General features: G+C 31.0%; 49 protein-coding genes and 2 non-coding genes across 61 annotated transcripts in view; 23 read left to right on the plus strand and 28 right to left on the minus strand.

The window, feature by feature from the left end:
• Nucleotides 1-976: 976 nt before the first annotated feature.
• On the minus strand, nt 977-2078 carry Bm8178 (MSP domain protein with Glu-rich domain; the record flags this gene model as incomplete). Its single annotated transcript, XM_001900833.2, has 5 exons — nt 977-1060; nt 1253-1424; nt 1522-1661; nt 1788-1886; nt 1968-2078. The coding sequence occupies 5 exons, from the start codon at nt 2076-2078 to the stop codon at nt 977-979; spliced, it is 606 nt and encodes a 201-aa protein (XP_001900868.2).
• Nucleotides 2079-4077: 1999 nt separating this feature from the next.
• On the plus strand, nt 4078-5181 carry Bm94 (Uncharacterized protein; the record flags this gene model as incomplete). Its single annotated transcript, XM_043079082.1, has 3 exons — nt 4078-4159; nt 4573-4692; nt 5093-5181. 3 exons carry the CDS (start codon nt 4078-4080, stop codon nt 5179-5181), a joined length of 291 nt encoding a protein of 96 aa, XP_042935016.1.
• A 1150-nt stretch (nt 5182-6331) lies between these two features.
• On the plus strand, nt 6332-7296 carry Bm450 (Uncharacterized protein; the record flags this gene model as incomplete). The annotated part of the gene is made up of 3 exons (XM_043079083.1): nt 6332-6398; nt 6806-6928; nt 7199-7296. The coding sequence occupies 3 exons, from the start codon at nt 6332-6334 to the stop codon at nt 7294-7296; spliced, it is 288 nt and encodes a 95-aa protein (XP_042935017.1).
• Nucleotides 7297-8167: 871 nt separating this feature from the next.
• Nucleotides 8168-14726, minus strand: Bm9818 (Uncharacterized protein; the record flags this gene model as incomplete). Its single annotated transcript, XM_001900832.2, has 21 exons — nt 8168-8317; nt 8589-8746; nt 8857-8941; nt 9349-9456; nt 9664-9748; nt 9890-10157; nt 10374-10533; nt 10703-10765; nt 10877-11047; nt 11250-11381; nt 11542-11639; nt 11955-12072; nt 12182-12361; nt 12508-12639; nt 13039-13121; nt 13241-13360; nt 13481-13536; nt 13658-13694; nt 13986-14044; nt 14375-14481; nt 14694-14726. 21 exons carry the CDS (start codon nt 14724-14726, stop codon nt 8168-8170), a joined length of 2403 nt encoding a protein of 800 aa, XP_001900867.2.
• A 1185-nt stretch (nt 14727-15911) lies between these two features.
• Nucleotides 15912-16969, plus strand: Bma-rpl-26 (60S ribosomal protein L26, putative; the record flags this gene model as incomplete). The annotated part of the gene is made up of 3 exons (XM_001900830.2): nt 15912-16060; nt 16268-16424; nt 16832-16969. The coding sequence occupies 3 exons, from the start codon at nt 15912-15914 to the stop codon at nt 16967-16969; spliced, it is 444 nt and encodes a 147-aa protein (XP_001900865.1).
• Nucleotides 16970-17114: 145 nt separating this feature from the next.
• On the minus strand, nt 17115-28383 carry Bm6024 (Protein C21B10.09 in chromosome II, putative; the record flags this gene model as incomplete). Its single annotated transcript, XM_043079084.1, has 19 exons — nt 17115-17167; nt 17312-17384; nt 17682-17816; nt 18060-18146; nt 18283-18354; nt 18567-18637; nt 19002-19048; nt 20180-20305; nt 20659-20849; nt 21009-21123; nt 21300-21379; nt 21454-21558; nt 21861-21984; nt 22282-22372; nt 26421-26575; nt 26884-26995; nt 27132-27286; nt 27499-27707; nt 28168-28383. The coding sequence occupies 19 exons, from the start codon at nt 28381-28383 to the stop codon at nt 17115-17117; spliced, it is 2217 nt and encodes a 738-aa protein (XP_042935018.1).
• On the plus strand, nt 23784-25339 carry Bm6025 (Uncharacterized protein; the record flags this gene model as incomplete). The annotated part of the gene is made up of 3 exons (XM_043079085.1): nt 23784-23880; nt 24436-24649; nt 25288-25339. 3 exons carry the CDS (start codon nt 23784-23786, stop codon nt 25337-25339), a joined length of 363 nt encoding a protein of 120 aa, XP_042935019.1.
• A 7861-nt stretch (nt 28384-36244) lies between the features above and the next one.
• Bm6023 (PAN domain containing protein) lies at nt 36245-40268 on the minus strand (the record flags this gene model as incomplete). Its single annotated transcript, XM_001900827.2, has 10 exons — nt 36245-36300; nt 36472-36613; nt 36970-37130; nt 37259-37415; nt 37574-37704; nt 37967-38084; nt 38392-39095; nt 39341-39470; nt 39730-39848; nt 40169-40268. 10 exons carry the CDS (start codon nt 40266-40268, stop codon nt 36245-36247), a joined length of 1818 nt encoding a protein of 605 aa, XP_001900862.1.
• Nucleotides 40269-41635: 1367 nt separating this feature from the next.
• Bma-cap-2 (F-actin capping protein beta subunit, putative) lies at nt 41636-43428 on the minus strand (the record flags this gene model as incomplete). The annotated part of the gene is made up of 7 exons (XM_001900826.2): nt 41636-41788; nt 41994-42062; nt 42165-42275; nt 42361-42508; nt 42676-42789; nt 42924-43135; nt 43426-43428. 7 exons carry the CDS (start codon nt 43426-43428, stop codon nt 41636-41638), a joined length of 810 nt encoding a protein of 269 aa, XP_001900861.2.
• A 1847-nt stretch (nt 43429-45275) lies between these two features.
• Bma-age-1 (Phosphatidylinositol 3- and 4-kinase family protein) lies at nt 45276-52396 on the plus strand (the record flags this gene model as incomplete). Its single annotated transcript, XM_043079086.1, has 23 exons — nt 45276-45463; nt 45780-45967; nt 46258-46461; nt 46943-47106; nt 47248-47334; nt 47414-47515; nt 47853-47912; nt 48031-48207; nt 48293-48385; nt 48463-48594; nt 48982-49134; nt 49201-49295; nt 49427-49679; nt 49856-49979; nt 50048-50226; nt 50463-50551; nt 50648-50769; nt 50988-51103; nt 51215-51354; nt 51616-51733; nt 51802-51953; nt 52022-52130; nt 52244-52396. The coding sequence occupies 23 exons, from the start codon at nt 45276-45278 to the stop codon at nt 52394-52396; spliced, it is 3198 nt and encodes a 1065-aa protein (XP_042935020.1).
• Nucleotides 52397-53103: 707 nt separating this feature from the next.
• Nucleotides 53104-54558, minus strand: Bm3890 (uncharacterized protein; the record flags this gene model as incomplete). The annotated part of the gene is made up of 3 exons (XM_001902559.2): nt 53104-53355; nt 53662-53931; nt 54373-54558. The coding sequence occupies 3 exons, from the start codon at nt 54556-54558 to the stop codon at nt 53104-53106; spliced, it is 708 nt and encodes a 235-aa protein (XP_001902594.1).
• Nucleotides 54559-54966: 408 nt separating this feature from the next.
• Nucleotides 54967-55781, plus strand: Bm2304 (NADH-ubiquinone oxidoreductase B12 subunit, putative; the record flags this gene model as incomplete). Its single annotated transcript, XM_001902560.2, has 2 exons — nt 54967-55094; nt 55604-55781. 2 exons carry the CDS (start codon nt 54967-54969, stop codon nt 55779-55781), a joined length of 306 nt encoding a protein of 101 aa, XP_001902595.1.
• An 878-nt stretch (nt 55782-56659) lies between these two features.
• Bm9817 (Uncharacterized protein) lies at nt 56660-58174 on the plus strand (the record flags this gene model as incomplete). 4 transcript variants are annotated; one of them, XM_043079088.1, is made up of 5 exons in its annotated part: nt 56660-56703; nt 56971-57090; nt 57353-57452; nt 57707-57884; nt 58017-58174. In XM_043079088.1, 5 exons carry the CDS (start codon nt 56660-56662, stop codon nt 58172-58174), a joined length of 600 nt encoding a protein of 199 aa, XP_042935022.1. The 4 variants fall into 4 exon arrangements, with proteins under 4 accessions (XP_042935022.1, XP_042935021.1, XP_042935023.1 ...); XM_043079087.1 differs by having other exon boundaries at nt 57773-57884; XM_043079089.1 differs by lacking the exon at nt 56660-56703 and adding an exon at nt 56722-56764 and having other exon boundaries at nt 56976-57090; nt 57773-57884.
• Nucleotides 58175-58681: 507 nt separating this feature from the next.
• Bm9816 (leucyl aminopeptidase, putative) lies at nt 58682-62843 on the minus strand (the record flags this gene model as incomplete). The annotated part of the gene is made up of 10 exons (XM_043079091.1): nt 58682-58885; nt 59270-59347; nt 59463-59643; nt 59924-60086; nt 60355-60513; nt 60739-60913; nt 61087-61187; nt 61697-61812; nt 62094-62224; nt 62763-62843. The coding sequence occupies 10 exons, from the start codon at nt 62841-62843 to the stop codon at nt 58682-58684; spliced, it is 1389 nt and encodes a 462-aa protein (XP_042935025.1).
• Nucleotides 62844-64765: 1922 nt separating this feature from the next.
• Nucleotides 64766-67135, minus strand: Bma-sds-22 (Leucine Rich Repeat family protein; the record flags this gene model as incomplete). Its single annotated transcript, XM_043079092.1, has 8 exons — nt 64766-64945; nt 65304-65390; nt 65543-65647; nt 65829-65945; nt 66016-66213; nt 66394-66489; nt 66706-66771; nt 67001-67135. 8 exons carry the CDS (start codon nt 67133-67135, stop codon nt 64766-64768), a joined length of 984 nt encoding a protein of 327 aa, XP_042935026.1.
• A 1232-nt stretch (nt 67136-68367) lies between these two features.
• On the minus strand, nt 68368-69820 carry Bm14718 (Uncharacterized protein; the record flags this gene model as incomplete). The annotated part of the gene is made up of 5 exons (XM_001900822.2): nt 68368-68451; nt 68667-68740; nt 68879-68985; nt 69297-69352; nt 69791-69820. 5 exons carry the CDS (start codon nt 69818-69820, stop codon nt 68368-68370), a joined length of 351 nt encoding a protein of 116 aa, XP_001900857.2.
• A 562-nt stretch (nt 69821-70382) lies between these two features.
• Nucleotides 70383-75698, plus strand: Bma-srpa-72 (TPR Domain containing protein; the record flags this gene model as incomplete). Of its 4 annotated transcripts, none has more annotated exons than XM_043079093.1 (13): nt 70383-70479; nt 70633-70753; nt 70874-71038; nt 71164-71260; nt 71507-71615; nt 71692-71845; nt 71914-72073; nt 72378-72588; nt 72934-73046; nt 73172-73525; nt 73748-73953; nt 74080-74214; nt 75659-75698. In XM_043079093.1, the coding sequence occupies 13 exons, from the start codon at nt 70383-70385 to the stop codon at nt 75696-75698; spliced, it is 1962 nt and encodes a 653-aa protein (XP_042935027.1). The 4 variants fall into 4 exon arrangements, with proteins under 4 accessions (XP_042935027.1, XP_042935028.1, XP_001900856.1 ...); XM_043079094.1 differs by lacking the exon at nt 75659-75698 and adding an exon at nt 75162-75180; XM_001900821.1 differs by lacking the exon at nt 75659-75698 and having other exon boundaries at nt 74080-74218.
• Bm2187 (Uncharacterized protein) lies at nt 74626-77973 on the minus strand (the record flags this gene model as incomplete). The annotated part of the gene is made up of 9 exons (XM_043079096.1): nt 74626-74843; nt 74923-75034; nt 75195-75353; nt 75604-75919; nt 76179-76362; nt 76712-76889; nt 76977-77107; nt 77227-77521; nt 77632-77973. The coding sequence occupies 9 exons, from the start codon at nt 77971-77973 to the stop codon at nt 74626-74628; spliced, it is 1935 nt and encodes a 644-aa protein (XP_042935030.1).
• On the plus strand, nt 77711-77848 carry Bm1308 (Uncharacterized protein; the record flags this gene model as incomplete). The annotated part of the gene is made up of 1 exon (XM_043079097.1): nt 77711-77848. The coding sequence occupies one exon, from the start codon at nt 77711-77713 to the stop codon at nt 77846-77848; it is 138 nt and encodes a 45-aa protein (XP_042935031.1).
• Nucleotides 77974-79457: 1484 nt separating the features above from the next.
• Nucleotides 79458-82583, minus strand: Bma-tbc-20 (TBC1 domain family protein C20orf140 homolog, putative; the record flags this gene model as incomplete). Its single annotated transcript, XM_043079098.1, has 8 exons — nt 79458-79641; nt 79818-80014; nt 80223-80400; nt 80555-80651; nt 80943-81132; nt 81667-81842; nt 82131-82281; nt 82536-82583. 8 exons carry the CDS (start codon nt 82581-82583, stop codon nt 79458-79460), a joined length of 1221 nt encoding a protein of 406 aa, XP_042935032.1.
• Nucleotides 82584-84167: 1584 nt separating this feature from the next.
• Bma-ethe-1 (putative glyoxalase II, 78941-80643, putative) lies at nt 84168-87291 on the plus strand (the record flags this gene model as incomplete). The annotated part of the gene is made up of 7 exons (XM_001900817.2): nt 84168-84194; nt 84364-84471; nt 84634-84856; nt 85583-85675; nt 86420-86508; nt 86776-86893; nt 87221-87291. 7 exons carry the CDS (start codon nt 84168-84170, stop codon nt 87289-87291), a joined length of 729 nt encoding a protein of 242 aa, XP_001900852.2.
• Nucleotides 87292-88430: 1139 nt separating this feature from the next.
• On the plus strand, nt 88431-94224 carry Bma-xpf-1 (ERCC4 domain containing protein; the record flags this gene model as incomplete). Its single annotated transcript, XM_001900815.1, has 21 exons — nt 88431-88585; nt 88660-88756; nt 88937-89019; nt 89114-89236; nt 89333-89413; nt 89492-89618; nt 89808-89927; nt 90002-90151; nt 90243-90305; nt 90464-90572; nt 90861-90944; nt 91102-91304; nt 91388-91558; nt 91730-91945; nt 92131-92268; nt 92351-92467; nt 92573-92764; nt 92925-93011; nt 93204-93332; nt 93505-93592; nt 93986-94224. The coding sequence occupies 21 exons, from the start codon at nt 88431-88433 to the stop codon at nt 94222-94224; spliced, it is 2772 nt and encodes a 923-aa protein (XP_001900850.1).
• A 2538-nt stretch (nt 94225-96762) lies between these two features.
• Bma-glb-12 (Uncharacterized protein) lies at nt 96763-98815 on the plus strand (the record flags this gene model as incomplete). The annotated part of the gene is made up of 6 exons (XM_001900814.2): nt 96763-96891; nt 97047-97124; nt 97519-97611; nt 98007-98189; nt 98302-98544; nt 98726-98815. The coding sequence occupies 6 exons, from the start codon at nt 96763-96765 to the stop codon at nt 98813-98815; spliced, it is 816 nt and encodes a 271-aa protein (XP_001900849.2).
• Nucleotides 98816-99778: 963 nt separating this feature from the next.
• Bm2571 (FAM18-like protein CG5021, putative) lies at nt 99779-101249 on the minus strand (the record flags this gene model as incomplete). Its single annotated transcript, XM_001900813.2, has 5 exons — nt 99779-99835; nt 100081-100317; nt 100519-100644; nt 100747-100855; nt 101170-101249. The coding sequence occupies 5 exons, from the start codon at nt 101247-101249 to the stop codon at nt 99779-99781; spliced, it is 609 nt and encodes a 202-aa protein (XP_001900848.2).
• A 949-nt stretch (nt 101250-102198) lies between these two features.
• On the minus strand, nt 102199-109715 carry Bm11236 (Uncharacterized protein; the record flags this gene model as incomplete). The annotated part of the gene is made up of 19 exons (XM_001900812.2): nt 102199-102366; nt 102581-102801; nt 103365-103560; nt 103845-104072; nt 104465-104668; nt 104822-104960; nt 105294-105454; nt 105923-106051; nt 106133-106350; nt 106435-106579; nt 106783-106935; nt 107154-107246; nt 107367-107468; nt 107629-107733; nt 107862-108020; nt 108097-108268; nt 108499-108677; nt 109018-109266; nt 109503-109715. The coding sequence occupies 19 exons, from the start codon at nt 109713-109715 to the stop codon at nt 102199-102201; spliced, it is 3234 nt and encodes a 1077-aa protein (XP_001900847.2).
• A 1209-nt stretch (nt 109716-110924) lies between these two features.
• Nucleotides 110925-115386, minus strand: Bm9815 (Uncharacterized protein; the record flags this gene model as incomplete). 2 transcript variants are annotated; one of them, XM_043079100.1, is made up of 11 exons in its annotated part: nt 110925-111080; nt 111295-111408; nt 111566-111677; nt 112008-112069; nt 112202-112244; nt 112329-112461; nt 112585-112681; nt 112799-112908; nt 113039-114055; nt 114337-114743; nt 115280-115386. In XM_043079100.1, the coding sequence occupies 11 exons, from the start codon at nt 115384-115386 to the stop codon at nt 110925-110927; spliced, it is 2358 nt and encodes a 785-aa protein (XP_042935034.1). The 2 variants fall into 2 exon arrangements, with proteins under 2 accessions (XP_042935034.1, XP_042935033.1); XM_043079099.1 differs by having other exon boundaries at nt 112329-112470.
• Nucleotides 115387-117123: 1737 nt separating this feature from the next.
• On the minus strand, nt 117124-119619 carry Bma-arp-1 (Beta-centractin, putative; the record flags this gene model as incomplete). Its single annotated transcript, XM_001900810.1, has 7 exons — nt 117124-117303; nt 117410-117508; nt 117990-118127; nt 118240-118417; nt 118840-119075; nt 119189-119313; nt 119445-119619. The coding sequence occupies 7 exons, from the start codon at nt 119617-119619 to the stop codon at nt 117124-117126; spliced, it is 1131 nt and encodes a 376-aa protein (XP_001900845.1).
• A 498-nt stretch (nt 119620-120117) lies between these two features.
• Nucleotides 120118-121174, minus strand: Bma-rps-18 (40S ribosomal protein S18, putative; the record flags this gene model as incomplete). The annotated part of the gene is made up of 4 exons (XM_001900809.1): nt 120118-120218; nt 120530-120602; nt 120713-120901; nt 121073-121174. 4 exons carry the CDS (start codon nt 121172-121174, stop codon nt 120118-120120), a joined length of 465 nt encoding a protein of 154 aa, XP_001900844.1.
• An 823-nt stretch (nt 121175-121997) lies between these two features.
• Bma-emc-1 (PQQ enzyme repeat family protein) lies at nt 121998-127758 on the plus strand (the record flags this gene model as incomplete). The annotated part of the gene is made up of 16 exons (XM_001900808.2): nt 121998-122077; nt 122222-122352; nt 122636-122695; nt 122800-122899; nt 123081-123203; nt 123432-123587; nt 123829-124054; nt 124162-124522; nt 124906-125157; nt 125316-125479; nt 125641-125799; nt 125921-126116; nt 126216-126385; nt 126677-126908; nt 127023-127239; nt 127551-127758. 16 exons carry the CDS (start codon nt 121998-122000, stop codon nt 127756-127758), a joined length of 2835 nt encoding a protein of 944 aa, XP_001900843.2.
• A 2203-nt stretch (nt 127759-129961) lies between these two features.
• Bm1307 (Uncharacterized protein) lies at nt 129962-131594 on the plus strand (the record flags this gene model as incomplete). The annotated part of the gene is made up of 5 exons (XM_043079101.1): nt 129962-130037; nt 130389-130507; nt 130703-130803; nt 131098-131218; nt 131508-131594. The coding sequence occupies 5 exons, from the start codon at nt 129962-129964 to the stop codon at nt 131592-131594; spliced, it is 504 nt and encodes a 167-aa protein (XP_042935035.1).
• A 13759-nt stretch (nt 131595-145353) lies between these two features.
• Bm1812 (Uncharacterized protein) lies at nt 145354-146381 on the plus strand (the record flags this gene model as incomplete). Its single annotated transcript, XM_001900806.2, has 3 exons — nt 145354-145581; nt 145666-145906; nt 146179-146381. 3 exons carry the CDS (start codon nt 145354-145356, stop codon nt 146379-146381), a joined length of 672 nt encoding a protein of 223 aa, XP_001900841.1.
• A 2516-nt stretch (nt 146382-148897) lies between these two features.
• Nucleotides 148898-151214, plus strand: Bma-atg-3 (Autophagocytosis associated protein, C-terminal domain containing protein; the record flags this gene model as incomplete). Its single annotated transcript, XM_001900805.2, has 8 exons — nt 148898-149082; nt 149343-149445; nt 149729-149875; nt 149945-150042; nt 150187-150286; nt 150532-150612; nt 150752-150928; nt 151164-151214. The coding sequence occupies 8 exons, from the start codon at nt 148898-148900 to the stop codon at nt 151212-151214; spliced, it is 942 nt and encodes a 313-aa protein (XP_001900840.1).
• Nucleotides 151215-153726: 2512 nt separating this feature from the next.
• On the minus strand, nt 153727-154604 carry Bm9814 (Uncharacterized protein; the record flags this gene model as incomplete). Its single annotated transcript, XM_001900804.2, has 4 exons — nt 153727-153806; nt 154004-154087; nt 154177-154337; nt 154567-154604. The coding sequence occupies 4 exons, from the start codon at nt 154602-154604 to the stop codon at nt 153727-153729; spliced, it is 363 nt and encodes a 120-aa protein (XP_001900839.1).
• A 1750-nt stretch (nt 154605-156354) lies between these two features.
• Nucleotides 156355-158815, minus strand: Bma-osta-3 (Uncharacterized protein; the record flags this gene model as incomplete). Its single annotated transcript, XM_001900803.1, has 7 exons — nt 156355-156542; nt 156883-157042; nt 157117-157201; nt 157437-157547; nt 157633-157871; nt 158202-158356; nt 158704-158815. The coding sequence occupies 7 exons, from the start codon at nt 158813-158815 to the stop codon at nt 156355-156357; spliced, it is 1050 nt and encodes a 349-aa protein (XP_001900838.1).
• A 958-nt stretch (nt 158816-159773) lies between these two features.
• Bm9813 (Uncharacterized protein) lies at nt 159774-160358 on the plus strand (the record flags this gene model as incomplete). The annotated part of the gene is made up of 2 exons (XM_043079102.1): nt 159774-159887; nt 160182-160358. 2 exons carry the CDS (start codon nt 159774-159776, stop codon nt 160356-160358), a joined length of 291 nt encoding a protein of 96 aa, XP_042935036.1.
• A 1225-nt stretch (nt 160359-161583) lies between these two features.
• On the minus strand, nt 161584-166143 carry Bm4689 (excitatory GABA receptor EXP-1A, putative; the record flags this gene model as incomplete). Of its 2 annotated transcripts, none has more annotated exons than XM_043079103.1 (13): nt 161584-161712; nt 162221-162389; nt 162511-162711; nt 162851-162932; nt 163061-163160; nt 163359-163498; nt 163666-163803; nt 163990-164108; nt 164255-164451; nt 164627-164691; nt 164946-165022; nt 165737-165858; nt 166072-166143. In XM_043079103.1, the coding sequence occupies 13 exons, from the start codon at nt 166141-166143 to the stop codon at nt 161584-161586; spliced, it is 1611 nt and encodes a 536-aa protein (XP_042935037.1). The 2 variants fall into 2 exon arrangements, with proteins under 2 accessions (XP_042935037.1, XP_042935038.1); XM_043079104.1 differs by having other exon boundaries at nt 164627-164703.
• A 2919-nt stretch (nt 166144-169062) lies between these two features.
• Bma-rps-23.2 (40S ribosomal protein S23, putative) lies at nt 169063-169850 on the minus strand (the record flags this gene model as incomplete). Its single annotated transcript, XM_001900801.2, has 3 exons — nt 169063-169209; nt 169335-169455; nt 169687-169850. The coding sequence occupies 3 exons, from the start codon at nt 169848-169850 to the stop codon at nt 169063-169065; spliced, it is 432 nt and encodes a 143-aa protein (XP_001900836.1).
• Nucleotides 169851-178974: 9124 nt separating this feature from the next.
• On the plus strand, nt 178975-188098 carry Bma-cah-2 (Carbonic anhydrase like protein 2 precursor, putative; the record flags this gene model as incomplete). The annotated part of the gene is made up of 9 exons (XM_001900800.2): nt 178975-179083; nt 185601-185737; nt 186001-186110; nt 186257-186353; nt 186547-186642; nt 186856-186922; nt 187079-187233; nt 187433-187564; nt 187967-188098. 9 exons carry the CDS (start codon nt 178975-178977, stop codon nt 188096-188098), a joined length of 1035 nt encoding a protein of 344 aa, XP_001900835.2.
• A 908-nt stretch (nt 188099-189006) lies between these two features.
• On the minus strand, nt 189007-194246 carry Bma-cat-2 (Biopterin-dependent aromatic amino acid hydroxylase family protein; the record flags this gene model as incomplete). Its single annotated transcript, XM_001900799.1, has 12 exons — nt 189007-189184; nt 189665-189798; nt 190208-190303; nt 190944-191120; nt 191193-191278; nt 191666-191862; nt 192107-192174; nt 192338-192426; nt 192684-192815; nt 193004-193141; nt 193317-193410; nt 194115-194246. 12 exons carry the CDS (start codon nt 194244-194246, stop codon nt 189007-189009), a joined length of 1521 nt encoding a protein of 506 aa, XP_001900834.1.
• Nucleotides 194247-202415: 8169 nt separating this feature from the next.
• Nucleotides 202416-203220, minus strand: Bm17529 (Uncharacterized protein; the record flags this gene model as incomplete). The annotated part of the gene is made up of 2 exons (XM_043079105.1): nt 202416-202635; nt 202952-203220. 2 exons carry the CDS (start codon nt 203218-203220, stop codon nt 202416-202418), a joined length of 489 nt encoding a protein of 162 aa, XP_042935039.1.
• Nucleotides 203221-210189: 6969 nt separating this feature from the next.
• Bm17530 (Uncharacterized protein) lies at nt 210190-210479 on the minus strand (the record flags this gene model as incomplete). Its single annotated transcript, XM_043079106.1, has 2 exons — nt 210190-210207; nt 210351-210479. The coding sequence occupies 2 exons, from the start codon at nt 210477-210479 to the stop codon at nt 210190-210192; spliced, it is 147 nt and encodes a 48-aa protein (XP_042935040.1).
• A 1352-nt stretch (nt 210480-211831) lies between these two features.
• Bm17531 (Uncharacterized protein) lies at nt 211832-213045 on the plus strand (the record flags this gene model as incomplete). The annotated part of the gene is made up of 3 exons (XM_043079107.1): nt 211832-211922; nt 212713-212724; nt 212963-213045. The coding sequence occupies 3 exons, from the start codon at nt 211832-211834 to the stop codon at nt 213043-213045; spliced, it is 186 nt and encodes a 61-aa protein (XP_042935041.1).
• A 1944-nt stretch (nt 213046-214989) lies between these two features.
• Bm3072 lies at nt 214990-237260 on the plus strand (the record flags this gene model as incomplete). Of its 2 annotated transcripts, none has more annotated exons than XM_043079108.1 (20): nt 214990-215185; nt 223385-223462; nt 223666-223821; nt 224064-224169; nt 224262-224404; nt 224569-224664; nt 224814-224933; nt 225392-225552; nt 225848-225992; nt 226061-226244; nt 226552-226748; nt 227549-227627; nt 231977-232133; nt 235039-235122; nt 235214-235400; nt 235604-235809; nt 236046-236151; nt 236228-236333; nt 236669-236834; nt 237099-237260. In XM_043079108.1, 20 exons carry the CDS (start codon nt 214990-214992, stop codon nt 237258-237260), a joined length of 2835 nt encoding a protein of 944 aa, XP_042935042.1. The 2 variants fall into 2 exon arrangements, with proteins under 2 accessions (XP_042935042.1, XP_001900832.2); XM_001900797.2 differs by lacking the exon at nt 214990-215185 and adding an exon at nt 223002-223149.
• Nucleotides 237261-238013: 753 nt separating this feature from the next.
• Bm5456 (Uncharacterized protein) lies at nt 238014-239314 on the minus strand (the record flags this gene model as incomplete). The annotated part of the gene is made up of 4 exons (XM_043079109.1): nt 238014-238218; nt 238369-238414; nt 238536-238634; nt 239233-239314. 4 exons carry the CDS (start codon nt 239312-239314, stop codon nt 238014-238016), a joined length of 432 nt encoding a protein of 143 aa, XP_042935043.1.
• Bm14589 lies at nt 238863-238934 on the minus strand. Its single transcript has one exon. It is a non-coding gene; the product is annotated as a tRNA-Pro (tRNA).
• Nucleotides 239014-239086, minus strand: Bm14588. Its single transcript has one exon. It is a non-coding gene; the product is annotated as a tRNA-Phe (tRNA).
• Nucleotides 239315-244963: 5649 nt separating the features above from the next.
• On the plus strand, nt 244964-255826 carry Bm5019 (putative DNA topoisomerase II, putative; the record flags this gene model as incomplete). 2 transcript variants are annotated; one of them, XM_043079110.1, is made up of 33 exons in its annotated part: nt 244964-244999; nt 245226-245337; nt 245411-245583; nt 245883-246040; nt 246426-246571; nt 246832-246929; nt 247571-247783; nt 247886-248059; nt 248283-248387; nt 248601-248843; nt 248937-249128; nt 249436-249561; nt 249680-249790; nt 250095-250200; nt 250278-250444; nt 250691-250864; nt 251087-251185; nt 251265-251413; nt 251535-251621; nt 251703-251847; nt 252046-252245; nt 252344-252479; nt 252755-252907; nt 253038-253235; nt 253553-253708; nt 253798-253872; nt 253960-254067; nt 254259-254411; nt 254492-254537; nt 254671-254837; nt 254901-255032; nt 255152-255259; nt 255560-255826. In XM_043079110.1, the coding sequence occupies 33 exons, from the start codon at nt 244964-244966 to the stop codon at nt 255824-255826; spliced, it is 4713 nt and encodes a 1570-aa protein (XP_042935044.1). The 2 variants fall into 2 exon arrangements, with proteins under 2 accessions (XP_042935044.1, XP_001900830.2); XM_001900795.2 differs by lacking the exon at nt 244964-244999 and having other exon boundaries at nt 245190-245337.
• Nucleotides 255827-257312: 1486 nt separating this feature from the next.
• Bm17532 (Uncharacterized protein) lies at nt 257313-259306 on the minus strand (the record flags this gene model as incomplete). The annotated part of the gene is made up of 4 exons (XM_043079111.1): nt 257313-257491; nt 258296-258333; nt 258492-258526; nt 259253-259306. The coding sequence occupies 4 exons, from the start codon at nt 259304-259306 to the stop codon at nt 257313-257315; spliced, it is 306 nt and encodes a 101-aa protein (XP_042935045.1).
• A 2301-nt stretch (nt 259307-261607) lies between these two features.
• Bma-cutl-9 (Zona pellucida-like domain containing protein) lies at nt 261608-269940 on the plus strand (the record flags this gene model as incomplete). The annotated part of the gene is made up of 10 exons (XM_043079112.1): nt 261608-261665; nt 264348-264506; nt 264891-265052; nt 265554-265738; nt 266616-266758; nt 266974-267119; nt 267403-267481; nt 267799-267919; nt 269116-269233; nt 269777-269940. The coding sequence occupies 10 exons, from the start codon at nt 261608-261610 to the stop codon at nt 269938-269940; spliced, it is 1335 nt and encodes a 444-aa protein (XP_042935046.1).
• A 2038-nt stretch (nt 269941-271978) lies between these two features.
• Bma-twk-30 (cation channel family protein) lies at nt 271979-285016 on the minus strand (the record flags this gene model as incomplete). The annotated part of the gene is made up of 31 exons (XM_043079113.1): nt 271979-272170; nt 272299-272448; nt 272806-272904; nt 273239-273428; nt 273547-273646; nt 273853-274042; nt 274176-274369; nt 274559-274642; nt 274870-275068; nt 275232-275363; nt 275743-275895; nt 276125-276242; nt 276574-276698; nt 276876-276967; nt 277390-277541; nt 277744-277832; nt 277985-278287; nt 278603-278713; nt 279059-279274; nt 280526-280620; nt 280943-281153; nt 281437-281537; nt 281924-282078; nt 282291-282444; nt 282615-282751; nt 282958-283144; nt 283331-283490; nt 283581-283750; nt 283853-284036; nt 284207-284362; nt 284966-285016. The coding sequence occupies 31 exons, from the start codon at nt 285014-285016 to the stop codon at nt 271979-271981; spliced, it is 4650 nt and encodes a 1549-aa protein (XP_042935047.1).
• Nucleotides 285017-288284: 3268 nt separating this feature from the next.
• Nucleotides 288285-288358, plus strand: part of Bm9810 (CG3579-PA, putative) — a gene marked incomplete at both ends in the record, with an annotated part of 2374 nt that continues 2300 nt past the window's right edge. The window contains one exon of the mRNA XM_001900790.2: nt 288285-288358. This exon is cut by the window's right edge and continues 10 nt beyond it. Coding sequence (XP_001900825.2) covers nt 288285-288358 — 74 coding nt within the window.

The raw sequence follows: 288358 nt of genomic DNA on the forward strand, positions 1-288358 counted from the left end.
ATTTTCAACAAATTACAGTATACGGACAATAAGGGATTGTGTTAAAACTTCATTCATTATTAGAATTGTTTGTCTATCTAGTATTTTCACTCTCTCTCTCCCAACTGTAAATGCATGCAGTGTTTGATAAGTTTCTTGGAAGAGTGTCATGATGTCACCAACCGCGCAGGATGTCTCATTCAGGTCCTTCTTCAAGCTGTTAAAAACATAGCCATCCCGACAAATGACCAACAAGGAAGATGGTTTGACCTCTGTGAAGTAGGCAAACTTCTAAACTCCTTCCATCAATTGTGTCCTCAATTCTGTTTCCGTTCTGTTCTTCCAGAATATCTTCCGCAGTGGCTTCAATTTGCCACTTTTACTGCATTGTATCTACCATTAATACTAGTTTGTCTCTGCGTTTGGGTGTATGTATAGAGCAGTACTGAGATGCATGCTATAGTTGCATGCAGTACGCATGTGTTAGGTGTTGTAAATGCATGCAGCATGCACGTATGTAATCTATATTGGGTGAAATCAGAGTCAGAAGGCAGCAGCATGATGAGATGTGATGAAATGCATAATAATACAGAGAGTGGTTACGTGATGCAATAATGACTAATTTTATTTCAAAATGGTTAGTTGTTGTGCGAGTGAGATTTGATTTGACGGTCCTAGCAGATATCGTTGTACGTCGTTGTTGTTGTTAGTGATCCATGATCCATCCATTAATTAATTCAGGTGTGCGTGAACTGTACATTTTCAATTAAAGAAGGGAAGAGTTTAGATGAGGAAAGAAATGCCTTCCTGAGAGATTAAAAGGACGTTGAAGGAGATTGTGAGGTCAAAGCTTACTTCCCAATTAGAGTTAAACATTTTAGAAATCATGAAATTTCGTAACTAGTTACAATTATTCAGAATCATGAAAGTTCGTCACTAATTGCAATTCCGCTGCTAATTTAATTGCAAAAGCTTCCCTTCTAAATATGATAGCATTTCATTTCTTTTCTTCCTTCTTTTCATCCTCCTTTTTTTCCTCCTTCTTTTCATCTTCTTTCTTTTCTTCTTTCTTGTCCTCTTTCTGTAATACACCAGTCTTCTAGATTTGAAAATTTAAATAATTTAAGATTCTGCTACTCTTCTGCTCAGTTTAATTAGAGAAGTATAGTAATTAATTGAGTGAAAAAGAACTGAATTTCGGAAAGGATGAAAAAAGAAGCTAAGCTTCGATTAAGTTCCCAAATTAAAATCAAGCTTTTGTAACAAAGCTAACCTTCTCCTCTTCTTTCTCATCTCTCTTTTCTTCCTTCTTCTCCTCCTTTCTCTCCTCTTCCTTCTTCTCCTCAGCTTCCTTTTTCTCTTCGCCCTCTTTTTTCTCCTCTTCCTTTTTCTCAGCCTCTTCCTTCTTTTCATCGCCTTCTTCCTTTTTGAAATCAACATAGAGTCTAAAATGTGGTCCCAATCATTTCTTGTCAAACAATTAACATCTTTGCTATCATTGTTATAACTGTCTTATTATCATAAGGCCTAGGCTCACTTTACCTCTTTGTCCCATTTGGATCTCCCTTGTGATCTGACCAGCACGCTCTTGGTGCCTTGTTCTCGTCAGTCGCCTTTATATAGTACACTGCAAAGTAGTGTTTCCCACTGTCGGGTACTGTTTTTCCCGCATTGAAAGTTAACTAGAAAGTTATCTTTGTAATTTTCCCTTTATAAATGTGAACCATCAAGTTTTGCTTAAAGTTCGAAAAAATTTCCAGAAACTTAGCTGGCGAAAGAATTTCACTATCTAAGGTATCTGTGCCAACCTTGACGACAGTCTCTTCACCAGGCTTCAGCGCAAAGACTGGAGGACGGATACGGAACATTTCGTTTGAGGTGCATTTCACTTTGCACGCCTGCCGATCCTGAAAGTCGCTTGGAATGATACTGGAAAGAACTTTAAAAGAGGAAGAAAAATGAAATGAAGGAATGAAGATTGCACGGACCGAAGTAGGATTCGTAATTTTTAGTGTTGTCGGACAGGGTTCTTCTCCAAGCTTCTTCCCAACGTAGGTAATTCGTTCGCTTGGGTCAAGCTTCAGTGCAAAATCGCCCATTTTTTAATCGTTGTCAAGTTCCTGGACCGTTTGTTTCGCCTTATCACCCTACTTAGCAATCAATCGGATCACCCGCTTCGTATGAAAACAAAGCTGAACAATAATAATTTGGGATGCCGCATACTATTTTATTTAAATCAACCATTTGACTTTTCTTCAAATTTTTTACTAATTTTAATTTGCTTAAATGTGTATTCAACTAAGTGAAAGTACATTCCATTCGATTTCGTGGAGACCGTTAGAATTATTATATGTTTGTACTTTTTTTATGTAAAAAAAATTCGTTTCCACTTACAGAGAAAAGTATTTTAAATTGTTTCGGAGCATTGAAAATGTTTCTTTGTTTTTACATTACCAAATGCTGTAGTCATCATGTGTGGGTAGAATTGATCGTGAAATTTATTGCATGGTTTTGTGTTTCAAAGCAGTTTTACAGTAATAGTATCATGTTCTCTTTTTTTCATAAATGGATATTTCAAAACACTTGCATGATCCTATCTGGATTGTCCTACCGAAAAACTTCAGACCAGATGATTCTTGAATGGGAAGTGTTGATGAAATTGTTCGTTACCAACATTGTTAATAAGAAATCAATCCCCATATATTATATTTATGCAAAACGCCGATTTGTAATCCAGCGTCTTGTGACATATTTATAGAGCGAGCACTCACCTCTTTGTTTAACCTTTCCTTTGAACTTTAACATGTACTTTGTTTCTGGTAAAACTAGTGCCCAGTATTTTGCCAGAAAGTTTCCACTATCCATTTGGATTCTAAGGATCGTCGCTATAGCATTATCAAGGATGGGTTTCTATAAAACGTTTCGTTTAATATTTCTGAAGTAAAAATGGATCGGGCGGGAGTTTTCGTCTTCTAACATATCGTTTTCAAGATGCTTGTGTTTGAAAAAATTTTGAAAAGAATTTAAACGCTATTAAATGTTGATGCTGAGTAGCTGAATAATCGTTTCATCAATTGTAACACTGCATCTTGTAGAACTGATTTCAACAAGCTACTAAATTTACCAGGTCAGAATATTGCAATCAATTTTGTCCTTAAATTAATTGTAAAAAGATAATTTCTGCTTTGTCAAAAAAAATTTGGCTGGTATCCTCAATGATTTGCGGAAACATTCGCAAAAGGTATTTTCCTAATTTTAGTAAATGCTCAGCATATGATGCAATTTGATATTAGTCATCAAAACATTCGGTTAAAATGCTGGCTAGTTAACAAGCCGAATATTGACAGATGATAAATTCGTTGATTGAAGAAACAGAATTTGGAAAAATAAAAATATTACTCAAAAATTTTCCTGAAAACACAGTGGCATGAAAAAAAAAAATGCTTTAGATTTAGAGAAAGATTCAGAGATTTAGGGATATGGTTTTTATGATAGTACTTGAAAATTTTGCCAGGAGGATATTTAAATTCTATTTGTAGATATTTGTGCTCTGCGCATGTGTTCACAATGCAAACGGATCTATTCATGTCTGTTACATTTTTTAGAGTGAATTACTTCGATTTCCTCTTCCTTATATTTTTAGATGGAAGATTCTCAGGTGACATTAAATTGATAAAATATTCGATAAGTATTACAGGAAATAGAAATTTCTAACTGCGATTATTGGTTTGAAAATGAAAAGATATTTAGAAGCATTTCAAAATGGTTATCTCATTGTAATATATAGTTGGTACACTTATAACACTGTCTCCTTCAAATTTTGCAGTGACGCAGTGACCTTTTTTTTTACATTGTTGGCAATTCTGATCATCATATTCGTTGACCTTTGAGATGCTCCTTGCATTAAACTACATCATCTTATCCAACTTTCCATTCCTATTCCTTCGACTTCCTTCTCTTGAAATACTTGATCACCATATCTGTTCATAACTGAACCAGAAAGAATAAACAATTTCAGTGAAGTCTCCTTCGATTTCCTCTTCCTCATTCACTTCAATTATCCATCTTCTGCTCAGCAACTCCATTCTTCGTTCAACAATGTTCACTACTTCCATACAAATCATCACTGTGATTACAATTTTAACTTTCCCAGCCATTTCCGGGAATGCACTTTCACGAGGTATTCACTTTACTAATGCACTAGAATTAAATAACTTATACCTATTCAATTTGTATGACATTTTATTGCTATTTGTAAGAGTATCAGCGGAGATAAAGAAGGCTTTGGAAAACACAAAACCTAGAATAGTTCTTGTCATTATACCTCGTTGTCATCTTTGAATTTCATTAGAATAGTGAAAACATTGTCTAATGTGGCTTACATTGACTTTCGGATCGAAAATTTCATAGAAAATTCCAAATTGGAAGATTTCATGTTAAAAATTTATAAATTAAAAAATTTCATGATTTTTTTATTGATGATACTGATCTTTGAACATGAAGTAAACATTTCAAAGTTACTGTTTTTTGTAGACCACTTCGAATATGTTATGAACGGAATATAGTGAAAAATCAGATCAAGAAGAGTTTCAGGATCGAAGGTAAAAGAACCGAAAGAGCCAGGATTTTGTTTAGGTGCATTTAATTTCTGTGCTGAAGGCTACACATGCAAAAAAATAAAGTGTGTTGAAGAAGAAGGCCAAAAAATTAAAGGTTGATTTTTTAACAGATCGCTATTTGTTTTTTAAAATAAGGCGAAAAATTTGTATACATTAATTGTCTCATATTAAATAGATCGCTAACACTGCCGTACAATCCTAAATGTCCAATATATGGTTTTGAAAGAAAGACATCACCGGGTTTTAATGAAATTTTGAATATATTCGATGATAGTATTGCATTGAACTGATTCTTCTCTGTTTTAATTATAAACACATTTTATTTAAATTGATACAAAATCACAGAATCTTATAAGTTCTAACATTAAATTTTTTGCTTTTATCGTCTAGCAAAAGAAATTCAATACTGCACCAATTCGTGAAATAGTTAGATATGAATTCTTCTAAGTAATAAGTTAACCTTTCTCGAGGTTTCTTTATTCTTATTTCTTCAGGTAAAAGCATTGGTCCATGTCTCCGAGGCTTATGTCCAAGCAATTCCATATGTTACCCCAGGAATAATAGATGCTACTTGACAGAATAATCCAACATTTTATAATCTTTGGATGGTAAATGTTATTCTTCAGTTCTTTGTTCGCAACAAAAATCTCAGTCCTCAACACTCCGACTACTTCTTTTTGTTGCATTTTTTCATATTTTATTGAGTTTCATTCAAATTAAGACTGCGAACAGAATTGTTTGTTTACATACTGCAATGTTGTTTCACAATTTTAATGTACATATTTATTCGAATAACAGTCGAAAAAGAGTTTTCATATTGCATCTTTCGTCCAATATTGTTTTTGTATTGGTGGAATTCATTTCTTTCTCGACTATCCTTTGGATCTGACTGATATTTACTTCAAGTTATACATTGCAATAAGTTAAAACTTACTAAATCTAAAACTTAAAATATTGAATGTCGCTTATTTTTTCCTCACCAAGCAATGATTCTAGAGACCATGCATTTTTTTTTCTTGAAATTTAAAAAAAGAAAAATGGTTGATTTCGTAATTTTCTTCTTGTAACTTTTATATGATGTATTTGTATTTCTTCTTGTGAGAAAGAAATAAGCGAAATTCAACTATACGTAGCCATCAAATAAAAACTTCCATATAAATTTCTGTCAGATATATTTCAAAAGAACAAATCCAAAATATATGGTTTATCAGCCATTATGAGAATGAATTAATTGTTATAACCTACTACACCTTCTTGTGGAAGAAAATAGAAACCAGTATATTCTGATTTAAATTTGCATTTGTAAAATTAAGCAGTACTATAAAGAGATTTTGTAGCGATGCTCTTTGATTTGATCGTGTCAACTTTTCTCTGTCTCTTTTGTGCTTCGTGAAGAAAAATTCTTATTTATTTAGCAATTAACGCTTTCCAATTACAAATTAAATCGGTTAGTTAATAAGAGCAGCAATTTGCTCCTCTTTGCATCTTCATTTTGCGAGCATTTCAATTATCAAAGCAAACAAGAAGAAGCATCTTACTCGCCAACACTATATCAAACAAATTGCATCATTATCATCCATACCCTTCAATCCTCTCATTTTGTCTATTCTCTCAATCTTTTTAAATATCAACATTAGCAACAAAAAAACGGTATAAAACCCATTTCTCAGCTCCCTTCATTACACAATTCTATGTTCAGTTCAATTCCAAGAAACTATTTACAACACTCTCTGATGTCAACTACCAGAATAATCTTTATAATAATTTCGATAGTTTTTGTTACTTCAGCACTTCCAACAGGTATTCCATCTTCAAAATTACCATTAAAGCACTGGACTGTATTACTCTTAGAATAAAACAATCATATGCACATTTGATTCTAATAAACTTGTAGGACGTTAATATCACATGACAAATTTTTGAAGTACTTTTCCTCAAGCAGATAATCTATAAGCCCCAATCATTAAAATTACAAGGAATGTTTTTTGAAAAAATAGAAATTCTGAGAATAGTACTACTGATAAACATCGATATGATAAATTATTAAAGTAAAAATTCATACTTGCTATGGCTTCCTATCAAATTTGTTAATCCTTAATTCCCACATTGTTTTCCATTTCTAGCCAAAATTTTGTACTAACCAGAAACATTAGTTTATTTATGAATGGATATACGTTCCAATAACAGAAATTATTGTATTATTACAGATACGAAACGAGAAAAGCTGGAGAAAATAGGGCCGTGTGTGAACAATCTCTGCCCTGTTGAGTATAAATGCATAAGTAACGAGTGCATCAAGAACCAAACTCCCTCTGAGAATCTTACAAAAGGTTGAGAATTTTCCCTTATAATTAATCAACGAGCATAGACAAAAGACTCAACCATTTCGCAGATAAGTTTATCATCTCGCAATAAATAGAATTTCTTCGATTTGTGGGTAAAGACTATTACAAAATATCTTTCAATATGAAAGAAGTCAGAACGAATAAGCCAGTAGAAAGTAATCACAAATCATTGCAGAAAGGGAAGATTCACTGCATGAAGTGTTGGTTTATTTTTTAATCAGCACTAATAGTCGAAATTTCGGTGCAATTTTTTAGGAAGAAATGTCGGCCCGTGCATCAACGGCCTGTGTCCGGAAGAGCACACTTGCTACAATGATCTTTGTTATAATACTAACATGTCAGTTAATGTGTAGTGTTATACGAAGATGCTATGTGTAACGATCACTTAAATCACCTAATAGGTATATTCCAGTCGAGGTAATTTCCCTTTTTCCCTTCTCAATTCTCTCTCTCTCAATTATCCTAAATTATCTCAATTATCCTAAATTATCCGACTTGTTTTCCGGTGGAGATTCGAGGTAATTTCCCTTTTTCCCTTCTCAATTATCCTAAATTATCCGACTTATTTTCCGGTGGAGATTCCACAAATATTTTATGTTAAATTTATCATGCTACAACTATGTATTTTATTCCCATATGGTTTACAGTTTGATAAAAATTTCCAAAGAAAGAAATTTTGTAAGAAAATTAGATCAAAATTTTGATAAAAAAGTAACTGATGCATGGTACACAAAAATGAACTACTTCTCTGCACTTGAAACAATAACTTTCTGGAAATAACTTTGATTCACACAACATTTCATCGGTTATGCTTCAGCGATAATGATGAAATTAATCTAACCACAGGGTTTTTTGATAAGATTGTAAAAGTCGCTTCACTGTCTCTCAAATGCACTGATTTGGCACATTCTACATTTTCCGACAATTCTAAATTCATGATTGCTCCTGAACATACAGTCACATACAACCAAATACAGCCATGTCTGCAAGAATTCCGGAACTAGGTAAACACCTACTACCTATACTATAAAGGAAAATAAGTGACATGCTTCCTCCAGTTCATCTTGCGACAAAAAATAGAGGAAATTTTAAAAAAGTGCTAAGTATAATAATAGAGGTGAATCGATGAGAAAAAAAAATTAAGAGTAAACACAAAAAAGACAAAAAACTGACTGAGATCATGGTGAAATAATTAAATATGAATGAATCTTATAAAATCCAGCTTTATTCCTTTTCAGACAAAAATTCTCGATATTCAGTCACATCTTCGTCATATTTTCGTAAAAATTCCATTCGCTGTGCAGCTTTCTTTGCCATCTGTGCTTCCATTGCAGATTTAGTTTTATCATATTCTTTTAACAAAACTTCTAGTCGCTGAAACAAGAAGTAAGAAAATATTCCAAATTTTTACAAAATATATTTGAATGTCGCATTGAATATATCATTTAAATAGAAAACTGGAAAAAAGCTCTAACGTTAAGGAAAATTGGAAAAAAAAAGAAGAGATAAGCATATAAGTTAGCTACTTTAAAGCACCGAAGATATTTCATGCTTCAATTTTTCACTTTTTCATTCTTCATCGCCTTTTAGAAAAGCAGAAAATTTTGACTTTGATTCACCTACTCTTATAATATCTTAAACTTACCGCACTTTGCTTCTTCGTAAGTTCCAATTTCTTCTGTGCAATTTCTAGATGCCCAACACGCTTTGCATGTTTTAACTCGTCAAATTTCATTTCACTTCGCAACTCACTATCCACAACTTCATCTAATGATTTCAGATGAGTATAACGTCGCATTACTTCTGCAGAAAAATAAACATATTATCAGAACGAAACTCACTTTCAAAATATGACAAAATGTGAACAATTTAGAAAAATACGATGTATCTATTACTATTACGATAATTTATACCGTCACAACTTTGTTCACAATCCCTCACAGACTGTGTCAACTGTTTTTTCTGCTCTGACTCAGCTTTCGTCTCAAGTAGCAATTCCTGTAATGGAAAAAATAATCCTTTCCAAATAAATAAAAAAAAAAGTTTGAGATATATAAAAAAATTATCGCGGTAGGTCATTTGGGTTTCTTACTAATTTCATTCCTGTATAGCTTATGATGGTTTTTGTAAGGGAGCCGGCAAGTTTTAGTGACACCGCGTAGTCTATTGCCTGATCATTAAAAAATGATATATATAAAAACACAAAAACCAAAAGAAGAATCAATAACGCAAATTTGATGCTTAAAGGGAAAAACAATTCAAACAGTTTCAAGAATATGATTCACATGTCTCATCAAAATTAAAAAAAGTGATATGCCACTGTTAGCATTCGTTTACATACAGAGTAATACCCTTGACACTGAAAAGAAATATAATTAGCAATTAGCAATTAACAATAAACTTACATCTAACTTCTCACTCGTCAGCATGGCCAACTTAGCTCTTAACATGAACCACTCACGTTGCGCCATTAGATAACACACATCAAACCAATTAGCTTCTTTTTTTGATAGCTGAATTTTGCCAAGATTTAAAAATAAATTCTAATATGACGCTTGACCGACAGAATGAATAGAGAGGAAATAAAAAAGAAGTCATAAAGAATTAAAAAAGAAATCAAGCAGGTACATCACCTAAAATATTCTTCCATCAAGAAACTTTCAGTAGCAAAAAACTTGCTGTAAGCTGAAAATTAAACAATAATAATGAATGTGACAAACTTTTCTAGGATTTAACGTTCTTATACAATCAGCGATTTTCTTGTTGTTACAATTCGGAAGCTGTACGTTAATTAGACCTTTACATCTGAAATACATTCATTGGTTCAGAAATTGAATAAATTTTAATTCATTTCCCTTTCATTCTTATCTTGCACCTATGTAAAAACAAATCTGAGGAAATGGCACTAAAAGAAATGGAAATTGAAAAGGACAAAAAAAGTTAAACCTATCGACAACTTCAGCAATACGTTTACGTAAATTTGTAGTTATCAGCTGCTTAAGTTCCATAATTTGCGGTTGCTCATTTATCTTAATTCGTAAACACGGTATTGTTCGAAAATTGATATTGAATCCCACAGTATCAACACGATTCGTCAGGAAGCTTGACTCATTCCCCAAAGCTGCTGTGACAATTTCAGAGCGATGCGAAGATAGTGAAGACGATTCAATGTAGGACTGCTCAAGAGCCGTGTGTAGTTCGTTATTGAAGGATTCTGTTGAAAATAAATTTCACTAAGTTGTATTGACATATGCAATGTCGGACTTACTTCGTTATATATCGCTGATTTATCTTAATATATATTACTACTTTGCAAATAGAAATGTCTTTTAAATTTGAAGTTCATTTTGACTTTATTGGTAAAATCCATATTATCTACAACAAATTCGTCGTTCTAAGTGAGAATTCAACTTTTTACGTGAGAAGTCACCTTGGCTTCCGAGTTCATTCGAATGAAATAACGGTCCCGGCATGGGGATATCGTACAACATATCGACATTATTAGTGGCATCAGCAGAAAGTTCAGATAAAGTGAATACTCCAGAGTGATTTAAGCTATTACGTAATCGATGTTTGATTTCAGTTAAAACCTTAAATAAAGAATTAAATAGTAAATCGCACTGTATTTTAGGAACTTTACTACTTTTTAAACTACTTCCTACATTTGCATTACTACTTTTGAATAATAAAATCATACACTTCCAAGAGTGGATTTAAGCCTGGGGACTTAATTATAAATTAATAATCACTTGTAATAACCTTGTCAGTAGACTTATCAATGTTCGTTGTATTTCCAGGAGTATTTGCTGGATCCGCTTTATCCTTAAAATAATTGCAATGACATTTATATAAATGTTTAAAAAATAGTTTTTCAATTTTGTTACAATTTGCAATTGACTTTTGAATCAAAAGAAAAAAAAAATTTAAACAAACGATAAGGATCGAAGCAGCCTTCACAGTAGAAACTCTTGGTGACCCAACTAGTAACGTGTTTGTTTTCGGCGGAAGGATAATTTTTGGACTAAATAAACGAATTTTCTTCCTTGGCAGAGCAACAGGTGAATCAAGTGATGTCTTACGAACCAATGAAAGAAATTCATTGGACTAAAAACATACACGTAAATAATTATTGTTAATACTGAAGTAAACGCAGTTTCGTATACGGAAGGTTCTATAATTCAAATATTCGAAAGTCGTAATCAAACTGATATACACAGCTATATCAAATTTAAACTTTTTACCACTCCTAACTTTCTATAGCCTTTCCTCAAAGACACTATTTTTCAACAAGTTTTTATGAACTAACTATGTGCTGGCGATCAAGTTGTGAAGAAAGTTCAAAAGTAATATCATCTGCAAAATTTGTAATTTTCTCAGTACTATTAATAGACTTCATCGTTAGATCACATGCAACACTGCCTTGATGAGCTACTGATTCCTAAAAAGATCTCTGTTCACGACATATACTGTAAAATTTCCAAATGAGCATATAAAGTACAGTCCCTTTGCCAGTCATAAAAGCATATTTAAAAAGTTAAAGAAAATTTGAAGAAATTAGAAAAATAAAGAAAATTGGAGAAAACATTAATTGAAATTACCATATTTGAAGAAGCATTGTCTGAAATATGAATGTCATCAATTATAGCAATGTTTTTTGAATCCTCTTTATGATTTGATACTTCTGTATCTTTTTCCACTAAAAAAAAAAAAATTTCAGTAGATAAGGAATATGAGTTGCTTCAGAAGAATTTAAACTTTACTGAAGTAATAGGATCATAAGATAGATCAAAGCAAATCAATCAGTCACAACTATTACATAGGATAAAAAAAAACTCTCTTCTACTCGTAGTTTTCAAATTATTTAGTTAATCCAATCCATTCTGGATCGTCGATAGTTAACTATAAAATTATGATTTAACGCATATCAAATTAATGATGTTAATAACATTTGCACAAATTTGAATGCAAGATATACTAATGCCTTTTTCAAACAAAATCCAATATATATCACCATTAGTTCCGAATAAAACATTTGTTGGTTCATCGGCGATGTTAGATGTAACCGATTGTTGTTTGAAAGAAGCATCCATTGGTACCTCGAATATCTGACCATCATCAGAAGAAATATCCTGAAGATTTTAACTTGTATATTTCCAAAAGCAGTGGACCCTAATCTTGTACCTATCGTCCATTTAAATTACTTTAACAAAAAATTTCATTAATAATTAGCTTCCTTACCATGTCAGCAGTGCCTGCATATGGAGAGATCACAGATATTTTTTCAACATCTATTTTCAATTCCTTATTTGTAGCTTCACTTCCAAGTTTACTGTTTCCGTCAGCTTTGAAAATCAATCGTGTTGCATTTGATGCAAAGGTTTCATCGTTCATATCTGATTGTAGATTTGGACTTGTCATCTAAAAACTAACTACTATTTTCTACTAAACTACTAACTACTATTAATCAAAATCAAAGCGTTTTTGACAAATCACTGAAAGGAGTAGCATTCGTAGCATGTCACGAAAATCAAAAAGGTAAACTAAACGAGATAGAAAATTTTTACAAAATGTCCGTGGATGGTTGATGGTCTGAAGAGTTTTCTGGTAGCATCAGACGTTATTGGAGAATTACTTGAATCACTCATATCCATCGATTCTACTTCCAAAACATCCAGTTTCTGATTCTGAATCATTTCCTGAACATTAACACTAAAAATTGGGAAAAACTTCAAAAGATGACGTTTAATTGTCGATAGGGCATATGGCCGAAGAGTAAAAATTACTTTTGTTTTGACCTATTTTTTTTTCTCTTTCTTTATCGTCTTTTTCTGCTTCATTTCTTGCTATATCAGACACGTTACAGAATAGCCTCTTTTGAAACGTTATTTTTTTATTAGCTTAATCCCTGATAGTTGATCAATCGATTACTCGAGACTGTTCTATTTTGGAGACCTTGGTGGGATTAAAGAGCTTACTCCTCACGGCGAATTATATTATGACGTATTGTTCTAAACAGTCACTAACAGTGACTGCTTTTCAATCATATTTTATGTTTATTCGATGTAAACAACTACACAAATAACCAAAAAATATACTTTCGAAATGTGGTTCACTGCAATAGTTGTTTCTTCTTTTCGTGTGCCGTTATGAGACTCTGTTGAGTGACAGTATCCAGCATCTGTAACAAAAAAATAATAAAAATTTAGTGTTTATAAAAATGTACTTTACAACTGTATTGCAGGTAGCTTATTACGAAACTAAGTTAAGCATGCAGGAATGAAATCTTAGAAATCATACCATCGCAAATATCTCCATCTCCACGAGTCGAATTATCGCTTAAATCATCCAGACCTCCTAAGCGAAGAAGTGGTGTAGATGTAGTAATGGGGATGAAATTCTCTACTGTGTGGCTAAGTTCTGCAATTCAAACAACACCCCAAAAATTAAGCAAGAATTAATAAGAATAGCATATTGCTAGGACGTTAAATAAATCAGGAGATCGAGGGTTGATTGCAGAAAATTTAGTCAAAATCTTACTGTTTATATTCATTTCTGCTGTATATCCGTCATTTGATTCAGAAGCAGACATTTGCCTGAAGCGTTTATAAAACATACTGAGCAGCATTTTTATTTTGGAAGGAACAATTTTCAAAAAAGATTGACATTTTAAAAAGTTACTGAAGAGGCAACCCATGAACAAACAGCTTGACTTACTCCGAAGTTAAACCATCCGAACTTGTCGTATCGTACACTGCAATCAGTGGTTAATTCAAGTGTATTTTATGAGACAATGAAGATTATTACATCCATTTAGAAGAAAAGCACAATTAAAGCACTACCAAAGTGAAAGAAACTGGCATCTTAAATGAAAAAAAGCTGACTTCAACTTTCTCAGACTGTAACCGTACGAAATATAGCAAACCACTATGTTAAAACAATGCAGATTGAAGTACCAAAGGATAATTAGTGAAAGATTAGAAGTCAAAGTATATAATATCCACAGAAACTTTTGAAAGTTCCAGAAGGAAAGCTTTAAACTTACACTTCATAGGTTCGTTATGAGGAGAATGTACAATCTGACTGTGTTCCACGTCAAATTCTCTAAAAATTGTTATCACTCATACAAACTAATTATTCACTGAAAGTAAGCTGACTCACTAATATTTTTTTAAATAGCTCCAATCTTATAACGCACCGGCAAAGTGTTAAGAGAAAGTAGATTGTTAAAGTAGATTTGTTTTGGTCTAACATTTCTTCAGTCCAGAATTTTTTTTAGATTGAAACAATGAAGGTGAAAGTAAACTAAGATAATAGAAACACTTCTTTATCTTCTTGCCTATTAAGAAAGCGACAAGATTCATTAATATAAGTGTTATAAAACGGTTGTTTTACAATACTTCAAATTAATAAAATGTCATAAAAATGGCTTACTGAACAGTCCGAACGGTATGAAAGCTGACACGTCTTTTTACCGTGGCCGTTATTGTCGTTGACAACTCACCATTTTCAACGTTCGGGGGATGATGTGGCTTGAGTATCTGGAAATAACATATATTTTTTGCTATGTGAGATTAGTCAATCCTTCCTTCATGTGCTCGGTTTTCGCATTTCAATTATACTTTGACAACAAGCAAAATTTGACTATAATTTGAATGCATACCAAAAAACAAAAGCATAAAATCAATTCCAAAGAAAAAGGAATCAAATTACTACCACTACTTACCAATTAATATTTATGTCAAAAACATACCGATGACCTTCGATCCTTGTCCCCTCTTTCCATTCTTCGAACAGACAACTTCTGCAAAACGAATAACTTCTACTATATCCTTACAGCCCCTTAGTCACTACTAATTTACGTAATTTTAAAAGATGCATGAACACGTTAACCCTCATTTTTATCCGAACTTGATAGTGATGTGTAGTAACAACACTATTCCATGCTAAATTTTACTGTGAATTCAACAGACTAAACACAATCAATAGTACCTGCCAGTCTTGTGGACGAACAACTATTCATTTACTAAAAGGTTTAAGCTATCAAGGGTGAAAAAAAGTTAATGATAATAATACAAAAATTTCATGCAATGCGAATTACCAGAATTCACTCATTATTACGACCATTTATAATGCTTAGTGGGTAATTAATCAATAAGGAAATTTGTTCACCACACAACACAAATTTGCATAGCAAACATTGCGAAAACTTTGCTTTTTATAAATCTAACGTAAACTACGTGTCCACCTCGTAAATCTAACGTGAGCTATTAGAAAGTAACCTTTCCACTCGAACACAAAATTAGCGCCAATATTCAAATTTCTATGCTAAAATGTCAAAATAATAGCGAATGTTGCAACGCAAAAGCCAAATGTTCAAATGGCAATAAAGATGGAGGGGAAAAAGAAAGATGGGATGGTTATTATATCGTTCTAATTAAGTCTGAAAGTAACGAATAAAAAGAAGAAAAGATACTTAACGAAGTCTAAAATTTCTTCATTTTATTTTCGAGTAATGACAGACTGCCCATGGATGCATTCATTCCAGTTCATCGCTTGATTGACTGATCAGTCATTTTTTGTCTCCAGATCAAATATTAGAACTTTTACAATTTACATATTTATCTCTGTATCACTGATTTGTTTCAAATGTTAAGGAACTTCACATAATTCAACTGGTTGAGACGCAGTTTTCATTTCGCTACCGTCATTTTGCATAAGGTGAGTATCACAGAGGTATGATGGAGATTGATTCCTATTGGGCTGTTTGGTAGATCAGGGGTAGGGGTTTGTTGGTGTGCGGGGTTTGGTTATTTGATGTGAGGTACTCAGCTAAAGTGTACTTCATCTTGAAGGTCATTCATTCTCGCATGAATTAGAGTGGTTGAATTTTGCGGAGTTTCTTGCGCTTTACTTCCATTTATACTACCTGTTGTTGTGCATGCGACGCTTTTCAGGTCTTCAAATTAAAATGAAGCAAAATCAGTTCGTGTCGTCTTCAGCTAGGAAAGCTCGTAAGGCACACTTCAATGCTCCTTCACATATTAGGAGGAAATTGATGAGTGCTCCTTTAACCAAAGATTTACGTAACAAGCATGGGATCCGTTCAATACCGATCAGGTAAATTACATGTTTAGTTTGAGTCCAAGTTTGATCAACCAAATCAATAGAATAAAAGGAAAGTAGAGACAAATCATTTATATTGTGTCAGCTGCATTATTAACATCCTGGTAGGAAATATGTAACTTTAAAATTTTTGTGTATTGTTTTTGTATTTCATAACATGCAAAATTTGCGGTGAATTCGATGAAAGAATTTCTGTTATAGAATAGATGACGAAGTCACCGTTACTCGAGGACATTATAAAGGAAACGCTGGGCGTGTAATGCGTGTTTACCGGAAAAAATTCGTTATCCACATTGATAAAATTACTCGTGAAAAAGCAAATGGTTCTACAGTACATATTGGAATCCATCCATCCAAGGTTTTTCCTTTTTCTATCAATTTCACCGTTCACCGTTTTTATAATGCTTTGAACTGCAACATTGTTATTGGTGCTGCATTCCAGTTACATAATTGATAGTGAGGGATTAATTTCATGCACGTCTAAGTAACCTACTGTCATAATTTAATGTTCTTGACTTATCGCTTGCTGCTATGGACTTTGCAATTTTGAAGTGAGCAAAGTCATTTTCATTGTATGGTGTAATTTTAAAATGCGTAGGAATACATCTTGCTGGTTGGTGAAGACCGTATGTTTCAGTTCCATGTAGCATAGTCAGGCAGTGAGTTTAGCATCATGATTGCATCATGTGCATTTTTCAACATTCTAGTGGTTTTTGTTCGGTTTAGTTGATTTAATTGATTAGTTGATTTAGCATAATTTTTAAGGTAGCGCTGACAAAACTAAAGATGGATAAGGATCGACGAGCGATGATTGAAAGAAAAGCTGCCGGGCGAGCACGTATAACAGGCCTGTTGAAGGGTAAACATACCGAAGAAACCATTTCCGAGGAGAAAAATGTTTAAGGAATTGTTGCAAGTGAATCGATCTGTTGTTTATTTTGTTAGCGTTCAGTAAAATTTCTCATGTAGTTTTTTTTAAAACTCTCATCAAAGAAGGTAAGAGTAATTAATTTGGACAAAAAAAGCGAAGGAGATACACCAGAAGTGCTCATGTTTGTTCGTTGATCGGCGTATTACCAAATGGTGATGTTGTAGTGCCTGCTAAAACAATTGAGGAATATTAGATTTCGAAATCTCTGAAAATCTTTTTTTTTTTTTTTTCATTCTTGAGACTGAATGTATCCATTGGACAACGTCTTAAATTAAGGCCAATTGTGTGCGTGCAGGATATAGAGCTCAAAATACCTGTGCTGTGATCGGTATTGGTCATGGGAAGGGGATCTGTCCAAAATTGTTCCATATTTGCAAATGGTGAAAGCTAGAAAAACTTCAGTTAGTACTTCCTTGATAAATAAGTACTCATAAATATTGAAGCAGCATGTTTTCACACAAAAAAGTCAAGATGATTCATAACAACACAGAAGCTCCTCAAGTAGCGAATGGTTTAGCTTTATTTAATAAATTTATAATAATGAGCTGTGGCGATTAGATTTCGGTGGTTTGGTTTTTTTAGCCTTTCAATATGCAACATTCACAAAGAACGTGGATGAAACCCGCTGCTAGCACTGAGAAACCCTTTCAACTTTTAAGAAGGGAAGTTCTTTTTTTAATTTACTAAAGCTTTTAGCTTCATTTGCATTCCTCCAATGTTATGCATGAAATCTTCTAGCAGTCGGCAGAATTCGGCACTCTTATTTGTTAGCGTTACTTTATTAAGCACTTTTTGCGCATAAATCATCCGCATTATGGCCTGGAATTTTCCAAGAATAACTTTTGAGTTCTATTATTTTTTGGAAGATGTTCCTCCGGAATGTCTCATCAAATCGACATGATAGATCTAATATTTGTATTGTTTAAGCATATTTGAGTAGAATATCATTGAAGTAAGAGACATTGTATTTTATGTTATCTTTCTCTATTTCCGTATTATTTATGTGCAATTTCTATGCTGAATTCATGAAATTTTATGACAATCCTAAAAGTGACAACTTACATCTTTTAAACTGCAATCAACTTCAGTTAAACCATAGTATCGGTTCATTTCAAGCTCAACTTCAGAGGATTCTTGAAATTCAGCGTTCTAAACAGCCAGGGTACACTTACTTATCTTTATCGGACAGAAATAGTGGCAATTCCTTTAGAGAAGAATGAAATAGGTCTGGATTTTAAATTTATGTAAGTTTCAACAGTCAGGTTTTTCTCAATTAAAACCAAACTTCGAAGGATTGGGATGCACTGAAACTGCTTTTAGATCCATCAGTCGGCCCAAGACGACAAGACTCTGTTAACTGAAGCATATTTTACAATAAAGTATCATTTATTAGTTGTAATACTGTAGATTGGTGGTGTAATTAGGACAACGGCTCTGTCCCATTCTGCGAACGTTGTACTGAAGTTCTATCATTGCAGAAACTCTTAAGATTTGTAATATAATATTTCATCATCCAAAAATTGAAAGTATCGATTTCCAGGATATTTGATTCTTTCGGAGTTCTTTTACCTGCTCGTAGTCGTTATCAGCCCATCGATCATAGTAGGTTTTATCCATTTCTTTTTTGCTCGATGAGGTCACTATAAATAACTTCTTGCAGCAAAATGCACTATTAATGGAAACCTGTCAGTATTTTAGATGAAGTAGCAGGAGGAACCCTGCTCTTTTCACTTCAATGACACGTAAAGCACATTTCAGTTACGCAGGTTCTCAGAATTTCTGATAGTTCGTTCCTAAAAGATTTGTATATCTAGGTCAATCAATCAACTAACTAATCTATATATATATATGTAAATAGTTTAGATAGAACAGATGTACATAAATGTACCAAACGATTCTCCAGACTATTCAGAACAATCAGAGAAGCATGTGCCCTAAGTACTCTAAGCAGTAATTTTAGATTTCAGAGTCTCTTTCCGATTTTTAATGTAATGGAACAATCACCTTCACACCACCAACCGCACACCAACACTTTTACTAAACGAAGTGCACTACATAATATTCATCAAACGTTTTCTGTTCAGCGTGTGATACACAATTTTACTGCTTTATAAAACGAATGAAATCAGAGTAGGAGTCGAGCATATATATATATATATATATATATATATATACACTTAACCGTATCAGACAGCTTTCGATCAGTCACTTTTGCGATATTTTAATAAGCTGCATGAATATGAGTACCATCAAAAATAAAAATATTAGCAAACGGCCATGCAAGTAGCTCATATATTCAAAAGTGACGGGGCATAAAACGTTTCCTGAACAGACGAGAAAAAACAAATGCAGATCTCGTCTATTCTTCCACAAAAATAAATAATTATTAGGTGACAATAACAAATAATGAAACAAGTTAGACCACTATCACAACCCTGATTACACCAAAAATGTGCCAGACAGACTGGGAATATAGACAATATAATTTAAAAAGAAAACGAACACCTGTTTATCAGAAACCGCAGCATAAATATAAATTTTGGTTTACAACAAAACAGCATGAGCACAGGAATTGACGAGATGAAATCAGATAAGCATTTAGTTACACCTTAAATTGGAATTACACAGTTATACTGCGAGCCACTGCTTTATCAGTTCAAACTGGCAGCTGGTGTCACGCAGTTTTTGTTAAACATAAATTAGTCGATCACACCAGATATCTTAGAAGTTGACCCACTAAAAGCAATGTCAATTACAATAGCAGTTTGAAGACGAAAGAAAAAGCAAGATAAAGGTCTCAAAAGAAAGATATACTGATGATCGGTTATAGTAATTCTCACGAATATCAGTACAAACAGTACAGAAATTAGAAATAGAATGTGGAAATAATGTAAAAATTTAAATCCATAATGCAATAAAAGAGCTAAAATAAGACGAGAAATCTTTTTTCCTGATTTGTTTAAAAGTGATAGCAGAATAAAAAACTGTGGTGTAGCTTGACAAAAGCTTGCAAAACAAATTTATAACCTAAAATACACCTTATTATTTGCAGATTGAAAGTAAATGTAAGATTTTATAAATCCCAAAAATATGCAGATTCCATAGTCTATCGTTTTACGATTCTCCAATCTTTGCGTGGTATTTCTTGAAAATACCTAATTTTCCTAAAAGACAATCTATACCAAATAATTCCAACAACAGAACACAATGCAACAGCGATATAATAGCCATCCACAGCCAGTTCGCAAACATTTCCTTCTGTTGTGCATTGATTCATTGACACTTCAGTATTGCATGAACCAAGAATGCTATAGAAGATTATTAAGCAACTTGAAATTTCGAAGAGAAATGAAACGAAAAAAAAAACTTATACAAAATAAATAAGCTAAAGTGGACGAAAGGCATTTCGTCAGCTGTGCAATTATTTCTCATAGCTCTTAGTTACCGCGTATGATGGATGAAGTATTAAATTATTTTAGGTACTAATAATCGGTCAAATTATACATGGAAATGAAAGGCACATTCAGAGTAGTATTTCCTATTATTTGCAAATCATTCGAAGAATTTTATGAATTCAAAGGATTCTAATATGTTTTAGTAAAATTTAAAGGGACCTACACACATAAAATCTGTAATAAAAAAAAAAAAAACTGAAACTTACGTTTTGGTCCCTTTAACAACACAATTCTTAAAAGTGAAATGGTCTGTAAGCGAAAGAATAAGTGTGACAGGCCAGTTACCGCCTAAATTACTTAATGTGTTGAGCAAAGTCATATATGTACCTCCGATTGCTGGATCTGATACCTGGGCAAAGAATGCCATAAGTGACACAAACATGCTATAGGATGCCACCTGAAAATCGCAAGACATTTTAAAGTAATTCTTGTAAAAGAAAAGAAGTCCTTTCTGTTTCATTTCTACCGGAGCGATTTACTTAAATCATGTTGTAAAATACATAAATTTTCATTATGAATACCGTTAAGTTTTTCAGAAAAGCATGGATAAACAAACTTGATGGAAACAGTATGCTACGATCCAAACAACATAGAGCAACGCTGGGAAGTCTCTAGAAGACAATGGAGGTGTGCACCAAATCATTGTTGCAAATACCCCACTCAAGAATATCCTGAAAGCTTTGGCGGTAAACATTTAGTTGTAAAAAACTTCATGAGATTAAACGACATGTATATATAAAAAATATATAATGGAAGTGAACTATTTAGCCAACACTAGAAGTAATATACAAAAAGAAGAGTTAGTATTACGTCATTCACATTAAATTAAACAAAACTCCCAACAAACCTATAGGGATAAGCAAGGAGGAAAATATTCAGAGGTCGCGGACCGGCTATATATTTGCCAACTACCCACGGTAGCAATACCTGAAACATGGCATAGAAAGAAAACAGTGCAACACATTTTTACAAATACTTAATTATCGAAGCGTGGAACTAACCTGCAAAGGTACCAAAAACAGAGCAATACTGGAGAGCTTATCCTTCGGCATACCCATACTAATTAATTTTAAACCTGTGATCCCATCAGTTGCCGCAAATGCGAACTGCAAAACAAACACCTAATTTAAAATATCTTGAGATTCTTCGCCATAGATTTCATCATAATATCATTGCCCTAGCTAGCACCAAAGTTTAAACTATAGCATTGACTTAAATCAGCTACCACTATTAGCTGTACTCGCTAGAGATAAAGTGATGATATTATCTCTTCATTTTCATAGAAAAAAATATATAATGCATAATCCCTTATATTAAAAAAGATTTAGTCAAGAAATTAAATGCACTATTCAAGTTTTTTATGTAGCTGTATTTACTGTCTTGTTCTGTAATCCACAGTATTTTTTACCTTTCCGGTTAGTAAGATGATGACCATCCACATAACTGGCTTCAACCGCAAGATTTTCCATAAAACGGCATAGGTTTGAAAAATTCCTAACTCTAACACCTCATTCTTGTTATCAGCATCATCTCTAAAATAATAAATCAATCAGCAGTTGCTCTAAACTTTTTCTCAATAAGTAAAAACAGTAGCATTTGCACTTACTTGAACAACAGTTATGTTCCAGCAGTTCTAGAAGTATAAAAATTTGATCAGTGTAACTCTTACTTTACAAATTTATATCTCATCCCGGCATAATTTCATCCCTTTTCGGGCTAGGATTAGCTTTAATTGCTCCCCTTCATAGATATAAACAATGAATTTTATGTATGTTCTGTCTAAAAATGTCTAAAAATCTTACGTATATAAACAAAATAGAAGAACTGACTTATCTATGACGGAATGATCAACTTCTTTTTTGAAAATGAGTACCAGCGTTGTTGTGATCAGAAATACCCATCCCCAGAAAAATATGAAACCTGCAGAACAGTAGAAATGAATTCTGAAATTTCAGTGAAATTTTATGCTAAATAAAATGTTTGTCTAAAGATATTGCAAACAACAGTGTCTGCGAACAAAATGCACAATGCGTCATCAACAATTGCAGAGTGATAAACAGGTAAAACATTAAGAGTAGGAAAAGTATAATGAAGGCAAGATACACTCAGGAGGAGAAAATAGAACAACAGCGAGACAACTACTGAAGCAATTGAAAACTAATTCTAATCCTATACTCCAACTTTGTTTTGGTTTTTCACTGCATTTCGCCCGTCTAGTAGGACTACATAATTTTAAATTTATTTCCTTTCTTCACTGTGCATTTTGAGCTGTAGTATAAAATCTATACCACCAACAATCGAAAGGTTATGCAGCTGTCATTATACCATAATTTCCTTTGAATAAGAATAATGTAGTTTGGAAAGAAAATCAGGTAAATTCATATTGTGCAATACAGTTTACATTATTGTTCATAAACTGCAAAGAAGCCACCACTAAAAAAGTGGAATCCGTGTAAAATACTTATCCATCTAATCAGTAAGAAAAAATCTCAAATTTTTTAAAGCCATAAACGAAACCAAAATAAATCTAATACTACTGATCGCCTACACATTAATTAATGATATGAAAACGTGAACAAGTCAGGAATTTTACAGCTGTTTTCGGAAATATTAAAAATCCTTATGAACATAGCTATCCTAGATAATGCGTTATTTTAGATATGACGGAGAAAACGAGGACGTTACCTTTTATTTCTTTTCAAATTTTTGCACTAGCTGAAATCGAACATTGATATCAATACCACAAGTTCCGTTACACTTTTAGAGCATATATTTTCAGAAGCTTGAACGAATTAAGCTAAGAGTCATTCACGAAATAGACTGGGTGACCAAAATAAAAAGGAGAAAAAAATTCAATTTATTTAGAAGCAGAGATTCATGATAGAACCAAACGGATGCGTAACATAGAACAAAATGCGAACAGTAAAGTAGCAACAGCAGCAGTGGCAAGGAAAAGTGGGTGAGTAATAGGGAAGTGACAAAGACATGAAAGCAGCATTCGAGAATAAGCAACAGGTCCTAAGAATTGAGGAGCAATCTGCTCTAAACGACAAATTGAATTCCATCCTATCATTACTCACAGCCTAAACTCAGATTGAGGAAGTGGATGCGCAAATCTATCTAATTCAGCATAAGGAATTAGAAAAGCAACTTGTAAAGCTTAAGCTTCACCTGTTTGAGCTCTATCAACATAGATTTCCGTTAGGGTCATAATTGTTGTCACCCATCTTCTGAGAACAGTTACGGTGTGCCACCAACAGTAACACAACCCGGGGATCCCAAGAAGTGGTCGGCTCAATTGCTATAAACTTAACGAAGAAAGCGGACAACAATGCACCTTTACAGCGATATACGACACCTCCCTTCTCTACTCGTACTTCTGTTATGTGTTGCTATCACAACTGTTATCATCCAAGGAAACACCGTCGGTCAGTTTGCTTTTTTCTTCAAATATCTACCCCTTCTTCATAATTTAAAATATATCACCCGTCTCACTACTTTATATTAAATGAACAGTCTGATATATTCTTTCTTCCTATCATTGTTGTAGATTAGCAATTATTACTCATCAGTATAACTTCCCAGGAAAATAGAGTCCTATAATGTCCAACTTTTCATCCTAATCCTTCTAAATTTGTAAATTGAACTCAAGTGTACTTCGCTTCCACTTTCACCTTTCCATAAATTTTCCACTCATTATTATTACTAGTGGACTTATTTTAATCCATAATTTTAATCCACCAAAAAGCAAAAACATTAGTCCGAATCATGGCCATCCAAATATCCTTCACTTAGACATGGAAGACATGGAAGCATGGAAGCTTGTATATTCTTCTCCTTTCTACTAATTTTTTAAGACTTATAACACTTTATGCAAAACTGATATCTCTTCACGTTTTTTCTCATTGAGTGTTTACTTTTGACTATAAATATGCTCATCACTTTTTTCCAATGGCATTAAAAAAGGAATAAGAAATTTGAAGGAGCACATATTACAATGGACAACTGCAAATCGGAGAAGCTCCGCGAGCTTGTATTAGAAACAATTGGTCTCTTTCCTCACCAATACAGCTATCAAGCAAGGTATATGAAGGAGCAAGCTGAAATTCGTTTTGGCAACTGGTGGTCAGCTGTTATTATTGGTGATCGAGGCGGCTATGGTATGAGTGCTGTTTACGATCAATATGCTAACACAAGGTATGTACGATGAAACAATATTATAGCATTTTCTGTTTTAATAAATTGTACAATATACATAGGAGTAAAAATGTATAGTTCAAAGTAGTCGTTTTTGCAGCTCTATAATTTAAAAAAAACACTTAAGGATGTCAACTCATACATTTGGAATTACTTAAACTAGTCATCAATGGACAGTAAATCTCCTAAAAAGATGTGGCCAGACGGTTTCAATTTGGATTATGTTATAGAATTCATAATGTAATATTTTTGCCGAAATAAGCGCTATTCAAACGCATGCTCTCGAAATTTTTAAGAATGGCTAAGAAAATTCAGAATAATTAATCCAGGCCTCGTGTTACAAACCCGCGGCATTCAAACAATCTTTCTAAAAATGATATAATAAAAGTTTTGACGCCTTTTCATTCTTCCTCAACTAATCTTTATTAGTTCCAAATTGTTAGGAGTAAAAGAGAAATTTTATTGCTTATTCGAAATCTGACTGAAGTGGCTTACTTTTAAGGGATAAATTCCTGGTGGAACTGAAAAAATCCAATAGTTCAAAACTCCAACATAAATGATTTCCCCGAGGCCTCTATCATTTTGACGCTGGTTAAATTGCTTTTATGCATTATTTATTTATCCCAAATTACTTACAGCTGCGAGTTGAGGATTTTCGACACATTCTATTGGATAGGACGAACGAGCTAGTCGGGGTTTATCTGGTAATAACTGGTATAAAATACATCTTTTCATCAAGATTTCCTATTACAAACTATGATTCCTTATGATTTACGTTATTTGCTGTTTTTATAAATGTTCTCTTCCAGTTCAAATTTTAATATGCCAATATCGATCATCCTCCTCTTTTCATTAATCAAAGACAACATTCTTTTTATCGCCGTCCCTTTATTAAAAAGAACTATTGCAAATTGCTGCATTCTGAAATGGAGTGGAAAATAGCTCTGTTGTCTACTTCTATTTCGCTTCAAGCATTCTTGTACTCTTACTGAAGTAGACAACTTACTGAAGAAAAAATAAACAAGTAGAGTACTGATAGAGATTACTACAAACTATGTCAATAATTCAAAATATTTTATTCTATATAAAAAATCCCTTCGGCTAGTAAATCAATATATTTGGATTCATTAAGTGGAGAAAGTAAACTGCACTAAAACTAAACACATGAAGCCACTGTTTCATGTTCATCCTAATTACATACTGAATGAAAAATTTTAGTTACTAGCTGCACTAAAAATCTATGTTTTGTTGCATTTCAGAAAAATTAAGAATCTTTAAAGGCGGTGCATTATATAAATAACCAATCCAGAATTTCAAAGACTGAGAGTTTGAAAATATTCTCATCGGAATAGTAATATGAGTAACAAAAGTACTGATTAGATTTTCTCTCATACAAAACAGTAAACGATGTTATATTTCCAACTTCTTTTCTTTCTACATATTTTTTGTTCGTAAAAAAATTCTTTACATTCAATTAAATTAACTGCAAGAAAGTGAGTTTTCTAAAAAATTTGTTATGAAGTTTTTCCTGGAATATTAGAAAAAATTGCTACATAGTTAAGTAATTTCAAAATTTATTTGTCGTAATATTCAAAATTGCAGTCTAACTCAAATATCTAATCCTCGTTACTACATACGGAGATAGAGAAAGCAGTGTCCTAACTAAATTTTCATTTCAAAACTGACATACTACGTTTACAACTAAAAACATAGATGAAAAATATATGCAACATACATGAAAACAAGAAAAAAAAAACAGGAAAGAGCTAACCGGATAGGTTTATTAAGCCGAACGGCTCCGGCTTATTACGGAAGAAACGATTGGCAAAATCGGGTGAGTCCAGCGTTAAAAACATGACATTTCCCAAGAAAAAGCCAGCTGTTTGACCTGCTGCATTGCAAGTCGATGCATGCCCAACATTCTCTCTATAACATCAATATTATCTGTTAAATCCAAATAAACTCAGAAAAGATTTGTCCGGTTATTCAATGCATTACAACTAAAATGGTAATGTTAGTGTAAACAAACGAAATCATACATGAAAATATGGTAACAAAGTATTACGTATAATCATAATATTTAAAACTCTTGCATTATGATATAGTAAAGTATAATCTAATTTGTCGAAGATAAAAGGACATACTATCTTGAATAGGATAAAAATATATGTTCCTAACCTTACTATTAGATTAGAACTATAAGACTAGTATACTACAAAACTGCAAGTAATCACTTAGAAAGCATGGTAAGCGCCCAACCATCCACGGCTATATCCTGTGTAGCGGCAAGGAAATTCAATGGCAAAAACAAAAACATTAATAAGAACACATTTGGCGGCTTTGAATCTGAAATAAGAATACTGCAGAATATAACTGTATATGCTTAGTTATAAAGAGCTAAATAAGTAGATCCAAACATATAACTTCTCTAATTGCTCTTCTTGTACAATTTCCACTTTAAAAGTATAACAAAAAAGCTTACCTGCACCATTATCACCCATAATTTCGGAAACTCTGTAGGACAATGAAAGCATAAAAATGCCAATAAGATACTGACATGGAACCATCCACGATTTCCGACGACCTATACGTTTCCAGTAAACCGAATCCACAATTGGTGCCCAAAGCAACTTCACGCTGGAAAAAAATAAACATTCTTAAAAAAATTCAGTCACTGCATATGTTTAACAAGAAAAATGAAAACTCCACAATGATCCTGCTTATAACTTCGAAATTTATTCAGAATGTTAAAATATATTCCATGACGACTATCAGAAAGGTATATTTTTTCTATGTTATATAAACTATCATTTAAACCAAAAAATACGTAGCAAGAGTGTATAATATACCTAAAAGGCCAATGTGCAAATGAGAAGACCGCTTGCTGACCATATGATACATGTTTACTGGACAGTACAAGTGGAATGGCCGCAATCAAACCTAAAGGGATGCCTTGCAGTAAATAGAGAAATGTTAACAAGCATAATGATCCGAAATCTCCTTGAAATGATTTTCTGACACGACCCAACCATGACGACGGTAAATCTTCCGATGGACTCTGAAAATGAAATCATTTCAATTTTTACAATCATTCATTTACTGCAAGGAAAAAACCATTGTATAATAACATTATTTCGATAAATTCATGTTTAGCTCAAAATGTGTTCCTCTTATAAAATAATATGTAAAGACTTGAATGATGAACATATGATTTCCATGTGAGCACTGCATTAGTCCTGCAACATAAACAGAAGTGAGTTCTCACCACCACCAAAAATAAAAGAATATGACAGCGCAAAAATAGCAACTATCCAATGGACTTTAACTTTCATATATTTCATTTAGCCTCTCCAAGTTTAGTAACAAATCACATTTTTGTGAGATACTGCAAAGACTGGAATGAATTTCACGAAATTTTACATTTAGATATGGCTAAGTAGGATGAAAAAAGTAACGGTAACAACACGAATTACTACCACAAATCAGCTCTCTTGGAAAGGGAAAAATATCACTATTACCTCGTCCAATTTCTTCATCTTATCAACTTCTTCATCCCCTGATTTGCTGATACCTTCGGTATTAAGTTTGTAGTTATGTCGTTTCAATCGGTATCGTGTATAAGGAACTCTGGTAGGGGTTATGAAGCCTGATTCCGTGGTTACAGTATCATCCGTCCTTTCGTCCATATACTCAAATGCTTCATTTTGATGTCCAAACAGCATTTCTTCTGCCATACTGATTGAATTGCAGGGAACGTCTCCGGCACAATTACACACTGGTCTAATTTTCCCCTTGTGAAATGTACGTGCCGTATCAAGACGGAAGGTCTAAACGTACCTGCAATGACTAAAGTGCCGGACATAAAATCAAATGGAAACCCTCAAAAACTGCAAATAGTCTACGTAAAATGCACGCCCCTGCCACGACGTACAAACCCGCCCACACCATAATGTAAATTCCGTTGCGGAATACTTGCGGCTGTTGCAACTCGATGGCTGTGCATTAAATCATTTTCATCAGATAGTGCTTGTGAATGAAATGAGACCGGAATGTCGGGTACCGAAGTGCTTCAGATTATTTCAGGCGCTATGCCGATTGATAGAAAGTCTTAATTAATGGAACTTATCGTCTAAGAAAAAAGAAATATCTTGGTATCGAATCAGAATAATTTGACCATTGACATTTTATTCGAAAAGAATGATATTCATATTATTCTGTCAGCTTTAGTTCTTTAGTCTTCAATTTCCGTCTTTAGTTCTAATTTTTTTGCTCCATCAAATTTTCTGTGTCAGTGTTGTGTGTAAAAAAAAAAAAACTATAAGCAAATAAAAAATTTTGAAAAAAAAAAAAAAAAAAACTTAAGCCATTTCTTAGTGTTTTGACTTGAGTTGAAAATCAAAAATAAAAAAAAAAAAAAAAAGCCACAGAAAGACAGCCTCCGATTATGAACAGTCCCCACAAATTTAAAATCCACAATGCTCTAATATTTTTGCTAAATATTGATACATATTAGACAAAAAATTTATTTATTAACCAAGATGGGAACTGAAGCTAACCTCTGGAAGAAGCCGATGATTGAATTTAAAAGTTGAAATCAAAAATCAAATTAAAATGTTTTACAGAAGTTATAGGAAATTAAAAAAGGAAAAATGTTTCGCACTTGTTAGCCAACAAATTTGATATTTTTAATAAAATCATTTGCTTATCTCAAACAGAGGTGAAGTTAAAAGAGCCTCTAATTTAAAAGATTTATTCTGCATTTGTTGTGATCATCCATCAGTTTAGTGAAGTATTAAATTATTGTTCACGTCAGTGTCAACACTACAACTAAATCAATTCTTCTCAAGAGGATGTAACATCAACACTAATCCATGTTCAAATGTTTTTAAAGATGAAACCGCTTGATGTTTAAATAAAACTGGCAGTTTACAGCTCGATTTATTTAATGGTTTAATATGAAGCTGATAAGATTGAAAGTTGAAGGCTTTGCTTGGAGAAAAACAGATAAAAAAGGACTGATAAAGTCAAACAAACAGTAGTATGAATGAAACTTCCCGGGAACGTTTCTCAAAAATGGTTACTTTTTTGCTTTTACTAACATTTTCTATAATCAAATATTTGACCTACTTATACAACGATCGCTCTCTCGGGAGTAACAAACATTCCCAACTATCGGAGTCAGTGAGTCGGGAATGAGGAATGTAATATAATTATATGCAACTACTCCATTAAATTCATTATTTTGTATTTTCTGTGTAAAATTCGTTTTAAAATGGTTCACAGTATCGATTAATTAAAAAGCATGAAGAAGAGACTTACGCTGTGATCGAAATTATGGATGACAAGTGGGTCATTTATAGGTGAATGTTGGAAAGAACTTCGATCGGAGGTCATCGAAAACTCGATAAGGCTTTGTTGTTACTTCTGGTAACTGTTAACGGTATGAAAATGTTTCTAAGCGTTATTTCAGGTTTGAATTTCATCAAATTCCAGTTTTTATCGATAAGCGCTTCTTTTTTTTCGAAGCAGTAGTAAACAACCAATGCCACATTGTTGCTCTACAATCAAGGCTATTTCTAATTTGAAAGAGGAAGTTGTCTTTCTAATTAAATCGGAAGAGAAAATAATAACATCAAAAGTGAAATATAGGTTAGCAATAAAACAAAATGCGATAAGCGGCTGTGAATCTAAAGAATGTTCAAGTTTGTTTCAAGCTTCTCAGAGAGCTGTTCAGCAATGATCTTTAGTAAATAATAGTACTACCAGGAAGACAGTGGAACTTAAATTAAGATGAAATTAGTGAATTCGAAATCAACTTTCAATCTTTAGAATCAAAAGCGGTAGAGAGTGAGAAAGCGGGAAACAGGTGAAAGACTGTCCAGCTAAGCAAACAGCTGTTATCAAAACAAATTCATTATGAACTAATATGACATGATGAGAAGCATAAGAATTTATCGATAAGATCAACTGAAGAAACTGTCATTAGTGGCAGACGAGAAGAACTGTCTAATGCTATAATTGTCACTGTGTAAAAATGGCAGTAATTCATTCACTGCTTTTCAAGACTAACCATTTTGTTCCTTAAACTATCTTTACAATAATTAGTCTCTAACGTTGTTTGTTGGAGATATCCATTAATGTCAACACATCACGTGATATTCTGGTTTTGTATCGCTAAAATAGTGACATCACAAATTATTGGTGATAACACAAATCACTGGTGTACTCATAGAGTTCATTAATGACAGCATATCACGTGACATTCTGGTTTTATATTAAGTAAACAAGGGCACTGATAGTGATATGACATTCATAGTCAATTCTTTGAACTTTCAAGCAACTCATTTTCCAAAAATTTTAGAATGCTGAAACAATTAAGAAGAGAATTCTAATTAACAACTTGGAATACACTAATAATTTTTGACGCAAAAAAAAAGAAACATGAGCATTTTATGAATAAATTGGTAATTGTTCCTGTACTTAGATCCAATAATTCATTAAAATTAACTATTATGTCGAATATTCTCATTTCTTGTTTAAGGGGAAAATAGCCAGATACAGGAGTATTTATGCTTTTTGAAAGGAATGTAAGTATATGTGTTTGTCGTACAAACAGAACTTCCAAAGGGAAACTATTTCTCTTTAATTCACATTAGTTCTAAAATTACATCTGTAAATTACAACATAACTTTTAATTCAGCTGTCACTCTATGTATGATCACATTTCATAGTTTTATAACAAAATATGAACCTTTGAATGGGTGGTATTTCTTTCTTCCATATCGATTAATTTAGTTGATAATATACCGGATCTTTCGATCGATTTGTTCTCAAAGGTAATGTCACTAATAACGATGACATTCATTGGATTCTGTTCTATTGTCGGTGAAATTTTTGTCATTTTTTTTTTGCTGCAAATAAGAATTTTGTACAAAAATTGTATCTGTAAAATATAATGTAAGATAAAATATGCTTATGTTTATATCTTTTACAATGACTTCAAAGAATTGAAGTATGCATGCATACTTTCAGCTCGAGAATACATGGTTTGAAAATTAAGGTGAGATTTACTAATCAAATTTTTAATAAAGTTTTAAATATTCAACACATTTTTATTGTTTTTCTTCTTCACAGCAGTTAATATGGTAAATTTATGATATTAAGTGAAAAATTCTTAATATAATTAAAGAGAGACGACAGATGATTGATATAAAAATTCAGTAACAAAAGATTGTCAAAAGGAAAATAATTGCAGAATCTGATCTGTAATGCAAAGCAGCTTGAATTTGACTTAAAGTATTGCACTAACTGTCATTATCACTAATAAAATAATAATTAATCCTAACATTTTCTTTTGTTTAGAAAACAAATCTTTCGAAATCAGACGATGAAAATTTTGAAATCTTAATTTTTAAACTAACTGTCATGACTTCCAATAAATAGAAATACTTTGATAATTTCTGCAACACCATTTAGGTACTGAATAATTAAAAAGCATTATTAAAGTTCTTATCAGAAGAATGCTGAAATTTGGTAAAAGTCATCTACGTAATAACAAGGAAATATATATTACAGCATTTTAGAATTTATACACACAATAGTCGAGAAACTTTTGGATTAGTTGAAATATCTATTTTTTTGTTATCAGTTCTCTGCCAATAAGTTCCTACTTTTTCTAGATCTTGTAAAAACCATTCAATATTTTCTATTTGGAATTTTACACGTTCAAAAATATCTGTTATAATTTTCAGTAACTGAAAAATTTTAGATTAACTGAAATCTAATTGATTTTATTGGTAAAGGAATTGTAAGAGAAACCAATTTCAAAGTTTAAATTTTATCATGAAAATATATAAACGGTGACATTAAAAGGTGTCCACAAACGGAGAAATGTCATTAGAAAGTGAATGTCATTCCTGATCACTAAGTTCGTAATAACATTATAGTAGCACGCAGTTGCAGTAAGGCAACGCCGGTTTCCCATCATTTTATACTATAATATTTTAAATGACTTACATATTTTAAAAGCGAATATAACTGATCGACTAGTTTTGTGAGCGGAATTGAAACCTGTTACATAATTTTCCATTTATAGTCCATAGAATTCGGAATACTAACAAATTGAAATTAAAAGTGAAGCAAATATTTTCTCTTTCTCTTAAGCTTTTTAATACGATGATAGTCTAATTGGATGGTAAATATGCAGCATTCATCTTTGCTACTGTTTTTCATTCCATGTACCGGTTTTGTCTTTCCTGTTATCGTCTTGCAGGATGAAAACATCGTCAACAGACCGGAATGAAAGCAATATATGATTCATGTTGCATAGAAAATGAAAACATTTCTTTAAATAAGGAAAAATTCACTTCAAATTCCATTTCTTCTTCATTATTTCCTGTTTTCTTAACATTTTCACACTTCAAATTTCTATTAGCATATAATTATGTCGTTCTTATTTATAAAGTCGACACATGCATGACATGCATGCAATCATTGTAATTATCAATCATTTAATTTTAATAGTTTTTTTCCGGTTAGTCGTTCGAATTTGAATTTTCTTTCCTTCAGAAACAATTTTAAAATTATTGCATAAATGCAATGATAGATTTCATCAATGTTTTCCTCATTTACATCAATTGAGAGATTTCATTTTGTTGTGTATTGAGCATAAGATAATCTTGTTGGCTAAGAAAATCCAATTTTAAATATGAACAATTAACGTTGACAATTTACAAAAATGAAGTTTGATTGGAACAGACAGATAGACAGACATACACACGTATATACGGAGAGACGTACAAATTTAAAATTTTAATGTAAATTTAAATATATGCATTTATGTGTTAATTAATATCAAAACTGGCATATAAATGCGCTGAAACGATCGACCGTTTTTCTTACGGATCAATCGAATCTTTCCATTGCACGGCATATACGGATTTAAGTGCACTACCGGATTTAACCTCTATAATCATTACAACAGCATTCAATGAAATAGCACACATTCTGCAATTGAATCACTGACAGTTCTAATAAGTTGAAGCCCTGAAGCCATATTACATTGGCAGATTACCTTATTAGTATTCTAAGTATTGTTAATTTATTCGTTGAAAATACTCAGTAAATAAGTAATAACTGAGTGTGAAAAAGTATAAGGTATTTAATAAATGAAACGAAAAGTTTTTCCATTTTGAATGGCAAAATTTTCGAGAAATTAAAAGTTCATTTTACTAATTGAGAAGGAAATTTAAGCGTTTTTGATTTACAAAACTTTTTAGAAATTTGAATAATTGTAATGCAAAGTTCAATGCCTTTTATGGTGTTCACTCTTTCTCATCATTTCTCTTCTTGTCATTGCTATCCAATTTGGAAATGAATCTATCAAATCTAATGAATTTAATTAGTTTGGTCTTATTCGAAATGAGTGATGACAGATACACTTCAACACTAGTATGACTAAAAATCTTTAAGGAAAATAATTATGAATAAAGGATGAACCAAATTGAAATAATAGTTTCGTTATTCCTCAATAAGAAATTCCATTGTTTCACTAGTTAATTCAAAGCTTATCAACAGATCAATGATTCTCAATGAAACAGTGAAAATTTTTGACTAAGAAAATGAATGGACAGTCATTAAACAAATATTAAATAAACACACACACACACACTCGCGTATACATATAAATGAAAGCAATTGAGTCGCCTTATTTAATGGTATTAGAATTTGTTATTTTTCTTATTATTCGATACAATTAATAATCCTTTCCTTCCGGAAAAAAAAACCATTCGGCAGACTTTCGCTTTTCCTAAAATAGCTCTCTTATTTATAGTAGCAACAAGACACAGACAATGCAGAATTATTCGAATGTTTTCTTAAAGTGTTACTCATTACTTTAGTTATTCATCCCAAGTAAAAAATTTAAAAAATATACATTAACTAATTTAAATGATCAGAAATGCTTTGCCAATATCATTATCATTTGAAGCAGAGCACCTAAACCAAAATCTATATCAGAATTTCGATGAAAGATTTGTTGAACATTGCTGATCTAGTAAAATTTATTCCCCTTTTTGTAATGATTCCTTCTATCTTCTCCTTATTTCTTTAAAGTACACAATGATCCAGATTTTTTGAACTGAAAAATTTTTGTTCAAAAATTAACAAAGAAGAAGAAGTATGAGTTACTACGCCAGAACAAGGTCAGATGATGTTTGTTGTCATTTCAAAATATTGAATGTCTAATCTATCGGTCAATCAATCTATTCGTGTACGCAATACATGAAAGAGCATCACATTCAAGTATTATTAATACAATATCTGAAATAACTATAGACACTTCCTATGCATAAAACAAGTGAAAAAAATGAGGTCACTGGGTAAGCCATATTCTTATCAGGTGATGAAAATAGCAGGTGATGGAAAATGAAATGAATGTAAATTAAAAGAAATGATATTATCACTTAAAAACAGGTAGTGTGATGTTAACAAATGATTAAATGCATAAAGTTAATTGAATTCTGAATTGAAAATTCTAACAAAATCGATTTTTTTTTTTTTTTTTTTAAAGCAATCAAAAATTTTCAATGCTTTTTTGTCAGCAGAATTTCACAAAAAAAGAAACCTTTTGAAATGGTGTGAAAAGGATTCTGAATGACATTAGAATAATCAAAGACGAAGAAAACGATAGAATGAAATAATAGCGCAAATAGTTCACTGCGTTTTCAAGAAAAATAGTTCCTAATGAATCATCAACAAACCTTTTTCTCTTGTTATGAGATGGCGAGTAATAATATCGTGATTTTATTAATTAAATTATTTAATATGTGCTTGTTGTATATATTTAAGTAATCAGGGCTAAAAATCATTGCTACATTCCTGGAAAAAAAAAATTGAGTATTTTCAGCAATTGATATTTCTGATTTTGAGGAGGTTTCTTGTCTTACTGCAAGTAATCTTAATCACATCGTCATTAATAATTTCTGGAATCTTTTATGGCTGCCAGCAAAACATTCTTTGAGCCAGTATAAGAGTAGCACAAAAAGACACGCTACACGCTGAGATTTGACGTGAATACGATAGTATGTTTATATTTATTCACAATATTCAAAATGACTTAACAAAAAAAGTCTGTGAGTTTAATGTTTTAATTGTAGCATAGAAGGTGCGGACTGAAGGCGAAGATATATATGATTGTATAACACTCTACCTTACGTCAACTTATAGGCGGTTCTCACGCCAAACAAGTAAGTATTAGTTTGGTTATTAACCAATGTAGTAATGCTATGATTCATTTGCAACTGATCACACCTATGTGAGATTTCATCAAGTGAGATTCTCTGAAAACACGAAAATAAATAGTAATATAAACACAAATTAATTCATTAGCTATACTGATCCAAAAAGTCTATAAGTAGAACTGATGGTAAATAGTAAGGTATACTAGTGATGCACTCATTTATGCTGCGGATTTCAGCTTATTTCTTAATAAGAATGATTGATTTTCAAGTATTGATTTTCAATGATTGATTTTAATGATTTTCAATAAGAATGATTGATTTTCAAGTAAGCACCGGAAATCTGTTCTCATTGCTTTTATCGAACATTGTTAGGTCGTTTCATTGAGAGATGTTGGAGACGTTCCGTTGGAACTAAAAAACTTGTTTTTTGGAATATTCATTTAGCAGTAGCAGGAAGGAATCGATGTTATATGAACTTTTTGGAATCTGGTAGTTGTTTTAGTTTAGAAACAATTCTCTCATAGCTAAGCATTTATATTTTTCCTTAAAATTTAATAAAATGCTGAGAAAAATTAATCCAACTTTGTGTTTTATCAAACTGCTTGCATCCATTCTCGAAATAAATCAATCCATACTGCTGATGCTCTTGAAAATATTCAGGGCTTGATAATGAATTTTCATCATACAACAAACATTTGCCCAAATTAACAACAAATGCTGCCGACTGCAAGTTCAAAATTAAATGAATTAAAAAGATCAAGCCACTATATTCTAAAAGATTTTAGAAATTATAGTCACGAACTGTTTGGAAAACAAAATAAAAATGTACAACGATAAGAAGATTAAATTTTATAAGAGATATTAGCAGTCCTATTTCCATTTCATGTCAAAACTCAGAACTTTAATGTAAAAAAAAGTATTAGTTGAATGAATCATTAAATTTCTTATGGAAAAATGCTTTGTATTATCACTAGAAGATATAATCTGGTGAATGACAGAACAGATTTTGTGAAAAATTATATAAGTTAAATGATATGCAACTGTCTTGCTTAGGAAGAAGTTGGTACTAACAAAGAATACCTTGCAGTGAAAATGAGGTGCCAAGACACATAGCTCAATGCACGCATGTAATCCTTGATGACCTCTCGGAATACCGTCAAAAATTTCTCGAGGCTTAATATCGATCACATAATCCAGAAACGCAATAAATTCAGAACATTCTTCGAGAAGAATCAAACTTTCTATAATTATAAGGAGTACGAATTAGCACGACTGCTTATAATATTAGTTCTTTAATTTCCAACTTGAATATTCAAATATCTTTTCATTTTTTTTCTAAGACTAATGACTAACAGAACGAGAATTAAACCTGGATAGCAGAATTTCACTGCCGTTCGAATGCTGAAATCGGATTCAGGTGATGGTGAAAAAGCTAAAGATGCTACAACGGCGTTATTATTGGTATGTGTCACACAATGTCGTTTTACTGCATCATAAGTGAAAGAAGTACAGTCTCTCCCAGAAACCTATAACTGAAATTATCAATAAAAGTAAATAATCAATACAATTCACTTATTAGTTTTTAAAGTAAGAGAACTGTTAATTGATATCTTTTTCTGTTCGATTCCTTTATTGATTTATTTATTAGGTAATTAGGTCTCATAAATAATGTGTAAGAACGAACAGTGATAAGGTTACACTTAATTTTGCAAGAGTTGTACGACCCAGCACTTGTCTTCTTTTGCAACCTGTTCTCTTCTAATACAGCATTTACGATAGTGAGCCATACTTCACGCTCATCGCTTCCACATATTGCTGCTATGTACTTATTATAGTACTTACAGGTAAGTATTATTAGTTGATAAATGCAACTTCAATGCAAATTATGATACAGTTATACTAATCTCCTTCAAGACTAATGAGATTTTTTGAGATCAATTCTGTTACGCTATCCGAACTAAAAAGAGTAGCTAATATCATCTACTAGAAATAATTCATGAAATTTCATACGCTCCTCAAATCTTTGGTTGATGAGAAAGATTTGATGATTAACATCAGTTTCATCGAAAAAGAAAACCTGTTGGAAGAAATCTTTCTGCTCTATTATTTTGCTTAGAAAGTGTCATGGAGATCGATTTAACTGTCGAAATTGGTATCAACTTATCCAGAATGAGTGTCATCATTTCATTTGGGTTCTAAATAATTGTTTCATCACAAACTAAATTTGTAGTAAAAATCTGTCACACATAAATTTCAATTTAGAGTCAATTGAGAAAAGCAAGCAACAGTTTAAGAGAATTCACAACTTGTATTTCTCTTTAAAGAAGAGCATGATTTTCAGAATTTTTTTGAATTCGCATATGTGGTTTGAGCTATAAAGAACGGAGCTGAATGTGAAAGATAATTTGGTGTTTAGATTTCTTCCTAAAATTGACTGAAACTCTGGTAACTGCTATTTTTATATTAGTAAACAGAAGTAAAAGGACGAATTGTTAATTCCACCTCATCTAACTTTTCCACATCTATTATGGAAGTTTTAATTGGTGATCGTCGTATGTCTTCCGTAACCATTTTCAACAGTTTATTCAAATCAACACCATTTTCCTGACGATCTTTTTCGAAATTTGCGCTAAGCGTTGTAAGCTTCCTGATGTTTTCGGTGAAAGATAAAGCATCATCAGATGAGTGGGTTTCATGACTTGATTTTTCCAATACTTTAGTTCTTCTGGATGTTAAATTAATTAAATTTTCTTTGTGTGTGGACAACAACGTTGGAAAAGTTGACATAAAAAATTTGGAAGCTGGTATCATTTGAGCAGATTCGTCGTAAATTTGATAACCCTTAGAGAGTACCTTTGATAATGCAGTTGGTGAAGAAGTAAAAGTATTAACAGTAATACCATTAGCAGAAACGATAGTTTTATCAGAAGTAGTTATAATGGAAGTTGCAGTAGTAAGATTCGATTCGTCAAACTTTTCATTCTTCTTAAGTTTTTGTTGACTATCAAAATAATCGAAATAAGGAGTGGGAGTTATAGCTCGACCACCGGGTGGTATATGAATCAACGGGTTTGCATGCGCTACTGCAGGTCGCTGTAATTCAATAAAACCTGTGTTTGTGTCATACTTCGGAGTAGATGGTAATGCCTCTGAGATTGCGAATTCTGAACCCAGAAATGTGAGGTTGAAGCCATTTAAAAATTGGTCTGTAAGAGAAATTAAAGGTAAAAATATGCCAAATTGATAACAGCTAAATAATGTAAATGAAATAATTGTAAGGATCGAGTAAAATGGAATGGAATTTTAGCGAATGAAGTAGTAATTTGTTATTAAATTATTTAAACTGATATTAATTCAATGGTTCATATTAAATGCAGTAATTTTATGATCTCTGAAATAACATTTCATGACACTGCTCTTACTAACATAACGAACGACAGTTCAATCTTACCCAAGCAATTTTTTTCAACTACTCGGAAGTAAATCATGCCACGAGCTATTTGTGAATGTTGCTGACCATCATCCAAGAAATAATGACAAATGTGTTGGAAGGTATCATGAACTGTAGACCGACAGCGAGACTGTAAAGTTACGTTATTGAGAAAGATAAGGAACAATAATTACTTGCAAATGGATGGGAAGAAATAGAAACTATAAACTGAAAGGTACTAATCAAACTTAAAAGTATCCAATCAACATCAATATTAACACCTTCTTCTTTTCACTTGAAAAAGTCAGTGAAGAAATTCCGACATAAATGCCTGCCTATGTATTTATAATCAAGAAATGAAGAAAAATTTAAAACGAAATTCTAAAAAAAACAAACAAAACTCATAATACCGAAGAAAGAGCACAAAACAGTAAACACTCTTCTGGTGTTTTCATTCGCCACTCGCTATGATATGGTGACAAATCCGATAGCTGTTGACCAATGTGTTGTTCGAAACATGGTTTCAAAGCTTTAACGGATATTTTTTAAATTTAAAATAATTTTATGTTGAAACTGAAAATTGCCTATTCGGAGAAAGAAGAAAAGGTGCAGAAATCAACGGTTCCACGTTTACTTCTATTTGCTTTCATTGTTATATAATGCAATCCATAATATCACTAATCATGCCCATTAACTATTATTAATATTCGTTTGAATTAAGTTATAACTTATTTTACTAGACAGAGAATAAGAAGAACTTGTAAGATTCTTATGGAGGAAGAATGAAATTAGCAGCGACTACGAGTGAAAGATCACTAATTAATAAAAATAGTGAAAACTAAAATTTACCATCAATGTTCGATTTGCAGTTACCTATTGCGGATAATAATAAAATAAGGAGCGACGGCAAATTAATGAAAGAATCAGTGAAGGCAACAGTAATAGCCATTTGATAAATGTTGAATGGTCGAAAGGGAGAAGACTGGTAAATTTTAAAAGCTGACAAAAAGATGGGATGTTTTCAGTGAAAGGAACAACACAGGAATCAACTTTATTAATTGTATGTGGGTGTGCATTTGTGTCTGTGTTCGTAGAATAGTCTCTCATTTTCAGCACTTTGCTGTTTCTCTGGAAACTTGAAATCTGTCCTAAATTGCGTAATTGTTTTGAACGGACACGGATGCAAGTGTATTTGGGTGCATGTGTATGAACAGAAATACGTCATAATAGGTAAAGAAGCAAATCAGGTCACCAATCAGCAATAAATCACATAAGTTCATCTTCAAATGCCATACTTTTGGACCTTTTGATCCTCTAAACAAATCCAGCCTCCTAAAACATTAGTTCTAATAAAATCGCTTTCATTCTGATTAATTTTGAACAAACCAAAACAGTAAAATCCCTTGACAAGATCAAGTACGGCAGGCGTGAAAGAGGGAGGAGAGGGGAAAAAACGGGTATAAATTCCGGAGATTCAATTAAGCTTGTCAGAGTTGATAATTGTTGTTAATCATTCCTTTTTTTTGGATGTCTGATATATATTTTCGCAATACTGAATACGCAACACACAGTAAAGTGTATGAATAATGAATTACAACAGCGGATCGCAATAATTTAAATTTACATGAAGAGAGAAACAAACAAATGATGAATGAATAAAGCTGATGTATTCGTTTTTCAAAATTAGACGTTAACAAAATGAAAATCGATTAAAAATTAACAGACAATGAAGTTGCGATAATAGAACTTTTTTAGGTATTTGGCATAACCAGTCAAAATCGAAAATCCAGAAATTTAGGAATGATTTTGGAAAAAAGAAACTTATGCAATGCACATAGAAAAATTATGAAGTACAATCCTATCAGCATATTGACAAGTAAAAGTTACAGAAAATGAGTAAAATTTGCAGTTTTTATGAAATGTAGCAACACAGCAATTCCATGTTCACAGCCCATCTTAAATAAACAAAATTCTTCCATTGCAGCAATAAGTAAGTAACAATTACAAATCAAATAACCGATATAGTTCCCGAGCGGCAAATTGATATTTCTATTAGATGCTTTCCCCAGGAGATCCAGTATAATAATCATGCATTTAAACCATTATGAAGCACTACAGTGAATGAGTGGAAAAATCAGATAATTAAACGTATAATTAGCAGTTATAAGGATATCTTTACAATACTGAAGAAGCATTCTATCTAAATTAACATTTGAAAAACATGGAAAACAAAAAAGCGCACCAAAAAGCCCTTTTAAAGAAAATGGTGAAACAGCTGTGTTGCAGCACATATAAATCTCTTTTGCTTTTTTTTTTTCACTTGCCAATACCTCCTTTTATCTCCGTTGCAATTTTCTTTTGTCGTTTCAGCTCCTCAGCATCAAGTGTGGTCCGTAATTCACCAACAATTTGCTTGGTTTTCCCAAAGTAAACTTCATTTAAAGTTGATCGAATTTTACTCTCCATATCCTGAAAATGAATATTTTACTGATTAGTCAAATTTGCTTCAGTCACCAGCTAATATTGATCAATATCCTTAAATTCAGGAAGTAAAAAGAATATCAGAAAATTAGTGAAATGAAGTGGTTATTTTCAATAGAATAAAAAATGCTGTTATTTGAAACAAACGATTTCAATCCATTCAGAAGAGAAAGATCTGAAGAAAGTTTCTCACCTCTATCATTTTGCCAATATTAATAAGATGGGTATTTGTAGAATCGTTTACCGGGTGGTCAGCTTCAACCTAAAAAAGAATAGTAAACATGAATGAAACAAATTTCGATGTGAAATAAAGAGCAGCAAAATTATTTATTTGTAGTTAGCTAAAATGAAAAATGAAAATCACCTGTCGCGTAACTGATCCTCCTAAATTCATTATACCGCTTGCTTGTTTAGTCATTTGTAGCCAAAGCATCACTGTACTTGTAAGTTTGTAATGAGCATGCCTTCCACCAGCCTGAAAAACAAAAAAGAGCCCTTAAAAATTTCCTTAAAAATTAGTAGAAAACAGAAAAAAATCCACAACAGTGTAGAAAATATACTTTTTCTTGTATCTCGATTACATGGATTGAATCCCAGCAACCCTGTATATTACGCAAACCATCTCCAATTTTTTTGATTAAAACAACGCCTGCAAAACCATAATCCAAATCCCAGAAGTACACTGAGGACACGCCACCCTCAAAATATCTGTAAAAATATTTACAACCTAAATTTTGTCAGCAGTAACAAGTACATGAAAAAAGACATTAACCAACAATTTATATTTAAATAGTAATGTACTTTTGAAATAATAAAGTTGTTTCGATTTCAAAACATTTTCATCTGCTGAAGCGACCAAATTAATATAGACTTACGCATCTCTATAAGCCTCAAATGCAGCATTCATTTCAATTTCCAGCTTACGGAGTTTATCTGATGGGGAAGCACCGTCTTCCAATGGTGGGTCGTAAGTATTGGACCATGGTGAGCTAGAAAAAAGTGAAAACAGTGTAGTGATATACGAATTAATGACAAAAGCGCCAAAACAAGCATTAAAGTGAATCTGAAAACTAATATATGACAAAAATTACATGAAATTAAAAAGTTTCAAACAAAGACTAACCGATAACTATCGCTATCTCTATTATAATCACAAAGGAGGTATTCCTTTCCTGTTTCTTTATCACGAGCAATTTTTAGCGGCTGATCAACCGCACTCAACAAATCATCCACCAAGCGAGGACACAAATCAATTAGATCATTCAAATTTCTTTCTACTTGTTGAGGTGGCAAACGCCTCATCAAATCTAAAGCGCAGTCCAGCTGCTGGTCTCCCTAGAAATATTCAACAAAAATTTTTTTTACACATTTTAACAAGTTTTTTATGACTGCCGAATAATTACCTTTCAGAGACCTCATGAAATGTTCGAGGGCTCACAGTACTGATTCTAACCTTTGTCTAATGAAAAATAATACAACTTAGGGTTCCATGTTTGACTTTATATTTCGGAGTTACAAGTTGGAGGCTATTGAAAATATGTTTCATAGCGGTGGGCAGAGATGAGTATGGGATCCAACAAAAGTAAGATGAAGTGAGATCACTCAGACTGGGTATTGCAACATACCATAATTCTCTGAAAATCAGAGATTTTTGCCCACGCAAGCTTAAAGCAGGTGATGAAGCAACTTCAAGGATCTCCTTCTACTGCACCTGAAAAAGAAAACAGTAATGATCATAAGGTACCTTTGATGACGTAATATAAGCACCTTAGATGTGAAATTAAACAGCAAACAAAAAACACATTCAATCAATTCAAAACTAACAAAATTTCAACGAGCATTTTGATATTAAAGCAAAAACATTTTCAATATTATTCGGCAATTCCGCTTTGGCAAAACTTTCAATAATATAAATTATCTCTTTACAACTAATATCATTACACTCAATTAATTAACTATCATAACTCTCAGACCACATTAATTCACTCAAACAGTTGTAACAGAAGTCTAGGTTGCAAAACGTTAGGGATCAGTTTTTTCGCAACTTTGTGGCATGCAACGAGAGCTTCTATGTGATACTGCAGGTTAGTCTTTCCTTCGGGAGTGCGGGAATGGTAAAGGTGACAGATAGTCGATGTGATATGTTTCTGAAGGTAGTGTGCTGTCTGAGATTCAGAGGATTTTCTATGTTTGAACAAAATGATAGAAACAATGATTGAAAGTAGAAATCATTTTATGATGGAAAATCAAGGTTAACAAGTAGGGTAAATGTTTCACGTGTGAGGAATTCAGTCTTGATAAAATATCTTTTTAAGTAGGGCGTCACGCTTAACCATAACTGAATTTCTTCAATGACACAATACTCCTAAACTTTACAGGAAGTTTTGTCTACATAAAGTTAGATTGTTAAAGTAAAAAAATTCTTTTATCATGTTCTGTATCCTGAAGACTGCTTACTACCACTATTAGATTGGTGAGGTGAAGGGTCTTAATTCGGCTGACCACTTTCAGCATGTCATTATCATGTCTTGTGCCCTAAAGGAATTATGTAGCGGTGTTCTTAAAGAAATTAACCAAGCCTTCTACGATTTTAACATTCATTTATCTTCTGAGATAATTAGGTATTGTTTGTCACTAACTGTGGGGACTGATTATCAGGGTTTTGCTAATGGGAAAAATTAATAGTCGAGTTATATTAATTTCATTATCAATCTGAGTCATAAACTGAATACAAAATTCAAGAGAGTAAAGTGGTCTTCACGAACAAAAAACTGTCAATTGTTATTATGCTCTTATGAATATTAATATATAGATATATAAGAAATTTGAGCATAATAGGAGAGGGATTTAGTCGGAATTAAAATTTCCGATTAATTTGATTCGAATTTATTCGTGCCCTCTGAGAAGAGAACTATCATATAAATCTGTTTTTGTGTCAACAGTAGAACTACGGAACTGCCATGATCTCTCTCTCTCTCTCTCTAACATGTCCTTTCAAAATTCTGACCAGATTAATTATAAACACTTTGAAACCGTCTCTCACTGAACTATCACGTACTGTGACAGTACTACTCTGCTTCAGAATATACTCCGGTTGGTGAGTGAATTAGTTGCTGAGATGTTCGAGGTGTATGCGTATTGGTGGAATAACATGCTGAATTTAAGCTTGAGCAATATTAAATAACGATACCGGTGATGGCACAGAGGCATCAATCTAATGTTAAAAGATGGGGAGGAAAAATAAAAATAATTCAAGGTGATTTTTGCTAGCTGTGAAAATAAATGGAACTGAGTAGAGACAGTTCTGAAATAAAACGGTACTCTTTATTCCTGATTTTACAGATCTATTTCTCAGATAAAGTTATGGATCATCCTGGTGAAAAGCTTGAAGTTATGGCCGTTTCTTCGTGCTTTGTCACATTTAGAGTGAATTGTTTCAGGATGTCATAGTGGAATGAATTACGATTGAAGAGAAATGCAAGAAGTGATTTGTCCGCAGGACTCACCTGATGTGTGGTCAGTTATAGAATGTGGACAATTGGAGGTGGAGGGTAGCACGAGTCTCGATTTACTACTGCCAAATGGTTTCTTCGTCAATGTACGATGCTCTGTGGATTTCACCCTTGCTATGCTTAAACAAGAATTGTTTATACAAGCGAAAAAGTACTTTTTTTCCGTCACTTGACATCCCAACAAACAGTAGGTGTTTGTGAAACCTTTTGCAACTGGTTAATTCTTTTTCTATTTCTCAGCAGTTTTGAAAATCTTAACCAGATTCTAGGTATTACATAGGAGTAATGCTTAAAACTCGAATATTGGAAATGGGGTCAAACACTCATATATTCCGGAAACAGCTTGTGTAAGAAAAAAATTCAGATTTTAAACCAAATGTATTTGATGTAGAAATCTAAATTAAAGGGGTTCCTTTCCCCTATGGCAACTTTTTTAAAAATCGTTCAGGGAATATTCATTTATTCAGATTACCGTTGTTCAGTCTTTTGTTGACACCATCGGATTACATATTTTTTACGATTAGAACAGACGGTGAACGTGAAGAATTATACGATGAATCTCGTTCCATATTCTCGTTACGGCTTTTTGTACCTTTACTTTGTTTGGTTGAGCCTGAAGGTAATCGGGAGGAAAAAGAACTGACACATGATATCGGTAATTTCTTGCTTTTCAACTGGCACTATGTGCTGTAAACTCACTCATGAATAGATTTTAATAAACGTAATTTTAAAATCAGTTGTTACTTCAAGATATATTATTTAGTAATTTTAGCCCTTCCCGGATGCAGACTATGTTGTGAAACCGTAATTCACTGTGTCATGCACAACTTGCTTAATTTAATTATATATATATATATATATATATATATATATATATATAATTATATATATATATATATATATATCAAATATTGAGTTAAAAGTGTTGATTTTTTAAATCTTCAGGTCTCGCTATTGGACGTCCCTTGACAGAAATTGAAGTAAACTTATCCTCTGATGAAATGTCATATCGTATGGATTTGTATAAAGTGTCAGAACAAGCAGTTTCTAGTCGTGGGGTTGTCGGCTATTCTCATTATGCATTCCCTGAAGATGTTTCAAGCGAGTTAGACACTGATATTCCGCCACAAGTCAAATCAAAAATCCAGAGTAATTTTTCTAATATTACTTTCTAAAGTTTTATTACAGTTTCTTTTTTCCTTTTGTTGTATAATGGAGTTGGTATGGATAACTCATTGACAAAAAAAAGAATATAAAAAGAGTTTATATCTGATTAAAGTTTGAGGGAAGAGAAATTTCTTACCAAATTTGCTAATTTATGAAATATTTTTTGTTTGTTAATATTGATCGCTTTTGGGTGGAGGCAAAACTACTAAAAATGGCAGTTTTTTGAACATAATTGATTATGTTATATGCATTGCACCAGAGTGAGTCATATATGATATTCATCAGCAAAATTCGATTCATTGAAAAGTTTATTTTTGTATCAGGGTAGCATTAGAGATAACCAGGTTTTCCACCACTAGGAATCAAATCTTCTTAAGTTAGTCGGTTGCTGTAGCAGTTTTGTGGTTTTTCATGTTTGTGAAGCTCATAATTAAATTTTATTGCTTTAAATAATGAATTTTAGTGGCAGATTTGTACATTGAGTTATGGTATCGCAGTAGAGAGGATGAGCTGGCAAATATCGACACGAACTGTGTTTGTGTCAAAATTCGTAAAGTTATTGGTGTGCATGCTTCAGATGCTATAGCAAATGCAATAAAGGAGCTTATGCAACAACATAAATTATTTGTAATAAATTTATTTGAGATTTTCTTTTTATATCTGTAGCCTTCAGAGCAGGAGATTTTGGAACTAAAAAAATGGCGATAGAGAAAGGAAAAAAAGAAACGGTTTTTGTGTTTCTAGATTTCTGAACAGATTTCATTCTAGATCAAGGAAGCTGCGTCTAGTTTCTTGTTACAAATAGCGGGGCGGCGTTGTTTTTTAACCAAGGACATCAGGTTAACCAGTTTTGAGGTAATTTTATTTCTTTTACTTAATTTATTCGTTTATTTTGTCATTTTATTTGCAGTAAATCATAATCTTTAATTTGTAGTATGTCAGATCATCCTTCGAGAATTATCGCATACCAAAATTCATATTGCGAAGAAAAGATATTGTGATGAAAGACTTTACAGAACCTCCACCGATAACCAAAGTGAGCATTTTATACTTTCTTACGCGTATTAATCAGAATATAGAATTATAATGAGTTAGTGTTATAAGCGATGGAATGTTGAAAACATCTAGTTTGAGTTACGGAGCATAATTTAATGGTTCATATATTTAATTTCAACACATTTAAACATTCATTTAATTCATATTCAATTTAATGATTCTTAAGCACTGGTAAAGTTTCCTATACTTCCCATAACTCACAGTTACTTAAAGAAAAAAGTTATGGTGATTAAAATTTTAAAACTATTAAAATTACTGAACATTTTTTTTTGCTTTTCTTGTTCTATTTTTTTGATTGCATTTCTCTATTATTTTAGCCGGGTTGGGTACGAGCGTATGAGAGTCGACTCGATCGAACTGATGGAGTCGCCGTGAAGGTTTGCATTTTCAACCGTTTGTTCTCGCTCATATGTCTTTTGAAATGTTAATGAAATTTAGAAAATAATTAAAAGTTTTTACTAAAATCTGAGAAAATTTAAATCCAACTTGATTTAGGAATGTTCTTTGTGGAAAGTGGATGATAATTTGAAATTACGAATACACAGCGCATCTCATTTAAGCATATTAGATTTTGACAAGATATATGTAAAAGCATCTTTATATCACGGAATAGATCTTATTGCAAATAGAGAATCAGCCTGTGTTTCTCCTTCAAATCCGCGTTGGAGTGATGTAAGTAGAATACACGTTCTTTTTTTTAAATTACGGTATATATTGTCAGATTTTCGAAGTTGATAATATATTATTTGATTTTTAGGGCTGGATCGATTTCGATGTACATTTAAAAGATTTGGCTCCGTCTGTACAATTGTGCCTTTCTCTAGTTGCCGTAAAACAAAAAAAGAAAGAGGTTAATTTCATTTTCTTCATTTGCTTTTCAAACGTACACAGTCTTTTCCAGATGTGGTTTGCTAATTGTATTTTTAGGAATATAGTGGAATTGGTTGGGTGAATATACGCCTTTTCGATTGTGACGAGAAGCTCATTCAGGGAAAATTTATGCTTTATTTGTGGCCTTTTCCGAAGTATTGCACCGAGCTACTTTATCCATCTGGACAAGTAACACTTTTATGTCTGACCGAAAAATTGCAGCCAAGAATTATAAGGCTTTTGAATTTATTATCAGGTATTGTAAATACTAAAGATATCCGGATATTCACTGTAATTCGTCTATCGATATTGATGCAGCCTTCTGCCGGATTCACAGTATTAGTTATTAAATCGTTATTTCAATTTACACATATTTTTACTTTGGACTGCTGCATATAAACGCTGAATGTAGCAGCATATTTTCTTCATCAAATCTGTGCTTTAGTTTGCTTGCATATTTGTTAGCACCACATAATGATGCAACCACAATAAACTTTGTTTAACATTTTGAATTATTTTCTTAGTTTATAAAGTATAAATGATAATCAAACTGTGTAAAGTATTCAATATGTTTAGGTAGGATCAAATGACAATCATGATACAGTTCGTATAGAAGTAGAATTTGAAGATTATGGATGTGTAGAATTCCCAGATATAGATTCAATGTGCGAATATGTCGAAAAACTGGATGCTTACGGTGGAAAATTGCGTTTACAAGCTTTATCATCAGTAATTATTTCATACTTATGATTCATGAGAATTTATTGTTTCATAAGTATAAGAAAGGTTTTCTAGCCAGCCAATTCAATGAAGGAATTTCTTGACTCCTTACGTTTTGTGGATGCTGAATATTTGACCGATAAGCAAATGGAACATTTATGGGAAGCAAGGTGATTTTTAGAATTAGTGATCAGTTCTTTTTACTTTTATCTTAATGAGTTGATAACTGCTGACATTAAGTCATATCGGAACCTAACTATTCCTTAAGTTAGTTGCTCGGAATGTTAATTGCCTATTTCAGAGAGTTAGTTGCACAGTATAAACCTGATTTATTGCCACTAATTGCGCATTGTCCCTTGATTTGGACGAGAAGAGACGAATTTTCACGACTATACGAATTACTAAAACGGTGGGGTAAAATTCAACCAGAGACAGCTCTGATGCTTTTGGATTGTAAATATCCTGATATCAGAATCCGAGAATTTGCAGTAGATTCGCTTGATAATGTTTTGGATAATGATAGATTACAGCTTTATATCTTGCCTCTCATTCAGGTAAGGTTGTTCTTTATAAAATATTGAGCAATGCATTTGAACTATAAGCAAAAATAAATATATTGGAGCCTACATAATAATGTACTGCGTTACAGTATGATTTTTTACCTCGAACTCTATTATTTTGCACTAAACTATCGATGTTGTAACGAAATTAGATGCTCTTTTGACTACAGGTTTTGAAGTTTGAGCCGTATGGGTCATGTGCTTTAAGCAGGATGCTTCTGAAAAGAGCTCTGTGTAACAATCGCATTGGTCATATACTGTTTTGGTTACTACGAGCTGAACTTGGACAACTAAGTAATTATCTCCTTACAAGAAAATAATATAATTTTACAAGTTAAATTTACCACTGGTCAAACTTTCAGGTGAAGTAGGTCAAGATTTAACAAAGATTTACAAACGTTTCGCTTTAATGATTGAAGCCTATTGTCGAGCTAACTATACTCATCTTAATTCTATGTTACGACAAGTGGATATGGTAGTAAGGTTGACAAATCTTAGTAAAATTATCAAAACCATGAAGGATAATGAATGCGCTACCAAGGTTAACAGTTCCCAAAGCATTTCAGCTTTTTACTGTAAGTTACTGACCATATCACTCGATACTAAGGTATTTCTTCTCTTAGTGCAGCCAATATATTTATTTCACCTGCCTTCCAATTATTGTTTTATTGTTACTTATTATGCTGGGAACTTTTCAGATGTCCATGTCATAGCCTAATTTTTTATGGATGGGGAAATAAATTATCATGCACTTAAATTTAATGCTCGTTTTTTTAGCATTTGCAAAAGGAATTGGCATCATGCGTGGAAATAATGCAGAATATGATCTCACCTTTAGATGTTTCCAATAGTTTAGGCGCATTAAAGTAAGCCTTTTTCAATTATTTTAGTTATGTAAAAACCAATGCTAATATGTTTATTTAGAAAATTTTGCAAAACACGAAAATATGTGGTCTTTTTAGCATTGAACTGTGTAAAGTGATAGGGAGTGCGAAGCAACCACTCCGACTGGCCTGGACTAATCCAGAACCTCTTGCTCGGTTGCACAATGAGACGCATCAGATTATCTTCAAGAACGGTGATGGTAGGCATTATTTTTATAATTTTGGAATTTTACCAATAGTTGTGGTTATTATAATCATGTGATCAGTTTTGTTCAAAAAGCTCAATTGAAAGAGCGTTTGCTTCTGATTAAATTTCAAGTCTACATCCATGATTTTGTTGCTAAGATTGCTTGGGCTGATACTGCTAAGATCGCAGCATTAGTTTATGTGCTTTAAGTTTGCTGATGTTAAATTTTAGATCTGCGACAAGATATGCTAACTCTACAGGTTATGCGTATTATGGATGCACTGTGGAAAAGTCAAGATTATGATCTCTGTTTAAGCATTTATGAAGTACTGCCAATGGGAAGAAATGTAAGTTATGAAGAACGCTTCTGAGCATTTAGTAGAAGAAATTTTTTTTTTTATAAACAATTATTGCGATTGGGTACTTTGTAGTATAAAAGTAAAGAGAATAACTTGCAGGTTGGAATGATTTATGTTGTTCAAAACTGCAGTACACTTTTCGAAATTCAGTGTGCTGCAAAGCAGCTTGGCTCAACGTTCAGTATGGAAAGTGGTCTTATTAACAAATATATACGAAATTATTCGGAAAATTCGAAAGTGTACGTTCACAGCTCCGAGAAAAAAACTGTAACACAAAACTTTCACAAGATATCGAATTTTTTTCTAATCCCAAAAATAAGTTAGGGTTAGGACGAATCCATCAGGTTTGGTCAAAACATTTTAACGCAAAGCTATTTTTTCCATTTTATTCGCAGTCCTCCCAATTCATTCTACAATGAAGCAGTAATAAGGAAATGATCCTTTGATAAGGTACTTTTTAGAAACCGTTTTTGGAAGTTTAATTATGAATTTTCTTGCAGATATCTGGAAGGAGTTGATCGTTTTACTGCTTCGTGTGCTGGATACTGTGTTGCAACATATGTGTTGGGAATCAAGGACAGACATCAAGATAATATCATGCTAGCCAAAGATGGGAGGGTACTTATTGTAACGTTAACTTTGATAATTTTTGTTATTTTCTATAACTTCCGATTTTTATTTTGCAGCTGTTTCATATCGATTTTGGACATTTTTTGGGGCACTATAAAAAGAAATTAGGTATTAATCGTGATCGAGTGCCATTTGTTTTGACCGATCATTTTCTGTGCGTTATAGCCAAGGGCAAAAGCAATTTCCGTGATAGCCACGAATATAAAAAGTGAGTAAACACATATCTCTCCATAGTTTTCTTATTTGTTGAAAAAGAATGAAATTAAAATTTTTAAGGTTCAAGAAGCTATGTACAGATGCATATATTATATTGCATCAACGATCCAAGTTATTTATTTCGCTCTTTTCGATGCTGCTGTGTATGGGGCTTCCTGAGCTGCAAACGGTAGCTTATCATTAGAATTTTTAACTTTTTTTCCTTGAAAAGTCTGCAAAACTATAGTCTTTCTTGAATTTATAAATTGTGCTGTTTGTGTAATGAACGAGACTTTATTTTAGAGAGAAGATATTGATTTCTTGAAAGGAACATTATGCTCTGATATGGATTCCGCCCTTGCAACTACATCGTTTTACAAAATTTTTGAAGAAGCCTTTAGCGGCGCATGGTCAACTAAAACTAATTGGTTCTTCCATTCTGTTAAACATTTATAGTTTTTGGAAAAATTCTGCCTAGTTCTAAACTGTCCCAAACTATAAAAACATCTGGTAGCAAATGGCATGGCTTTAAAGCCTCTCGGATCCTTTTTAAATCTCAATAGGGAAGTTTGCTTTTTATGCTTCTTTTTGATACGGTGACAGGAAGGTAACTGTTTAAGGAATAGCTCTAAAAAAGGAACATGATCGTTAAATTTAAAATTCCGTATTTTATCTAGCTTATTTCTGAATAAACTGTACTTTATATATATATGTTGTTTGGGTGCAAGAAACAGAAGAACTTTGTCAGCAATTTTAATCACTTCATTTATTTTTAAAGTGACCCAAAACAAAATATCAACAACATGAATGAATTGAAAAACTTTGCAATAACAAATATTTTGGCTTTGTGATCAGTGTCTATTTTGCAAAAGAAAGCAACTATGAAGGTTTTGTAAAAACAGTCCGCAAAATAGAATAGGTTTGAAAAAAGGATTCAAAAACAAGACTTGTGAAAAGGCACATTGAAAATTTGACTATCATCGACAATTGCTCAAGTGAAATAAATTAATAAATTTTCTGAGGATTTATTACATCATACAAAACATATTAGAGAGCTAAACGGAATGAATACATGGCCTTTAATTACATTGTCTTGCAAAGCATTTATGTGAGTAAAATATAAAGTTTAAAGTTTTTCTCAGAGTGAATGATGGAACTGAGACTCACCTTCCGATTCGACGATCTCTTGATGAGTATTCATGGAGATATGAAAGGAATTGCTGATACGAAAAATTACTGGGAAGGCTTTTCAACTGCAATATTTCCGTTATCCTTAATACCCATGGAGAATAATCCGCCATTGTTCCCAAATTACCTATTTGGAGTAGGAAGTCCGGTTCCCAAATGTGTTCTCTAGCAAGATATTCTGATATTTTCTCGATTGTTATGTTTTCCGGCGCACATTCCATGCAAAGCTGAAAGTAATTCAATAAAATAAGTCAAAAAAATTTAAGAGACTTGTTATAATATCCTTGTATTCTAGCTAATATGACACAGTTTGGCAATCAAAACACGGGATTATTAAATTTCTGGGTACGGGTATAAACTTACCCAGTTTTGACCACTGTGGAAAGCAGACCCTAAATTACAATATACTTTTTTTAATCTTCAGAGGCATTCCCATCCGCTCCCAACTTATTGTTTCATTTACATAATCCACTGTATTAAAGATGGAATAATGCAAATCCTTAAAAGCGATTTAAACTGTTAACAAAATATACTCTTCGGCAAGCTCGAACTATGGATTGTCTTCCGTCTCGTGCACCAAGTATTTTAACAGTAGTATAGGTGATGTTCGGATTGATCATGAAATGGTCGGAATCGTAAAATTCCACATCAACAAGCTGCTTCGAGCATGCCTTCCGCATAATATCATGCGTTAACCTTCGCAGAAGTTCTCGTTTCGAAAAAATATATGACCATGGGTCGTATAGAGTAAGTCTTGTGATGCCAGCGCTTGCACTATGAACAATCAATTTACTCAGAGCTTCCTAAAAAACATTCTTTAAACTGACGATATGACAGGAATATCATCGCAGCTTAGTACTTCGAAGAGGGACATATAGCTAGTATGGATAATTAAGATTAAAAAATTTAAGTTGATTCGCTCAATAAATGATGCATTTCCAATGAATTCGCAAATTACCTTACTTATCAGAAATTCCACATTTTAGTAGTTAGTTACTTACATTAATTCTTAAAGTTGTTAACATAATAATATTAACAATGGAATAGAGAACGCCACTGATTTACAAGCGTTCATTTAGGAATCTTGAATTTTTAGCAAAAATCTTTTGATACTAAAATATGTAGATACGTAGATCAAATTTTCATGAAAATTTGAAGAATGATGCACTTATCTTTTAGAATTTCAAACTGCAAAAAACTTCGAAACTTCAAAATTTAAAGTGGAACTTAAATAAAAAACCTACAAGAGAAATAGCATATTTATCGGTGTATAGGACAGCGAGATGATTAGGAAGCTGATGAGATTGAGAGTTGCTGTCGGCGCTATAGAAAAGGCTTTTAATGATAAGTGATGGCTTGGAGATATAATTGAGGATTACTTCCAAGAAAGTGTACGCAAACCTTAACCACTCCACCACAACATTCAGCATCTCCAGTTGATCAGCTCACAAAAGCATCGACAACTTCCGTCTGAACGAACATCTCTCGAACACTTCACTTTTTCACAGACCGCAATTATGTCGAGATCGATGAGGGAGTGCATAGTGCGGGGAGTTTTAGGTGCCTCTGAGAGTTGTGAAGTCTTACAATCGTAGAATGGAGAGGTCTGAGGGAATATCTTATTTCTAAGTTGGTGTCCTTGCTGTCTAATGTTTCAGTAAGGAAAGTACTAAAAGTTGTTTCCCGCTTACCAATACTTCTTTCTTTAGATTGCGAATTGAACTTTATTATTACTCTCTGCCAATCTTTTTTATCCTTCAGCAGTACTTCTTTTAGATCTCAAGGAAGAAGGAAGTTGAGCTCTTTTGGGACTTGTTCATTTTCAGGCTGTATTTGTGATGATGGGGCATGACCATGGACCAAAAATACCATCGTATACAGTATATGATAATTATCGTGAGATACCGAAACTACGAGCACATGAGGAAAGGCTAGCACGGATCGGTCTAAAAGATCCTTGGATAAGGTATGTGTTGTTACTATGAAAGATCTAGACTATATGATATCCTTAATTTTTATTTGGAAAAAACTAACTTCTCTATTATAAATTGTTCACATTATATTTGGAGATTCACATTTGTGTATAAAGATAACATCACCAATTTTATTACACATATTATACTTTCCTTCTTTTATTATTACTGTCATCTATTTTGGGAACTGCAGATTTAAGGAAATGATTTATTTCTTTGTTGATAAATGACACATGCAAATGGTATTTGGCTAATTAGTAACCAGATTAAATTATGCGTAGTTATCGAATTTTTCTTCAGTCCTGTATCTTTCGTCGTTCAGTGCTATGTATATCATTTTACTGATTCCATAAAAGTTGGAAACGGGATTTCATACTATTGTACTCACAACTTTTCAAATTTATGGCATATTTTGGTAGCTTATTTCATGTCATAAACTAAATTTCTTTCTTGATATTTTCAGAATTGATTTAAAAATTCTATTAGTGTTTCTCATTTTTAGGAATTATTCATATTTGTTTATGGGACGATTTGCTGGCGACTCCTGGGGTAGTTTTAAATATATGATTCGTGCTGGATGGAAGTTAGGATGTGGTGTTGCAGCTGCAGTAATAGCCGTTGAAGAATCATACATGTACTGGAAATATGGTCATACACATTGGGGAAAAGAACATCATTAGAATCAGAATCAATTCTCTTCCATGTAATCATCTCAATTCTATATGTTGTTTAGACTAACTATAGTGTAATTTTAATATTTTCGCATTTGAAAGAAAAACAATTTAAATAATGCCGAAATTATTACGAAACAAATTTTATGCGTGCTTTGTATGATTATAGTTTGTGAACTCTTCAAGGTCTCTGAATCGTTAGAGGGACTTTTCTGGAAACCTGTAGGCCTTTTAATATGTAAATATCACACTTTATGTTATAAAGCTTATGTCATATTGTACAGGTTTTTGTCCACAAGCGCTCTTATAATAGTGAAAAGCCCTTCCTTTTGATGGAAATAGTGTAAATAACTGACATAAAAATTTATTTTTCTCTTTGAAAGTGTTTTCTCAAAAAAAAAAAGGGGTTTCATACTACGTTGAAGATGCAAATGAGACACGAAACCAGGCTAAATATCGCAAATTCAATATCGCAAGTTATATTTTAGATTGAAGAATAAATTTTGTGAAACTATTTCGTCAGCATTATTTGTCAAATATAACTGTCGATAATTTGGATTTGTTCATCTTATGTTCAGTTTTTAGGGAGGAAAGAGTGAGGGATGGGTAAAAGTTTCTTTTCTGCCATTAACCTTCCTGATTTTTGAAAAACAACAAAAAGTTGAAAATGCATCAGTAGTCTGTCACTATTCTGTTTTTATTCCATCAACCAATTATTAAAATGGGAGTGTTTGGCCTGTAAAATAGGTCAGTAATTGAGACTTCCGATAATATCTCAGTGAATAGAGATCGGACTGATTTAGCTTGAATGTTTCATTTTCAATTCCTTCCTCTCTTCTGTATGCAGTGAGCGATAGTGTGATTCATTGTACTTCTGGGTTTTTGTCATGTTATGCAGTTCCGAAAAACGATTTCGACAAGTACAGTTGGGGTAATCGTCAGTTATTGAATGCAGTCACTAGGAGTTTTTGCTGTTTGCTTTCTTTTTATCGGTAACAGCTTTGAGTATTTGCAAGTTTTGCTTAGATAAAAGGGACTTGGTATTTTGGCTGAATCTATGGAAGTTTGTTATTAAATTTCTAGAATAATTATGCAGCTTATTTCGAATAAAATTTTACAAGGTCACTGTTGTTTGAAAAGTTCAACATAGCCAGCAAAAAATTAATTTCGCTCTTCTTTCATAATAAGTTTATATTAGCCTAGGTGCTACTAATTCATTGGAGAAAACAGTAAAGCAATTCACCGCTAATAGTGATCGATGGGTTGTTCCGAACAATAGTCAAAATGCAGTTGTTTCGCAACGTCAACTTTCTGGCAGGTTCCTTTGATTTTAAAAACATTTTAAAACTTTAAAATCCAAAATTTGTTCTAACTAATGACAGGGTGTCTTATTCATTGTATTCATTTGATATGAGAAATATAAGCAAAGTTTGGAATGCTATGTCTTATATGATATACTTTCTTAGACATGAAAAATTTTTCTATTTCGAATGATGATAAGGCATTGAATAAGCGGATTATTAGTGAAGAAATAAGATTTATTTAAATCAAGTTTTCATGTATTTAATGAATTGTTTGAGATTCAATGCAGCGAGCATAGTTAATTTGCTTACTGTTATCATGCAAATTTTGAACAGAAATCGGTCAAACTTGGTATCACCCAATCGGTATATGCGACAGGTCAGCATATTTTTATCCTAAATATTTTAATTGGTGGAATAACCTTGATTTTTAAGAGTTATCCGTTATCTCCAAATTTGTTCCTGATGTAAAGCTCCTCATCAGGCACGAACTAAATTTAAATTTTGTTATTTCAGTCTTACTTGTTCTCCAAGTATATATTAAAGTTAAATCTTGCTTATGACAGGAATCATTAACTTTTCCTTATGATATTACATTTTAAACTGATAAAACAAAGATCTCTCGTTAAAAAGGATTGGAATCTGAAAGAGTATGTTCAATTTACAAGTACAGAGAATGATTATAATCAAAAGCGCCAGACTTTGGCTCATCTGGACACCGGCGGAAATAATTTTGATCGCTTTATAGTATCGGAAAGGAGAAACGATAACCCATTTTTGGACTGGGTTGTAGGCAGATTTAATAGGCAAGGTCAAATTTTGATTTGTCTCAGATCTCATCAAATAATGAGTCATTTTCTTCCACACTCCATCTTACCTTTTAATCTACTCACTTATATCAGACTCCAGTTCACCATATTTTTTATACAGAATATTAGTTTAGGTTTGGATTGGTCAAATGGAAATCTCAGACTGGTCAATATACAAGGTAACAGTATACTGGGATCCGACCTAATTGTACACGATCGTAGTGTTGAAATACCTCTCAAACAGTGGCTTTATGCTTTGAATTCGATTCTTAAGCCAAGCTCTGATTATTAAAGTCGTAATTATTAAATAAGTATTAGCATATCCATGAACTATAGATACTTTTCCTTACACATATTTGTTGATTAAAATCAATAATTCTTCCAATATTCTAAGGATATGTTATTGAATAAGAGCTCTCCCTTGCATTAATTTCTTAATTTTTTTGATAACCAGAATAATCATTATTTGTTTGATGCCTCCTTGAGTAATGCAACTTCAGGTCAAGCTAGATAACTACTAACCTGTATATATGCTAATATGCTAACTTCTTTTTCTTCGTTTATTTCGTGTTAATTTTGCCCTTAAAGCAACAACAAAGCTTTGCAATGGCTTTTTATTTGCAAAAATACTTGAAATCAACTGATTAGTGCTGAAATCAGTAGTTACTGACAAAAATTATCATTCAATGTTATCCGAATATTTAATTTTCACTTTTAAATACGAAAAATTGGAAATATTTGTGCAGTACATGTCAATAGTATCACATAATAATTTCACTCCGTGTTCAATATGAAAATGTTACGTCGGTCCCCAATTATCCATATTGGCGATTATATGTCCCAAAACAGCAAAAATTGATGCTGTATACTCCAGATCTCCATCCTTGAATATCGTTATATAATCACCACCAGTATGATGAAAATAGAAATAATAATCGATGGCCTTGTCAGGTATGTAATTAACTGACGGTATTCCATCCTTAGCCCAGAACCTAACGTCACCCTGAAATTCACATTGCTAAAATTAAGCTAAAATTATTTTTTATTGGAGTTTCACCTATTACATATAAAATCATTGCTTTACTAGTTTGCCTTGATCTCTGTAAAATAATTTTCATTTCTGACTACTGAATAATCAAAAATTTCTAGTCTTCTGGTGCACAAGCTATTATTATTCGTAGAAACTGTCACATTGTTAATTAAAAGTTGCCGTAAATTATGTTCAGACTTTTCATTTTTTCATCAAATGAGTTAAAGCTGCTTTCTAACCAGTAATTTAAAATGAGAAAGAAAAGGTAATATTAAAATTTTCTTTTATTCCTTTTTTCAAATACATTGACAAGAAGAACAAAAAAGAGTCCACTGAAACTTTCTGAGAACGAGTTACCTGACTTGGGTTATTCATCAGTCCAAGCAGTATACCATTTCTGTTCAACAAGTGTACTATTTCATCCAATCGTTTCATCTTAAGAAAACTCGGTGCAATGAGTTAAAATATTCATTGAAAAATACAAACTGCTTTACGGATTTAAAACTTAGGACAGCAAGACTAATTTCGAAATAACTTTAAATAAGTTTACATGTTGCTGATCACCACTGAAGGATAGATGAGAAAACCAATTGACTGGTCTGAATGCTCCTGTATCGGTTTCAGATACAAAATAAAATGTTTCATTTGTATCATTTTTATGAGTATTATAATAATGTTTTGCACCCAAAAATCCTTGTTCTTCTGAAGTCCAAAATATTCCTCGAATTGTTCTGAATCAAAACAAACTAGTAAAGTTTTATAAAAATCTGACCTGTTATACAGGTTAGACAGGTCAGATTTCTATGAAGTTATTAATTGTAAAAAAGTCAGAATTGAATGGTCTTAGAAGCACAAAAAAGAAGATAAATTAAACGAAAGAAATGCTGAAAAATTGAAAGCAGTTCAAATGGGAAGAAAATATCCTAATTTATCAAGCTAATGAGGTAAATGTCTTAAAATGATCACAATAATTAATGTTTATTAATATTTACGTAATTTTAATAGATAAACCGTTTTGGCTTGAAAGCAGCATTTTTTTTAGCTAATTGTTTCAAAGAATATAAAGCACTCCATACAGCAGCACAACCACCGCCATCATCCATTGCGCCTTGTCCAACATCCCAACTGTCCAAATGTGCTGATAACAGTACTACTTCAGACGGAAATTTCTCACCTGATTATTAGAAGATGGATAGTATATGGAAACACCAATTTCCAACCATAAAAGGATTTCCAATAATAAAAAAGATAGTAGAAGGATTTTTCACTTTCAGTGTCTTTTTACAAACAGAAAAAAAAAAAAAAAAATGAAATTTTTGAATTTTGAAAGTGTTCAAAAATCTACTGGGATTATTGTAATTCTTAACGGTGTCGTAAATGAAGCGGAAAGAAAGCTGAAACTTAAAAACTTCGAAAGAAATCAGTAAACTGTATTATCGGACCGGTAATTTGGAAGATGAGATTTCTAGATGTTGTAGTATGATTCTCGCTATGAGACTTCATATTCATTCGGATTACAATCTTTTCGCCGTTCTGAAACATTCGATCGATCATGTCAGCTTGTTCTATTGTCAAAGAAGCAGCCGGTATTCTTGCACCCTCTGAAATGCTTCATAGCTTTGCAAAAAACGGCTGTCGTCAACTTAATTGTTACTATATTGTACTCGTAATTTGAATAAACAAAAAACTAACTTATTAAGGTGTAATTGAACGAAGGACTAGTCGACCAGTTAACTTTTGCTTAGAGTAACACATCTAAAAGTTAGCGCCAAAAATTCAATCAGTTATAGAGGGGCTTAAACAATATATAATTGAATGCTATGTACCTGCACCACTGCCAGTATGAGGTGAATTAATGGAAAATGATGTTACAGATTTTATTAAAACGCCAATGGCACCCAGTGATTCGAACAGTTTTACTGATTGTCGATATTTAACCGTTTGTGGATATCCTTTAAATTGTTGTGCTGTTACGACAATCTTTCCGCTGACGTTAATGAACTAAAAACGTAGTACACGTAAATAAACATAAAATTTCCTACAATGATTCATCGGACTATTTATGCTGCAACTTTTAGAATTCAAAAATTTTCAAATGCTTCACTTAAAAAAACTTAAATACTCCTAGATTTTCACTCCAACTATTTCTGGTTTATGAAACAACTTCCAAATACCTTGGAATCATCGAGGTCACGAATGACAACAACTTCTCCGGTTATATTAGCTGGTTCGCATCCTCCAAGAGCTAGCACATTAAGCCGCTGATGCCGTGGTTCTAAAAGTTTGCAGCAAAACACATTCACATAGAAAATTGGAAAAAAAAAGCAATTACCATAAAAGAAATAGTTGAAAGTAGACAGGTGATTCAATATTAAACATTAAAAGTATTTCATAAATAGAAACAGAACGTTACAACCACTAAACGATATAGAAAATAAAGAATCAACTTAAAAGTAGTTAATTTTTTCGTCACAAATTTCAAAAATAGATGGACAGCATGGACAGCTTTATTTTCATATGCATCTTTTAAAAATTGTGGATACAGCCGGTCGAGATAATATCAGATCAAATTTGGTTGCCTGTCCCGCATTTTTTTCACTCGACTATTTTATTGCTTTTACAGATTAGACATTATTTTATAAAAACTTTTCCAGTTTAATAAACATTTAAAATTATCCAAAATGATTTGTCACATGGACAGCTTTACTTTCATATGCACTGTTATTCTTAGAGTTTTTCTCAAGTCAGCTCATTTGGTATGCAGAAATTACTTTTTTTTAATACCAATTATTTCAACGTTGTCGTCTTCGCGAACCCAATTTGGCAAATTTGGTACTTCCTCTGTGTGCACATCATCAAAATCGTCTTCTTCCAAACTTTTTGCTAGGAAATCAATCGCTCTACAAAGCTATGAAATTGTTCATTCAGCATTATAGCCGATGATATTTTCCAGTCTGAATTTGATTTGCTATCAGTACCATTCAATTATCTTTTCATTTTTTTTTTTTTTAAATATTTTTAATATTCAAAAGAATTACATTTTCACCTTTCCATCAGTATTATTATGTAAATGACTCATACGATATGTTTGAAAACTAACATTACAAATAAATTCTTAAAGGAACAACAAAGAATTGTTCACTTTACTGTTAAAACTTTATTCATTATATTGAAAACCTACTCTTCCAAACTATCAGAGCCAACCATACGATGTCCAAAACCATCAACCAATGTGCTAAGCCACTGATAAGCTAATCCGGCTCCATCACCCTTAGTAATATAACGGATCAGTTCAGTAGTATCGTTCCCGAACTATAATAAATAATTGTACTGAAGAAGAATAAACTGAACAAATTATATCTGAGTAAATAATAACATTTAAATTTAATTAAAACTGAATCAAAGTATGAACGTCAAATATTAAGAAAAAAAAAAAAAAAATATTAAGAAATAAGAACTATACAACTTTCTCTTGCTACAAATTATTAAAAGATATCATTTTACAGCTTGATGAATTTTAAATCGTCCAAGTCAACTGGATTCATCTCACTAAATAAACTAGTTAAACAAATGCTTCATATTGTTTGTGAAATTTCTTTCATTAAAGATATGCATTTTAATTAATGATAAATACTTCCATATTTTTGTCAATGAGTTATTTGCGCTTCATTTTTTTAAAAATTAAAAATGAACACAATTTTTGGTAAATGGATACTATTTAACAGAATGAAACTCAAACTTTTTTTTAAAAAAAACAGGAAACTTGAAAAATGGAAAGGGAACATTCAAATGTAAATTCATCCAATGATCATCCAAAAATGTATAAATTATATAGATTAGAATAACAAACCTTTTCGAGGACATAATTTTGACTCGCAGCAATAAACGTTGTAATTATAAGGAGGAAAAAGAAAGAGAATATGGATGACATTCCTTGAACAAATATGCAACACAGAAATGTGATGATGATAATAATAATAAAATGAGAAATTAGATCAACTCTTTTGTTTTTGCCGAAGAGGAGGGAAGAGAACAGAGAAAGTGAAATTATTCATTAAATCACACTACTGGAGAGGAAAGTGAAAAATGAAATATTCTTCTTCTGTCCTTTGTTTGACTCACTTAAATTTCGCAATTGAATATTTGTTCAGCAGAAATTTCCTTCCCTTTCAAACATAGAAAGAGAAAAAAAAATTTTTTGACGAAAAAGTCAGCCCGAGTTAAATTTTCAAAATTTTTTTGTGCTTGCTATAAACACAGAAGAGTTCTTCTCAGCAGCAACAGCTTCAGTTTTTCTTTGCAATAAAGTTTATTTGTTTTCATCTCATACTCATATTTGTAATGATAGGTCTCGTGACTACAAATCTCATTTCAAATTTAAACATCTGGCGACACAAATCTCATAACTGTAGAAGGATTACTTTTTTGAATTTATTAAAGATAGATAAAGAGAAGCAGTAAATAAAGCAATAAAAAGAAAACAAAACTATGTATTAAAATATCAGGTACAAAAATTCCTTTATTTCCTTACGATTTATCACTACGGAATTTTAATATTGTAAAAAATTTGACAGAATGGCATTCATGTCCGAACATATTTTATTGCCATTTCAAAATTTCACATATACAGTACAGAAGAACGATACAACTACAAAAAGTATTCCAGAACAGTTTGAATGCGTGCAGTAAACTAGGTCACATATTCTTCTTTTAAAATACTGCAAAAGGAAAGCAGCGAATTCCCATAACAGTTCATCGCAATTCCTCTCGTTGTAAAAGTTTAAACAACTTAACTCTTCTATTTTCCCTACTAACTAATCAGATTTTTCTTTTTTCAGAAATTAATATTGTAAATATAGCTGTATCGATTAGGAATACAAATAGAATAAATAATCGACACATCACAAACCTTACATGTATATGGATTATAAAATGCATATCGAGTGTTTCGTAGAAATAGGAAAGTACGAACCTATTGTCATATGCTTCTATAAAAGGTAGCATGCAACTATGATAAGAAAAATCCACCTATCCGAAAGTTAGAATTCTCAAGAACTGAAGATATATTACATGACCCAAAACATAATCCGGGAGACAAGCAAATTAAACAAGCACAGATGATACCAAACATGAGTCAAGGCTTTTATATTTTACACAGTGACTGAATTAACAAAACAATTGAAAGAGTTGAACACCGTAAGCTCCATATAACTATCTGCAATGTTGTCATAAGCATTATGTTTTTAAATTGATTTTGTTACTTCCATTTGAATGACAAATTACTCTTGCATTTCAAGATTTTTTTCTTGGCAATTAAGCAGAAATAAATAAACATCTGTGATGAAAATGTCAAATAAAAAATGTATTACAAAAATTATGCACAGTGATGCAGCAAACATATGCAGCAAAAAAACAGCTGGTGTGTTTTCCATTAACAACAATGCAAACACAAAACACATGGATCGGGAAATAAATTGGAATTTTACAAAGAACTTTAAGCATCACATATCGCTTTGACATCTGCTGATACACCTACGAAAAAAAATGGTAGTCTAGTCATCACAAGATTATGCGACTGTATTATTTCATTTCCTATTACTCACTTTAGTAATAAACAAAGAACTTTTTCCAACTAATATTTGTATTTTGGAGAAGCTTTAAGTCACAATTAATTACAACAAGAAACAGTAATACCGAGCCGTGCCTTAGAATACCGCACAGGATAGGCAGCTGCTGATTTTATGGTAGTTTGAAAAAAAAAAAAAAGCGTTAACAAGCATAGTATCAATAGCTTGATTAATGCCAATAAACTAATAACAACAACCTAAATTACAATGTTAATGCATATAAATTTCAACGACATAAAGTGGCATCAATTTGAGTCACTTGAGGTAAGCATAACATTACTTTCCTCCGATAACTACCCCGATCTACTTTATAAATAGGGTTTCTTTCCAGGTAGATCGTCTTCAAAGCAGATAACTTGGAAAGCTTTATTAACTCGTTCCAATCTGATATTTCATTGTCGTTTAACTGAAACAAGAAGGAATATGCAAAACTTCATAGATCTGAAAGAGGATATAGAAATGCTAACTGATGAAAATTATTCTTATTCTCAACCTGCATCAGTTATTCCCTCCAGAACGATATATTTTATGTCAGCTATGCCAATTATCAAGAGAAACACTGTTAGAAAGAGAGGGAGGATAATGGTGAGGTTAGTTTTGTTTGCTAAAAGAGATAGTAATGATAACTGTCAATGAAGTAATAATGATAGTCATGATTCTTGTTCCAGTTGCCTCTACTTAGCGACATAAAAAAGCTTTTGATGCCTTTGAACATAAGCTATTTACTGCTTTAACAGTATTAAATGCTTCGATAATTAACATACCCATATATCCTCCAAGTGATCTAAATGAATAAGGCCATCCAATTTAGTAATCTTATTGTTGGCTGCATCAATTATTGCTAGCTTTTTCTGTAAAAACACTATTTTAACAGTTCAAAGAGATAAATAAATCCTTATTCAGAGGATGAATCCTTCAGTACAACATCCAGAATGGTTGGGCTATATATATTTGCTCAAAACAAAAAGTACTTTGGTAGCACTAATAATTAAATAAAATAAACCTGAAACGTCAATTCAGTCAAAGATTCAATTCCTTGGTCACTGATATGAAGCTCGGTGAGTTCACTAAGCATCGAAATACCACTTAATTCAGTTAAACGATTAGCCTATAACAAAAAACATGACACCAGGTTTTTAACATTAACAATATCACATGCCATTTATAAAAATACTGTGCCACAAGTTTCCAGAATCAACTAAAAGCAACTCCGCACTGCAGTTTTTTCTTTAGGAGCAAATGAGAAATCAACTGAATTTAAAAGCAATAAAAAAGATGAAAAATCTCACCGGAGCACTAAGTACAGTAAGTTTGACCAGACTTTCCAAGTTTTCAAACTTCTGAATTTTATTTTTACCAATGTACAGCTCACGAAGACATTGCAAATGTCCAATGTTTTCTAACTTCTAAAGAAAAATAATTGATCAATACCATATAATTATTAAAAGTGTTATTCAGGGACAAACGTAACGTAACCTTGATTCGATTATCACCAAGTTCAAGCACTTCAAGTTTCGCGAGTGATTCTAAACCATCAATTTTTTCAATTTTATTGTGCACCAAATAGATACGTCTCAAATTACACAGTGCAGATAAACCTTCGATTTTTCTGATACGATTATAGCTTAGATCAAGAATTACAAGATTAATCAGTGCATCGAGATTTGAAATAACCTGAAATGAAAACATAAATTCCTTTCTCTACTTTCTTCTTCCCTCTAATTCAGTTTCAAGGTAAACTTGTTATAGATGTATCAGTATAAGGCAATCAGGATAATCATAACATAAGTTAATTAGGTTAATCTAATCAGAATGTTACTAGTGCAGTAGTAGGTAAGAAAACAAATCATACACCTCAATCTGATTGTCGTATAAATCAAGTTGAGTAAGAGTAGTGATTGCAAGATGATCATTGAGTGATACTAATAAATTTTGTCGCATGCAAAGTTCCTTTAAAACAAAAGTGCTTCATTTTAATAACCAAAATGTATAAAATACAATACTGCTTCAAAACCTTCACTTCAAACGTATTTGTAATTAAATTTCATAGTTAAATATTAAAACTGCACCAAATGAACATAGCTAATGAAGAATAACGCTTTACCGATAAGTTGATAAACCATATTGACTATCAATAAAAAATTGCATAAAAAAAGCTAAATATACCTTTAACTGGGAGAATCTTGACAGATCTGGAATAGCATCTACGCGACACTGATTTAGATCTATAATCTGAAATACTCTAAAGAAAACAAAGTTCTTCGAACAAAAAAAGAATGACTTTTAATTTCACTCTCCAGCTAATTTACTTAATTTTATATTCACTTTTCTACTCATGACTTTTCTTACATTTAATGTCCATCTTTTGATGTAAAGAATCAATCAGCTGAAATGCAGATTATGAAAGAATCTGCATGTGATAGAATGCATAATTCATCCCTATTTTTGACGAAATCGTTACTTCTGAGTCTACATCAAATTCATTCAAGTCGAAGAGATTCCGATGTAATCTCTTGTCGTTCTCTCTCAGTGTCATATCTGTCTCATCATCCATCGGTTCATTGTTACAGTTAATATTACCGTCACCCGCTGCCATTTCTAAAATTTTATTCAGCACTACCTATTCGAGTATAACACAAAAACAATTCGTATTTTAAACGAGGATCACAAAGCAAATTATTACATACACGTTCATATTATCTGAGCTTTATATTAATAAAGACTAAATCAATATACATATATAGCAACAGCATAAAATTATGAAATGGTTTATAAATTACACAAATACGCATTTTCAAATAACCATAACTTTTAGCAAGTTGTGCAGTCTCACGAATCGCAAACTTTTGAATGAAACTTTTTATAACCGAACTTATTCCATCTTCTAAATTCAAAACTTTAGTATTACATGCCATCACCAACATTCTTTTTCTGCATACCCTTGAATTGCTCTTTGTGTAACATTGGATAACCACCAACACTATACACAAATAATGGTGTCATTAACAGGAAACCGAAAACAGCAATGGTTCCGGATGTTGGTTTACGGTAAAAGGCCAATCTTGAATATCTGTCCAATATTTTAAACCAAAAGTTCCTACTGGAATTTCGCATCTTGTTTTCTGATTTAGAAATCGACTATTCTTTATTAATGCGTCCACGTCTGCATAGAAATCGGTTCGTTTATCGTAATTATTTCATGAAATGACAAAACCGATGTAATTATGTATGAAGCTGAGGCTTCCTGTGAAGCTCCTGTGTAACAACAACACTTCACATCCAGAATCCTAATGGAACCCGGAATCATTTTACAGAAAACCGTGACAGTCTACACACTAATCTCCCAACATCTAAAGAACACACTTTCTCCCAATTCTCTTCTAATTCGTAACGATACGTCATTTCCACAAGTCTTACCTCTCTATTCCCCTCATAATTGCTGCACTATTTACTACTAAAGACTATTGAAAGGAAGGTGAGATGAACGCAAGAAGCCATAAGGTGATATGCGTGTGACACGTGATATTCATTTGACATTAGAGCTTTATGAAATAGAAACAAATCAGGTAGGAAATCAGACTTCACTTAATAGTGATAATTATAGGATAAGATGCATTTCAGGATTTCATTGCAATATCGCATTCCCATGTTAAACGTATGACTTCTAGAAGGCTAGCAATGCTTTTGCTAGTTGATTCCGAATCTTCCATGTAATCCAATTGTTACTGATGATATCCGGAATGATTCCTCAGAGACTAAAATTTCCTTTGCCCTCCCAAGAAACGAGATACATAGCTAACGGAAGGAAGATGACACAATCCATTGCAACTATAATAGTTCGGCACTGGCAAAAAACTTGTCATTCTTTGTTTTGTCGTGTTGTACGTCAACAATTGGCATTGACTGAGGCACCTGACATTTACATCACAGCGACATTTTATCTCATTTCGTTGAGCTTGCAGAAAGTTGCACTACTTTCCACATTTTCTTACATTTCAATTTCGCAAAAGAATATGGGATTTTAATTCCCACTAGAAATAAGATGCTAACTTTAGAAATTGAAAAAGCATAAATTCCAAATTCAATTTTTGAAAAAAAATCTCTTCTGTAAGAAAGTTGTAACTTACATCTTTCAATGTGTTCAGTTCTGAGACTATGCTTTTAATTCCTTTATTGATTTTTGAACTGCCTCTATTTTCAACTAAAAGCAGAGATTCAATGCATTCTTTACATATTCCTCTTATAGACACTATTGCATGCAGCTGCATCTACATGCAGTTCAGCAAGTACAACCATATTCTTCTTTATTTATACTTAAGCATATTCTTTGAAGACTTACTTTCTACTACTTTTACTCGTGGCAATTCATCGGCATCTTTTTTAGGAAAAGATGTGTGTATAACTGCTACTGGAGACATTTTTACTGGAATTGAAAATTCGTCCACTCTGAATTGACAACTTTACTAATAGATACTAAGTATTAGTTTTAATACGTACTATAAAAAAGCAGCCTACGTAATTTACAGACAATTACAGTTAGCAGGATCAGTTAGAAGGAAAGTTGTATCAAGAATTTTATCCATCATTGCTGATGAAGAGCGCTATGAAAGTTTTACATTAAGATCGTTATTTGAAACTTTTCTTAAAATTCTAGAATTATTTTATTTACTAATCCTTCTTTGAGGAAACATCAAAAACTCGAAATCGTTCTACTTATTCACTTATGAAGATATACAAATATTTCATTCAAAAAGCACTTTAGTTTTTGTGCCTTCGAATTTTCGGGTTGCGCTATGATTTCGACACTTTCACTCTGGAAGACATGAACTTAACAATATTCAAAAATGGACAAATTCATACATCCTTTTATTCATTTGCTATTCTGCTTCTGTTTTCTCCGATTATCACTATTCCACTTACCACTCTATCTTTTTAATATATTGTATTAAAGGAAGTAGAATAAAATGTTAACTGTTGGAAAAAAATATGGGAATGAATTTTAGTTGTTTCAAAGTAATTAATTAGTATTAAGGAGATGAGTTGGATGTTAAAAAAAGAACGCTGGCATTGATAAGTTTATTATCATAATCATTACTTCCTTCTTTTAACTCTATTCAATGCAAATCACTCCTAATCTTTCCATCTTTTGTTGGTATATTTTAGAATTACTCGAAATGCACCAAAAATTATTTTGCAAAGAAGAAGTCAAGCAAGTAAACCTATTTATATTTTTATTCTTTCATATGCATACCTTCTTCCTCCATGTACTCCTCCAACACATCGTTCTAATAACTTAAAGGTAACAATAAAGATTCTATCTCTTCAATTCTTCTTAAAAACATTGTTATAGTCTTGTGGGACATGAGTAAGTCAAGTCAAAAGTTATATGCAAATTCCGGATCACCAGAAAATTAAGCTCCAACTTTACTTCACACACCTTCTTTCACGAGCCTAACGCTGATCTATATTCAACGGCTGGCCGATTATTTCGACGCACTTTTACACGTGTGTTACTTTCGTATATGCGTAAGAAGATTCATGCATTTGAGACATTTGTACCTAGGATGGGTAATATTATTAAAGTTGTTACGTCAAATTTGTCTTTTTGGTCTTAATGAGGTATGAGATTAAACTGGTAAGAGTTTCTCATTCTGTGGTCAGTATGGTATGTGAAGGTTAAATTATTAGATTCAAGTACGTAAATTATTTTTTAAAGCTTTTCAAGCCCAGTCTCTTCCTTTCAAATCGCTAAGGAAATGATCACAGTGAACATTCAGTAGATTAGACGGACACGCCTTTCTTAAAATTTACCTCATTGCAAATTTGCATACAGATAATAAGCAATGGTTGTGGAGAGTGGAGCAAAGCAATGTTTCATTGAGCTTGCTAAAGCAAATACCAGTGCTGATTACGATAAAGCATTGAAAATCGCCAATAAAGGTAAACTGCTGAAACATATTTTGGCAAATATGCTTGTTTAAAAAGCAGTCGATATTCATTTTAGCTCATTCAATTACTGACGATTAATTATCTATTTAATCATCTTTCCATCTTTCATACAAGTGGAATTATTTTCTTCTCTTCTGTTTTCAGTGCTACGCACATATCCAAAGGAAACACTGGCATTTAAATGCAAACTAGTAGCACTCATACAGCTTAGCCGATTAGATGAGGCGCTCATTCTGATCAAGAAGACTCCACCTCACCATATGGGGTAGCTGTTTTCATATTTTATTATAATGTATAATTTTTTTAACTAATTCCATTTAATAAAAATTTGTCGTTTGAGGGCCTAATTTAATCAGCTCATGACATCAAATTTCTTAATTTCTAGAGATAGTTTGTTTGAAAAAGCGTACGTTTTATATCGAAAACAGGAGGATGGCGCCGCACTAGAAACACTCAGTAAAGCTTCAGAATGTGATTACCGTTGCATGGAACTGAAAGCGCAGTTACTTTATCGTGCCGAACGTTTTGATGAAGCTTTGGAAATATTTATGTATGTTTTCATGTTTTCAGTAAGATTTTAAACTTTATGATAAGATTCCAAATTTGTTTTTTTTTTTCAGATTTTCGAATGAAATTAATGTATTAAGGAAATGAAAATCATTAATTTATTTTCAGAACCTTATTAAAAGATTATTCGGATGATTACGATGAAGAACGTTGCGCCAACTTGATTGCAACGATTGCACAGTTGCAAGGAAGTGGTCACCAGCAGGTTTTTTTGTATTTTGGTGATATGGCGATTAGTTAGGAATGAACTAAAATTGTCGCTGTCGGTTATGAAGAATAGTGGATTAAGGCTTTAGGGAAGATACTAAAAAGTTGCGCAATACTAATTTTGACGAGTGGGATGCTCACTACTGTCTCACTCAACACAGAAAAAAGAGCGAAATTCGCACGACTCGGGAAAATTGAAGAAAAAAGATAAAAGGCGAGAGGTAGTTTCTGACAGTTTTTTCAGCAACTACCATCACGTTTGGATACATTTGAGCAACTATATAATGGTGCTTGCCAGTTGATTGAGTCAGGTGGATATTCTCAAGCGCTGAAATTTCTTGAAAAAGCTGAAAGTTTGTTTTTTGTCCATCTCATAACCTACATATTGTAGATGTTGCATACCTTCTATTATTGTAATGTTTTCTTCAGAGTTATGCAATGATACGTTAGTAGAGGAAGGTTTGTCAGAAGAAGAAATCGAGGAGGAATTGTCCGTGATTCGAGTCCAAAAAGCTTTTGTTCTCCAGATGCTGGGCAAAAGAGATGATGCATTAAAAATTTATTTGCGAGTTCAAAATCTTAAGTTAGTAAATTTGAATATCACGGGTTTAAAAAACTGTTCAGCTTTAGAATTGAATTCCTTTATTTTAGTCCATCAGACAAAAGCGTTATCGCAGTGGTTACAAACAATATACCATCGTGTCGTGTGCAACAAAATTTATTAGAGGCACGAAAGAAGTTAAAAATTGCACTGCAGGTGGAGAGTTCTAAGCTAACAGCTCGACAACGACGTATTCTTTTGTTAAATCAGGTCTTCACTCATTAAGCAGCTTTTAAAAATTTTTTAAAAATATCTTTTGCCAATCAATAGTGCAATCGGTGGTGGCACTTATATTGATAAAAATGATTGTAAATAAAGTGTTAAGCTTTATTTCAAAAAAAAAAATCTTTTTAAAGTTTGATGGAAATTTAAAACAATTGAATGGCTGGTAAACTGTTCAGAATAGGTTTTAAAAGTAAAACTCATAGATCAAGTTACTTTTAATACGTATTTCAGTTATTTTCTTCTTTTCATCTTCACTAAAATTGCTATGTCACTTTTTAAAATTGTTTAGGCTTTGGTACATCTTTATTCAAATCAGCGTGAACCATGTCGTCGAACTCTCGAGGAATATATCAAGAAATATGGTTCTTCTACCGAAGTGACGTTAATAGAAGCGGCACTTCATGTTCGTTCGAAAGAGCTCCAAAAAGCACTTGTAATTCTCAAGGGTGATCCCTCAAAAGAAGCAAAATTGACAGCAGTGCAAGTTTTACTTGATGAAGGTTTGCGTTCAGCTTAATGTAATTCAGTTCTGTTTTCCTAGTAATTCGGAAAGTTGGAAATTTTGCTTCTCTTTTTTTGAAATCATTTATTGCCTGTTAAGAAGAATTGAAAATCAGTGAAGTTAACTGCGTTATATTTAAAATTGATATTGCTATTAGTGGTTTAAATTAAACGTTTCGCAGTGGGATTAGAATTTTTTCAAAAAGTCCATGCATAACTTTATCCTATTTTCTTTGTAAAGCAAATAGTATTAGTTGATCAGGCATTTCGTACACTGGCAGTGATTACCATGTAATCATTCATTAATTTCCAGTATTCAGTCTTAACTTTTTTTAAATTTGCAGGAAAATTGGAAGATGCTAGCAGTGCATTGGACGAAGTAGCTCCAGATTTGTTATCTTACCCGGCAATTTTGCAACTCAGGGTCGCTCTTCTTCTGGCTACAGAGCAGCAAAATGTATGTTCCACCATAGTTTATTTATTATGTGTTGTCAATATCATGCACGAAAATAGCTTTTCATCAACATCAAAGATGCTTTTGATTGTGACATATTTTATCTTGTTTTGAAAATTTAATTACAGGTGGCATTGAGTCTTCTAAAGTCTGCCTTGGATTCAGCGAAAAGTGAGAAAGCTCGCATCGCAATGCTAGAGGAAATTGCTTCACTTAATGTTCAGTTAGGAGATTATCCTTCCGCTGCAGATTGTTTCGAAAAACTTTCTGAACTTCGTCCCAATGATATGCAGATAATGTGCTGTTTAATCAAAGCATATTCAGCGTTTAATGTAGCACGAGCTGAGGAGTTATTAGCAAAAGTATTTCCACAAGGGAGCAGTACTGATATTGATGTCGACGTATTGGAAGATTCCGACTTTATTTTATATGGTGAACGTTATCGTCAGAAGAAAGAAACAAAAACAGAGGCTACTGATAGTGTTAGTTCCAATTTTTTGGTTAGATAAGCATAGATGAATACTGAAATCAGTAGTCCGGAATATGTAGCTTAAAATATGCTTTAAAAAAATATATAAAAAAGAAAATAAGAAAAACATTTTTTTTTTTTATTAACATTATCAACATACGTTCGAACTTAACAGTCACTGGCTTGGTTACACAGTCATTATTTTTATTGTACTTTTTATTTTTATTTTTTTCAGGAAATAATTGCTAGTAAGAGGAGAGCACACAAACGTAAGCGAAAGATCATCTTACCGAAAAACTTCGACCCGAAAGTACCTCCTGATCCCGAGCGGTGGTTACCAAAACAGGAACGTACAGCATTTAGGAAAAAACTTAACAAAAAGCATCGTGATCGCGATATCGGTAAAGGCACACAAGGAGCAGTTAGCTCTTCTCCCAAAATGTGCGTGTTTCTAAACCGTTATAAATTCCTATTCATAGCTGTTATTCATAAAATGCATCACAAACTCTTTATACTACAATAATAAATTTTAGATTGTTTAATTAGGATTAAAAGTCGTATTTTTAGAGAACTAACGATAACGACGAAAGCAAATAATTCACCGCATCCGGTAGGTCCAGTGATGGGTGTGGAAGGCCCACGTCAACAAAGACCAGCTGGTCAGCAACAAAAAAAGAAGAAAAAAAAGACGGGTAACAAATGGTAAATAAAAGAGATATGTTTTGTACATATCTGGAAAGACTTCATTGTTTTAATCCTAAATTTAAAAAGCACGTCATTCAAGAGATGCTGAAATCCTGCTGAACCTGAGCCGCAAGCCCCCTATATATCATTTCCTATATCACTGCTTTTTTTAGAAATTAAATTTAATTTTCGAAATTCCCTTGATTACTTTTTTTTTTTTGCCTATTTCACATCTATGGCATGTGTTAGAAGTAAGAATTATAAATAGTTGAATAATGAAAGGAGGAGATATAGGCTTATTTCCACATAATGCTCACATGCTATACAGTCAACCTTACAAATATTTAAAATTACCTAACATATGAGAATTTTTTGTAATAGAGAAAAGGTATTCGTTTGCTAAGATCCCTTATAATAAATAATATCACATCACATATCTTGAAACGAGTAAGTATAGTGTTGAACAGTCATTTCATCTGTACTTAATGGATTCCTGAATTCCACAAAAGGCTGTGGCGTATGAGAAATCCTAGAATTGTTAACTATATCAAGAATCCTAAGACACCATATGATTGTTGCAAAATGAGCACCTAATGCAAACACTTCCGCTGTATTGTGTATTCTCCATGACCAACTGATCGCCTCACCTACAACAAATCACACGTTGTTAGATGTCTTAAAATCATTTTCAGTTTGAATTTTTTGCTAAAAGTTAGAATCTGATACCAATGTTTCGATAGTCCAACTGTGTCAGAATGTCCGCGAAACGAATTGTGTTAATCATCAGTAGGCATGTACAATGCAGCAAGTTCGCATATAAATCTTGACTAACGATAATCTGAAATAAGTCTTTAATTGAAATAACTGAGTTCATAGTGTATAATTGCATTTCAGTGAATGTGAGGTAGCTTCTCCTCGCAACAGTTTTGATAGTATTTCAAATAATTGAATTTATTATAATTTAGTTCGCTCTGGTGTAATTGATTATGTTGACATACCTGATAAAGAGGAAAAATGAGAAGAGTTACGGTAAGGGACATGTGATAAAGTGAGGTAAGCAAAACAATTAACGGATGTCTCGATGAATTCCATATAAATTCATACATAGTAGCGATAAACACCACGACACCGGCAATTAGCAGAGCAAAGCCAATTTTCTGTAATTTTTATTTCAAATGAATTCACTAAGGATTTTAAAAATTGTTTGAGCCAAGTGAAACAATTCTTTAACAAGCGCTACGCAAATGCTAGTTATGGTCATGCCTAGCCGGTAATTACATAATTGTCGGGAGTCACATTTCATACTGGATGAGTTTTTAGATTGCATTAAAAAAACTAACTGTTAGATTCAGTGGTCACCAATATTCATCAAATAGATTATTATAATGTAGGAAATTCTGAGCTAACCTCAATTAATTTCTCCAATTTTATAGCCACCGTACTTTTCCCACCAATGTTGTAGGAGCCACGGCGCGGATTTATTTGTACCACTCGCCAGATAATGAAAGCCAGAGCACAGGATGCAACAAGAACACAAAAATATAAAATTGCTTCCACGAAATGAGATATGGCGCCAGATATAGTCAAATAATTGGTGCACCAGGCGGAACCACGGTAAAATATTTCACACACTTCATCGGCATAATATCCATTCCATGAGAGGTAGAGATATGAGATAAGTAGGAATGTTGTGGACTGGATGCAAAATAGCAATGTCGTTAGTCTAAAACAAATCTTGAAAAATCCATGAAAAAATTCCATTGCAGTAAAATTACTCTTTTTTATTAATCTTTTTCATTAACTGAAAAAATATGATACAGTGTGAAAAAAAAAAAAAAAATGTAAAACGCCTCTAAACAAGTCGAAATAATATCGAATGCAAAGCAATATGATCTTGTTGTTTCAGCAAATTGCACCACTCTTCATGAATTGATAGTTAGAATTACTTTATGAAAGTTTAAATGATACGATGTGGAACATACAATGCAGGGATCACGAAGAAATTGACCTCTCTAGCAGAAGCAAAAAATAGGAATGCGGTGACTAAGGTCGTCAAGAATGGCGCCTTTTGCTCATTGCCATGGAAAATTTTATAAAACGCCTCTAAACGAGTCGATATAATATCGAATGCAAAAAGTGTTATAGAAATTGTACCTGCTATTATACCTGAAAGAATTTATTAACTGAATTTTAAGTCAAAAAAAGACAGGTCCATATTGCCCAACTCGATTTCTTGGATTCTTGGTCAGAAATCTGCTCAAGTTACGATTACTAAGATAAAGTACGAAGTGCTTTTGCTAATTCTATCCACAAAACAAATAAATGTAAATTCAAGAGAGAAGAGTCATGATATTTTTTGACCAACAAGAGGTCCTGCTGTCGAGTCATCAGAATCTGATCATACACTGCTTTATCAGAAGTACTTAGTCTATACAACAGATATTCCTATGACTGTGATCGAACCATTTCGGTAAACATACCCACAGCTTTAATCGATAATGTAATAAAACTGCACCTGATATGAAGAGAAATGTCCTAAATTGGGACGAGAAATTCATGTGAAGTGGTTGCCCACATGAATTAATAAGGATCAAAGTTAGAATAATTAACAACACAACATGTGCAATGCCAGTACTTAAACTGAGCACTGATAACCAGTCTGGTATCCACTTCGCAAATGCTGCCCCAGAAATCTGAAATAATTTCGATGGAGATGAAGTTTTAGTTCAAAATTTTGAAAATTTTAAAAATCTCGGAATGGAAATTCAGCAACAACTTACTACAGCGTTAGAAAACCATCGGTAATCAATCCATAAATAAGTAACTGTTGGATAAATGCTTATTGAAGAGAGGCAGAAGGTTATTATTCGTGTTGGAGAATTTGTTGGAACTCGTAGAATACAAAAAATACCTTAACGAAAATCATCAAAAAAAATCAAAAATAAATTTTAAGTTTGTCAATAAACATTTCAATTTTAACATTTTGGCTATTTATAACTTGATGAATAAACAGATCATTGGAGAAGATACCAAGAGCGACATTAAGCATAATCCAGAGAGGTTCATCAGTAGTATAATGTATGAAAGTATAACGAATAACATTGCCGATAGAGCGTAAAAAGTATAATTCGGCAATCCAGGAGAAAAATTTAAGCATGGAAGTGACGATAAGAGCGCAACCGATGATAGATAATGGTATGGAATGTCTTTCCATCTGCACATCCAGGAAACATCGATGACAGGATGAGAGTATCAGCAGAATTAATGCTACCGATACTGCGCTGAGAACCATATCCACTGTACTATAGCTAAGCAGTCCATACACCTGAAATATATGATGGAAAATAAATGACACCTATACCTTGAAGAGGTGAAATAACTTAATATGCCAACATAATCAGGCCATGGTAATGAAGTAACAGAAAACAATTGTACCTGTATCCTTGTGACGAAAACATTCTTTGTCAGCGAACTGAAATCCTTGCAAATAGCGATCACATTGAAAAAATCAGCAATGACTGCAGCAGAACAAATGGCTAAGGCGAATATGTCCACAATGATAACAAAAATGGATGAAGTGGACAGGACAGTGAAGGATGGACAGAGAGATGACGCGATGCCAGCAAATAGTGATATGATAGTAATCCAGTGAGTATTAGTGAAGTGCTCCGTATGATACGACTTCTCCGCTTGAATACAACCAGCCAAAAAAGCATTCAGAGCACTTACCACACCAACAATAGTAAGTATCCGAGATGTTCGATGTATTTTGTCCATACTTTCTCACATTTGAAAATTTAGCTACTTTTATTAAATTGTAGTTCGTTACTCACAGAGGTAAATGATGAGTAGTGGATGATGTAGAATTCAAATGATTTAACAATTACGCTGAAGGAAATTAATGGATTTTGGAGCTAGTTTGAATCAATCGCAATGAACTTGATTTAATTATATCTGAAATTGAGATGAAATTCGATAGTTAAATTGAACTAAATTTACAACTCGACTTAATCTGATTGAAAAATTTCTTTATTGAATTTAAATTAAAGCATAAGCATCCTATTAATAAACACTAAAAAAATTAGTTAAGTAAACGACAAAAATTTATTACAGCAGACATGAAAGCATGATTTGATATCAGTAAATTACGAGAGATCACCTTCCCTTCACAGCTGCGAATTACCAGTTTGGGTAAATGTGCCCGGCGTGTTATGTCTCTCTACCAACAATTTCTCTTAGATCCTTTCATTCCTCCTTTTATTTACCACAGTTAATATATTGGTTTTATAGGAATATTCACAACAGGTTGTAAAGAATCAGACATTTCAATCTACACTCTTCCTTCTCTGCTCTATCAAACTATTCGCAGTGACTAACAATTAACAACTTTCCGCTTGAACTGGGAAAATTGCAAGCTAAATCTTCCTCTGATCTGAACTGAATGTTTTATACGACAATAGTAAACTTCAAGTAGTTAACTTCTCCGATCCGCATATTTCTTATAAAAGCCATGTTATCTTAAACACCGAAAAATTAATCGAAAACGACTGCTGACCTATAAAATCGGCTATTTACTTATATTTTATTAATTCCGTTGCTTTTATTTCACAATACGTGCGTGCAGTCCGTTAACTTTTCTCATGCATGTCAATTACCTAGATTATGAGTTGCCCAAACTTGACAGTTTTATATTGCTGGAACATACACCCTCAAGATTTAATAAATACGTTTAACATATAAAGGACTGGAAAGCATCAGTCATACTTATATTACTAAATACCTTTGTTATAATGAACTGCGCGAATCCATTCTGAAATTACTTCTTGAAAAAAATATTCGAATATTAATTGTTTGAGTACATCACACAGTTGAGATAAAGATTTCATTTTTGAATCGGCAAGCACAAATATTTGAGAATAAATACAATTTTTCACGCGGCTATGAATATTTAGTAAGAACTTGTCTCACTTGCCTCGTCACGTATTCAGCTATTAGTTATGTTTTCATAAATAGAAGCAAAAAAATCTGCGAATAAAAATCACAGAAATCTAGATGTCACAATATTTCAATATCTTCTATATTGAATATATATTGAATATAAAATAATCTGAAAGACTTCACCAACATCTCAACAAAGCAAGGCAATAAACAAAATAAATAAAACTTGATAAAAGTATGACACAAATTAGATTGCATTTTGATGGAAATATTAAACTCTAACAATGGATCAGACTCAAACTTACAGTGGTCAAACAAAAAGATCAGTAGGAAGAAGTAATAAACATATATCTTGATAGGACGTATATTGCTGCAGTAGCAGTACCAGCAACTAACCACTTTCGAAGGGATGTCTTTGGAAACGACGGTTTTCTTATCCGACTAATATTTATAAGATGTTGATAGTCTTCCATTAGCGGACCACGTAACCGTGATGGAGGAAACATCCTTAAATTGAGAGTAATTTTCAAAAAAAAAAAAATTTTTTTAAATTACAAAGGGAAACAATTTATTACCAAAATGGATACAGACAAGTGAGTAAATAAATAGATGTGCATAAATGAATCGAAGAAAAATAAGTGAATACAATATATAAATAAATATATATGAGACGGAGAAATAACCGAAACAGATCTTGCGCATCGTTGATTAGTGCTTGAACAGGGATATCATTTGGTATTACATTCAGTAGATGATGAATAGAAGCCATGTCCCGAGAACAATTAAGGACTGCATTACTTCGCCACAAAACGACAGCAGAAGTTAAAAAAATGGGAGTAAGCGCATGAGTAGCCAGGAAAAAGTCGAAACAAAGCACTATCTGGAAGGAAAAGGAAACAACCCTTGAAGTAACTGATTGTCGTTTTTTGTTACCTACAGTTCGTTGTTTTAGAGTTTCCTTCAACAAAAATGATCATATTCAGAAAGTAAAAAACAAATGTCTCAAAAAAATGAACCAGAAAAAAAAGCAGATACATGTCAAATATAGTATTGAATTCTTCGAAAACGTTAAACGAAAAATAACAAACTTGGTGGTAGTGATGAAGAGCATGTGAAAACCACGTCAATGGCCAGCTTAAAGCAAATAATGATCCTAATTCTACAGCACGTACTACCTTTTCCAACTCTTCATCAACTTTCCAAAGCAAAACATGCATCAAATCAAGATCTCTGAGTACGGTATCTTCTAGCTTTCTGAGAAGGTAACTGAAAAACATTAATTTTAAAACAAGCATCAATTGAAGCTGACGAAATATTTTCTAAGACATTTCATCCATAAGTACTTAGTGGTGAATTTTTTCTCAGTGACATGAAATAATACTTGGAATAAAGTAGAATATCTATCAAATAGAAAGCAAACCCCTTAAAAATTCCATTGTTTGCCAAAAGTATACCAACATGCTCTGCTTTCTCATTACCGAGCACCAATAATAAGGTCAAACAAACATCATGAAAACCTTAAAACGTAATATATTATACAGCAAACTCTAACACCAGTGTTCAAAACACAAAAATATTTAGGATTAAATATTAAATTAAAACACTAATTTCTATTTTCTGGTAGGTGAAACTTTTGTACTACAGTTTTTCCATACATTTGTTGGATCTGTTGTTGTAGAATTTTCTTTAGTTTAAAAACTTACAAATTTAATAGAAAAATCCTAATATTTATTGAAAATTTTTTTAAAGAAACAACTTTTCGTAAAACGACTTATTAAAGAGAGCATTTTGCAAATGATTTCCATAACCCTGATAATAATGAAATCGAGGACAGCTCCAGAGAATTTTTACAATCAAAGGAGTTAGATCTTCTTGCAAAGTACATCGTTCTTTATCTGATATATCAGGTGGAAATCGCGCCAGTGTGCGCTGAACATCCATTTGCACCTGGTTCCATTCACGATGACTTTGTAAATCTTTCAACGTTGGACTTGACAACTAAAATACTGGAGCGCCGGTGTTAATGTATTGAATAAAACTGCTCTTATCGAAAATATTTATTTCCATTTTTGAACTGAAAACTGTCTATCTTTTAATATCAAGTGTAACTTTAATTTCACTATTAAGAGCACATAAGTGTGTCAAAACAAAAATGTTTCGTGGCCAACACTTTTTTGGTTAACCAAACTTAAAAATCCGAGCTTTTAATGATATCCCAAATAGTACCAAGGAAAGGAAAAGGACGAGAGTCTTGAAATATCGCAGCATACTGAAACGAAATTCATGGTTAGTTCCTCTAAAACTTAATATTTTCATCAAACATTGCCAAAATTTGTTAATAAGTTTTGAAATCAGAAGTAATTTTCAACCAAATGACTGTACAAATAAACATTGAAAATTAACTGACATCGATAATTTTATATCTAAAAACTTGTTCTTAAAAACAAGAATATTTCCTTGATTTTTAAAATTTTTCTCTAGGACACGTCTAAATCAAAGGCAAATAACTATTAGAAATATGTAAGAACTTACAATGGTAGCAGAGTCAATCGTGGAGTCATGTTCTTCATAAGTGAAGTCGGAATGAGCGGATTCAAAATCAGAATCCGAAAATGTTGATGCTGTCTCCTGATCAGTGAACGAATCCTGTACAAGTGAAGATGCCAGAACAGGCCAAACAAGAGCACGAATTTCATCCAGAACTAAGCCTACGACAAAGCATACTGATTCTGATAATAGTAATCTGCTTATATGCTTCCATTAACTAAGTGTTTTATCAGCTTTGTAAATATTAAAGAAGGATAGAAATTAGAAAAAGAAAAAATTGGATGAGTGAAAAAAGTTCGAAGTGAATATGATGAACAGTTCCGGTATAAACTTTTGCTAGCATTGCACTATTTAACATCGTAATACAAAACAAATTTATGAAAAACCAGTGACGAAACAGATTTGCATTTTGACTGTATTAAGACCTTAAAATACCAATTAAAGCATACCACCGGTAGATGCGGCAAACTGTCGCAGCTGGCTAATATGTAAATGCAACGAGTCGTGATTTTCATCGATAAATGTCCGCATGCGATTGCATTTAATTTGTAACGTCCGACTAACAGCATTTCTTAATACATTTTCATTCACTTTACTTCTCTGAAACTTCACTTCCATCGATAAACATGCACATATGAAATAACAACAGGTCATTAAATAAAACTAATAAGTAAAAACATGGCATAACAAGAAGTCATGTTAAAAATATAAATAAATCGGTAATACTACTCTAACTATTCTAATGGATACCTAATTCCTTTTCATTCTGAACACTCACATAAAGCTCAAAGTGATTTATAACTGCAACAAAAATACGTTAAAAATACTTGAAGTATATCAGAAAGCATTCATACTTTCTTTGCAACTACAAAAGATGCAGAATAATCGGGAAGTGAAGGCATATCCTTGAGAATATTGAAGTATTACTGCAGCAAATAATCCCAAATAAGATCCATTTTCGAATCATGCAATAATATATACATATAGTAGTTAATCAGTCATTTGACAAAAAATGGAAAAAACTTAGTTTTGCTGAATTAGTGATGTCGAATTAGCAATAAATGGGACTAAACTGTAACTCTGAAATAAGTATACTGCAAACACTAGCACAAGAGTAAAATACAATAACACGAGCACCACCATCTTATCTCACACCTGTCTGATGCTATGGTCCACTTCAAATAAGACACATTTATCGACATGCTCTTCTGGTAGTCGTTGTTCTGACGATCTCTTGCTTAATTGAGTCATTTGTATGGGATTCAAATTAATGAAACATTTTTTCATTATTTTGCGTGAGTTTATACGTAATTAATTAATACGAATTTAGGACAGCCTTTCGTTTCAACTTTTATATTTATACACTTTTATATTAAGATTAATGAGTATATTTTAGAGAAATTAAAATTTTCTTAAGAAATAATGAAGTGGGACAGAAATGATAATAACAGTCCAAAACTGTCCAAACAAATATTTTATTACATTTCGGCCGGTAAAATTATTAAAATTGATTTTTTTTTTTCATATTAGTGATGGCAATATCCTTCCTGTATTTCTTTTCTGTTTGAAATAAGTTATTAGTATTTAATGTTGTAATAACAGGAGATAATAATTACTTATAGTGGACGAGTTGGACGAGTTTTCTGAGATTGTAAAGTGAGTTCCGATTCTGTTCTTCAGTCAATTGATAGCTGAAATCATAGCGTAGCACTTGATGTATATGATAATTTCCGTGAGTGATGTAAATTACTGTCTTTTGTACATGTATATAAATAAAAACTTTGAAAAAAGCATTCCAGATTAGATACGAAGTTTTGAATGGAAAATGAATAAACAAAATAAATACATTTCTTGACGGAAGCTTCAAAATCTAAGTCAATTATACAATACAAATGTGCTCATGATCTTTTTATTTCCCACTTAATTTAAGACTTCTCCCAAAAGTTTACCAAATAGCAACTTCTTTCATGCTGTGTGCTGATATATATCGATATTGAATGAGATTAGAATCCTATGCTTAGAAACTGTTTGAGTTTGAACAGCACGTTACTGTAATTTACTACCATTTTGTCATGATTTTCTGATATGACCTAACGATAAAATTGTTCGATTTGTAAAAAATTATAAGATTTGAGAGGGATTCAAAATGTTATTAATTCAGAAATAGATTTAAAACGTTAAATGAATTTGGTTTCTAAGTAATGTCATTCCAAGTCCTGTGTGTATGTAAAACTTGGCCTGGAATTGCTGTTTCATTTAATGAATGCACAAAAAATTTCAAACAACGAATTTACATAACACAATATTTCATTTCACCATTTCACGTTAATTGACGGATGTTCATACAGCTCGCGTAACTTTTCATCAGTCTTTAACAGTCACTTTGCTGTTGATTGTTAGTGCAAGATGATAAAATCTCAGAAGATTATTGTTTTATTTGCAGAGTTTTAATACCTTTAAAACTTCCTGATCAAATAATCTATTGAATGGCAACCAAATTGATTTTCCGTCAGGTGAATGATCTTTCGAGCAAATTCGATTTAGTGAAAAACACTTTCTGGAAAAAGTGTTTGACATTCTGAACTGTGTAGATTTCTAACTTGATTTAAACTTTAATATTTTTGGCTAAATTTCATGAGAGTTTATGAACATTTCCCCAGCTTAACTTATTTCCTTTTTTAGCTATTCGAACCCGTTTCATGCACTTATACGTATTTGCTAGGATGCTCTGTGAGTAGAAAATCGATAATAATAGATCCCGTGCTGGAAACTGTCGAACGGGATGCAAAGGTATCGAATATTACTTCAGTTTAGTCTGCAGTCCTGAAATTCTCCAACATCAATGAATCGAGAGATTTTGTTCTTTTTTCAAATTACTTCGCAGTTAAATAACTTTAAACCATACAAAATCGCTCACTATAGAGATATCAAATATAAATGATAGTATTTTAGCTTATCAAAGAGCTCAACTTGGATCCAATATATGGTGTTAACACACATCTTCATGCAGATCACATTACTGGTACTGGCAAATTGAAGCGTATTTTCCCACGTATGCTTTCTGTGTTATCAAAATATGTCGACGGTCATGCAGATGTACTGGTCAGTGATCGAGAGATACTAAAATTTGGCAATCAAAATCTGGAAGTTCGCACGACACCAGGGCATACTGATGGTAAATACTATGTAGCACTTTTGAGTCGTATATTGTTGTAATTTATAAGTTATTATTCTCTTATGGCTCAGGCGAAATTAATGGCGCGGTTTTTTTAATTAAACGATATTAAAGTCTTCAGAAAATGGTATCTTTTAGTAATTTATCTTGTCATTATTCGATAAGGCAAGTTAATAAGGTTCTGCTCACTTAGCTTTTTCATCTTTCTTTCTGTAATAATTAAAATCTGTACCCATTTTTTCGTATGAAATGTTTTCTTTAATAGAATCAAAGGTTGATAGTTTCAGTTCATGAAAAAAATCTACTAACAGAGGAGGTGATATATTAGGCTCATCATTAGCTGAGAAAATAGAAAATTGGAAAATTTTCAAAGTGATGGAAGAGAAAATATATATTGCAGCTTCGAATTTACTGGAAGAAAGGTAGCTGGAGATGGAATCAAGTAAATTTTTTTTTCCCTTACCGTTTGATGACAAGATAAATTGAGTGTATGACTTAAAGGAGATTTTAATATTTTGCTTGAAGTTTTTATTATAATATTTTATACTGTGATATTTTTTAACAGAAAAGCCATCAGTGAGGCTGAATTTTAGTCCATTTAATCATTTCGCAACTTTCTTTGTGAAAAAAATTCTTACAATCAATCCTCCATATGGTTTTTTCTGCTCATACTATTTCTGCATACATAGCAGATACAGATGATAGAAGGTGAGTAGTGCTTTCAAGGATGTGTAACGTATGTTTTATATGATCACCGAATGGCTTTTACGGGCGATGCACTTCTTGTACGTGGATGTGGACGCACAGATTTCCAACAAGGTATACTTGCTTTTTTATATTTTTTGGTTAAATTTGTGCATATGTACACTTCTTGAAGCGTATTGTGTTGAAACTATAAGGTCTAAAAGTTTGAAGTTAAAGAAAACATTTCTTAGACTGTTTAGAAACATCCAATAATGGCAAGGAAATAGTTAATAGCCGATATGATTCAAAACTTTCACTTAAAACGAGATATGTTTCTCTAGAATATTTAAGCTGGCTCTATTGTAATTCATGAGATTTTCTTCTAAATAATAAACAATTTCTCTTAGTATGTTCTAGCTATTTATAATAAACCATTTACTCAAGTAGAATAAAAGATGGAATTTAGTGAAGAGCATCAAAAGTATCTGTTGAAAGACATAATTTATTAAAAGTAGTGGGCAGAAAATATAAATGTTGTGTTTGTTGAATTAAAATTCAGTAAATATAAGTATCAAATAAACTCAATTAGAAAGAGAAAAAAAAAACAGGCTCAAATTTTAAGTTGTATTTGTGGCGTGAAAAAATTGTTGGAAAGAATAAAAAAGATCTAATTCAATATATCCAGTCTGATGATTCATTGTCTCTATATCTGGATCTAACTTATCTGTAGGTTGCTCTTTACAACTACAGGCTTTGAACTGAACTGCTACTGGACAGAACTGTTTACCGCTTTAATCATCCTCGTTAAAATACTTATGTTTCTCTTCCTTTTTTAATGTTACATGATGTGCTATAAATTCCTATTAATGTTATTTATAGGAAATCCAGAAACATTATACAATTCAGTGCATGAGAAAATCTTCACTTTACCTGATGATTTCCTGCTTTATCCTGCTCATGATTACAAGGTATTTTTGGAATGAATCATTGCTTTCAAACAGCCAATTTATGAAATAAAATTTCTGATAACAACAAATTACAATATTTAGTGTCAAAACATTGTAATAATTAAATGTGTGTTTTTTCTTATAAAATTATGCACAAAATTGCAGTAACACTTTTCTTTTAAAAATTTACACAGTCGTTCAAAAACAACAAAAAGAAAATCAAAGAATGAATCTTAAAGGAACATTAAGAGGACGAATTAAATTAAAAGAATTATCGAATGTTTACAGGGCTTTTTATTAACGACTGTTGGTGAGGAGAAGAAATATAATCCAAGATTAACGAAGACTTTGAACGATTTTATAGTTCTGATGAGAAATCTTAAACTTGCATATCCGAAACAGATTGGTCCGTCCTCTTTAAGCCCTTTTTTGTTTTGAAAATCAAAGATTGATTATAAATAGTTCTTTAACTGACAAAAGAAATTTTTTAAATAAAGGGGATTTTCATGTGCAAGAGTTACTACTAGCGGAAAAAGTGAGAACTCTGTTTTGTTGTAAGAAACAGATAAGATTTAATACTGAATCTTGTTCGGCATTAATAATCATGAGTAGGTAGGCTTTTTTCTGGCAAGATAAATAATATTCGAGCAGCAGTGACTCAAAAAATACATCTCATATTTAACTATTTTAACTTTAATTTGTTCAACGAATATTCATTTTGCGGTAATTTTAGATAAAGCCATACCGGCGAATAAAGTGTGTGGCGTATACGAACTGATGGATGAGAAGATAAAAGCAGAATAGAAAAAGCCAATGAAAATGCTAAAAGCTTCCTTGGTCATGTTGTAATTTCAACCGCCATATTATGAATTAATCATGTGAGCTATCAGGCAGAAAGATGCATTTGACCTAATCGAAATCGAAAGAAGTGGGAATCTTAAGAAGGCTCTGTCTTAAAGAAGACTAATAAATTAGTTCCCACTTGCTTTTGAGGAAGTATTCATTTTGAGATGAAGAATGCAGTAAATCTGGAATTCAACTGTTCATCTTTACAAAAGTAACTACTGACGATATGTCATTATACTTTATATCATGCAAAATATAGGTAATTAGGTCTTTTCATACCTATAAAATGGACATATGTTTCGAAATGATTATATATGTTACATATCTAATTGTATTGTCGATATCATTTGAAAAATTCATAAAGGAAGTGATTGAATGTTGACATGTTCATCCGAATAATCACTTCAAAACAAAATTCATTCAAAAAAAGCTGAAGCTGATGAATCATAATTTCGATTAAAAAAGCTGTAAGCAATCTTAACCTCAGCAGTATATCCATATCATTACAAGTGGGTTTGGGGTTCAAACACATAATATGGATGAATCAGTTCCCTACTATTTCTTTTATTGTCATCCAGTTTTATAATCAGTCTATCTGAATTAAGGAATATATTGTTACGTATAAAATGTAGAAACCGAATTGGAAAGATGTGATTTGTGCAAGAAATATGAATAAACACATTTCATTTCCTGCATCAGCACATATCTTATACATTACGCAGTTATGTCAATCTCGATATCTTGATTTTCAGTCTCTATATCCCAATAAATTCCGATATTCCGAATTTTATTCCTCGTTAGCACTCGTTTGGGAATCGGAAAAAGCTGAGCCTTGTGAAAATTACGAAAGAGAAATGAAAGAAGAGGGGAGTCGTGAAGTTGACATGTCATTTACTTCAATATCAAATACTTGGGTAAGAATTCGCTCACGCGGGAGCCTTGGGCTAGATTGAAACTTAGGGTCTTGCTAGTGGACATTTCTGTTGCACATATTTTGAATTTAGTTGTATAAATTTCGTTCTATTTATCGAGTTCATCTGTTTCATGTCTTTGTTTTGTTGGCCAGTCAGGGACGGTATCTGGTATTAATTAAAAAGATGAGCGAAGTGACGTCCTCGGTTGAAAAAGCGGAAGTTATTACCAGGCCCAGGAATAAGTTGGGTGAGGATGAAGACATGATTGAGCTGCTTACATTCGAGAGAAACATTATGCTGGACACTTATGCTGATGATGTTCTTTTTGTCTTTGCCAGGTATGCCACTTTCATTGCTTACTAGGTGATTGTCATTCACTTAGTTCTAATCTTTTTTTTTTTTTATTTTTCAGTGGTTTGGGAATGGAGCGTTTCATCCTTCACCATCTACATTTATATTGTGATCCACAGTTATTGGTATTTATTATCAATACGACTCCACAAGATGATGTTAGTAGCTTTCAGGAATATTTCACGTAGAAGAGCATTGTAAGCTCTTAAGCTATGGAAAACTTTCCCATTTCATTCAAGTTTTGTATCTTAGTCTTTATTTGAGAGTTACATGTGTTTCAGAGCATTCTCTAAATACTATTGTGATACAAATCCATTGAAAAAATTAGGAGATTTCAGACATATTTCCTTTCTCGCTTACGCGATTCCAAAGTTAAATGCCCACCAAAGATCATCACAGCAGATTGCTCCATAAAGGATCGGTAGTCTTTTTCATTTTTTGTATGGAAGAATGATGGTGAGGAGAGGTTATTATCTGTTCATTTTCAAATTCATTTTCTCTTTTACCTTTTTCAGGGAATCACTGTACATGGAAGGAGGGATACAATTCATTACGTCACGGATTCTGATGGTTGACCTCTTGCAAGAACGCGTCCCAGTAAAGAATGTGGCTGGTATCATTGTCCATCGCGCGCATCAGTCTGTTTATTTCTTGATCGGTTTTGCAGTAAAAATTAGTTCATTGCTTTTGTAGTTTCTTAAAATGGGATGTAGTATTTGTTGGAATGTTTTCAGGTTGCTAAGTGGGTTTCAAGAATCATTCATCCTTCGCTTATATCGAGAAAGGAAGGCGGGTGGTTTTGTTAAGGCATTCAGGTTTTTGGTTTCATAGATTTTTTATTTCTTCAAGTTTGCTATTGCTGAACTGATTGGACTGCATAATCTGCTCTTTAGTGACAATCCGGGAGCATTGTCTGGTATGGGTGTTTTGCAACGATTGTTGAATCGATTATATATTCGAAGAGTTAGACTTCTGCCAAGATTTGATGTAGATGTGAAAAGTTCATTAGATCCTTGTTCTGTGAGTATTTACTATATATTAAAATGCATAAAGATAGTTTAGGTTGACATTTGTTTCGTTTTGTGAGAATATGGTAAAACGGAAGCGTTAATTGTTGATTTTGTCTGTAAGCATCAAAAATGTTAGAGCAGTGAGTTATAAATACTTCTTTAATATATAGTGATAAAATGATTTGAAACTGATTTCTAGCCACATATGATAGAAATAACACCTGACTTACCGCATGCGATGCGAAAGATTCAGTCATTATTGGTAGATATAATACGTACTTGTGTTCGAGAACTGAAACAGGCTTCATTATCAGCAGATGTAAGTTTTTAGAAAATGGAACTTGCATTTTCCTCATTCTGCAAAAAACTGATTAATCTTCGCAGTAATTATAGAACATCCCGGATGAAGAAAGTATGCAGCCAGCTTCGGGTCTTTTGCCTTCTTCACTAGAAATACAACTGAAAGGACGACATTTCTCCATTACTGAAAAGCAGCAGCGCCTTTTAGCTGATCTCAAACAACTTCGAAATCTTTTATACAAAGTTAGAAATATGATATTTTCGTAAATGGATGTTCTGAGTAGTTTTAATTAAAAAAACGTAAAGTTTGTAATGTAATTGCTGTCATTTTCAGGCTGAAGAACTGGATCCAATTACTCTTTACTGCTCTTTGGATGAAGTCAGAAATAATAAAGATGTGAGTTTCACTCGAGAAAATTTTCGAGCGAATTAAATTTTACCTCAACTAATCTTTGATGAAGCGTCGTTGGCTTACTTTCGAATAATTTCGAAATTGTTTGTTGTAGTCCAAGATTTTTAAGAGTATGTGTTAAAAATCTGAATAAAATTTTCTAGCTGATTACAACTAATAGTGGTTGGTTGTTCACACAGACAGCCTCAAAGCTATTTGCGGAAGCAGACAGATTGTGCAAAATTAAATCTGATACTAAACAAAGTGTGTTAGGTAAGTAATCATTTTTGTTTGCTCGAGCTATTTAGGAACTGAAGTTGTTGAGATGTTTGGCGTGTCCGACACAACTGTCCTTAATTTCCTTGTGCTGGGCTTTCTTTTTTTACCCATTGCATCATATATGCAAGTCGTTTTTTTGAATCCAGTTGAATGATTTTCTATTTGTAATGTTAGTTCCAAAGTCATCTTTTTTAGTAGTATGAAACTAAAAAAGCATAACAGCGTCAAACTTTAAAAAATGCTAAAAGCATTAAGAGTCAAACTCGAAGCTAGAAATTTCAGAGCCACCAAAATGGAAAGCACTTCTTAAAATTTTAGAGGAGATCAAAATCAATTATAAAATGGAAAGGATGAATTCTGAGAAAGGTATATTACAATTTACAGCATAAATTTGGTGGTTAAGAGAGTATTTATTTAAAAGCGCATTGAGTCATTTCCATTAAAATTTTTTACTGTGAATTACTTTGTTTCAACCAGAAGTATTTTTTAAAATATTTTCTAAAGCTTTACGAATTGTTTCTAGAACCAACGGTGTTATTAATTGGTGCAGAAAATGAGGTGTGTCGACAGTTGAGAGACATCGTCAGTTGGGGTGTGGCAAAATTTTTATGGATAAAAAATGAGCAGCTGGGACAAAAGTTCATTAATGGAAAAGGGGAAATTGAACCAGAAGCACAACCTTCATGGGATCCTTTACAAATTGTTCTTTTCGCTAATAATAGCGAGGTGAATCATTTTATACAAATCCACATTCTTTCTTTTAAGTGTTCGAACAAAGTGTTAAAAATCTTTCCATTTTTTATTTGTAGGGCGAAACAGGTAGTGAAATCATAAATAATCTGAAGGTCTTGCAAAAAGAATTCACCCAACGGAGTCGCAAAAGACGTCGTTTATTTGAAGATATAAAGAAGAAGCATGACTCAGGCAAACAGGCTCGACTCATGCGTTTCGGCATAGTGCAAATTAAAAAGATGACAAAAGTTAGTATTGTTCAAGTGTGTTCTCACTTCACGATTAATTTATTATTTTTGTCAGAATTTAAATGTCTGTCAAAAATACTGTCATCTTTTTGGAAATTTATCAACCTCTATATCGACTAATGCATTTCAGAAATGCAAGACTCGTTTCACTCTAGTTAGTATTTCTTAAAGGAAGAGGAAAGTGCATCTACTTCGAATATAAATGTCGAAGATGATCAGTCTGGAAATCCAAGTGATTCGGAAGAAGTTGGAATTCAGAATCAAGATCCTCTTCTAGTCATTGTCCCTTCTGGTGATCGATATAACCTCATCAAACAACTAGAAACCTTCGAACCACAAATTGTTATTCTTTATCATTCCGATATGGTATCCCTTCGCTTATTGGAGGTAAAGTATTATTTTGAGCTGTTCAGACAAAGTTTTAAATAAAATTTCTTTAAATTAGAATTAACACATGGCATAAGTCGTCAACTTTGAATAAATGAAAGTAGAGAAAGACATTTTTTGGAATCATTGCGAATAATCTTAGTAATCTACACTGCATATATTTAGTTAATTATGTACCGTTGCAGATGTACAAGGCATGCCACTCTCACATACCGTTAATAATCTATATTGTAATGTACGGGAATTCAAATGAAGAAGAGCGTTACCTCTGCTCACTGAGGAAAGAACAAATTGCCTTCGAGGAAATGGTGCGGGAGCAGGGGGTATGTCCGATTGTAATAGTTAACCTTAGGGATTTGACTAAAGTGTATTTTTAAAAGTAATTATGTGATAAACCATTTTCAGACGCTGATGTCCGCTAGGGAATATGAAACAGATCGTGAAGAATCGCACAGATTGATACTTATGAGATCAACGAGAGATGCTGGTGGAAGAGCTAACCAAAACGAAGGAAACCCAAAGGTGAATTTTTTCACTTTGTCGAAGTTCATGAACCATTAAATAAACCACTGAAAAAAACATGAAGCACTTTTAAATATGAAAACACAATGTAATTCAGCATTTTAGGTGATAGTTGATATGAGGGAATTCCAGAGCGAATTACCAACAGTGCTTTACAAGCGAGGTATAGATCTACTGCCAGCTACCATTGAAGTTGGAGATTACATTCTCTCGCCAAATATAGCTGTTGAAAGAAAAGCTCTCGATGATCTTACTCAATCACTTCATAGTGGTCGCATCTTCAAACAAATTGAACAGGTCATTTTTATCAATTTTTGTTTTTAGAATTAACTACTTAAGCTATCCTTTAGTGCTACTGATATTGAAATTAAATCTGTTAAAAACAGTTCTTTGGATTGCTCATTATATTAACATTTAGCTATAACATAACTCTTTTTTAGCATAAATTGTGTTTTAGATGCTTCGTCACTACAAAAATGTAATTCTGCTTATTGAAGCAAATGTCAAAGATGACTACAAAAAAGTTAATGGTGGTCCCTTCCAAGTAAGCTTTTGACCTTAACCTTATGTCTCTTTTTTTTTTTACTTTTTTTTTTTTTATTTTTTATGACATTAAGTTCAGCACAAAATTTTAACTCGTTAGTTCAAATTATTTCTGTTGTTTGTGTCTAGTTGTCCCATTATTGTGGAAAAATGAAGAAAAACGATAACTCATAACCATTTTAAAAAATTAAAGGGAGAATTAAGTCGTCGTTGTCGTGAAACGCGATCGCTTTTCACAGTTTTGGTGAGAGCATATCCAGCTATGAATGTTATTTGGACTTTAGATCCTGCTCATTCATCCGAAATGTTTGAAGAGCTAAAAGTAATTTATGTATTCCAATTATTTCTTTATTTTATAAATTACTGCTGCTGATACGACATTTATATTTGAAGTGCGATCCATTTTTTGCAATTCAGAACGAACTATTAAATGTAATTTATAATCAAATTTAGAAATGATGATATCATTTTAGATGTAGTTTAATGTTTTACAGCTAAATGAGCCGGACCCTGACCTGATTCAAGCATTAGCGGTTAAAAGTGATCTCGAGGAATGCACTGATTTACCTGATTCTGAATCAGGTTTTTTTTTTTTTCGATTCTCTTGTGAATGTAAAATTTGACTGTTAGACATATATGTTATATCAATCAATCCATTTATTACCCCATGTAGTATTTTTTTTTTTTGAAAAATCGCATCGGAGAACCGTTTTTCCTTTCCAAATTCAATTGCCGGATGGACTTGCTTTATTATGAACGAACTCAATTGACCTTTTTGATTAAGCTGACACTGTCAGTTATCCAACTTTTCGATCAATATCTGTTTTAAAAATTTTTCGTTTATAACCAAAGAGCAGTTCAATTCATCGTTCTTTAAAATGTTTCCCATTATAACTTTTTGCATTATTTTTCACGCTCGCTTTCTTTTCCTGATAAATTAAAACTCACTTTTCGTACTACTTTGGTTTTACTTAGGTGATAAGGCAGTATCAAGGCGTTTAAATTCTGTTTTACATCGGCAAATGACACGCCTACCACGTATTTCTAGTGGTGAAGTGACTCGCTTGATGAAATGTGGGAAAATGAAATGTTTATTGGATGTTGTCAACAGTGATGTGGACGAACTTGCAAGTGTTTTAAGTAACAAAGAGCTATCTTCTTCATTACACTGTTTTTTCAATACTGATTTAAAGTTGAAAGCGTTAATGCAATAACATGAATGAATTCATGAATATTCTTGAAATAAATGCATGGAAAAAAAAAAAAAAAACTGGTGAAGAATTTGAACAGTGCAAACAAATCTTTAGGAACTTATTCTTTCCTTTTGCAGTTTTTGTTCCTGTCTTCTTTGTCTTCTTTCGTGATCTCTATTACCTTCATTGTCATCTTTGTTCAATGCCAAATTGATCATTACTAAAATTAGTTCTGAATTGTCGTTTTTACTTAATTTCCATTTTTTATGCAGCTATATATCCATCTTTTTTTGGACAAAAATTGTCCTATTTGACTGATTATTTTTGGTTTCTATTCAATTTGTAGTTTATAATTTTCTTTATCTCTGTGGCTTATACGTTTTAATCAAGCATTAATTCTTATCATTTAGTTCAAAAGGACTCTCTTACATTGAAATGTATGATATAGATTGCCGTTTTGCTCAGCTACGTGTTTTGGAAAATTACTTGACTCTGATGAAGTGGCTTGTTATTATTATTATTAAAGTTCTATCACATTTTTTCATTTAGAGTAACAAGAGTTTCAGAATATGCGATAAATCTAAAAATTTGAAAAATTATGAACATTAGTCTTGTTTTTTCTTTAATATTATAAACTTAACTCATGCAGGCACTATTATCAACAAAGTTTGCTGATCTTCACTGTGACAGATCTATATTGTTTTTCCTCGTAGTGGTTCAATTATTCAATTTATTATTACTTTATCTTTTACCTCTTTTTTTCAGTATTTACTTTGTCTTTTGCCTCTTTTTTCAGCTGATTGACGGAAGGGGTAAAAAGTTCCGTTTTTAATTCATCAGGAAATTGGTTATTTTTATGAATTCAAATTAAATAGCGAACTATTGTTATTAATGGAAAATTCTTTGTTAATAGAGGATTGCTTATAATTGCAGGAGGCGTTAAGTAAAAGCAGGCAGTTAAGGTAATTCAGTTATTGTTAACCAAAAAGGATATCCGGACGTTATCCCTGACAACCTTTCTTACAACTGTTATTTATCAAATTAACCTTGATTCTGAGTCTCTTTTTATATCCACCTTTCCATTAAGTAATATTGCAATATTTCACTTTATCACATGAATGCAGAAAAAAATTTCTATGAAAAACATAAGTGATATTAACAATCGTATTAATAATGCATTATCTCATGGTAATGAATCTTTTTACATTCACAAATCGAATTGTTACTTTCAATTTTCCATTTCAAAATTATTTTTCCTTTTAGTTCCAATTACATTTTTAACTTTTAATTTACATTAATTTCAGTTTTATTCTTTATTTATGTTTAATTTGATGGCAACTTAATGGCGATTACCACCAGTTTCTTTATTTTGGCTATACTTTAAATTTTAATTTCCCGTATTTAAATATTTTAACTAATATCGTTTAAGCTGAATGCATTATGCACGATTCCCGTAAGTAATCACAATGGAATTTATGAATTTGAAACATCTGTTTTACAGAAGCTGTTCTTTCGAGAAATTTTGAATTTTTTTTTTTTAATTTAATAATTTATAATAATTAACTATTAGTAGTATGTCCATTCCCTGCTTTATGTTGTTGACACCTATCATGTGGAGCAATAGGGTTCATTCATTTTTGCGCTGAGTAATATAATGAATATATTTTCAACACTCACTTTTTTTCGAATTAGCCTTGGAATTCTAGAATCTATATTTATTTTCGTTTCCAATGTTCAATCCTTTTTCAAATTGATGTGAATTGGCATGTCTGCAAAATTTTCTATTAACAAGGGAATTGCTTTTGCATTCCTGTTAATCCTGTTAAGAAATTTTTTCTTAGGATTTAAATAATTCTTTCCAGACTATTAAACCAATAAAAAACCAGTTTTTTAAATCATTGTTTGATCCTGTCTCAAAGTTATTTCTGCTCAAATTGTTTTATGCTTTAATCATTTCAATGTTACAGAAATTCCCACAAATTTTGAGAAAGATATAGGATGTAATTAATTGCTTTGATAAATTCGAAGTGATTGTATTATTGGTTGAATCTGGAATGTTACTAATTGCTTGTACTTTTCACTTCATATTTTAACTTTTTTTTTGAAGTTTTTTTTTTAAGTAATATTGAGGAGTAGCTTAAGCATATCAGTTGTTGAGAGAAACAATTTAAGTAAAGTAATTTGATAAATTTAAGTGTATAATTTGTTTGAGAAAATTTGAAATTCTGTTGAAAATCAATTTTCAAACGTGTCACATCAGAGTGCACATGCAATAATTTAAGCTTAATTATTACACATCGGGGGAAATAGTCTTTTGGATTTCAAATTAATCAAAAATTAATAATCAAAAGGTATGACTAATTATATTTCTAAACAACAAATGATAAAAATGTTCGTTATCGACTCAAGTTTGGCTCACTAAAAATGTCTCCATGAAATAAAAATAAACTTGACATGTGTACCGTGCATTTGGATTCATCATCAACGCAAGCTCACTTTTTAGATTTCAAGTTGCACTAAACGTTGTTATGCCTTAATAGAAGTGAAAGTAAATTTATAATGGGGAATGCAGCAGGCTCAATTAAGAGAAGTAAATCAATTGGCACATGGATTAGTTCAGAATGCGAGAATCCATTCGAAATTGCCTTCGTCAAAAAAGAACGGACGTGTTTGCGTGAAAGTTTTCAGGTCATCAGTTGTTTAATTTCATTTTAAATTAAGTTTGTCTTTGGTGAAACTTATTTTTTCTCAAAATAGATAATCTAAATCGGTGAAATTCACGATTTCTTCCAAATATCTTTTTAGTCCTAGAATTTACAATCTTTTTTAAAAAACTCTTTTAGAAATTGGAAGATCCAAAAGAAATTATTGGAATTATATTTGTGAAAATCCTAAACGATATTGCACCTGAACTGAAAAAGGTCATTTTCTTGTTTTTCAACTTCTTAACACAAAATAGGTAATTTTCCGATATTAAAAATGGATAATTTTCTGACATTTAAAGCAATGAAAAAATAATTGTTAAGTCAACACAATACAATAAACTAACAAAATTAAACACCAAATTTCAATATTGAAGCAAAAAGTCTTAAGCTGCACATAATACATGGAAATACTGTTCACAGTGTAATGAGAGGAAGTTTCGAACAATCTTCTAAATTGATGCATACAAGAATTACTAATTAGTAGTAATTGTAAATTCATTCAGCGAGTTTAATTTTAATTAAATTGGCTAAAAAATTGCTAAGAAAAAATACTCTTATGTTAGTGCTTCATTATCTCTTGCTAAATTCGAATTAACCAAAATTTTTACAGCCTTTTGGCGTTGAAAGATCACCTAAAGCAACGATGCCAAAAATGCCAAAACTGGGTGGACACATCGTACGGTTTACCGATTGTCTTGACCAAGTGTGTCTTGTTTCATTCAGAACTTTGTAGTTGCCATAGATTGGTTACATGCCAGAAGTGGATTGAAAATATTAGCTGCCAAATCATACTATTTAATTCAACTTTCCTGATAAGCTATTGATAGTTTCGATTATATGATTTTAACTGATCAAAATAGCAAGTATTTTTATTGCTTACTTCATGATATCGAACTCTTTGTCGGATCATATTTCCATTATAATTATTTAGTTGTGAATAGAGTCATAAGAAAGTATCGATGAATAGATTTGTAACATTTTGTGGATTTTAGTTTAAAAACTTTTGATGGTAGCTAAATAAACTTATTTCGAAATGCGTTTTCATATTTCTATCAGTTTAAAAGATTCAAATGGACTGTTTTATCATAACAATTACAGTTGACAAATATGATTGGTTATACTGAAAATCTAATTGGTGCTTGGCAATTGGCTCGTAAAACTGGTCGAGCGCATTCCAAACAGTCATTTTTGGAAATGAATCAAAATGAAGAGAAGAATTATTTTGCTGTTGTAGGCAATACATTCATCGATGAATTCATTCCCTATCTGAATGGTGAAAAAGTGATCCATTAGTTTCTTATTTTTTCTTCTTTTTTTTTTGGTACTTTTTTGACACTAAGCAAATAACAACAATTTTGACTGCATTTAGTTAAATTAGGTATTTTAATTTTAGGAAGAACCAAGTCAAGATAAGAAAAGAGTGAGGTTTGCGTCCACTTATTCTGTGACAATGATAAGCGATGTGTGGCGAAGATTCTTCACTATTCTTGTAGCACAGATAACGGAAAGTTTTGAACAGGAACGGAAAAAGCATAACAAGATAATTGATAAGAAGACATTAGCACCACATCAACTCAGTGAGCAGAATGCGCAAATGAACAGAAGAAATTGGTTCGATTTTGTCATATACAATATTGTGGCTTACAAACTTTATACCAAGTCTTCAAAGCAAAGATATTTTTCTGCAATCAGTGATATCTCAGGGAACACTTTTATAGTTTTCCGAACTCAACAAACTCGCTAAAATTAAATCCTTCAAACTAATTGTAACCCATTCAACGTAACGCATAATTGTATAATCAATCGTTTTCATCCAGAGAAGTGGACCTGGACTGGCAATGCTTGATGATTACAGTACATTAACACCGTGGTTGTTACAACGAAATTCGGGCATATTTGAAAAATAGTTATCACAACTTCGCACATATGATATCATTTACCAATGATTTATTGTAGATTCGTTTTGGAGCAATATAAATGTGGTAATTAGTTATTAACTTTTGCTTCCCACCTGTAATTTATTCTTGTTGCAATAAAATTTTTGGTTTGTTTCACTAATTTTCCATTCATTAGTAATCAAATGTCATGGTAAACAAAATATTAGAGAATTTTCCTATCAGATGAAAAGAATAAAAAGCGCCATCAAATTCCTACTGCGTGCAATGACATGGAGAAAATTATCCCAAAGATAATAGCTTCGTTTTTCTTACCGGAAATCATCAAACATTTTTTAAAATCACTTATGGATTTATTTAAAATTACAGAGATGAGAAGAAACGTAACGATCATAACGATTAGAGACACCTTTTCCACTTTATCCGCTGTAAAAGCTTACTGAACAAGACTATTTCAGGAGAGACACCAAATAAAAGACAAACCAATATCTACCGAAAATAACAAAGTGAACTCTTCCTGGACTTCTATAAAGCATCCTCTAATGCACACAAACTCTTCATTCGTTATTTTATTTATATTAATGTAGAAAAGGTTTCTTCATAGTATAAAAATCGAAGATGTTCATTTCTTTGCAATAGCACGAAAAATTATTATGGAAGCACTAAAAGATCAACTGGCATCAAGCAATCCAGACAAAATAGCCGTGGATTATTTTAACTCACAAAACAATTTCGACTTTCTGTTATGTTTGTATAATAAAAATGAAATCGTGATTGTACTATATTTTGAAGCGGTGTAGTGAAACATGAGTAATTTTTTATTACACAAGAAAATTAAATTCTTCATTAATATAGAAAGAATAAATAAATAAGGTACACAAATTAGAACTGATTTGCACAATATGATTATCAAAAATAATCAATTTCATGGCAAGAAATTTAGAATTATCTTTATATGGAACAATGTAATCCAACTTAAACAATTTGTGATGACTGACGATTTGATTGGGATTCATTTGATTTTGATAAGACCTAAAATTATAGAATTCGCGGTAAAACAGTACAACAAAATGATTATAAACTCGAGCTGTCCGTTCAAATCTTTGGAAATAGCTGGGTTCACAAAAGGTAAAGAAAAACTAATAATAAAAATATGGGAATTAAACAAGAATTTTTTCTTTTTTATTGCAATTATAAATTTTCAAGTCTACATCAGCAACGAAGTTAATTCTTTAAGAAGAAATAAAAACTAATTTCAAAAAAAATCAGAAACTGACTGAAAGGAATGCCATTTTGGATATATAATTGGTGAATTCATCGGCAGTTCCCCATCTGCACCGCAAATAACCATATAAATTTGCTCCATTCATTAATAGACCCATTATAGCTATCACCATCCATTCCCATTTTAGGGTTACAAAAGCAATGCATACTAATATCGTCCACATAGCTGGTGCTGCGACTAGAGCACCCCAAAAAATTCGTCGTTCCAAAGCATCAAAGCGGGACATATCCTATAACAATTTTTAATGATATTTTTATAATGTAGAGAACTGAATGTGCTTCTTCACCTTTATAGAAGGTGACTTTTTGTATATAGAAGAAACAAAAGTCAGAATTAGTCTAGGAAAAATTCATTTTTCCAATCATCAGCCCAAAAAATCGACCATCAGTATTTGTATACAAAACTTTTCTACTTATCTTGAAAATCATACCTTTGCTGATTCGTATCTCCAATGATTGTTACCTTCAACATCAACGAAATTCCACCAACGAAGACCGACAAGAAGACGTCCAGTTATATTTTTCACGGTCCAAAAATCAATAGATAACAAAGTGAGCTGAAAACAGCAGTAAAAAATAGCCATAGCACTGTAAAAAAATAAGTATTCTATTCATTGGAAAGAATAAACGAAGAAATCAAAAAGGATTTAAGAACTCACAACAACTAAAAAATGTATAATAAAAGAATCTGTGAAGAAATACGCAAAAACATAGAAGAAAATAGCGGCTGAACGGAATATCACATGAGAAAATACAATGGATGGATGGCTGAAACAAAATACAAAGATGAACTTTCCATTAATGTAACTATTTATTTCTATTATTCAGAAATGATGTGGTCTAGAATAAGCTATCAGCATCTTTGCGAATTAATCTGGAATAATAATTCGTTCATTTATACTGCTCTTATCCGAAAGCCCTACTGAAGTAAGGCAATACGAAATCCGTCTCCTCTTCATACCACAATATCTGCTATGAATCGCAACTGACAGACACTCTTCATATATAGCTGATTTTCCACACACACACATACACACACGATGTAAAAAAAAAAAAAAAACAGATTTTGACAACGGTTATACCTAAATGTCCTTTGAACTCCGGATTTTACAAATCCTTGTCCTTGAGAGATATTCAATTTCGAGTCAAAATTCGCAGCCATACTTCTCTCCTGAAAACAAGCTAAGCAAGACTTTACTTTTAAGCACAGCTATTAAAATTTCTCCTTAAAAAAACTTCGCAAGAAATATTCATTCTGTAATGACATGAACAAAGACTGATGGCCATTAGTCAACGGTGGATAATCTTTATCGTTCCACCCAAAAATTACTGACTACAGTAACCAAATACTCTTTACAAAGGAAAAAAGACCAACATAATTTAACACCTCTTGCGTCTCTTCTGATCCCCTCTGAAAGATTAAAATAGTTGAAAGGCAAAAAACAAGAAACAGGGCGAAGCGTTAATTAAATCAAAATCCGAGAAAATTGAAGAACTCAAATTCACATGTCTTTATTTCGTCCTTCGTTAGTTGAAGTGAAAAACTCTATAATAAATGTACAAGTAAAACGGCAGGGTGGAAGAAATTTGTGCAGTGTTTGAAAACAAACTATAGTAACCAAAACTTCATGTGAGAATTTATTATAAGACCAATTACAAAAAACAAAAATTACTTGCTTGCTGAAAAATTACTTGAGAAATGAGTAATGACGTCTCGAAAAAGAACATCAAAACACTAGTACTAATAATCTGATGTGAGATCTGATAAATCCCCCCTGTCCTGGAACAATAACATTGGATAAACTTAAACCAGAATTGAACATAATACATTTTCTGATATTTTCCCAATCTCATTTCGTCAGAAAGTAAATTTCAAATTGTAGGGTTACCAAGTAAAATAAATGAAAAATGATAAAAACTAACAAAGCAAAATCATAAAAACTGATAACGAAATCCTATGTCGTTAAAACAATTTAGCTTCCACAGCATCATATCATAGCTTTAAAAGTGGAATAAAAATGGTATAATGTCATTTTAAAGATACAATTTTTATATTACACCGCATTATTTACAAGTTAATGCAATTAAATCCCATTCATTTGCCGTATTGTTCATTTCATATCCAATAATATAGCAATTTCTTCATGCTCACACCGGAGCCTTAGCTTCTTTTCCACTAGTGCATCCAGTAATTTCTCATGCTCACCAGCACTGACGTCTTTGTAATCCATAATGAGTGATTTAGACCATGGACATTCAGTATATGCTAGGTAGAACACCTTCAAAAAACAATATATATTCAACAATAAAGTTTAATTCAAGAAATTTTTACAATTAAAAAGCATCATTTTAGTACCACCAAAAATAAGTGATAAAGAAGAAACAGAAAATTTGTAACTAAGTTTATGGAGAACTGTAAGACTAACTCATAGATATAGATTAGAATAATTTTACGATAAAAAATATTAATATCAATCTAGAAAGTGGAAGAACCTCGCGTGCACGTGGAATGTCTTTCCGTTCATTCTCGATAAGCAGTAATAATCGCCAAAAAACATCATCACGGTGACCGATACGCTCACTTGACTTTTTCACAGCTGCTCTAAGACGATGCAGCTCAGGCGATTGGAAATCATTTGTCTCTAGCAACATTCTGTGCCGGAATAACTCAAGGTATACAGAACCAAAAGCAAGGCAGTAATTTGTGTGCCAATCTAAAATGAATTAAATTCACTTTAGGCATGTAAGGTAACTACATTTTCAATAATTTCTAAAACTGTAATCAAACAATGCATGTTGCGAACCATTAAAGGTCCACACTAAAAATGTTCACTATACATGTTAACTGACCGACCTACTGAGAGAAAAAACTATATTTCGAAATCAAATTTGGAAATGCATGGGAAAAAGCAACCTTATGATAAAAAAAGAAAACGATGAAATAAAGAAGATAACGTTGATCAAAGGAAGATTTAACGTAGAAATTCCTTTTGTTCCATGTTATGATTAAATATCATAATAAGAAAATCAGAGAAAAATATAAACGTTTAAAGTGAAGGATGAAATTTTCAATTTGTCCAGACTTACGTCAGGATAAAATTCAGAAACTAAACTTGGAGACTGAGAAAGCTAGATTGTTCATTTCTCTATTAAAACATGAACAGATATACTATATGGGTACTGAAAACTGCCGACGCCTAATGTTAAATTATTTCATTTAATCAACTCGATATCTGCTACTTCAAGACAAAAATATCATTCGAAAATAAAATCATACCTTCCACATCATTTTCTAGGAATCTTCTTAAATGTATGACACGTGTTCCTACAGCACAACAGTCTATATAAGTCTTCAAAAAAGATATCTCTGTTGGAAATTTTTGATAAGCCATTATAGATGCTTCTACTAACAAGCGTTGAGGTTCACATGGATTACTGGTGACATGCATTCGCAACAGTTCCAGATATTTTCTCTAGAATTTCAGCATTAATTCCTAAATAGACGAGCTGGTTAAACCGTGCCAGATCAGGTTTTCAATAAAAAAAGTTTACTAATGATAAATATTAAAATATATATATAATAATTAAATCCCTCAGATAATGCTTTATCGATTACTTTATCGAGCTATTTTCCTGCTTTTAAAAACATAGCTTTTATATTTAGTATTTTACAAAAATGCCCCTATTACCAGATCATGCCAACATTCGCCTTGCTTAATAAAAATAAAGGTAATTTTGATCTTAGACAAAAACGAACAGTAAATCTGCGTTGTGAAGTATTCATGATGCCAGATAAAGTTGCGTAGCATTTTTTCAAATTGTGTACTCGTTTGCTATTATCAGCATAATAATATGCAAAAAGAAGAGTCAGTGACGCCACGAGATCAACTACAGAGCCTTCCCATGTTTCGCCCGTGTATTTAGCTGTCAGAAGATTATGGAGACGAATGTTGACTTTTTTTTCAATCTTTTCTGCATCTGTTGTCTGAAATTATACAGTGTTTTAAGAAATTTTAAATGAAGATTATACATCAACTGTACATTATCTGCTTAATTTTACATTCATACATTCATGAAAACATCTCAGTTCTCAGCGCACTATTAAAAGCAGTAACTAATATAACTAATGCATCACTTTTAGTATGCCAAGCACAGTTATTCACCATATTTTGTCAATCTGCATAGACCACGAAACAAGTTTCATTAAGAACGGCTACCAATTAAAGAACAGTGACGAAACAGATTCTAATTTGGCTATAGTAATAACTACAGAACAAATCGAAATCACATTAAAAACAGTTACTGAGTTAGAAAATGCTCTAAACAATAATTCAAAAGCAATTGCAATCTAGTAACACTTTTCAAATTTAAAATTACCACATCAACCATAGGTTTTCCTTCACATATGAAACTCGCAATGAGGCGCCGCTTCTCGGTTTCGTCATCAGTTGCAGATATATATACAATAGCCATACGAAGTAGCGAAATTGCTCGTACCTTTTCACCTTCACCCCACATATTTGTCATGAGGAATTTATTAGCACAAACTTTTGCTACGTTTTTTTCTCCCAACTCATACATCTAAACAACACAGACTATCAAATAAGTCCACTTTCTCACTAAATAAACGCTACTATTATGCTCTTGCCTTTTTTCTAAAATTCTACTCATATGCATTTAATTTCTGAGATAAAGAATTGAAGCCTAACCAAAAATACATCCAAAAAAACATACTTTTTCTGCAAATGTTGCCATCAGCGAGACATTGTTAACATTGTTGTTCATATTGCATATACTTTTCGCTTCGTCTCGAAATTTCTTCAAACGTACTTTTTCATTCAACTCACCATCCATTTTAAGGAAATTAAGATATCTAAATCAATTATCAAAGAATCAAAAGAGCATACAAAAGCAAATAAAACATATCAAAGGTATGTAAGAGCAAATAAAACATTCTTTGATATTATTAGTAAATGAAAGAAAAGATTTCGAACTCCCAGAAATGATTTTAGCGATATTAAAAGCGACAAAATTATTTCCACCAGTAAGCTTTGAATTTGTCACTCATTGTATAACCACTGTTATTTAGAAAAGTGAAGAAAAAGTAGAAAAAATTGAAAACTGAGAATATACAGCAAGATGAACTAGCAACTGGGATGAATTTGAAAATATAACAATTCTGATAATGAATAATTATAAAGCATACGTAATAAGTTGTGATGACAGCAATAAATCACGTTTCTCTTCCATGTAATTGGAAGCCAGCTCGAAAAATCTGCTTACTGATTTTTCAAAATTCCTCAAGAACAGAGAAAGATCAGGAAAAATGGCAAACTCATGCATAATGTTAGCTGGTAAAGTTGAGTCCTGAAATGATAGAAGAAAGTTTCGAAATGAAAGAGAATGTCGTCAAGGGAAATCGGAATTCCAAAGAATAAATTCAATGCTTCCTCTTCTAGAAAAGTTTAAAAGCTACTAAGGTGAGCAACGAATATTTACTGCATATCAAATTCCACATGTGATATGCTTCGCGCATCAAATAACAAAAGAGATCAAAATTCATTCGTGCCTCATTTTAGTGCTACTAAAGTTTTACTGGTATATTGTTTAGATTGTACTGATCAAAATTCAATCTCTCTCTGATTTAGTACACAAAGCATATCACATGTGAAAACTGATATACAATAAATAGTCGATGCTCACCTTAATATGTAAGCTTTTCTTGAATGCCAGCATACTGACATTTAAATAATTTTTGCGAAATGGAATTGAAAAGAAAACCATAAACCATGAGTCATTTAATGTTACTAAAGATCACTGCAGATATTCGCATACCCGACCATATATCAGTGCTCCAAATTCTTCTAAAATGCTGCAGAAAAGATCGAACATAACAGAAGGACTAAGCACATACAATACATCCTCAACATCTTGAAATGTCACAACTCGTTCTCTGTCATCAAACTGTAATTATCATAAAATAAAAAAGCAAAGAAAAAAACCATTAGCTGTTGCAATAACATCAGACATCTATGTGAAGCATACCGTCGCGCCTAAATCTCTGATCGGCCTCCACTGATACTGCGTTCGTAGACGTTCTACTTCTATCCAGACAAGATGACAAGGTAACTTTAAACCATTTGAGCCAACTCTGTTACATAATTCAGTCTCCTTTTTGTCATATTCCAACTGTTCCTCTTCGCACATCGACAGATCTGTTTTTACCATTCCTTTCTTTAAGTGTTCTAATGATTTCGCCCATCCTAAAGTTAAGAGTGGAGGTTAAAAGTCTTAACATCGTCGAATATTAGAAGTTTGAGAATGAAAGCAGAAGTAAAATTGAAAACCTTCTGCGCCTTCATCGCCGATACGAGCGATTCCACTATCCCAGAAAGCTTCGAAAAGTTTTCGTTTATCTTCCAACTTCGCATTTCTAAATGATTCTGGAACACATAAGTTAAATTCGCAAATAGCTTGAGCCGTCCCAATTGCCTGAAATATCGATTTATCAGAAAGAAAACAGTAGTGTAAACTTATACTTTACTTTTCCTCTTCACGACTTTCTTTGTAAACAAGTTGAAAAAAATAATGAAAAACATAAGGAAAACTGATTCACCATAAAAACATAAAAATTAAGAAAATTATTTCTGAGAAGAAATCTGAAAAGTAGAATTGCTCATAAAACACTAAGTTACCTTTTCAATATGTCCACATTTCCACAGAAGACGTATTCTACGAAGGATCACAGATGCCATGAATTGTTCAGTGTTCGGCAGTGCCTTGTGTGACAACAATTTACCGTTCCGTATTTCATCAAGTTTTTCCAAACATACTTTCATCTTTATACACTAAAACATTGGTTAGAAAAGTATGATAATTAAAAAAAATCTCTAAAATTGAGCTGGCTAAATGAAGAAAATAACGACGTGAAAATAAGGGTGATTAACATCAGATAAAAAAAGAAAACAATCGTTACATTTCCCTAATTATATGAAAAAAAAAAATATATATATATACTTTAAGCTCAATTCAATAAAGGTTTTTCCAGAATCATCTGTATGCAAACCTGATTAGCAAGATTGAACCGTCTCGTGTCATTCTCCAAAAGATCAAGTACGCCTTTCCACATTTCTGGATCATTGACATGTCTGAACTCCACCTGACAAGTGTTTGTAAACAGAATATTGAAAGTAATTATTGATAAGCAGCAATATATTAATTACACAGTGCAACAAAAGTTATTTAAAAGTAAGAAATATAATCAAGATAAAAAGCTAACATCTCTAATTTCGCGATTTAAGACATTCTCTTCCCATAAATGCATTCCAATTTTTAGCCGCTCTAGTTTGAGTTTCACGCAGTTGAAATTAAAAGAAACAGCCTGCAAGTAGTTTTAGTGCTTGCAATAACACCGATTTTTAAAGGAATAAATGTAGCATGAGCAAAATATTCATTACAACACACATAAATTCCCATCAATAAAACTAAGATTAAACATTGCTATTCGTAAATAGCAGCAAAGACATAAAACATTCCATTACCTTGTCCAAAATGCTCATTTTTCGTTCAAAGAGCTCACGATTCGTAAGCCGCTCATCCCTCGTCTTTTTATTTTCCAGAGTGTCTTGCGCCAAAAACACTTCATCCTTAAAAAAACTTAATCACATCAGAGCAGTTACTGTGATATTTAGAGAAATGCGAAAATAGCATGTGAAGAGCAACCAACCAATAAATTCATTTAACGAAAAAAGACATATAAAATGATAATCCCCACCTGAACTGCCAAGAATTTCAACCACAATTCAATATTATATCGGTCTTTTCCTAATTCCGCATTATACTTTCGACTTCTTGCTTCTGCAGTGGCCTCAATCAAAGATCTTCCACCTTGAATTGCTTTACACTTTTCCAAGCTCAAATTTCCACTCTCATCCTTAATTTTTGAAATAAAAATAACAAAAACATGAAAAATGCAGAAATTATATCATTATATAACAAAATTGCATTACCTTCAAATCATCTTCTGACAAAGCAAATTTAGAGAGCTCAATGTAATCTGTGAAAGGTTTTAGTTCTTTTGTCCTCCATAACCGTTCTGGTTCTTCTTTCCAGGTCTTCCTAACTTTATCGCTGAAGTATCTTTGGAAGTTATCCTTCTTCTCAGAAGTACCAAAACGAAACCTATAAACAGAAAATGTGACATGTAACTCTTGTAAACAGAATGAATAAGAAATTACCTTTATGAATTTAGATGAAGTAGATAGAAAACGACAATATTAGAAATAACTAGATAATTCAAGATTCTCAAATTTAATTCAACAGCTCTGCGTTCAGTTTCTCTTCCTTGTTAATAAATTGCCTAATGAATAAGCAAAGAATCATAATTTGAAGGTAATTATTCTAATACTTACCTTTCAAGAACTTCGTTACCACCAAGGACTTTCTTCAATAAAAATTCATACTGTGCTACGTCACTTTTGTATAAAGACTCGTAATGCACATTAGAACGATCACCTTTTAAATCCATCACCATGAATGATCTCGCGTTGGACGGATCGAACTTTATCATAAAACTCCACCGATGGTTTGCCTAAACTTTTTTCGGTTTACCAAAAAAAAATTGGATGTGTGACTCATAACAATCTGACACCAACTTTTATTTTTGAAGATTAAGTCAGGTGATTTTGAATTGAATCACTGGAAATCAAAGAAATAAGAGGAAAATTATTTAACAGATACTATTTATTATGTAGATGCTATCTTTGAGTAAATTGTCAAAAACATATATACGTCATGTCTGACATCATCATACCATCTTTCCCAGTATGCATTTTAACAGAGTAAATAAATTCAATAACGATATTGTATTAGTTGAAACGATAACTAAAAGGGATTACATCAAAGTGAAGACAATTAGCTCTAAAACTAACACATAGTATTTGCGGAACTGAAAGTCGCGCATTATATTTATCTTCGCTTAAATTCGAACTGGTACTGTCTCTGGATGAATTTGATGACTTGGAAGATGAAGATGATGAAGTGGACCGTCTGCGTCGTTTCTTCGTCTTCTTTTCTTTTGATGAGCGTTTTAGCTTCCTTTTTTCTTTAATATTTACAACAGACATGAAGTCTAAAGGTACTTCGATATCACTTTCATCATCAGAATTGATGCCGACCATCTGTAAAATAGCAGAAACATATTTGATTTACAATTCACGTAGCATATCTGCATTCCACATGTTGGTAGCTGAAGTAGTCACTGTCTATAAATCATCTGCAGTAAGATGGTGGGTTGGTTATTCGGTTGTAATTAACACCTGATGAATACAGTAAAACCTTAATTTGCCTATTATGAATCGTCCTTTTAATACATTAGCTCTTTCACGAATTTGCAAGAGACCAAAATGACAATTACTTTGATAGAATGCTGCGATAACAACCGTTCTCGTTCAAGCTTTTTTTTTCGTTTTGCTTTTCTTTCCTGACGTTCGCATCTCTGTTGTTCCTTATTTTCACATTTTTTCTTTGATCTAGAAGCAAACGAACCAAAACGACCACTGAAATCGTTTTCTTCATCGAGTGGAGCAATATGACGTGGAGGAGAATCCCGATCATATGCCGGAAACATTGTCCTGTAAATAATTGATAAATGCCGACAACTAGCTTACCGCTTACTGTCGATCATAATTTTCGAAACTTAAAACTTTGTTTGAAGAAATATGATAAATCGAAGGAACATTTCCAACTGTAGCTAATGATACAGCCTTTCCTGTCCCCCTTGTTTCCATTACATCAACAACGTACACAATACAATCAATCACCTATAAAAATATGAGCAATTGAAAAAAAAAAAAAAACTTTCTCTGTCGAAATCCTTATTTTGCAGTAAATATTGCGTCTTAGAAAATCATTTTAGAAACAGATTAACATGAAGTACAACATGAAATACTGAAAACTTCGGCACTTCTAAGATTTGTATCTTCCAACCGTGAGAGTATAAAAAGTCTCACGAATAGTGTGAATCATGATAAAAAGTTATGAAACGATAGCGAAACAGGACAGTCTAAGAACTATGACGTACAGTGAACACATGCTAAGGTGGAAATCGTGTAAGAGCGTTAGGTAAATCAGTGAACTTACCCCATTTAATCGGTTTATAAAAAAGAAAAATAGGTATATGTATAAAAATAAGTGCACCTTCTAAAAATATCTAAAACCTATACCATCGTCTTCTTAGCTCAGAATAGGCTCTTCCCCGTACCCTCCCCATATCCTTCGTGATAACAACCCAAGAGAGAAGTAATCCTTCCACAGTGAACAAATGCACCACCGCCTCGCCTCAACCACCAGGCCTTTTTTGTTATTAGGTGGCCCGAAAGGAAAACCCTTGAATTGCCCATCCTATGCTAACATAATTAGTTTATGGCAAAAAGTTAAATCCTAATGTCAAGAAAAATGCATATCAATTTCATTCAACATTCCTAAATACAATAATTTTGGAATAATACATACAAAAAATACATACACGCACATACGTACATAGAAAAGAAAAACCCGTCATGGTCCACCATTGTTTACCAGTTCCAGTTCATTCGCTGTGTAAATAAATTGGCTAATATATATAAATAAAATTGATGTTATCAAGTCATACTTCTCCTTCTGTTTTTAAAAAGTTACAGTCATAAAAGTATATCATTTCTTTCATCTTTGTGGATTTTGCTTTTTTTTTCCCGATTATTATGTGTTATTGGTTTATAAATTCATCCAAGAAGATGTTAGAATTGTACAGTTTGGTAGTACTGGAATTTTGAAATAAGTTTATGATATGATATCGAAATCAGGAAATTGATTTCTTGAGTTTTTGTCGCTGCAACACTTGCGCAAGTAGTGCAATTGTGACACTTTCATTTACTGCTTGTGGTACCAAATTCTTTTCCAGCATTTCATGTTCTTGCTTCCTAAGCAGGCCACTGAATTGCATTTTCTTGAGTACCTGCACAAAAAGAGTACATTGATTATATCTTGTAATTTATGGCAAATATTCTGCGGCAATTAAGACATCTTTAAAATGATCAGTCTTTGTCTATCAGTTATCTGTCATCTTAATAAATATAAATAAATAAATGGATTTGGCAGATTGTGTGAAAGGCTGCCATCTTAATACGGATAAAGTTTGAAATTTTAGTTCTCAAAAAAAAAAAAAAGACTTTTTCGAGGAGTTCTTTATCCATTGGTAAATCACAAACTGCTTTCCTCAAATTTGCAGCAATTTCTTTTTCTGTCATTGATATATCTTCGTCCAACAACTTATTAAACGCTTCCTAAATTAATAAGCAGACTAGATCAAACATTACAGACTCGAATTCCTTGAATTTTCTTAAAAACCAACATTTACTATATATGATATTAGCATATTTTATTTAAAATATCCGAAACAATATGAATAAATTCTTTCATTCCTAATCAAAAACTGATTACTGTTTTCTGTTCATCTATCCCATAAATCTCGAGAATAGTTCGAATCTGTACAAGTCCATCAACATATGATCGCTCCTGTGACTTATTTGCTTCATTATCTTCTGTTTCAGGGCTAAAATTTAATTTAACTCCCAACGGAGAAGTTTTTGCACATGCATAGTAGGAAAATAAAGTTTCTTCTGTTGCTTTCTTAATGGAAGAAGCTAGCAGTTTAAAATAAAATGCGATGTGCATCTGAGAAATTTAAAAAAAAAATTTATTACTGGCGGTTGAGGTTTCAATAAAACGTATTTTCATGTAGCATCGTAATTGTTATACACTGAATGCATGCGATTTTGTTAAAGTTAAAGCATTGAAAGATAACATGTTTTCAATTCAAAAATATGAAAAATTTCGGGATAATTATTTAAGAGAACTAATTTGTTCAAGAAAAGGAATGTACTTCATATAAACAGGAGATCCGGTCATTGTCGCTTTTCTGCTATCTACCACTTGTTCGGACTCCTGAATACTTAGAAGTAAAATGAATTAGGCTTATATTCTAGAAACAGTTTTCAGCCACAAGCTGTTTTTTCAAATCAAATTGTAGACGCTTAGATTGAAAAAAAAAAAAAAAAAAAACAAAAGTAATCATACTTGTTTAAATTTCATTTTCCTCTCTAACTCTTCATCAGGAGTCCTGAAACGTCCTAGTTAATTCAACAATTATTTTTCGAATAATGAGTAATAATTCTAATGATTTCCTGAATTCGTGGTACCATACCTGGAATTTGCATCTTGATCACTACAACTTATTGAAGCACTTGTTGAGGACAGGACCACATTTGATGGGCTACTCTCACCCATCACTTTTTTCTCCTTGATTTTATTCGACATCACCGTTACTGCTGGTTCCTCTGACGATTCTGATTAGGTTTAAATTGTTACTTTTCAGTCTATTTTGTTGCCTACAACCGTTGTTACTGTTAACTCCTTTACAGCTGTTGTAATTTCTAATTTAGACAATGATATCATCATACCTCGTCTCTGAGCAGCATCATTATTTGACTCTTCGATTTTCTTCATTCCATGTGAAATTCGTTTCGGCGTTGTCATATCATTTACTTTATGCTTTTTCTGAATGAAAACATATGTGATTTCCCTTTTTATATCTATGCATCATTTTCAGGTATCGCTGCTGAGTTTTATTTTAACGTTATGCTTTTTGGACTTAACGTCCATTTTTATTCTAACCATTTTCTGTTGTGATTGTTTCTCGATTGCTGCCATTTGTTCTTTTTCCTCACCAGTGGGACTGTCTTTTTGATCGGTTTGTTGGATATTATCGTCAGATTGTTCTTTTTCTGTAAGTGACACAGCAGTTACAAGGAATTGAAATATTCGATTTCACCGGAGAAGAAACCGTTATATCTGGAGGGGTTGAAATGTCCGTTACTGGTGTTATTGGCGAAGTGAATGAAGTCAAATTGTTACCTGATAATGCTGCAAAGATAGAAATGGATCTCTTTGTAACTTCCGATGATTTGTCCTCTCTTCTCTGATCTTCTTGAGTCTCCCTTTCACGCTTTCTCTTTCCCATCTTTCTCCTGGAGCTTAATTTTTCCTGAGTTTCCATTTCTTTGTTCTCCTTTTCACTTCCTGATTTCAAGATTTCATCCACTCGTTTCATTTTTTTATGAAAATTAAGTTTCTCATTACTTTTAGATTTTCTTATGCCTCTTCCTCTCATTTTTTCCTTCTCTTCCTCCAATTTAATTTTCTTATTATTAATTTCATTTTCATCCTTTCCTTTATGAATATGATGACTTTTCACTTTTTTTGCTTTACGCTTCTTTATTTTACACTGCTCACGCATACTTTTCGAAGTATTTTTGCCTTTTTTGGCTTTCTTCTTATTTCTAATTCTTTCAGATTCATAAAGATCTCCAGAAAGCTTCTTTGTTTTTCTTTCTTTACTTTTAATCTTTTTTCTCTTTTTTTTTTTTGCTGATTCGCTGATACTTTCTGATTGTTTTCCAGATATACTTCTGTCTTTTTCCTTCAGAACCACATCCCTCATTCTGATCTTCTGCGACGACTTTCGACATTTAACAGAAGATTTTAAATCCCTACCTTTTTTCCCACATAATTTTTTCGCCTTCTTTTTCTTTTCCTTCTTTTCTGATCCAGTGATACTTTCCGAATCTGTGCCGGAACCGTTTAAGCTCTTCTCTTTCACAGTCGTTCTTTTTGCTTTATTTGCGCCCGAAGTTTTTTCAGTTTTTGCTAATTCCTTTTCTGACTTTTTCTTCTTTGTTCTATCTTTTCTTAATTTATTGACTCTTTTTGAATCTTTCACTGAACTACTTTTAGAATTCAACTCAACAAGTTTTTTTATGCCTTGCTTAAATGTATTTGCTACTTCCGTTTTCGTTGTCTTATCGATTGCTGGATCTGGTTTTTCATCAATCCCTTCCGCTATTTCTGAATCGATTGATTTCTCCTTAATGCCTAAAAATTAAAAAAAAAAAAGAAATCATAATTGTTGACATCATTATATTTAAGATAGCCTGAAAAAGTTGAGTAATTCACAATGGAAATCCTAGTTTGAGGAGCAGACGGTTTGCAGTTCATATAAATGCTATCTAATTCGCAAAGTTAAATACGATATCAAAGCTCCATAATTGTTTCATATCCTCGGATACAAAACTACTATAAATGCATTGGATACACTAAAGAATACAGTGTTTAATAAGGAGATGAAATTCTACACATTTGTTTCCCTTCACAACCTGTTCCATGATGCCTTTTGTTGTGTTTCTGTTTTGGATCATTTCTTGTTGAACTAGCATCTGTTTTATTTTTTTTCTTCCTGATCAAATTACCACTTATATTTTTCGATTTGCTGTGCTTTGTTTCAGGTTCGTGAGGAGATTCTTCTGAATGATTATTTGTTGTAGGTAACTCTGACTTCCCGTTTGACTCTGACTTCCCGTTTGTTGTCATTTGATCCGGTGGAACCTTGTTCCTGCTTTTGTCTACATCTAGAATTCCTTCTTGTTTCACTTCTGCCTTCTTCACATCTTTAAGTTTTTTCCATGTTTCATATTTTCTGTTCCCGGAGCTTTTATAATTATAGTTCAGATTACGGTGTTTCCTTTTCTGTCTTTTACGCTTCTTATCTGCATCTACAGAGATCCTAGAAACTAAAGAATCTTCATATATGGGTGCAAAATTGCAAAATTGATGTTGAGATCAAATATTATGAGAACAAGATACACATTTAACTGCAACCCTAAGAAAATACGCAATTTTTCAAGCAATAATACCATCCTTTTAATTTTAATTATGCAAGCATGATTCTGAATATGTTGAGCAGAATCATGTGACTGTTTTAGAAGCTACTGTATGGTCCAGTTGACAGTGGATCATATTTCAACGTCACTCAATTCATTACACTTTTTGATTGCACAGTAACATAACCGTTGACAACAGCGGTTGAAAAAAGTCACCTCAAGAGCTTCAATTTCATAGACTATTGGCCATTTCATGATGCACTATGAAGACGCAAAAAACTGTGATTAGAAGTATTGTAATAGAAAGTGCACTGTTATCAGAGAGAGAGAGAGAGAGAGAGAGAGACTGCATGTATTCGTACAGTTTTGTCTAGCTTGCTTGAAATTCGAACTGACTAGTTTGCTATTTTAGATAGCAGTCACTCTTAATATCAAATACCTCTTCGATTCATCACTTTTGTATTTGTTAGTCGGTCTCGTTATTCTTGTTACATTCTTTAGTGACGAAGCGTTTTTTGGTGAGAAATTGATATCTTTTGAATCCATTTACGATATAATCTGTGACTACAAATTCAAATATTCTTGATAGATTGAAATACAAAAAAGCACGGAAAATTTAATGGCATAGAAAACCTAATGTGGGATCTACTTGTTTTTTTTAACCTGAGCAACGAAGCATGTAAACAGATTTAGACTGACATTTCGATCCTCTTTTAATGAAATCTCACTTCACTATGTAAATCCCAAATGTATGTCATAAATCCAGAAATTCACAAACCTGTTTAGTGCTCAAGAACCGTAATTTCATTAATGAATGAGGTAAACGAAATAAGAATGAGCCGTAACACCGGCCGTTCATCAGATTGCTTAATTACAAATTAATGGAGAATCTAATATTTCCTGCCTTTATTGCTGAAAAAATGGCCAACAATTTGCTCTAACACCGGATAAAATATGACTGCATCTCCACGCAAAACAACTAGCAGATGGATTCTCAGCTGCTTCAGTCTTAATGTTGAAGTAATTTGAAAAACTTTTAACATTAGCTAGAACGATTAAACACTTCAATAGACGATGCTGGAATATTAATTTCAAAGTTTGAGAAAGTTTACAATTCTGTCACTGGTTCACAAATATCTTGCAAACTAATTAGATCCATGAATATCACTAACTGTGAGTAATGTCAGATAGAATTTAGTAACTTCAAACAAACTGTTTTATGCTCACATAAGCAACACTGATTCTAGAACATTTTTGCACACAAATTCCTGTCCATTGGGAAAATTGTCCACCAATACAAGTTTTTTTTTCTACGAGATTACAACCTCAAAATTTAAACATTATCTAAAAAGCTTTCGACTAGAAAGTTTTATGCGAAATATAAGCAGTTCATTTGGCAGATATTAAAATAACCACAAGATTTTAAGCAATAAGTTTTGGAGCAAACTACTTCAATTGCAGGAGCACATATAAATGCATTCGAACTGTTAACGAAAGTTTCCAATCAGTCAACGTTCGACCGATCTCCTAGCTTTACCAGACACTTAAAGCAGTGAAATAAACAAAACGCAGGCAAAAATAATACGTAAAGTGAATAAAAAAAAATGAAAGCATCAGTCGGAACATATATACAATGGACGATTACCCAAACCCCACTCATTGGCACACAATTTCACATTTGAATTATACAATTAGTTTTCCAACAGTGCGAGTTTCGAGAAGATTCTACCTGAAAATCCTACCATTTCCCATCACAGTTTGATTAAACTCTGCTGACAGATTACCTTTATATGAAAAGGGGTCATAAATGCTACTTTGTCAAAGATGACGCAGAATAGCAGATCACCATTTGATATAAATACTTTCCAAACAATAGCAATATTCGGAAATTTTTTATATAAAAGAAGCTGTATCTACTGTATTTTCACCGGTATGAAACAAGAGATCTGTATTGTAAAGAATGTGCAGTAAAGGACTTTCTATTAAATAATAACTGGAGTAAGCATAAAGAAACATTTCACAAAATCTTGAGAAGGTTGGAAAAAACAAGAAGTTTTTTAAAGAAAAAAAAGTGCTGTTTCGCAAATCCTATTGTTAACCTTACCTACGACGACTCCTGGTATTTGTGATTTATAATTTATACATTCATCTCAATTGCTTAACAAAATAGGAAACATTACATTTGATAATTTCAAAAACTGAAGAGGAGTGGAATACATGAATACATATCGAAAGATCAACATTGCATTTGATAGATCTTGCACCGTTTTTAAGATAATTCACTCAGAATGTCTTCCTATGTAGCACTTTCTTCCCTTCGTCTTCATATTCCTTTTTGCTAACCCACATCTTCTTGAAAGTATCAAGACTGGCTAGAATTGAACCTCCTATCCATGTACCGTACAACCGCTCCTGCGGTGCAGATATCCGAATCTTCACGTCTTTTGGTGCCAAACGACGCGTCTGTAATCAACGAGATTTTTATTCCAAGAATTTCACTAAAAAGAAAAATTAATCCTGCTGAACAAAATACTGATGAATGAAGTAGTACATGCTTGGCAAAACTTACTTCAGCTAATAATCGATCCCCAAATCCAGCGAACATGGTTGATCCACCACTTAATACAATATTACTATACAGATTTTTCCGCAGATCTATTTCACAACGCTGAAAAAAAAAAAGAAAAAAGGATTTTATATTCAGTAAAATGAAATAAAGATTTCCTTCTAAACACTGCAATATTCAATCTCTTTCATCCTGTTTGTCTAACATTTGGTATAAATCGAGCAGTAAACTTAGAGCTACCCAAGAAATTTTCTGAAGACAAACTACTATTAACTAAAATTTCAAAGTTTAGAAATAAAATATAACCTTGATCTCTTATTACGTTCATTTACGATTACTGCGATGCAACTATACTGCATTCAAAAAAAAAAAAAGAAAATAGTATAAGGCGTGAAATCACTGCTAAGGTATATTCGAAAAAAGCTACCGATTTCTAAATTTCATGAGTTCTTATATTTTCCTTCATTTTCAAGATAGTTATTTCACTTCATTAAAGGCAGTAGCATTACTCAAATTACAAACTTAACACTGTATAACATTGAAGAATTGATACAAAAATTAACGATTATGTTGAAGCGCATACTCTAATGGACAAATCGAGAGCATTTGCAATGCCTGGCCATTCCTCGCCAATAATGTCTGGCCGAAACAGTATCTCAGCAGCACGAAATCTTGCTGGTCCAATTTCAAGTGTCGAACCATCGGGCAGTTTATAAGCGGTCTGAATTAGGAAAACACTGAAGTCGCTAAATGATTAATCCAGTGTTGCAAAAACCATACTTAAAGATAACTATCCTAACAACTACTAGAATAATAGGCAAAATGAAACGTACTTTCTCGCTTTCGCTACTTTCTTCTTTTGCAGCATTTGTAGCAATGTAACACATTTTTTCCTTAATTTCCCGTACAATTTCAAATTCTGATGAACGATGAAAGTTAGCTCCTTCTTTGCGAAGTAAGAGACGAAGATATCTGGTCACGTCTCGTCCTGCGACATCCATTCTCTCAATTCTAGATTTTACATACTTACCCTTAGAACGTTAGAAATAAGACATTACTGAAGATAATAAAAAACGATTACCAATAATATTAAGAATAGTTTAACGAGAAGTCACAGTCATAGATAAGATTAAGTTTATTTTAGGATGTTATTATTAAGATTATTTCAGGATATATCATATTATTAAGCCTTATTTCAGTTCAGGATGTTAGAATACGTTACAGTACACTTCAAAGTTCTTTCTTTAAAAAGGATACTATAAAAACTACAAAAGTACTATGACTTGTGTAAGCGACTTAATCGCATATTCCACTATCTGTTTCTCAACTCATGACACAAATCGCTTTAATATATTTGCTAGTTGATCCGCTGAGAAAAGAGAACTATTGAAGCTCTACAGAATAAATCGAAAACTGATCCAGAAAAAACAAACCCGTGCTGTATAGCAAAACCCTCAAAGATAGGTACAACATGTGTAACACCATCTCCTGAGTCTAAAACGACACCTGTTGTACGACCTGTTGAATAAAGCGAAAGCACAGCTTGCATTTGGATGTGCAGTGCAGGTATATTAAAAGTTTCGAAGAAAATTTCAGCTGATTTTTCTCGGTTTTTAAGTGGATTAAGAGGTGCTTCTGTAAGCAACACTGGATGTTCTTCTGGGAATATCTGAAATTGTAAAAGCACTGTGAACATGACCAACCAGATTCACCAACAAAACAGCGCTTTGTTCAGAACAAAGAAGGACAATGTAAAGATTGAAATATGAAAAATTAACATACCTGCAACTGATCTTTACTATAAATATACTGCCATACGCGTTCCATGTCATTCCAATCCGTTACTATGCCATGCTCCATTGGATATTTCAACGACAGCAGTCCTCGATACTCTTGTGCTTTCGGACCTAAATGAGTTTTACAAAAATTGGAGAAAGCAAGAGCTAACAGCAAAAAGCAAATCTGCAAACCGTTGACAGTAAAACTGACCATAAGCGGCAGCAATTATATTTTATATAAGAAAACGAAAAAAATTTACCTATGAACAAGTCACCCTCCAGAGCACCAGCCATTACTCTTGTATGCTTTGGTCGTCCAACAAAATTAGCAAAACGACACTTTGGCGTCTGGTCACCAGCAAACCCAGCCTTTATTACCCCAGACCCATTATCGATAACAACTGGTTGATTTGCTATTACATCATAGGAATCCATGGCTTAACCTGCCGAAAGACTTTGGAATATTAAATATTAGCAAACAAATTTTCTTTCTCACACGTTTAATTGATAAAACGACCAAATAAGCTAGATTTCATATACCAACGACATTCAGAGTTATCATGACATTTAAGTGAAGTCAAATATATAATATCAATACTGCATTTCAACTCTCTTCTGGCAGAACAGTTTGACTGTGAGAAAACTTTAAATCCAACTAAGTCACTTCTTTAACTGTCTACTTGTTAAAATAATGCACATATGGTTATCGACATTAGTACGGTAAAATACAAAACGATTATTTTCCTCTGTTTTTGAACACTGGATAAAAGGTATATAAACACAAATGGTTGAGAGCTATAGCTCTAATTAGTTGTACAATGTTGTAATCAATGTTAACAAAATTTATTCCGTAGCAAGTGGTAAAAATCAAAACAATTCGATAACAGTCTTTCATTTAGTCAAAACAGGACAAAAGAATATATTGCGGTTTTATTAACCTCCTTTCTTCTTCGACACACCAACAGTGCGACCTTTTCTACCTGTTGTCTTAGTGTGCTGTCCGCGTACACGAAGTCCCCAATAGTGTCGAAGCCCTTAAAATATCATGACAATTAAATCAGATAAAAAAATCTTCAAACCAATGACAATCCCCTTATAAGATTTGTAAAGTCGCCAATTTTCACTGCCATCAATTCATTTCATGAAGAGACATGTTGGTATACTAAATAGACTTAAGCTAAAATCTGTTTAACCAAAGAACTACGCGTCTTATTTCAAAGAATGACTATGTTTTTCTTCAAGGCTAACAAACCTTGACATGATCTCAACCTCCAAAGAAAATCACCTTTCTTTTTCTACATGTAATTGTCTCAACAAACAGATGATCTGATAAATATATCTGTACCTCTGTGCAGACGAATTTTCTTCAGTCTTTCTAAATCTTCACGAAGCTTATTATCAAGCGATGTAGACAACATCTGAAAACAAGCATGAAATTTGTCAGAAAACACACTTAATAAAGAAATAGCCACAGCCTGTAATTTTTTTTTTAAACCCTCAATTTTAAAAATTGAAAAGTAGCGGCAACCTGAGAATACTTCCCATCCTTGATATCCTTCTGCCTGTTCAGAAACCAATTCGGGATTTTATATTGGCTGGGATTTTGCATTACTTGTTGCAATTTCTCCAGATCTTCTTCCGATAGTTCGCCAGCACGTCGATTAATATCAATATCAGCTTTTCGGCAAACAACAAATGCAAAACGTCTGCCGACACCCTAAAGCCACCACATTTTATGCAAGTCACAACACATATCATTTCATGCAAGTTTAAACGAAGATTGTTTACCGAAGTCGTCAACGTATCTGACGGTCTTATACATTGCCCTATGACAGCTATTCGATCAAGCCAGAAACAAACTTGTAAACAAATCCACAATAAAATTTACCTTAATAGCAGTGAGTGCGAATGGTACTTTCCTGTTGCCATCGATATTCGTGTTCATAACACGATGAATATGTTGAAACTTCTCCGGTATTATTAACGACATCCTGCACCTTTCTCTTCCGTTCCTGCAACACAGTAGCAATCATTAGCATCACATCACATCTCGAGAAGAACAAAACCAACTTCCACCATCACCAACTCATCCCACAAATTCCTACGGTTTGTAAACCATTGCTTTACAAAATATCCAGCTACCACCTTAAATCACAACGACGACTCTACGGTGAAAACATTCGTACCACCAATTACTGGGCTGATATGCACAAACGACTGTTGGAGAAAGTCTGTAGTTGAAGGGTGAATTATTGGTTTGTAATTAAATTTACTACACTCTATGGTGCTGAAGTTTCTTTTTTAAATGAGATAACATCTCAATGTCAAAAGACAACAACTCAACAAGTTGCATTACATCAACCAACAAACAAGTAACTTTACCGAAGTCTGAGAAATACTGGATTCATATGTTTGCCAGAACGAGAAAAAAGGTCCTACTCACATGGAGGGAATATCTCGATATTTAGAAAAATAACAAACTTGTCAGAGCACCATCACCACACCTGCAATTACTGCTCATGTTAATGTGTGGACAATACCTGACACTGTTCTTGCTGTGAAATTTGACATCCTCAACCTTCTTACACTTGCGTCATGTCCCTTGAAACTGTGGCCGTTAGATAGTTGCGCGGGTAAGAGAAGTTGTAAAGGATGTGCTCCATGAATTCATGCAAATAAGTGGATTAACACTGAACATAAAAAATGACTATTGTCTGGTGTAAGACGACCGAATCAGATGAACATCACGTAATTTCGCGTATGATCTAGTAACTGAAATTCATTTGAAAATGATGAGAAGTTAATTTCAGGTGATGATCCAGCTTTTGTGGTTTACAGCAATTTTCACAACAGTTTCAGCGATATACGAAGATCAAATTGGCAAATTCGACTGGTTAGATTCGTAAATAATGGGTTGTCTTGAGGGTCCACTTTTTGCCTTCTAGCTTTGACTTATGTGTTGAATAAGTAAGCATTATTTTCTGGCTTGAAGAGTTTTCGAAAACTAAAAAAAAATTCTGAAGTAGCTGTAATTCAGGCATAGTGAATATGTCGGTTGTGCTCGGGAGCTGTATATGGAACAGCTGAAGGGTACGAAATTACCACATATTTTCGTTTCAACGGAAGCCGATATGATCGCATCATTGAAAGCATCGACTGGACAGATAGGTAATGTTTTATACATTATTCATTGACGATGGAAATGCTGGGATGTAGGAATTTAGCTCTGACTTTTTGTAACTTCTTGCAATGAAAGCTTTTTGGAGACAGTGAATGTAGTGCAGTTCTATGATATTGGCAAGTATAATGGATGGTGATGTTGATAAGAGAGAATGCATATACATTTCTTGAAATATATGATAACAGTAGGTAAACGTGTGGGCAGGAAGGGATATCGATAAATACAGAACAGTAAGTGTTTTTTCATCCTCTAATTGTTGAATTGTTACAGCTTGGAGACAACAGCTGGAACATTCATCTACGCTTCAATTGTCATTCTCATCAGCTGCATGTAATTTTTCATATTTACTATGGTATTTCAAACTTTGTTAAGTATTTAATTGCGTTTCGTTTTTAGATATTTTCGACACCTTTTTTACCAAAAGTAATTTTCAGCATTAATAATAGTAACAAAAGATAATGGAGTGGTGCGAGCATGGAATCGAGACAGCGGAGTTTTGGTATGGGAAACTCAAATTCAGCAAATTACACCTAGGTAATAAACGACTGAACAAAATATGAAACGACATAAACGTTCAGAAAATGAGAGTGATTTTCTAAAATGTTGGTATTGAGAATATTTAACATTTTAGCTTCGCTGTAAGGTGTGCCAGGGAAGAAATATTCTAAAAGCTAAAAGGTAGGGAAGAACAGCATATAACAAACATTTTTTATAGCTGGAAGAAGACGGAAACATTAATATCAAATGGAAACGTATTCATCTTGAGAGGTGCTCACATAACTGCACTTTTTCTTGGTAGTGGTCAGCTAAAGTGGGCAACGAGTTCAGGCAACATAAAGTAGGTATTAATGCCTAATTTCAGTTTCAATGTTTTGGCTTGTTTGATTCAAAATGATTCAGAACGCTTTTCGCTATTAGTTTCGAATAAATATACCTAAGTTACAGAGTTTCATTTAAAACCATTTTGAAATTCTTTTCATATCTACATAAGGTTGGTCATTAAATTGCCCCATTACCTTTTGAGTACTTTTCAAATTATAGATAGCATAATAATGGGATATTCTAGGAGCTACATTGGTTCAATACTAGAACCACAGTCACAGACACTTACTGTAGTTGGAGGTGTGGATGGAGCAGAACTAGCAGTTATTCAGATTGATGTAAGGAATGGTGCTATTGTAAAAGTCCGAAATCTCAGTGCAAGCTGGTTCAATCAGGAAAGGTAAACAATGGTTAAAAAATTTTTTTATTATCGAAAACTCATTGAGTTGTTCAAAAGTAGGTTAAAATGGAATACCAGTTTAAAATATCGATAAATGACACCAAATATAATTTAGTGAAAACACACAGATATGTTAAAAATGTACCTTTCTAGTCAGTGAAAAGATCACATTTTTCTCAACTAAGAAATCATTAGGAATGAACTCATAAATCATTCATATCGCAGCAGAAGTTCTTTTCAGATGCGTTTTGTCTAATATGTTGTTACAATGTTTTGATAACAAAGGCTTCTATGTTACCGATTTATCGTTGGATCCCCTTAGCGTGCATCACACTTCGCTTCAATCTGTAGTTCAAATTCCCAATTTAAACATAGGAGGAGTAATGATTGTATACACTCTCACGAATACTTATGTTTATCATATTAATTTGCCAGAACCACCAGTGCTGCTTTTAAAACTGGAGAAGGTAAATATTCCAAATTTATTTTAAGAGGAAAGAACAATTTGATACTAAATATACGAATTATTACCTCAATCATCTTGAACTTTAGTGAAATTCATTGTTATTTTCAGGTTGAAGCAGCTTCTTCACATGTGACTACTAATGGACAAAGCCTTTTCGCTGTTGCAACATCCACAAATAACATTGTCGTTTATGATGCTGCGAATGGGGAGCAGCTATTCACGGGAAGTATTCCAGAAAAAGATCCAGCTCCCATAAAACTCTTTTCTTTTATCGGAACATCAATAGAATTCGAATTTGCCGTTGTTCTTGAAGATTGTAGATTTATTTATCTTGTTGGCTCATCAAACCAACTTACAAAAGAATGGGTCAGACATGAAGCGTTAAGTACCATCACTTCAGTCGAAATGATCGATTTACCTTTGTCCGAAGCACAAGCTGATATCGAGTCGGAATTTGCTTCGGATGGTGGTTTGTTTAATTTGAATTTGTTTAGTGAGGTGTTCAGTTTCCATTCTTTTTTCTTATATTTGTTAAAGTTTCCCAAAAAGCTGGAAATTTTTTCTAAAAATTTTATCGGAAGTTCTTTAGTTTTCAGTCTTAATTTGCTTGACACATTAGTTTTGTAAATTAATTTGCTAGGTTACAAGTTGCTCTTTTTAACAGCTTCTTGTCTTTATCTTTACATAAAATAGGAAACTAAAAAACCAAGTATCTTGCTTCAGTGCCTCATCTTATTAAGACGTGAAATGAAGTTATCCTCATATTGAAGCTTTCTTTATTATATGATAGTCAAGCTGTTCCGATGAAAATTCTGAAAAGTTCAGAACCTAAATTTTACTTGTCTTCTGCAGGTACCATAATGGAGTCATTAATGCGGCGTCTAAGGAGTCAGGTAGACCAGTTTCGTCGTGCTTGTATTGGTGCCATAAATCAGATTTTTTCATCAAATTTTTTATCATTTCGTTCAAAATCATTTGCTGATTGGATAGCTTCTCTTCGATTCTCCACTAAAAGCACGCGTAAAAAGGACCTGCCGTGTGAGCGGGACTATTTTAATTTGCGAAAGATTATTGTGGCTTCAACACTGAAATCTATTGTTTACGGTGAATGTTGTTTAACTGCGATCAATTGCATCACAAGGGAAAAGAAAAAAGAAAAAAGAAAAAAAAAAAAAAAACATAACAAGGCGCATCACTCGTCACTTCCTTATTATCTTTATTCAGTACCTAGTTACTTATCAGTAGAGAAGTCTTTGTTGCAGGTATTGATAGTAGTGACGGAACAATTTTGTGGTATATTTATTTGGGCAGAAATATTAAGCCATTACTTGGCTCATTGGGAAAGGAAAAAATTCCTCTCTTTATACAACGTACCACAGCTCATTATCATTTTTATCCACAAGCTACCGTTGTTGCTAGTGATAAGGTCGGATTTTACCAATGATTTTATAATTTAAATGTTCTTTATTCAGTTAAATGAGTGATAGCGTAGAAACCATCGCGTTTTTTTTTTTTTTTCTTTTTAATTTAATTTTCATATTTCAGTTGGACAAAAATTTGTTTTGCATAAGATTTATTGTGTTTCAGAGATCAGAACACGCAGTTTTGATATCTTTTAATCCCATGACGGGGTCTTTAATTGAACGGAAAAACTTCTTCACTTCCATCAAGCGTATTGAAATTCTTCCATACTCGAATGCTCAGACACACATTTATCACCTCATCATGCTTGACGATAGAAACAAAGTATGTTTTATTTGTGCGTGAATTAAACTGTTCGAATTGTTTTATGTTTTATTATAAAAATCATGACTTTATGGAACTCGAATAAATTTTGGATCCAGTCTTATTTCCCTAGTTATTTCAGGTCATGTTGTATCCGGAAAATATGGATGCACAGGAACAGCAAGTTCCGCTGCATTTCTTCAACTTTAATGTTTCTGGTAATTTAGAAGGTCTTGTCTTGAATGTTTCTCGTAAAAAACTTTCATCAACTTGGAAAGTGAATCTTTCTTTAAGAAATGAACAAAGGATTGTAGCCGTTGTTTCCAAACCATCTTACCGTGAGTTATTTCACTTTTTTGCATCTAAATTAAATCTTATGTATTTAGAAACTAAATCTTATGAATAATCTTTTTTAGTATTGATTGTCACATTTACAGAGAAAGTTCACAGTGCTGGAAGAGTATTGGGTAACCGTTCAGTATTATATAAATATGCAAATCCAAACCTGGTTGCTATTGCAGTACTTGATTCCACTCATTCGGTTTTACAAATTTATCTTATTGATGCGGTCTCAGGTTACATCGTATACAGTGGTAAACAAAATAAAGTAAATATATTTAAATCTTTTAAAATAGATTTCTGCATTTATGTTTACCAAATACAAAGTCAATTACCAAAAAATACAAAGTTTGCAGTATTTGGTACTTCCACTGCAAATGATTTTGTTAAGAAATAAAGAATTTCAGAAGAATAAAAAATTTTAAAGTCTTCATCACATACGCTGTAGTTTGTATTCTAATGAAATGGAAGAATTTTTTAATTTTGCAGCAGTCACTAGGTGTACTGCAATGAAGCCATCATCACATAAACGTAAAGCTGTAAAATAAAAGTTTTACAGATAACTGGTCCAATTCATTTGGTCCATTGTGAAAATTGGCTAGCTTATTCATATTGGAGCGAGAAAGGTCGTCGTGTGGAAGTAGCTGTAGTAGAGTTGTATGAAGGTCTTGAACAGACTGATGCCTTTCATTATAATTCACTTGTGCATACTTTAGCAGCAAAAGTTACAGCTCTTTCTCAAGCTTATATATTTCCTCAGGGGGTGGCAGCATTGGGCGTTACAGAAACTGGTTAGTGGTTTTATGAATTTTGCCAATTTCGTATTTTTTTAATCAAATTTTTAAGAACTAAAGTCAAAATTTTAATGTAACTTTTATATGAATTAATTTGTTCTTATAATTTAGAGCTAGGATTGTCAACAAGATCCTTATTGGTAGCAATGCCATTTGGTGCTATATATGTAATTTCTAAGCGTCTGTTGGATGCTCGTCGTCCATTGGAAATGACGCAAGAACTAGCCGAAGAAATGCTTCTTCCATATCGACCAGAATTACCAATTGCTTCTGAAGATTTCATCAATTATAATCAAAGTATACACGGTATTCGCGGCTTTAAAACCTCGTAAGTTATTTCTCATGCAACATAATCTCCCAACTAGTGATCGAAAGTTATACGTTCGTGACAGGATTTGTCAAACTGTTTTACTGTTTCATTGTTTTACTTGTTTCAGCTCGATTAAATAGTTCTTGGCATTTCGTGTAGAAAAGAAATAAAATGTTTTGAATGTGAAATTTTGAATCATGTATACTCTTTTCCTTATGATATCCTAACTTCTATTAAGTTTCTCTGATATTGGCTTGACCTGACCAACTGCATCATTAAGATGGTATGTATCAAAATTTTCAGTGTAACTCAATCTTCATTAATTTCAGACCTTCTGGTTTGGAATCAACAAGTTTAATGCTGGCTTATGGTACTGATCTCTTTTTTACTCAACTGACTCCATCTGGAACTTTTGACATATTAAAGGATGATTTTGATCACTTGCTTATCAGTATTGTCCTATTAACTTTAGTAATTGGAAGTTTGCTTTGCAAAAGATTAGGCAAAAACAATAGTCTGAAGCAGGCTTGGCAGTGATGGCTGCTTTATTACTTTATGTGGTGCATGAATCAAATTTCAAATTACATTCTTGGAATGAGAAATGAAGATTTTCAAACGCAGAATAAGAAATTTTCTTTCTAAAAAGAGCTGCAAATACTATAATTGGCTCCCCACTTCTCATTTACGTTGCTAGTTATTAATTTTTTATTTTATTTCTTTCACTGAGTCTTTATTTTTTTGTTTAATGATTTTATCAAGACAAGTTTTTTATCAAGATTTTATCCTATTCTCGCTACCACTTCATTCCTTTACAAAGTTGGATTCTTATCAAAGATTAAATCTCTTGAAGTATGGGATTGAATAATTTTGGCATTCTGTAATTCTTTCTAGTTTTTTCAGTAAAAAAGTTAACTGGGAAATATTTGCTGGTCACACAATCTGATAATTATATCTCACTGTAATGCGGGTACACATTGTATAATTATATGTTGTTGTTGATGCAGCAGGCTATGTCATCTTACATTCTTGATATTGTCAACTACCAAGTTTTATTCTGTTCTTTGATGGTATATTCTATGACGATAGAATTTTTTGTATTTATTTCGATGTTCAAAAGTAATAAATTACCTCGAGTAATATAACAACATATAGTAGTTAAGAAGACACCTAGGATTATAATCGGTGAAAGTCAAGCTTTCCCATTTTTACCACATCATGCCTTGGATCAGATAGATAGCATTGTATCACTAGATAATCTAATGATTCTGCTGATCCTTTTGTTTGCATTGCACTATTAGGTTTTCTCAGTTTTGGTTTAGTTACTTTTCTGCAATTTGATATTTGTCAAGTTTTGTGGAATAAGCACATTTCAAGAAAATCATAATTCGTTTCCCCCAAACCCTTTTATTTCGCTTATTAGACTGTTACGTATTCATTTAATTATAAAATGGGAAACTTTTAATTAATATAAAAAGTTCAACAGTTCATTTGGTAGGACTCTGGAATTTCAAGGATTCAAATAAGTTAAATTTCTGCTTCTGCAAGAATGCAATAACTACATTAATGATAACAAGATCATGGGAGTATGAAGTTGTAAGATGGTTTTTAAATCATCTTTAATATCAGTAGTTCATCATCATATACGAACCAAGCAAATTGAAGTTAGACGTAATAGCTCTGGATTTTAGTTTCTACTTTGAAAGAATTTATTATTTTGTTTTAATTTTTGAGCAGAGAAAAGGAAAAACAGCGGTTCTTATCAAAACGATAAATTAAGTGTCGAATAGAATGAGACATAATCTGTTTACAAGCAACGAATGTAAGTAGAAATGAGATGTTCGCTAATTGAATGCAAACTTTCTTCAAAATTGATATTTGTTTACAATTGAAGGAACGAAGAAAATGAAGATTTGTTGATTATAATGCATTGCAGATTAGTTTGATTTTATAGAAAATTGAGAATATTGCAAGTTAAGACGACATTTATTTATCATAGCAATTGATGTTGACTGATTTCGTTCACTATTTTTTATCAGTATTAATTATCATTAGTGAACAGCATTGACTATTAATGATAATAAGAAAATAAACATACATTTTAGACTATTGCTTTCCATAAACCACAAATCTTAGTGTTGGTTATCATTTTATCAGCATTTATAACTTCACTTTTCGCATAATCAGTATTCCTTCGTTACTATTTACGCCTGTTCAGGAGTCATATTGTCGGAGTATTTCGAATGACAATTTCGTGATAAAATTACAAGCGCTAATAAATAATATCAGTGTAAGCATTCTATCAAAAAATGAAAAATGGATGAGATAGATTTTTTTTCTTATCTACTCGATTTCTGTTGCATTTTTAGAACCATGCAAACTTTTAAAAAGTTTATCAATTATTTGAATTTATTCGGTTGTTTCTAAGCTTTTCTCCTATTATTATATAATCAGTAGGCATTTTATGTTTTTTGTTCTTTAATATATGATTTGTAGTTTTTTCAAACTTACTTACTATCATGTGAAATGATGGATCTTTCTTGCACAACAACTATATCACAGATATCGTTTCAATGTCTACGACAGTTAAAAAAATTTGATATGTTATGATTTTGATGTTTATATAATGACTGATCATCTAATTGCTTATTTATATCTCATAATTATATTTTGAATTTCATTTTTAAATAAACGTTATTTAGAAAAGTCAATTATGCTTGTCAGATTAGTGATAATTATTTCAATGGCGCAGCTTGCTGCAGCTACCAAATTCCCGAATGGTACCGACACCAAAATGAATTTTTTCAGCTGTGGCCCTAGTATGTTTAAACATTTAAAGATTTAGTAGTGAAAAATAGAGTTTGAGAGAGCGATCTATCCATCTACTACATTATTCTTCATTCCGGTTTCAAAAAGTTTAAGTCTACCTGTTTATCGTTTGACGGAACCATTCTTCATCCGCGGAATTGTTCATTCTTCATATGTTTTTTTTTTTTTTTTGAAAACAATTAGATCAAATAAAGAAAATAATTCTATAAAAGAACAAAGCGAAAGAGAAGAGAATAAATAGATTATTGCAACTGATGAGAAAAGAAATGTTGTCGATGTTAACAACTTTAATTTTAAAATTTGTTGGAGATTTCAAATAATTTTTGTGTTGACATTTCCAGTGAATACTATTGCCGTCTCATCCATAGAGCTGTTCGATCGAAATGGTTTGGCAATGTACCCGATTAGATTAGAAGATTTGGCAACTGTCAAATTGAAGTCTTACAATAATGGAAACATGGTGAAATTTTTTGTAACGTATTTCAAGAATTACTATTAACAAAACTTTTTATAAACTAAGTACTGCAAGTTATAATTCATTCATTACTATAATAAGCTTTCTTCCATTTAATATTTTTGTGGTCTTTTAAATAATCAAAATTCAGCAAATGCATATCCAAAAGAATTTAATTAATGATAAAAGTTTGAGCTACAGATTGAAAAAGATAAAGTGAATGTAGAAGTTTATGCTTATATGGAGAATGACGGGACATGGACGTGGAGAAATATCATTCCGGAGCCATTCCGATTTTTGTTGTAATTTTAAAATAATTTAGCATTGTTATATTTTTGTTTAGCATTGTTATATTGTTATAATTTAGCATTGTTATATTTTTGTTTAGCATTGTTATATATTTAGCATTGTTATATTGTTATAATTTAGCATTGTTATATTTTTGTTTAGCATTGTTATATTGTTATAATTTAGCATTGTTATATTTTTGTTGCATAATAATGGTCATTTTTTAATTAAAAATGAAATATTTTCTAAATTATTAAGGAAATCATTGCTATATTTCCAATTATTTTCCAATTGTGTACTTTTTGCAGATTTAATATCGATGGCTGTAAAATGGCTCATAACTGTCCACTAACAAAAGGCGATCTCGAATTAACACTGCCACTTAATCTCTACAAATATGCAATACTTTTTAAATTCATCGACAAAACTGTGAGTCTTTTTAGGTCTCAGTGATAAATTTTTATTCAGTAATATTATGTCTTAAATGTTTCAAAAACTGCATCAAAATTTTTTCATTTTTATTCATTAAAATATTTATTCTCTTCTAGATTATGCTATTCATATATCAGTTAAGAGAAATAATTTATTGTTTGGAGTTCAAAAAGCTTCTAATTTATATGTTACTTACCGCCAAAATATTACCTGCAAAAGTTTCGTATCAATTTTAAAAGCTGTAAGAAGTATGAAAAAGTTAGAAATCAAAATTTAAATATTTCAGTTAGCTCATCAATTTATCATCAAATTGTACGACGCTGGAAGTCGTCAAGAAGTTTCCTGTGAAATCATTCAGTTTAATCTTGTTTAAACGATACGAAAAATGAAAGCTCACATCTATAATTGAACAGTATTAAAAAAAAGATGAATTTAAAATTTTGCACAAAATTTAAAATTAGGTTTTACGCTTTCTGAAGTTTTTACACTTGAATATATCAATAAAGGAATACAAACAGATTTAAGCGTCGAAAACATTTAACATAAATTAGTGAATGTACTGTTATGAGAAATAATTTCAAAAATGAAAAGACAATCCATGAATCTAGTTTCAACCACTACAACCAACAAATTATACACGCAACAAGAGATACGTCAAGTCTCATGAAAATTCATTTACAAATTCTGTCAAATTTATAGAAATATTTAAATATTATCTTATAGACAGAGAGAGAAATGCAAATGTTAACAGCATTACATAAAAAAATTAATTGATATTGTTGCAATTATTTTAAACTATTAAGAGTTATTAAAGTTCATTCTTCGTGGCCTTAAATTTCTCAAATAAAAGCAGTCAATAAAAGAACTAGATTAAGCTATTAAGCTAATCGATGGTCATGAATCCAGTTTCAACCATGATATATTGACATGTACGTAATATTAATGAGAGAAGCAAACATAAGCCATTCATCAGGAATGTATATTTTTTATTTCCGGAAGCGATTTCCGGATTAGTCACAAGGCTAGTACTGCATATGTCTGTAGTCAATCATTCCTTTTTATTCACAACACAGAAAAGAAGAAATCTATGAGTTCGGGATCACCCGGGAGACGAGTAAAACTGAAAGCCATGAAACAACGGTCATTACACCATTTACTAAATCAGTAGTTCTTTTTAATCACAACACGACATAAGACAATCTTAAATATTACTCTTTACACATAAGTCCTGCCATTAATTACTTATTAATGCAATAGTTCTGATAACATTTGCACAATTGTTAGAGTGCTATAAAGACAAATTCAAGAAGTAATAACTGATATGATGAGAGTGTGATATTACATTAAGATGAGATATTACATTGCCATCATTAAAATTTTTGCACTAAGCTCTGCTGTCCGATATTCTCACCTATCCTTCATGACGAATTCCTAATGCAAAGTTTCATATGAAGAAGAATAACTGATATGATAAGAGTGTGATAACATGGTTGTTTCACGGCTTTCGATTAAGTCCATGTTCCATGCGATCCTAAAACTGTCCCAAATGATAGATTTCTTCTTGTTAGAGAGTCTTAATTTGATTATACTATTTCCAGTAAATTTCCGTGAATTGAAATCTTAGAGTTTCGTTTTTCTCTCTCAAAGTTGTATTTTATCAGAGAAAAGTTCATGCTAATGATTACATAAATGTAGTTTCCATCGATTTCTCATCAAATCTCGACTACTGAGAATTCCTCTACACAAATTCCACAACCAAAATAATTTATTCAAAACAAACTGGGATAAATTTGATTATGAGCTCAAATATGCAACCTATAATTTATTTGTTTGCTGCCAGAAATGAAATATCTATACGTAACACTTTACATCGTTTAATGCTTTCATAAATTTCATCGAGAAATGACTAATGAGACACTCATTTATTTAAGATTATTGAAATTAGACAAAATTTGACACAAATTAAATATTTGTAAATGAATGTGAAAATGTTATATGTTTGATATCAAATTAGAAATGAATTGAAAGCTTCATTATTCCACAAAACAAGAAGAAATTTTCTTGTTTTTATGGGGTTAAACTGTTGTACTTTTCATTCCAACTGATTCTTACTTATTTCTGCTGCGAGAGGAAAACTATAAATGCATTTCACACCTGTTAGTGAATGCAGGTGAAGAGAAAAGTTACTTACCCCTTTTGTTTGTTGTCTCAACTTTGCTGTTATCAGTTTAAATTATTCTTATTTCCTTCAGATTTTAATATTTCCTACCTGATTTATTTTCTTCACTACATTTTTCGGCAATAAAAAACATTTAAAACTTTATGGACTTTTTTGCATTTTGAACCATTTATAATTTTAATGAAGTTATATATATATAAATAGCTCAACTTACCTAATTACAGCACGAATGCGGCGATATATAGAAGTGAAAACAGGTTAGAAGATTAACAACTAATTAATCAATTAAGAATTAGTGAATGGATTTTTCAAGGTTATGAAATGTCTGTTACTATGTAAACTTTTATTATTGCATCAAGTCATCATCTGGTAAGCACACATTAAGTTATAATCCTTGTATTTGCCTAACCTATTTGCTTTTATGCTAATTAATCAAATTATCAGTATTATCAAAGTTATCCTCATGATTACTTTGATTTCCAATCATTTTTTTTAACACAACAATTCATGATAGTAAGAGTGAAAGCTGCAGTTTACTTTGCCAATTATCTTTGATTCTGTTAATATTGACAAAAGTCATTTCATTTGTTTTTGGATAAGAATCTAATTCTTCCTTTTCCTAAAAATGTTTTATGTTTGCTAAACCACAGTTCATGGTATCATAACATTATCTTTTCGTTAATATCATCTATTGCTAATAACAACTGATTATTTTAATAATTAACAACTAACAAAAAAAAAAAAATTTTTTTTTTTTTTTTGTTAAAAGGAAATGGAATAAATTCTTGTTTATCAAATCGTACAAAACTTTTTTCCAATGTCTCATTATTTTCTATACAAATGATTTCAAATTCTCGAAATCACTGCATATCACTAACAAACGAAATTTTCATTTCGCTTCTTCCGCACTAACAGACGGATATTTCATTGCCATCCGATGGCAGACAGGAATTGGGCGAAGCAAGGACGTAGCAGAACATACTCTCGACATTTTCAAGAAAATGAGCAAAGTATGACCACTTTGAAAACTAATCTTGAATCTAATATCCAATTGGTGAATATATTAAATGAAATAGTTTAGTATGGAAATAAAATTCATAAGAAGTTAATAACGGATTTTCCCATTAATAGTCATTAAATGAAGCCAAGCGACAATGTGGTGACCTCGCTTACCTACTCCCACACAATGCTGATGGCGTAATACATCAAAGATCTAATATAAACTTCGCATTTCTTTGAAATGAAATACAACGAATAAAAATAGAGCATGTTGAAACGACAGGTTAGAGGACGTACAAAGATCATTTGCTTCATTTGTTTACTTCATCTACTGTACACCTGTTTATAAATCATTGTCATATGTCATAAATCCATAACATATTCGTTTTAATTTATAAATTACAATAAGACGATTTTCTGCTCTATTTGGTAAGTTCGTTTAATTAAGTTTGTGATTTGTCAAAGAAGGTGTGACACATATGAAGCTATGTGAAAGCAAAGGATTCTTTAATTTACATAGGTAGTTGATTTCACCTTTCAATTCTTTTTTATCCTCTGTAAACTGCATGTTTCAGCTTAGTTTTTTTTTTCTTTTTTTTTAATGCATCAATTCGTTGACATCTTTTTTTCTGCTGTCACAAAATTCTTCATTTCATTTAACACTCCTATTTCATCTTGTTAAAATGTAAAAGATTTCTAGAATGTACTACGATAACAAGCAAAGAAGAAAATATTGGATTTGTTAATAAATGGCGTTGATTGTTTAGTAAACAGTAAAACTTATTTTTACCAATATACCTGGAAATTTAAACAGTGGCTATTTACGATAAAATCATAGCCCTTTCTAGATCATAATTTAAAAAAAAATCTTTTTTTTTAAAAAAACTTTTTTTCATTTTAAATTGTTCAATAATGTCCACTATTTCATTATCATAAATTTAATTAATATTGACATTAAAAATAAATATAAATAGTCATCGCAATTTAAAGTTTTACAATTTCCATTTATAGCATCTGCATATCTGCTCACAGAAACAATTTGATTGCACCACTTTCGCTGACCATTTTGATATTTGTTGAGAAGATTGGAAGAAACAATTGATTGTTACTCTGAATGATCAAACTTTTAAAATGTCATCCATTACTAACTGCCTTCTTTGCCTTGCTTTTCTGCTGGTATAGTTTCACCTGTCACTACTGGTAATATGTTCAATCCGAGATATATCCTTCCATTTTATCATTTCTGCTCATTTTTTCTTGTCTACTTTCTTATCATCCATTTTCTGATAGCTAGAAATAGATACCAATTATCACAGAGAAATAATCATGTCATGTCATAATTTTGTCATCGCACAATCGTTTTCGTTCTATTTTTAAACTTCAAAATAATTTTTACATTTTCTCAATAATTTTTATGTAGTTTACTTTTTTCTCAATTATAGTAGAACGCTAAATGAAAGCATTCGACATAAAAGCCAAAACTTAGATTTTTTTTGAAAAGAAGTAATTGAGCTATTTGAACCAATCATCTGATGGAATGAAATGGAAGCGAAACATCTGAATAATAAAAACGATTGTCACTCAAAAGCAGAACTCGCAGAATGAGATCCTTTTTTACCGGTTCGATTGAAATAACAACTAAGTTCCTGTTTTAACATCTGCAAAAATTTTGTTCTCCTTTCCATATCATATTTATGATTTATTTTCATTCTTTTTTGTTATTTTAACCTTTTCATTTCATATCAGTTCTTCTTTAATTTCAATTTGCTTCATTTTAAAATTCAATATGAAGTCATACTATTTAAATAAGAATTTCTTCCTTCAATCATTAAACGAAATATAACATAGCTTTTCATGGAAGTTTTTCATGCTGAAACTATAAAAATAAGTTCAGATGGAGACCAGTTCTGTACTTATGTATATACAAAGATGAGTCACTAATAATTACTGATAACAAAAAAATTATAAATTATCGATCTGAAATGTAATATCTTCAACACTTCCATTGCAAATCCATTTCTCTTCCATACCATTATCTCATCTCATTTCATTTCATTTCAGATAAAGGTGAAATTGATCTAATTTGTCACTATAATTCAGTTGGTTAAACAGCTCTAAATCTAATAATCTTTCTTCTTGATATTATGGAGAAGCATATTTGTATTTTATTAGTGGTATCTCTTCAATCGTATCTAAATGTTTCTTAGAGATAATATGCAATAGTATTAACTAATCTAAATTATTCTGTTTAATCTCTCATTTATCTGAGAGATTATCCTCATTTACCAGCACATGGTTTCTTAACTTTTTTTCTCAATTTTTAAAAATTTTTTGAAGATTAAAAGAATTTTTTTTCAAGTTTCTTAAATTTTAATGTTTGCTAGCAATCATATGACTGTATTCAAGTCATTTTCAAACAACTTTATTTTATCATATTCTAAGCAAACAACAATTCTAAACAATTTTTGAACTGTTATAATTGAGTACAAGTGAAATAAAACTAGAAGTGAGTCACTGATATGTGATAGTGGAAAATAGACAGAAACTGGTTGAGTGTTTGTCGTCCCTTCGAAATTTTGCAGCAAATGTTTGCATTATTTAAAATTTACATACAGTCACACAAGAAAATTGTTCAAAATTAAGGATAATAGAAGATTTGAATTCGATTCACCAAGGATTAACTATGACTCTTATCAAAATCGTAGTCTTCAGCATAACCAGACACAATCTGGTATTTAATGGTACTTAAATATCAAACAGTTCTTTGAATGCTTCTTCGAGGGTTTCTTTCCATGACAAAAATTTACCGGATTACTAATTGGTGTTCAGTCATCAATCTGCTTAGCAAACCGGCTGCATTAACTTATTTAAAGTCATAATTGTCATAAGACATTATATTGATTGAACTTTACATTTTCTCTGCACCTAACGACTTTATTCTATACTTTTTGAATGAAATATATAAGAGTTTTTAGCAATAAACTCAGTTGCATTATTGTTCTTTTTCTCTTGTTAAACCACGTTTGATATTCCAGTTCACGTTAACACATTTCAGATTATTTCAGACCTTAAAAGAAGTCTTTTTCCTTGATTTATTCCAAAACATTATAAAAGATAAATTTGAAGTATACATATACTCGTCATTCACCATTATTCTTTCTTAAATCTCATCATTCTCTCTCAAATTTTAATCAATTCAAATTACACTACCTAACAAATTCTTAAATTTGAACCACAAAACCAGACATTGATGATTATACTTTTCAAAAATTTAGCATTAATCTTAAGAAAGATAAGCACTAAATATTAGAAAGGACAAATTCATTTCTTTGCCGGTCGATTTGTTGAGAGAATATTTTTATAATTTTTCCCTCTTTTCTTTACTAATGGATGACAATCGGAAGAAAAGAATTATTGCAATAGTGCAAATTCCTTTCCAACGTATCATCCAACATGTGGTAATCGTTTCGACGACGATTTTGTCAATGTTCAAATATGCTACATTTCCTGCAGCAATGACTCTCTTACTTATTATTACTTGTTATTTCTTAAATTATTAAATTTTAAAATGTTAATTAAATCAAAAGTAGAATTTTGACAAATTCATTCAATTCATTTGCAGATTTGAAAGCAAAGGTAAAATATCTGTTTTTCACTTCGTCCAATTTTCCTGTTTGCATTGAAGATTTAAATTTGACAAGAAGTTTTGCTCTTTTATAAAATAGAATTGTTATCAGTCCTTTGTAAATAATTAGAGAATGTGAGAACGTAAAAGAGAAATCATCTCTTAGAAATGAATCTAATCTTTTCAAATTACTTTTAAATAACACAGTCTTGAGATTCTTCTTATCACCATCCACATAAATTTCCATCCTGATTTTATTAACTTTAAAGATGGTTTTTTGAAAGTTTAATTAAAAGCAGATATTATGAATGATTTAGATTTGAATAGTTGACCAAACCTAAAAGACCAAATCGAATTGATATTTGCACTGGCGATCAATACAAAAAAGACTTTTTAGTTTTTTTTTTTTTAGTTTCTTAACTTGTATTTATCATTTATACCTTTAAACAAACAATCGCTTTTAGACAACTGGACTAATTTCAGTGGACAAATTGCGCACAATTTTGGTAATGATTTGGTAACACAGTGGCTTCCAGTCAATTTGATGATAAAAACTGAGCTTAACTTAATGCATTAGTTCAAATGAGAGACCTGTGAAGTAGTGAAAAAAGATTGCCTGGAAGGTGCTTTGAAAATTTTTTTAACTTTCAAAGTTCATTTATTACTTAGTAGGAGTGAGTAAGAAATGATTCAAAGAGATTTGATCTAACACTTATGTGACATGAACATTTTTCTAACACTTATGTGACCTACCTCATTTTTTCAAACATATTGATAACCTTCAAATTCAGGTCATTACTCAGCGTCAAGTTAAATAATAGCTCAGTTAGTAGTCATTCATCCATTAGGACAATTAAATTCCCTTGCACTTTTAGTTATTTTTTTAAAATGATTGCTTGAAACTCCTCTTATATATCAGATTTTTTTTTCTTATACAAATTTTAAATAATTTTTGAAGATTCAATCCTTCCCTAAAATTCTTGCATATTTAGTAATAATTTACGTGCTGCGATAAATGTCAGTTATGAAATTTACACGAAATTTGCACTAACTAATCAATCAATGATTCGGACAAAATGAAAAATCTTCAATTTTCGGGGAAATGCAAATTTGAAGGCAAAAAAAAATGCTACGAAAACCGCTAAATTTTTGAAAAAGTGCGATTTTTTAAAATTTTTAAGAAGTTTTTGGATGTGCTTTTTTTAAAAAAAGGAGAATGAAATTTTTTGCAGAGTATTTTTTTAGCTCCGTAAGTTAAAATCTTGCATTCGGCGCTTCTCGTAATTTTTGTAAAGTTGAAAATGTAAATTTTGGAATTGCAAATCTCTACCTTGTGTAGTAAACAAAATTTTATGTCAAATACAAATTTTATTCAATTGTTAAAAGTAGGAACGAATGCTATAAGTAAAAGAAGGATTATTTATTCAGATACAATCCTATTTAAATAGCACTGTTTATTCAAATGAAGTAAAAAAGAATTTACAGATTGGTTCAGAAGATAATTTTCCAATACTCTTTTACATATGACGTCATTGTTTCATTTTTGTGAAATATTTTGTTATGTTTGCTTCATGGAAATGTAATGATTAAAGTTGTAATCATTTTACATTTTTCTGATTGAGCAAGCAAACAGTGATTAAATTGCTTTATAGCAGCTATGCTCTCTAATATATATTTTAATAGAACTGAGCAAATCCTTGAAATGTTAATGACACTAATTTGCTCTTTGATTTTGCCATCTTCTGAACATATCTTATGTTTTAAATATGTTATAGTAGTTGGTAGAAATTTATTGTATGTCAAAGCAAACAGTGATTAGGAAATTAAATAAATAATTAGATGAAGTGCTGATATCGATAAGCTGAGTATTTATCATTTAGTGTTTTAACTGTTATCAGGGATGTTACCAATTTAGGGAAAATTTCAACACAGTTATTTGTAGAGTTGAATAATTTGTGATAATAGTTAAAACACTGAATGATAAATAGTAATTTATTTACATACTGATATTATTTATGATTTCAAATACACTATGAACAGCGTGCAATAACAAATAGTTGCGGTTATGTCAGAATAATTCTTCTGATAGACAAATGTTGAAATGAAGCGATTCGTTTTATTAGTTTGTTTAATTCAATCGATCCCATTTCCGTCCTTCCTTCCCTGTCGAAAACACAATTTCATTGGAAACAAGAAAAAAAAAAAAAGAAATAGGCTGTTATTATTGTCGTGCAGAAGTAAAGCATATCTTATCGCTTTATTCGAAATCTTATTTTTGCATTGAATTATTGAACTTTTTTAATTTCATTATTCTCATGTAATTAGTTAGAAAAAATGAATGTGCCGAAATTATTTTTAATTTCAAGGAGACATTGAAATTAATTGTTATGTTAAATTATAAAAGTCCAGGAAAATTATTGCAAATGTTTGTCGTTATATCATTTGAAACTTGTCGTTTGAGATTTTCAGGATTATGGATGATTTTCCGGACAGTCTAAAATTCATCTTATACATATCTCATATTTTTTTCAGATCGTTTTCGTATTTAAGAGGTATATTATTTGCGATTCATAAAGGAAACATGTTCAATTCTAAAATTTTGTTTTATGCGATTTAAATCAGAAAATTTTATTTAATATTATATTTATTAAACACTATTTTACACTGAAGTTTTGCTTGATAAATAATAGCTGTATCAATACGATAGCTTTAAGAATTTAAAATGCTTCAAAATGTGTTGCATATAAAAATTTAAAAGCTTTCAATTTTAAATTAACTCAAGATATGCTTGTCAGATCTCTTTCTCAGATTAAAATCTTAAAAAATCCTTGTGACAATATGCTAATACAAAAAAATAAATATCAATGAGTTAATTTAAAGCTATTCAGTATTTCCATTTCTATAAGCTAACTGGTCACTCAATCAATGTCATTGAATTATGTCTTACATCAATCAGAAATAATCCATATCAGGAAGAATAATCAAAGAGAGGAGAGGAAAAATTGAAAATGTCAGATGACTCATTCATAGAGAAGCTAAGAAGTGAATACATTCCGTTTATTTCTACGCTATTTTCAGATAGAAATTTTCTTTATTAATTTAATTTAACTCTGATTAATTATGGAATCTTTCAAAGTAAAGCCTTAATAATAGGAATATTTCCTTATTATTTACACTTTTTTTCTGAGTGAAATGAAACAGAGAATAACGAAATAAATGCCAGTTATCGATAAGGAATTAAGCGAAGTTATCAGATATGGCTGACTGACTGACTGATTGATTGATTGATTGATTGATTGTTTGATAGGCTCTGCGGTGCTCTCTTCTTTGTGGAACTTTATATTATTTAAAGATGAACTAAGACTTTCTCTCCTTGATTAACTTATTGGGCATATCAGTAAATATAAGTTATTAACCATTATCACTGGTGTATTATCACTAGTCATTAGTTATCAAGCAATGATAGATAGAACTGATTGTTTAATCAGAAATATTATCGTAAGAACTCTCATCACATTATTATATATGCTTAGTACCTTGCAAATTTACTTTTTACGCTGCTACCATAGAAGAGGAAAAATTAGCATCAACTTTTCAATGAACTGATTGACTGACTGCGAATAGAAATTTTCCCATTTAAATTAAACGACACGATAGCTTTTTTCTTCATTTCACTAATTTCTATTAAATTTTACATTAACTTTCCTTTGTTTCCAAACCTGCTCAAAGAACGAACAAATATTTTCATTTATTTTATACTTATCATTGTTCAACAAATGATTGCAGTTTATTCACAAATCTTATATTCAAAAACTATTAGTTTACGACGTTCTGGAAATTGAACTTGTTTACATATACTAATCACATGCCACATTAAAGCTATTAGTTGTCGTAAATTAAATTGAACTTAAATTAAATTAAAGCAAATTACACACCATTCAGGTCAAAAAGGAAAATTATCGATTTTTGTGGTGGTGTTGATGATAGCAAATTTCAAACATTTTTCAATGATAATTCTTATAAATGTTTATTATTTACCTCATCAACAGCAATGTTTTATTTGTATTGTCTAATTCACCTATTGATAAATCTATGCACTGATAAGTTTGATGATAAATCTTTATGCTGAATTCCTTAACTTCTCCGAAATAGAAAAAGAATTTTTTCCTTTGTAAACAAATCATTAAGAAAACAATGTTCCTTCGTAAATTTCTTATCAATGAATTTGTCTTCTATTGTCTTATCACCAACATACAAATTCTTTCCTTTTTCTTCTTTAAAATCAGAGTAAACATTGGTAGCAATCTAATCAGCTAAAGAACTCTCGAATTTATGCAAAAATCAATAATATCAGGGAACAAAACATTCTGAACTTTCACAATATTAATATGTTTATTCCATAACAAATTATGGAATATATTCAATTATTCATTTGTAATCAAAAATAAAGCGCACTTATCCGGAATCCACCACACTTCTGAATACATATTTTAGCGCTTTTTTCAGCTATGAAATTGATTCCTTTGCTTTAATATGAAAACTTGTGGGTATGTCACCATTTTTTATCTTTCTATTCATGCTTATCTTCATTTATCCTCACCAAATATTGGTGCTCATTATCTACTAAATAAAAGTAAAAGTTTCTATTCATGCTTAAGTTTCATCCTAAATTCAAAATACCTTTAGACTTAGATGTGATCTATCATTGATTAGGCACTTTTCGTCTGATGTTGCTAATGTAAAAAATTACAACAAACATAAGCAATAATCGCTTTTGATTTGTCAAATAAAGTAGAAAGTTTATATGAGAGGGCGTTTATTTCGAGGTTTAATCGCCGAAAATATGCAAAAAGTAGTGATTTTCTTTAAAATACTGTTTTAAAGATTTTAAATTTCAGCCTGTTATTTCATTTCGAATTTAAAATTTATAAATGATTCGAGTTTTGTTTGAAAAAAGAAAAATATAAGACAAATGTTATCCAGGAATAGCTCGCATAATGAATTATTCATTAACTTGTTGATACCTAAACAAACAAGCACACACACATAAACACACAAATAAATAATTTCATAAAAATGATAAGTTTGATTTTTTTCTTTTTGCTTTTTTGCTTTGCTCTAAAAATTGAATTCCTCCCGTCGATCTTTAATTATTCATTGTAAATAAAATTATGCTTACAAAATTGCTCTTTTCAAGAGATTTATTTCTTAGAATTAACACCGTTCACATTACGTTGTCTCAATAAGATTAGGGAGAAAACTTTTTAAATTACAAATTGATACAATTTTTTCAATTTCCATTATTTGAAAAATGTTCGAAAAATATTTACAAAACAATAGGGATGAGTTATGGATAATAAAAGGAATTCTCGAAATCTTTGTTGAATTTTGTGCAAATTTTGCATCGCTTTTTATTTTAATTCAAAAAAATTTTTTTTGAAAAGAAAAAGAAAAAAAAAAAAAACTATTCGGCTTTTCTACGAATACTTTGATAAGCAATCAATGAAAAATCTTATGTGTTTTAATGGCGCTCACTTCCTTGGTGGATACATACCGAAAACCAGTTATTTGCGTCCTCTTTCATTCCTTATGTTTTGCTTCAAATTTCGAAAAATCCACCACATTACCACTAATAATTTTTCTTTTAAAAATAATTTTTGCAGTTATAGTTTGATTGTGGTATGTTACATTCAAATTCTTTTTCAAAACAAAAATTTTTTTTCAAGCTTTGAAACACTTTAATACTTCGTATTGAAGTGAAAAGTCTTTATCCAATGTATTTCAACGTGTTTTCACCCAGTTTAAAATCAATTCTTCCCACTACCAAATATCTGAGCGTAAATTTTTACATATTTTGAATGTTTTGTTTTTTGTTTAAACTTTAAATTGTTCACTTTTGAAGCAATGAATTTTCTATGCATAGAAATCAGGACAAACTTTAAATAGCAATTTGAACTGTGATGTAACATTAACAGAAAAGAGGAGAAGAGCAGAGGTTGTCATCTTGGAATAAAAATTTATGGGTAATTAACAGGTAGTATTCATATGCATAATTCACTAACGATAAACTATAACTTAGCTTTGCTAAGGAACTGAATGAAATCGATTTCACTTCTAACTTTTATGTCATCGACTGTAACAGATAATAAATGTCTTCAAATATAATAACATTAAGACATTTCTTCAAAGCAATATTTGTAGCAATATCCATCATAGTTCATTTTGTAAGATTGTAAATTTTAAATTCACAAATTTATCAATGAATTTATAGAAATTTATTCTTAAAAGTAATAATATCAAATTCTTTGTTTTACTTGAAGAGGACTGCTTAAAAATTAAAAATCCTTAATATCTGTTATTTTACATTTGCAAATAATTTATTTTCCATTATGCTATCTTTGAAAACATTTACGGAATCGCTTATTCATTTAAGCTAATTGAATTATACCAGAAGATAGAGAATTCGTTTTATGGTAGTAAATGATAATGTAAAGAATGTATCATATCTGATCATAGATGATGGCAGTTTGTTTGCGACAGTTCATTTTAAATTTGCTATATTTCATTTACGAAACGAAATGATACAGCCATTTGCTAATTATGGTGCAGAATAATCGATTCTTTTTTTTTTCATTAATATGTAAAGAAAAGATTTGATTCCTTCGCTTCTTAAAAAGAGATTTATTTCCATGCGCTATTGACACATAACAATAACAAATAAAATAAAAGTTAACAACCTCATCCACTCCTTCAAATTAATTAATATTTGCGCCAGTTCGTCAATCCATTTCATTGCACAAGCAATGCGTAATAAACATAAGATAGTAAATTCACACTGTAAAAATCATTTTCGTTCAGTGGAGACATTTTCAACTAAAAGTTATTAGCAATTTACACACTACATGCGATATTTCTCTGAATCATATAAGTTCTCAACAAATTTTTATGCGCGTTTTAGAAAATAAATGAAAGAGAAAGGAAAGTATGGAAGTATAAAATGGTTCACGGTTGTTGCTTATTCTTCCCTTTTGTGTTATTTGATGAGCTGTTTCCATAGAAGCGCTAGAAAGTCATTAGCAAATCATTGAGTAATTCCAATAAAAACTGTTCCTTTTATTGCTTAATTTCATATTGTTTATTTGTTCTATAATACTAATTTTGGAATGGTTAATTAGAAAGTGAATTATCTATCAGTAAGTGGCATGTTGCTATAAAATCATATGTAAATTTACAAAACTTACATCGTTTTGCGTAATATGTCACATTTGTCGCGTTAAAAATAAAATAATTCACTGTTGCAGCAGTTTGATATATCAAAGCATTTCCGAAATGACAGCACTGACGGCTCGCCGTACCAGCTTTAAAGAAACAATAGAGCATAATGCTTTACCGGAAAATATCAGTAGACGTGCCGTAACACAACAACAACGGCAACGCATTATTGATGAAATATATCCGGAATTGTCACTGGATCAAGATAAGAAGCATAAAGTAAAGCTACAATACAAAACACCATCACTACCTGCTACAATCGAAGATGCTTGTGAAGATGAGGAGGTCAATAATTTTCGATTTTCTTCAAATCTAAAAAGATGAAATTTAGATGTGAAATTCAAAAAGAAAAATTCATTTTTTTTACAGTCAGTAGCTATAAGCAAGTGCTTCTCTTCCACCAGAAGCCTTGACGGACGTTCACCATATGCTTTACCGCCAGAAGAACTTTTCCAACACAGTCTCCTCACAAATCAGGATTTATTCTCTAATCCTATTATGAGTGCAAAGTTCGAGCATCGCCCTTTAAGATCGCTTCGGACGATAAAAACAACCCCCTGGCTGTCACGAGGATTTAATGATTCTATCATACGGAACAAAAGATCACTCTGTAGGTTCATTATAATACATTCCCTGAAAAGATAATCAACAAGTCAACCTTCATTCTTCCATCTCTTTTCACTTAACTTTTTAATATAATTTAACTCTGTGGATCACGGTGTCTCTAGAAGTACTTATAAGATCAGAACTTATTCAGATTTGCTTGGAGAAAACACTGAGTTGTAATTCCAAATCTTAATTCATTTTCATTTATATTAAAATCTAAAAATCTTGATAAAAAGAACGTCAAATGTAAAAACAAATAACTGATTAAACTTTCAGCATTACTTGGTGAGCGCCCAAGTAGCGCAAATTTTGAGTCACTTTCTGCAGACTTTTTGGATTTACCACCAATTCCCGAAACTGTTCCACTGAGGAAGATAGCAGAAAAGGAGGGATTAAATTCCGACGATGAAGAAAAGGAAGATGAAAATACTTACGAAATACTCGTACCAGAACATTCCAATCCCGACACATTTGCTTAAGTTGCATAATTTTTTTCTATTATATTTATTAAAAAAAATTTTTTCTCAAAATAATGATGAAATTCATGGCACATTTTGCATATTTTATGTTAAGCAAATCAAGATATCAACATGAATTCAGTAACTTGCTCAGTTTTCTTTCTTCTTTTACAAATATTCTAATGTAATTATCTTGTGAAAGTCTGTTCATACCATTTACTAAAACTATGCGTATCAAAATACGGAATAAAACACATTTATCAAAATCTGACTTTAAAGGTGGACTTTTAAAGTAGCAGTGAAAATAATAAGGAAATTCTTAAGAGATTTTTAAAATTTCAAATCTTTTGCGCTTTAATTTCTGATTCAAAAATTTGATAAAAGAAAACATTGGTGTGGTTTTACATAGCATAGAGAAAAAAGATTGATTTTAATGCATAATATACTTTGTTCTGTTATTTCGTTACTACGTGTGATCATTATGTATATAATACAATGTAATTTATTAGATATCAACCTTTCAAAATAGCACCTATGTTTGTAGTCATTTTTCTGAAATTGTTTTAGTATTTATGGATATTTCACTTAAAAATTTTATAAAGAATGAACGTTGATGCATTTTTCAGGTTCCAAGGAGACATGAATTCATTTGGCACTTTAATATCATTTTGTTTTAAATAAAATTCACCTTCAAAATCTGAATAATTTCCAGCTTAAATTGCACAACTAATAAGATCTACCATCAAAAAAGGAGAATAACAAATTTCTTAGTTATGAAATGAAATGAATATCCTAGATAAAAAATAGTACATCCGAAACTGTCCTTCAATCGCATCAATATTTTACTATTTCACAACTGAGGCAAATTCAGAGTTCATTTTTAAAATTAATTCATCTGCTGACCCTTCTGTCACAGCAGAAATTGTTTGGGAATTGAAATTCAAAAATATTGCACTTAAAAAAATATATACTGCATGAAAGTGTAATTATTACAAATATTTTAGTGTGATATACCTGAAAAACAAACAGAGCGAATCAGATTTGGAAACAAACTCCTTAACACCTATTTTGCATAATTTCATTTCATAACTGAATAAGCAGTTTAAATATGAAGAGCAAATGAAAATAACACAGTGGATAAGACACTCAATTATATCGCTATTTCAAATAATTTGGTGCAATCTTTACAAATTCTTATATAACTTCCTTTTCCTTACACTTAATATATTTTCCTAATACGGAAGATATTTTGACTACAAAATCAACTGGAATAGAATCATGAAAATCAGTTTATTAACGATATTAATCGGAAATATCTCGGAAAGATCTATCTTTTGTTTTCTATCTATTCCACCAATATTTTTACCTCTATTGAGAGATATGTACTACTGTATCCATCAAACATCAAACAGTCCCTCTTGCCTACTTCTCCTTTCTGTCTTATCTACGTATCATTGAGGAACCTAATGAAATACAATCCATCGATATCATTTATTATTACATCATGGCAAAACGAAAAAGACACACATTAATAGTATATAAGATAAAACAAAAGAATTTAAATTTAAATCTAAGCTACTCATTCCACTTAAATTATTTTTCGCATTTCATTTCACTGTTCGTATCATTTGATACAAATGCGACGAAAGTTTGTGTAAGGTTAGAGTTCATAATGGATCAAGGTCAGAAATGAGGGTCATCTAGGTGTTTAGGTATTCTCGGAGTGATTTTGAGATATAGATGTGATGGGATAATTTGAGGAGAAATTTTCAGACAATTCCAAACAATAGTATGATCGCATTATATATTAACCGAGGAGGAGAAGTGGTAATACATCTGAAGAGATGCAAAATTTGATCAGAAAACTATGAAAGCTTTATGAAGAATGAAACAGAAGAGGGTAGAAATAAGTGCAGGTTAACTGCGTGCCTCATTTTGCGATTGGAATAAGTTTTTCATTGGAGAAGGGTAATTATTAGAGAAGCACTTATTGTTTCGTTCCGTATTTCTATTTTCTTCAGTTACATAAGATGTGTTTTGTATTTGCACTTCTGTGAGATAATCTATGAGGTTGTTGTCGAACATCCTGTTGATTGACATTCTGGACAACTGATATTCAATTAACTGTCTGCAATGTAAAAAGATAATCAAAGAAGAGGGAGAAAGACTGATTGGATTTTTTGAAAAGCAGAAATTTCATTAGCTAATTAAGGTAGGGAAAAAAAGAAGTTGGCTGCACATTGTAAATAGTCAGCGGTCATGTCTTCGTTAACTTTTGTTTCACTGTAATCAGTTTTTTCATTCTCAGTAATAATAACATAGCGTGATTACAGTTTTATATTATTTGAAGTATTTAAATAAGAAACTCATCTTCTGTTAGACAGATATGCGTAACCTAAGGATGTAATATCATTATCGACGTCTTTTAACTAATTTGCATGTTTTCTTTGAATAATTGTTCGACATTTATAGAGAAAGATTTATCTTAATGTTATTTTTCAGTTTTTTTACTAATTTTTTAATTGTGGAAATTAACGATGGAAAGTATCGTAAATTCGGTAAAAAGTATAGCCCTCGATGTGGGTCAGTATTTAACGCCAGTGCTTCGGGAATCAAAATTCAAAGAAACAGGCGTATTAAATCCTGAAGAATTCGTTATTGCCGGCGACTACCTTATACATCATTGTCCAACTTGGTCATGGGGTCAATTAGATCCTTTAAAGTAAATTTTACTCTTGTTTTTTTTTTTTTTTAAAATGCGCCTCTGAGTCGAAAATCTAGCAATTTCATATAAAAACCAAAATTAATCACTTTTTTACACCTCTTTTTTGTTGTATTACTAAAATGCATGATATTTTCATTGTTTTTCTAGTTGCTGAAAAGGAAGCTTTTAGTTATATGAAAATTTCTGAACAAATGACATGATATATTTCGCCGTACTTTTATCATATAAAGTTTTTTACATATATATTAATATTTCAGAGCCAAACCATATCTACCTATAAACAAGCAATTCTTGATCACACGTAATGTGCCGTGTTTTAGTCGATGTGTGGATATGGAATATGACTCATCACAAGAAAAGGTGTTTTATTTGAATTGAAAGGAAAAACATCTGTTAGTTCTCTTCGTATATTCATTAGCAACTTTAGTGCTAAATAATAGTAAATTTTTTTAAGGTTGATTTTTTTAAGGTTTCCTTTCCTTATATGTAATTGAGTCTTTCTAGTGTGCTGTTAAATTTTAGTCCTAGTCTGCTGTTAAATAGTGTTTTTAATGTTTGCTTTTTGTTCATGGGTTAATTTTATCCCAACAGTTTTCAGGAATATTATAATTATTTAGAGCTTGTTTAAATTTAAATCTTATAGATACTAAAAAGTAAAGAGTGGAATGATGAGGGTGATTTCACCAACGTCGAGGATGATGAAGGATGGGTTGATACGCATCATTATATATTAGATGCTAGTCAGAAACCTGCATCGATGTTCGAAATACCTCAGATGGGATCTTCTGAGGTTCGGATTTTTATGTAATGTATACAGGTACCGTTTTAAATTGTTTAAAAATATTAGTGTTACTTTTAGTCAAAACAATCGGACGAACCAGAGGATGATGGTGGGCCACCAGTAGACATGGATGCGTTTGTTGCTGAGGGTGGTCTCGAGGAAAACGATCCTTATAGGTAGTTTTTCAAAAGATTTTCTGAAATAACACCAAGGTGATATAATCCAAATTTTTTTTCTTCTATTCTAAATTTTTCTAGTAATCAAGGTTTTCAACTTTTCTCTAAATATATTTGTCAGAAAACTTAGGAAAGATATTCAAGATTTGTTGAAGAAGAGAGGAATCAGACCGAAGGTGACACCGACAACGTTTTGCATACACGTACTTATGATCTTCACATAACTTACGACAAATATTATCAGGTAACTTGGATTTTAATGTTGTAGTAGATGGTAAGAAACGAGTTTTCAAGAAAACCTTATTTTGATTATAGGTTATTTCAGTGTATTCCATTTTTTTTTTTTTTTTGCCCATAATAAATTTCTTATTGATCATCATCATGCAATAATTTATATAACTGGATTTAAACATCCGATTTCTGCCATTTTCATTGAGCAATTTCAACATTAGTGACGGTTTACAATTAAGTTCTTTATTAATTGCTCAGGTACCTCGTCTTTGGTTGTGCGGATATGACGAAGACAATAAACCACTTACTGTGGATAAAATGAGCGCAGATTTTTCGCAGGTTTACTTGTTTCTTAGATTTTTAGATGTAAAATAGTAACAGTATATATATATATATCCCTTAGTACGTTTCCCATATATTAACTGTTAGCTACCTTAACAGTTTTCGGCATTTTTCAAATAAATTTCCATGATTTAAGGACCATATTAATAAGACTATTACAATGGAATCTCATCCATATTTTCGCACTGCTATGGCTTCCATCCATCCTTGTAGACACGCAGAAGTAATGAAGCGTCTTATTGAGCAGCTTGCTGACTCGGGAAAAGAATTGAGTGTTGATCAATATCTCCTTATATTCCTCAAATTTGTTCAGGTTATTTTAAAATTGTTCATAGATGAGTTGATCTTTGAATATACATGGGTCTAATTAATCAGTCTTGCTCTAAATAAACTAATCAGAAGCTTGTATCAAATTAATTAATTGAAAAGACTATTTATCAGCAAAAATGAAAAAAAAAAAACGGTCGATATTAAAAAATAGATTTTAACTTTCTCATGGTTTATAATTTTATTTGATGTTACGAAAAAATAAGTAGCATGAATTTTAGGCAGTGATTCCAACAATAGAATATGACTACACAAGAAGTATCCAACTTTAATTCGATTAATTATGAAACGATGGGTAGTTTCAAGTTGGCTGCTATTATGAAAATTTCCAGTTGCTCAGTTCTATCAATTTTGAATTTCTTTTTCCTTTCGTGCTGATTGTCACACTTTAGGAACTTTCATAATTCATAAAGTATTTATTTGTTTGTTTCTCCAGAGGAAAAGAAATTTTAAGGGAAACCTTCAGAACTAAGCTTCTTCGCTTATTGTTTTTACTTGTTGGAGTGAATTTCTATGAACTGTTTTTTCTTCACTATTCACCTCTTTATAGTGCTTACTTGGTTACATTCTTCACCTGTAATATCAAATACAGAGCTTTTCATCACAAAATTTTTGTTGTAAATTTTTATTTTGGGAGGATTCATGTTGGTATAAGACGATATGTAAAATAGCTTTATAAATTTTCAATAAATGTCTGTTTGTTTTGCTTCTAAGAACAAAAAGTGAATTCGAAAAGGAAGGGAAGAGATGCCGCTATTTTCTGTTTTGACTGAATAATTTTTATGATATTTGTGATTAACGACGTAAATCTCAGGGAAATACTTTTCCCATGTGGAAGCTATGAAGCTAGAAACTCTGGAATTATAGAAAAATGGGTAATGAAATAAACATCTCATTGAGTTCTAGTTGTTTTTTAAAGTCATAAATTTTAGCATTAGCGTTTAGAAGCCAACTAAAACAAATTGAATATTTGTGATAAAGAATTATGCGTAAGTTTGATTTTGGCATTCCAGCAAATTTCTATGTTCAGATTTGTTGAGGATTAAATCTGAATTGACTATGCGGATCTACTTGCTTGTTTTGTAGCGTGAGACAAATAAGTATGATTTAATAGAAACCATTATTAACCTGTTATTTAAAATACGGAAGTTTTAAATACTTTGAACACTTGCTGGCTGGTATCAGCTACTTACTTTTTTTTTTTAAAAAAAGTGCTGGCGATGACTTTGTAACTATAAGTAGTGATCATTAAGCTAATGAAATTTACTTGTAATTTAATTGTAGGTTTAATGACTGTATTAAAATTAATTCACTCTTCCATAACTTTTGTATGTGTTAATAAGTTTTCATACGCTCTGTACACTTATAAAAAATTCCAATAATTCATAATTCATTGAATTCAAGTATATGTAAATTTCTTGATCATACTAAAAGGAATTTAAACTTTCGTTGGTAAAAATTGCTAGATTGTTATTTGTTTGCGAGAAATTAGTAAGATATCAATCAGATAGATATAATTAAGACAGAATTAATAAATAGCTCAATTTTATCTTTATACTGTTATCAATTTTCGATAATTTAGTGCAACAGTATGTGCACGAGGACAAGTATGTGCACGGACATGACGATCAGTGTTTAGACAGTAATCATGAAAACGATAAATGTGTTCTGTTCGAGCGATCAGTGATCTGGATTTCATTTTCAATTTCTTGAATAATTGAATGCATTCTGTTTTTATATCTATTACAAATGGCCATACTTTTCTTCTGTTTTTGCTTTGTGTAAAAATGTGAAAATTGCTTACGGAAAGTTTCGGAAGATTTTTCTGGATGCTATACAATCAATAGTAAGGCGTTTGGCTCTCCTTTAGGCTAAAGTAGTTGCCATGTAATTTGGACTATATGAAATTACTGTCAAAATTTAGGCGAGGCTTGAAATATTGGCAAACAACTAAATGAAAAATGAATAGATAAATAATATAAATTAATAAAATAAGTATATAAATTAATGAAATAACATAAATAATCAAATATATGTACATAAATGTTAAACTTCACTGTTTTATAATTTTTCTAATTTTGCTGGAAAGCTTTGCCTCTGATCAGAAATCTCTATCAGTATAAAAAGAACTCATAAAAAGTAGAAAGTGATAGAAAAAGACTAAAAATTTTCTAAAAAAATTTTTTTTGGAAGTCCCGTTTAAATTTTCTGCACATTCTCAAATTTAATAATTTCCAATTTTATTGGAAAGTATACAACTTATCTATATTTTTCTTCCCACGCTAATATTTTATCCATTCTTTCTGTCTAATTTTTAATTTCATTTTTAAGTTGCCATGAAATTCTTAAAACCTGTCAGTACGTATAAAAAGTTGAAAAAAAGGAATTCCAAATCATGATCTACTGACAATAGAAATTTATTCTGTTTGAATGTCAATCAATATCACTCAAAAAAGCAGATATTCAAAAAGCAAAAATGACAATCTCCCGAAAAAGTTAATGACATTTTCACCTCTCTCTCTCTCTCTCTCTCTCTCCCTCTTTCAGTCATATCTGGACAATTTATGTCTTAAAGTTGAATCGAACAACCCTATGCCAACTTGGAAATTCACTCTTCTATATGCATTATATAATGATGTTCGATTTTTTTGTGAAACTGTAGCAGATTTTAATTGCAATAGAGATTTAATTTATATATTTGATAGAAAGAACAAAATTAAACATTCCATTTCATGAGATGAGAGCTAACTGATGACATAACTGCCAAACGTAGGTGTCTCCTGGTTACATGACACGCCAGTAAATTCGAATACCTTTTGCTGAGTGTTCCGATACATCCACCTTTCTGGTGCTACACACTCTATCTGTATCATTTCATTTTATCAAATATTATCACATATGGAATAAGATATTAGTAGCTCTCTCTCTCTCTTTTTTCCGATTAATTTTAATCAATCAAAATATGAAGAAAAGAGACCGAACCTTATTTGGATAAAGTATTTTTAGATTGATAATCCTCTTAAAAAGTGATAAATAGAAGTAATTTATAATAGCTACTAACTGCTAGCATAGCCACCGTTAGCTCCGTACTGCTGCTGACAACAGGAGTCGTTCCACTGATAACCTGAGACTTTATCTAATTGACCTGAAACAGGTGACAGTTACTGGTTAGTAAGATGGCAAAACACTCTGATAGATGATGAAGAATGAAATAATGGGACAAACAAGGAGCACCGTTGTCGCGGGACTCCTGGAACAGACCAGTTGAGCGAATTGTAGACAAACTCTTCTCAAAAAGAGATGTAGTACTGATCACTCGTCTAAGCCAGCTCCGGTTGCTTGTGGAGGCCGCCTGACTTGTGCCGGATTCCCCGTTGTTATCATTGGACAACAAACTGAAATCTTCAGTCTTTCTCTTTTTATTCTCTTCCTTGTACTTTGAGATTTTAATTTCTGTAAATTTATGTTAATCATTTCTTAAGATGGTGGTAGTCTTAACTATTGTATTTGAAATCAGACAAATTTTTACAAGTATAGAAACACTGTTCGTTTCAAAGGTAATTTGTTAGTAAATTTAAACGACTAAATAAAGTGGTAAATAGATTAAGTAAACAAAAAGCCCACGGGGTGCAGTCGTAGTTGTTGGTGGTATTGGAATGCATCCTTCCACGATACTGACTATGTCCTTCGATAGGAACACAATTGTGAGGAGGACTGTTGTTGAGGAGCAGACAACGAATGTACTTCTATTATATTTGAAGTTCAAGGCCGCCTCCTTTAAATTACTTAAATTCTCTTCTTGAATTATCTACTGGAGATTTTTATACCATATTGTCTGTTAAAGGAAAAGCTAACTTTTGATTTTTTTTTTAGCATCATTCATTGATTTTTTGTAATGAAAAATATTTTTGCGTTTTGCAATTGCGAATTGTAAACAAAAGAAAGTAACTTAGGTTAGGTTAGTAGTCACATTGGAATACTTTATAATTACTCAATCATAGAGCTATGATGATAGATAAAAGAGAAATTTCGAAGTTAAAAAAATAGCTAGACGATGAATTTAAAATGCAATTCAAAGTGATATAATACAACTTGATATATCACATGATTGGGTCAATTTCATCAGTTGCATCTTTGACCCAAATATCTAAAAATTACGTCCCACCATTTTAAGGTCACTGCTGATTCATTTTATAGGATGATTTGACAGATTTAGGATTTTATAGACAAAACGAAATGCTTCACCTTCTGTGCTTTCTTTTTCTAATCAAATTTGAGTGAAACATTTTTATTATCATTTTATCATAGTCTAATTTGAAGAAAAAAAAAATATATATATATATTGCGTATATAGAGAGATCTTCATACTGACACTGATCTTTCATTTATTACTATCAATGAAGTACTTCCACTCAATAAAAATTGTCATCTCTTCCGCACTAACACCAGATAATCGAAATCAGACGGAATGTCTGAGCTACGTTTGCTAGTTTCGGGATAGTGACGAATGTTGCACATCAGAGATCCACGTATGTCCTTGTACCAAGATTTTCCGAAAACTTTTGTCACAATTTTCATCAATAGTGTACGATTTAAATTCTGATTATATTTATGCCGTGTTAATTAAATTTCATTCAAAAAAAAAAAAAAAAAAAACAATTTCACGTCTCAAATATTAATTCACCAGATCTACTAAAAATATATCGGAAACTCCAAAATTTGTAAGCTTCCGATCTATTAGCAATAAAGCGATTGGAAATACACCCGATATGTTATGTGTACATACTACAGTTAACATCGAGAAAGCCTTCATCATATGATGCCCACCACTGATAAAATTGCATTACTATTAAGATACTTAACATTGTCATCCACTTTTAATCTTACAATATTTTTGATTCGACACAACTCAACTTCGACACTTCATAGTACGATATAGTCAACTAATATACTTGAATATTTTATAAACAGTACTGTCTTCAATACAGACAGTGTTCCGTTGACTCATTGTTTTTATGTCACGCATATTTAAGATTAGAGCACTTTATTGAGTCGACACTTACAACTCGAAGTTAGCCAATACGATTTGAAAATTTCATATTAGACGTTAAACAAAAGTGACTAATGAAGCTGTAAAAACCATGTCTTTTTCAAAAATTTGAAAAAGCATAAATATATGCTGAATATCTGAACTGTTAGTTAGCAATTAAAACACAGTGATTTCTATCCGGAAACTTCTGTATTGTTCGAAATAAGTTTAACGCCATAATTATTATTGATAAATTCGAGTAGGACGTCAATAAAGTGCAATAATATTCCTAATAAGATTGTCCATTTATCATTATCATTGTTGGTATTCATCAGTTATCATTCGAAAGCCTTTTGCATTTTATAAAATTAATAAGTTAACTATTAAGCTAATACAATCACGTCAGTTTCACGATTACTTAGAAGACTTTCCTGAGTCAATCTGGATTGCATATCATTGCTTTCCTTAGAACCGTACAAATCGAATAGAGCGCTTCGAGAAGGCGCAACCATAAAAGTTATAAACAGTGACAACAATAACATTTCCACGATAATCACAAAGTTACATATAACTGAAATGCAAAGTACTAGCACCAAAATGTTATCTTTCTTTTAATGTGAGTTAAAATTGTGAAAATCCGAAATTGAGTAGTAAACATCTATTTTTGAATTCTATTGATTTAAAGTCCATCAATGAAAAAAAAAATTTGAATTCTTTTTCCTCATGTGTCTCATTATTCCAAACAAGAAATGGACGCTTTTTTTTTTATTGAGGCATATTCATCTTAAATGTTTCAGCTCTGACAATCATCAAAAAGTTTTTCAGTAATTATTATTATTGAATTTTAAATTCTTTGACCATGAAATCAACATAGAGTGACATATGAAATGATTAAAAAAATCCCAACTTACGTCGAGCGTTATCGAGCGTAGATAGCAATGGACCACATTTTAAAACATTAAATCGTATCAAAATATTCTCAAATATTATTGGCTGTTGAGCAGTGAAAAATAAAAGTGCAATGTCAACAACTCGAAATATTGTCATAAATCCATAACGTCGAAGTTTATCCTTAAAATCGCTTTTTCTTTATTGAAAAAAAGACAGAAAGCAACGAGAAATCACATAATATGTTAATTACTTACGGAAGTTAGACGAGCTAATGTATGAACACCAAAAATAGCAAGTAGCAGAGAAGCAACAGAAATTGTTTCACTGAAGTGTATGTATCTAAAAGAATCAATTTTTGAACACAACACAATTGCTGGCATAGACGAAGTAATTATTGTTTCTCTCGACATTTAACGATGAGAAAAGAAGCATATTAAAAATTTATATGAATACATCGTTTCCAGCAAACGACAGTCATCAAAAGACAAGTAATTTGCATGAAAACAATCAATGACAGTCAAGTTTAGAGGTACCAGTCGCCAAACTATTATAAACAACAGAAAAAAATGAGTACTTATTAGCAGCTTCACGCCATTCTGCGATCGCAATCACATTAAACGTAACGATCATCGCGCGAACCACTGGAGCCTGTAAGACTAACCATTCCAGTTGTCGCAAATTTCGCCTGGAGTTGAAAGATTTCTAAAAATTATGTTGAAAACAAATTTGTTTCAAATTTTTAAAAAGAATAAAAAAACTCAATAACTTACACGCTACTTTTTGCTTTTGGTAAAAATGAACAGCAACAACAAAACGGTGGACTTTGAAAATCAATTGGCTTCTTGTCCAATAGAAGTATGGTTGCGAATGCTTCACGACTACCGAACAAATGGTTTATCAGTGAAATAAGTATAAATAGGCATGTCAAGAAATAAAGAACGCCAAGTGAGGACATCATCATTGATGTACGTGGTGATATCATACCGATATAGCAGCACATCGCTGATACCTTTAAATGTTTGCGAATAATTTTCTTACAATGTAAATCACTATCATTAAATGAATTCGTATTCTGTAAAGTAAAAGTGCATAAAATATCAAAAGAGGTAAGTTGTTTCAAATTTTCTTGGATCAAAAGATTTGGAATAAAGAGCACAAGAATACACTTATCATACAAGAGAAAGATTTATGAAAAGATTGAAATTGTTATTGTGATATTATTGTGAAAATAAGAAAATATGGTTCAAATTATGAAGTTAGTATCGCATATCATGGAAAACCTTTAAATTTCTTAAGTAGTATTTGCAGTCAGAACCAAAAATTAAACTGAAGAATTTACCGGAAATAATGATAGCAAGAAATAAAGTTTGTTTTGTCGTTTCTCTTCAGCTACATACATCCACACATAAAACCAATGAATAGCTGCTAAGAACAATACAATAAAGGTAAAAACTGACGCAAATAGTATTAGAATGAATTGAGCACCGTTTACATCTGAAACAAAAAAGAGACAAACTTCGACCTTTTCTTTGCAATAGTAAATTTCACACCTATCTCCCATTCTTCCTAAAAACTTTCCTCAGACACTCTACTGTGTCCTTCTGATTTTCGAGCCAACACTTATTCTCTTATGCTTTTGCTGTTTTATTAGGCCGTAAACATATCCTTGTAATGAATGAAAAAATTGAAACGAAGTTCATTATATCAACTGCTGAGAGTACCATTAAATTATTTCTATTAATTCACTAGCTAGTACGAAAACTAAATAAGCCAGGAATTCCCATAACATTAGAAAATGGATAAAATTTCGTTGTCTAGAAGAAGTAAACAAACTAACTTACTTTTGATAAAGAAATATGCAGATGGCTGATCTGATAATGAAGTACAGTTCCGACCGGAACTAGACCAGTCCGCTAGTTCGAGTATTTTCTTCGTTAGTTCATCAAATTTCATATTCACTGCCGAAAAAAAATTTCATATTCAGTCCCCAAGAAGTGGCAGTGATTATTTTGAATTTTTTTTAAAAGGAATTTGGAGAAACACTAAAAATAAGAATTAAATGTCAAAAATATTGATGGTTAGGAAGAAAAAATGAAATCGCCTGTTGTCTTCAGGAAATCAAAATTGGATGGACAACACTGAAGAAAAAAACACAACACATCAAAATAAATTGAGAAATAGAAGAATTTAGTATTTTAAAATATGCTAAATAACTTAGTCGTATAAAAATTAGAAAAAAAGGATAATAAACACAATAGGAGGAGATACAGTTTCCGGTAGCTGCATCCGAATTATAGATCGGATGCTAAACCGGTAGCAGAAAGATATCAAATATTGTGCAATGAACAGCTGAGATAATCACATGCTATGGCCTGATGGATCGAGCTGAGATCTTCCGGTTGTCAACCATTAACGAACAGCACAAAAGATAAAAGAGTACCAAACTATTTTGTTTATTAAAGAACACTTTCTGAACGAATTGAATGAACGAAGAACACTGAGCATTCTTAAATTTGCAGAATGTGACAATAGCACACTTAGCAGACTACTGATAGAGGAAAGGACGTCAGATGCTGATAATATTGCAATCAAAATGCTAGGATGGCTGATAAGCTACAACCTGAGCAAAAGGTCATGACAGATGAACTGGAGTGATGGTAAGGATGGCTGATAAGCTACAACCTGAGCAAGAGGTCATGACAGATGAACTGGAGTGATGGTAAGGATGGCTGATAAGCTACTACCTGAGCAAGAGGTCATGACAGATGAACTGGAGTGATGGTAAGGATGGCTGATAAGCTACTACCTGAGCAAGAGGTCATGACAGATGAACTGGAGTGATGGTAAGGATGGCTGATAAGCTACAACCTGAGCAAAAGGTCATGACAGATGAACTGGAGTGATGGTAAGGATGGCTGATAAGCTACTACCTGAGCAAGAGGTCAACTGGAGCGATGGTAAGGATACATCACCTCCTGCACTGCCTGCAGCGAAGGATGAAAAATTATCCCGGGGAAAGCAATTGGTATATCACTGCAGTAGAGATTAAAAGTGCAGGAATCAGACAGAAGAGATGGCAGAGAATGGTAAGAGGATGTGAAGAACCAGCGACAAAGAGAGAAATATTTTGAACAACAGTGAGAATAATGAAATGAACGGAATTCATCTGAGTGACATTAGAAATGAATTTCATATCATAAAGTTCACAAATGCATTCCCTATTGACATATATATTCCTTAGGTTTTCACCCGGGACAATAGGTAGAAAATTACCCCCGGGACAATATAGAAGAGAAAGTAAAATCTGTCAAGGTTATAGTTCATCGAGGAAGAAAATATAATTCTAGCTTATAAACAAAGAGACAGTGAAATGGCAAAGGAATATGAACACTTCACCTTCCCAGCTCTCTCGCCTTGTATCGCAACTCTGAAAACTCGAGAAGATGTATCGATTCCATCCCAGTCCACACGTCACCCTTCAGACTTCCCGTCGTAAGCAGCTCATCAGTCATCGATCTGCGATGAAAGCTTGCTGATACATATCTATTATGTGCGTGCAAGCATGCATCTGCATGTTGCATTATGCATGTTCCTCTTCATTTTTCATCAAAAAGATGTATGCTGTGAATGCTTGTGATAAAGTGAAAAAAATTAAAAGTGAATCATTTCATACTTCATTCCACGCTTGTATATTGGGGTGACACATGTCGTAGTCCTCTCTCTTTCTCTCTCTGTCTCTCTCTCCCTCTCTGTCTTACATTCTGTCTATTGACATTTTAAATTTTAATGAAATGTACAGTTAGAGTACTGAATAATTCGGTAAGATGAAAGCGTTAGGTTAGCATATTAAGAAGCAGTTATATGTGTGTTAGAAAGGTTTACTTTCAAATAATAGGAGAGACAATTAATGATTTTAACAAATTAGTTGAAAAAAATAGAATTACTGAAAGTTGATTGTCGCATATCTCAGTAAGTATCGATCTGATTAATATTAATTGTGTGATAGTAATCATTGTTATATTATTTTTGCTCTGATTATTACATTAAATATTTATGTGATCGTTTAATTGCTAAAAATTAAGTTGAAATTTTTGTCAAATTAAACTGAAGGAGTGAAACGAAATCGAATTGATAATTTAGTTGTAATACAGAACGGTTAAATGTTGTTCAGTAGTACTACAATGACAAACACAACACTTCCTGTTTATGTTTATGTTTTATAGCAAAGAAAAAATAAATGTATTACAAGAAAAAATGAGCAAAGAAAAATGAAAAGAAAACTAAAGAAAAAAGAGAGAAAAAGGAAAAATAATAATAAATAGACCTTTCAAATTTGCGACTTTTTTTCTTCATTTAGACAATATTTGCGACAAAAAGAATTTATACAATTGATAGATCAAGTTCCCTTTAATTTTTACAATTGATCTATAGTTAAAATCTGTTAGATAACTTCCGAAATCTCATAATTGCTGATTAGATAAGATTCTCGAACAGTATCTTATAGCATTCAAACTAATTCATAAGTAGTACATCCAAAATTTTTTTGGGGACGGAAAAATGATTGAGAACATTGAACTAATAAACATATATTGTGTGACATTCCTAGCTTAAAATAAGTTTTTAGCTAGAAAAGTTTGTTAAAATTTCATGAAAAAACTTTGCACCAGTAAAGAAAGTGGGAGTAACAACTTATCACATATAATCTAAAGCTGCTAAGATGATTAAGTGATTTCGGCGAACCATTCTGATTTTGTACGATCGCATTCGACATCTTCCATTTTGACATGCATGTTGGGATATAACAGAAAATAGAATAGACAAAATGACATGAATGCTATCAGAAAGATCATCTGAAAATATACCATTATGACATTAGTAAGACATTAATTAATGTTATTGACAGAGTAACTGGTTCATTGGTTTTCAAATGAATGGTTCGCCGTTCGCTATGGTATTAAAATCTCATTAGTAAGACATATGGTCAGTAGCAATGCATTATATCTTATTTTCTAAAAATCAATAATAGTTTCTAAAAAAATTGTCAAAATTTATCAAATTGAAAAATTTATTTCCGATTATATTTGACAGAGAACAAAAAAGAGAAAGGAAAAAAAAGCAAATTAAAAACAGAGCAAAATGCTATCTGTTTCATAATTAATTTTCTAATCGAAGCCTCAATAACTCGAATGCTATAAATTCGAAAAAAAACTTAAAACTCATTAAATTCTTTTTTTGTCCTTGTTTTAGCTGAATATTTCCGTTACTCACTCGAATAAGCTAATAATGAGTCGTAATAAAAAGATAAATCACTCCAAAATTAATAGATTCTCGCAAGAGAAATACGACAATGATTCAAACCTGAGTTATCCAATGGAACATCTGTATTGACTTTTTTGATAATCGACAATTATGCAACAAATATTTTAAAGTGAAACATCGTAACTGTCGTCGTTTTTCCAAATAATGGTCTAATTCGCATGGATCATTCATTGAAATTGATGTATGTGAATTAGACAAACGACAAGATCTACAGTTAAAATGTAAGGTAATTTCTCGGGAATTTCTTTGGAGTGTAGTTTGACAAATTTCACCAAATTGTTCAATAATTTGCATATTTTATTACCATAATTTGTGAATACTATCAGTACCTTTGCTGCAAAGAAGGTAAATCAAAATCGATACAAGTCGTCCGCGATGATGCCACAACAATGCCAGGCTCATTAAATGTATCATTTGTGGCCATATTAACCTTTGCTAGCATCGATGCAACCATGGAGGATCGCTTTCTGCATCGATTTTCAATCAATGTTCCGTTTTTGTTTACTCGACTACTGTATGAGTTAAATCTACTAGAAAAGACATAATTTGCTTTTAATTAAAATTGACGACAAATTTGATAGCATTTTAATACTGTGATTATTCTGTATCATCTAATTACCATGGTGCCAAAGTAACAAAATGAATTTAAGGTTAACTTAATACAATAACCTTTCTTTATTAAGCTTCTGCCGCATAAATTTTACAAGAGCAATCTTGATCAAAGATAAAAACACAGCCATAAAGCATACACCTGAAAATAGATTGCATTATGAAACTTTAAAAATTTGAAATTTATTAGCAAGATCATACGAAAGAATAACATACTACTTTTGATGTTATTAAAATTCAAACGAAAATTAAGAAAAGATAGAAACAAACCAAGATAGATATCCATGGCTTTGATATAGCTTACACGAGGCATCATCTCATTGTATGAGAATATCAAAAATGTTATTGCCAGTATAATTGAAACCATATCCTGAAATTTCTATTTAATTTCAATGCAAACTTTCAAATTTAACATAATGCTCTAACTTCGTTGAATTTACTGAAATGTAACAAATTTAAAATATATATATATATATATATATATATATATATATATATATATATATATATATATAAGCTGTGATTCTAACAAAAATGCTAGAATTTATCAGCCAGAAAAAAATTTTGCCTGAAATTCAGTCTCGCTTTCCATCCATAATGAGACCCATGAGGTGATGACAACTGCCGTAGATGGGACTACCAATTGGATCAGACAAAATCCTGATGAACGATCAAACACAAAACATACATAAAGTCTGCTATAATTGCCTAAAGCAATATAAAATAAATTTGTTCTTTGTGATTAACGGAAACATTTTCATCTCGAAGAAACTTATAATTAAAACCTTGAATATATGGTTCAAAATTCAAAGCTTAAATTTGAAGAATTTTCAGACTTAAACTTGCTACATTTAAAAAGGCAGAGGAAAGCTAGCCTGTAGCATAATTTTCAATAACGCTCGTCACATAAGCTTCTTTGATTTGGAAATCCGGCAACCGGATTTTGTGAAGCAGTAGCGGCGCTTTGACGTCTTTGGACCAGGAATATCTCACACGATCTGCTGTATATCCATCTGCAAATAATTAAATTTCTATTAAAATCCCAATTCAATATAAGTCATATAACTATAATTTATTTAATTTATTTTTTTTAAATAAAATGTAAGATTGAAATGCTTTTTATTAAATATCTCTTATTTTTTCTCTTTGCAAATAAGAATAACAAATAGTAGGGTCAATTGTCATAAGTTTAAACTAACAACTTTCGATTCCAAGTTTACATAATTGTGAGTCGAATGGGAAAAGTGTCAGGTCCATTGGACATTCGGCCACGATGGAAATACGTCTACTGTAGAGGACTGTGCCATCTTCACTCAACCTGAACAGGACATTTGAGAAGAAGGCAATGTTTATCATTCTCCTTATCACATCTAGCCATGTAGACTTTTCTATTCAAGATGACAGCACTTCTTAATTGTCAACTTATTCAATTTGTAAAATTTTAAATAGTAGGAGACTTTTGACCTCAGCAAAGAACGATGTGAAATTGAATGTTTTTGCGGATTCTTGGAAGCGACCGCATTTGGCATGAATGTGTCCGGATGCCATAAGAAGTTGATATAACTTTCATGTAATGATATCTTCCGATCTTTGAAATGATTCTGATAACGCAATCTCTTGTCCAGCCATGATTCACGATAAAACAATTCAAGAGCATAGTCCTTAATTATCTTATAGACAAGTGTAAAATCCATTATGATACTTTTGAAAAGACCGATGAAATGAAACCTTCAAGCATTCGAATACTTGTTCAGAAATGATAATATCTTTAGTTTTAGAAGACAAGAAATATTTAGGAAAAAAATTTAAAACAAATAAGCAACTAAATTCTCGTACCATAGTAACTTCAGAAACAGCTCGAATATTGCTAACAACAATTGATACATTAATTATAACCGCTTCTGCAAACACAACTAAGTTCTCATACCAGTTGATGGAAAAATTATTCAATTTATATTTTTTTAAAAAAAAAACTTGTATTAAGTTTTTTTTTTTTTTTGTATTAAGTTTTTTTTTTAAAAAAAAAAACTTGTCAATTTCATAGAGTTTTAGCTGAAACACCTAAAATATTTATTTTGAAAATGTTATTTGACTAAAATAAAAATGAATTAAACTGAAACAATGTAAATCAACTTAACCAAACGGAATAGCAAACCTCCGTCATCATTTTCCGGTTCTTTCCGATGATCATAATCAGTGCGAACAAGAAAATGAAAAAAATCGCTCGTTTCACTACAATTTTTCAAAAATTTCAATCCCCAAAAAAAAGATGAAAAATTAACTTATTCAAGTTTCTCGTTAGGGATGAAAAGACTTCTTTTATGGCTGAGTTAAAACTTCACAATTTAGCTGTGAATTATTCCGTTTTCAGAACGAACAAACAAAAACATAGTTCCGATTTGGAGAGAAAATTTGAATTTCTTTTATAAAAGCTAAAATATTAGAATTCAAATTTATCATGACCTCCAAGAGCTTTCAATATAATTACTTCATGTAAGTTTCGTTGAACTTGCAAAGGATGAAAAATGCTTAGTAACAAGTAGAAGTTACTTCAGGAGAAAAGCCAATTATTGAAACGATTTCCTTGGAATGTTATTATAAAAGCGATAAATGGATAGTTGATGCATTTTGATGCAAAAGCTTTTTAGTGCAGTTGAATTGCAATTTAGCATACACTACATGCATGTTTAGGGTATAGGATGAATGATGGAAATGGCCAAGTAAAAAAGTTAAAGAGAAAAATAATATTTGCAAATGAGAGAGCATTAAACGAAATAGCAAAATGAAGTGATTAAAAAATTGAAATTCAATAGATCAATCAAATATAAGGCAGTAGAATAGTCTTTGTACTTTAAATTCATCTCATATTAACAGAATCAAACAGTAAACAAAATGAAAAGTAAAATTTGGAAAATAGATTTGCTAAAATCAACTTAAAAGTTATACTTTCCGCTAATGCCGTTCCGGTAGTATGTAGACCATTGCACAGACGAATCATCATCGGCCATAATGTCGTATAACCCATCTGATTTTTTAACATTAGAAGCATGGAAACCTGCTGCTGCAATCTGAAAGAAATGACAAAAAAAAATTTTTCAATCAAAAAATGTTCTTAAAATATTGTTGTTTGAACATTTGATTAAGATTACGCGAAAGATTGATAATTATGCTTTGTTTGATAACCAATCGTTATCACGCATACAATCTTCTTTATTACTTTATAGAAATAATGTAAAGATAAACAAAAGTAGCAAAAGCAATTAATGATAAATTAATTGCACCTGACTTGTTCCATTCACCAACAGTGATATCCAAAAATGAATCACAGCTATCATTACTGCCAACGAATACATCAACTTTTATTTTAGTTACATTACTGCAAATGGTGAATGATGCACTAATTCATTACAGCTTTCGGCTAGAAAATAACAATTTTCAGCAAAGAGAACAATTCAGAAAGTGGAAAATAAGGAATAAGGAAAATGTGAAAATGAAAAAGTTGTATAAATCAGTGATGGATGAAATTATACAGAAATTTTGTTAAAATAAAAGATTTAAATAAAGCAAAGTTTGAAAGATGAGTGTTTATCTGAAATTTAGTACTTGCGTTTTACTTCATTCAATTCAGCACTAAATGTTTTATTAACAAAAATTTGTTGATTTAAATAGAGAGATACCTTTTACAGCAATTAGAGTAATTAGCACTGAATTCATTAGAATCATTCATTTAATTAATCGGAAATTATCTCTTTGGATGACATGATGTAACCTTTATAATCAATCATGATTGTATCTGATTTCAAATATTTCGTCTAATATCCCAATTTGTTAGACTTAGTGTATTTATTGTACTGTACGGTAAAATGATTAACGGAAAAGCATATATTCTAGATTTTAAGGACAAGAAATATAACACAATTAATTATCGGTGCTTATTCAATAGATTAATTTCTACTTTCTAATAATTTGAATAATTAGGAATCAAGAAGCTTCGAATGATTCTATTTGGGATATTAGTCAGTGAATCAAGTAATTATCAAATTCACAATTAACGCATTTTATTCTAACCCAAAGTTAAGCAAATTTGGTAAAAAATTTAATTTATTTTTCTAATTAAGTCTAACAAATTGGGATATTAGACGAAATATTTGCTTAATCCAATTTTTTCGAATGTACTTTTATTTTTCAGCAGTATTTTCCCATCCAGTTGCTTTGAAAATGTTTATTGAATTTTAAGTTTGATACTTCAGCAATTTGGTATGAAATTTAATGCAACAAAACACATCAAATTTAGCGAACGACTGTTGTTTTAGTAAAATGGATGAAATAATAAGGAGTGAAACAAGAATGATTCATCTGCAACATTCGTTCAAACTTCTAATAACTTTTTTGTGGTACTTCCTCTCACTGTGAACAGACTCATTTAAATATTTGACAATAAATGGGACGAAAATGATTCAGATGATAAGATTTATTCTATGATATTTGCAATATCACTAAGCAGCCGATATTTTAATTGGTATAAAGTTACAGGAAAGAATCTGTGGCATACCAATACTGAATCTTTTGATTTGACAAATATCCAATTTCATCTTTTTTTTGCATTCAAATATTTTTTTCTCAATGAAAAAAATGATACCAACTCGAACCCATAAGAAAGCAAATAGAAGTTATTTTATTATTTGTTGCAGATCGTTTGTCGAAATGGAAATGAATCGAAGTTCGTTTTTTACAATTTGCTTATTAAATTCCAAAGTGAAATAAAAATAAAAAGACCGATTTAGTAATTTTAGCAACAGAATGATTGAAACTTGAAGGGAACCATCAAAATTCCTTATATAGCATACGCTCAATAATTTGGCAATGAAAAATCTAAGATTAATAGCATATTTTAAATAAGTAATGATGTGTTGAGCTTCTCTAGAAAGTTTTAGCGAGGGATAATCATTTTGAGAAGCAGCAATAAAGAAATGGAAATAGTATAAATGAGGATTTCTCAATAACAAATGAGATAAGAATTCAAATGTGCAAGAAATGGACTAAAATCTGAAAAGCAACTCTTAGTGCATTTTCATTTTGCATAATAAGTTAAATGTATAGTTCGCCAAAACGATAGAGGTCAGTTGAATAAATTTTGTGGGTTTTTCGAGTTTTTAGTAACAAAAACACGACGGAAGAAGGTACAGGATTCCTGATTGAGACTAGCTGACAGCTCCTTGTTATTTGATTAACTTCTTCAATTGATAAAAGCAATCCGTGATTAGCAACACTCTCCTCCTCAATTCCCTTTTTCATTCCATCAATGGGGATCCAACCCATGAAAGCTTGATATCAGAAATAGCCCTGCAACGATGCAAAATTCCAGAACAAAGCAGTTACAGTTAACATTAAGATATTTAACACACCCACACACACCCACATACACACACACATACACACAAACATATATATACTCCAAGGCCTTCAACTGTTTCACTTTAAATTTAAATCCCAACTCTACTGGTTTCAGAAATACTTCCAAAAAGAAATTGGTTCTGCTTCTCATCCCACAAAGGGTAAAAAGAAAAATGTTCATAAAATCCGACTTTTTACATTTCCCTTTGGGATATGCTAGTAGCTAAGCCATACGATACATTACACCATTTCCTATTCTTGCAGATTCGTGAGAATCAACGGAACAAAGAGCAGGCTCATAAATCCGTCGAATTTTATCGAAGCAAATTAAGCTGAACACAAATTTACCGCAATCCAGCTCCCAATGCACTCCCTAATTCCACCCACTCCATTATCTGTCCTCTTCGTGACTTATAATTTGAGGCTTTCAGACATTAGGAGCCTAATCGGCATAAATAAGCGCACATTTACTTTACGGGACCATCTAAATAATAAAAAGTACGCTTGACTTCTACTTTTCCCTTCATCCAACCCGAAAAAAATGCATCCTTCCTTTCTTGATTGTGACATTAATTAGCTCAACCAGAAATGAAATTTGAAATGAGAGAATCCGTTAATTCATAAGGATACATTGCAACAAAACAGCAATCTCTTGCAAAGTATTGCACATATATTCAGAACCAGAGTGATTAATTCTACAGAAAATCAATTTCTGTCCTATAAAATATCTCATGAATTTTAATTTAAACAAATCCTTTTGTTACATCAGAAAATGTTGTGCAGTTTTCACACTGAAATAAAATGCTCGAATGTAGAAAAATTTTATAATAGCCACCACATAACAATTATCGACAACGAAACAACCAAGAATTTTTTATTTATGAACGTGGCCTTTCTTTTTTTCCTTTAAACAGTGCAATCAATGATGTATTCGCTACTTTGACAATCTTAAAGCGTACACCAGGTATATCACCCACAGCATGTCCTTTCCGACCAAAGCCAGCAACAAGAACTTCGTCATTTTCCTGCAAAATAAACAAGGCCCATTAAAGAATAAATAAGACGTCTTTATAGCGAAAGAAATACCATGCTGAGTACCAAGAAGAATAATAAATGAAAGCTCTGAAAACAGTTTATCCAAAAAGTTTACTTCAATGAAGTTCAAGCAACCATCATTTGGTACGAATGCTGTGATCTTCTTTCCATTCTTAATTAGTTGCACACGAACACATTTGCGAATAGCTGAATTTGGCTGTTTTGCTTCAACACCTCTAAAGCAGAAAGTAATTAAGACACATCTTTAAGATGAATTGGTAAAGATTTCTAAGGAATAAAGAGCTAGTAGGCATCGCCAAAGCACTGGGATGAGATATTTAGAGAAGCAAAGTATTTATATATCAGAATGTCAAATGACAAATCAGGGCCTGTACTACAGAATTACATCAAATAATAAACTAAACAAATCTCTCAAAATCTAAATCTTCAATGAAGATATTACTTACACTTTTTCTAGGACGATGCCTTTAGCATGCGATGCTGCTCCAAATGGATTCGCCTTCCATCGTGTTCCTAAATGTGCCTTCTTATAGCCCTTATCATTCCAACGCTGAGCTTGTCTATGCGTTTTCAGTTTACGCGCTGTGCGTATACCCTTCGGTTTTCCCATGGCTTTATACTGCTAACAATAAATGAATTTAAAATGATATACGTACAAAATGCAAGAAGCAGTGAAACTTCAGAAGCGGAATAAAAACCATTACAATAATTCTAAAAACACTGAAGTTATTAGTGAACCGATGAAACTAAATGCATACAGTGAGTTATTTACTCTTTTAAGCACACCTTCGCTTATTGCGTATCGTACGACTCAACTATTCTACCAATGTGCATACTTCCGGACTGGTAACAAGTAATAAAGTCCAATCAATATTCATCAATTTCTTATTTTAATATATATTCATTTTTATTTTAATATATAGACAGAGGCCGATAAAGTAATAACATGGATATGCAGAATTTGAGGCACGTTAAATGAACAAACTGTTTATCTGATCTACCACGGACTCATCAGAATGAGACAAAATATGGACTACATTTCCCTTCATTCAAAAATGCACGCAGATGAGATAACGTACGTCTATTCCACCATCACAACACGTCACGTATCTAATATAAAATCAAGAGATCAATAACACTCGCAGTTATGGACGAATGGTCAACTTGAGATCTGATTGGAGAAAATAATTTGATTCTAATTATGCAGAAATGAAAAGTGAGAAGTAACAAGCCAGCCAGAAACATAAACCCTCACAATCTCACTTAAAATCCCATAATGAGACACGACTGTTGTAGCACAATCTTTGTCAAACCAAGACCATCCCAAACTAATGTCTCATTATGAAAACAACAACACAAGTTACTATAATTACTATTACACAAGTTACTATAATTCTTTTCTGCGGCAAAAGTAGGAGTCGAATGACGTTTATGAAAGAAAAAACGAACGAACAGTGAAAATAAAATTCCCAACATTATTTTAATTTCAGCTTTTCAAAGGAGTGAAAACAGATCTTTTGTACTAACTGTGATAAAAACAAATAAATATACAAGATAAACCGCTCTGTCTCACGACGAACTAAACTAATATCAGATTCAGTTTTTATGGAAGAAAAATATCTCAAAATCAAAAAGTTCTCTCACTTCTCACAAAAAATATACAATATTAATGTAGCTCAGCATACTAATATAAGCAGCCTTGTTAACTCCGAAACAATTTTGAAAAATAAAAAATATAAAAATTTTATTAAAATCTATCCTCAAGAAAATATGAATAAAAATAAAAAAATTTTAATATTAAGACAAATTTCTGAAGACTTGCTAAAATTAAAAAAAAAAAAAAAGAAAAAAATCACTTACGCTATTTTAATGCCATCACGCGAAGTTGCTATTTAAAAATGGTAGGGTAGAAGATAGCTTTAAAAAAAAAAGCTTTTTTTAATAAACCTTTAATAACGAAAAACAAAATCGTAAAAATATTAATAACTTTGAATAAAAACATCTCTTATTCACTAATACTTTTTAAGAGAATGTCGCAGGTTTCATTTTAAAGTAAAACTCTTTATTTTTGTATTTTCCTGTAATTTAATGTTTGATAAACCAACCACTGCAGTTTATTTATTCATTCATTTCATAGATGTAAAAAAAATTTGTTTCTTTCTGTGATCAATTTTTCATAAAGTTTGGATTGCAAAGATTAAGTCATTTCATATGAAAGTGAATTTTTTTAAATTCACTTTTATTGAGAAAGCTTATTTAAGCACAAGAGGATAGCAGACGATTTAAGAAGAGCACTTGAAGAATATCAGCGGAAATTTCAATATCTGTATTGCTCGTTTACTTAGTATGAAATGAAATGTGAAGGATTGCAATATCTCACAATGATATTGCTGTCAACAAAAAGATTTTAGAAGAGGTTGTACGCTTTGATTAAAATTAAGTCATTTACAACTTTATTTCAAAACTCAAAACTTTATCATTAATGTCTCTTATTTGGTTAGATTCTCTCATCATAACAATGCCATTTGTTTTTTCACAACAAATTTTACCTTATCCTAATCACATCACAATTTCAATAATTCAATGAATATGTGTTTAAGAAAAAATAATGTTGTCATCAATTTTCCAAACATAAAACTACAATTTTTTAACCATTTAAAGTAGTATTTATTATAATGCCATTGCTCTTAACATTTAGAATTATTTTGATAACTTTATTTTCTGTTTCATAACAAAAACTATTCTGATTACAAATGAGAAATGATTTTTCAAAATCAATGAAATGTTTTTCACTTAAATCCTCGGCTATACCAGTGTTAGAGAATCTAGGCGATTTAATTTGTAACTATGCATTTGATGTAAGTTGAATTCCATTAAAATATAAAGTCGTCGTGATGTCAACCTGAGAATTATCACTTTGCTTGCTGCAGAATAACATTGATTTGTCATAATCATATCAACACTTCTTCGATTGGAAAAGTTCAAGTCGAATACTATTTAATAATTTGAAGTTGTCTGAATAGCGTGACAAAAGTAGCGTGTTGAACATAACTTTCTTTTAAATGTAATGTACTTAATTTCATTACATTTTCATTTATCAAATTTCAATTACATATTCTTGTTTAATGATCGATTTGAAGTGATAAAATCGAGGAATGTTTTCCTTCTTTTTCCTTTTTTTGAAATTATTGATTTTAAAAGCGAAAGGGAAAGAAATACTTTCTAACGTGGGAAAGAAAAGAAATAATCAGATCTCGATTAAAGTAATTTAAAATGAATTCTTTGGGCGATTATGATTTAACATTGAAATAAGTATTTACGCAATTTTGATCATTTCTAACATTAGCACTTAACATCTGGCATCGTAACAATTCCAATTGTCAGAAAATAGACCTTTCATTCTTAAATAAGCTAATGAACAATGGAGTCCGGAACTGGACGACTGCGCTAATCGATCGGTTTAACCTATTAGAGGTAAAAGTAGTCAAAAATGTATAGCATACATTTGTTTGGGACAGAATTCTCAAAGTGATTTTGTAGGGCGAACTAATTTCATCTTCTATGCATTCTTTTTTTTTTTTTTTTTCTTGAAGAAAAGTAAAAATAACTTAGTTGCGCGGTCGATTGAGGAATAAAAATTATTGTGTAAAGAATGCTTACAAAAAATTTTAATTTAAAGAAGGCAAATAGTTTGTCATCAGTTGATATTTACTGATATTAATTAGCACTTTGTTATATTTAATAGTAATGAAAGAAAAGAAGAATAACCGAGAAAAAGAAGTACAAAGCAATAATTATGGTTTTAATCTAAATAATTAATATCCATTGATAAAGTTAGCGATAAGATAGCATGAATAATACATTTTCAAACAGATGACTTCCTATAAAAATCCATTTGCTAATAGCTACATTTAGCATGTCTGTTTCAGACTTAATCAACTTTATCTTTCTTATCTATCCTTCAAACCATTTTCAGGTAATTTTCATTAATGAAATAAAGTGGAAAAAAAATTTCCATTAATTATTGCTTTCATTTTAAAACTTCAAAAGGTTTTTTTTTTTTTTGAATTTATATATTTTTTCATAGCCTTCAATGTAATCTTTTTCTAATTATATATGCTTCAATGTTTGTTCACGTGAAATCCATCCTTACGACGTCAAAAAAAAAAAAAAAAAATATGCGAATGGCAGGAGCAGAAAGAAGAAGAGATGCATTTCTAAAAGTTTCAACAAGTTAGACTAAGCAAGTACAACTATTAAAGCCTTATAGATCGTAACTTGTTTTTAGACTCATTTGTCATCTAGTCTGGAATTTAATAATACTAAGAAGGAATATCACGCTACACTGAATAATCTCGTATATTCTTAATAATTCTTCTCATTACAATTTTTACGATTTTCTGTCTTATACGTTCTACTTTACTAATCTGTTGTATGAAATGTCATCTAAGAGCAATAGTGTCATATGATGCATCATTAAAATTTCCATTTTCAAAATAGCTTCATATTTATGCTATGAATTAAGTCTTGTAAAAATCGATATAAAGAAATAGAATTTTATTCAAGTTTTCCATTTCTTCATAGACAAAGAGATGGTTCATTCTTTATTATCTCTTACAAACTTCTAAGGAAATGTTATCAGTATATCAGATGATTAACTTACTGACATTAGTCACAGAGATCCTTTAATTTACTCCTTTTTTTTGTAGTGAAGTAGGAATATATTTCATAGAAATTATTTCATAAGTGCTTAGATAATTATTCTAAAATATGGAATACATTTGTGTTCAAGGAATATATGAATGAATGAATTCGATTATTAGATGTAAATTATTAAGTGTATTAAGTTTATAAATAATTGTTTCGTGCATTTCCATCAGTCTTTTTTTTAAGTGGCAAATAATTCACTTTCTTTCTTCATATAAATGCAAAATAAGAAATAGCAATTAGACATTATATTATGAAAATATGACTCAATTAATACGATGAAATGAAATGATTTAATATCTTTTTGGTATTTGAACAATTTATTCCGAAAGTTTTCTCATTCTTCAGTTACTGTATCATTCAGTGTTGCATTTCAGTAGCATTGTATAACAACCATTTGAAATTAACGCTTCTCCTTCTTCTGACCACTGATTTTAAATTACAATTCCAAATTTTTAAACGATATGCAGCTTATTTCAGAATTTTTTTTTATTTCAGAAACTTAAAGTTTGAATATATATATATACTTTTTGGTTTTGATGTATTTTCATTTCATTTCTTTCATTCCGAAGAACTTCCCATTGTTGAAGCACCATTGTAAGCGAAAAAATTCCATAAGCTTAGATTATCTTATTAGCCTAATCATTGGATGATTGAATCGTGAACTTTTCAATTAGGTAGGTGAGACTGTACCTTAGCTATTTTAAAGCATTAATCATAACTAATATTTAATTTCAATTATTTGGTAACTACTACTTTTGTGCTTATTTATTGTTTTCTTCTTCCAAAGTGAGTTTTTAGGAAATAGGAAGAGACAAGTTAAGAGAGAAAGAGAGAGAGAGAGAGAGGAGAAATTCATATATCTAAAGAAGGGTTTAAATCATAGTATTTATAATTTTTCCTTTAAAAAATACAAGCCACATTCTTTCCACTGCTTTAAAAACATAAGCTCCGAATGGGAAATGTGAGCCAAAGTTATTTGTTCCTTAAATGGAAGATAGTTTTTTTAGGGGAGAGAAAAAGGAAGAAGGAGATGAATATTAATGAAATGAGCTATTTAAATGGAATTTGAAAACTATTTAAATGGACCGATTTCAAATTTGTTATACTAAGGTTTGCAGTAATTGGAAAGATTGACTTATTACAGAGCTAATATTTCTGTTGAGTTATGGTTACATTGGTTCTAGCATCTCCACTGATGAATTTGAATTCCTCAGCAATTATTATACGCTACTAACTTAATTATAGCATCACTTTGAAGTTTATCTATCAAACCAACTTGTCATTTGATCATTTTCTTCTATATATTTTCTAAGGAATTGATGATAAAAAAAAAGCCTTTCTTCTTTTTTCGAATTTTAATTTACTTTTACTACTTCTACTTCAGAAGGTTTATCATTAGCAAAAGATAATACATTTGATTTGATTCGTATCGTTCCTTCATTTTACATTTAAGTCTAAATTTGCAGAACACGATTAATTACATGGGAAATTTGATAAAATGTATGTGGGCGCAAGTTTATTAGCTGAAAGAATTGTAGAAGTTTTCGTGGAATGCTAATTTATTTAGCGCAAAAGTGTAGGCAGTTTTTTCTTTTAGTACAAAATAATTTCTACATTCTGAAATTTTTGGATTTTAGTCTGCATTCTTAAATTAGAATTATTTCTTTAATAGGGAAATCCTATAGTTCAGTAATTTGAACAATCTTACGATATTTATTTATAAGAATTATTTTCCTATGAAAATTTCTGAAGTTCCGTGGACAACAATTTTTATATATTAATTTTTATATACTACGAATTGGTTTCCTTTTATTGACTTAGTTAGACTCCACGAAAATAATAATAATTAGCAATCCTAAATTATTTCGTATGTGTACTAAGGAAAATCTCATTGTATAATAGATTTTGTACAGAGAAGTGTTTTTATGATAAACTTTCTCCAATTGAAATAGTAAAATCAATTCGAAGTATTTGAAAAGTAAAGTTAAGAAATTAATGAGTGCTAATATTAGAATGTGTAATAATGTTATAAATGAAAGAAAAGAGCATTAATAATATATAAAATGAGAAATTTTTCATTTTGTACTAGCCACACTCAGTCAGTTTTCATGTCAAAAATATGTCTCACCTGTATATCATCTCGATGTGACGTATAAAATTTTCATATGTTATAGCTTAGCTACAAGCAAAAACGATAAATTTAAAAGGTTTTTAAGATAAGCTCTCTGCACTTTTAATTTAAACAAAATTTCGATGATATAATAATAGATTAGTACGAATAATCAAAACAAGTTTTCAAAATTTATTCTACCACTACTATTAATCTATATATATAGTCTATAATCATAAATGGTATCATATAATCTAATCAATATAGTTGAGTTTATTTTTTTTATCTGAATCTTTTTTATTTTATTCACTTTTTTGCATAATTTGTAGTAGTTAAAATGATGATTTATAACAAATCAACAACGCTTTCATTGACATTTACAAAATACAGTGAAGACTTATATTTTAAAATTCTAACTTTTAAAATTTTGCTGTATTAGGGAAATTGACAATGTAGGTTTTATAAAAAAATAAGACACAAATGAGAAATAATAAGTTTAGTTTATTTCAATTTATTTTCAGATTTCGAAAGTTTCTTATATGACGGAAAAAGCATTATAAATGTATATGTGATTGCTTCTTTTGCTTCTATTTAATATTTAAAGAAACTAATTTTCAATGTGAAATAAATTATTAGATATTAAATTATCATTGATAGATGCATTATCGAATGCTATTCCAATGCCATTTGTATAGCTATTGTGCATGCAAAAATTTATTTCCCAAGCAGTTATAACGCCAATTTCAATTCATAGTATCCAATAAGTAGAAGAAAAAATGGATACGTTAAGTGAAAGTTAAACGTAAATAAGTAGACGTGAGAGCAATCAGTAATTATTAGCAATGATTACAAGCTTAATTTTTACGCTTAATTTGACGTGACTAGGTCAGATTATGAGATGGTTAAAACTAATCAAAAAGATGAAAATCCCTAATGGGAATATAAATTGGAATGTTACTAAATGATTTCTCTGTTGCACTTCGCAGAATGTAAATGAAACGTGGAAATAAAATGAAAATGGATAGAGCTTACTATGGATTTATAATTGATACCGCTATTATCAACACTATCACTTTGCTTGATTGTTAATTTAATTTAAGTGAAGTAAAGCAGAAATTTTGTTAACTCATTCTATTTATTTTCAAAAAGTAAGTGAAATGAGATAACTGCACGATTGGTAGGATTAATTTCAAACTTCCAGTACTTCTCTACTTTTAGCTCTTTTACTAAACCTAGATTACTTCTTCAAATAATTTTGAGCCAGAAGACTTAACTGTGATATATTGCTTGCTTTGCTACAAAGTGCTTACAAATTTAAGTATTTTTAGCAAAAATATAGTTTTTCCCAGTTTGATTTGATCTTTTTTAAAATAATATCAAGAGCAAATGAAGTGGAAATTTCGAGAAAGTCGATATGCATACATATATCATACATGAAATAGTGATAATTTAAAATATATATATGATTATTAAACTTATGAGCATTTTCCAAAATTGCTACTTTCAGATGATTAATGTAAGACGAATAGTAAATGGATATTTATGAGAATGAAAATTATATGCTGTGAGAAAGAGCAGTGAAAAAGAATGCTTTCAGTTTCTCGAATTTCGTTTTCCTAAAAAATGTTCGAAATATGCTGTGAATCTCAAATCATTTATTATAGTTTGGTCCAATTTAGGTTGACTACAAATGAATATTAGAAACATAAAAATGTAACGTTGCATTCAATACTTTGAATCTTTTGTCTAATATATTTCTAATTTAAATAAATTTGTGAAAAATTAAAGGTAGTACTACTGAACAACTCAGTGTAATTTATCTAATATTGTTTACCTCATTGCTATTAATTTTACTTCTTATTAATCATTTGTTCACCTATGCTTGATCCGTTCTCTTACCTCATAATATATTTATTCCTCCTTATTTAAGTAAGTGATTGATTAGATGATTAACGATGGCCTAGTTTGAATTTGATTTCTTTAACAGCAATAACTTTGCTGGGCACAAATTATGAAGCACTGCTTGTCTAATGAGATCAGAAGTTACGTACATATTGGACCAATCAGTTTATTAGTCATCAAATCTGGTCTTGTTTTATTCATTAGCTACTTTCACGCCTTCTCTGCCTAGAAACTTACTTGAAGGACTTAATCTTAGACTAGTCTAATTGTTTAACTCTTATGCTTGTCTAATTCTTTGACTGCCTTTTATGGTAAACTTTTAGCACAATTTCATTTTTATATTTGCATTAAGCAAATTTTATATATAATATATGTCCAACAATAGCTAAGCCATCGTTATGTTTGTTTACCTTTGTATCCCTCACAATTTGAAATGCATTACTTTCCCACTTCATCGTAGATTCACTTTTTCTACCTTTCCATCCTATATTAGATTAGGTATAATGATTGAATCTGTTATGTATTTAATTAGTATTAGGAATAGAGCAACCATTTATCTTCTTATGGTTGAAAGAAATATGCAAACTATAATGTTTTCAAAGTTAACTAGGCATCAAATCCAAGGCTGTAAAGATTAGGACTGGAATAGATATTAACTTCGCCATCAGTTTCATAAATTCCGTTCAATTCCCTAAAAGAAAAAAATTGCTCAGTCAGACTTCAGGAAATTTCATTTCCTCCCTAATATTTGAAATACTTGCAAATTACTATTTTGTCCCGTAAATGAATTTCGTGCAATTTCCAAAGAGTTAACCGATACAAACTTAATACCTTAGAGAATTTTATGACACCACTAATAGAAAAAAAATTGACCATTAAGTTTAGAATACTCAATAAAATAAAAATTAAAAATTACGAAAAAGATTATGATTATAGAATATGAAACATTTAAAAAGTCTCATCGAGTTAAATCAAAATTATTTCAAACTTTAGCAAACGGCAATTTCAGATAATGGCAATGATTGGAATTTCCCCGTGCTGGATACTTTTCATTTCTTCATTGGTACTACAATCCAAAAGTGTTGAATATCCATGGACTTTCGACAATGACTTATTCGGAGGTATTCATTGTAACCGTTGTTGTGTACAATATTTAATACATCAGCAATGTCACTCTGAATATTAATTTAAAAAAAAAGACCTTTATAACGAATTTAAAGTTGGCGCCTCTAACAAGAAAATTAAAAAAAGAACTCAATCTCGATGATTAATTATTTCAAAAAGTTTGTTGATTGTTAAAACTAAAAAATTTTTTAATGATGAATGAAGTGTATTTCAAGAAATCGGTGAAGTAATGAAAATAACTATAACTTATTTTGTTTCATCTGAAGATTTTGTGAATCATATACAGCAAGTTTTAATAAAAATTTGGTAACAAAAAAAGAAAAAAAAAGGGCGAAAAAAGCAACTAAAACATAAATAATTACTCACATAAATTTTTTCATGCAAATCCAACTTAAGAGATTTATGAAGATTATTTCATTACAAATAACTTTATACTGAGAGTAATACTTTAATATATGCTACCAATAGACTTTGATCATTACAGCAGCATTTGTGGGCATTTTAATATTTTTGATTTTATTTCGTACAAAATATATGTCATTTTTATCAATTGAAAAAATTCTGTCACCTTTATGAGATACATTGCGAAAAGTTATTTTATTATGCATTGAATTTAATCAATTGATTTTACTTCTTGTCTTAGCTAATGCTTGTCCAATAATCTCTTAGTTTCTTAAATTGAAAGCCGAATAGAGCAAAAAAGAAAAGACCGAGTAATGTTTAAATGAATGCAAAACTGGGTGACACATGGACATGGACATAAACATAAATTTGAGGGACTTTTGTCTAATAAGTATGGCTTGATAGCACTTCAGTTTTCTTCATTGTAATCCAAAAGAATTATTATTTGTAGTTTTAGATGCTAATAATAATTAAATAACTTACAATTTTTTCCTTGCAATTTAAGAAACTATGCAGAAAAAATGATCAAAAAAAAGGGAGGACATTACTTTTCATGAGAATTACGGTTATTCAATTACAGTACATTTGTTCATATCCATTTCTTAGTTTCATTTTTTACAAGTCTGTCTAATTTCATATGGAAGTATCGACTGGTACAAATAATAGAATAAGGAGAAATTAATTTCAGGCTCAGTCTTTCAAGCATTTGTGTCTGACTTTCTGGGTGGTATAATTAGTAATGAAATGAAATTTGTGTTGTGCACATTGAGAATATACATTAATTGTGCGCAATTAAGCCTCATTTTCCATTGACATTGTCATTGTAGTATAACAAAAGTTAAGATTCTTAGATAAGACAACAGGTATACTTCTTTTATTCTTTGTGACTCTAAACTTTTTGACTGAATTTGAAATTTACTTTTTAAGTAAAAAGACTTTAAAGGGTATCTGTCATCCCAAAGCTTTTGTGAAATATTGTACTTTGCACTTGACATTTTCTTTTAAATACCAAAAAAGTCCTAAAAATATGCTAACTCAAAGCAAAGTAAAAGGTTGTAAAGAAAGTAGTTGAGAATGGTTTATGAATCATTCATTGTGTCTGTTGCTTTATGAGGGAAAGAGAGAGAGAGAGAGAGAGAGAGAGAGATTATATCGCTAAGAAAGTATCGCAATGACTATTTAAGCAAATTTTCGCTTTCAGACATCGTTTCAACCTTATTTTTTGTACTTTTCGTGCCAGTTGCAATTCGAAAATCTCAAAAATTCCTGTCGTACAATTATATTATTTAAACAATAAACTATTAATGAACTTTCCAACAATTATGCAATAGCATTGTAAGTTTTTCCATGAATTTTCTATTTTTCCATAAATCAAAGTACGAAAAACAATAATGTTCAAATTTGAATCACTTAAGATCAATCATTTATTCAAATAAAATATTTAAACAACAAATTATATTCAAACATTATCTCAAATTTATTCGGTGTGGAACAAATAAACATATAAGATCTACTAAAATTAACCTACTAAAACCTAGACTTAAAAGAGTAGTCTCGCTTTTCGTGATAATTACTTAATACATAATTTATGAGAAAAGGGTATGCCATATATGCTGATGCATTCGATTGAGGATGTATTAAAAATGTGCTCATTTAATTTAACCTAATCATTTCATATATACATATATATATGCATATATTTCTGTGAAAATTTCTTTTATATATAACCAAATTTAATATAAATTTCTATTTTAAAATTCCAAATTTTACAGAAAAAATTATACAGAAACAAACCATATATATAATTTATTTAAAAATCTTTTAAAATTACTTATGAGAAAAATTTAATTAGGAATGACTCGATTTGTTATTTTATCGTGATGTAAATTTTCCTGAAAAGAAATTATACATAATTATTTTGCAAGATTTAATGCTGGTACTTAATTTAAGTAGAAAGTAGCCAAAAAATTTGCTTTGGTTAATTAACAAGTTTAAAGGAATAAATGGAAAATTTGCATGAAGTGAGAAAAGGTTCAAATTGATTGAGTTTCCTCGGTTTCCAGTTCCATCCATTGACACAAATGAACGGTAAATTAAATTTGTCTTCAAAGCGTCGAAGAGCATGTTTTACGATAGTTTCAAACTCATTTAAAGCCTATCTAGTCTCTTACTTGCTCTTTTCCCATTGCTAAAATTGGACTAGTCTTCGATCAGTCCAATTTTGCAGTGTATTAGATTTGCTCCTTAGGTTAGCCTTCTATTAGGTTAAATTAATTTGATAGAATACCCAATCATCTACTTCAATTCTATCCAATTAATCTAACAAGTGCTTGTTAGATTTCTTTTGTTTTTGTTCAGTTGCAAGCCTATTTCCTCCTTTTATAGTGAACTCTAGCAGCAGACACTTAATATTCTCGATAGCTTGTTTATTAATATTCCCTCAAATTGCCACTGCTGTCCAAAATCAATGACAAAGATTGACAAATGTCTTTATTCTATTCTTGTTTTCGGTATTTCGAGAGTGTGAAGATGCTCTGATTAGAAAATTAAGAGCTTTGAGAAAGAATAGTCTATGTTACCGATAGTGAGATGTATATAAAAAATAATGACTTTTGAAATTTTAAAAAGTTTATTTTCTAATTAGAAATTAATTTTTCTTGTAATTAGCATTCACATTAACTCTTCTTAAAATGATCGTTGCATACGGATGTCTATTTGGAAGTAACTTAAAGATATTCAGGTATAAGCATTTCATCAAGCTTATAATGTTACTGCAAAATACGAAAATTCCAGGCGGATATTTTCATATTAATCCAATTAGTGACTTTAATTGACCTTAACCAAATCCAATACAAATACTATCCCAACTTTTACAATTGATTATTGTTCACTCTCCAATTCGAATACTCTCATTGAATATAAGAACCAAAAATTTTCACTTATTGTATTGTAACGAAATTTCTTTCAGTTATTTTACCATTTGATAATAAAAATTTCTGAAATTTCGTCTACTTTCCACCCTTGAAAACCAATTTTGCTATTCTCACCGAAAGAAATTAGTTTTTTTTTTTTTTATTTTCAGCTTCTGCAAACTCTCAAAATGTTACACCTCAGCCACTACCTTTTTGGTTTCGACATACTATAGTTTAGGTCATATATTAGAAGATAGCATATTAAATTAAAATTATTTAGTCGTGAAAATATTTGGCTAAGATGTCCCATTTAGATAAATGAGTAATATTAATAAAGAATTTGTTCAGTCGTAGAATTTATTATTTTAAGCTGCCATATGATAGCGAATTTTTTGATGAATGAAATTCACAAGTTTTTAAATAGAATATTAGTATGAAACGCTTCATTATTTCAAAATGAATAGGGCGTTGAAAAGTGAAAAATTTCTGAGAAAACATTTTGAAATTTTCAACTAAAAAGTAATTATTACATCACATTCGTGTTGAAATGTAAAATGTCATTTGCAATAAAAAGTAAAATGTTTGCTTTAAAAGAAATTTATTATACCTGCATTGTTATGATTCTGCACTTTTGAAATATAAACTCATAGTATTAGCAAGATATTTAACTTCGTGCATTTAACAAATTAATTAAAATTATTTAACAATCTTTCGAGATAAAGGAAGATGAGAAAGCATGTCAAAATGATTTTCGAAACTTTCAATAGGGTTTTAAAATACTTTGATCAATCTTCTAAATTAGACGAACCTAATTAAAAATAATTTTTTGACGAACAATTTTACTTTCAATGCTCGTTTTGACTCGAAATAAGCTCATATATACAAACATATTTAGGAAAAGATTTAAAACAGGAAAATGTTTATTAGTAATAAGTAACAGGAAAAAATGTTCTTCATGCAGCGTTTCGTTTTTGTTAGCTATTTTAATACTGTTAAAATAGAAAATATATTATTACACGAAGAAAATATATTAGCTATAATTCTTTACTTTTGATATATTAAATGCTCGAAATGACTTATCCCATCATTTCGAGCATTTAACGAATCGGCTAAAGCTGACGATCTAATTATTCATATGCAGAAATTGTTAATATGGTAAAAAAAAAATTTTCCTCTACTAATTTATTTAAATGAAATTACGAGGCTTTCGTCTTAATTTTTTTTATTTTCTTTTGCATCATTTTCTATTAAGTTTTGATATTTCTTTCGAAAATTTCTCACTTCCTATAGCCTTATTCGGCTTTTTCTGTTTATCCAATTTCTATTCTACAGTTTTTTTTTTTTTTTTTGGAAATTATTTTATGGAAAAAATTTGAAGTAAAAATTTGATAAGCAAAAAAAGGAAAAAACTCAAAATCTCCGCTAGCAAGTGCATTGAAAGTGGTTGAAAGATTTAATAACTAAAAAACTGGCCGACCGATAATCAATTCTCAATTGTATTGCTCAGAAAATCCCAGAAGAATTCAGTGCAGAATATTAAACCGGTAAATTTTCAGTGAGAAACTAACTGATAAGAAAATGTATTGGAATGGGAATAGAAAGGAAAAGGATACTTCTGAGCTAAAAGAGATGTTAAAAGTACGATAATTAGAATTTCATCTTCTCCTCCATCTAATTTATTTATTTCTAATGTCACATTCTATCTAAATTTGTAGAGAGCAGATATCCCATGATACACTTTCACATACACGACTAATTCTTTGAACTACCGAAAGATACATTTTCCTTCTGTTATCATTATGTTTAATTAATGATTCATATGATAAGTAGTGACGATATAGCAAAGCACCCTATACTTCAGTGCTAATATTCAGTAAATATAAGTTAAAATAGTTACATTTTGCTAACTCGATTAAACTTTGGCCAATAGCTTAGGCAATTCAACTAATAGAATTATTTATTCATTAGCATTATTTACTCACTATTAAAATCTCACCAATATATTAGTAATATCAGTAGGTAAGTGTTAATATTATATATATACATATATAAGTGATAACTTTTATTTGACTTAGGAATAGCTTACTGGACTGAAAAGGATTGGTGTTCACACAGTGATTTAGTTGAAATATGAAAAGGAAGCAATAAGTAAGCAATTGAAGATAATTCCATAACTAGGAAATACTTCTTCAAACTTCTATTATCATTTGTAACCTTACCCTGTCCTTTGCTATCTATCCTTCATATCTTATGTTCATTCTTTAGCGCTTCAATCCATCATCGTCATTAAAGCTTAAGAATAAAAAGAAATTAATGAAATAAATGGAAAGCTTAAAATAGCTTTTTTCACCATAATAGCAATGTTCTACTACTTAATGGTGCCATTTGAGGAAAAATGCTTTTAATGTTGCCTAGAAAAAGGATTGCATGAGAAGAAATAAATAATCAAGGTAATAAGGGATTGTAAGCCTATGTTCCACAAAATGTCTTCCGCTTCTCTTCTGCTCATTCTCCTTACTCTTACTTTACATAATGCTAGGATTAAAGAAAGCATTTGAGGAACAGACACTAATTAGTCATACCATTACCATCACTCTTATCATTAACGTTTCCGAAATACTTTTTTATACTTATCTTTCCTCTTAAGTACACGGAATACTTCAGTCATTGTTTCTTTGCACACAATGAGCTTTTTTAAACAATAATTTTAAATTAAAAAGACCAGCAATTATTTTTATTTGATTTATTGATTCCTATCAACCAGTTTTTCATCGAACAATCCAAATTTCCTTTCTGCAAGGACGGAACACATTAAAGGCAAGAGAATGTTTCTGAAAACACAGATATAAATGATAAAGCATGATTGAGAGGCTTTCTCTTGTTTTCTCTTAAATTCGTTCCTGTTAAGAGCATAAATTGCTTGACTTCTCCAGTATTAAGACTAAATTAATACACCAGTATTAAGACTGGTGTATTAATTTAGCTTTAAAAGACTGAAGTAAGGTTAATTTATTTCTTGTAGATTTTGATAGATATAGAGGAGTTCATTTTCAGTATTTTGTAATAAAGTATCAAAAATTCACAGGTATGGTATATTTTTAAAAGTTTAATTGAATTTGGAAATTCAAATTTCAGCACCGGGGAACGAAAGGTATGATTCCATGGTTGATGACTGCCTGTTTCTACCCTTGCATTATAGGTCCCGATTTCTGGGGCCTTGTTAACAAGCATTGGCGAATGTGTACAACAGGGCAACTACAATCACCGATCAATGTAGATCCGTCGGTGCTGCTATACGATCCTGGTCTCCTACCTCTTCATATTAATAAACACCAGGTACGCTCACATTATTTCAAGTGTCTACACCACTCATATAATCTACTTTATTCAACTCTTGATTGATCTAAAACATAAATAAACTTTAATCATTCTGTAATAAGTATTTGTTTTACATGCTGATATTAAATGATCACTGATCCTATCACTAGGATTATTAGAAGAGTTTTGTTGATAAAATTATTACAGCTATTTTCATAGAATTATTTTAATTACTTCTCGTCATCTTATACAATATACTAAGGAATTTATTTCAATTCAAGGTGCAAGCAACACTGGAAAATATGGGTCAGCTACCATTGATCACTATCAATGATTCATTGATCGAACATGGAAATATCAATATCAGTGGTGGTCCTTCATCACCGTACAGGTATAAAATGACAGAGCTATATTATTAACACAAATACTAGAAATTTTATGTATATCAGATGGACGTTACTGTAGAAGTATAGTATGCTAACATATATGTCATCCACAAGTACTGTAATATGCTACTGTATTTCCTTACAAGGACAGGTATCGACTGCACCATGTTGTGGTACATTTTGGACTAGTAGCCAATGATGAACGAGGCTCGGAGCACACCATCGATCGAGTTCGATTTCCAGCTGAGGTAACTTCTTCTATTCTGTATTACTTCTTCTGTAAAGAGGTAAAGCTCTTTAATTCGTAAAGTTAAAGCTGCGGACATTACCACAAATACTTTCAATATGCAAAATGGAAAGCTATGGGTAAATGGAAAGAAATTTCTATTGTTTTCATTGTTTGCATTTGTAAATAGCCGAAAGAGTTCTGTAGACTTTTAGATACAACTACTAGCGTACAATACTGATTTATATGCCAATTTCACGGAAGCAATGTCACAGTCACGTGGTCTTTTGGCTGTCTCAATAATTGTTGATGTAAGTATTAACTTCTTTTGTAATTTTATATACTGTTTTTTCCTAGCAATATTTATTAACAGCGATAACGTATTTCGGAATCTCATTTTAGTTATCCGGCTAATTAAGAAATTCTAAATAATCGCTTGATAAGTTTATTCAAGAACTCCTGGGATTATTACAATTTATTCAAGAACTCTCGATGTCATTATAAATTAAAAGAAGTTGTTTCAGCTGGGTACTGTATCAAACACTGAGTTACGAAAATTAACTGTTGCTTCGCAGAGTATTACTTACAAAGGTTTCCATTCCGTCATCCTTATAAATACCATTTATTTTTACAATATGGTATACGGTCTTACGTTAAAGTAAAGTAATTGCTGGGATGATCGAATAGATATGATACTAATAAAGTTAATATTACGGTGAAATAAAAATATGATCAAATCTATTTCAGGCACAAAAACAATACTTAAACGATTCAGTGCATATGGACTTCTACCACAAACTCAAGATTATATAACATATGAGGGGTCACTAACATTTCCAGGTTGCTTTGAAACAGTTACCTGGGTTATCATGAATAATCCCATATATATCACCAAAGAAGATGTATGATTTTTTTCTTCTGTTTTTTTAAAACCATATTTGGCTTAATCTTGCCTTTTCTTTTTTAATGAAATATGCAAGACGGAAAAAGACTAGGAAAATTGAAGTAGGAAAGTAAACAAACGAAGCAAATGGAAAGAAACGTAATTACATAAATCATAAAGCTTTGAAATGATTGTCTAATTATTTCAAATATTTTTAGCTTCAAATTTGGAATGATCTTCAGCAAACTGAAACCAAGCAGCTTAGTCCAGTTTTAATGTCACCCAATTATCGTCCATTAAAACCTCTTAACGGACGTCTTTTGCGCACAAATATTAATATCAAATATAAGGTCAACCCATTTATTGTTCACTTCGTCCTTCTTGGGAATATATTTCAAAGCTATTTAAAATTTCAATTAAAATAAGTAGATTGGATTTCAACTTTGATATGAAATTTTTTTACAGAAGACTTCTAAACCTAGAATTTGACCTCTTTTTTAGAAGAAAAGCTGGTAGAATTTTAAATTTTAACCTGATAAATAATTAGCTTCAATTTGATTAATGTACATTTAATTACTGATCTGAGTATGACCGGAAAAGACATTTTCTTGATGTAAAATGCTTTTATTATAATCTGAACTCATATGACTTCATTTGTGCTAACAAATGTGCATTAAGCAATTGATAAGAATTGAGCAGACAGTCACAACAGTAATGTAAAAAAAAAAAAAAAAAAAGAAAAACGCTTTCAGGCCAAATCACCACAGTCATGTCCGAGCAATTTATATATCGATATGGGATACAAAGCAAATCCCAGACGCTCTCTCATGTCCTCAACAGTTCTGAAACGAAGTTTAAATGATAATAGTTCAGAAGCCTTTTAACAACAATCATTATTGCCACTGAACTTTCATAATTTGGAAGTATCAGACTGCAAGTTAGCTAAACAAATTCTCAGTCCAAGATTTCAAAAATGCGACACTTGTACAAAATAATCATTTGCAAACATATGTCTAAAGAGATGTATTATAAGAAATCAAAGATGAACTTGGCCACTGGAATGTACTTTTTTGGTTTTATAATATATCGAAAGGTAATAAGTCAATTTTGTAAACACGATAATTTGAAGAACTGTGAGGAATCTTTGGGAAACTCCGAACCAACTTTGTTTGGTTGTTCTTTTTTGATTTTTTGACTCACTTTGGTTCTTGGGTCACTACCTTATCGTTTTGAAGAGGAAAGAATTAATGTCTTAGATCATCGAACACTCTACGGATTGCCAAACGATACTTGCATTCATGACAGTTAGTGATAATCTTTTATTGGTGATTTAGTTGTGTGCCTTGTTGTGCAGTTTTTTTTATTGAAAACATAGAAGAATGTGTTTATATATGTGATAAATACTGCAATTAGCAAAATGCTTACTATCAGTGATCTGATTACTGAGTTAGATTTAGTCTCGATGTCAGAAATGGGTAAATAAAGTTCGAAATGAAGATTAAAACAATCAAGTGAGGCAAAATTTCTCCTCACTCATAAACTGTTACAGTGATACATATTTTTGACTAATGGCATATATTCTGAATGCCTTCGAGATTTTAAGAAGCTAAAGAAGAAGTATGAATTTGAAGATACAAACTTTAGTTCATCAATAATAGGATTGTCACATCCAGTAATATTGATAGATCCATTAAATAAAGATTAAGATTTATTATAAATTTATGACATCCACTTTTTTTGTGTCCTCCGCAATTGAAACTTACTCCTGACAATTAGTTGATGGAAATATAACTCATTTCTTAGCTATATTTTTGCTCAGTGCTTCGACAGCTTCAGTAAACGATGACAGTTCGCCTTTGAAGCGATTTAATCCATCCTTCAAATCTTGCATTTCTCTCATAACTTCCACTGATTCCGTATATGGATCATAGGTAACCACAAATGGACGTTGAAAATTTTGCGCGAAAACTCTAAAATTTACTCGTTCACGGTTTTATTGTAATTTAACGAAACGTAATTGGAAGCTGAAAGAAGCGCACAGAATTTTTCCGAACTACATCATCTTCTAAACTATTTTGTTTCTTTTTATTTCTCTTTCGACCTACAATTGTAAATATTTAATTATAGCTTTTAAACAGCATCTTTAAATATTACTTAGGAAAATTTTTATGACATGAAATCATGAATGCCTAAACTATGCAGGATAAAATCTAAGCTAATTAGATGTCATCTGCAAACTTGGCAACCGAAAAACAAGGACTTTCGGTCACACAAGAAATGATGGAACTTAATAATGAACATCAAGTCGACTTCACTTGACTTCAACTTGGCTACTTTTATTAAGCAGTAAAAAGACTATACTAAAACCAAGTAGCGATGATAACAAAATAAACATTTGAACAGAACCAAATCGTCCGCAGAATTTTAATTAGAAAATAGTAAGAGAATACCTCAATTTAGTCACTGCGTCGAAGATTGAATCAGCAACAAAGTAAAGTGGTTGATAATCGAAATCTTCATATTTTTGCAGTGCTGTACGTTGCGGATCGAATGCTTCATGTTGTGGTTTATCCGAACAGGCATGCTAAAATTCATTTCCTTACTTACTGAATTATTGTGTCTTTCTCACTGGCACTGTTATTTAGTACCATTGATTATTATTATTATTAATTATTTTTTTATTGTTAATCTACCATACTTAAGTTATAATAATCATAATTGTTATCAATAATTACTATTGTCAAAAGATTTGGTTTTTGTTATTTGAGCAATTAATTCTGCTGTGGAATTTTGTGCCATCCTGGAAAATAATGGATGTCGAGTTTGAACATTACCTATTCCTATTTACTAAAAGAGATTTGTTTATCAATCAATGAATTCAACGTTGTCTTATTTTAAGGGAAAAACGGAAATTTTCAAATTTAACTTCAAATTCAGAAGTTCTAACATAAAATTTTTTAAATTAATTTATTAGTGCACAGCAGGAAACAAACCATAAGTTCACCATATGAGGAAAGCAATCCAGCGCCGATAGCTTTTAACTGACCATTCTGACGACACAAACCGAATTCAATCGTGAACCAGTACATCTGAAAACAACTTCATTATACTTAATATGCTATCGCACTGATAATTACAAATATAACTATTACGAGAAATATTGCAGTAAATATACTGCAAATCAAGCATATATGGAACAGAGACTCAAAATATATACTGTAGCAAGCTGTAAAAAGACTCAAAATATATACTGTAGCAAGCTGTAAAAAGACTCAAGATATATACTGTAGCAAGCTGTAAAAAGACTCAAAATATATACTGTAGCAAGCTGTAAAAAGACTCAAGATATGCACTGTAGCAAGCTGTAAAAAGACTCAAAATATATACTGTAGCAAGCTGTAAAAAGACTCAAAATATATACTGTAGCAAGCTGTAAAAAGACTCAAGATATATACTGTAGCAAGCTGTAAAAAGACTCAAGATATATGCACTGTAGCAAGCTGTAAAAAGACTCAAGATATATACTGTAGCAAGCTGTAAAAAGACTCAAGATATGCACTGTAGCAAGCTGTAAAAAGACTCAAAATATATACTGTAGCAAGCTGTAAAAAGACTCAAGATATATACTGTAGCAAGCTGTAAAAAGACTCAAGATATATACTGTAGCAAGCTGTAAAAAGACTCAAGATATATACTGTAGCAAGCTGTAAATAGACTCAAAATATATACTGTAGCAAGCTGTTCGATCTGCTCATCAGTTGCACCCAGTGATAGAAGTCCAATTTGCTGAGAGAATTGGGCAATGAGCGGATCAGCAAACATTGGACAATGTCCGATGAATTCATGAATTAAGTCCGGTTCTGGGGAATGATGAGGTGAACCATAATGTCGAACGTATATAGTAGTCTGAAAATGAACAACAGCCATTCTAAGGACTTTCAATAGGTTTCAGAAATTAAGCATTGAAAAAAGATTAACTTGGAAGACTCGAAATGCCAAACTAGCCAGGAAATCACGTGCTGAAAGTAATCCAGCACATGGTCGAAGTGTAAATCCGGTTTTACCTGGAAAGCCAACTGTTAATATCTGCGTCACCATTCTTAAATTTTTTCTTTAAATAGAGGTAGGATAGGGTATTATACATTTATATAACTTATAGATTGACCTTAACATTAGACAGAAAGTTAAAGTTCAAACTTCCAAAAAACTTTGTTTTAATAATTCGTCGTGAAGATAATACAATGAACCTTTTTTTTAATTGGTTTGAGATGACTTTGTCCTTAAGATTTTTTAGGAAAATGAAAATTCTTAATGCGATTTAACTATAACATTTTAGTGGTTTAAAAATGATGAGAAAAATTGTTAAAAACGATTCAAAAAAAAAAAAAAAAAAAAATAGCATTAAATAAAACGGTTAAAATTAGGGTTTTTAGTAATTGTTAAAATTTTACGTTGAAGATATTTATTAATAAGCGATAATTTTGGTATTCGAGTAGGCTCTAGAAGTCCTTCCAATTCCATTTGTCTAAAATTTTGTTGATACTCGACACAAGTATAAGAAGAATGCAGTGATTTGAGCTTGTTAAAGACAAGTTCCCAAGTTTTGTGCTCTTCCGAACTATATTCAATCTCCGGCAATTTTTCGCCACTGAAAGCAAATTAAATTGAAGTTTCAGCGAAAATTGTCATTGATGAATAATCCAAAAATACAAGGGCGAATTTTACATTCTCACATGTAATTTTGGAGATAATTTTTACCTTAACAGGAACAAATCAATGCTTAGAAAAAAGTATTTAAGGCTTAAGGAAAAAAAAAAACATTAAATTCTAGTTAAGAAGGGAGAAAATATTTGGAGCTTAAACCTGTCAAAACTGGTCACCAACAAACTTACTGTTTGTACTCTTTGGCAATGTCGTTCAGCTGCTCTCTTCGTTGGATATATGTTTTATCGCCGTAACCCTGAAAGTGACAGCAACCACTCGGATCGCTCAATGTATCTGTCAAATTCATTGACACTGATTGATACATTAATAATATTTACTTTTTGCTTTCTGATTTATTTCCTAAAAAATTTTCCTTAACAAAACTACAGGCTAAAGAGAAAAGTTGACAACTGCGGTACCGGATGTCGCGGATCAGATGTTGGTTCATACTTCACTACACAATGGTAGCATTTGTCCAGATCGGAAATGTGTTTCGGAAACCATGGAACTGAACAGAATCATCATATGCATAAACTTACTTTCCATAATGCCTAGCTTAGATTTTTATTTTCCAAAAAGTTATAATTAATACAAAACAACAAAGTTTTTACTAAAGTTTCTGAACTGTTTTATCAAATATTTGAAATAGAATATACCAACTCTTTATCAAGGATGCTTTTTGATGAAAAAGGCTTAAGAATGAAAAAGCTAATTTTTATATTTTTTTATAAATATTTGGAATTAATCAAACTCCTAGAAAGATACTCTTTTCTATCGATTCATCGGTACTATTGTACACATTCAGTCGTAGGATGTGATATCGATCTGCTAAACATTTCGTTGTATTCAAAAATGCATCTTTCGTGCATTCACAATCAGCAAAAATTTCAAATTTTACTGAAAAAGTAATTATTTATTAGTTCATCATAAAAAAATTGATTTAAATTTTGGACAAATAATAACTACTGTTCCGGAAATTTTCATTTTAAATAAAAAGCAGAATCAAAAGCATATAGCAACGAAAGGTTCTTCTATTCCGATACATCTACAATATATTTTAAAATTGTTTTTAAGTTTTCGACAACCTTCCAAATTTTTTTTTATGCCGGCTACTATGTAAGATCCATTTCTTTCCTGTACCGGACGTATTTCCAGGTGTTTGAGACGTATACCGTTCATTTCATATTCCACCAAAATCGACGATAAAAACTCAGCGCTGTCCTCTGTTGGTGACAATAAATAAACAAATAAAGCTCTTTAATTACTAAGCAATTGTTTTAATTATTTTGGGACATCATAATAAGGTATTCGAAGAATTGAAATTCAATCTGTTGACTATTTTCTATTGTTGATTTGATAGCGACTAATTACAGGAAATATTTTTGATGAAAGTATTACCTTCAGCAGCCAATACAACAGCGATTCTCATTGGTACATTGATGCCAGATGACCAAATCAATTCGATGCCTTCGTCGTTTAATTCTTTCAGAATCTAAACGAATATGATAAATATTCTGTAAATAAACAAGCATAAGTAAGACTAAAAAAAAATAAAAATAAGGAAAAGATTGATATTGTTTCATAGGAGTGACAATAGCGCACAAACAGAGAGTTATATTCATCAAGCTACTTTGTTCCAATCATAGAAGTGGTTGTAAAAATTTTGTAAATTTCTTTGGCTTTTTTGTTCTAAGTAAGTTTGTCTCTTTAACATTTCATAAATGGCAGAGGCTATTCCTTTATACAACTTCTTAACAAGAATCTCTTTCGTTTTTTGTTTCATTTTGCTTTTGGATAGTAAAATTAGACTAACCGACGTCCAAGAGTTAATTGTGGTCAATTTGGTAATTAATAAATGTTTTATCTTCAAAAGATGAGAAATCATAGCAGAAAATAAGTGTTAAAGGCATCGATCACTTTTTTCCAATTTTTTTTTTTTTGTACGTTTATTGCAATGCGACTTGGAAGTGCCATTTGCAGTGTTATACTGCGAGAAATACGTCAAATAAGTGAAAAGGGGAACTGTCTTGTTTCAGTTCTCTCAATAATTGGTAGCAGAACCACCCCGTAGAACGATTCGGTATGATTATTTTGAGATTCTTTGAATGTTGTATCTTTAACATTTTACCGAACATTGGAGATGATCAAGTTATTACATAGTAAAATGAACTTATGTTAACTGATAGCTTGACTTACTCGAGCATATTCTGGTGATTCCGCAATTTCTTTCCGATGTTTTTTAACATTTTCTTGTTTTATTGTAGCATTCTGCAAGCGATCAAAACTAGCCTGATGCACCAAATTGTCTCGTCTACCGAATTTAGACATGTCCTTTAATAATTCCAAGATCAGAATTGCTAATTTGAAAAGAAATAACAATTTTCCCAATTTCAAAAACAAACAAACTCACCAACTGCTTTTTAATATTTGCGTATCCTAAAGGTTGGTTTTACTATAATCAACTATGTTAGGATAAGAGTTTTCGTAAAAAAAGAACTAAAAGTATTAATAAACAGAAAAGAGTTGGATATTAAGGTAACAACAAATTTATGGCTCTTTTAAATTATTCTTTTGGTTGCCAAAGTAATTACAGCACTGAAATATACACTCTTTTGCTTCTAAATTACTTCCGCAAACGACAACGGTATGGCAAATTTGCCTCTACTTTAGTTTGTACTATTTTGCGATTGGTTTTCTTCCTTTAAAAAAAATATGGAAAAAGTAATACCAACGATATCTTCGAAGTGATGAATGACTATTCTAAAAGAAATCGGTATTCGTTGTTATATTTTAGTATTATCTGAGTAGACAGTGATTATCGGATCTAACCAAAGGGAAGTTGGAAAAAGAAAATGTCAATCATTTTAACTTAAAATGTATGGTAAACGCTTCGGATGGAGATATCAAACCTACTGTTTTCGATCATGTGAAATTTTATTTCCTTGTTTTATTGATCAGATTTCAATTTTGGTATATAAGTACGTTTCTCAGTGACTTTGCTCCCAAAAGTAATGATAAAAAAGTTTAATTTCTTTTAGTTTTATTACTGTTTTCATTTTCAAGCCATACCAGAAAATGAATTATTTAATTTCTTCTCTCAAAGAGACGTCTTTTTCATCCCACAAAATTATAAGAAGAGTATTGATGGAATATTTTGCAGAATGATCCGTCATTTAAAAACCTTAAACATTTCAGTATAGGAAATATTATGGAAAGTAAACTCATTAGCAGGTTTTATATTAGGCTAAGGGTACCAGCAAAAAAGAATACTGGTTATCACATAAGTTCTGACAATTTCTGTAGCCCAGATGGAGTGGAAAGAAGTCAGGTCTCCGTTAGCGCTCAGTAGAAGTCAATCGAAGTTAAGCTTTGCGCTGGTGACAGTCGAACATCTCAGAACTGACTCTATGTCAAGCAGCAGTTAGAGAAGAAACCAATAAACAATACGACAAAAAGACCTGCGCCTTTGTATCGATGACCACTTGTCTAATGACTGTCACACTTGTGTCACTCTCAATAATATATGTCATATCAAATAGTGTGCAAACAATGGAACACTGAAGGGAGACTCCAACTCAACAATTACTGTTTGTTGTTGCTGTAACCTCGGCAAGTTTTATTTTTCTTGGATGATTACATAGTAATGGAAAGGAAATGAACAAATCGAATATTAAATTATTCCAACAATTCACTAAATTGGGGTATTTCTGTCGTTCCTCTCTTTCGTTCCACCACTATTATCGTTGCTGTTATATTATCACTCGTTGGAAATGAACTGATGTAGGTGTAGTTCTGAAACGAACCGAATCGAAACTAAAAAAAATAATCAAAAAACTGAATCCTGACAATGGTTTATATAATGGGCATTAGCTTACAACAGAGATTACAGTAAGTAAAGAGCTGTCACCACTCTCGGATGATCATCTTTACTCTTTATAGCATTGCATCAATTGCTCATAAGAGTGACTGTCAGATTAGATAACCCCTACAGTACTCCAAGTAGTTAGTAGCAAAGAAAGCTAATTGAACAAAGAACTCAAAAACCTTTTAACTATTGAAATATAAAGTTGTCCGGAAGCAAATAATCTCAACAAATTTAACATTCTAAGCAATGCATATAAGCTCTAGTATGAGTGTTAGATAAATGATTTCTCTTTAAGGTATAAATTTGGAACAGTTTTATGTTTGTCAAAGGAATATTCAAATAAGATAATCTTTAGCTTATATCTCGTACATTTTATACAAAATTAATTTAATATATTATAAAATTATTTCAGTTTACCAATCATTAAAACGACTTTAATAATCTATAAAGGAATCAATAAAATAACGGAATCTTACTGCTACGTAAAGAAGTGAGATTAATTAATCTAATGCCGAAAATCTAAGCAATTGTAGTGCCTTTTGATACTGGATTACACTAAGCTTCATCTTCAACAAATTAGCAAATCGATTGGAAGAACCATAATAAATCAAAAAAAAGGAGTTGAATTTTCATCTGTTATAAGATTCTAAGTTAGAAATCGGAATAAATTTCATTGAAAATTATAATGATATAGCCAGTATTATAGATTGCTTGCCAGAAGGTATTGCAAGTAATTAAGTGAAACCATTATTATGATTTGCCAGTTATAATAAATCAAAATCAGCTAAGCAGCAAGAAGGGCAAGTAACTCTAAAATCAGCTTTTTCCTTATTTTACACAAAATTGGACCCATAATAACTGAAAGCGGATGCATAAGCCAAATTCAAAGTTTTCGTTTTGTGACAGTCCTAATCAACTAAGGCCGAGATAATAAACTTGAATAATAGAAATCGATTCTGGCAACTAGAATTCATAAATACAAAAACAACTTAATAATGAAAAAGCATTAGAACAGTTTAAATGAACTATTATTATACATGATGAAAAATATCAAGTCTCCTGGCTTTGGAAAGAGTCAAGATTAAACTAATCAACTTTGAATTTGATTCAAATTTCAATTTTGATTGCTTAAAATTGTTAATCAAATGACTTTAAATGAATTTTTATTCAGTAAGTACAGTAAAATGATTAAAGAACAGCGACAGTTCAATAAAATTGGAGAGTCGAGATGAATCAAATTGGCATTATTCATTACTGAGCTCATCATGAAATCATAATTCTAAGTAAGACTACTTAGAATTATGTTTGTGATGCTTCAGTTTGTTTGTGATGAATTGTATAATTGTTTGTGATGCTTCAGCTCATATATAAAAAAAAAAAAAAAAAAACAAAAAGTTTGAATTGTATTTTACACCGTGGACTAATAATGCTATAATGCTACCAGACTAATAAAAGTTTTACTTCTTTTTCAAATAATGATGGAAAATATAATAATAGTTGATAAAGAAAGGCATTATTTTAAATGAAATTAACTTGACGGAAAGAACTGTGCTCACTCAACTCTTTAGCTAAAGGATGTACGAGAATAAATAATGGAAGGGAATATGCAATGTTATCGTTCCTGAAGAGTTCCGTTCAGCTACCTCTAATCATTACCTAGAAATGCGTAGAAGCGAAGAGAAATTACAAGCAATTTTCACACGTTGACAATGCTACTGCCACAGAAATGAAAGAATCTTTCAAAAATAGAAAAAAGCAAAATCCTTTTTTATGTTTTCGCCAATGCTTCCACATGCGTATTCCATTACAATGTGTGTAATTTAAGAAGTAAAATTTAAGGAATTGGTCACTGCCAAATCATAAATCAGAAATCGAATTTATTAAAGCATAATTAATGGATGGTGATATCATTGCTAATATTCATGACATCATTATTGATCTATGAACCAACAAAAATCAAATTGGAATTTAAAAACGAGGATTCATCGTCTATGGAAGAAAAAAAAGTATAAAAAACTATAAAAGACTGATTCTAAAAATACAAAATTCTATTACGTTTTCAATATTTGCAATTGAAAGTAGTCAAAATAGAAATAAACTATTATTTTTTAGTGGTTGTCTATGAGCATCTTAACTAAAGCTGTTAAATTACTATTACAAAAAAATAATATAAACGTAAAAAGAGTCAATGAAAAACTGTTGATTGCTCCGATCAAAAGAATTTGATTCAAAAATTGTTAAATTTAAAAAAAAAAAAAAAAAAAAAAAAAAAAAACAGAAATGGACTGATTATTTCAATACGGAATCAATCAAAAACATGAATGATTATTTCAATATCAAATCAATCAAAAAGATATTAGTTTAGGATGAATGAAATTAACGAGGAAAAGGATTAAAAATAATACAAAACATCTGATCAAAACATTTTAGATTGGTTAAATATTACAATGACAACAATAATTTGTATTGTTTAGAATACTGTAAATACTCGCTAATTTGTTTTCTAATTCTTAGAAAGTTTCCTATTTGATAATAAACTTAATAGCAACTGTAGACAATTGCATAATGTCAAGAAAGAATGACTCGCAATTGTCAACAACAATACAAATTCCCTCTCTTTCTCAACTTGCACATTTGTATGCTTCTACCAAAACTTTCATCTAAACACTTTCAATCGATTCCAATTCAATCTTCTACGGATTGTACAAGGTAACGTGGTAATCAACTCAAATCTCTAATCTTCTCTGATGTTTGTAAAGAATCAATTCATTCGCCTGTTTCCAAACTGTGCAAAAAAAAAAAAAAAAAAAAAAAAAACGTCAAATTATCCGGATAAAATGCTTTCATTACAGCAAAAGCATTTTTCTTGCGTCGATTTCTTCAATTCGATTTGAAGAATTTAATATATGTTAATGAAGCTGTCAATGAACTTAAGAATATCATCCAGGTAAAAGGTTAAAAGTAAGAAAGAATAAGTAATCTGTTCAGGGGATGGTTTTAATGGCCGGTTGAAAGAACGAATGAAAAAATTGTTTGATAATATTTTGAAAATACCTTTATCCTTTAAGTACGTCATTTTTCATCTATTGTAATGTTTCAAATGTAATTGATTTAGTTATTTCAAAAATTTCGAGTTTCGACAGCCATATGATTAGATCGAACACCTGTATAACGCTAATCTTTCAATTTTAAACAATATATAAATATTTAACGATATTTTTTGAAATTTTTTCAGATTCAAAGTCCTTTTACATTAGATCGTTATAAATTTTGCAATCCTTAGACAACGGAGTGAAAAAGAAAACTTAACTTTTTGATTGATTTTCATGTGTTTGATTAATGTAGTGTACTAGGGTAATATGAAAGAAGTGAATTTATAGGGAGATTTGGTATTTTGAAAAAATTTTTTTTTTAAAAAAAATTCATTGCTCTGAAAATGTATAACAAATTTTATTTATGAAAGACATTTTAACTTGTTAGATCTCTTTTAGTTATAAAGAATAAAATATAATATTTTAAATTGTGTATTTTATTTATATTTGATAGTGGTCCACTTGATCAAATAAGCTTACTTTTTGCTGTTCACTTTAGAAAAAATAAAGTAAACGAAGTGAAATTTTTTAGTGTGTGAAATGTTCCAATGGAATCATCGTGGAATTCTCTCTTTACTCATTTCATTTTATTGGAATTTATTCAATTCAATATGTTGTAAAACTATTACTTCTCTAAATTCAATTAGTTTAGTATATTTCACGTCTTAAACGACAGTTTTTGCTACAATTTCCTTTTTTCGAATTGAATGAGCAATTATTTATGCAAGGAGAGTGATGCACATCAATCGTACTTTAAAGTTTAAAGCAAATTAAAAAAGTTTTCTAATATTTTACATCCATAATTTTTCGTCCATTTTTGCTCTATCCAAAAAAATCTTTCACAAACTTCATTGATCCAAATTGCAAGTCTCATATATCTGAATGAGTGTCTTGTGTTTAGAAAAATTATAATCCAAAATAATTAATTTTTATGATTTCCGGGAAGTATTCAAAACATTGATTTATGAAAGTAATTTTACAAGTGTAATAACTGTGAGTTGCTTAAATAAATGCCAGCATTTGAAAGATGAAATTTTGTAGATGATACAACTATCATAAAACCACGAATTTCATTAAAATTACACATGCGATCTGATTACTAGGTGATGATCACAGATAACAATAGCACTTATCCATAAGTAAGTCAAATGAGTGATAACGATAGGTAAATATCAGTCAACTGATAACGATAGGTAAATATCAGTCAACTGATAACGATAGGTAAATATCAGTCAACTGATAACGATAGGTAAATATCAGTCAGCTGATAACGATAGGTAAATATCAGTCAACTGATAACGATAGGTAAATATCAGTCAACTGATAACGATAGGTAAATATCAGTCAACTGATAACGATAGGTAAATATCAGTCAACTGATAACGATAGGTAAATATCAGTCAACTGATAACGATAGGTAAATATCAGTCAACTGATAACGATAGGTAAATATCAGTCAACTGATAACGATAGGTAAATATCAATCAATCAAATTTCAACACAGAGTAATCCATTTTTTATGTACAATGCAGAGTATTCCTTCATTTTTTATCAAAAAATAAATAAAAAGTCGTGTTTTAGTTCCATCTTTTGAGCTTTTCGCGATAAGTTTTATAGAAGAAAGCTTCCGTATCATTAAATATTCAATATTTTTCTATGCACAATTAAGTTTAATGTTCTCAATGCTACCGTTCGTGAAATGGAACGTTAAAGATAGCAATGATGCGAACCAATATATTACCATAATTGATTGAGAGAGAGAGAGAGAGAGGGAGGGAGAGGGAAAGGGAAAGGGGAAAAGCATGTTTCTTTGTCAAAACGTTAAAAATTGATTTTTTTGTCAGGAAATCATTTATTACTTCCTCTCTCTGCGAGATTATTTAGTTTGCAACAGATATAATCACATTATTATCTATTATCACCAGTTATAATAATTAACAACATCTGATAACGAATGATAATCTCTTCATTCATTGATTGATATAAAAAATTGATTGCTGTGATAGTTATATTATGATAGCTATATGTAACTGTGAATGTGACAGTAACAGCAAATGACTTTTAACCCCCAAAAACCTTATTCACTGATGTTAATATTTACTTGGAAATAGTGCAAGGGTAGCTATTACATGAATTGGAAATTTTGGAAATAACAATTTCAGAGTTGTTTTCTATATGAGTTGGCTTAGGCCTACGTTGTTTTGAAAGAAGCGAGAAGTAGAAAGATTGAGAATAATAATTTGAGACGAAGTGCAAATTAACTTATAAAAAATATTCTTAAAGAATAACAACGTCTATCATATAACAAAATAGAAATTAAGTAATGAACTGAACAGTTTGTTATTTGAATATTATTTGAAAGCGCATAAATTCAAACAAACTTCATTTGTTGTTTTCTGCTTTACTCTCTAATTAATCTTAGTATTAGATCATTAATTAATTAGGTAGTTTAATTATGCCATATAAGCATTCATTTTTGTAAAGTTCTTACCATATTTAGCAAACAAGAAGAGTTTTTTGCTGTTTTTCTTCTTTTTTTCCTGAAAAGTTGTCAGTGAAGCCTCAAGGGAATTTTATTATATCTATACAATTGGCTCATAAAAAGTTGATGGACATGAATTTCGTCTTTTATCACATATGATGTTAATCTCCCTTCATTTGAACCGACTATCACTTATTTTCAAAATTTTGTTCTTTCCCTGGAAACTAGCCGCTGCTCAAAAAAACTATATTCCATTTCTTCCAAATACAAAATTCGTATTTTTCATAAGGTAATCGAAATTTTTATTTTTATAGGCACTGTGAAGTTTTGAAGCAAAACTTATTTTTTTTAAAATCTCGACTGAAATATTATTTTTCTTCAATTTCATTTATTCGTCTTTCTTCAAGCAATCCATTATATTTCCTTTTTTGAAAATAATCACCATCTTTTCCCAATTTCTGATTACTGATTATTTCATTTCTGTTTCATCAAACTTTAAACTCATAAGCATAGGATAGTTCCTCCTTGTTTTTCTTTCATCCAATCAAGTCTAAACTTCATTATAATAGCATAAACAATATTAGCATCACTTATTAGCGCAAAAGTTTGGTTTGTGTAAAATGTTTAAAAAATTGTAATCATTAGACAGAAAAGTCACTACATCATTTTAAAGGTTTTTCATTTCTTCTTTTCGATGAATATTTTGACAAACAGTTGTAAAGAAGTGAGAATAAAGATTTCGATATATGATTGAAACTGAACGATAATGAAATGAGCGCTGTTGATAATGTGTTTCCTTTAGAGTTTGACATTTAACATCGCAAGAAGGTGTGATCTAATAAACAAATGAATCAGCCGCTTACATTTATTTACCTTTATAGACTTTCAGATTTAGTAAAATAGCAGTAATTACAATCAGATTAATAAATAATGGAGGTTTATTCTTGTTGGTAAGAAAGAGAGAGAGGGAGAGGGAGAGAGAAAGAGAGTGTGTGTGCATTAAATTCATTGTATAACCTAAAATCTATTTGTGTTTTCCGCGAAAAATAAGCAACACTTTATGCTGAACAGAGTTGAGATGATCTTTTCCCCGAAACTGTTTTTCCCGAGAAAATATCGTCAAGAGCGCCATCTGTATTCAGTAACCGCCAGAAGCGACATCTCTCTTCAGTGATTATTTTTGCATGTTGTTCAGAACGATGCGATTCCAAAAGATTGGATATTTTGATATTCGAGTTATAAAACTGCAATCTTATTCCTTTAGGAATCAAATCTAAACTAAAAAAAAATGCCTCTCATTATGACTGTCTACTCGATCCAAAATTTTTATGCTAATTTTTTTATGTAGATTTTCCTCTTAATTCTGTTATAATTAGTAACTAACAAAGCCATTGATAATTCCCTTCCGTCTTATCATTTCCCATTAAAATTTCAAATATTAATTCCCTTTCCCATTAAAATTTCAAAAATTTCAAATATTCAAATATTTCAAATATCAAACATTCTTCATTTACTGTCTACCATTCAACTGTTTATCTCCTCCCAAATATCTGAAAATCCTAAGAAACATAAGAACTGAACAATCCAAACCTACCAAATCATCGAAATCATTTCATTTACACTGCTCAAGTAGTAAATGAAATATGGCGTACACAAGAGAAGTCTTTTTGCTCTCTGTCGCTTGATTTGAATCTGAATGTCAGTGAAATAAGCCTTTAAAATTGATATCGGAAGCAGTAAACCTCCTTCCTTCCTTCCTTCCTTCCAGCTCAAAAACTTTTTTTGGAAATGAAATAAATAAGTACACATACATGCACAGCGATGTGTAGAACCACATGCATGCCTACATGCATGCATATCCATTTATTTGTATATGTTAAACAAAAGGCATGTCTAGGCCAAACCTTTCGATTGTTTACTTCGGCAGAATTGGCCTAGGAAATAAATATTATGTGTGTTCAAGAAGGCCATTCTATTTCAGAGTAATTCCTTTTTGGAGCCTATAATGCTTTGTACTATTTCGTCTCTCTCATCTCACATAATTGTCAATTCAAAATTTCGCTCCAAAACTCTTAAAAATGCTTAAAATCCGATGCTAGCTGTTATAGACTAAGTTGGTAATAAAGTTCGATCAACTCTTTTACTTATGGCACTCCTCAGTTGCATACTTAAAATTTAATTAATTTTAGTTTTTCATTCCGATGTACTATGATGTGCCATTCAAAATGTTTTAAATTTTATTTCCTTTTAATCTAAATAAAACATTTGACTTAAAAATTATTAGCAAAAATGTACAATTAACTAGAAATTTAGTTTCAAAAAGTTAGCTTAAATTATAAAAGACATTAGTGTTATCGGTATGAAAAAAAGGAAAGAACGCAATCATAAATTTTAAATTCCAAGCAGCCCAATTAAAATTAATACAAAAGTTCTATTCCATACATTTCGAGTGCAGAAAATTTTATGTGGGTGAAAAATTTTTGATAAAATTATTACAACAAGACTGCGCCTTGCAACAAAATGAAAAAATAACAGAAAATTTGATTTGAAAAAATTTTTTTCTCGATGAAAGTTTTTAATTTTTCTTTACAGGAAAATTTCAACTAAAAAAGTATATGTAATTCAAATTGTTAAGTCTTTGTGAATTTTGTCGCTATTATTCAACATATTGAATAATAGCGACAAAAGCTCTAATTGTAACCGGATGTGAATTATGGCCAATTCAGTTAGCAAAAAATGAAGCCTGAAGTTGGATAAGTAAATTGCCGGTTATTTGACTGTTAAGTCAAATATTGTAATCAAATGTTATTGGCGTTTTTTATTCAGCAAATTATCATACAATACTTTCGAATAGCATATCAGACTGAATTTCAAAATTAACTGATTGATTCCATTACAAAGTCATGAAATCTGCAAATATTCTTTGATTGAATCAATGCAATAAAAACGCAAAAAAAAAAGTCAAAAGCAGAAGTAGAAAGAATATATTTAATAATGTCAAAATCGGTTTGCGCTTCTTTTCCGAATTTTATGAATCATATGCGAATAAATGGTTTTATCTGAATATTGTTGCTCCTTTCTTCATAGAAAATTTCATATATTTAAATCTAAAGCTCTCTCGAGAATTTGAAAAGAAATTTTTTTCCATCTTCTTTCAGCTCCCAATAATCGACACTGATAAAAATCTATCCCTTGATCTAAGTCTTTTTATTATCATTTCTTGTGCAATTAATCTTTGAATTAAAGACATCTTTATTTGATATCATTAAAGCATACTTCTTCTTTTCTTCTTTTTCTTAATTTTTTTCTTTCAAATTTTATTTTGATAAAAACAAAACAAAAACATCCTCGTTATAATAAAAATGACATATTTTTGATATATGTTTTTGAATTATTGACACTTTTAGCGTTTATGGTATGACATTCATCGCAGTATCTATCTATCTATCTATCTATCTATCTATCTATCTATCTATCTATCTATCTATCTATCTATCTATCTATCTATCTATATCTATCTATCTATCTATCTATCTATCTATCTATCTATCTATCTATCTATCTATCTATCTATCTATCTATCTATCTATCTATCTATCTATCTATCTATCTATCTATCTATTCTATCTATCTATCTATCTATCTATCTATCTATCTATCTATTTATCTATCTATCTATCTATCTATCTATCTATCTATCTATCTATCTATCTATCTATCTATCTATCTATCTATCTATCTATCTATCTATCTATCTATCTATCTATCTATCTATCTATCTATCTATCTATCTATCTATCTATCTATCTATCTATCTATCTATCTATCTATCTATCTATCTATCTATCTATCTATCTATCTATCTATCTATCTATCTATCTATCTATCTATCTATCTATCTATCTATCTATCTATCTATCTATCTATCTATCTATCTATCTATCTATCTATCTATCTATCTATCTATCTATCTATCTATCTATCTATCTATCTATCTATCTATCTATCTATCTATCTATCTATCTATCTTCTATCTATCTATCTATCTATCTATCTATCTATCTATCTATCTATCTATCTATCTATCTATCTATCTATCTATCTATCTATCTATCTATCTATCTATCTATCTATCTATCTATCTATCTATCTATCTATCTATCTATCTATCTATCTATCTATCTATCTATCTATCTATCTATCTATCTATCTATCTATCTATCTATCTATCTATCTATCTATCTATCTATCTATCTATCTATCTATCTATCTATCTATCTATCTATCTATCTATCTATCTATCTATCTATCTATCTATCTATCTATCTATCTTATCTATCTATCTATCTATCTATCTATCTATCTATCTATCTATCTATCTATCTATCTATCTATCTATCTATCTATCTATCTATCTATCTATCTATCTATCTATCTATCTATCTATCTATCTATCTATCTATCTATCTATCTATCTATCTTATCTAATCTTATCTAATCTTTATCTATCTATCTATCTATCTATCTATCTATCTATCTATCTATCTATCTATCTATCTATCTATCTATCTATCTATCTATCTATCTATCTATCTATCTATCTATCTATCTATCTATCTATCTATCTATCTATCTATCTATCTATCTATCTATCTATCTATCTATCTATCTATCTATCTATCTATCTATCTATCTATCTATCTATCTATCTATCTATCTATCTATCTATCTATCTATCTATCTATCTATCTATCTATCTATCTATCTATCTATCTATCTATCTATCTATCTATCTATCTATCTATCTATCTATCTATCTATCTATCTATCTATCTATCTATCTATCTATCTATCTATCTATCTATCTATCTATCTATCTATCTATCTATCTATCTATCTATCTATCTATCTATCTATCTATCTATCTATCTATCTATCTATCTATCTATCTATCTATCTATCTATCTATCTATCTATCTATCTATCTATCTATCTATCTATATCTATCTATATCTATCTATCTATCTATCTATCTATCTATCTATCTATCTATCTATCTACCTCTTTCTAGTACTTTTTTACTTTTGACCTTGATTCAATCAAGGAATACTTGTAAATTTTCTGACTTTCTAACAGAATCAGTCAGTTAACTTTCAACTTTAGTCTAATATTCAGTTGGGAGAAGGAATTTATAATTATTTGATAATTTACTCAGTAATAACCGACAGTAATATTTGATAACTTTTGGATATTATTTAGTAACAATATCAAAGATAATGTTTGTTGACCAATCGAAAGATCAATGAACCATTTAATGCATAATTTAGGATAGCTTAAAGTTTAGCATTAACGTGAAAATACTTTGGCATCGAAAATATTGGGAAAACAATTTGAGCTAATCATTTTGGCAAATAAAGATAATTAGTGGTGACAAAGAGTAACGTTGAATGATAGACTTTGGATAGATAAGCAATAAAAATTAAAAGATCTTTTAGAGGCCATTAAGAAGTTACATACGATATGCATATTAAGGAAGATAGAATGGTAATTGAGTATATTTGAATGGTAATAAGTTTTTTCAAGAATAATTAGCAATAAACAAAATAGGCTTTTCAAAATAATTACTCAAAAATGTGTTTTTTTTTGTTATGTTTTCCGAGAAGGTCTCTTGACCTTTTATGCATTTCACTTCATCATTTTTCTAAATATTTTGATGACGTAGAAAAGTTTTGAAGAAGACCTGCAATCTAAATTTTCATTCACATAAATTTTAGTCGGGTGAATAATTTACGCAGAACCAATTCTTGAAAATTCTTTAATTTTCTAAATTTCTCTAATCTAAATTTTCCAATTAAAAATTCTTAATTGAAAATACTTGATTCTTGAAATTTTGAAAATTCAATTCCTGAAAAAAAAATTAAACGATATTGGAATAGGAAATATGCAAAATTTTTTAAACTCATTAAATGACCCTGACCTAAAAATACTGATTATTAAGCAATGAATGATGGAACAACAAGAGTAGTGGTCACTGGTCACTCACTAGTTGCTAATTATATAGGCTGTTGTTATGCTGCCACAAACTTGGCCACTTATTACACAATTGTTATTTAATAGTATCTTGCACAACATCATTAAAATAAACTATCTTTCCTCTTTCTTACCAACAACAGAGAAGAAAATTTTTTCGTTTTGCTCCATCATCTCTAAACATTTCTTTTTGGCACTACATCAAATGCTTTTACATCACTCAGATAATTAGCCTCTTCTTAAATGACTCTTAAGTGCTTTCCTAATTTTGTTTGCTTGTTTTTCTTTAAATTTTTTGTATGGCAGTATGGATCAATTTGACTACAAACTATCCATTATATCTTATGTTCAGGTTTAATTTCAATTCGTATTCTGAAAATTGCAAAGTACTTTAAACTGCTTATTTGTCACCTGTTTTGATTTATTTTCTCACATTTTTTGATAATCTATAAACTATTTGCACTATTGTTGTAACACAGCAAGTTAGCTGGCTAATAAAATGATCAATGATTTGTCGTATTGGTCACTTAAACAACACTTCCTATTGATTGTTAATTTTCATATTGCTCTTGGATATGATTTGAATACAACGCTTAGTTAGTTTTATGCCACTAATATTAATATTCCGATTTGCTTCTCAAATAGGAAATTTATTCTTTTTATCATTTTTATATTTAGTAATTTTCTCTTTTCTATTTCATTTTCAATAAAATTACAAATATAGTCGATTAATACAATATATTTAGTGGCCAATATAACATGGTATCATCAGATTTGTTAATGAATTTTTGGCACAATATCTGCACTCACTCATATCACATATTAGGCCAGAGACTGTATACCTCCATTCATATCGCAAAAAATTTATTTTTAACCTTCCATAAATTTGTATCATTAGTTTTTTATTGATTTCAGATCTTGAACGATGACTGTCTCCATAAGTCCTTCAAAATGAATCTGGGTGTAGATTTAATATCATTTTCTTAAAATATTGTAGGTGAGCAGGTTTTCAGTCTTTAATTATCGCAATAATCCTCCATTTCCTTTACTGATATCTCACTCATATGTCTGTAATATATGCTTAAATTGTTCTATTACCCACAAATATGAACTACTTCGGTTGGTCAAATGCTGTAGCTAACCAACTCTTAGTCTTCTTAATCTGTCCCATCTCATAATTAGCATAATTATCCACTTTTTTTCTTCATTATTTCAATCCGCGACAAATCTTTTGACCTTTTTACTGCTTATTTTAATTTTGTTTTAAAAATCTTATTAAATTGTATGTTTATCTGATCTAATCCTATGTATTCACCGTTTTAAAAGTATAGAAATTATACTTGAACCCGTAATGAATTTCGTATTTCTTAGTACATTAATTATCTCTCTGTTTCAATTTAATTACTGCTTTTGATTTTGATGAGAGTTGACACATTTTATTTTAACTTACTTTAGCGCCTCATCTTTTAAATGGACTTTTTCTTCCCGTGTTGATACAAGTAATTCCAGTCATTCTGCTGTCAACATCTTTTAATCCTACCTCTGCGGGTTTCTTACCTGTAAGCATCGTATATTTTGTAAACAAGCTTAGAAACAAATTCTATAACTTTAATAGCGGAATTCAACGCGCAACTGGAAACTATTCTTACATTCATTTTAGCGCTTTTGTCTGGTTTCTCAACCCCAACATAATTTTCCCAAAACTATTTAAATGTGAAAATTTTCCATTGTCCTGTCGAATTTCATTCCCAATACCATGGAATGGTACCACTATTGTAGTTTTATTATCATTATTAACTGATAATTCTGATTAGACTTACTTATAAAAAAGATGTTTATGATACAAGTCCAAGCATACATGACAATTGCGTAAGTAGCAAAAGTAAAAAGAAGTTTTGTTTTGGTTTAAAATTCAAGCTTAATTCTTCTAACTATGATGATCATATGCAAGAAGTGATCTCGACAAGTTAAATCTCGTCGGACTTTTGAAAAATACGGTGATAACAGGAAAGAGAGCGAACAGATAATTAATAATGGCAAGTGGTTAATGAATAATTGAGAGTTGATCGTTTTGAAGGAAGTGCGACTCTTCACTGATTCATTCTATTCTTTCTTTCGTGCGCGTTTGTCTAAGCAACCTACTGCCATTCTCCAAAAGAAGCTTATAGAGCGGACATTGCTGTTACTCTTTGTGGATAGATGCAGAAACACTTTCCCATTTTGCAAAACATATGGCAATTTCAAAGTCACTGTTCCATCAACAGAGAGAGAGAGAGAGAAGAAGAGAGAGAGGGACACTTTCTCTATCATTTTTGCTTATTTTACCTCTCCTTACCTTCTTGATATCATTTTGCTTCTCTCTCTATTGGTCTTAATCAGTTTCGGTTTTGACTTTTAATTCCACTTTTTCCCCAAAATCTCTACTGCTACCGATTTGCTCTTCTTACTGTCACAAGGAGATCTATCAGTACCAGTATGTTTGCAATATTTTCATTCCTTCTCCTACCAACTATTCATCCTTCCTCCGTTCCTCTCTCAAAAACTATCTGCTCATTTCACCATCAAAAGACTAACACATTAATCGGACCTAAACTTACCCAAACTCACAGCTAAAATGTCCGATTTCTTGGCTTTTTGTTGCTCAATCTTGGCTTAACCTACAAGTATGTATTCATTAGTGCAGTATATCTGTTAGCTAACAAATTTAATTCACATATACAACCTTGCGTCATCATTTGTGTTTGTAAACAATTAGCAAAATAACGTAAATATTGGACATAATTCTTAATTCCTGGCATTGACTCATACCCTTATCATAACCTAATTTAATAATTCAGTAACAGTTAAGCGTATATGACCTCTCATTAGGATCAAAGGTATTTCAAGTTGGAGTTATGCTTATCATTATTGCTTGATAAAGTATGTATCACTGATAGCAGGTAACAGGGAAAGAGATGTAGTACCCAAAGAGATTGTCCATTAATCGACTGTCCATTAATTTTGTTTAGGCTAAAATGTAGCCTATTCGACAGCTGCATTGCACCAATTTTTGCCATCGTTTCAATCTGTCTGCTAACTTTGGCAGTAAACATCGTCAATCGTATCTGACCTCAGACTTATCTTTAAACTTCCGGTCCGGTAATCATCGAAATCCTACATTACAACTACTTCCGAAATTCGTTCTTTTGCTTGTTTGCTACACTATTTTAAGATATCATCATATGACGTATTTAATTTAGCATTTTTTGTTACATTCAAATCATGTACTCAGAAGATATTTGCGCCCGTATCCGTCAAAAAGAATAAAAATTTCACTTTCATTTTTTTTTTTACATTCTCATTTTGCTAGTTATTTTTCTTTCTCTTTTCGAATTTTCAGGTGTTTATGGGTAACCTATTAACAATAATCCTTTTTGACAATATCAGATAACCGAATGAGCCATTTTTCCAATCAAAGGAACTCATCAACATCAACATCCTGAATTACACATAATTCTTGATGACAAAATAAGCCACAATTTATTTTGATTTGAAAATTTTGTTTCCTTGATCTCCTTCAGCTATCCTCTACTCTTCTTCTTACCACAACTGTTTCCTTTTTTTTTTTATTTCAGAGTATTTTATGTCTTGTGAGTATTCAATGAGCGAAAAATATGCGCAAACTTCCACATGCATTAATATATCTATTTTTGTTCTAATTCTCTTCTTGAAATTAAAAAAAAAAATCTTTAAAAATTGCTTTAGCTACTTGAAAAATAGTTTCATCAATAAGCTGACCAATTCTACATAAACAAATCAAACTTAGAGTTTTTTTTTCACTTATCTGGGAAGAAGCTTTTGGGGAAGATGATAACTGGAGTTATGTTTCGGTAAACTCTCAGTTCTTATTTATACACTAAGCAAAAGTTTTATATAACAAGAGATTCTCTTCTAGATAACAATAACAACACAACAATTATATTTCAATAAAAGTTTTCCTGTTTAATGTTTTTTTCCCATTTTATCCTTTTTCCTTTCTCTTTCTTTCTCGTTTTATTTTATGAATAACATCGAACTTTCGTTGATTATTCTTTTCATTCCTGTTTATTACTTACCAAATCTAAAAAATAATTAGTATTAATGATGTATTCAAGAAATAGAAATAACGTATTACTGATGAATTATTGTCACAAAAATAAGTATTCATTGACACTCCGAATTTACTAAACAGATTGACTTGCTCTTAATAATTTTTATGAACATTTCAACGATGTAAGTCATTCAGAAATTATTCCTTTCTGATTAATTGACATATTTAAAACTACGAAATTGTGATAAAAGTGTGTTTTCAGAAAAGTTTTAGGTATGTTCGATGGGATCGAAGATATTTTCATCAAAGATTTATTCCGTCTTAAAGTTTACGATTATTCTTAGTGGTAAACAATACTTTAAGGTATCAGATTTCATGAAAGGAGCTATCATTTTTTTTTACAGTAAAATCGAGCAGGTTGAAATTCCGAAGAAATTGGGCTTTCTGCTTCCACTACTTATTTTAGGTAATCGAGTTATAAAATCTGATACGGATGTTCTAGCCACAACTCAGAAGGGAACAGTTTGAATTCGTAGAAATTGGCGTAGTTTCATATTTTGTTTATCTTATATTTTTAACATAAATAGAACACTGTTCACATTAATATTCAATTTATTTGAAAGCTTTCTGCGTATGTTGATTCATTTTAAGTAATTGTAAGTAATAGTAACTTTTATATATTTATACTTAGTTATTTTTTCATTTGAATTTATATGGGAAATTCATATAGTGAAAAATCCCATAAATTTGCATATTAGTAGAGAAAATTAAATGCAATTTGTCATACGCTTTTTTCATTTTCATGAAGAATAGAACTTAAAGTAATAAGTCCTCATTTCACATTCCATTCGCATGAGTTATGCATTAGCTAAAGACTGTCAATTTTATCAGCACTATTATCACCAATGCAGTAGTAGCTATAGCAGCAGCATCATTCCCTCACTAACTAATTCTTTGGCCCAATTCTTCTCTAGAAACTAAGCCAGACAAGTACAGTTTAAGCCAAGTCGAGTTAAAATATCAATAAACAGAAAATATCATTTTTTTCTTTTTCTTTTGCTCAAGTTTTTCGCAGAATTTGTGCGGTATTTTCATGGAACCATTAATTTTGACTTTTTAGACATCAAAAATTGAAAAACACAAAGTTGTTGACTAATGCTTTTAGAGAAATGAAAGTGGATGCACTTTATGCCAAATTACCTTAATTGAATTATTCCACTCCAAGGATCAAAGTTGATTTTGCTCTAACGCTTCAGACAAACAAACAAGTAAGGAAAAGTTTCCATGATATATTATTATCTTGTAAATTTGCTAATTGACAATTTTTTCTTATCTCGACTGGATAACACTAAAATGATAAAAACTTTAAGTGACAGCAAGATCAATGGATGATCAATGTCGAGATTCATCGAAAAATCAAGAATCATAAGAGAAATTAGTAGAAATTATTCGGATATTTTAGATATCAATACTTGAAAAGAAAACTGACTGTGAGTGACATTTTAGGACATCAAATAACATGTGTCATCTGCATCTGCAAAAAATCGTTGTCATATACAGCTAAGCAGCTTTTGCGAGATGGAAAATGATCAGTGGATAAGAATCTAAAAAGACTGATCACAGCAATTGTGGTCTTTATAAGTCAAATTATGATTGAACTTTTTGTTTAAGTTTTGTAAGTGGAAGGGTTGGTCTTCTTTACCATATCTCACAGACCTAATTAATCCAGTTAAAAAGTTTCTTTACATTATTAAATGTTATGACTCACTTATATGCATAAACTAGAGAAAATCTTGATTATTTCTTCGACTAAATGTTTTAATTAATTTATCGCTTGATTAATTCGTTGCTAATTGCACCTTTAATGCTTTGCGATATTTGATTTAAGCCGCCTAATGTGTAATAATATGTTTTGCGTTTTCTGCAAATTTGAAAATATATCCTGCCATATTTTTAATATTCTTTAATCGCTATTATGATTAGATGTCATTTATGCTTGCTTTTCTTAGAAACTTATCAAATTTCTCACCACGTGGGACAATGCTTTCCTTTCAGAAGAAAATATCGACTTTTAATCGATTTTTATTGCTAGTTATTAGCTTATACTTGATAAACTTATAAATGTTGACAGTTTATTGCTATTAGCTACCAATATAATTTTGAAAATGAAAAATGATTGGTATTTTTATTGTTTGTGTAAAGGTGTGACAATGTTTTATATGACTAATGATGGAGTACATTCTGCTGAATTACTGCTAATAGTAATATCGACTTTATTTTCCCTAGAAACCATAATTTAAGTTATTAAATCAAACAACTGAACTATTTCAAATATTTAAACTATTTTCCGATCATTTATTTCTCAAACTTTGAACAAAATTCAAACTTTCTCTTTTTTCTACTTATTTCCAGTTCTATTTCTCCCATTTTAATAGGGGCAATATATATGATCAAATTAGTTTCGTAGTGTTAGAGAATCCCTGTCGCTTGGTTTAATATTTGAGACTTTCCGATGTTGCAAAAAGATTCATTCTGTCAAGAAAAAACATCACCAATTATGATTGTTTTAAATAATACTGCTAATTTGAGCTTTGGTCTAGCATTTTACTTTGTAAATATTTTTCTCTTTAAATTTTACATTTTTAATTTATTTCTAATTTGCTGCAGTTATTTTTACGTCTTTCAAATAAATGTTGTCTATTCTAACCAAACTTTACAAGGCAATAAATCTTATAATTCTTGAACATTTGGCTAGCAATTTTCTTTTTATAAAAATAAAATTGAAATAGAGAATTCAGTCAACAAGTGCTTTCTGTAAAATTACTGTATTTCTCTTCTTGAACAGAAATGTATTCTGCCTTCGGAAACACTTCTATTTCAACCATCCATCCGAACATTTATTCTTTACTCATCTCTTTTTAGTTAAATAATTGCTGCTAAATAGGTTGTATATGTGTATTCGCACAATAGTTTTATTCAAATGCTTCATTCTGATTTGAATTCAATTTCTACTTTAATTTTCTTTTGGAAATTGCACTAAAGCAATTCTGATTCATAAGCATGCATTAAAGTCGTGCAATTTTCTATCTTTCATAAAAATTTCAATAGAAAGCATGAAAAGAGAATATTATTACCTTAACTCTTTTAAAGTATCATATTTTAAGCGCATTTCATTCAAATTTTACTCTTCTATTATTTTTCCTCAATTTTGCGTGCTTCGTTCACTGATTACTATCAATTGTTAAACTTTGACACGTATATATGCTAAATTTCTCTCAAATATTTTAGCTCTTTCTCGCATCAATGCAATAATTTCCAACAAAAAGCTACAAATTACATCAAAATTGAGAAATTAATTCAACGATCAACGAAACTTGGCATCAATACATGTCCCAGACATTACTATTATTGCTATCACTGCTAATCATAGTATTGTCGCTTCTTGGACGACTCAATAAGCAGCAATTGTCAAGCTGGCGTTCTGTTTTGCCGGATTTGCAACATTTGTAGATCCGTTCGTAACAAACAAAACAATGTGGACAAAACGTGATAAACGTCTCGAACCTCTCTTCGTTAAGCCAAGCTCAAGTCATATGGAAATGACCAACTATTTCCATTTCCACAGAACACATCCTAACCAAATGGTACCAACCTCAACGGTGACCAGTTCACTTGGTTCAGCACCTGCTGTATTTTGGAAGACTAATAGCGCACGACGTAGACGCTTCGGTTTGTTTTATTTTGTATTATAGTTGATTTATGTCCGTACAATGGCAAGGAACAAACAATCTTAAAATTTTTCCCTTCGATTCTTGACAACGATCAAAAATTTATTGTGTCAGAAGTCTTCACTTTCACTTTTATTTCATTCATCTAATTCAAATTACTACATAACCCGAATATCACATGTCAAAGCTGTCTTTGAAAGGAATTAATTACTAAGCAAATAAGAGAAGGTTTAGAATACCTTGTATTGTACACTCAAAAGCTTTGCTGACTTTTAAACCAATTGGTTCAGTTGCTGCTTCCTAACCTCATTAATTCGCTAACCTATGGATTACTGTGCTACATGACCTTAGCTGACCTTTTGCAGTTCTACTAGTAACTTTAAATAAATAAGCAAATGAAATTATTACATTTTTCTACAGAACTAATCAAATAAACAACAAAGAAAGAGTTAATTTAGTAATTCGCTTTAAAGAAATTTCGAAAATGGCTCATATTTTCATTAATATGATTTTATCTCTGAAAATTTTAATGAATTTTACCGTCTTTGCTGTGACACTGAGAGAAGTAATTAGGTGTTTAGCTAATTAAGGGCAACTGGATTCTTCAATTTATGAAAGAGGAGCGGGAAATTCTTGCTGCGATATATAATTTTGCATCCTATCAATTTTACTAGTATTTTTTTTTTTTTTTTTGTATGTTTCATGGTAATCTTCATAATCCTACTGCATTCTTATAAGTGGTTAGTCTCATTTCACAATTTTTTAGAAAGAAATCTATAAAAGGAAAATTACAGAAATGTCGTCGTAGTGAATACTTACAAAGTTCAGTGAAATTTCAAAACAAAGTCTTTTGATTGAGAATTATTGTTATCTCTTTGATTACTATCTTGAATTAATCAATTACAGATTCTTCTGTGATTTTACTTTTACGACTGAAAAAATTTAATGTTTATCTTATGTTTCAGCAAGAATACACTAATCCTTCTTTTCTATTTGATGTAATCATATTCTATTAGTATTTAAGAAGATTTTAATTACACTCTGATCTTAAAACAAACTTAGTCAAATTTTACTTTTAATGCTTTTTTGATATTAATTGTTCTTTTTATCCCATATACTTCTAGAAACTTCAAATACTACAATTTTTTTATGTTATGAAAAACGTAAAAAAGAGAATAAAACTGAAACTTAACTTCTTTTTTGAGATATTATCGCAAGCAAACTTATTACAGTGACAAAGCAATGGGACAAACTTCATCTTTCATAACATAAAAATTTAATTCTGTAGTTGGTTTTTGAAACATTCAAGTCAAAATTTAAGCTTCTATTGATGAATCGTTTGCAGAAATTATACTTTTTAAAGTTGTCATCCGACTTAAATAAAAAAGTAATGCTATATCGAGGAACTAAACTGAATCTTTAGCATAGTTAGATATGCAAATTATTTCTTTAAAAAAAGACTCGACATTCTTGTTTAGAGAGAAATTCATTTCATTACAGTAGTAGACAAAGAAGTGAAAGGTTTCGAGGAAGGCAATTAAAATAATTTTTAGATTTTGTCGTCTATTTCAAATAGATTCTTTTCAGTATTATTTTCTTAGGAATTAAATCTGTAATATTCCCAGAACATATGCCTGCAAATATGTTATTCAGTTCTTTTCCTTATTTTAAACTAAGTTAAAAAATGGTTTTAATCTAAATTTGTTTCATCGTTACCTCGAATGAATGTCAAAAACGTTTAATTTCACCGAAATTTGTCAACCTTTTATAAATTGTTTTTATTGCTATTTTGCTAATTGCTTCATCCAAGGTTTTTGAATACAGAAAAGACATGAGTAACAAAAAAAAAAAAAAAAAAAAAAAAACTTCAGTAAAAAAAGCTAGAAGCTAAATTGTCAAAACTAATAAATAATTTATCAAAAAAAAGTTTAATCTTGCTAACGTTATTTATTCATTTACAAATACAGTATACGACATGATTTAAATAATTTCGGAAGTTGTTTGAGGGCATTTTTAAAATTTGGTTTTTCCATATTTTTCCTATGGATGATAATAACTTCTTTAGAATTTTGCATTTACTTGGAAAATTCATTTCCTTATTTTGTACTGAATGGAAATAGCAGAAGGAAATGAATGGAAATGAAGAGATGAATGAAATGGCAAAAAATTTGAGAAGTTCAAATCTCTGAAGCATTCATACATGCACTTTTAATACCTTTCCAAGAATATTTCTTTATTGGGCCAATTTATGGCAAAGAAAGGCGGAAGAGAGCCAAATATCTAATAACAAATGTCGCATCAAACGAGTTGTCCATTAAATTTAGCAGTCTGCTTGAACAATGTGAAAATTGCATTTCATTGTTAAAAGGAAGCAACTACACTGTTACTTTGATATGTGGCCTAAAGTGCAGGCGAGCCTTCAGGCACTTTACTTCGATTATGAGCAACATTTTTGCTTCGTCTTCTCATACACTCATTTTCCTCTCTCATATCTGTCTTCTATCTTTCAAGTTGCAAATACGTAAATTTAAATATTAACAGGAGAAAAACAAATGAACTGATCAAATTCTCATGCAAAATTTGAACTAGCATTTAACATTAATATGGTTGACATTCCTTCCTTTCCCTTTGGATTTTATTTAATTTATCAAATAATCTGCTCTGTATGCAAAAGTCATTCTTTTTTATTCTATCTTTTTGTTGAAAATCTTTGGGAGGAAATTACTTTGACAGATAAAAAACAAAATGTTTCAAATTTAATTTCTTCCTTTCCTATTTCTATAATCCTCTGTTACATTTGAAGAATCTGAAATTTCGGATGATTTAAAATGGGTTTTGAAAAATAGTCTATGTGATAAAAGATGCCATCCTTTAATGTGAAATGATGAATTCAGTAAAATTCGCGGTCACTTTAATCAATGTTATTTGAATTCTAATCTTAGTGATTTTAGTGTTTACCAAAGAGTGATGGAGGAGTTAGTTCATTTATCGCTAACTTTATTACAATCATTTTACTTTTGTTACACTCATTTAGGAGAGAATTAACAAACTGGAAATATCTTTTTGTAATTTGATGCTAACTTGTGAGAGATGTGTGGACAATATAACAAAAATAAATTGAAATGTGACAGTTTCTTTCTTGATAGTTTCTCTCAATTATAATTTATCATTTCATTCAGCAACAAATAGAATAGAAGGAATTGTCTTATTTTATTCAAATAAGCATTCTTTGTCTTTGTTTTTTATTGCGCAACAACAGAAAGTAATGCATCTGATATTCTTGCTGCAGTTTTTCAAATCTCTGAAACAATTCTGATATGCTTATAAAAATTAGATTCTAGCAGGACTATTTAATTAGTAATTGCAAGGTGACCTGTTGTGGCCTATTATTAGCACTGTTTCAAGCAGAACGAAAAAGTTTTTACTATTCTGAAACATAAGAAAGTAATACTGTTCATTGTTAATAGTATAGACAAGGAAAGAAAGCGATATATTGTAACAAATGATTTTCAATGAAAATGAAGGATAAGTGGTATCAGTAAAAGTATAGAAACTAATTCAAACTCATAGAACTATCCTTGATTCTTCCCATCCTTTTCAAATAAAATTTACTAATGAAGGATTGAATTCGTTAATATTTAAATGTTTAAATTTATAATTTAGTATCAGGGATATTATCCCATCCGTATTCAGTAAGACTGTCTATTTGATTACTAATTTGATAAATTCATTTTAATGAAGAAGTTGTTATAGACAGCCTCGTTTATGTGTAATAAAAGGTATTTTAAATTGCTCGCTGTACTTTCTCATCAGTAAATGCTGCAATGACGCCAATATTTAGTTATGTAATATATATGCGTACTTTATAGTCACTTTTATTTTACTTTCAGTAATTTTAATTTCTTCAAAAGATTTTTTATGAAATAACTCATTATTTGCTCTGCCAAAATTATTTTTTCTCTTTTATCAGAAAAAAGAATAACTTTTAATTGGACATTTGTGCTGATCACTTTCAGAATTTTGCAAAATATTTCCTTTTTATTACTTTCATATTTAGTAATTCATTAAAGTAGCAAATAGAGATCGGATAGTTAATTTCGATATGCAATCACAATATCTGCAGCATCAAAGTGAATGTTGGGGCAATTTTAATGGTAATGAGCTTTCCTAGTTTTTGGTATGTCATTGCAAGATTTAATTTCCTGGAAAATATGACTTCAAGAAAAATGTGTTATACATCTAAATATGGAATAATTTGGCTTAACAGAGAGCCAAGTAGTTCTTTAAATCGATGAATTATTGAATGTAATGAGTAGGTGAAAGCTACCATTTTCCTAAAAGTTATATATCCACTTGGAGTATTAATGAGATGAAAGACAAGTATAGAGTGAAAAAAAAAAAAAAGTTTTAAGGAAATTAGATTTCATTTCTTCCATATTAATGAATTTTAACTACTGAGATTTAACATTACCAGATACATAGTTTGTTTTAGTGATGCTTGTCACATGTTCATCCAAGATAGCTCTCCTATTCCTTCTGCACTTTTGGGATTTTCTTCGTTTGTCAGTTAAGAAAGGTAGTAATTAATGAAATTAGTTGAAATATCAATTGCTTCTAAGCTATTCGTAACATTAAAATGTTTTTTAGTATTTGTTGAGGAAAAACAATGAATAAATTTGATCATAAAAGAATAAATTTCCATTTCCATTATTTACTTTTTTTTATTGATCAAAAAAGGAAAACTCAATAACGAAACAAAAAAGTTAATTTGCATGAAAAATTCTTTGTTGAATGAACTGGAATGGCTTTTTTTTATTTGTCAATTATTTAAGCTATTTATCAAGTTTATTTTAAAAATTTGATGGAATAAAGTTAACATTTTGCGACATCTTTTTAATGGCTTACAAAGAAAGATGGTCCAATGCTTTAGCATCTAACTCATATTGTAAAATATTTCAATATGAATTCACTTTGTAATATATATAATATTTTGAGTGTGAGCAATTTTATCGAGAGGAAAGAAGGGAAAAAAGCTTACCAACCTTGTTATTTTCTCAAGAAGAAAAAAAGGAATGCCATTTATTTTTGAATTCTTTGAATTAAAAAATTTTCATGCAAACTGGAAATGGAAGTGAAGTCATTTTAAATTATGTTTGCTTAACAGAAATGAAATTATATTTTTGTTGCACGCATTTAAACAACAAAAAATGAATGTCTTTTGCAAGAAAACACAATGCTGTCTTGTTTAATCAATTCAATTTAGTAACTTTTTGATTATTTGAGTAAGCACATATCGATATTAAATTTCAATTTCAGTGCATCATAGTGTGACTAACCATTTATTTGAGGTTTCTTTTATCGTTCCTCATTTCTGCTCCGTCTAATTGATGCATCACATTTCTCAATTCCAAAAATTTTTTCGCTCTATGAATTATATTCATTTCAAATTTAGCATTCTTATTTCATAGCTAATATACCACTTTCTATTTTCGGTAATATTACGGTATTTCCGTAGGTTCATATAAAGCCTGGCGAATCTATCCTGGAAGTTATTTATGGATCTGCCATTAGCTAATATGAATTACTTTGCCGGACGGAAGAGTAGCGAATTGCTGCAATAATGAAAGCGTTACTCAGTCAGTTTCGGACCCATCATTTTATGCTAAATGGTAATGTAACATTCAAATATTAACTGGTCATAGTAATTCTTGAAATATTTTAGAGCAAATCAATTCTTGTTCTATTCAAAATATTTTCCGGAAATTAGAAACTTTCATAATCACTTGAACATCGGTTATATTTATTCCCTAAAATAGGAATTTATTGTTTACTTCTCTAATCAACGAATTTGTTCTGTTCAAATCCAATTTATTACTTACTTAGATTCAATCATTTCTAATATTACATTGCATGTTATTTCGTTTTGTACAAATTCATCAGTTTACACCACAAGCAAATATAAAGTTAATTTGTTTGTATGTTAGTACAGGAAGACTACTTAGCTGAGATTAATTCCATATTTTCCCGGAAGACTTCATTCCGCATTTCCCTAAAGGTTTCATTCGGTTTTTAACAGGAAGTAAAATATGATTTAAAAAGTTGTACTTTATGCATTTTGGACATTTCTATCTTATATTCGATTATTTAAATTTCCTTCTTTTATATTTTCGTTTATTTTTATTTTAGATTGTCGTAGCTTTTTAGCTAATTTTTTGCCTAAAAGTTGCCTTTTAATTTTGTTCAATTCTTTTTAGATATTATAATGAATTGTTATCTTAATGTGATTCATGCAAATTCAGAAATGTATTAGGAAGGCTACTTTGCTACTTTAAAGCACACTGCAACATATTTCATAGTACAAGTAAATCGTGTCGGAAAATCCTTTGCACATGACCAGAAATTTCTTGATGCTAAGTTTCAACTTTTAAAAATTAGTAATAAATGTTGGAAGTGCTCAAACAAGAAAAGAATTTATTCAGCTTAACTATTTAACTGCCAAATTTTAATTTACATTTGTTATTTATATCAAGTTCTTTGAAAAGCTTTTTTAAATTTTTTACTGTGATTCATTTGTCCAAGCACATTTTAATTGTCTTTTTGTACAGTCACAAAGAAATCATCTTAACAAAACATTTATTGAATGAATACTTTATTAAAGACTGGGTTAACAAAGGAAACCTTTTCAGTATAGAAGACAGTTCATATTTCAGATTCTCTATCATGAATTTTCTCCATTTCTTGATAAACGGAATTCTGAAAAGTGCAATCGTTAAATTTTTATGAATTCAACTTTCAAGAAGAGGAAATATTAATAAACATAAAGGATCGATTTGTCATCTTTACCATTATTTATGTAGTTTTCCATTCTCTAGTGGACATTTCCAGTGTACAGTCGAACTATCTGACTTTAAAATAAATTCCAATCATTCGTTTGATAAAAAAACACAAAGTTTTTTTACAACAGAAATCAATGAATAAAACTTAAAATTAATATAAAACTAATTCAAAAATAAGAAAAGAAATGGGAAAAATTCGCGACCACTTGTGTAGAAGTATCCACGGAGCAAACGGAAGTACATTTGCATTTCAATAAAAAACTTGATGAAATGCTGCATGAGTAAAAACCATCTGCTCGTATGTTTTATTAAATCATCTTGAGATTTGCTTTCCATCCAAAGCATTATTTTACTTCCGTGGGGCATCACTGGATGACAGGTACTTACTTAGTTGAGGCAAAATACATCAGCTGCTTACTTTTTTAAATTAATCTTATCTTTCATTACTTATTTTTTTCTTTCAACTGGAATTTAAAAGCTTCATTTAATATACTATACTTAACCTCAATGGTTACTATTTGGAGAAAATGAAAGTTAATTGTTTTCGGACAGTCCAACAAGACAAGATAAAAAGAAATGATGATAAAAATTGGTTTACAGAAAGAAATTTCGTACTAAATCTTACTCATTATCTTGCTTTTACCTGTTCAGTGGTTATTTCTTCATCCAAAATAAGTGAATTAATTTTCGTTTTTGCTGTTATTTTTTAAATTTCACATAGATTTTTTAAAGTGACAAAACGATCAGTAAATTTGATACATTGTGAATTTGAAGTCAGCATTTTATTTATTAGTTATACTGTACAAAATATCCAAAGAAAGTTTTAAAATTGGTTTATAGCGTAGAATTAAATGAAATAATTTCAATATTATCAATTAATACTTGTACTACTAACGTATCGATTTTTGCTGACATTTAAATTTCGGTATTTTAATAGTTAAAGAATACTGTAGGGTGAATGAAACAATAGGTGGAAAAGTGATGACGAATATAATAAATGGTTATATACTGTATCGACTGATGGTCGATAGAAACAACAAAAGCTCACATCAGCGACGACACAGTTTAATGCCTCTTTCAGAGGGGCAAAAAGCTTATCATTCTCAGTCACCACGCAGATCACTTTTCGGTAAGACTTAGTTTAGGTTAATGGTGACACAAGAATTGAGACTAAATCTGTATGACATTTGTAAAATATTTCATTCTTCGGCCAATTTTATGAGACTAGTTCTGTTCATTTGTTTTTGGATAGTAACTCTAATTTCCAATTCAGTACTTTTCATCCTCAGCAATTAAAACACGAAATTAATTCAAAAATTTGACTTTTTATCGGACTGAAATATTTTTTATATTCTTAATTTCAGAACCATTCTGCTTACCAGTAATTCAGCATGTACCTATCAAACAGAGATTAAGTTCCGTCGGACGAGATAGCTCAAATGGTAACTTTTATGACCTTTTTGTTGTATGAATTTTCTCCATTATTGTATGTCTAGATGAATTAGCAAAGTCGTAAGTAAAAGTAAACAAATAAGTGATTTTTAAACTGGTGATTGAAATAAAAAATTCGTAGTTCGGCCTCAAGAGTCGAAGAATTCGATAAATTTTAATTTGATTTTGAAAGAAGAAAATGCTTCTTTTATAGCTGATATATGCAGTGATCTTGATCCAACGCTGGTTGCTTCTTCTAATCCATACCTGTACCGCCGTCGACGAATGTCGCTGCTGCAAACGTTAAGATACCAAAATAGACTACTGGCAGATAGCGGGGTTGAATGTCACAGTCAACAGTCTGATCGAGGTTTGTTTCATTTCTCTTGCTAATGAGTAGCTTTATTCCTTAAGTCGAATATTAACACTTAGTGTAAATCGATGCATTGTGGTCAAACAATTAATGAGTAATTGATGTGATGTAATGAAGCACTGATAAGGCAGTTAACAGTATCAGTACACCTTTCTTAAACGTTGCCATGCAATTTAAAATCTAAAATTTAAACTATTTGAAAATGCACTGACGTAACATCCTCTTATGAAGAAATTTAGGCAGTGAAGCAGCACGAGGTCATCGGTCAAGTTACTCGTCACCATTTCCATCTTTAGAAGCAAAGGACTCAAGAAGAAGTTCTTCTATCATCAAATTAAAGAATAAGTATAACTTTGTTCATAATTCAATTATAGGAAATTGTTTTTGAGCTTCTTGTTCTACAAAAATTTGCATAATTCCCATTTCTGCTTTTGAAGGACATTTGCATTTTTTGGGAAGCGTTCGTCTAAACGAAGTCAAACTTGTGACGAACAAATTTCCAGTAACGGATGTACAAAGTATTGTCAGAGCAATGAAAATGATCATCCTATTTATTCTTCCATTGATTTAAGTGCAAAAGGTAATACTCTAGAAAGTATCTGATACAATCACATATCAGTCAATGTTTCATTTGAAATTAATTGGTCAGAAATTTCACTCTAATCGTCCATATTTGTTTACTATTTAGTGTGTTTTCGCTAAAACTATCACTTGTATATTTCTTTATTCCTATATTGTTTATAGAAACTCGACATGGCAAGTCACTGTCAACAAATGATAGCGGTCATGAAAGTCAAGGACGAATTGTTACCGATGAGGAATCTCAGGATGATAGGACTGGTTCGTTTTGAATGTAATAAACGAATCACTTTACCTGTTGAAAATATCTCCTTTCACAGTTATGATCTTCTTGTCATATGTCACTTTTATAGTTATTAGCTAATTAAATAATATGCGATATAAATTTGCTTTCCATTTAGCATATTTAGGTGAACGTTGTAGTGAGCGGCAGGAAACTGTGGCTGTAATTGAACAGTCGTCGGGAATTCATTCCGAAGCAAGAATAGGAGTAGGAGATCAACACAAGTGTCCAAATTTAATAAGAAGCTGTAAGTTTTATTAAAAAACCACCTGCAAAAATTTCTGAGATTTCAGAAAAATGACCGCACTTGAAAATGGATCTGCTTTTCTTGAAATTTTCAAGTACGCTCAAGTTTTGCCATTGTTTTTTGATCTGTTTATCGTAATCTGAGATATGTTAATTTGAGGAGTTTAAATTTTCACTTTGCATTTGTTCTGGTACAGCAGTTATCTACGAATGATAGAGTTCAAATTTCAAGGCCGATTTTACTTTTCATTACACTAAATATTATTTAGTAACAGGTAAAACAGTAAATTAATAATTCCAGTCATTTACCTCTAAAATAAATCAAATAATAGATTTATTGAACGTTCTAAGATATTTAATATATTCCAGTAATTCGTTAAAATTTTTCTTTTTTTCTTCAGTTTTCTTCTTCAACCATTTGTTTACACAAAATAACCGTTTAATCTCGGATTATTATAGCATCTTGTCCTCAACTTGGATTACATCTACTAATTTGTCATGAAATTTGTCATCGGGCAGCTTCAAATCGTCAAGAATTTGTACTAGTAGATGACGTGGATAGCGAGGAAGATGAAAATAGTGAAATGCCTGTTTTCGAGAATTCATTTCTTACTGACAAGGTCTATAATTACATTAGTTTGATATCATATCAGCGGCTCACTAATTTATGTAGTGATTCGTTTGTTTATCTGTAATTGATAAGAGATTTTTTATGAGACAGTTCCAGTTGACGACACATATACCAATGTACTCATGTCGAGTCATTTCATATCTTTTTACTTTAAAGAATTATTCAATGCTTCTCGTAAGCTTCGTATTTAAAAATAACTTTTATGTCTATGAGTATTCATTTGCACAATTTGTATTTCATTTTTCAATGTTACAGCATTTGTTATCATAGTGAGAGAATTTCAGAAACGATCCAATGAGAATGTAACTAGCAGCACTCCAACAAAATCGTTGCAAAGTAGTAGTTGTGAAGCAACAGAATGTATCATTGAAAATGATGAATTCAGATATGCGATGAAATTGCATCGAGATTGCAGTTTAATTGAAAATGGTATATATCTTCTTGCTTGAAATTTTATCGAAATCATAAAATGCTGGACAAATATTAGAAAATTTAAGGTGAAAAAAATAATATCAGTGAAGAAAACTCTTTGTCACAACAACAACAACAAAAGCGGAATCTGCAATTCACAAAAAAACTGCAATATTTGAGGTTATCTAACGGTTATGTGACTGAACAATTTGCATATGTTTCACCAAGGTCTGGGAGAAATTCTCCAATGTCTCGTATTTCTGCAGAAATGTAAGTGCTTTGATCAAAGAATTAAAAAGCACAGTCTGTTTCTGTCCATTACACATATATAATGAGCAGATATTATCGAAAGAATGTAATCATAAAATAGTACAAATAATATATTTTTGAATTCATAATGTATGTATGCATTATTTATATGCATGACAGCTACTTTGCACATACAAATAACTTAATTATGAATCTAAGATAAGCTTTAAAAGCAACTTTAAAGACCTCCCAAAGATCATAATTATAATATTTACCTTTTACGATAATTTATTATAGTCAAATTAATTAATAATTAATACTGTTTTAGTAAGAAACAAGAGGATAAAAAAGAGGACAAGAGAAGCCTATCCACGGAAAGTTTTTTTCAAAGTGAAACGGGAAAAGAAATACTGGACTGTTATCCGGAGTTCGATTCACTCCCTTCCTTTTATTCGGATGATGAAGATGACGATGATGATAATTTATCATCATTAATGCTCGATCATTACCTGCCACCAAAATACAGTAAGTGAATAATTAGTGTCTTTCTAGTTAGATTCTAAAAGGAAGGAGTTGTTCACGAAAATTCTCCCAAACTATGAGTAAAAAATAGCCTTTCTAAATACTTCTGCAAACATCAATTCCATTCTGACATCTTTATTTTGATATTTGGGGTTATTTCAAACTTAGGTTTTATTTAAAACATGTGAAAATTTCATTGCTCTATTAATTCCAGTAGAAAATGCATTTCGAAGAAAATTGCTGGTTAGAGTTTTATTTTAGTGCTCAATCAAAAATTCATTCTGCAAAATAGCTCGAAGCAGGTGGCACAGCTGTAATTAGAGTAAAATTTTCTCAAAGGCTGTAATAATTTATGAGTATCATACAACCTTTTTATGAGGAATAAATTGGAGTATCAATACTTTATCGTCTTCCCTAAATTTTAAACTAACATGAGTAACCCAAACATAGCTCATTGATCATAGACCTGTTTCTGTCTCCAATATTTCATATGTCAACTCCCTTCATGAGTTATTCAATGCAGTTCATGACTTCTTAATGCTTGAAACGAATTCAATAACGGTCAACATTAATGCAATAAAAAGTGCATAATTCGAACTGATCACTAAATTTGCTGACCATTTGCACTTGGTCATCAGAAATTGATCGCATGAAAGCATCAAGTATATATGTGTGATAAATTAATAATAAAATTCATTTAATGTATGTTAAATTTATATTATATCTCTGACATTAACAATTATAATTGCTGTAATTGTTGATAACAGGCACAATCATCATCTATCATTATCACTAATTTTTAGGCTTCTCAAGCGATGGAAAGGACGGTAGCCGTCGATCATCTTCTTTATCATCGCTCATTACTTGTTCAGATACCGAACAGTGCGGTTTTATTTCTTAAAATTTTTTTTTGTTTTTTATTTATTGAAAAATAATTAACCATTTTTAATGAAAAAATCAACCAATTTTCTATATTGTTTCATTGCAAAAACAAATTAAATTAAAGGTTTGTAAGAATATTAAAATTTATAACTGATTCTTATCTTTTGACTTTATTTTATCAAAAAAAAAGAAAAAAAAAACTTGTAGAAATTCTCAAGAGAGCTCTTTGTTACGTGGTGAATAATTTTAAAGGAAAGAATAAAAAAAAAAAAATAACACTGTTTTATCATTTTGAACAAATATTTAAATTTCATTTTTGCTTAATTTTTCAGTAGATATTTCACGATAAATATGACAGTAATGTTAAAATTTTAGTATAACTGAAAATGACAATGTGAATAAAGAATTGTTTAGACAGAAAAAACGGCTTTTGACCATTATTTTTCAGCACATTTATATTAAAAATATTGCATCAATGAGCACTTCATCTTTTCATAACTATGCTTACTAAATAAATCTAAATAATGCGAAGTATTTTCTGGTCTTTAATTAGTAACTGCTAAATTAATTCATACTAACTTTCTTACATACTTGTCCTTTTCTGTCATGATGCAGTCGTGCTGTCGTTAGTGTTATTCAGAAACGTCTAAGATATCAGAAAAGCTTATATCCTAATTGAAGATAGAAAAGGGAAATGAAAGTGGAAACGAACATCTAAAAACGGAAATTCGCTTTATCGCATTTTATCCTTACATTAAGTATGTTTTTCAACTTGAATACGAATTTTTTTTTAAAGACTATTTCAGAAAAATTCACTGTAAACATTATTTACTTACCTTGTTCTATTTTAGTCATAAATTTCTGATATTTTCGAGATTTCTTGACTATTATTGATTTAAAGAATTAGTGTTTGAATATTATTGATCCAGAAAGAATTACTGTTTCATTTATTAAAACGATAATTTCATAGTACTTTTGTTGAGTGATTAGTATTCTTTATGCAACCTGGAATAGGTCAAGATAACAAATACATTCTATATATTTGAACTTTTTAACACATCCTATTTCAACAGAATGAGAAGAGTGAGTAATACGTAGCAAATTCAACTAAAATTTAATTATATAGCTTGTAAAGATAAAAAGGAGAAATAGACCAAACGTTAATGAGAATTCCCTCAAATTAAATTACTGTATTTTTTTTTATTCTCTGAGTAATGGATTATTTTGATGGTCGTCTTGAGCAGACCGACAAACTTTCAATGCTATTTCAAGAAATATTCAAATTAATGCTACTCAGAAAATTGAAAGGATTGCTATTTCACTCCATTGTCCTTTGCCTTGTCACATCTCATATAATTACACGAGATATTTATCATATTTTCTTAATCTTCTCTAATTTCATTGTCATTTTTTATTTTTATTTTTTAACAAATCATGCTTTAAATTGTTGGTAGAGAAATTGAAGCAGCAACACAGTTGTGCCACAGGAAAACATTTTAAATAAATTAAATTACATTTTATGTTTTCTTAAAAGATTGAATATGTAATTGTAGACTTCAAAACTATAAAATACTCTACTCTTACTAGCGTTAACACTTCTGCATTCTTTCTAGATTCCGAAATTTACATCTCAATGTTTTTAAATTGTAAAGGGAATGTTTGTTTTACAGCATTACTCAAATTTCAACATTTAATTTCCTATTTTCTAATGATATCAGTTTAGAGAAACAATTCGCTTAATATTAAAACATTGACTTACATAGTGGCACCAAAATACAGCAAAAATTAATTTATTCCCATTGGTATATCCATGTGGCATTCATTCGTTTATTCTCGACAAGATATGACTTTAGTTGCTGAGACCATAGATGGATAAATAGACAAAGTTTAGTCTGTTCCTCTGACGAATAATTGTTTTATTGAATAAATTTTGCTAAGATAAACAAGGATAAGAGTGATCATTTTGATACGAATAACTTTGAAAATTTCTGTATTTATTCAATTATGAAAAAGCTTTGGGAATTATTTCAATACTTATTCTTTCTATTTGGCATTGAAACTTTCATTCTTTCTTTTTCATCTTCACTTTTCTTTCTCCTTTTTAACTCTGTTAGCAGTAGATGCAGTTAAATCATGTGCTGTCAAACTTAATTTATTTTTTCTGCAGTTTATCGTTAGTCTATTTCACTTCGTCAATCCTTCTAACTTTGCTCTCTCCTTCAAACTTAATCACTTCCTATATTATTATTCATCACGTGAAAAGAAAGTTTAGCTCGCTGGTCGCATCCTTTCCGGTCTCTTTCAATGAGACTACTAATCGGTTTATTGAAGACGTAAGGCGGGATTTTCTCCTTCATCACTGTTGTTATTAGTTTTATAAGAGGCATCTCTCAAAGATTCTTAGATAAAAACCACAAACAGCCATTATTTTATCTGCCATTTCCTGAATGACAAGAAATTGCAGGAAAAGCATTTCAGTAATACTCACCAATGCTATAAATAATTAATGTGTGAGAATAATAATAATAAAACTTTTTTTTACTTAAGGTTATTTTTAATATAAAATAAAAAGTTTGCATCAGCACTGTTAGGTAGGAATTTAAACATGAAATTAGCAAGTAATGTCACTTTAATTCAAATTTTTATTCATGAAGCAGTCAGAAACATAAGAAACATCGTTTAGATCCAATTTAAATTGACTGAAAGAAATCCGTCAAAAAGAACTTTTCTCTTTCTGTCTTTTCCGTTTGACATCAGAAGCTTACTACTTGTTACTTCCAACTTATTGATACGAATTTTGTTAAACAACTTTTCCAAATGTCATTTGAAATAAAGAATGAGCTCAAGAAAAGAAAGATAGTTAAGGAAGATAGAAGTTTCAAGCTAACCATATTTTTTAACTATTATTTTTGGCAAAATAATAACTATTATTATAATTTCAAAAATAGAAAAATTGCTAAAACATTAACAAAATGCTATAATAATAGTTTTGTAAACAAATAAAGCTATGAAATATGGCCTTTGGTCATTATAGGTTTTCACGATTCCTTCAATTATTTCCTACATTAAATGCAAGGAGTATTAAATTTTTGAAGATTGCCATGTCTGAAATTAATACGTCACAATACCAACTTGGATAAGTTTCAAAGAGAGATGATATCAGTATCATATATCAATATTTCGAGAAAAGTGAAAGTTTCATTAAGATAAAATTACACTTGGCAAGCAGGTGTGTTCAGATCTTATTATATTCAAATTTTCAATTAAAAAAAAAAAAAATCGAAGTCGACAGGTTTTGATAAATTTAAAAGTTTTTTCTTTGATGAAACAAAATTTCAATATGAATCCATATAACACATAAGAGATCGAAAAACTTTTTTACAGATAGTGAAGTAGCAGTAGTAATTACAGTTTTAACGTCATTAACTGAGTAATTTTAATAGCGATCATAATGAAAGTTATTTAGTTCTTTTGAAATATAACTTTTTGAAATGAATCAGAATTTTATCTATCTGATTATTTTTTAGTGTTTCATGCATTCTTTTTTAATAAATTTTAGAGATATTTTAACAGTATCGATTGTATAAATCGCTACTACGATGTACTTTTTCTAGTCAGACAATGGTTTAGCACAAATAATTAATTATATGACTAAAGTATTTCTGATAAACAAATTTCTTTGTAATTATCTAAAGCTCAAATAACAAATCTTCTAAATATGGGCAAATCCATGGCTAATATTTTGCATCAAATTTGCTCACAAACATGTGAAATATGTTGCATTAATTCGAATTTATAACAATATTTAATTGACATCGGCGAGCTTTTTAAATTCCTTCAATAGATCACGAATGATACTTCTTCGCATTGCTTTGAATCATTAGTGTTATTTTTAATGCAACAGCCGATTCTATTGCTCTTTACACTCTTCCTAATGCAAATTTAGTAATGTTTATCAGTGTGCATGATTTCATTTCATTTTAAAATATAAATATTTGGCTATAAAACAAAAGTTTCATCTAAATCATTTGCGTCAAAAAGACTTTAAAGTTTATACAAGTTTAGAACAATATAATATACTTTTTTGGTCCAAAAGAAAAGTAGAAATTTTGAAAAAAGAAAAAATGAGCATACTAGAAAGAAATTATTTTCTTATTTAAAATTAAAAATTGCAAAAAAGAGAAAAAAAAAAAAAAAAAGAAAAGGGGCTAGATTGACAAATCAATAATCTGATCTAAATTCAAAAAATACAACTAGAAAAAAAAATAATGCTACAACTTTTTAGATAGTGTTTTTAGGGTTAAATTCGAACATTTATCTTCACCATTCATTTTTCAATTATCTTTCAGTGCATCGTCATCTGTGGAACGACAACGAAATAACAAAGTTGGAATTGTAACGCAAACCGATCTGAGTTTAGTTCATATTAGCGATCAGCTTAGCTCTTATCTTAATGGCCTTACACTTGATAGCAGTACTCATGATGCAACTTTTTTCACGTATCAGGTGATCAAGTCTACATTTTATTTTATTTTTTATTAATTTTTTGAACGATTCTTTCTTTAAATTTGCTATTCAGTTCAAGAGCCATATTTGTTATGAAATTATCCAAAAAAGAAGCAAACAATTATGAGAAGTGCCTAATATTTAGAGCATTTCCTTAACTTAATGATATTCATTTTTTTAAACGATCATCACAGACTATTTGAAATAAGTCACACTTTGGAATATTGAAAATTAGAAAATCAAATCTTTTTCAGTCCACATTCAAATTGCTTGTTCCATTTTCATATCTATTTCTTTGTTGGATAAAGTCTAATTATTGCCATTATTGTGAATTTGTCAATGCTTCAATAATTTCAGAAAAGACTTAATTGTAAACAGAAAAAAGAAAAAAATCAAACTAATTTTAAAAAAAAATTTGAAAATAATTCCACTGAAGTCAATATCATTAATATCATTAGGACAAGACATTGCTTGCTGATTAACGAAGAAACAGAAATAGGAAAAAAAAAACTGCAAGGCAAACTACTATGGAAGATATAAGAATATTCAATTCATAATCATTTTTTAGTTAATACACGAAAATAATGAATTGAACGAATAGAATTGTTTAGTTTTCTTATCTAATCTTTAGTAACTTTTTGTTTCATTTCATTTTTGATAAATTTCAGACCGTTAAATAAAATAACAGATTAAATATTTTATTATTTAATAAATTTTTGCAGATTACTTGAATTTAAATAGGTAAAACTCATTAAATTCTTGTATTAGATCGTTACATTCTATGAATTTTACTTGTGAAAATTTAATTTTAATAGTATATAAATTTTGAAATTCCTAATTTTACTTTATGTTGCTCTCTCTTTTAGCACTTTTTGAAAATCTTTTTTAATACTTGTCTGAATATCGGAATTTTGGAAGCCGTTTTCTTTGCTATGAAATAATATTAAATCGGAAAATATTCCTATTCCGTACAATTTAATTATGGAGGCAACTAGAAAGTTGTTTGAATAAGAGCAACGTATTTTTTTTTTTTATTTTCGACCACCATGACAAATTAAGATAAGCAGGATGTATTATCTGGAATCTTTCATGATTAGAGTAAATCAAATTTTATTGAAGTGATTAAATTTTGGATTAGAAATTGAATGTGAAAAATAGGAGTAAACTTTTAAGAAATCATTTGCTGTCCGTCTTTTTTTTTTCTGAAGTATGATAGTGGCAATTTTACTTCACAATTATTACGAACTAAGGTGAGCATATTGTTCCCCAGCATATTATCTCCACTAGAATTTTTGTTTAAAATTATTCAGACATTCTTGTTAGTTCAATTTATACACTTTTAAGGATTAACTTAAGTAAGACGTGGGAACGGTACTACCCGTGAGTGATACTTTCATTTAGAAGTGTCGTTTAATACCTCTTTAAATTAGCTAAAAGTATCACTTAAAGCATGAATATCATGCCAAGCTGAGATTGAAGCTTATTTTTGTTTCTATCTAAAACTGTTTGCATTTGTCCTTCCTTTACAACATTTGGTGGGAATAAATCCTTCATCAGATGGATGTCATCGAGGCATTGCTGGGGTATATGTACATCACTAGGACACTAAACATGACATACATTCATCTTATTGAGTTTGGCTGCAGTGCATCTAATACTTCTAACTCATGAAATATGGGTTTAGAAAATAAGTTCAAATTTAATACTCAAAAAAAGAAAAAAAAAATGACGCTTGCAATGCTGTATTTTCTTTAATGAAAGGTCAGCAAACTCTCAAGCGGGCAAAAATAGTCGAATTAATTAATTAATTACGGATCAGTTAACATCTAACTTTTCTTCGTAATTTAGCTTATCATCCGATAAATGACTTTTATGTTTCTTCATCCGTCTTTCCTCTTCTTTTTCTTTTTTTTGGATTTCCTTTGAATTTAACAAACCTTTACATTTGAGCTATATTATTGATTCTATCGATTTTATGGCACATTGTGGATCGTTATTTTAAGGCACTAATAGCATTTATACCGCAAACTCTGCAAACTGCAAATTACATGAGAGATCTTTTCATAGCTTGATAAGATGGATCGAATAAGCTCATAATAAACGATTATTCGGATGTGTTAATAAATTCGTCGCTACGATAGCATTGGAAATTCGATAGAACAAATTGCTTAACTTTTGATTTAGAATGTAGGATGAATTCTTACTTGCTGAAGCGATTGCTTAAATCTTTAGTAAAAAATTTCCTTCACTACTAATTAAATCATTATTTAAACCCAATCATTTTTCATTACATGAAATCACATTGTATTTTATTCATAAAAAAAATTCGAGCCAAAATACCGAAAAATTAAAATGAGATCTTGATCTGATCATTATTAACTTCTTCGCAGATGCCATTTTTGATGCTGAATGACGGGCTGTTGACCTATGACATCTATTTAGCTTATTTCATGCGCCTTACAGGGTTGTTTCGAAAGTAAACTTGTTGAATATTTATCATATCTTATGCTATCTGCATGATTGAATCATTGTATATTTCCTTTTTAGTTCCGTTTCTGAAGAAAATGGAGCACTTTGCAGTAGTAACCGGAAATATGATATTAGCTCTCTGTAGAAACAGTTGTCCTCTTATGATTAAAATTTAATTTCAATCATTAAAAGATTCCCCTTTGACCAATTTTATCCCAACAGATTTATGCAATGAACATTACAAAGGTAGAAATAATAATAATATTTAATAATAATAATAATAAATAAATAAATAAACAATAATTAAGATTAATAACAGACGATGAGAATAGTAGCAAGTGATACTTTATTGTCACAAAAGTGTTCACAAGTAAAGAAATGTAATGAGGAAAGTGACGAGCCAGTTGAATGACTAACTGCTTTGTCCAATTTTCAGGGAATGAATTTCTTAGCAAAACATTTCTTCGAGTATCAGTCATTGAACAATCGGCCACACTACGCTGTACAATTACACAAATTGGTTCGTTCATCCGTTTTAAGTTATCTTCAGTATTTGAGGTGCAAATGCAAGTAAGTTGTGCTGCAAGTGTTCCACCTGGAATGAATTTCAGCCACCTTCGCAGGCTGGCGCTGACCAGTCAGCATCGTGGGCTCCGAAATCAATGATCAAAGCAGGGAAGAACCAGGCTGCACCTGCAGCTCGTGCTAACCGTGCTAACACTGAACTGAAGCTCGGGACACATCGATATGGACGGGCAGCCAGACATGAATTTCGAGAATGGGGTGATAAGCATGGAGGTTGTGTGTCATCATCTAATTAACTGCAAAATTTTTCTCACTTTTAATGATTTATACATGTTGCTCAATTGAAATATTCTTTTTCATTGATATCAAAGTTGGTTGATGACAATATGCAGGTTGTCATTATAATTCAACGCTGTTACCACAATTTTGCAATTCCAAAAATTCAAGTTTTTCTTTACAATTCTAATGCGTTGCAGAGTTAAAGGGTGAAAAACTGGCGCCACATAAGGATGCTTTAACCAAATTCTTGTCAAATGAAGAAAATACACCACGGAATTTGTTTGATTGCGAATTTGAGGAACGAATTTTTCAAACAGAACCGGAAACTTTACCAGAACTGTTAGCAAGAAGTAATAAAGCGGATGAAATCGATTTGTCGCTCTCTTGTGCTGATACTACCCCTGTATCTTTCCAACCTGTTTATTCTTTAAGTTAATTGAAGTTTTTTTTTTTTTATTTCAAATTTATGAGAAAGAAATTGCAAAAAAGATGGAAAGATTAAATAAAGTTTACTATGTTTCACTCTAACTGACTTCCCTCTTTGTCTCTATTAACCGTTTCTGTTGATTGAACTCTTTAGAAACGCTTCTTCCATTTCCCTAATTACAGATCTGCAAAAAAAAAAAACAATTTTTTTAGGGTACAAAATATGAAACAGAAGTGCTAACCATCCTAACATATGCGCCAAATGTCCAATTCGTGACAGCTACTGTCAAAAAGGCTAAACTATTACCTTTCAATAATAGTAAGTCACATTGATATTTCTTAAATTTCAAATTTAAGATTAGCTTCTTAAATGCTGATAGGTGAATTTGCTTCAGAACCGTTTGCCCGAGTAATGTTGTTCGACAAACGTCGTTTGTTGGAGCAAAAACAAACAACAGTGACACCAACACCTGTTTGTAGTAGATGTCTCACCACTGATTGGTAGGAAACATTGATCATTTCAGTTTTATTAGTGTGTTGCACAAATGCAACTCAGATGTACACATGAACTTTAATTGTTAGAATATCAATTTGAAATAATTGAGAATCTTACATTTTGCAAATTATCTGATCTGACATATACTTACGATAGCTTGATAATTTGACAATTTTTCATGCTAATAGATCAATAATACTTTATGTTATGATTTGCTAATCTATTAGTGATATAATTTTAATAGTTTTTGTTTTCGTGCAAAATTCTAAAGTATAATTTCAACAGTTGCTGACTGATAAAATTATCATTAATTTATGCATTGATCAAATTTCTAATTTAGTGCACGACAAAAACCACCTGCATCGAGTCCCCCGTTGTCATCCTTATCAGCTGATTGTTCTAATGCGACGACGCTCATAATACGACGGACAGATGCCATTTTTTCCGAATCCTTCTTGTTTCACGTCACTCCACAAATGCTTGATAGGTGTCATATCGTCATCGAAGTGCGTTTTTTTTTAAAGAAAAAGGACGAATATACGATTTCAACAATTGCTGACTAAAAAATTATCATTACTTCAACTTTTGACTTCGAAACGAATTAGAAGTCAAAAGTCAATTGTTTACATCTAATTGCTGATAGTCACTGATAGGATATCATTATAGAATCACTGATAGGACAGATTGTATACCATTTGCTTAAAATTCATGTTACAAACCTTCAGATCGTTGAAATTATATTAATTGTATCATGATGCATTCCTTTACAGATGTTTGATACTGATCCGGCTGATTGTAGTCGTGGACCGATTCCAATTGGACATTGTGTGATTGGACCGATGTGCCCAGGAGCCGGATGTGCTCATTGGTTACAAATGATCCGGAAGACTGGCTTGCCAATCTGCATGTGGCATCGCTTGTTTAAGAGTTAATGAGGGTTGTATTAATTATCTGAAATTTCATAAACCATGATTTGTCCACAGGTCGTCTTGCAATCATTTTTTACTCTTCTAATTGTATTACATTACTCATCACAGCATACATTCCATTATTTATTTTTGTTTGTGTACCTGAAATGCTCATAAGTTATCGAATTTTATGCATCACTTTATATGTTATTAGTGTAATAATGTTTCCTTCCTTAGTAATGTTAATAAAAATTAAGAAATGAAGTTTCTATGAGAATAACAGCAATCTAATGATAAGATAAGAACAGTAATTGATCAGTGCATGAATTGATTACTCTTTTGAAATCTCTCATTAATGTAGAATAAACAGCAACACAGTACAGAATTATAGTAATTTTCATTTCAAATAAATTATAATAAATTAACAGTTTGATATCATTCATATCTGTTGCAGACATGTTAACGGTATCTTTCATTTGATAAGTCTCAATTTTGGTGACAACACTTCACAGAAAATTTTGAAAATGAAGTTTCAATAATATTGTTTGTAAATAGGATTTAAATTGGAATATCTTTCAAATGATGGTACAAATATATGTGAGTCTGCAAATTTTGGTAAATTGAATAAAAGTTTATTAAATTTAAAGTGTGCATACTTTCAATTCTAATTCCAGCAGTTGCAGATTTCATTTCTTGAAAAAGAATCCCGAAAATTAAAGAAAAATCTCTTAAATTAGTTGACAATTTCTCTATCCTAGAAAAAAAGAAGGCAACAAGTCAAAAAATAAAGTAAAATATCATCAGAAAGAGAAACAGTGATATCATAATAAGTCTGGCCTCGATTTTTTGGCTCCTATTGCAAAAATCAACATCGTTACAGTAGCAAATAATGTTTTGAATTCCGAACATGTATTCCGTTGTACAGTATGGCTTCTCTATGGATTCCGAATTTTCCTGTGTGTATGACTCACCGTTTACCAATCTGAAATTTCAGAAATAGCTGAACAGCGAATTCAAAAAAATTCAGAAAAAAAGTCTATTCTCACTGAAATTTTAGAACCATGAGCATTTCCGGATATAATGTCAAGACATTAACGCATCGAGTGCGCAAACTGTAAGTGATTAATCTTACCTAAATGTTTTATTTTCGCATCCTTTGCTAACATATTGATCGCTTGCTGAAAAAGATCAATTAATTAATTATAAATAACACAGATCACTAATAAATATTGTGAAACATTTCAAATTCTAAATATTTCCAATAATTTTAAAATAAATTCTGATAAGAAATCATCGTACCAAGTGATTTAATGCAGTAATCACCGTAACATAAGCCCAAATTGCATTCATATGGCATATTGCATTGGAAACATTTTCGCTTTGAGTTGGACGAACTCTCTGGAAGTACTATTGCTTATTGTCATAAAATGATATAAATTGAAGAATGAGACAGATGATTGGTTGGAGAGAGGGAGAGAGAGAGAGACGGGAAGTCAGTGACTATGGAATAAGCCATCCTAAGAATATCTATCATTTCAACAAGGATTACTTCCTAAACAAAATTCATTTAGTTAATAAACAAATAGAAGTTTACATGAGAGAAACCTTAAAGGCTAGCAAAGGGATGGGCTGAGCCGGTGATCGAAACCGGGACCTCTCGCACCCGAAGCGAGAATCATACCACTAGACCACTCAGCCTCCACACACCTAATCCATTGCCTTATTTGCGTCGCGCTGACGACAATACCTATTCCATAAAGGTTGGCAAAATGTGGCCTGCCACGAGCCGGGATCGAACCGGCGACCTTTAGATCTTCAGTCTAACGCTCTCCCGACTGAGCTATCATGGCTGACAGTCCACTGCTTTAAACTTTCAATTTTTTCTAGGCAATTTCGGTAATCATAGAATAGATGTTAGAAATAGAGATGCTTTGTTACATTCCTGGCCATCCTTATGACCCGTAGAATTCTGATTTGATAATTTCAAAGTGACAACCTTTATGTTCTGCTGTTACTTGAAGGAATAAAAGATGAGTGGTCGTTAAAGTGGACAAAGCATAATAAGTAGGTGACACCATTCTCCATACGTCTTCTAAATATTGCTGGAAAAACTTATTGCACTGGAAAATATAAGTTGTTTGTGATAGGGAATAAACTTTACACAAATGCTTCATATAAAAATTTCAATAAAAAAAAAAATATTTTCAAGAAGTAAAATGATTACTTGGAATGAAATGAAACAAATAAACAGATGTGTAAGTGAAAAATATGATAATTAGAGAAAAATATAAGGTTGATTATAAAAAATGATAATTTGTGATAAAGTATTAAGGTTGTTATCAGTTAGCAATGAAACGTTGTCTGATGGCATCTTAGCCGGAGAATTAACATTGTGTATTGTTCTTGATAGAGATGATCTCTTCGTTTTGTCTATTTGCTCTTTTTTTTTCTTCTTGTTTAGATAAAAAGTAACATTAAACAGTGGATAAAGGAACTGAATTAAGAGCAGTAAGGCTTTGTCATTAGCAGAATTATAAATGAGTGCTCTTTGGTAAGCTTGAAACAGGCCTTAACATCCCATTTCAGTCTCATCAGTCATCATAATAATTCTCATTTGTTCATTTGATGCTCATATAAATTTACTTGAAAAGGCAAATTGCCCATTCGTTACCGATATAATGATGCCATGCAAAAGATATGAATGAATATCGATGATGTATGAGAAATGTCAACATATTTTATTGCAAGATTGCAAGTGAATTCATTAACATTGATCGGAAGTGATGCTATAATCTTAACACAATTTATCTCATTTCATTAAATTTCCATAAAGTAGCCTTTTGTTAAATCTATGTTAAATTATCTCTCTCTCCTTTTTCCCACAAGTACAAGCAATTAATTTCAAATTTCAAACCATTCCGCAGGGATTACTGCACACTTCTTTAATTCGAGCAATTTTCTATTTATGTAATTTCTAAACATTTTCTACTATTGACATGAAATAGTTGCAAAAAAATCATCAACTTGATTTGAAATAATTTACATATGGTTTTGGTATTTGTCTAAAATATTATTTTATAGATTTTCACACCCAAAAATTAAAAAAAAATTACATTGTGAATAAATTAACTATAAAATATTTCAAGTTGATTTGATAAGAAACAGATCAATGAAACAAAGGATTCAAAAACTTAAAGAAACACATAAATACAAGTGAGAAGGAATAATGATATTGTAAGTCACTTTTTTTTAAAGTAATTTTTTTTCCAGAGAGCGAAAATCTGTGAATTTTACTTTTACAGTCTATCATTGAACCAACACAGAACTAAAAAACTAATAGGAAAAATAATTATTAAAAACAAAATAAAACCATTAAAAAATAAAAAAATACAAAAAAAAAAAACCCAATGTGATTAGTAAATATTGCACCTCTACGCAACAATATTATTACAAAACAAAACCAAAAAAAAGCTACTAACACCCAAAAAATCAAAACCAAAACAACATTACCACTAAAAACAATCAAACCCCTCCTATCCTTAGAACAAATTAAAAAAAAGTAAAAAAAAAGGACACTATATATATATATATATAAAGATTCGCATTCAAAACCATAAAAAAAATATTAATAAAACAAAAAAAAAAAAAAAAAAAAACAAACAAGTCTCAAAATCATAAGTGAAATTGAAGTTTTCTTTATTTTGTTTTTAATTTTTCTAAGATGGATGTTCGATATTTAATGCAACGCCAACTATGTGACAAGTTATGGAAGTTGAAAGTTGACAAAACCTGTCTTCAGCTGTTTATCTAGAATGGTTCAGTAGAAAAGCTTTCTTTTCTTGTCATTGTGTAAATAACATGCATAGTACATTATCAAAGTTTTCATCAAATGAAACGATACTTTACTTATTCTTAATTTTGTTATACGAAAGATCTCTTATAGAATCTGATTTCATAAAAAATTAATGCTGGGAACTGAAAAACTACCATCAAAAATACATTGGAAATAAGCCGAGCTATTTGGATTCGTTTACTTAAGTGAAAGAGATTAACTTCATTATTTCTCCTCTAAATATATATTTATGGAAAGTATTTCACAAAAGCTAACTGAAATATTTGGAAAGATGTTGTAGAAGGGAGAATACTGACAATGAAGGATAGCACAAAATAAGGAAAGAGGTAGGAAGAGAATGATGTAGAATGATTGGATTTGGAAGTTGAAGTGAAAAGGCTTTTCAAACTTCTTCATGCAAACACCGTTCTAATGGATATCCGGTATGCATATTATAAAGCTAAAAAGTAAATGGGTTAATCAAGGCATAACTCCATTTAGATATCTGAATTTTGAAAACATTTGAAGCTTTCGCGTTAAGGTTACGTATACCAAATAAGTCTATGAATACATCTTATGGCTACTGACACATATATTATTATAGTTAAGGCCAAGCACCAGAACATTTTATCCTGACAATCAACCTTATGAAATAATAGCGAATGAGGAAGAGTTGTGCTAGGCCAAGTCCTGAACTACTGGGCAAATGAAGGATGGGTTAAAAGAATGGCAAATATAAAGAGTGTATTGTTTAGTTACATTCTTAACATTGGAAAGAAAAGAGAATTAACAAGGGTACGTATTCTTTTTAAATCCATTTATTGCTCCATAGGTAGCTGTTGTCAATTAACGAGACTTGGAGACTCTTATTTCAGAGAATCTCTGTCATTCAGTGTTCTTTCTCTTTCTCTTTAACCTTCATGCAATGTTACTTAAAATGTATACGAAAAATAATTCATAACTATTGAAGTAAATTTTGAATTAACAAATAAAAGATGCGCAACCAATTTCACAGCAATTTTGATATGAAATGTTTAAATGAACACTACAAACCTATCATTTGCAAGAGGCTTTTCAGAAATAAAATAGGAAAGAATTAAATGGCTTTGTTAAAGCTATAATTAAGTGATTATAAGACGATCAAATTGAACTTTGTTACAAACTATGCTGAAGAATTGTAATTTTTTTCTCGACGTTTTAGCAATGAAACTAGTATTGATATATATATATATATATATATATATATATATATATATATATTATAGACGTGTAGCATACTATAGGCTTAACTGACTTAAACATATTTATATGTGTACTGAAAATATTATGGTATTTTGCGAAAGTGCAGACTGAAATACCAAATTAGCTTTTTAGTAAACTTTTATTTCTTTTAAGGATGATACCAAATGCAAATTCAATTTATATCACTGAGTTGGGAATTCTGTTTGAAGATAAGCCTCATTCCAACTCTTTTTTGTTTTATTTAAAAGTATCTTTATGCATTGATTGCACAAAATGAAAGCATGGAGTGAGTTTTTATTTGATCTGCTGAATGTATCAGGTTTCAATAAGGTCATTTTAAAATTCATTGTAAAAAATTTGAGATACCCGAAGTTAATGTCCTCAGCAAATTCAGCTTGGAGAGATTTGCTCTAGTGCTTCAAACTAATGATACTAGTCACGTGCAATGCAAATTTACTGCTCAGAGATAAAATATTTTCGTTGAAGAAATGGCGATTTCTGGTTATCACAGCAATAAAATTTCCGTCTCTTATTTTCCTATATCAAAAAAATAAAATAGGTCATACGATGCATTACAATAAATTTTTTGATTTTTCCAAATTTGATGAAGCATTTCAAAATGAAATGAATGGTAATGGAACAAACTTTTTTAATTTTTAATGTTTAGGAATAAGTATTACTTTTTTTCTAAATTATATATATATCACTGTTAAACAAATGGATTCAGCTTACCTTCATATCTCATGCAACAGCCAACCATTTGCCTCAAAGATCAGTGTTAGCTGATCACAAAATATAAACTGATATGAATTCACCAATGAATTACTTCTACACTGTTCCTGTCATCAATCTTATTATCAATCGATAATTTAGATAAACACCAAATAAGTTTTAATAATTAAATACTACTTCTTTTAAGGCATATGTGATGAATCTCTTTCTTTTGACATTATTTCCTTGTCAAAACAATAAACTCTTAATTTCGTGACAGTTTTGCATTTTGTATTGCATCTTTCGCTTTATAATTCCAGTACCTTTTTTTAAACTTTTACAAAGGCCATGCAGAAATGATTTCCCGAATAGGTGAGGAATGACAGAGGAAATGTCATATATATCAATTGAACACCTGCGAGCATGAAATGAACATTTAATTAAATGTATAAATTAATCAAGACTGTCCGAATTAGTAACAATTTAAAAAATTTCTATGTCATTCAAAACCTCCTATTTCTCTTATTTTAAGCCTTTATCTTTTAACTATTTTAGTTTGCATTTTTATAATGAATTGCTTATCATCAGATTGAGTTAGTTAAATTTTGAATGATTAACACTGCTGCAGGTAGTTAGTCGTCCATGACAGCCTATAATAAATGAATGAATTAGTTCCGTTATAGCATTAACATTCAATATGCATTTGAAATTTCTATTAGAAAATCTTTTTGTACTTCTATTATTTCACTGAACTTTTGTCGGTCGTTTGCTTTTTCTTTTCATTAACCAACAGATTAAATATTCCAGAAAAAGGATTAAAAATGTCGTTTACCGATGTGATAATGATTTCTAATGTGAGCACAAACCATGGCGGTAGGAATGAATTTGTCTACCTAACCAGAAGTAATACTTCATTTGTGTAATTCATTCTGTTCCACTGTTTAAATTTCATGCATTTATTTTAACATCTGAATTGAATGAAATGTTTGAAAGAAATTATTATCACTTTGCTTGTCCTTTACCGCATTGAAATGCCTTTCGGACAACTTCTATGCCTAACAATGTCTCATGTGATGAATTTTGAAACTATATACTTAAAATGATAGACTTCAAACAAAAAAAAGACAAAAGTCTTTAAGATAAAAGCTTTCATTACCTTCAAAAAAAAGTAAAATCACAAAGCGAGAAAATAATTTTGCATTTTAAGCAAATCAAAATAACATAAACAGCGAATTGACTATCGACACTTGGTCTATGCAGTCACTATGCTTGTATTAGCTGGTGGTTGAGTCTGAGGTGGGAGGTAGGAGAGTTGATTTGAGTGACACTTGGGACAGTTCAGTATATCTCAACGGAATATGATCTTCACGAATCTGTATGAAAGAAAGTGGCAGATGCAAAAATGTTAGATTCACAGATCTTCGATGAATCATTCTTTCAAGTAATATGTTAGGTTTTCCTTTAAAATGTCTAAATTATTGTGCAAATATTAGAAAAAGACTACACAATTATCAGTCATAAAATTTTAATTATGTTTTCTTTACTGCAATTCTTTAGCTATCTCATTTCATTATTAGCTTGTGATATGTCTTTTTTAACTTTTCTTATTATTTCACGTATTATATACTTCTTCGTCCTTTCTTAGTCAATGTCACGGTTAAAAAGCCTAATTTTCCTGACTACGTAATGGAAATATAATGTCAGAAAATTTTGTCAAGTAATACTTTGTTGCAAGTCGTCCTTTGTGTTCACTTTTAAAGTTATTAGCTCTTGTTAAATTGCTAATTGGTCACTGTTATACACCTGTGAATTCTTAGTGTGATTATGAATGTTGCTGGAATCAGCTGATGAATTCGTAATTGGTTCTGTTTCAGGACGACTCTTTAAGAGCTAAATTTTTGCTCTGTTAATTGAATTTAACACTTTACTACAGTAACTGATAATGAGTAGTGACGAGGAGTCTGACTACGACCCTTCAGTATGTTGTTTTTTTTGGTATTCGTCATATTCTAATTGAGCATTACAAATCTTTACTGAATCCTAGTTTAAGGCCCTTTTCGGTTGTCTGAAATTCTCTTAAATTGTCTAATTGTGTAAATGATCAGAAAGCAGTTGCATAAAATTTAGTGATTAGAATTAGAAAAAAAAAACCTTTTTTAAGATGAACTATGAATTCATGCATAGCTGAGTATGTTCATTTTCAGTTTGATTCATCTGTTCAAAAGAAAAAAACAGCTAAAAAGCAAACCGATAAAAAGGATAAGCTACCAGTTAAGAAGAAGCAAGTATCGAAAAAGGAAACAAATGGCAATTCAGGTTTTTTTTTTTAGTGTTTTTTTCTGTGATTTCTTCTTTATGTCCCTTAATTTGTGCAACCTCTTTGTTCTAGTCATAAATGGTGATAAGAGTGATGATGGCGATCCATTGGATATTTTTACGAATATTGATCAGCAGCCAAAAGGGCTAAGCATTGAAAAAATCTACCAGAAAAAGAGTCAACTGGAACATATTTTGCTACGTCCAGATACATATATTGGTTCCGTTGAGCGTACTGATAAAGCGGTACGTCTTGTTAATGAAACAAAAGGGAATAGAAAAGATCTATTTTCTCTGATTATTTGATAAAATGCACATTTATTATTTTTATGCTAATCCTCTATTCCCGCACCGTCAATAGTATTGGTTCTCTTCATTAGATAACAATTCTTTTAGTTTCCTGGTGAATAGAACAGTCACTATATGATCCTCACTGCTTAAGACGGAGAACTCATGCAATTTAAATTTTAATTTTACAAACATTAGATTATTTTTAATGTTTTTCTTCTTTCCTTCCACATTTGTTTAAATTTGTTTAAATTTAGCCATTATGGGTGTATGATATGGAAACAGAACGAATTATCCAACGTGACATTTCATATGTTCCTGGTTTGTACAAAATATTTGACGAGATTCTGGTGAATGCAGCAGACAACAAACAGCGCGATTCGAAGATGAATCTTATCAAAATTAATATTAATAAGTTTGATTTTAGTGAATCCACTTATTTCTAGTAATTCTCATCTAATCTTGGCCTTATTGATAATTTACACATCAAAATACCTGAGTGCTTTTCAGCAATAGTTGACAAAATAGTTGTTCTTTATGCAGTGTATCAATGTAGTAATGCGACCGTATACAAAGTAATTACACATGAACTTTTTGAGAAGTCTCATTCCGCGAACGACCAAACCTACTATTCCTAATCTATTATTCATTATTTTTTTATTGGTTTATTATTAACAATATTTTGAAAATCTGAGATGTAGTAAAAGTCTTTGCAAGGTAAGGAATATAGTTTGTTTTCTTTTCTGTAATTAAAAGAAACTTTGTACAAAAGAGATTGGATTGAACTTTAATTTTTAAAGAGAAACGAACGAGATCAGTGTGTTTAATAATGGTAAGGGTATTCCTGTGGTTCTACACAAGGTAGAGCAGTTATATGTCCCAGAGCTCATATTTGGTACTCTGCTTACTTCTTCAAATTATGATGATAGCGAACGGAAAGTAACAGGTACGGTCTCATGTGGATACCATGTTTATTCATGGATATTGAGTCACAGATCCCTCAAACCTTATCCGATTATTGTGATTTAATTTAATATAGTTCTTGGAAGGTATTTCTTGCTACTAAAAGCAGTATACTGCATAAGTATTGTGTAATTTTTTTCGATAACTTTTTGTATATTTCCTAAACATTTCAATGGTCAAAACCTTTTGCATAAGCTTCGATTCATTTCTTATTTTGAAGAATATTGTGGAAAAAGTTTTCAGGCGGCCGAAACGGATATGGTGCCAAACTATGCAACATATTCAGCAGGGAATTTACAGTTGAAACATCTTCCAAAGAATATGGCAAAGCTTTCAAGCAAGTAAGTTTCTGCGTGCATAATGTTTTGGTCTTTCTTGTTGTAGAGGAGATTTTTAGTGTGTGTTTTCGTGTCATAATTCCACAGTGTCGACAGTGCTGTTTTTTTCTTTTTTCCTTTGCGATATCGTGCAATATCGAATTTATTGAATAATAGTAAAGAAATGAACAAAGTAAATATTAAGTTATACCAACAATCATCAAATATATTGTTACTGCCATTGGTGCACCATTTTTTAAAAGTAAACTAACTGAGTGAATGGTGAAACGAATCGAATGAAAGCTTGCCACATTCAAAAACTGATTGCAAACAACGGTTTTAACTGTTACGTAGTAATCATTGGCTTACAACAGAGATTAGTGAGAATAAAGGATGTCCCTCTTAATGGTTTTTACCCTTTATATATTGAGAGTTGGAATGACTGTCAGATTAGAAGACCAATATTTCAATATTGCAGGTGGATTTTGTTTCTATGTTTTGTAAAGAAAATTAGCTGGAAAAGAGCCTACACCTGTTAATAATCAAATATAAATTTGGCTGTCAGCATATTCAAATAAGTCTTTCGAACATTATATTTCGATTTTTGTGACACTTGTATAATTATTGACTTTAATTTTAACTTAGCTTTGTTGTATTTTTTTAAGACTTGGAAGAATAACATGACGAAAGACAAAGACCCATTTGTAAGTAAATCAAGTGGTGAAGATTTTACACGGGTAACGTTCAAACCGGATCTTGCAAAATTCAGAATGACCGAACTCGATGATGACATTATTTCGCTGATATCACGTCGAGCATATGATGTTGCTGGTTCGACGAAAGGTGTCAAAGTATATTTGAACGGCAAACTGCTACCGGTAAAAATGATTTTTCAATTATAAAGTCTGTGGATTTTTGTTTTGTTTGAATCCTGCTAAAGTTTCTTTTTGATATTTGCTGTGCTTACGGATTTTTTTCAGGTGCAAGGCTTTAAGCAATATGTAGACCAGTATGCAAAACATAATCTTGATAATGACGGAGAACCATATAAAGTTGTTTATGAACAGGTTAATGAAAGATGGGAAGTAGCTTTAACGGTATCAGAAAAAGGGTTTCAGCAAGTTTCTTTTGTGAATTCGATTGCTACCACGAAGGTGAGCCATACTGTCTTTGGTTTTTTTCTTCATACATCTCTTGTTTTGTTTTTTTCTAATGATAAAATGTGAAATTGAAAAAAAAAAAAAAAAAAAAAAAACAGGAGCTACAGATCAGCAGGCTGGAATAAAATACAGAAATATCTGAATAAGACTACTTATCTTACTTATTTAAATATTCTTATTTTAATAGAAAAATGAAAATCCAGTCGTTTTAATTTAGGGTGGTCGTCATGTTGATTACGTTGCTGATCAAATCACAGCTAAGCTGATAGATACAATCAAAAAGAAAGTAGGAAAAAGCGGAGTAAATGTTAAGCCGTTTCAAGTAAGATTTTGATATTTATAATTAGTTAATACTTAGATTTCTTTTTTTGCCGATAGATCTGTTAAATTTTGGCGTTATCCATTCGTGTCGATCAGTACATGTCATTATATTGTGCTATAGATAAGCGGATGAATAGCAGTCTTAATAAACGAGTTACTTATTTTATGAAGAAATGCATGATTTTGAACTTGAATTCTAGTTATTTTCTTTTAGATTAAGAGTCACATGTGGATCTTTGTGAACTCGCTTGTCGAGAATCCAACGTTTGACTCACAGACAAAGGAGACAATGACCTTGCAAGCAAAGAGTTTTGGCAGTAAGTGTGAACTATCTGAAAGATTCATCAATGCCGTGATGAAATGCGGAATTGTTGAAGCTGTCTTGGCATGGGTTCGTTTTAAACAGCAGGAAACCCTGGATAAGAAATGTTCAAGTAAAAAAACCAGCAAACTAAAGGTTTATTTTGTCTTCAGTGTGTTTGAAGATTTACTCCGGATTTACTTGCTTAATAGTTTTCTTTTCGTGATTATATAATACATATCTATTCAGGGCATACCAAAACTAGAAGATGCAAATGACGCTGGAACCAAAAATTCCTCTTTATGTACGCTAATACTTACTGAAGGAGATTCGGCTAAGTCACTCGCTGTTTCTGGATTGGGTGTCGTCGGTCGTGACCGTTACGGTGTCTTTCCATTGCGCGGCAAAATGCTAAATGTTCGTGAAGGCAGTCATAAACAGGTATTAGTTCTTTTTTGGTGTGTTCTGCATCAATCGTTTTCTTTTCTTATAGAGCCAGAACGGTTAATGTATAACTTTCATATGTATATTGGTAACTTTAACTCGTAGATTGAATATAAGGAAATGTTGATCATTCAGAAACCTATCGTATAACTGATTCGAATATGGCGTGAGGTGTATCACCTCAAATTTGTAGTATGATTAGGAGATGAACGAAATGTTAATAGGTGTGGATTTTTGGTGATACTAATTAAGCTTAAGAACTTTTCAAGAATTTCTTTCAATTTAGTTTTTGAGGTAATTTCAGATTATGGAAAATGCAGAAATAAATTCTCTAATTAAAATCATTGGACTACAGTATCGTTTGAAATATGACAAAGATGAAGATATGAGAACACTTCGTTATGGAAAAATAATGGTTATGGCTGATCAGGTGGCTTATTTTTCGTCAACAATATTTTATTGAGTAATTAAATTGAATTTGCTTACTCGTTTTGTTTAAAAAATTTATTTTTTTCTTTTTCTCAACTTTTTATTTTGCTTAAATGCAGGATCAGGATGGTTCGCATATTAAGGGCCTTGTAATAAATTTTATTCATTATAATTGGCCAGTACTAATTCGTCGTAATTTTGTTGAAGAATTCATAACACCAATTGTTAAGGTAAATCTGGATATATTTAATTTTTTATTCTTAGGGATATTAAAATAATTCGTTACTTTGAAGTTGGTTGAAAGGTTTGCAGTAAGAAATAATAAAAGTGTGTTCGATTCGACTGTCTTAAGGCTACATTTTATATGAGTTTACCTTAAATTTTTAATTTTTTTCTCAGTGCATTTAAGGTTAAGATTACATAAAATAGTAAAGTTTTAAATTCTTTAAGAGGCAAGAGTTGCTTATATGGTTAAAGGTTTTAGTCCTTATTTGGACAGTTATTTACGGTTTTGCATAATTTCAATATTTGCAGGCTACGAAGGGTAAAGAATCGCTTTCTTTCTTTTCACTTCCAGAATACGCTGAATGGCGAAATAATACTGAGAACTGGAAGACATACCGCATAAAATACTACAAAGGTTTGCCGCATTGTCTATTGTCTAAAAATCTATGATTTCTTATGATACATTATTAGTTATGCATATTAATCGTTTAGGTTTGGGTACATCAACTTCGAAGGAAGCCAAAGAATATTTCACCGATATGATACGCCATCGTATTAGATTTCAATACTCAGGAGAGGAAGATGACAGTTCTTTGGATATGGCATTTAGTAAGAAGAAGATTGAAGATCGAAAAGTATGGTTGACGAATTGGATGGCTGTAAGTATATTACATTCATACATAGCAAATCTTTATGTATTTATATTGTAGTGTATTCAGTTCTTATAGAAATAACCTTTAACAAAAAAAATAGTAAATGCTTGCACGTTCATATCAGGTAGAATAACATTAAAACAATAAAATAAGAATATCTGTGGCACAGGTCTGGTTATTACCATAGTTGGTCTTGAGAGCTACTTTTATTAATCATCTGCGGTTGGGGATTTCCTTCCATCGTTTTCTTAGGAAAAAAAAACAAGACGTGAGCAAGGATTAACGGAAGAATATTTATACGATAAAGATACTCGTGCTGTTTCATTCAAAGATTTCGTCAATAAAGAATTGGTTTTGTTTTCAAATGCTGATAATGAAAGATCCATACCAAGTTTGGTTGATGGATTAAAACCTGGACAGCGTAAGGTTAGTTATGTAATTGTTAATACTTAATTTTTTATTTTTATAGTTAGAGTTCTAGCATATATAATAGATTACATATATATGGGTTTTCCCGTGATGTACTCAACCCGGTTTTCATTTAAACTTATAAAAGATTGTGGAAAATTTAGTCTTAAATTAAAAGTTCTTCAGTTTTGTTACTTAACTACTTTCATTATTTTTAGAGTCTCTTCCGGTTATTTTTAGGTGTTGTTCACTTGCTTCAAACGAGCAGATAAAAAAGAAGTGAAAGTAGCTCAGCTTGCTGGTGCAGTTGGAGAAATGTCTGCTTATCATCACGGGGAGGTACTGAATAAATTCTAGCTTTCACTCACTAATACACGTACTGCAGAGAAATCGCCATAAATTTCAAATCAGTTTTTAGGCTTCACTTATGTCAACAATCGTGAATCTGGCTCAGGATTATGTTGGTTCGAATAACATTAATTTATTGTTACCAATCGGTCAGTTCGGTACACGTTTGCAAGGTGGAAAGGATAGTGCAAGTCCACGTTATATTTTCACACAGCTCAAGTAAGCTTGTTTATTTAACATTTCTTTACTAAATTTTGTTCAAGTCATCAAATTGAGATGTTGATAATTTGATTGCAGAATGTTTGATTTTAAATTTAATTGTTACAACATATTCGTTCAGTCCTGTAACCCGAGCACTCTTCCCCGCTGTTGATGAAAATGTTCTACGCTTCCTATTTGAAGAGAATCAACGAATTGAACCCGAATGGTGAGTTTCTTTTGGTCATTACAAATGAAGAAAAAACGAATTTATTAAGTGTATATCTATATACTCTATTGAATTTCGTAGGTATTGTCCAATTATACCCACAGTTTTGGTTAACGGGGCCGAAGGCATTGGTACCGCTTGGTCAACGAAGATACCAAACTACAACCCACGTGAAATTGTTGATAATATGCGACGCTTAATACGTGGCGAAGAACCCAAACCTCTGGTATGTTTTTGATTTACTGAATTCTCAGAGTTGGAGTTTACATTTATTAATGCGAGAAATTTTCAAAATTTACTCTCTGTTCTGGATATATCTTAAATGTAATGGAAAAAAGGAATTTTCTATGAGTGTTGGTGCTGGTTTTTTCATTGCTGTGCAAGATGTTGATTTTTTCAAAAGGTGTTGGTTTTTCCTTTTTAGATTCCATGGTTCAAGAACTTCCGCGGAACTATCGAGAAATTAGATGAGTCACGATATATTTGCAGTGGTGAGATAGCTCTTTTGGGTGATGATACAATTGAAATCACCGAGTTACCTATACGAACTTGGACACAAAATTACAAAGAAAGTGTCTTAGAATCCATGCTGGAAGGATCTGATAAACAGCCTCCTCTAATACAGTACGTCTTTCGTGATGTGCAGGCATATCTGCATTTTTCAGTACTGATTTGCTTTGCATGAGGAACAATCAGTTTATTTTTTACTAGAAATTTTTCAGAGATTTCAAAGAATATCACACTGATACAACTGTTAAATTTGTTGTAAAAATGAATCCAGCGAAGCTGAGGGAAGCAAAAATGGAAGGACTGCATAAAATATTTAAGCTGCAAACGGCAATAAATATAAGCTCTATGGTATGCAACTTAGCCGAAATATAATAAGCAAGTTAAAAGTAATTAGATGTTAGTCGTTAAAAATACACCTAGCAAACTTTCATAATTTGGATCATTTTAGATTTTAGTATTTACCACTTATTTTACTAGTTTTCGCATATTTCAGAATCTAATATTTGAAGTGATACACCTGAATCTTCTGAGCTTACGGCGCATATTTTAATCATCATTCGATCGAAATTGATATTTTTCACATTTTCCAAAAAAATTTACAAATAATTGTGAAATATTTGTAGGTTCTGTTTGACCCTTTGGGTTGCCTGAGGAGATTTTCAAATGTAGAAGAGATTTGTAAAGAGTTTTTCGAAATAAGAAAAAAAAAGTACATCGAACGAAAAGCATTCCAAGAGGGCATGCTTCGTGCTCAAAGCGAACGGCTGAGCAATCAGGTATTTTCCTATTCTCCGTAGAAGTTGAAGTTTCAAATTACTGATCATTTTTCTTAAAAGGAGTGTCAAAGTTATTTTTCTTAAAAAAAGTTAGTCTCATTTTAATTTTTCACAGTCACTGACATTTTAGGCACGTTTTATTTTGGAAAAAATCAAAGGTGAAATATTGATTGAGAATAAACGTAAGGCAGTAATAGTGGAGCAGTTGGTGAAAAAAGGTTTCGATCCAGATCCAGTGAAAAAATGGAAAGAATTACAGAGAAAACGTGAACTTGAAATGACTGGTGAATTTCAGGTAGATGACGAAGAAATGGAAGGTGAAGAAGAGGTTTGTTTTCTTTTAAAATATTCAGTTTTTATTTTCCAAATATTGTACGTAGGTGTTGTGCTGTTAAGTAAGGATTATTACAATAGTAAGTAGTGTTTTGTTTTTATAGTGTATCCCCTCTGTTTCCTTTTTTCCCTTTCTCCATCTATCGCCCTCTTTGCTTTCTAGAAATAAAGTTTTTACGAAATAACGAATGTTTTTCGTGTATGTAAATTCCATTGTATAATTTCTTGCTGTGGTTTTTTGTAGTTCATTGGTTATCTTTGGTCAGAAGTTGTTACAGTTCGCTATTTTTTTATTAAATGTTACTGTTTAAGGAAGAATCAGAATCATCGGTTTCTCCGATGAAGAAGGATTTGGAGAAAAAACTGAGTGATTATGATTATTTAGTAGGTATGGCAATTTTAAAATTGTCGGAAGAAGAAAAGGATAAATTGTTACACGATAGCGAACTAAAGTTGGAGGAGTTAAAGGTACATTTTGCGGTTTCTGTATTTTTTTTCCTTAAAATTTATTTTTAATTCAAATATTCAAATTTGATTGAACTAAACGTTTTTTTCAGGCCTTGGAATTAAAAACTTGGTCTGATTTGTGGGAAGAAGATTTGAATAATTTTTTAGTTGAATTGGAAAAACAGGTTTGTTAAGTGGACATATTTATTTTCTTTTTTCGTTTTGGGTAGAATTTTCTGTCTAACACGAGAAAATTTTTATGTCTTTTCCAGGAAGCTAAAGAAAGAGCCGATATAGAATTGCAAGTAAAAGATGCTGTCAAAAAAATTGCTGGTGTAGCCATGAAAGGAGGACGTAAGAAAGCGGGCACGCTTGTACAAGTATGTTTTTAAGACAGAAAAAGTTTGCAGTAGATATTTCTAGGAGAATGCTTTGACATCTAAGCAAAGTAAGTTTTCATTCAAGAAAAAATTCTTTTTGTTGTGGTAGTGATTTATTTGTAAATTTTTTAAAATATTTGTTCTAATTCGATGTTATTTCATAATTTTGATATAACTTTTTGGTTATTTAGGAAGTACTTCCTGATCCGAACGGAATTCGAGTACATCCTTCTCTAGATGCTATTAAAGAAAAATATGAAGGCAAGAAGACAGATGAACAAAAAGTTAGGAAGCCAAGAATATCAAAAGAGCCAAAACAAATAAAGGATGAGAACGATGAGGGGGTTACGTCTTTCGTTGAATTTTCATATATTATTTATAGAGATATTTGAAAAGTATATGTGTATATTTTTTATATATTTAGGGTGAGAAAAACAAAGGGAAGCCCAAGCGTCAACGAAAAGAAAATGGTAAGCTTTCGGTTCACTTTTTATTTGGCAATGAATGATTTCGTTTGGATACGGTTTCAGCGCCAGGGAAACACTAAGCAGGAAAAACACTTCTCAATTTTTTAATTTTTCCATGTGGTAATGAATTTTTCAGATCGAGATGGCAATTCAATGAATGCTAAAGCAAAAAAAGGGAAGCGAAATAAGTGGGAATCCGACAGCAGTGAAGATGATTTCGATGAATCTGATTACGTTATTGATGACGACGATGATGATGTGATTGAGATTAAAAAAACAACAGCTGGAGATAGGAAGAGACGAGTTAGCAGTTTTTTTTAAGAAAATCTTCTGGGACGTTGTTTTTGAATTTCAAATCGCTTTCAGGCGGAACAGTCGATAACTAAAATGGATTTGACTAGTGATGATACTAATGTTGAGGGTAGTTTGATGCAGTCAGGCAGTGGTGAGGACAAGAAAAAATTTCATGAAAAAATGGATGATCTTTTTTTAAATGAGGTTAATTTTAATTTAGTTAAATAGATTTTTTGGATTTTTTATTTCTTTATTTGTTTTTCCAAAAATAGAAATGATTTTCACCATATCGGTATAAACCTCACTTGATGCTTAATCTACAGAAACCATCTGGAAGTAATACAAAATCAAGAGATATTGCTGAAATCAAAGAAGCCAAATCTAAAAAACAAACAAAGCCTAAAGCAAAAATCACGAAAGAAAATAAAAAGGTAAACTTTCTGACCAAAGGGAATGCTCGACAGTTGTGTCATCATTTTCTAAAAAGCATTGCCTCCTCACGCACATAACAGTGAAATCATAAATTAAAATTTGCGAAGTTTCAAGATTTTGCGCTGGTGAGAGTTAAGTTTTTCGAGTAGTTTTATTTTTCATAATGTGCCCAATTTTATCATTTTCCAAAAAGTATTGCTTCCTCCTCTTCTTTAAACTATGAAATGGTTTTTTTTTTTTTTTTTTTAATACGCTTAAAATCATCATTGTTTCATTTACCAATTACTTTATATTATCAGGGGTCGGAGTCCAGAAAGCGAAAAGTGAAATCTAATGATGATGATGATGAAGGTAGTGATGGTGGTGCTGACGTCCCCTTTGAACCAGCTGCTGTACGTCCTCGTGAAAGAGGCCGGCAGCTTAAAGCTGTTAAATACACTTTTGATGATGATAACGATGACGATAGTGATGATATTCCTGGATTGTCTGAGAGTACATCATCATCACACCAGATGAAGCGGCGAAAGAAAATTGAAAGTGATGAAGAATTTGAATTAAGCAACTAAGAAATCTTTTTGTCGAACTAAAGCTGAAACATCCATTGACTAATTCTGATCTTATGCAATTGAAGTACAGTGATTTATTTGTTTTATGGTCATTGCAATTCAAAAAATTGTCTACCTGTTCCGTACCTCGTTTGTGTTCATTTTTTCTGAACGGCAATGTGATCTTACTTGAGTTTATATACAATTTTGTTTAAAATAAGATCAACTTATGATTTTGTTTTTTGCATAGAACTTTATTTGGTTTCACATGCCGAATAATTCAGAACAAAATAGTATGTTTAATCAATATCTCCTAATTTGTATATAGGTTATTTTTGATCTCTTCACTTTTTGTGATTTCAATATTTGTCTCCTTTATGAGTTATATAAAGTATTTAAGTATTTTTTTTTTTTCTGACAAGAGCTTATTTTTTCTTTTCACGTTAATCATCTTATTCTTCCATTTTCGTGATATAATTACCAAATTCATTCTGAAGTAAGACCTCATCAATTTATCATTTTGCCTTTTTTGAACGGATGAGGAAACATTATAGAGTGAGGAGAGGGCTACGATTCAACAGAAGTGAAGTGGAGCAGTTTTTAACTCAAAAGTGGGGCTGAAATGGCTGTGGCAGTCAGATTTAGGCAGTAGAAGTCATAAGGTGTGACATTTCGTTCAAAACCTACGGAATAGCTTTATACCATGTGAAAATGAAGAGTGTGGGATAATTACATAGAGATAGTTCTCGGGGATTTTAAATGAAATCAGAAAGATATTGCTGCGCGCTTGTTGCGTAACAGCAGAGACGATCTGAGTGTAAGTGGTGATGTGCATTGTGTTGTACAGCTAGCTTATATGGAAGTCCAAATATATATATTTTACTCAATTACTGAAGTCAGATTTATAGGGGGAATTTTTTGGGAAGGAAACAAAAAGCAATAAAATCACAAAAAGTGCTTTCGAACCAGTTTTAAAGAAATTGGTCAACAACGGCTATACATGTGGTATTGGGAGACGCAATGTCAAATGGTTTATCGTAAAAATATCAGATAATTGAGATTTGAATGACAGGATTTTTGAATTATGAAATTTATTTTAAATTTTGTAGATTTGATTTAGAATAGTGCAGAAATGCATGCAGATTAAAATTACTACTGCAACCTGCAACAAGCATGTGAGCTCAATGCAATAAAATTTGCAAGTAAAGTAGAGGCTAAAAGAGTCTAAAGTTCTATATTGAGTCAATGTTATCCTTGCAAATCACTCTGACATATCATGAAGCATTGTTTAATTTACTTTAATGTCTCCGTATTGTGAGTTAATAATTTATTCTGCAGAAATGTTTACAAAATCGAAAACAGAATTAGAGAGCAAACGAAATTAACTTCTCATCTGTCTATTCTATTGCAGTAATACGATGAAGAAAGAAAAATAGGATATAACTACTGTAAGCGAAATCAATATAAGATAGATTTCACAACATATTATAAAAATGTCTCAAATCAATCAATCCGAATCATTGAGATAAGAACGTTCTATTCCTTTAAATAACGGTCCGGTTGGGTTCGGGAAAGAAATTAAGGACATCCGTGATAACTCGTGCGGTGGTACATCACTTTTCGATTGCGTTGTAACAGTCGCCAATATGGTATCAAAAATTGGTTTGATGGGCGTTTGATTTGATTCTAAATTAGATAATGAGAATAATTTAGCCAGTCATTCTATAAATGACATTAATATTTATAGGACTATTTGCATAAGATTTACGTGTTATTACCTACTGAGTTCTTGTTTAATTAATCGATTATCAAACTATCAATGACAGATTATTGACCCTTGGCCTTAATCAGTATAACAGTATCTTTTGGTTTGTTTGAAGTTCAAGCAGCTGTTATCATTCCGTCAGGACAATCATGTCGTGAATTTGAAGTAACTTTTTGGTCGAAAGTAGATGATTTAGATTAGCTAAAAGTTCACTTGACTTACTTCAAGTCTGTAGAACTTGAACTGAATCTTTTGCCTTTTACCCGCGATATTGACTCAGATATGATTTGTTTTCTTTATAAATGTGAATCGATACAATATACAGTCAAATAATTGAAAAAGAAGAAATAAATGGTACTGTTGAAGAGGAGGAAGAGAAGACTTCCTTTCGATCCTTCCTTTTTTATTCACTGATTAGAGAAGATTTTTAAGGATGTAAGAAGTGGGCTGGCTTAACAGATTAACATTTACAATGAAGACAGATATACATTTACTATTTGACTTTTAGATAAAGAATTCATCGTTTCAAAAAATGGGATAAAACAAAGGAATATCGAATTGGTTTATAGTAATGAATCATTAGCATTATTCTAAACACTTAATGTGTAAAAAAAATTTTTTTGGTTTTCCGACAAATCACGCTTTCAAATTTGTTCGTTTTTAAGTTAAAAAACAGGAAAATAAAAAAAAGGAAATTAAAAGTGAAGCTTTGTGTCGATGTATACGTGCATAACTCCAACTGTCAATGGATATGTTATTCAATCTGCAACGGTCAAATAAATAATACCAGATGAATAATATCCTTAAGTCTTTTGATTTTCATCACACAATTACTGTACGGTGAAGAGCAATTAGATGAAATTATATCGAATAACAAAGTGAATTTGACTGAATGATTATCAAACTGAAATACAGTCTTACTTGGTTGTTTGAACTCGAAATAGCACTGCAACTAGCTAGCAATAGTAGCAGTGCTGAAAATCGAACCATCATTTGACTGCCAGGTGTTCGCTGTTACTTGAAAACTTCAATTCGAAATAACTGATTTGTTCTCTCACTCCTTATTTCTTCCTTTGAACGAATCATTTCTTTCTCTGAGCCTAAACAAATCATTAACAAGCATGAAAATTTTAAAGAAAGATGAAAAATGGATGTGAAAGCTGTTTCAAATGAAAAGCAATAGAATGAGAGAGAAAGTTGGAATGCTGAATAGGAAAACGAATTTGTAGAAAATTAGACAAATTGAATCTCAGAATACTTGTAAAGCGTTTACACCAAAAGAATTAAAAAGTAGAATTCAATGCAGTTTTTGATCAGTAGATGAAGTATGTAAAACACTGATACAGTTTGATTAGCATTTAAAAGAAAGATTCGTATGTCCAGTGACAGGAAATCTAATCTAAACTTGCGTAACGTAAACATAAAATTCATGGTTTCTCTCTTGTATTGTAACTTAATGAACTTCTATAAAATCCCTCTTTAACTTTAAATTGCATAGAATTATAATTATTCATTCCATTTCATTTGCATAGAATTATAATTATTCATTCCATTACATTTGTTAAGTTTTTTATAAAATTCTTAAGGTTAAATGAACTGAACAGTAATAAAACTGAATCAGGTCATCAGATCACTTCAAAAAAGCATACATAAGGTTATTACAAAGGAAAAACTACTCAAACTTGTACGATGCAAAGTGCCAAATTATCCCACCTAGTTCCATCTACTTCCGTCATTGTTAATAGCTAATGATGGAGTTATGACTCAAAAGATATGAATACTGTTTCTTAGAATTTGAAACTTTTTCTTAAATTTGAACTGGATTTGAAATTGATCATTCGGATATTACAGAATCATCACAGATTCTGTAAAGCTTTCATGAGGCAATCCTTCCATCAACTGTAAATCTGTATTTAGTAAACAGCATTCACTGCTAAATAATTCACAATTTACAGTTATGCATTTCAAATTACTTTAACAAAAACCGCCCACACACGTAGGCGTGACATTTTCAATGTAAAAATAATGCCTCGTGGATGAAATATCTTCACTCTAAGTCCAGCACATTAACAGAAAAAAAGAACATAGTAACTAGCGAAACTATGAGAAATTTAGCAAACATTGCTTAAACTTCGGATTTTGAACTGGTTTGCTAAATTTCAGAGTGTGGCGATAGGTGGCACTGATTGTTTCTGTGTGTTACTAAACTTTACCTATTATGAAAATTAAGATCCTCGCACGGTATGAAATCAGCAAAATTTGCAGTATTAAGTATGAGTGATGCGTGCACTTTTCAGATATTTGAAGGGGAAAGTTTGTATGTGGAAGTGTATGACATAAAAGTTATTACATTTCATATCTTAATTAGTGAATTCAAATGATACTTTTGTACTATATTTATTTGAGTGATCCGTCTGTGCCATATAAAATAAATTCAAAAAAAAAAAAAAAATTAAATTTGATATTAAATAATTACGAAAGTTTAATTAGTTTTAATAGTTATAATAGTCTAATAGTTTTAATCTTCTGCACTTTGATCCTTTCTAGAGGTATTATTTTTTTTAACAGTTTTTCTTACCAACCTGAGAATTCTTAATATTAAAAAAGAATTCTTAATATTCTCAGTACTAGAAGATTTTTTGATTTCTTAATTAGCATAGTTTCAAGAAGTGATAAGGAACCTAAGTGATTGTAAAAAACCTTTAAATATTTGTTTTCAATTTTTGTAATGTTTTCAAATGAGAATGATAACATGCAATAGTTTATGAAGTACGAAACCATACATATCATTTAAAACTAATCAAAGAGTAACACTTATTCGAATTATTTCTGAAATTATTTTCGCATAGTTTTTGGAGAATCTCACAGTATATTACAGAAATGCTGTGATCTGGTCAGAAATGCTATGATCCGGTCAGAAATGCTGTGATCCGGTCTGGTCTGATCAATAATACTATGATGGCACTCAATCATAATAGAAAAGAAATACATTTGATAATAATTACAATCGACGATCGCTAGTCACAGTGTTATTTAGTATGATTGTGTTCGTAACTTTAATAAATATATCGAACTATGCAAACAATCTTTTCCTCATAAATGCACTGAATGCCTGTGATTGAAATTTCTTTTCAGCCATATTTTTTTTCGTTAAACATAGAGTTCGATCCTGAAATTTCAATTTTTTGGACAGTAAATCCCAAATAAGTTGAAAAGGCTAACAAATTGAAATTGAATTATATAAAACAAATGCCATGATTAGCGCAAATTCCCATTTTTGCAATAAAATTCATCTTTAAATTTCAAATTTTTTTTAAGCAGTTAATTAAAATTGGGCAGTAGTCATAAATTTTTAATAATATAATTTCTTTGTATGGCAATTACTTATTTTACAATCAACTGTCATTTATATAATTCAATTCAATTAAGTTAAACTGTTGAACTTTAAGAAAACATTGAGGGAAATTTATGTTATATAAACTTCTACCGACTTAAATAAAAAAAGCGGTGTTATTTCTATTTTTATTATATCAGTTAACAAATTAGTTATATTCATCTTCATCGAAAAGGAAAATTTTGAGATAACTTGCTGAATCAGTTTCATCAAATATAATTTTATATCAGAATTAAAATTATGGTTGAAGTGTAAAGATTCCTAATATTTTGGAAATTGGAAATTACAGAACTTTAAAGTTCAGTTACCATTATAAAAATGTTTAGATTATAATGGTCCTTATTTCGGGGTTAACTAAATGGGTTTTTTTTTTTTCAGAAACTCTCTAATAAATTGGTTTTTGATCATTAAATTGTAAAGTAATATTGTTTGACGAGAAATTTTTTGTGTGCACTTGAGGCGTAAAAATTTTGAATGAAAAAGCGAAACTTTAAAGGTAACATTGAAGATATGCCTAAAAACTGAAGAGTATATGATTTTACACTCCGCTGGACTTATAGTTTTGCATTGCTCTTTTAGACCGAGTATAACTGAAATTGTTTCCTTTCCTTCAGGATTTCTGGCAAGGAAAGGACAAAGAAATATGATCACTTCAAATCCAAATCCTACAAAAGATTTGCTTGAGATTTATTATATCTTTGGTTTGTTAGATTTCTTTTCCTTCGACTATAAAAAGTATTGCTTATGATGTGCATGTGAGACATTTGCCATTTACGAATGAAAAAATAATCAAATTTATTAGGAAGAGAATAGAATTAACTTTTGAGATCGTCAATAATTTGTTCAGCGCTGCTTGATTAAGAATGTGTGAAGATTGAGGAACTATTGAAATGATAGAAATCTTCTGTAAAAATTTTCAATTTTACTTGGAATGCAATGCATCATTAACTTTCTGTTTTTTTGTAGGGACAAAATAGCATGAATTATTTTTGCTAATTTATTATTAAAATACAAATAAATTGTTATGTAATTATGCTAATTTTTTCAACTAAACTGCGAAAAGAACCATAAATTTTATAGAAAACTATGAAGTGTTAATATGTAAAACTTTTGCCAATTTGTACTACATCCAGTGAGATCTTCTACTCAGTGATGATACCATGAATGCATTTGTTACACATTGTTTTGTAGGGAAAATGAAAATGAATGTTGTTAAATATGACGATGATTCGAACTGGATTAATAGGATTATTTGGCTGTTTAGATTAGGACTTCAATCAGTTGCGCACATGTGAACACAGTGTTCAATCATTTGCACCTCCTCCCTTTAATTAGATCTCCAAGTTTTAAATCATATCGTCGTCATGTGACGTTTAACGTGCTCAGTTCTATTTTAATCATTTTTACGATGATAAAACGTATTAATTTCGAAATTTATTTCGTCCTTAAAAAAAAAAATTGATAATAAAATTTTCATTTCAATATTTCCACCCAACTAATAAGACTGATTATAAAAAATATTAAATTAGCAAGTCGCTTCTTCGTGTTTACCCCATTTCATATCAGACACCGCGGTACATTTTCTATTGTAAATGATTTATTATGATTAATTTCAAATAAAATTAGAATGCACTATTCTTTAGATAAGCTGTCAAAGTTATTTTCTCGTCTAATTTCAAAATTTAAATATGAATTATCATTTCATGAGAATGATCCATCTGCCTCTGTTTTGCGCATTTCTCTCCAACTCTTTGCTCTCGTCCTCTTCTTTGAATAGGTAATTGAACTATGAAAAGAAAAATTACTCTCATCTTCAGCCTTTCTGTGAATAGAAATATTTATAGAAACGCCACCCCTTGACCTTCTAATGACTCTCTTATAGTAGTAGTAGATATCCATCATGAACCATTTACCTTTTCTAATAATTGTCATTTGTCTTCACGATCAATCAAACCTCACGTCAGATTTTCCGAGAACCTTCCACGTAACGTACCTCTTAAGAAAATGCAGTCATTTACATCAATGGATTTGCAGCTACTATTATTCTCACTTATCCAGGTAGATTTCCTGCCTGTAATTACAGTTTGTAGATTTACTATTGTATCACTGCTAAGCTATTACAAAGGTTTAGATCATTTAATGTTTTAATTTTTTGATTTTATATTATAATTATTCTGTGTTCTTTAAGTAACATCATTTAACCTTAAGTTGAAAATATCTTTTCTGCTGAAGTAAGTTATCCTTAACTGTAAGCTCACCATAGCTTAATTTAATTGGAATTATATGAGAAAATGATACGAGAAAATTCTGATCAATCGAAAATTAGTTTCTCACTTAGCAATTATAACTTATTCAAAGAAATTGATTCCTAATTTATTTTTTTTTACAAATAATAAAATTGAAGTAAACATTATTGTAAATCCTACTAACATTACTGAAAACTTATAATTATTCGTCCATCTTTATTTACTTTTTTCATTTTCAATTTATTTTCTTATTGTTAATTTCTAGCACATTTGTTGACAAAAATCGAGAAATATGATAATTTTGCAGCTCTTATTTATTAATTTATAGTTAACTTTTCAAACTGAATGTGATTATATATCATAGTCACAGAATCATTTGTAATTGGTCAAATACACAACAGTTCACCTGAAATCAAATATTAGATAACCTTAATTAAATAACCATAGTAATGCAACAATTATTAGTCTTTTATTTATCACCTTTTCTATTTTCAATTTATTTCTCTAATTTTGACTTCTTCCACATGAGACATCATTAAATGAAATATGCATGGATATTTATGATTTACAATGAGTCATTTACAAAAGGTCATAAAGAATAAAATCTCTGATAAATTCTTTTAATCAGAGAAGGCTGCAATTATCTCATAACATTTTTTAATTAATAATAATTACTACCTTTTAATTTATAATAATTAACTTTATGCGAAAAAAAAAAAAAAAAAAAAAAAAAAACGAAATAGAGTTAAAAATTTTGTGTTTATTGTCTAAGGAAAGCATTTTTAGACTTCGCTATCATCATTCAACACTGTGCAAAATGGGATTTCAGGTGACATCGATAATTTCTTCATTCTTTAAATTGGCCAATTTTTTTCAATTTGTGATTTATACTTGGTTGATTTCTTTTAAATATAAGGCATATTTTGATTCTCTCTGCATTAACTGAGTACAAGAGACCAGTTGTCAGAAGAATTTAAGATTACTTTGCTGAATTAGTCGTTACGATAAATGCTAAAAAGATTTTGTTCCTTTGGTTTTTTGATTCATCAAAAGATGGTTGGATTTTCTTCACATTAGAAAATAGAGTTAAATACTTAATCTATAATTATTAATTAAGTTTTGAAATAATTGTCATAGGCCAACCATTGGTAGAATGTGGAAATGAATTTATCCGATTTTCGGTCAAAACAGTAAGGCCTTTTCGCGGTAAAGTATTCGTCAAAGGACAACATGGAAACAGCGATTGTAATCGAAATTATAGTGAAACTGATTCTACCAATACTTTTCATTCACACGGTAAATTTTAAATATATAGCTGAAAAGTTTAGGGTTTGAAATTGTTGGATATGCGCATCCCTTAGAGTTTTACTGAGTATCAGTACTGTACGAAGGAGTCTCGAACAGGTTTTGATTTTAATCAATTCTGATATAAGTAATAACATATGACTTCTTTCTTTCTCTAATATATATGAGTTAAGAATCTTTTTTTCGATATTCTAGTCTAACAAGTATGTTTATTATTCTTGCTCCCTCTTTTAACCTTACATCTTTTCCTTTCTTTGCCATAAAAGAGGAAGTAAGAAAGGTAGACGATATGGCCGATTAGATTAGATAAATTGCAAGATTGGAATTTTAAGGGATAAATTCTAGCTTGAATTTAGTGAACATAAATATTTCTAGAGACTGCAAACAGTGCAATACAGAAAAGGAACGATTCGTTAGATGAGCCAGCATTTATGTCATCTTCTCAACCACTGGCTAAAAGTATACAAGGAGCAAGTTTGCTTAGTAAAGCAGAAGAGAGCAATCCGGAAGCAATTAGAATGACTAGTACTATTCATGGTGAAGAAAATTAAAATAAACATCAGGAATAATGAACAATTTAACTGAAATCAAAATTGAAGAGAAAAAGTTGCATTCTTTGTGGATGAGAAAGTTATCATAACAAAAGATGGCTCAATTAATCTTAAGACCGAAAACTTCACTTTGAGATAAGTAATTAGCTAGCAAAATCCTGAAATAATTGAGGAAGAATCGACTCATTTAAATATGTTATCAGAATGTAGCATAAGTAATGAAATTGGTTACCAATTTATCATTAAAGATTGGGCTTAAGGATAGCGAAATTGATTAATAAATTTTGGAAAGAAATTTGTTTAATACATTAGAAAGTTAGAAATTACAGCTTTCAAGCATCAAACGTTTAAAACGTTTGATGCTTGAAAGCTGAGTAATTTTAAGAAATTTGATAATATCATTTTCGATGATATCATTGATAATATCAATAAATTTAACGAAGAAAAGTATCAGTAATAAATCAAATAAACCTGCTCGATTCTGTAGATTACCGATTCGTAACGACAAAACCGCACACATCAAGACACTTTGATACAGCTTCCACAACACCTCATTGTCCACCATGCCCGATATGTCGAGATGAGCTGAAGATTGAAGAAGGAGAAAATACCGATGGCATTGCTGATTTGCTTATTAGATTTGGCAATTGTAATGTTAAATACGAGCAACAAGTATACTTCTCCTTCATTTAATTATTTGTTCAACCTGAAATCACTGATCAAAAATTCACTGATAGTATCTGAGCTACAATTTTCTTTTGTTTCACTTGTTTCACATCTTATCAATCTTCAGATTAAAAAAGTGGTAACTGTTTAAATCGTTTACAGAGAAGATTTATTTCTAATATTATGTTAGAGAAACTGATCACAAAATATGTAACCATTAATAACAAATACATTCATTAACTTCTAAATTTTTTGATTCTGCAATCATATAACAATAATATGCGACCTAATTGAATTAAGAAAATCAAATCTCAACAAGTATATTTCTCCTTCACTTAAATACTTTTCAATCCTTTGGTTCTTTTTTAATTCAAATTTTTTATTAATGCATGGAAAAAAGTTGTGTGAGAAGTAATGAATATATATTTAATGAGCAGTTGTCTATTGCATGAATAAATTTTAAAAAAAAGAAAGAAAAAATGATGTAAAAAAAGCTCATTATGTCTTTGACAGAAGACAATGGCAATTCAATAATTTAGCGGTAAATCAAAAGAAAGTTCAAAGAAAAAAATAAAACTGTTGATGATTTTTATAATTAGGTTAAGGACAATCAAAAACAAACTACTGAATGTAAGCATCTTCAGTTATAGTGATTATCGAAATTTCCTTAGATATACTTACCTAGTGACGATCTATAGTTTAAGAAAGACAAATACTACTAGTATAAGACTAACATTTGCTAGAGTTGCATAAGTATTGTAGGAGGAATAGGCGCCTCAAATATTAGATACTAGTAAAGCTGAGGAGAAATATTTAACAATTCAATAAGGAATGCATTAACTCTTATATTCTTGGCTTCCCCTAATTTTTAAAAGAATTTCAGACAGAGCCTCGAGCAATGATTGTATCATTAACAGTAATTGTTAGCTTTCATCAGAATTTACTTACTAAATTAGATCGAGCATTTCGTATTCAATGTGCATATATGGAAGGTAGTGAAACGATCGATACTGATTTAAGCGTTAGGTTTGTTTTTTTGAAAACATCCATGTGTCTATTGAAGTCATCCAGATTGTCAATGCATGTTCTACATAATGCATTTTAAATGTGAACTCAATCAAGGAAGTTCACTGTATTCTATTCTGTTCCTTCATAACCTATACTTTTAATTCTATAAGGAGCCTAAATTAATTTTCGCATAAAGGATGTGATAAATTAAGAGTTACTCTGGAATTTTTCAGTATGCCTCCAAGTATAGATGTCGAATCAAAAATTAATACACCACAATGTATTTATCAGGTTAAAAGTTCTTCTGGCAAAGTAATCACGAATGCTCGGGTTGGTGAACTCATCGAGCATAAATGGATTTGTCAGAGTCCCTTCAAAGGTTATTGAAAAATTTTTAATTGAAATTATCTATATTTTGAATTGATCAGGTCTTAAATATACTTACAGATGACTAAGATTCTTTCAAAGAAACTAAATTAAATGTGTTCTTATAAAATTCCCTGCAATATTGGAACTGTTTATGAATTTACTGTGATTAATCTTCAAGTCTATTTCAGACTATCATTTACAATTTGCACAGGAACTATTCTATAGAATATTTCTGAATGAACTTGAAATTTCCATTTACTCATTTTTTGCTTGAATTAAACAAAAAATTTCAGGTGTTCATGCAATGCTGGTAAGGAACTGTTATGCAGAATCAAATGACAACTTTAAAGTTTCTGTTATTGATGATAACGGGTTCGTTTGTTAATTTGCATTTAATTTGTGATAGTTATCATTTTTTCTATTAAACATTTTTTTTTTTTTTGATTTCTTTTTGTTCAATATGCATAAAAAGTAAAATCATTTATCATATTATTTCAATAACTGTAAAAATTCTTCAATTTATGAATCAGTACCTTCTGACTCTCTTCTTAATTAAATGCCATAATTATATTAACTTAAGTAGCAAACCAATGCATTAGGCAATGATATTAGTTCATTTCCATTTATTGCTATTTTCAAGTAACTAATTCAAGTATATTTGATTTTGTTGAACAAAGTTATATTTTGAGATGTACATTGGATCCTTATATTTTACCGAATCTAGAATATGCATCAGACTTACTGTCAGTGAAAGTACGAGCACCTGTTTTCAAATTTCCTGATCGTTCCGATATTAGTTTCCGATGTGATGTTCTGATTTGTCTGCGAGGCCAACAAGATTGCGAACTGATTACGATAAGTTTTTATTTTATAAACTTCACTAACAATTTATTACCCTAATTAATTTTGATTGTTATTAAGGAAATTTATATTATTTGTATGCCAGCTTTATACAACTTCAATTTCATATTAATAGCGTGTTTGTTTAAATATAATGTAATTTAAATGATATAAATGGGTCTAGTTTAATTTTGAGTAGAAATGAGTTTGTTAAATATTAAGAGCTCAGTTTAAATGAATTCAGTTTGTCATAAAGTTGATATACCTTGAAGAAAGCCCTAATGATTAATTGTAATTAGTTGTTATGATAATCAAAGGAAAAAGAGTGAATTTCGCTGTCTGAAATTCTCGAAAATGGATTGATTCAAGAATAATGAATCCATTGCTAAAAACTTTGCATAAGTTTCAATCTATAATTTGGTAGAATAATATGATTATTCCCACAACTTGTCCCAATAATGTAGCCATCTTATTTTGTCTGGAATTGTCACAGCTTTGAATTTAAATTGAGTTCTTATTGTGCTAATGGATTAAATTCTGCAGAAAACTTTAAAGAAAGAATGCAAATAATATAAACTCTAACTTTTACGATTAAATAAATAAATAATCAAAGCATTTAGGAAAGTTTAGCTTGGGCAGTATTCTGGAAAACAATAATTGTCACTCGAAAAACTTCAACTTGGATTTAAAAATGCAAGATTAATTCAAAGTTTTATTTGATTAGAAAAACTTTTCCTTTTTCTTTTTTTACTTTGATTTTTCATCCTTTTCATACTTTGATTTTTCATCCTTTTTTTGTTCATCTCTTCGTTGTTTCTTCCTTCGTTTTATTTAAATTTCCGGTAAAAATTAAGTTCCAGTAATTAATTTTTGGCAAAATTGTTAATTTATCACAGTTGGATTGGACTAGAAGTTATTAAAGTTCGGATAATTTTCTAATCATAAAGCTTCGCATTAAAATTTACTAGTGCAGCGTTAATTCTAGGACATATGTCGAAAGTAACAGATATGTCAAAAGCATATATGCTTTTAACTGATCGATATTTTGGGAACTTAATTAAATAAGTTGAAATTGATATTCAACAATGAAATGAATTGTCATTCCTTTCCTCACATGAAATAGTTTAATTACGTTCTTATTTGATGAACTGTTATTCATTTTTCAGCCACCAAAATGCGCTAATAATAAACGAAGACGTCGCGAGTTATCCAATATTAGCAGAGAAAGTTTGATTCTTCGAACACCAAGGATTAATATCATCGACCTGGATGATGATGATCAAGGTATAGTCCATGATTTCCTTAATTAATCTGACTACGCTGATCTCAGCAAATTTCTGGTTAGAAAAATCTCCACACAGCACAAAGTTGATGTGAATTTGCCTCAATTCCAATTATTTCCTATAAAACAGTCATGGATAAGGTTTGATTTTATGTTTGTCACGAAGACAGTCCACAATACACTCATAAGTGTTGTGTTGCTATTACTGCAAGAGTAATAAAACTCTGAGCGGATACACTGATAATTTATGCCTTAAATGTTTCATTTGCTCAGATAGTTTTTTTTTTGGAACTCAAAAAGCAGTAATCAGTAAAGTTAGTTTTTTGTCAGATCGCAAAGTATAATTTTTAATTATGCAATTAAGAATTAATGAAGGAACAAAATACTGCGAAGATTTCTATGTTCCATCAAACTTTCTTTATTAATCAAGTTTTGTGGTATATTTAAGAAATAATGCTAGCAAATGTGTGATATCTGTTCATGATAGAAATTTATACTAATTTGTTAGTCGTGTTCACTGTTTCTGATTTTAAAATTATTTACAGGAGTAGGATCAGAGCAAATAATTTTAAATCCCTCATTATCCGGTAAATCGTTGCGATACTGCTTAACGGTGACTCAATTTGCATGCATCATTGCAAGTGCTACATTTCTAATTACCACTACAGCGACTCTTGTTGGTGCTTCTATCATCAACTCCAGTTCATAATACCAGTATCCATTAATTTGTGATTACATTCCAAATTCGCATATGCAATTTTATTAAAATATTGTTAAAATGCAGTGCCGAGTAGAACGACACAGAATAATCCAAGAATTTCAAAGACTTTTTTTCACTACTTCATTATTACAAGCTGTAAAACTTCAGAATTAATCTGCTGTAATCTAATATGTTTATCGCATATAGTAATGTAATTTCAAGACTGTGAATTAACTGGATTATTTGAAATTGTATTGAAAATCCCTTTACAAATACTGCTCAATAAATTAATTAATGATACTTTAAGCCAAACTGAGATTGTCTTCAATGAATCGCCATTGGAAACTGTAACTAATATTTCGATACCACACGATCTCCATAATAACAAGTGACAGTAAATAATGTATGTATTTAGGCATATATACTACAAATTGATGAATATTGACAAAAAGGTAATTTGATCTTATTATCTCAAAAATTTACAAACGAGGAAATTCTTAGCAAGTCAGGTTAGCCAGATCAAAAAAGTGATAATTATCTCGTCACCAAAGAATCTTCTCACGACTAAATTTTTCATTTAGGTGGAAATTTATATATAAGGATATTTATTGAATGCATGAATTATTTGCTAGTACTAAAGTACATATGGATGAGAATTTCTTATACTAAGCACTTTTATGAAGATGTTTCTAGGTTTTCTCTTCCCCTTATTTCCTAACTGATAAAAGTCAATCTTCTGCCTTAATTACATCGTTTAATACTTTTAAGATTTTTTCACCATTTCAGCAAACCATCTTCTACTTTTTCTTCGCATATATGAATCGACATAACTGAGCTTACTCCTAAATCTTTAACTGAAACTCTTTAAAAAAAGATTTTCTAAGAGCTTTAAATGTGTGGAAAGTACTTCTGCTGCATTTAAAAACTGTAGTGTAAGACAAAGCATGCAAAGCACTTCAACCAAAAAAGCATAGATCCTTTCCACTTCAAATATACATAAAACAAATTTAATCTTATTTTAAATACTGACACCGATTTTAAAAAAGTGAGTAAAAAGGAAGAAAATTTTGATAACACTGGAAGGGAAAAAAGCTACAAGAACTGATTATATAAGGAAATCAACGAGGTCAACACGTGCTCTATTTTCTCTCATTATCGAATATTTCTAAAAACTTAAAAAAACCTTTTGTATAAAGTCAATGCGAAGTATTCTGCAAAGGATTTTGAAAATGTTTCCATCAAATCTTAAGAAAAAACTCTTAACCTACTGATGACCATTCTGAGTAAGCAATTAATCTGACCGTTTAAAAATTAGTTATGCATTATTTTTCTGTTACCAGTTTTGAAACTGTAGTATGATAATGATATAAAAAAGTATTTCAAGTTCCAGTGAAGTCTCCTTCAATGATAAGCAAGAAAGATTTTCAAAATTTATAACTCGTTTATTAATATTTTAAACATGTCTGTCCATGAACATATTACATTTGAACCGAAATTCATATAGTGTTTACACATCGCTCCAAAGAAAGTGGAATACTGTTTTGAAGAAATTCGAAATTGCAGGATATTCGGGACTGAAGAATTTCAACATTCTGCTGTCAAACTATCTTGGCTTACAACTCCAACACCATAATTCCACAATAAAAACAAGTTAAAAGTGTTCAAGTTTGCAATCTTTGATTTCCAAGCTTTTCTCCTGCACTACTTCATTCTCTTTTTTTCGCTTTTTCAAATCAAACAAATAAAGCAAGCAAATAAAAGAATCGAAAAAATTTTTGTGAAGTGAAGTTATAATATGCCATAAACATAATGAAGTACTGACATATCAAGAAATGTTGCACAGAAAGTACTTCTGCTTCTAAATGCAACTTTATCTTCAACAAAAAACTTGAAAATCTCAGCATGTATGATAAACAGATTTTCCATGCCCATACCTCCAGAAAAACCTTTCCTCAATTTTATTCAATTCCTTAGGAAAATCCTTAGGAAAATGAAAAAAAAAAAAAAAAAACAGGGTAAAAAGAACGAATACAAGAAAGCAACAAGATTAATGCATCGGTATGTATTGTACTTCAACACAATTTGCCAGCAATTTGCCTGACATGGCGGCCTCACTGGGTCGTTGAACAGTTCCATGTGGACCAGCATAAACATAAGGGAACCGTAAAATATAATAACGTGCCCATTCCAGATGTATGGGTGCTTCTCCTGTATGGTATATTGGCTCTTTTGATGTTGGCTAAAAATATTCAATTTAACAATTATACCAAGTGTATTAGACATCAGAAATATATTTTTATAAACTGTAATAAAATTAATACCGAAAGTCTTCTCATTTATTAATAAAAATTATAAGGAAAAATGGACCTGAACACGAGGATTCAAGACAACAGTAACCGGAGCTTTAGGAGTAACGACGTGAAGTCGCATCAACTGAGCACTTACTTGCGGCAATCGACGACATGTACATTTTGTCCACAGTGGTAAATCTGAACGAATCAAAGTTGACCCCGATTCCTGAAGAATCATACTAAGTTCACTTAACTTTTTTAAAATATAGGATTCAATTTCATTACTGTAATTAAGCAACAAAGAAAAGGATGAAGAAATTATATATTGATAATAATACTAAGTTTTTGTTTTACTGGAGAAGATTCTAAAAGAGTGCTGTTCTAATCACTATACTCAGTTATAATTACTCGGATTTGTATAACCAAACTCATCGACTTCACAGATCACTTAGTTAAATTTATACTGCAAATTACTGCAACCTACACTAAATAATAAATATTAAAGTGGCAATGATAGGACTTAGCTACAACACTCTTCCGATAAAAAGGGTAATTCACGTTTCAGTGTAAATGTAAAAGACACTTTTGAATTCAATGCTGCTTTCACTCCAGTGTTGGCATGCATATCCTGAATCATAAATCGATGTCCTCTTGGGCATTCATATTCAAATCCAACAAACAACTAAAAAACAGATAAACTAAAACATAGTCTATGGTTCGAAAGATTTGGTGTTCCATCTTACAATGACTCGAAAAATCATCAAGAAATTTAGCCTCCATGATTTAAGGAGATAGTTAAAACGGATTGTATATTGTATAAAGATTAGCGATCAGTGAAGAATTTATTCAAGAAGCTCTAAGCAATTTGATTACTACTTGAGAAATGACGAAAAACACGGTTAAGGTTAATTTTGAATGAATCTAAAACTTGGATTTCTGATTTTTACTAGTAGCAAAAATTTGAATCAACACATTGAAAATCATTTGATTTTCAATTCTGCAAATAAATATAGTACTTTCACTTTTTCACGATTACTCTTGTTCACTTTGATAAGACGCTTCGATCTCACACCATATGTATCGCCCATAATTTCTTTCATATCAATATCCCATTTCTCAGGATCGACTGTAACAAAAACATCGACCGGTAAAAGAAACTGCGTCCCATTTTTGAAGTTTGGCATATCGCGAAGGCCAGCCTTATGACTAAACTAATCAAACTTCATTAATTGTGATTAAGTCAACTAGATTAAGCAAACATTAATCAACCACTACGCCACACTGAAAGCCTAATTCGACTGAATTGATTGTACGTAAAAGAAACCTGTACAAACTTGATGCACCCAGACATAAAAGTGACCATGAGGGGAAAAGAGGTCTTCTAGATGGTGATTCTGTATTCGGAACACATTCCAAAAATTGACCTAAAATAAATTCTTCAGAAAAAACAACACTTCAACTACGTAAGAAACTGCAGAATTTAAAAGAAGAAAAAGAACACGAATGATAGCTACATCAGGGATAGGAGAAGTTACTATGGCTGCAATACTTCCAAACAAGCCCATAAACCAGTTTTTGAACAGAAAAGCTTATAACGAACTGGATGCAAAGAAAAATAGCAAATTCATACCTTTGCATAATTTTCTTAGCTTTGCTAATTCCTCTTCAAAATTCATAGCGGAGTTATCTAACTTATCAGTGTTATCTATGTCCGGTTCTCGTAATTGCACATCATCATCATCAAGATATGAAACTTGTGCTTCAGTTTCCGGAATAGCCTCTTCATCTTCCTGCGACCACGATTCGTAATCATCCATGTGCTATAATCATTTGCACTTTAAAAATATAGTCATAATGATCAATATAGTATACGGTATCTGTTTTTCTTGAATTCAGCAGACTTTTTACTTGTGAACTAGTCTTTACTCAAAGGTGCAAGGAATTTGAATTTACCGCTCGATGACGCCGCATTCCTAAAAATGGTTGCTCAACCTCTTCCGTCCTAACGTATTCCTCATCATCCTCTTCATCATTATTCTCCATTTCTTCAGGAGTTTGTTCTTCACCACACTTTTCCGTTCCTGACGATATAGAGACTTTCTTTTCTTCTAATTCTTTCTCGACATCATCAGTATCTGTACCTACTGCTGAAATATTAGAAATCTTAATGTGACAAAAAATTCAAAAGATAGTCGAGAAAGCAATAGGAATCTTAAAATCACTGCATAATTATAATCCTCATACATCAGTTAAAGAAAGCATATATTTAAAAAGAAATTAACAGTATACCGATGCAAACTTATGCGTATACTAAACTAAAACAAAGAAACCTTTACTTTTAAAAGGAGACTGTATACTTTCACGATGTACTTCATCACCTTCCAAAGGATTATCACGATCCAAAAGCATTTTCAAATCGTCTAAATATATCGATATACAAATACCAAAACAAAACTTCTGGATTCGCAATAATTCAATACCATAGTTTCTTAATAAGCACTTCTGTCAGAACATAAGAATAATGGATAATACAATTACTAAGAGTTCTGCACCAGATATAATGTACCAGTGTTTTAAAATCATTTTACCAATGCAATACTTTTAAAGAGATAAAAAGAGAAAAGTACAAAAACAAAAGCCCGATTACTTTCTCCTATCGATGTTGATGAAGATTCGGAAAAACTATGTTCTGGAGAAGTCATCGATTTTTGTGATTTATCCGGTAAACTTTCTATATCTAACGATGCTTCATTAATATCATCATATTTGAAAATTTCAAATTCATATTCTTCCATATTTTTGCAACATGTAAACTGCGACTGAATGTAGAAAACATGGTTGGCTTCCTGCAACAGTGCACTATTTCTGAACATTATATTATCACAGATACATAAGAGGATAAATGTTTATAGTAACGACTATATTTACTTCATCAATTCAAATGAATTGTTCATAATTCACTGAAATCAACTAGACATGAAACACACATTAGAAAGAAACAAAACGAACACGTAATGAAAATGGATCGTTCCGCAATGCCTGCGAATGGCCACAATTACATGTAGAAAGGAAACGGGCTCCACTTGAGTGAGGAACTCGTTTCGTGGCTGGCACTTCCACATCCGATAGAGAATAATGAACCTGAAAAATTATATAGAATTTCCTTTTTGCAAGATATTACAGACTAAGATACCAAAATTATTTATTCAAAAGTGAAATCTGTCTCCAAGAGCTTTGAAAATTTACTCCATATGCCTTGGCATCCAAATCGAAAATTAAGTAATCAAATATAGACCAAATACTTTTATCTTGCAAACAGTGAAAACGATCAAATGGAAGTTAAAAGTCAGCAGCATTAATATTATTTAGGCTAATTCTTCATTAAGGAAATTACTAACACTGTATTCCACAATCCTTCTATGACGACATAAATAACACCGGCTACTATAGAAGATTTTGTCTTGGCATTTGCTCAAATATCGAATATTTTTGCCCTCATGTTAACGCTCAAATAACTTACCGGTAGAACACATTCATTCCCAGTGAGGGAAACAAATTCACATGCTTTTTGAATAGCCCAAAGAGCTTCGCATTCCTGTTTCAGTTTTTCTTTAGCCTTTCCTAATGTGGTGCCATGATAAATACATTCCAAATGTTCCATTGCACGTGCCAACTAAATTACTCAAATATTTTTTAACAAATTCTGTTAGTCATTCATTAACATAGATATGTGCTTCGTCTGTTATGTTTCCAACGAAGTCAGTGAGTGATTTTAAATTTTTTTCTAAAAATCTTGAAATCCCTCTCTAGAGAAGATTTTTCTTGAATATCACAAAAGGAAGACGAAACCTTCAGGAAGATTGATGTCATAATATCATATTTAAAGAAAAAATAAAGCCAACCTTAGCTTCATGCTCTGCTTTCGTAAAAACCTGTGATTTTCGTTTCTCAAAATCACGTGTATCCTTGTTACCGTTTTGATATACTGCTTTAGCTTGTCCAATGTACGTACTCTCCACGCTTAAAGATATTTTATAATGATATGACTTGTGCATCTTTATCACTAAATTTTATGATTAATTTTCATTTAATATTTATAGATAAGGACTACCAAATGGGAAGCAAAAGTGAAGGAATCACTGTTTTAAGGTGGATCTTTATTATTAAGAAATAGAATATGTCAGCTTATGTAAGCTACAAGCTTCCGATGTTATTAATCCAAATTTATTCAAAAAGTCTCTAAATTTAGGAGTTGAAACGTAGTATGTTAGAAAAGCATGTGAAAACAGCTCTGGATTTAGAAATAAATAATTAAAACGGACTTTTCTAAGAAACAGAACTGTCATCTTACCTTTTGGAAAACTGTAGTTCAAGGCTACTAAGTCTGTATATTTTCTCATCACTAAAGATTTGTGTTCGGAATAACTGATCATAAATGATTCTTCCACCAATCAAAAGCCACTTCAGCTTAGGTATCTGTCAAAATTATTTAAAAAAAGATTTTAGAAAAATTATTTTAAAAAAGATTTTAAAATAAAAATTAGCTGGAGAGTATGTTTTTTTTTTTACTAGCAGCGAATGTAACTTATTAATCATGGAGAAAAAGTAGCTAAAACAGTAAAATTTCCATGAAAATATTTCTATAAAAAGAACTTCATAAAGATATCTCCTTCTCTCTTCATCTTGTCGCACGAGATCGATGTGAGACCGCAGAAATTCACCAAAATCACTACGCTCTTCTTTTTCTGAAATATTCTTCCATATGACATTTAGTTAATTAAATGAGGATATCAAGTTAATGAGACAGTAAAGAAGTTAGGGACAAAAAAAATTATTCGTAACAGTTTTAAACCATTAGTTAAACAGAGCTATGAATTACTTATCCGATACCATAGAATATGCAAAGCAAATAAATGTTTTCTTAGCAGTAATGTAGAGGCACTTTGTTGTAAGTGTCGGAATTCGAACAATTATTTCCAAACTACTACTTAATTTTTATACGTATAGTATTCACTTCTACTAGAAATATCTATCTCTTTCCTTTACCGGAGACTAAGTGCAGAATTAGTGAAGTAAAATTCCAGAAATATAGAGGAAATAACACAGTCCCTTGAAAATAAAATCCAATTTTTATATGAAAATTCAAAACAAACTGACAAATCAATACCACTTTTTTCACTTCCGTCATTGCCTTCTTTACTGCTACCTCGTTCAATAAGCATCAACAAACTTCCACGAATAACATCATGAAATGATTCTGCTACCGAAAATAAGTAAACAAATTGTTCCAAAGATTTCGGTAAACTACACGGGCAATTTCTAAATAAAAAATTTCACTTTTGCCGGGAAAAATATTATACAACAAGTCACAATCCCATTCTTTGAGAAAAATATTAAAGCTTGACTGTCTGGTTCTTTTGAACAGTTGTTTTATATTCTCATTTCATCTTGAAAATTTCTAAATGTGATTTATGAAAAGACAGTTGAATTTTGAAAAATTTAATTGGAAAAAACTATTCACCTATCACCAGCCGCAACAAGTCCATATATTTGCATACAACGATATATTTGCTGTTCTAATTTTTCCACGAGTTTGCTCTTCAGCTCTCTCTGAATTCAACAGAACTTCTGTGAAACTTAAATATTAGCGCGCATTTATTGATATTTTAAAACCATTCAACTTCAGCAACTGCCCATAATCGTGACTAGGAACAATAAATAAAAACTAAAAATGACAGTTGAAAAATCGGGAATAGACTGACCTTTCTACTGGAATTTAAATCACCCCTCAGTAAATGACGATGGAAAGCAAACAGGCACCGCGGTTGAGCTAAGCGTCCTTCAGCAGACCATCCTTGTGGGAAACCCGTAACAGCTGACAATTTTATCCGAATTTCTTTCTGACAAAACCGTCGAAGTTCATTAGCTCGTTTCAAATCACGGCAACAATTCTGATCAAATCGACAACCTGGTTCCATGTAAATGAGCAGATGCGAATAAAGCAGGAGAAAGGTCAGACATCGTGCATAGTCGATTTCCTGCTGCGAAAGAAGTTCGAAGAAATCCTGAAATTCATAAGTTTAATATTTAAAAAATATGAACTGTGCATATTCACTATCAACGAATAGTTAGTTGTAAGTTTTGAATAAGTTACATAAAATTAAAAGTATCTAGTATAAATTCACATAGTTTTTCCGAAAGTTCCAAATTTATTCTGGAAATATTTCAGTGGAGCATTTTTCCACTAAATTAAAATTGAATAATGAAGCAATAAAATTGAATAATGAAGCATCACAGTTTTCTTGCTAAATTCATCTATATAATAAACACGTTTTTTTGTAACCCAACCAGCAACATAAGACCATTCACTACATCCTTACCGCTTGGTCGCTATCATTATTTCGTACGAAATGTTCCAATGAGCATAAATCACCATAACCAGAAAGATGCAAAAAAAGAACTGACAATTCTGATTCATAGTAAGCTTCAATCTAAAACTATGTTATTTATATCAAAAGTGAAACAAATATTTAATCCAGGAAAATCTTAAATGAGAATCGCCAAGATGTTTCGTCATGCCTCCCTATAGTATCATATAGGAAGGCATGACGTGGCTATGTACATTATTCTTCTGAAGAAGAATGGCTGTTTCAGTCCTCTAATTGCTACGCTTATCACCATAATTAGAGCGAAAATTCAAATAAATACGTGTTATGCAACAAAAAAAAGAAAACCTAATGGAAATTTGAAAAGCAGAATTTTAATAAGTTATAAAAAGTATAAGACTGCACAAGAAATTTCCTGCCTTCAGAACACATATGAAGTTAATCGCTTACCGAAGCAGTACTGCCTTCTGCAACGATTGGCTGAATGAAAATTGGGCGCCCTAATAAGTGATTGATTGGATCGGCCTTAGAACAATCATTAGAAGCTTTTCCAACAATTCCTACAACAACAACATGCCTTCCTTCAAACATAGCCAAATTATACGCCGACTCGGTAAGCCACTTCGATAATGATTCTGCAAGTCCATTTCTCATCCTGCTATCGTCCTGAATACACATAAAACATAGATAAGTATATCGTTAATATAGATAAATAAATACTTTGTAATAATCTTCGGTCAAAACAGTGCCATCTTAAGATTATTTTTGAATCAACAAATTATTAATCATAATTAAATAGTAAGTGAATCAATCTACAAATACGCAAAGCTGGATTTAAGAAAAAGAAATTATCTAGTGAAGTTAGTCAATTTTCCACAGAAGAACACATTTTCTAATATTTTCCAACATTTTAGCTAAATCTGCCACAAAAGTTTACCCGAAACTAGCCAAGTGGCCTAGCCATCAAGAATGACATATCATTAGGCCATCATACTATTACCAACACTTATGCTATTTCAGAAATCACATTACTCTTTCGTCTACACATTCCTTATGCTATTTTCGATTCTTATTAATCTCTGTTTACTCCACAAAAAGTGCAGGTTTTTTAGGATGCGATTGCTCAGGATACTTTCATTTCACGGAGTGGTCAATTGTTTATTTCATTCAGAATGTTTTGTGCAGTGGCATCTCTACTCTGTTATCGTTTTTATCACCCTCTTATCAATGATAAGGGTTTTATATCATCTCTCTTATAGATCCCCTCTTTTCAGTAGACTTCTGATCATAAGGTTATTTTGTAATAAGAATTAAACATTTGTGTGTGACCCATTGTCTTAATCTTTTATCGTTGAAAACTTTCTCATAAGACAGTAATTTGCAATGATCCGTTAGTATAAAGGAGAATTGAGTAAGAATGAGTAGATGATATGAAATTGATGTTATTTTTATTTCTGGTGTGAAGGAATTTGTCTGTTTTTATATTGCATATGAAGGAATTTATCTGAGTAGCAGGAAGTGTCACTTAAAGGATGCCATCAAATTTATCATAAATAAATGATTAAAAATAAGTGTAACTGTTTTCTTTAAAAATGTGTCAGAATGAGATGAATGGAAAATATGTTTTGCTAATTTTTTTGCTTCATTGAAAACTTGCCAGCGTTTAATATTCATAAGTAACATATTTTTTTATTTCCAGAAAAACTAAATAGCACAAGAATGCTCCTATCGTTGAAAACTATATTGGTAAAAATTTTCCAGCTGTTCAGGGGGAATCAACAACATTGTATGAATAATTTGTGGTACTAATTCGAATATAGCCAAATTTGAAGGGAATTACAAGAATTTAATGTTTTGATTTCATTACAGATTAATTCAACAAGTATTTTCGTACAACTATTAGTTCTGAAAAGATACATAGTCTCGAGGCAATAAGGGCACTCTTTCATTAATTTCATCTTCTGCATACTGTATTGTATTCATTACTTCAATGGTATGCGATTGGCCAACACCTGAAAGTAGGACCACTTATATTTTATACGAAACATGGAATAATCTATCCATGAAAACAAAATAAAAGTACCAATCCGTGCCAGAATTGATTCTTAGAATTGCATATTAACATATTTTAAATTAACAGGAGGAGATTGATCAACTTGTTTGTTATGCATCTGTTTGACTTCATTCTTTTTTTCCGTGAAAAAGTTATTTCATTATCTCAACTAAATGCAATGGGAATTGATTTTGTTTTTGGATTAACTTAAAATTCTCTTTGTGAGGAATATTTTTGCAAGCAGTGTGTTGAAATTTTAAGAAAACCATAAATGTTCTAACATTTAGGCCGGAATTCCAACTTCTCAGTCTTGACAAATAGCGCTCTAGATAGTGGTGATCGCTGTCCATCCTTGAAACAAGCCGTGGCACAGAACGTATAGAACCAGTCATAGCGTAGATCAGGAAAAACTATTCGTTGTCCACGAACTGTGATGCGTTCCCAGACTGAGAAGTGAGCATTAGGATTTTCCGTATAATAAACAATATAATTCTGAAAATTGCACATTGTCATATTTTATTTTTTTATCGCATTCTAAGGTTAGCTCAGACGAGTTAATCTCTCAGGTAATGTCAAAAGTTTCTATGAGGAAAACTAAATACTTTAAATTAATGTTTCGGTAGGATATTCTCTTGCTCTGAAAAAGATATCGTTGTTTCGAATGGTGTGGAAGAATATTAATTAATAAACTGAATTGAACTGCGCAAATGTCTTTAGGCGACTAAGGTTATTGAATGTACTCTCAAAGTTATAATATCACAAAACTAATATATACCGCAACATCTCTGGTGCGTTTATAAGGTGGTTCCCAAGATAATTCGATAGTGTTTGCATTCAATCGTTGAGCTAAGATATGTTGTGGGCTAAGCTGTGGCTCTGCAACACATTACTGCAATACACTGCTCAACTTAGAAGTTATATAAGAATTTTCGTTTTCAATCATAAAGTATTTTCTTTTATCTGTATTACATTTTTCTTATTTGATTTTTATCAAGAGTTCAATTTTATAAAATATTTCTTTTCACTTCAAATTTTGATCATTTCTGTTTAGTATTTCTGCGAATCCCTAAGAGCTGTTTTTGAAATTAAAAATAATTCACAAAAGGATTAGCAGATACAACAAAATTGTGGAATAAGCTGCTCTTCGATCAATTTTTTTGAATAGATCTAAAATAATATTTTCGAAATTTTTTGGAAAGAAGTGAGGTTACTCAATCTTCAACCGGAATTTTAAGGATTTGGCGTGGGAAAGCTTCATCTACCTGTATATTGCACTAGATAGACTGGTTTGCTTTCACCGTAGCGTGAAACAGCTGTGATACGAAATTCATACAAAGAACAGGAATCAACGCTCATAATTTCCGCTGAATGTCCTTGAATGCCGCGCAGTTCACGCATTTTACTGTCTTCTTGATGTCTAAACTGCTTTTCTTGAATGTAATTCTTCGAATTTGTTAAAGCACAATTTTCAAATTACAAACTTTCATGGATTGTTCTCATAATGAAATGAAAATGTGTAAAGGTGTCATTGACATGAGAAGTTAGCAAAAATTCACTTTCAAGTAATCTTTTTCTATAGTAGATTCAAAATCGAGTCTTTCCTCACTTAAGCAAATTACTATTACAAACTTGATCCGATAACGTATATTGTAGGTAACTTGATCGTCAGCAGAAAATGCTGGTGCCCATGCAAGGCGTACTGAATAAGCGGATGTGGAAACAACCTGACATTCCCGTGGTGGATCTGGTGGCAGACGAGCGAACATAAATTCATCATCTGTTACTAAAAATGAATTTTATGAAATGTTTTTAAATTGGGAAGAATTAAACGAACTGAATTTCTACTTGCAGATAACTGACAAACCATCTTATTATTTCAATATAATTAACTTGCAATGAGTGAGAAATCTACATTGTGATATAATCCAAATTATTTTTAGGAATAAAACTCACACATGCGTGGCCCGCGTTTTTGAAGCTTTCTGCTCATTCGTCTTCTGGCCATTGCACCCATATGAGTATTATTATGTTCAAATATCATACCTTTTGCTAATTCCAAAAGCATACTTGCAGTTGCTTGTCGTCGTCGCCTAAATTTTTACATAATTCATAGGAATCCAGCTTGTGAAGAACAGATAGCAAAAAATGAATGGAGTATTGTTCTAAAGATAAAATATCTCTCAAGTGATTTGGAACTAAAACTCAATGATCAATTTGATCAGTTCTATAGTCAACAGGATCAAACTGGTAATTTGATTATTTTGGCATAATATTTTTGTGGAAAATACATGAACACCTTGCTTTTGCTTCACGAATCAAAAAGAAGGGATTATTCGTTTGAATTTTACGGCCAATGTAATGAATCTCCTTTAGATACATTCGACCGACAACATCCATACACATTGTTGTCAGAATTATGCCACCCATGATGACACACAAAACTACCAACATGTTTTGCTGTTCTGGGCGATAATCACCGAAACCTGCATCCAGCAGTATTTCTCGAATTATTATTTAAGTTGCAAAACTACTATTTGATTTTTAAATAAATAACATTGACTCCAATTTCATACTATCTATTCAGCTGTGTAGTATTTTCTAAAACAATGATGATAATTAACTGATTTTTTTTTTTTTTTTAAATTAACATTTGTGAAATTCATACTAACCAACTGTCAAAATGCTAATAAATGTGAAATACACTGATTCGGTATAAGTCCAATGTTCTTTCTTTTGAATAATATATGAGCCGAAAAGGCCATATAAGAACACAATTAGAAATAAAATTACGGGTGGAAAGCGAACAAGCTTTACTTTGTCTAATAATTCCTAAAATATAAAAATTGAATTGTATCCATGTAAAAATTTTTTTGTCACTATTTAAATACTAATTTAAAAGGGAAGATCATAATTTAGAACTTGTTCATCTTCATTTTCACTGAAAATAGGTCGAAGATCATGGATCGTAAATCCTTTCCGGCGATCTCTCCATGTCGTTAATTTTTTCCAGCAATTGTAATGAATTAAAAAAGCGCATTCTGATATGAACTTGGCAATGTTAGCCACTGTAACTAGTGTTAGTGGGATGCCTGAAATTTGATGCAAAATAAAAATTCAGTCTGGAAAATGTAAAAGCTAATGAAAACATAGTTTAGATTATGCCACGAATCAAATTTTTATATGACATTTACCAATGAGACAGTAGATGACACCGAATAAACGTCCGGAGAATGTTGATGGTGCAACATAACCGTATCCAATTGATGTGAGCATCGTTGCCGTAAAGAAAAACGAGGTAATAAAATCCCAGCACGGAGCATTCGTATCGTAGCCATGTCGATACTTAAGATGAGCGGTAAACACGGTATCGACGTACTGCAATATGTTAAATAACAGAAAATCACGAGGTAGACATTTTCTATCTCAGAATTATCGTAACTTTTCATCTTTAACAGATGATTCAGTTATTTTGTTAAATTTTATATAACATTTGTTGGGCAGATTAATTAAATTTATTGTGTTAGGATGATTAATATGATAATTACTTTATAAAATTGTTCTCTACTATCGCGTCTAAATATTTCCTTCAGTTCTGATCTGCTTATTTTTTGATATTTTTTAGAATGTGTTAAATCCCAAATTCTATCTATATACTTCTCCACGCTTACATCGATTCTGTTGAGTTGGGCTGCTTTCATGTCCTGAAATTATAAGCACAATAATATATCTTTTCGATGATTACTCTTTCAATGACAGTATTATACCTTTTATAACATAAATTGGGTGCATTTTAACACCTATGCAATGTTTTGTGTTAAATTGAGTCTCAACAAAACATAATTTCATATATATGAAGGAAATTTAAAAAAAACAATTTCATATTTATGAAAAAAGTTAGAGAATCTTTTTATAAACTGTTTGCAACCATTGATGTTTAAATAAATTCAAATGTAAAAGCTCAATAGTTGAATAGTCATTTTTTTATGTATTAAAGTTAATAGCACAGTCATTTCAACACTTATTTAACGATCCGACGGAATCGTTTCATAGTTATTCAGCTGGAAATAATTGCTTAATAATTGCAGCAGAGGAAGCGATGAAAGACTTTATACTGTCGTTTTTTTTTTTTTTGAAAATTACAAACTTGAACATTTATAACATTTAATCACTTCTTGGCAGGGAATAAATTGAAATTATAAAATGCAGACGTCTTAATTCAGATATTTTAATGGATAATAGTTTGTATTTTTATTACTATTCGGTCATATCGTTTAATTATTATCGAAGTTCAAAAATTTGCAAACTTTGAGGTGACGTCCTTCGAGCGCTTGAAATATCCATGCCCCAATTACCATGTATAGAATGCAAGCTACAATTAGCAAGAAGTGTGGAGAGATGATTTTGGTTACAATCAGACGCCGTAAAATCCTTAAAAAAATGTGCAAAACTTTGAAATTGTATAAAGGTCAAATATAACTTAAGTTATAAATGCTATGTTTTTGCCAGAATATGGCCTTTACTGAATACAGCTTGCTTACTTAAAAGAAAAGGAAGTAATGAATACCTTAAAAAAGACATTACAGACAGCTTATTGGTGAGTTTATATTCAAACTGATGCATCTTGGCATTTTTAGCTATTATCGTTTTATCGCATTTAAAAACGTCGATACATACGTCAACAAAGTGAGTGTTACGAGGAAGAAGAAAAAAGAAATGGAAATGACAGAGTAGTATAACTTGACGGAGAAAACATGATGATGCTGTTCGGGTGCTCAAGGAAATTGAGAAGATCGACATGTGGAAGTCCTGTGGGAATCAAAATTCAATATTTGCTGCTTTTGAAGCTGAAACAATTTTAGAAGTTACTGGTTTCCAAAATCCTAAATTGAGTATCAGATCTTAAATTAATAAATATAACATTTAATTTATTCTATTCTCAAAGTGATACATTGAAATATCATAAAAGAATAGAAATGAAATGAATGAAGAATGAAATAAGTGAACAAAATTAAATAAAAGCATTTACCAATTTCATGGAGAATAATTTTTTCTCTAAAGAATACCACGTGTAACACGTTTATTGACCACATATACATATACGGATATGCGTGTGACACACAAACACTGTGTCGTCCTTTTGTTTTAACTTTTTTAAACTTTAGTGTCATTTTCGATCATTCAGAGAAAAAAAAGTGTTATGGAAATATTGCTGAGATTTTTATTAGATGGATCAGTTGTCTCGTTTTCAATCAGTTAAGTTTCAATCACTTAATCAGTTAACTGTGTCATCTGGTGTGATGTGTCATCTTTATTTAGCACTTTCTAGAAAGCGAAAAATCTGAGCAAATTTGATACAATTTGAAAAACAGCTGTTTTGATGAAATCTTTCTATTCCGTGAAAATTATTTCACTATTTCATTTTTGTCATATTTTTCTGCTAGCTTATTTCAGGACGAGAGCTGAGAACAGGGCTGAGCCCTGTTGGCACAAATTTCGGAACAGTTGAAATCATATCAGTGGCCGAGCTGTAGATCGAAACAGATCTTGCTATTAAACATTTATCTTTTATCATTATTATATAATCACTTAATCGTTGTTTATCATATGATGCCATAGTGTGTTCATGGTTATATAAAATAAATATTTCATGTAACTGAAGAAACATAAAATCAATTCATTTTACGGATTTTATGACAGTGCAATAAACAAATGATTATTATTTTTTTTTTTGTTTTTTAAATGCTATACAATGGGATAGTTTAGAGGCTAACAGTAAGTACAATGATAAGCGCAACAAGACAAGTTTCATTTAAAATCTCAATTTTGATTTTTTTTTTTAATATTCCAATAGGATAGTTTGTTTCAATGTGTAAAAAATATAAACAAAAGATAAAAATTGATTGCTAAATGAAAAAGTAAGCAGTTAAATGAAATAGAATCAAAAATTGTAATTAAATAATTCTGATTGACTCTAATAACTGTTGAAAACTTTCTATAAAATTTTGTAAAATTTTCTCATCGGTAGAGAAAAAGCAAGAATATGAGTGGCACATGAATTTAATCCATTGACTTTTCATATAGATTTTTTCTAGTTAACTTAAATCTTCATGCATATCTCATATCACTTGTAAGGACATGCAAAATATTATGGAATATAAAATATGATAATACAACAAAAGGAAAGATTTTAATTTAAATAGAAAATAGATAAATCGAATGATAATTATAATTAAATAACAATATTGAGATGCTTTCCGTTTCTGATATTGAAACTTTTATGTTTTCCGTTCCCATAATCTAACTAATTTTTTCCTTTTTAAATTGTCATTAACTTCTTTCTCTCTGTAATATGTTTGTTGTTGACGACAATGATAAGAGAAATATGCTACCGCTAAAGGAGATTACTAAGTGATAATTTTTTGATATAAATTATGAATCTATCTTTTTTACTTCTAAAAAAGTGCTTTAGCTTTGAAAAGATGTTTCTGATTTATTTCAAAACTTTTTAATTCATGAAAACTGATAGGATTTGAAAATTTCCGAAGTTTTAGAACTTTATGAGGCGAAAAATTGAAAGTTCTTGATTTGTGCACCACAAAACTTTGCATTTTTGTGTGAATTTTCTTTCTTTTTTCGAAATCAAATATCCTGAAAACAATGTGAAATTGATTCCTGAAATTTCTGTGACAGAAAGCTATGAGAGGTCCTTATTACTTCATAATCACTAACTGATTATTAGTTTCTTCATATAAATACGTGGTCATGTTGTCCTAAGTGTTCAAAAATGTAAGAAACTGTCAACGTAGTGATCTTTTCTGTTTTTATCAGTAAGTTTCTGCCTGTCCTTTTTGAAGTTCGCTCATAAAAATTACACTTTGACGTGCTACGTGACCTGTTATCTTCCATATTTTAGCTTATACTACGAAATTACTCTGTGAGACGCCAAATCAAAAGCTTTAAAGTCTTTTATTCAAAACTGCTATCGAAATTTACACAATGGATTAAAATGGCAATACACTGATTGGTGATTTGTAAATGTATGATAAATTCAAAAAGAAATTTAGGCTTTCAATCGAATCTCTTATGGAAATACAATTCAAAGTATATTTAAGTAATTATTGAAATACTTAACTGTTCAGCAAAAAAAAGTTGTGAGTGATCAGTTTATCCAACAAAATCAATGCGATAGCCATTTTTTCTAATTATAAGGTTTCTAGAAAAGAGGGCTAAATTAAATTGTGTGAATAATTTTGGTTCATTACCCATTTCCTTCTAAAATGAAGCAAAATAACTATGCATTATCATTAAATCGGAAGATGCGAGCCTGAATTAGCGATGAATGTTACTGATTTGTTATCAGTCTACGATTAACACATTAAGTTTGAGTGTACTAATTAAATTGTTAGCCATCTATTAATGTGTATAATTTGCGAGTGTTGATCCAATAATCAACACTCGCAAATTATATAGAAGAAGTAATGACGGAATAACTCTGATTTATAGGACATTTATGTGAGAAGAGGACTGAAGAGGAGTGAGGCCAGAAAAAGTCAATACAGCCTCGTTCCCTGGCTTCACACTACGAAATGGAACAAAGACCAGGCTTTCAGTCTTGGCTTTCAAATGGATGCTACAACTGCAAGCTCTAAGGCTGCTTTATTCGACAGATGGAATGATTTGGCATCAGCTTTTTCACC

The sequence above is a fragment of the Brugia malayi genome (genome assembly GCF_000002995.4).
Source record: "Brugia malayi strain FR3 genome assembly, contig: Bm_v4_Chr2_contig_001, whole genome shotgun sequence".
NCBI classification, from domain to species: domain Eukaryota; kingdom Metazoa; phylum Nematoda; class Chromadorea; order Rhabditida; family Onchocercidae; genus Brugia; species Brugia malayi.